The 262,633-nt window shown below is 40.6% G+C and overlaps 5 protein-coding genes across 27 annotated transcripts in view; 3 read left to right on the forward strand and 2 right to left on the reverse strand.

Annotated features, from left to right (window-relative positions):
• LOC126395482 (probable E3 ubiquitin-protein ligase HERC1) overlaps positions 1–39,128 on the reverse strand; it is a 55,570-nt gene extending 16,442 nt beyond the window's left edge. For 2 of the 8 annotated variants that reach the window (XM_050052990.1, XM_050052987.1), the window contains exons 1-49: positions 39,023–39,128; positions 34,930–35,932; positions 33,262–33,357; positions 32,972–33,154; positions 31,764–31,976; positions 31,411–31,509; positions 31,197–31,293; positions 30,937–31,080; positions 30,554–30,681; positions 29,860–30,004; positions 29,576–29,747; positions 29,149–29,283; positions 28,834–28,999; positions 28,436–28,561; positions 27,738–27,962; positions 27,346–27,498; positions 27,114–27,246; positions 26,074–26,277; positions 25,680–25,901; positions 25,097–25,270; positions 24,734–24,848; positions 24,489–24,606; positions 23,770–23,971; positions 23,282–23,582; positions 23,134–23,182; positions 23,012–23,057; positions 22,116–22,369; positions 20,332–20,529; positions 20,029–20,149; positions 19,657–19,897; positions 19,406–19,572; positions 19,093–19,245; positions 18,883–18,980; positions 18,640–18,735; positions 11,216–11,383; positions 10,837–11,076; positions 10,657–10,740; positions 9,949–10,174; positions 8,205–8,499; positions 7,150–7,856; positions 5,363–5,576; positions 4,024–4,193; positions 3,079–3,162; positions 2,043–2,229; positions 1,802–1,929; positions 1,097–1,323; positions 690–949; positions 507–559; positions 213–410 (exon numbers count right to left, since the gene is read on the reverse strand). In XM_050052990.1, coding sequence (XP_049908947.1) covers positions 213–410; positions 507–559; positions 690–949; positions 1,097–1,323; positions 1,802–1,929; positions 2,043–2,229; positions 3,079–3,162; positions 4,024–4,193; positions 5,363–5,576; positions 7,150–7,856; positions 8,205–8,499; positions 9,949–10,174; positions 10,657–10,740; positions 10,837–11,076; positions 11,216–11,383; positions 18,640–18,735; positions 18,883–18,980; positions 19,093–19,245; positions 19,406–19,572; positions 19,657–19,897; positions 20,029–20,149; positions 20,332–20,529; positions 22,116–22,369; positions 23,012–23,057; positions 23,134–23,182; positions 23,282–23,582; positions 23,770–23,971; positions 24,489–24,606; positions 24,734–24,848; positions 25,097–25,270; positions 25,680–25,901; positions 26,074–26,277; positions 27,114–27,246; positions 27,346–27,498; positions 27,738–27,962; positions 28,436–28,561; positions 28,834–28,999; positions 29,149–29,283; positions 29,576–29,747; positions 29,860–30,004; positions 30,554–30,681; positions 30,937–31,080; positions 31,197–31,293; positions 31,411–31,509; positions 31,764–31,976; positions 32,972–33,154; positions 33,262–33,357; positions 34,930–35,901 — 9,187 coding nt within the window. In that variant the 5' untranslated portion in view covers positions 35,902–35,932; positions 39,023–39,128. Of the gene's footprint in view, positions 1–212; positions 411–506; positions 560–689; positions 950–1,096; positions 1,324–1,801; positions 1,930–2,042; positions 2,230–3,078; positions 3,163–4,023; positions 4,194–5,148; positions 5,196–5,362; positions 5,577–7,149; positions 7,857–8,204; positions 8,500–9,948; positions 10,175–10,656; positions 10,741–10,836; positions 11,077–11,215; positions 11,384–18,639; positions 18,736–18,882; positions 18,981–19,092; positions 19,246–19,405; positions 19,573–19,656; positions 19,898–20,028; positions 20,150–20,331; positions 20,530–22,115; positions 22,370–23,011; positions 23,058–23,133; positions 23,183–23,281; positions 23,583–23,769; positions 23,972–24,488; positions 24,607–24,733; positions 24,849–25,096; positions 25,271–25,679; positions 25,902–26,073; positions 26,278–27,113; positions 27,247–27,345; positions 27,499–27,737; positions 27,963–28,435; positions 28,562–28,833; positions 29,000–29,148; positions 29,284–29,575; positions 29,748–29,859; positions 30,005–30,553; positions 30,682–30,936; positions 31,081–31,196; positions 31,294–31,410; positions 31,510–31,763; positions 31,977–32,971; positions 33,155–33,261; positions 33,358–34,929; positions 35,933–38,983 lie in introns of all 8 variants that reach the window. The other 6 variants (XM_050052991.1, XM_050052993.1, XM_050052992.1 and 3 more) reach the window with 6 other exon arrangements.
• Positions 39,129–41,982: 2,854 nt separating this feature from the next.
• Positions 41,983–43,842, forward strand: esm1 (endothelial cell-specific molecule 1). Its single transcript, XM_050053196.1, has 3 exons — positions 41,983–42,493; positions 42,909–43,052; positions 43,214–43,842. The coding sequence occupies exons 1-3, from the start codon at positions 41,998–42,000 to the stop codon at positions 43,306–43,308; spliced, it is 735 nt and encodes a 244-aa protein (XP_049909153.1). The 5' UTR covers positions 41,983–41,997; the 3' UTR covers positions 43,309–43,842.
• Positions 43,843–57,385: 13,543 nt separating this feature from the next.
• On the forward strand, positions 57,386–146,508 carry arhgap24 (Rho GTPase activating protein 24). Of its 4 annotated transcripts, XM_050053496.1 has the most exons (10): positions 57,386–57,835; positions 72,319–72,543; positions 89,155–89,242; positions 127,677–127,799; positions 134,109–134,316; positions 137,871–138,003; positions 139,914–139,987; positions 140,070–140,191; positions 141,534–142,716; positions 144,134–146,508. In XM_050053496.1, the coding sequence occupies exons 2-10, from the start codon at positions 72,334–72,336 to the stop codon at positions 144,396–144,398; spliced, it is 2,406 nt and encodes an 801-aa protein (XP_049909453.1). In that variant the 5' UTR covers positions 57,386–57,835; positions 72,319–72,333; the 3' UTR covers positions 144,399–146,508. The 4 variants fall into 4 exon arrangements, with proteins under 4 accessions (XP_049909453.1, XP_049909455.1, XP_049909454.1 ...); XM_050053498.1 differs by lacking the exons at positions 57,386–57,835; positions 72,319–72,543; positions 89,155–89,242 and adding an exon at positions 107,074–107,580 and having other exon boundaries at positions 144,134–146,506; XM_050053497.1 differs by lacking the exons at positions 57,386–57,835; positions 72,319–72,543; positions 89,155–89,242 and adding an exon at positions 115,474–115,691 and having other exon boundaries at positions 144,134–146,506.
• A 1,569-nt stretch (positions 146,509–148,077) lies between these two features.
• On the reverse strand, positions 148,078–200,753 carry mapk10 (mitogen-activated protein kinase 10). Of its 8 annotated transcripts, none has more exons than XM_050052976.1 (14): positions 200,033–200,750; positions 183,721–183,792; positions 181,080–181,249; positions 173,808–173,937; positions 173,298–173,356; positions 171,943–172,081; positions 170,690–170,855; positions 169,143–169,214; positions 163,913–164,095; positions 160,973–161,097; positions 160,128–160,154; positions 157,556–157,619; positions 157,319–157,396; positions 148,079–153,619 (listed from the first exon to the last, which is right to left on the reverse strand). In XM_050052976.1, the coding sequence occupies exons 1-14, from the start codon at positions 200,033–200,035 to the stop codon at positions 153,477–153,479; spliced, it is 1,431 nt and encodes a 476-aa protein (XP_049908933.1). In that variant the 5' UTR covers positions 200,036–200,750; the 3' UTR covers positions 148,079–153,476. The 8 variants fall into 8 exon arrangements, with proteins under 8 accessions (XP_049908934.1, XP_049908933.1, XP_049908936.1 ...); XM_050052979.1 differs by having other exon boundaries at positions 183,704–183,792; positions 200,033–200,392; XM_050052978.1 differs by having other exon boundaries at positions 148,080–153,619; positions 183,695–183,792; positions 200,033–200,389.
• A 6,322-nt stretch (positions 200,754–207,075) lies between these two features.
• Positions 207,076–260,955, forward strand: ptpn13 (protein tyrosine phosphatase non-receptor type 13). 6 transcript variants are annotated; one of them, XM_050053109.1, is made up of 49 exons: positions 207,076–207,455; positions 212,796–212,915; positions 216,120–216,286; positions 218,068–218,133; positions 220,267–220,452; positions 221,221–221,308; positions 223,897–224,529; positions 230,451–230,543; positions 233,422–233,521; positions 234,179–234,395; positions 235,449–235,523; positions 235,643–235,814; positions 237,730–237,880; positions 238,032–238,170; positions 239,190–239,342; positions 239,824–240,006; positions 240,133–240,295; positions 241,515–241,950; positions 242,653–242,759; positions 244,373–244,426; positions 245,009–245,098; positions 245,263–245,370; positions 245,490–245,621; positions 246,151–246,635; positions 247,096–247,227; positions 249,187–249,280; positions 249,405–249,490; positions 249,588–249,756; positions 251,122–251,336; positions 251,448–251,546; positions 251,647–252,029; positions 252,125–252,284; positions 252,380–252,535; positions 252,732–252,903; positions 253,054–253,264; positions 254,199–254,284; positions 254,375–254,436; positions 254,742–254,897; positions 255,428–255,593; positions 255,786–255,875; positions 256,020–256,126; positions 256,220–256,275; positions 256,379–256,476; positions 256,803–256,951; positions 257,632–257,722; positions 257,855–258,192; positions 258,268–258,483; positions 258,584–258,646; positions 260,043–260,955. In XM_050053109.1, the coding sequence occupies exons 2-49, from the start codon at positions 212,801–212,803 to the stop codon at positions 260,118–260,120; spliced, it is 7,746 nt and encodes a 2,581-aa protein (XP_049909066.1). In that variant the 5' UTR covers positions 207,076–207,455; positions 212,796–212,800; the 3' UTR covers positions 260,121–260,955. The 6 variants fall into 6 exon arrangements, with proteins under 6 accessions (XP_049909066.1, XP_049909068.1, XP_049909069.1 ...); XM_050053111.1 differs by having other exon boundaries at positions 247,096–247,212; XM_050053110.1 differs by lacking the exon at positions 207,076–207,455 and adding an exon at positions 208,308–208,429.
• The last annotated feature ends 1,678 nt before the right edge of the window (positions 260,956–262,633 follow it).

Genomic DNA, 262,633 nt, shown 5'->3' on the forward strand with positions numbered 1-262,633 from the left:
TTTTGGAAATACCTAATTTTCTGTTTTAGAAAACAGTATTTTAGAACAGTGGTAATAGTCTGGAAACATAAATATTTTTCCATACTTTATTTTTCATTTTCCATACTTTTTAATACCTGGAAATTGATCAAATTTATTTCCATACTTTCCATACTTGCGTAGGAACCCTGTATACCATAACTAGCTGAAAAACAAAACAAAAAACATAATACCTTTGGGAGATACTGCTTTTGTAGGGTCAGCTGCGCTGTAAACCAGGGCTCCAAGGGGATCTGGCTCAGTGAAGGCAATGGGGTCTGGCACCAGCTTCTTTTCAGTCAGCCCCAGTGGTCTCAGCAACAGCCCAAAGTCCTCCAGTCCTGTCAGCTTGTCTGTGTCGCACTCGTCTTGGTGGCTCATTTCCCAGTCATCTGTGCAAACAGAAGCACCATTCAGATTATACAATTCATTGTAAATTATTTTAAAGATTAAATTGTTCACTTTAGAGTGAAAGTGAGCTTCCCTACCATCAGAAGTGCTGTCCAACTGGCCAATCAAATCAGACGTCAGACCTTTAATCCTGAAGCAAAGGATGATAACAATGATAAAAAACAGGCCTTACAATCAGTTTACTTTAACCAACTAAATCTTTATGATAGAAGTAAAAACAGTCACGAGCCATCCATCATTTCCTGTATGATCTACTATACCTTTCATATTTAGAACTTGGGTCACTCAGGTTTGCAGCCAGATACTTTTCCCTGCAAGAGCTGCAGAGGAGGTAGAAGGGGAAGTTGGAGCCACACTCCCCTTTGAACCAGACATCAACGTAGGCCCCGGTGCTGTCATAACCCTTGCGTGCAGCACTCTGACCGCAACCTGGGTGACGGCGCTTTATGTGATTATTAAATTGTAGGGTGAGGGTGTTGCACAGTTCACACTTCACCATCTGACTGTGTTCTTCTCCGGCCTAAAAGGAGGGTAATAAGATGGATGACAATATTTACAGAATTAAGGACAATGAATAAAGACATAAAGGCATATTCAGAGTAATAACAGATTGCATTTTTATTTTATGTCATGCAGCCTTAGTGATGACAACATGTGTGTGTGTCACCTCTACTATCTGGAGCGTGTCTCTCTCCAAGCTGAAGAATGAAGGGGTGAGCAGATCCTCATAAGTTTCTTCATGGTATGGGTCATCCATGTAGCCCAACTCTGACTCCTCCTCAGCAGAGTAGGGATGAAACTCCACCTGCTCTGGCCAATCACTGACTGAGCTGTGTTGTTGGTACAACTGCGGGAGGGGGTTGGGTGATGGCAAGTCTGAAAAGATGATGTTTGCTTCAAATGAAACCAAACAGTAAATGTCAAATAAATAAATAAATATCAACATTTGTTACCATTTTCAATATCAAGGAGAAAATTTGGGGAAACTTTTTTACAGAAATGAAAACAATAAGGCAGTGTGCATGTTCAAAATCCTCTGAGACAGTCACATATTTAATGCAATATAAAGCAAGTAAAAAACAAAACAAAATGGAGCTGCAAAAGCCTGTATGCGACCAGAGTGAATTAGACGAGTGACAAGACAACAGCACTGTGAGTGAGTGCGGGGGGCGGGGCTATATGGGGACACTACAGTGGTTTGTGTGTCAACTCACTGTCAGAAAGAAGAGAGCGTGAGAAAGTAGTATCGATAGTATGAGTACTAAAGAAAATGAGTATAGAAGCAGTTTCAGCAGAAGCAGTGTTTAATGTCTGCCAACACATGAGCTTTGATGTGCACATTTTATTTCTAGTTCAATGCTGTGACTCTGACCTGCCCTTCGGAAAGAGGTCCTCTGACTCGGGCCTGAGCGTCGCCGCCGTGCTGGAGGAGGTCTGTTCCTAGTGAGGTGGACGTCCAAGAAGTTCTCCCTCTCTATCCAGTCGAGCCCTGGCAACAGACTTTAACAACATAACACACAGTCCATCATTCTGCTGGCTGCATTTATAACAATGAAAGTAACATAATGCCAGCATCAAATAAAAAATGTCTATCTGTTGTTCAAATCCCTGACCTTTCATTGGGTTGACTGGTGGGCCGCTCGGGACATTGTACTGTCTCTGGCCCATCTGGTGACGGCGTGTCAGGAGCACCCTCCGGTCTTGCTGACTGGGCTGCCTGCTGCTCCTCTGTCAGGGGGTGCTCTAGCATCCAGCTGGCCAACACCTCGATGGTCTGAGAGTCCAAGTCACCTGCTACATCTGGGAGGGACCACAGGGAAGTTGAACTGTCAGAGTTCAGAAAGAAAAGATGGATCATGGAGTGTTGCATTCCCTAATTTGTGTTGGACATCATCACCAGATGATCATGCTGAGGTGTACTGTCTGAGGTCATCTGCTCTAAGTGTTTTTCCTGGGTAAGTGTGTGACTTTTGTGAAACAGAAAGTGAGGGAAGGACTAAAATTTGAATAGTGTGGGGAGCTTGAGATCAAACGTGATGCTGAAAACATCACAATGTATATCGGTGCCATGCGTGAGAAAACAATCAGAATTTGGTTACCTTAAAGCCGACATATTCCGTGTGCAACATTTTTGCGAGAATTTTATTTGCAAGTAAATTCAAAATGTATTATTGTAGGAATTTGAGACACAGTGTTTAGGGGCTTGGATGATTTTTTCCTTCTTTTTTTCCCAAGAGAAATGGGTAAAATCTGAAAGCTATCCATCAAGATACATTGCTCCAGGAGGTGCAGTCTCTGAGGTACAGATTGTTTTGACGCAGAAAAACAACAAAAACAACATATGCTCTTTGAACATCCTACAAACAATAATATACATCAAATATATGACACACATTTATATATTGAGGCTTGTTATTTTTAAAACAGGAAAATAACAATATGCACTGTTATACAACTCTGAAGCCTCAGTTGATATCCACCATACGTAACAGCATCATGTTAATTCTTAAACTAATGCTTTTTTTTGTATCTATGAAATACAAAATTACTACTAAAGGCTGCAGGACACAATGAGAGACAGATGTTTAAAATAGAAAGCACATGATGCAGAAGATTTAGTGATATCAGACACTCTTCACAAAGCAGTACCTGCTGCCTCCATGGCCCAGTAGATATGTCTCACAGAGAATCCCATTTCTAGCAACCGACTGGTGACAAACATTTGTGTCCGCTCTGGTGGTTGAGGAGAAAAGGGAAAGTACACACACACGCACGCACACACACACACACACACACACACACACACACACGCACGAACAAAAAAAATAAAAAATAAAACAGAAAACAAAAACAAGCCCACAGCTTCATTTTGTAAAATGTTCATATGTGCAGACTATAGTGAAATGTATCAGAACAATAAATTGGTTTCACATTTTGTTTGCTTCCCCCTTCAGTTTATCTTCTGCTTTACTCATTTACAGACCACAAAAAGCTGCTCCAACCGAAGTACGCCTATTAAATTAAGCTTTTATATCCACAATGAATGACTGAACCTTAAAACCCTCTTAGTCCTAATGTATCCTAAGGCATTAAAAACAAAGGAATGACCTTTAGTATAATGGACTTCCCAGGACTGTTCAAAAATAAAAACCAACATAATTGATGATGAAAAAAATGGTGGCATCCAAGCATGTGAGTGCACCAACTGTGGCATGCATGCATTTGATTTAAAGATATCTGTCTAACAGCAAAGCAAAACACATGCTGTTTTGACACAAATAGCTGAACATATAAGACCATGCAAGAGACAGACAGGTCCCACTCAGTAATCATACTGTACATCTATGTCTGTTACTCATGTTTAATCTAAATTAGTCGTTATATGTAATATGTATTAGTAATATGAAGCCAGCATGGGGAAAAAATTTGTTGAAGAATGAACTGACCTGCAGGACTGCAACGACTAGCGGAGCTATTCTACTTAACACAATCTGTTGTTTATTTTAAATCAGGAGAAACATTTAATTATCTCTCTTTTTTTCCTCTATATGTTGATGTTCTTTCCCCCATTAACGTCTCTGCGCTTGTTCTTACCCAGGCTGCTTCTGGCCTGTGTGCTGCAAGGACCTGGTTCCATGAAGCTAGTCTGCTGCTCTGTGAAGGCATCACAAGAAGCAGAGCTGGCCAGGCTGAAGCAAGGATGCAGCACGGGGGGAGCGCTAACCAGGCCCGTAAGCGTGGGGAACCGAGTTAAGACCATGTGCCTGGAGGGAGTGAAGATACAGTATGTAAAGTAATAACACAGTGCATGTGGTGCTACACTGAATGAATAAGGTGCGTTTCATTTACCTGATTTTACACTTGGAGCCAAAACATCACCATAAATCAAGCATGTGTCCTTATATGTCAAAGACTTGAATCATGACATTATGATAAAGCCCGGTATTTGTTGTTGTGGTAGCTACTCTTGTCAAAACTCTCCTCATTGGAGGGTTTCGATTGTACTTTCTTACTGATTCATAGACTGTATAATAAAGATGGAACACATGACAGCTCCCCAAAAGTGAAGCCAAAACATCTCAATCGCCCCCTGGTGGCTGGCTGCAGTATACGTAATAGATACCGCCCCCTTCACATTAGCGCTTGGGACAGGAGCCAAACTAAAAACTCAAATTATACGTCCAATAAATTCTTCCGAAAGATGGTTTCTGTCATTTTAGGTAGTTCTAATCACACTGATGTATGTTCAAGTGTTTTTCTGATAAGTTTGGTTTTAATTAGTTAAGTTTAGTTTTATATAAGGGGGTGTGACATCATGATTGACAGCTGTGTGCGCTCACAATCAATGGCACTGCTTGTGATTGGTTGGACCCGTGTATGGACGGGAACTCAGTACCACAGAGATTGCTATTGTCCAGACTCTGGCTCCAAATGACGTAACTGGTGCAAGATGGCTGCGGCCTTATTCAGGATATTTTGGCTTCATTTTTGTACAGTGACAGGATGCAGAGACACTTTGTCCATCTTTATACACAGTCTATGGTTTGATTATAAAGCACTGATGCTGTCTGTTTGTGTGATTCTGAAAAGCAGGAAAACACTGACACTCTGGTCAGCTGGCTGGGTTAGGAGAAAAACAAGCAGGCGGCGCTGCAGCTGAGGTTAAAGACAGTGTAGGCAGAATCGTTGCTCTCTTGTTTCATATACATCCTAACTCACCCATTCCCTGGACTTCAGAAAAGCTGCTGCTGCCAAAAGATACAGGTCTGTAGTAATCAGTACAACATGAGAAATGAGGATAGCTCTAGTTATTGTGTTTGTGTCCATTCAATATGTTTCTGAGAATGTGCTGGACTAAGTATTTAGTATGAATTACTCCATAAACAGTTAAATCCAAAGAAAAGCATTCATGATTAACCATTTCTGTACTCACTGGAGGAGGCTGATGGGGAAGAAAGGATTGAAATTATCAAGGCCATCTGCCTGCAGGCTTGCTGGCAGAGAGGATGCCAAGTCAGTATTAGAGGATGAGGCAGAGGCTCTGTTTGATTGGCCAAAGATGGCAGTGCCTTCTGAACCCGCGCTGTACAAGGACACAGAGCTGGAGGACTTGGAAATGGGCTGAGAGGACAAGTGGTGGCCAGATTCTGCAAGGACAAAGAAGAGAGGAAGACTAGATCATACCAAATACTTATTATTAGGTTTTTTATTTTGACCCTAAATACAATAAAACAGAGCTTCTTTAAAGTCTGTCAGTCCAACTTCCTAGTTTGTAAGGACAAGCTGAAGTCAGGTCACAAGTCTTTTTGCAAATTGCAAGTCAAGGTGCAAGTCTTTCAGGTCTCAATGGTCATTATTAACATATCATAGCATTTCAACATTTTTCTTTTAAAAGCTGTGCTAATAGTATGTTTAAGACAAAGAAGAAGGGCTGTGCGCACATCCAAAGACCATATTAGGTACCAGGTGCAGGACAAACAAGTGAAATCAAAAAAGAAGGAAAGTGTCCGCACACTGAGTTTAAGCTCCCGCTTTTATTTGGCTCAAAGCTGCAAGCTTTCGACTCTATCGGGTCTTCATCAGGCAAAAAAAAAAAATAAAAAATAGTATGTTTATACACCAACTAGAGCTGCAATGATAAGTTGATCGACAGACTTCTCCAAGGAGGGGTTTAAAGCTTCTGTTTTGTCTTAACATTATTGTACACTGAATATCTTTTCAGACAAAACGAGAAAATTTCAGAGATAGGACCATGCCATTGTTTTGCAAGTCCCAAGCCCCAAGTCCCAAGTCCTTAACTTTGAGTTTTGAGTCCCAAACAAGTCGTAATCAAGTAATAATGTAAGCTAATCAGCTAATCAGCCTGCTAACTATATTAATATTAGCCTTGACTTACTGCTCTTTGTGCAACTTCAAATGTTGATCGAAGTTGGAAGTTGATCTCTGTCTGTAATTTTTGGCCTGCATGTTTTACCTACTGCGATTAATTTCTGTTGACCACTGCATAGTTTTTGTACGTGACCAAATTTTCTTTGGAATCATTATTTTCCACTGGCACTCAGTAATATTTTATAAATTCATCATAATTCTTTCCTACAACTTTGTTGGATGCCATCAGATTGGTTTAATCAAGGTGGATCTGGGGAATTAAGTGTCAACTTGCTGGGAATAAATAATATTAATGTTGACTGATTCAAGAATTTGATTCATGGTACACTTTTTAAATAATATACGTTTTAGTCTTTGGGCTTAGGGGAAGGTATCCGGTGTTTTCAAGTCAAAAGGCTCAAGCGCAAGTGTAGTCACCAGTCATTGGTGTTCGAGTCACGTTGCAAGTCTTTTTTGATTTTGTCAAGGTGAGTCTATGGTCAATGTATTTGTGATCGTCTAATCCTCTGTGAAGTCATCACCTTAGGCCCTGGGAGATTGTGATGGGCATTTTTCATAATTTATGAGGTTTTGTAGACCAAACTATTAATCGGAAAATAATCAGAAAATTAAGCAATAATGAAAACAATCATTGGTTGCGACCCTAATACCAATTAAGTCCTTTCACTGCAAAGGCCAAACAATGAAATATTCATAGTATGTAGCCTCCATATCACTATGTTATTTATTTCTTCATTCAATGTCAAAACAAATCAATAGCTCTGCAACACAGTATAATTTATGAAAAATAACAATCAAAGTATCTTTAATTTAATCCAGAAATCCTGATACCTTTGTGTTCTTTGTCCTCCTGCAGTCTGCTAAGGGCTCCTTTGTAGATCATGACCTGAGCCCTTTCCAGGTCGACAAGAGACACGCTCTGTTTGATGGGGCAGGGCCTGACTGCCCACTTCACCATGCTCTGCACCACGTACTGCAGCACTGATCTCAACTCAGCACTCTCGTCCCACTGTCTGCTGCTGGCCTTAGCCTGGTCAGGGTTTGGGCTGGAGATGGGACTCATTGAGGAGTTGGGAGGGTCATGTTTAGGCACCAGGAGCAAATCTGATAGCTTCTCGCAACTAAAAATGACAGTCAGGGATTTTAAAGCTCCAGTGAGAAGGTATGAGACTCTAACTGCTCTCAGTTCATGTGCAAAGGCATCCATTGTTTGGGATGTTTGGGGTAGACAGGTCAACTCCTGATGGTCACTGATCTTTGTGGCTTCTTTGGTTGAGGATGGCGATGGGAAGGGGTCTGAATCGACACTGCAATTCATCTCACTCTCTTTCATGTTCTCCTCTGAGTATTTCCTTTTGGGGTTGGAGCCTGGATGAGCTCCCAGCCATCCCTGCTCCTCCAGAAGCCCCATCAAATAAATAAGATCTAACAACACTGTAGGTTTGAGGCCTCCAAGCGGGGTGACATCGCAGCAGGATATGTCACAGGGCTCCAACGAGATGATCGGCGTGTCGCTGGGTGACCAAGAATTCATGGAGCTTAGTTATTGGGAAGGATGGGAAGAACCCACAGATACAGCATGGAGTGACACCAGGACGGATTCAATAGGGGTTAATGGATTTAAGAATGAGGAGGAGGAAGCAAGAAGAAAGTAAGATCAGGGGGGTAAATGACGAAAATAAAGTAAGATGTTAGACAGATTACAGAGAAGGAAAAATAAACACTAACAGAAAAGAATTATACAGAGTAATAATCATGCTGAAAGGATCAAGACAAGAAAAATATAAGAATTGTTTAATGGAAGTTAATGAAAGTCATCATTTAAGAAACACATGCAAAGACATATATCATAAATAACTGGGCATATGAATATATATCTGTAATACCTGACAGAGAGGTCAGCCTCCTCCCACTGAAGCTTAGCCAGGGAGCTTCCTTCTTTCAGGACTCCCAGCAGAATGGCCCTGCGCCCACTGGGCTTGTGCAGGCACAGACCTCCAGCCCTGAGACCACTGTCCACTCCTCCGATCAGGGCCAACACCGGCCACACTTCAGTGCAAAGAGCAGCCAGCTTGGCGTCTGACAAGTATCGACGATGTGCCAACACATCCCCTGTGTCGTCACCAGCAGCAGCTCTGTCTCTTCCATCCTCTTCTGTCTCAAAGTGTGTGGGACCGAGGCCTGGAGGAGGATGTAAGACAGTGAGATGAAAACAAAGACTGACAAGTAAGAGCTACGAATACAATCTGCTTTATAAGGATAAAACATATTATAAACTTTAATACTGATTTTCAAATACTGGATATTCTAAAACAGTCAGTGACAGATGCTCAAGCTACAGATGTACCGAACCAACACAGCTGGTTTCCATCCAGCTGTTCTTTGCACCTGCTGTTTATTCCTCAGTCCAGTGTAGCCAGACTGTGATTGACATTTACCGCTGACTTGATTTTAGTTTCACATAATTGAAAGGTAATGTGAAACCTAAATTAATTAAAGAGAAAATTAAACTGCATACCTCAGGGAGGGTACTGTATGTAATGTAACCGAGATGTAGTGTATCAGCCATGTGAAGGCAGCTTGTTAAAGGATTTAGAATCTATTTAGAAATTATTTGTGACAACAGATTTGCATACTAGTGGGTTTATACTATGAGCCTGGATAAAATAAAAGGGCATCAGAGATTTAGGTAAACAATGAGGGTGGCTACACAATAGAATAACCCAGGGAATAGATAGGATCTGTTTAGAGAAACAGGCTGAAGTCTGACACAGAAGCTAAGCAATGTAAATCTACAGAGGGGGCAGCAACAAAACATATTTAAGCCATCTAAAAAACGTCCCACCTAAAACAAATCAATATCAATTTAAGTGTACGCAATATTTTGAATATTTTACCTGCTTTACATTGCTGTCAGACTGCGATTCTTGACAGGGAAATTAAGCCATTAAATCACTCTCTTCAATGCCAGACTCCATTGTGAAATTCAGTGATTTAATATGGCTGAACAAAGGAGCTGTTGGACTAACGCTGCCTCGATGTTGTTTGTATTATTGTGTGACTTTGGTGAATCCAAACTAACCCTTTAAAATGCCAAAGTCACACTAACTTAATGACCAAGGCTTTGGCAGACCAGCAGCTCACGTCTTCAGCAAGTCAAAATTAATATTTTTGTCAATGGAGTCTGGTGGCTTTGAGGAGAGCGTAGATGGGGAACTTAAGTCCTTAACGGCTTCTCCATTGGAACAGGCTGTCTGACAGCAAGGTAGAGCGGTGAAAATACTCTCAATATAGCATGCACTTTAACTGATGGATTTCTTTTTTAGGTGGCTGGTGCTGCTGCCACCATCCACAGCAGTGCATTGGTTAGCTTCTGTGTTGGCACTCCCGCCTGCTTCTACAAACTGGAGGCATACCAACAGACATCTACAGTAAGTAATATACAGACTGTGTTGAAGTACCCCTACAACCTCACTTGAAAAAATCCAAACAATCCCTTTAAATGCTCCAGAAATAATAATAATTTTAAAAATATTCTCATACAGAGGTGTATGTTTAAAAATGCTTGTTGTGTATGAAATAAACAACATTCAGAAACTAATAATAAACAATGCTTAAGCTGTATCTGACCTGAACTGAAGCTTCCCAAGTCATCCTCTCTCAGCAGGGGACCAATGAGCTCCAGGTGGGAGTGGATGTACTGGTTGATGTGCGAGGACCACTGGTCACACTGATGGAGCCTACGGAGGAGCTGCACTGTGGATTCCAGCAGCACCGTGGTCCGAGGGCTGCAGAGAGGCTCCCCGGGAAGTAGGTTACTGGGCATGCCTCGCATCTGGAGTTCACGCAGTGTCACCTGGGAGAAATACAGAGGCATAATTTTGTTGTGCTACACAGTGTTCTCAAAATAAAACTGCTGTATGTGAAATTTCAGGGAATCTGCTGAAAAAGCTGAGAAGACCCATCTTCATTTGTTTTACACACTACTATGCAAAAGTTAGTTATTTTGTGTTTATGTGCGGTGACTCCGAAGACCAACTAACTGACCGAGGCAGTGGAAGATCAACAGTTCCTATTGTTAGTGTGGCTGAAGAGTACTGACCATACAACTGGATAAATGTGACTTTAATTATTCTGCATAAATTATATGAGAGTTTGCAAACAGATAATTTGGATTCTTTGTTCACTGTAGCTGCACGCAGACGTTTTCTTCACAAATTTAGCATAACATGAGCTGAGTTACTGATATGAAAATGGTAAAGAGACACTAATGCCTTGCCTACACAGGCTTCACACATGGGAAGTAAATGCCTATAGTATGAACAATATATCCAGTACCTTCTCTCCAGGATTACTGCTGTAGAACAATACACAGGGGTACAGTTCAGAGGCAACCACACCTTCAAATGCCAACTTTGGCTCCTAGCAGAAAAAGACAAACACGCAAATATTGCAGAAAAACACATCAGTCAATAAGAGTAAAACATCTGAATACTGACTGTGAATATTCAATCAGACCTTGTCATTCTTGGCAAATGATATGGTGTGAGCCTCCATGTCCAGGATGCAGGTGATGGTGTCACCCTGGGTAAAGGAAGGAAGTGTGCGGACCAGTTCCCCTCCATGGTACAGGTTGCCACTATAGGCACGATACAGCCACATGTCAGTGGTAGTGTGGTGGTTGTGATCTCGGACTGGCCAGCGTGAAACACCAATACATGTGCCCTCGTTGCCTCTGTTCTCTTTGGTAATGTAGAACTGAGGAGAGACATCTAGGTCAGTTTGTTAAACATCGCAACATCTTGGAACATTTCTGTGGTAAAATCTGGACAAGAACCAACAAAGAAAGATAAACATGCATGAATTTATTTTTCTTTATGTAGACACCAGTCTTTACCTTCCAAATGAAACAGCCAGATGTGATGGCAGTGGTTGCCAAGCCGTAACCTTTTCCTCCTGAGCCATGGGAGAGGATGTTCCCACTCTCCAAAGAACAGCAGATTAGCTTGTGTGGGTCAAAGGAAAAATCTCCAATGGGAATACATTCATCATAGCTGCCAGGATTCTGCGAAAAATGAAATGGGGAAAAAACAGTTTTCCAACAGCCGTCATCAAGTAAATATACAAGTTAATGTTGCAATGTGCAATAATAGTGACATGATATGTGATTAGGAATGATAATTATCATATTAAACTGTAGGGTTATATTTTCTATGAATGCTCTCTGTGATGTGACACTAATTAAATTTGTTGTTATTTTTCTGTCCTCTCCACCTCTCATCCCACACCCACCATGGAGAACAGGCCCATCTGTTCTATCATAGCCCTGCTGTTTTCAATTTCATGACTGCCAGGAGTGAATTTCACTTGTTCCTAAACACAGCATTCTCTGACTCTTGGATTACTGCATTCATTCACAACTGTCAAAACATATTATCGATGCCTGAATACTAAATTATGCATTGATTATGTTAACTAAATAAGGTCACAATAGAGTTGGGATAGCTCAAACCTTTAAAATGTTGGCTGTAAATTGTTATTCCAATACTGGATGGAAAACAAGAATGACTGTCCTATTTTTCATATACACAAACTGACTGATCACTTTGGCTTTGTTTTTCAGGCAGCACATCAGTAGCTACAATGCGAGTAAACACTAGGGATGCACCCTGAAATTCTGGGCTGATGCTGATACTGATGTTCAAAATAACAGTTTGGCTGTTAGCCTATACCAATGTTTTTATTTTTTTAATTTTGTTTTTGCTGTTATTTATGCCAGGGAAACAAAGAAATGTACGTTATGAAAAATAACTGATAGTTTTAAAGCCCTTCATCACGCCATCTTTGAATGAGCACAAATTTATTCATACAAATGTATGAAAAAACTTTTAATATAACCTTTCACATGAAAAACATTAGGTTTCAAAAATAACTGCTTTAAAAGCCCTTTTACTATATTAAATATATCATAATCCCCTCCCTAGTATCTACTTTATATTGCTGTGAAAACACCAACAAATTTAGACTTCATACAACTGTATTTATTTTATTTTTTAGAATTATTTTCTCTTAAGAAAATACTTCAACAAGATAACATTTGAACACATCATAAGAATGTTTTAATTTACCTTTGCCTAATACTGATTTTTACTGAAAAGAGCTTAAAGGCATCACAACGTAACTCCATGCAACCTCTGTCAGCAGTTGCGGCCACCGGCTGCTAATGGCTAACTAGCTCCCCTTCTGCTGATTTTTACACCGATTTGTTGCTTACATTGTAGCGTTATCAGGAAAACAATAGGGTGCATTCCCTTCTGTGTCAATAGTGAGTTTACTGCATCTTTTCGTCCTGAAGGCATCCTGGGGAAGATCTCTGTTTGTCCCATAAACGTTTCCTATTGTCGCTGGGATGGCGGAACGCTGTTAGTCTCGAGCCCTGCTTCTTAGCCTGTGCAAAATTGACGTGATGCAACGGAAAAACATCGGCCGCTGCCTTTGGTGGATGCCATCTTATTTGCCAATAGGCTGATGGCAGTCAACAAGGCGAATATTGGCCTATACGGATGTCTTGCCGATAAAGCTGCACTTCCCTCGTAAACACTTATCTATATGGGGATTATCAGACGAGGCATGCCATGGAACTGTGAGGACCATTTGTTTTATATGGTAACACATTGAAATCATACTGCTTATGTAACAGTATTATATAGTAAGAAGTACATAAGCCTTTAAAGTAGGGCTGGGCAATGTGTTTTGAATATTATAATATGGTAAGTGTTCCCTTTCAGTCGATTCATTCGGTACAACACATATAGTATGGGATATCACAACCCCGCGTGGCCTGACTGAAGAAACCTCTATTCACGCCTTTAAGGCAGATGATCTGTGGTAACGCATGTGAGGCCCCGCCCGCACATATATACCTACGTTGCCACAGTCATTCTTCAGTTCTTACTCTCTTCACCTCTCTAAGAACACCTCTACCGAGTGGGTTAGCTTGCTGCTGCTAGTTAGCTCTGTTCTATAGGCTACTGCCGACGTGAGATTAGCTTAACAGCCCCTGTTGGTGTTAGCCATCGGCTACCCGCGGAGCGCTAATTTCGTGTGTATTTTCGAGTACTATTCATCGAAGGGTTTCGTGTCTCGGTATGAGCACCAAGCCTAAACAGGTGAAAAAGAAGTCTTCTGTTCGCCCCTGTCCTCAGGGGTGTGGCTTCTCTTTGCACGACAAGGACCAGCACGAAGCGTGTCCCGTCTGTCTGGGAATCCTCCATGCTAGGAGGGCGTTGATTGAGCCCGGGTCTTGTGCGTCTTGTCGCCAGCTCATCCCTGGAGAGGCGGGTCACGTTTGTGGAGAAAGTGCTGGGGAAGACGACTGTTTCACGGCAGGACCCCCTCCTCTCCAAGTCGAGGGAACCAGCTTCGTCTGAGTCTGACGGCGAGGAGCTTTTGGCCGAAGTCCCCGCTGGTGACTGGGCGGACCAAATGGACTATGTTGACGGGTTAGCCGAGTGTGAAACGGACCCCTCCGAGGGTGCTAGCCAGCCGCCGCTTCAGCTAGCCGCTTGCTATGATGACAATGACGTGCTGGACATCGGTTTGGACGTGCATGGCTTGTCGGAGGATGAACAGGAGGCTTTATCGTCGGGCCAGTACGCCGCGGCTGCTGCGTCGGTTGACCAGGACGACACATCCTTCCTCTCGCTGTACTGCCGTGCAGCCGAGAAGCTGGAGGTGGAGTGGCCCTCTCCCCCACTGGCTCAGAAACTGTCGCGGTTTGCGGGATTTTTTCCTTACCCCCGAGCCGACGACTGTTAAAAATAGTCTGCCCTTGTTCCCTGATTTTGTCGCGGAGCTAACCTCGACGTGGAACAAGCCGCTGTCTACCCGCGTCACGGTGCTCGGCTATGGACAGTATTTGGACCTGAATGGAGCCGAAAAAGCGGGTCTGGTCAACCCTCCGCCTATGGAGCCGTCCCTGGCAGCCTATCTGGCCCCGGCCCAAAACCACGGTGTCGGCGGCCCCACTACGCTCCCATCCAAGCACTGCAGGTTCTCCGCGTCGCAGCTGGAGAAGATTTACCGGGCACAGGCAGGCACGGCCCGTGCGCTGAGCTCGGTCACTATGCTCCAGACATATCAAGCCATATGTCTGGCGGAGCTTGGGTCACTCATGCCTTCCGACAGTCCACTGGCCCCTCTTCTCAACGAGGTTAGAGTCGCTACGGATTACATCCTCCGCGTGTCCCGCTGTGCAGCGCTCTCCCTGGGCAGAGGGATGGCTTCTACAGTGGTTGCGCAGAGGCACCTGTGGCTGACTCTTTCCGACCTTCCGGAGAGGGACAGGGCTGTTTATTTGGATGAGCCAGTGTCTGCTGAAGGTCTGTCTGGACAGTCGCTCGACGCTATTCAGACAAAATTTGAGCTGAGAAAGAAGCAGACAGAAGCCCTGCGCAGCATCATCCCCAGACGTGATGCTAAACCAAAGCGGCCTGCCAAGCCGACACCGCCGCCTCCCCCAAGAGGGCAGCGCCGCCTGCGAGTTTGGGCTCCCAGCAGGTGAAGCAGCAAGCGCCAGGCCAAACCCCACGCCAGTCAGCTTGGAGCAAGGGTCCGCCACCAGGCCTCCAGAAGGGTTCAGCGCCTAGGAGGAAGAAGCCGCACTCATCCTAGCTCTGGGAGTGGGCCGAGAGGGGCTCCAGCAGCAGAGAGACACTGCTGCCCCTCATCTGTTGCTGCCAAAGAGGCCGTGTTCATGTTTAGTTCTTGGCGAGAAGCATTGCAATCCCCTGACACAGTCTCCCAAGCACAACCCCCCCACACACACAAGTGCCCCAGTGTTGGTGCCTTCTGTTCACTGTGTGAATGTTGTAAATGTGCATTTATTAAAATCAATAAAGGTTCCGTTTTGTACCCAAAACAATACCAAACAAAAAAACCAGGTCAAACTGGTGGTGCCGTTCCCCTCTGGCACGCCAGGGGGCGACAGCCCATTCCCTACAGTGCTGCAGGTCAGTCGGCTAGCTGTCCACCTCCCTCAATGGCGTGCACGCGCAGTCTCACCGTGGGTAGAGAGGACTGTTGCCATGGGTTACCGGTTACAGTTCAGGGCCTGGCCACCCCGTTTCCATTCTATAACAAACACAGTTGTAGGGGACGAGGCAGCTGCAGTACTGAGGGAAGAAATAAACAGCTTGTTGAACAAGAGAGCGATATGAGTTGTTCCCGCTTCGGAGACAAACAAAGGTTGGTACAGCTGCTATTTTGTTGTTCCGAAGAAAGTGGGGGGGCTTCGTCCTATTTTAGACCTGTGAGTGTTAAACAAGTATCTACGAACTTACAGGTTCAAAATGCTAACACTCAGACAGCTACTGAGCGCGATCGGACCAAGCGCTGGGCTTCTCGGTGAATTTACGGAAAAATTCACTGGCCCCGAGTCAGCAGTTTTCTTTTCTCGGGCTGGAAATATGTTCGATTTCAAACCGAGCGCGTCTGTCAGAGCACAGGGTGGCTGCGTTTCACCGCTGCCTCGCTCAGTTTCAGTTGGGACGCAAACTACGTTTTCGGATGATCTTACAGCTGTTAGGCATGATGGCATCTATGATTGCTGTAGTGCCACTCAGGCTGTTAAAGATGTGAGCGTTGCAACGCTGGACTCAATCTCATCGGCTGTGCGCGCCGCGTCACCTCCAGAGAAGGCTGACGATATCTCCTTCTTGCATGTCGGCGCTCCTCCCGTGGAGGGAACCCGGTTTACTACAACAGGGCTCCCCTATAGGGAGGGTGTCTTTTCGCAAGGTGGTGTCCACAGATGCCTCCCTGAGGGGGTGGGGGGCTCTGTGCGAAGGTGCAGCAGTGAGAGGGGTGTGGACGTCGGTACAATGCAGGCTCCACATCAACCACCTGGAGCTGTTAGCAACTTTCTTAGCTCTAAAGCATTTTCGTCTGGTTCTGACAGGCCATCATGTTCTGATCAGGACAGACAATACAACGGTGGTTTCCTACATAAACAGGCAGGGAGGGACCCGCTCACTTCCCCTGTTGAAAATGGCTCGCTCTCTGTTGCTATGGTGCAGCGCTCATTTTCTGTCTCTCAGAGCCACCCATGTCCCAGGCCACCTGAACCTGGGGCTGGACCTCCTCTCCAGGGGAGGTCCTCTTGTGAGGGAGTGGAGGTTGCACCCATTGGTGGTGACTCAAATATGGGACCGTTTTGGCAGGGCAGAAGTGGACCTTTTTGCCTCCAGAGCAAATACCCACTGCCCCCTGTTCTTTTCCATGACGGACCACAACACTCCCCTAGGGATGGACGCATTAGCGCACACATGGCCCGACACAATTCTGTATGCGTTTCCCCCAGTGGAGATGATTTTGTCAGTTCTGGAGAGGGTGCGCCGACAGGGTCTCTCTCTGATCCTGGTGGCCCCTCACTGGCCAGCGAAGTCGTGGTATGCCAAGATAATAAGTCTGCTGGCAGCGAGGCCCTGGCAGCTTCCCCTCCGCAGGGACCTCCTCTCCCAGGTGGGAGGGGAGGTGGTTCACCCGCACCCAGAGCTGTGGCGGTTGCATGCCTACCTGTTGAAAGGTCCAACCTAATAGCTAAGGGTCTGCCCCCAAGTGTGGTGGCAACGATCCAGAGTGCGAGGGCATCGTCAACTAGGGGTCTGTATGCTTACAAATGGCGGGCGTTCGAGCAGTGGTGTCAAGACCGAAATGTACTCCCATTTCAGTGCTCTATTGTGGATGTTTTGACATTCCTCCAGGAACTGCTGGATAAGGGTCTCTCTTTCTCCACAATTAAGGTCTATTTGGCCGCTATATCTGCATGCCATGTTGGTTTTGATGGAGTGACACCAGGCGCTCATCCTCTTGCCATGCATTTCCTAAAGGGAGTTCGCAGGCTGAGGCCTGTGATTAAACCCAGCGTTCCCTCATGGGATTTAGCTTTGGTGCTTGAGGCGCGTTGTGGACCCCCATTTGAGCCTATTGAGTCTACAGATATGAAGTTTCTTTCATATAAGACAGCACTACTTCTCGCTTTGGCTTCTGCAAAGAGGGTGGGCGACCTTCATGTGTTATCTGTACATCCCTCGTGTACTCAGTTCACTTCGGATGGCTCTAAGGTTACATTGCGCCCAAATGTAGCGTATTTGCCTAAGATTATCCCTGCAGCCTATAGCTCTATGACGTTTTAGCTTTTGAGCTTCTGTTCCCCTCCGTTTGCTTCCGAGGAGCATTTCTTGTGCCCTGTGCGTGCGCTACGTACTTACATAGACCGCATACAGAGTGTGCGTTTATGTGACCACTTGTTTGTCTGTTTTGCTAATCCGGCTAAGGGTAAAGCTCTGTCTAAGCAGCGGCTTTCTCACTGGATTGTGGAGGCTATCTCCCTAGCATACAACAGCAGGGGTCTTTCCTTTGCCTCATGGTGTGATGGCATATTTGACCAGGGGCATGGCAGCATCATGGGCTTTATTTAAAGGAGTATCTGTGAGTGATATCTGTGCTGCAGCCAGTTGGTCATCACCGCACACTTTTGTCCGGTTTTATCGTTTGGATGTGACAGCCCCTTTGGTGGCTCACTCTGTCCTTTCTGCTGGGTCTACGATGCACTAGAGTGCTGGAGGTGGACTCCAGTTCGGTGGCTGCTCTGCGGGGCGTTTATACATGTCCCATACTATATGTGCTGTACCGAGTGAATCGGTCTGAAAGGGAACGAAATGTTATGACTATAACTTCTGTTCCCTGAAGGAGAGGAACAAGTAACAACACTAGATTGCCCCACTGCGCAGCTGGGCTCGGTGAAGAGCGGCTATCGAACTGAAGAATGACTGTGGCGACGCAGGTATATATGCGCGGGCGGGGCCTCACATGCGTCACCACAGATCATCTGCCTTAAAGGCGTGAATAGAGGTTTCTTCAGTCAGGCCATGCGGGGTTGTGATATCCCATACTATATGTGCTGTACCTCGTTCCTCTCCTTCAGGGAACAGAAGTTATAGTCATAACATTTCGTTTTTAAGTGTGTAAGTCTTTTTCTGGTTTTAAGGGCTGCTTTACAGTAAAGTGATGTTACTGTTCCTGAACTTACCAGACTGTTCTAGCTGTTCTATTATTTGCCTTTACCTACTTAATCATTATATCCACATTACTGATGATTATTTCAAAAAATCTTATTGTGTAACCATTTAGTTAAAGCACTATTAGTGAACCCTACAATATTGTCACAATATTGTAAGTATTTGATAAAAACTATTACGATATTTATCACCCAGCCCTACTTTGAAGTACATATATTATTATGTAGTACTGCTGTGTTACCCCCTTCTCTTTTTCAGCCGTCTCCTCGTGGTTCTTCTCAGCTAATGGTTCCTTCCACATGTAAACAGATACAAGCTGAAACAGTTGTTTAACAATCTACAAGAAAACAGAGGAAAGAAACAAATGTAATAGATAATGTCTTCACATTCACACTTAACACTTATCACATTCACAATTTTACATGACCAAATGTCTTCTCGAGCTACTTCACTTGGCTGCTGCATTCACATTTTGACATCATACCTGTTGAATTTGAGCAGGCTCAGAACAAGCAGGTAACAGTCTTTCTAAAACATGGAAGGCCAAAAGCTTCGTGCGAAGGTTCTGGAAGTGTGGAGATCCTGAGAAGTGAAGGGTGGAGGTGAACAGGAAATCAAAAGGAACCAAAGCAAACTGTTCTGCCCTGTAAACAATACCAATGCTGTTTTAAAATATTATTCTAAATTGTCTTACCTAAAGAGCACTTGTGTGAAATAATGGCCATGAGTGGATCAATCCATTTGACAAAAGTAGAAAGTCTTTTCATTACTCTTAACGACAAAACACGCCTCAGAAAAACCAAGAAATCTGCAAGTTGAGATTCAACCACTCTGCTGCTTTCCACTCCTAAAACAACAAAAAATAGAAGGAAAACTATACTTAAAAACAGAAGGGCTACACAAGAAGGCATTACAAAGGCAACATCTGTATTTAAAAATAAAATATTTCATTGTGCTTTTTGTAAAAAATATTTTAGTGACGTTCAATGTAGCTAAATTTGTAACACCAATTAGATTTGCGCTGTTGTTGCTGGAGTCCAGATCAGTTCTCTCAGCTGTTCCTCTCTCTGCTGTCTGCTGTTGGTGGAAAGTATACAGGATATTTTGGAGCTGCTCACACATCACTTCCATCAGAGCATGGGATACATCCATAGGCAGCAAATCCTCACAGGAGCTGAGAGCACAGGACAATTTGTTATGCAAATGTAAACACTTAAGTGTATTTTCACCTCTTAACTAATCAAATCTTCATTCTCACCTTGCAGCCACAGTTAGTATCTGAAGCAGGCGGGCACAGGCTAGTCTAACAGCCCCACTTAGCAGCATGGATCCAGATTTCGAGGCTGCAAACCAGCCCTGGTTCATCAGTGCACAGCTGTTGTTGGTAAGCATGGAAAGGATTTCCAGGATGCCACATTTGATAACCAGCACCAGGTCCACTGGTTGGTAGCAGAAATTCAGTGCAAACATTGTGGCTAAGAGAAGGTGCTGGCAGGAACCTGGGTATAATAGAGACAAAAATCTCAACTGCATGCAAAATAAAATAAAATCTACAGCAACAGGGAGTATACAAGGTAATGCAAATGAAATCATAATGTTTTAAATGCAGGTGAAACATCAATGAACAAACCTGGATGTTCACTTTCCAACACGACCTTCTGTTTGAGGACACGCACCACCTGCTGGTAGAAGGTGTGGGCTGCAGATTGTAGCTCTCTTTGCGTATCAATAGAAGCTGAATGTGTACCCAACTGGGTGAAGATAAAAGGGATTGGAGAGAAATTTATACAACAAAATGTTTATGTAAGACAAACATCAAATGAATAGAATATTCAGTGATTCTCCTCTCTCCATCTGGCTTGAATTTAACACTTATTCATTCTTTTCATAAACATCTACACAAACATTGTGATTGCATGATTACTAGATGTACCATGTAATGCTGCATCTCATAATTAACTCTGGAGGTAGAGCCAATGATTTGTGTTCCCAAAGCAAAGCACCCAGAGAGGAACTGAAGCTGCACAGACTGCAACAACACAGGAAACTGAGGGGAGACAGTGAACCCACTGCTCTTTTCCTCCATCTTAGACAGGAAGGATGACATCTGACACAAGGCCTCCAGACGCAACTGATCAAAACAAAAGGAATAGTTAGTTCAGACCTTTAAATAAATTCACAGAGGCGCTCTTTATGTTTTGCTTTGTTGTGCATTGTTTGAATGAGACAAAAAAACACCAATAAAGACCAATAAATGACCAAATAGCTGCAGGTGTTATAGGGTGACCTAATTTCTCAGCAGTAACAATTAAAGGGACAGCTCATGAAAAAAAAAAAAAAAAAAAAAAATATTGTTCCTCTTACCTGTAGTGCTGTTTATTAATCTCGAATGTTTTGGTGTGAGTGCTGGAGATATTAGTCATAAAGATGTTTCCCCCTTTTTGAATATAAAGGCCAAGACACATCAAACCGACATCAGAGAACTAGTAGCGACGAGAGCCCACTGCTGCATCAGTTCATGTTACCGTGTCCTGGCCAAAAAGTTGCACATGAACACACCAAACCGACAGCCAGCGAGCACATTTGTCCTGTGCCTGTATGAGAGGACATACCCTTCCATACCAGCAGCCGAAGTCATCTGTAATTGTTATTCAAAAGGGGACCCGGAAGACTGTCTTGACACTAGTTAGCCAGTTAGGAAACATTTCTACTAAAGAGCTCAATGGCTAAAAGAAAATAATCTTACCTCACATAACAAGCTTGTTTTGACCTCTCTATGTCTTGACTTTAGCCCTTTGTTTACTGTCCTCACCTTTACTGCCAATCATGTTATTCACTGATGGGCTCCGCTGTTGCCAATGCAAATTCAACATGCTGAATCAACAGAAAAAAAGCAAACCCAAATGGTGCGAGACACATCAAACTGACAAGGTGGAAGACACTCATCAATGGCCCAACTTTGACCAACAGCCGACTGTCGGCTTGGTGTGTTAGGGCCTTAATGGAACTGAATGGCACTTGGCTTATGGTCCTCAAAGCCCCCCAAAAAAACTCATCAGCAATGTCTCTTTCCAGAAATCATGACCCCGTTACTCAAGATAATCCACAGACATTGTGAGAAATTTTAAGTAGGAACTACTTTCTTTCTACTGAACCACACCTGCCAACCACATCACTGTGCAGATGGAAGCATGCATCTACCCATGGATGTAGGGCTCATTCCCTTGACAGTGTGAGATTTAAAAATTAATGGTGTCCTCCTCAGCTAAGCTGTAACATTAGCTAGCTCAATGGTGCTACATGTAGGTGAGCTAGCAGCAGATACATGCTTCTGCCTGCACTGTGATAAGGCTGACAGGTGTAGTTTGGTACAAAGAACATAGTTCCTACATTAAACTGCTCACAACAATGTCTGTGGATTATCTTGACTAACTGGGTCATGATTTCTGGAAAGACACATGGCTGTTGAGTTTTTTAAATGTACTCTTTTGGTGCTTTGAGCACCACAAGCAGAGCACCATTTAGTTCTTTTATATTACAGAGAAAGCAGACATCTCTACAGCTGACAACTCCAGCATTTTGCAACTGACACTACAACAAACTACATAAATAAAGAGCGCTACAAGCGAGAGGAAAAATATGTTTTTTGATATGGGGTAAACTGTCCCTTTAACTTGTTTGGCTGTAATATCATGTAAAAGAGAAAAACCTTATTACCTCAGCCCTCTGCTGCTGCTGCAGTATAGCAAAGGTAATGGCCTTTGGATCTGCCTGACTAGAAGTCTGTACACCCAGCAGTGTTGGTGAGGGGGATGACAAGTGGACCAGGCTCCCACAGACAAAGTGAAACACCTGGTTAAGAATAGGCAAAGTGTTGTTGCCATGGTAGGACATAGTGGTGGTCGGACTGATACACTGCCGCAGGCGATCCCAAGCGTCTTTCATGATGCCCAGAGAACACAGAGGTAAGCCTGGAACAGACACAACACGAGAATAATGGCCAGTATTGTACTCTGTCTGTTCTGATTTTATCTTTCAACACCTCTTACAGAGTTAGTCATGCAGTGTTAATTGCTGTATGGAGAAAAAAAACTTGGTGTGATTTTTCTCACTGACAAAAAAATAAAAATAAAATTACATTGTAATCAAATTGTGTTCAGATTTATAATGAGAGACTCATTAAAAATGTTTATTTGTATTCACTCTTTCTGTCATTGTGCTGCATGTTCCCATGGAAATATTGCAAAGTTGACATGCAACAAGCTTTCCTGACCCCAAGAGACAACTCTTAAATTTTTAAAAAAAAAAATCTAAATCTAAATTAGGATGACACATGATTAATTAAAAGTAATAATTGGACATTTTTTTTGAAATACATTTATTTGCTTTCCTGCCGAGTTACAGCTATACAGTGCCATAGCTCTTTCTCCCTGTTTCCAGTCTTTATGCTAAGCAGAGCCAACAGGTTAATAACTAAATATATAGCGGACAGATATGAGAGCTGTATTGATCTTCTCATTTAATGCTCTGCAAAACTATTCCTTTCATTCATGACTGTATGGATAAAATTCATTAGCTGAACAAGTATTTTGGAGTAAACATGTTCCACCTACCCATTTTATTCTTGGAAGATCCCAATGAGTTTTTGGATTGGTCAGACTAAGTAAGACAAAGACAGTACATTAGCACTAATTAAGATGTCTTGGACCAAATTTTGGTGCAGTGCAAGACTCACCTGTTTTCGTCCATCAGCAGCCATCGTAGAGAATTCTGTTGCTGACTTCCTAAATGTGGAATGATGTGGACAGTTAACACAGAAATGGCTTAAAGAAAAAACAACTGTGTTGAAAAAATGAAAACAAACACAGGCTGCCAAACTCTACCTTGCTCCTGTGCCCGCAGCCTGACTGTTCTCCCTTTCACTGGGTTCCACACAAGCAGGCCTGACCCCGAGCAGGAGGAAGAGACAGCGGGACACCACCAGATGGCAGGCGGCAGGGAAAGACATGCTTTCCTCGGAGTCCCTCTGCTTCTCCCACTGCTGCTTGGGATCCAGCTCCCTCTCCGGGCTGACCGGGCTTTCCATGCTGCTGGGGAGGGTGGAGGTGCCAAAGGATTCGTACACTGTCACATTCTGCTGCACTTGCATGGCCTCCCGGGTGGCCATGAATGATTCTAGGACCTCTGCAGAGACAGGAAAGACACGTGGGAATCAGATGTGTCATAATGATGATGAAAGGTTGAGTGGATGTGTGTGCAATGTGTATTTCTGCCTGGGTCTGTCTGCCTTAAAGCATTAAGCTACAAAAATATAATTAAATGTTTTAACACCGCTGGAGAAAGGGCAGAAACAGAGATGTGCATTTCTAACCTGACAGGTACATACGACTGTTGCTAAATGTGTCCTCCTCCGCAACCTCCTCCTGGTTGTGGTTTGCTGTTGGGGGTGGGGGCACCTGAACCTCTCGGCTGCAGTGACCTCCTGACTGCTGCTCATGATCTTTTCCCACCTGCTCCACTGAGGTGCTCGGCTCTTGCCTGTCTGTATCAGGACTTTGGGGAGATGGAGTGGTCTGCAATACAACAAACATGTTTAATGCATCTGTGGAGTTTTTTCTCTTTATAATATGGTGGAAAAATAAACAATAAAAAAATGGCTTCTTTAACACAAGGAATAAAATAAGGTGTAATAATTGTTAAGTTGGAAATAAGCAAGTTTTTTGCCACTGCATACGACCTACTGGGAAATGAAGGCTCAAATTACAGCACAAAGGAAGTGTGTCAAACACTAAACTAAAACAGGAAGAGGATAGCGCTTTTGTTTTACCCAAAAGAACATCACAGTAAATTCTTTGCAGTTACTATCTCCAGTAACAAAAAGGCAGAAAACCAAAGTAACTGTGGAAGCTGTGATAGTTGCTAATGAAGGTGCAATAATGATTAATATTAATACAGCAAAGCACACTTTTGTTGTAATGTTTGAACAATAAATATTACAATACACATTGTTTATAAATAACTGTTTTGTTCTATACTCATTTAACTGCCAAAAATAGTTGCATCGCATAATATTTGATGACATTTTAGTACCTGTTTAACAGCAGTCTGCGCCTGTGGTATCCTCGGAGAGTTTTTATGGGCCAAAAGAGTGCTTCTGATTTTATAAACTGTCTCATAGACGTCCAACAGCATCTCACAGGGCTCGTATCTGTCTCAGGGCAAGTGGATAAATTAAGGAGATAATTAGCATTTCTCTGCAGTCGCTCTGCATTGCAGTAATGATCTTACACAACAGAAACAGGCATTTCAGCAAATATTAGATTTGTGTTACTGACCTGTCCTGCCAACAAGCCTCATTCTGCAGCCCAGTGTGTTTCAGAAGAGCAGCCAGACTGCAGCGACAGACACTCTGCAGCAAGCAGTCGCCTGAAGAGCCTCCACTCTCCCATTCTGCTCTCACAGCAAAAAAAACACAGTTACGTCAAAGTCACAAAAAGAAAAAAGACACAACCTAAAGACCAGAGTTTAAAGAATAATCTATGATGTATTGTGCAGCAATTATCCAGGCAAGTAGATGTATACAGGTGCATAAGATTTATAATTTCTCTATTTAACAAGATGATTTAAACATTGTTAGTCCATTATGACGTGGATATTTACATTAAACACTCTGAAACACAGGCATACTGTAAAAGTACCTTTGCTGTGAGCATACTCCTCCATATTCCGCCACAGGCCACCTGCAGGTCCTCTGGAAGATCCCAGCGCCAGTTCCAGTAAAGTCCTGGTTTCCTCATTCAGACTGAGCTCTGCCAGCCTGGCATCACTGCTGCCCAGCAGCACCACCTCACAGAGCCATGCCATGCTAGAGTCTACAGGATAAACAATCACATAAGACACAGGACACATTAACAAATGAAGAATACACACTACATTTAGAAAAGTATAGATTATTTCCTCATTTGCATAATGAAATATCAAGTAACTTTAATAACTTGTTGTTTGTTATCCCCTAAACTCTATACCCATGTCAACAACATAAGCATTACTCTTCACTCACTAATAGTCTCTGTAACATCCTCTTTACCCATTCTCTTTAAAAAATATTTGCTGTACTTTCATGTAGCCAACAATGTGCTTTCCTTATTGGAGGTTCCCAACAGAAGGTGGACACATTAGTGCAACATTAATCTGAGGATGAACACCGCATGCAGTTGGTATCTATTTACCAAAACATTGGCTCATATGAAAGCATGGAAAGCAAGCAGCATGTTCTCCTACCCAGCTGTTCAAAGTCCATCTCAAGCCCATTCCTGAGGAGGACATTTGATAGCCAGAACTCTGACGTTTTCTCCTGAAGTGAGGGCGGCGGGCCTTGCAGCATACCACCAAGGCAACGGCCGACTGCCAACGCCACAGACCGTTCCAGATCCAACAGCCAGACCCACTTGCACTCCTCCTCCTGTTGCTGCTGTCCAACGCATGTGTTTTCTTCACTTTTATCTGTAAGGAAGGTCCCTTGTCATTGTTTGTATTTTATCTCGTAGGAAGAATCTCCAGTGTAAAAATTAACCATCCTATAAAAGCTATCCCTGTGATACTGCTGTAGCCACTAATAATACCAACAATCAAGGATAACATCTATGAGTCAAGTGTTGATCAAACTTCCACTGACCTAAACAGGTTTTCTGAGCCTCCGTCCCCAGTTCTTGTTCCTCCAGGAGGCCTGTCTCCGGTAGCAACCTGTTGAAATCATTGAGTTGTTCCAACAAGGCCAGTAAATGGCTCAGGAGGGGTTGAACTGTGCCCAGGGGCAGCAGCAGCAAGGAGTACATTACTTGGCACAGCAGGCTGCCAGCCACTGAGTTGTACAACACCACTGGGACGGGTTGAGACGAAAGAGGGGGATTAGAGACTGATAAAAAGATAACTGAGAAATACAGTTACACGACAGATTTAAAAGCAAAGTAACAGATTAAATCATGGATTTTCAAACATATGAGTGAATGTGTTTATGTGTTTGTCCTTAGACCAACTGACACTTCATTGTTATGTGACCCAACAGCTCTAAAATCTAAAGGCCTGAATGTGCCGTGTATAAAAACGTAAAGACAGATAATTATGAGGGGTGTATTTATACATTGATCCAGTGATCAATGGATACAAAGTCAAAACATTTATACCTATCTTTATCTTTAAGCTATGAATTTATTTTGAAATTCCTATAGCACGTCTGTGTCACAGTGTCCCACCCAAGCACCCCTCCTTCGTTAACATTCAGACAGTGCTAGTGGCCTAGCGCCAGGCAGACAATGGCAAGCAGTCAAGAAAAATAAAATGCGGACATTTGCTGACATCATCTCATATCGATCACAGGCCCTAAATTTAATCATATTTTGGCAGACTGTGATCTCAGCAAATATCATAACGTTCTTCAAAGAATCAATAAATACCGCACCTTGACGAAACTTGTAATTTACACCTCTAATAAATTATATTTGATGCGGTCTTTGGTAAACAGAACCCTACCATATACATAGAATATATGCATACATATTTGCTGTCTAAATGTTTGAAACTGTTTTTCCACTGGTCATTATTAGGGAAGTGATTTTATTGTATTTTTAGAGTGAAAAGACTCTGTACAAACAAGTCACATAACAAAAAATATGTGGGTAACAATGACACACACTTCTTAACAGCCATTATTCTTACCATGCAGCTTCTTGATTATTTGTTTATCCAGAGAACTCTCCTTCAACAGTTTGGTGGATCTCCTGAGTGTCTCAGCGGCGCAGGGAAGCAGCAGGTAAAGATGCTCACGAAGCAGCGTTACACTGCTATCATCCTACAGAACAGAGGAATCAGTGTAAACATATACAAAATTATATGACTACAGGGCTGTGGGTAAAATATTAGGTTCAAATATATGTGAATTAAAGTCTACCTCAGTGCTGGAATGGATGTAGCAATGGGCGAGCAGGTGTTTGTGAAGTCCAGACAGCAGCTGGTGAAAATGACAGGGAGGATCGGTCTGTCCCTGGCTATCACTTGATAGCTGCTTGTCACTGTTTTTCTCCAATTCCCCAAATGCCCGCTCCTGCATGAACACACACAAAAACAGAAAGTGTGTAGTAGGAATATCGCACTGATTCAAAGGTAACAATATGCACCAAAATATTCAGAAAATATAAGAAAATTTGAAAAGCCGAGCAACAATATTTGACTGAAAAATAATGCATTACATTTCCCCCAAAAGTTAAATCGTAAATCTATCCAAATTAAACACACATAAGACAAAAAAAATGCACACAAATGCATAGGGTCCCCCTTACATACCGTGTAAAAGCCTATGCTGAGGAGCAGAGTTCTGAGCAGCACCTCTGCTAAGTGCAGGGGGTCATAGGCTTCAACAGAGCTGGATGAAGATGGGGGGCGGACGGACATGGCAGGGGTCAGAGGGGGTCCCAGAGCTGTCACCTCCCCGAAATTGCTGTAACCTAGTAGAGAAGCTACATGGCTCTGATCCTGAAGGCTGCTGAGTACCATGTCTAACTGCAGACGCTTTGAGAGACACAGAGGAAAGAAGAACAGAGAGCTGTCTGGTGTTTGATCATTTAATTGTGAGGTTACTGGAAACATCTCTGCGGAGAAGTCATTTTTTACAGCAACAAATTTTCACAACATTCAAACAGCCTTCACCACATACTGCCTAGCAACGCTCCAAGTTGGTGCTGTGATTTCAACAAACACTCTGTTTACTAGCCTCGACAATCCATCCATTTTATAGCCAAGTATCTGGATCAGAATCATAGTTAAAGTGAGGAAAGAAAGGAAGAAAGGAAGAATAAGGTAGGTTAAATATAATTGTTTAAATGTGTTATATATTTACACCAACAGCTTCTAGAAAAAACACATTTCTGGCTGAAAATATATTGAGGCATGAATGCCAAAAAAAACATTTGGTCATGATAATCAGCAGCACTATAACCACACATACCGCAATGTTTAAAATGGCACACAGGAGCTTAACATACCTGTCCTTTGGAGAGGACATTTAAGCTCTGAGGGCCCTGAGGAAGGAGGGACAGGAGCAGTTCTGTTCTTTCCCTCAGCGGAGGAAGCAGCAGGGATGCACCAATGGACAGCGTGTTCAGAACTGCCTGAGGATGGACAGGAATGTCAACACAAGGTGGAAAGACACTTGAATATCAATGCTAAGCATTTACTGCATCAATAAATCAAATAGAAATTAGCACATACAGCACATATCTAACAACCCATTTCACATTTTAATTTAGACACAAAACAGTACTTATTATCTTGGTCCTTACACCTGCAAACAACACCAACACTTCCCCCAGTTCCTTCTGTAAATATGTCAGCATAGGCATATCATGAAAATAATCTAGTAACAAACAGATTGTTAATTTACCTGTTGTATGGAGTCTGGCATATTGGTATCTATGAGCCGGAAGAGCAGGTTTCTGAGGGGCCTACCCTGAGCACCCAAAACCATGGCACCAGTGCCCCCAGCGTGGGCCAAGGACAAGTGGATGGACAGCAGCTTCATGCACAGCAAGAGAAACTGATGGTGGTCCCTGAGGAAAACACACACACAGAGCATTAGGAGTCCATGCACCAGAACATTTTTTGCAGGTGATTCTGGACTAAATGAAGTCTAAAACAGGAATAATAAAATCCAATCTTCTGTAACAGATTAAAGTGCTGTGTTAATTAAATTTCCTACCTTTTAGATAAGAATGGGGCAGGGGGTGTGTCGTCAGCGATGCCGTCACAGTAACTTTCTAGAAAATTGCGTAGGTAGGTGAATGTACTCTCTTCCAAGTCAACACAAAAGGGCCTGTGCCATGCCACCAGTTGTCTGGAAAAAAGGAGACAGTTGCTTAAAAGGAGCTGCTCAAGCATAAACGTCTCAGAACTGACAAGACAGAATCACAGATTTGACAGGGGAGAAGAAAACAACAGTTCAGCAGTATAAAACAATGCTGAACACTCAATGGAAATGTTGCAACACAGAAATGCCACTCTGATATATATATGTATAAAGCTGAGATCACATGTTTTCAGTGTAGGTGAATGAAAAATATTACAAATAGCACACCTGGACTTAAAATGAAAATTTTACTTAGTAATGGGACGACATGAGGCTTTACCTGTCAGTTGGAACTGCAGTCCAAGCCAGGCTGTGAGAAGTGCCAGCAGTGATCTGTTGGATTGACACCCCCTCTAGACCGAGCACCTTCTTGGGTTTGGTAATTGGTGTTGAAGTGTGACCTTGCCCACACTGACCCATAGTGTTGTTCCCCCACGCGTATACTTCATTCTCTGACAAAGGAGAACAGCGTACAATGCAGCACATTCACAATTTTAATATCCCATTAACAATCTGAATGATCTTATCTGAATGACTGACTGTTAATTGCTAGAGGATTCTCACCGTGCGTCAAAGCCAGACAGTGGCTGTCTCCACATGAGATATCAATGATCTTGGTGATACTCAGGTCTTCAATGAACCTGGGTCTCAGAGAGGTTGTCTCAGAGGAGCCACATCCCAAACACGAGCCACAGCCCCATGCAAAAACCTACATAAAAATAAATAAATAAATAAACAAATAAATATCCTTTCCATATCTCCTTATTTGTCTTTGTATTCCATCCTTATATTTAGGATGTAATTGTGACATGAGTCTGGCTACACATATCAAGTGCTGATTAAGAATAATAATGGAAATTTTTAAAGATATACTATGCAGGATTTTCCTAAAAACAATATATAACCTCTCAATCACCACCTTTAACCCACTAGAAGTGTGTTGTAGTGTATTTATCTGCAGAGATTCTGCCTTCTGCCTGTATTTTCTTCTTATTTTGCTGTGGTCAGTACATTCGTGAGCACAACATGCAGGTGAGGTTGGGTATTTATAAGCTAGCTTTCAATTTCCCTGGGTGTTACTTTTTACCAGTAGCTGACAATTCCTGCATAGTATACCTTTAAGGTGATATTAGTATGCTCCTTCAAAATAAAAGCTTTCCATAGGGAGAATGTAGAAAGAGCTGAGATGGCTTAGCAAATGTTATTTAAATGTTGGATAGACATTCTGACATTTTAAAATCAAAGTGCTGCATCTCACCTGTCCTGCAGAGGTAAGAGCCAGCGATGACTGGCTGCCAGCGCATACTTTCCTGATGATGAATCCGTGCAGGGCCTCTATGACCTTGGGGCGATACACACGATTGGTGTCTCCATGACCTAGTTTGCCTGCAAGGGTGAGTCATGTTCGAGCACCAGCGTTAGTTCACAGTAGCTCAAGACATTCTTGTAAGATAGATCATAAAACAAACCACAATGGTACTGTCCTTTAGGTAAAAACAAAATGACACAGTGTGTTATTTTCAAGCACCTTTTATATTCTGTTCAGAACTGAAAACCTGCCACTCAAAGTGTGATTTCCACCAGTTCACACAGAACTGCATTAAGAGCTTAAATCAAGCTATAAGTCATCTGTCAACATACCATTATCCCCTCCACCAAAGGACCACACAGTGCGTCCATCCTGCGCCACAGCAATGGTGTGGGAGCTGCCACAGGCCACCTGCCCGACACCACTGACATCCTTCACTAATGTGGGCACGTTCCGACTCTGACTGTCACTGTGACCTGCTCAGGGGACAAACACAGGAAGGCAGAGGTTGTTGCTGACACACCAAAGAAGGGGTTTCACTTAAGTTGTTGAGACAAATAAGAGCAAGCAACTTAAAAAATATGGAGTGTACCAAGTCTGCCAAAGTCGCCTTCTCCCCAGGTATAAAGCTCTCCATCATTAGTCACAGCAGCACTGTGTCTGTAGCCAGCAGACACACAAACAACGACCTGGCAGAGAAACCACAATGTATGAAAAATTATGTTTATTCACATGGCTTAAAACAAGAAGGCCTTAATTCCCCATTCGTCTTTTCCCCCGACAAGCTGGCGTTACTGTGTGCTTACTTTGCCAAACAGCGGTCCTTGTATGATTTTGGGGTATTTTTGTGTAGCACTGTTGCCATGGCCCAGTTTCCCATATTCTCCATCACCCCAGCTGAACACCTAAAAGAAATATTTTGAAAACTTCATTATTCAAGCAAAAGAAGTTAAGTTTTTTTTTTCAATTGATATCTCACTAACACCTAGAGAGGAAGTGGAAGTAATTTGGTTTTGTCACTATCAAGAATTTACTGTAAACTACTTTAAAATATTTGGGAAAAATACTTCTTAAATGTATTATGTGACAAAAATACAGTACAAAAAACTGTGAACTGTCAAAAGCTCAGTCTCCAGGAGTAATCATTTGAACTTGTTACCTCTCCCTCTACAGTGATGGCCAAAGTGTGACCATCAGAGCCCTTAGAGGAGGACACCTTCTTCATGTTCCTATGTGGCTCCAGCACAAGTTTTTTGGGCATGGACTGGTTGTTGGAGTCCCCCAGGCCCAGACGGCCATAGCTGCCTTTTCCACATGCTTTCACTGAACCGTCTGCAGACACTGAGAAGGTACAGTACTGGCCTGCCTCGATCTAAAGAAGGGCAAAGTGGATAAAACAGGACATCAAGGGATGAGAGAAAAAAAAAGGAAGAGGAGGAGACAAATGACAAAAACATGAGGGTGCATCAGCAGAACTGCCCAGACCATAAATATTTCAAACTTCTTCAATTAAAATTATCTTAGAGATCATGTGTCTCTAATGCACACAACACAGTGTCTAAGTGGGCATTAGCATGATTATTCTGCATCACCCAGGGATCAAACTCACAAACTTAGTCATTACTTGCAAGTCAACCATAGATTGGCTTCACATTTTGAGTTTGGCAATCACCAGGGTCAGATGTAAAGGCAGTTATCAAACTAGCATGAAAAATTCAGTTACCCACACAAAATTATGGGAATTTTTGTGCTTCATTAGACAAGACACTGTAGAGATGTCTGTAATTTATTTTTACAAAGATTACTCCATAACATGAAAAGATGCTCTTGTGTCCACTGACCGCAACAGTTTATGAGGATAGAATTTAAAATACTGTAAAAAAAAAAAAAAAAAAAAAATCTGTTTTCAGATGCTATTTTGAAATTTACCACACTACTTCTACCATAACATCAAAAAATTTTTTATGAACACTGGAGACTTTTTTTTAGCAAAAATTTGCTGTAGCTGTTTAAAGTTCTGTTTCCACTCAAATATTTTGAGGCACTCAGATAGGTGTGATTAGTTCTACAGTTTTTAAGAAAAACATCACCATTACTGCACCTTGAAGCATCTGAGTATTTTTGCTCACTTTGGCCTACATTTTAGTAAAACCTGCAAGGCGGTAGCATGTACGACTGATTTGTTATGAATTGTTTAAGTTTTACACTGTACACAGTTGCTGCGTACTCCGATCAGGACTATTAGACCCACAATGCCAGCATCAGAGCTGCCCAGCCCCTAAAAATGAATACAGTAGAGAAATAAGTAAACAAGTAAAGCAGAAAAATGTTAGTCCCATGCTCACAGTCTAAGTAGCAATAACATACCATTTGAGCATCACTAAATCCCTGTGTCAGCTTTGGCAGCAGAATTTTCTCCAGAGTTCCCTCTGCCAGCTGGTGGCTGCTGTTGCTGCCCCACACATACACCATGACCGTGTCACTCTCTGAACCAGGAGCAGCTGCATCAGTGCTGCACGAGCACAGGCAGTAGGATGCTAGGTTACAAATCTGTCAAACAGGAGGAGAGTGAGGTCCATAAAGTTAGTAATTGGGCAGTATAACAGTTGTTAATAGCGCCTATGTGTTACAGTGTATGTGACTGAAATCTATCTTACCTCCTCAAAGAGGCAGAGAGCTGCCTGGGAGAGTCGACACAGTCCATCTGCATCCTTCTTCAGCACCTGAGTATTGACTGAGTCCCCACGGAAACCCTGGAGGGGAAAAAGATTTATGTTTGGTCTTCTACTGAAACCTGTGTAACTCACTGTGTGTACATATTATGTTGGTTTGGATATAAGGTACATCAGTTTTATAACTTAAAACTTGCAATTTTTATGCGCACATTCTTTCTAAACCAACAATATATATCATAACAAGAAAAGTCTCTCTTCCCAAACACCAACATGCCACTGCATGATCAGGCAGAAGGCAACATAGAAAGAAAGATAAGGATGCAAAATTTGAGATGTCAGTTTTAGTAGATGCAGATCTTAAGTGTGTTTTATGTTGTCTAATCCCTTCAGACTTTCTTTATTACAGAAGTCTAAATTATGTGTAGGACGGCAAAATCAATCATGTGGTTGTTGGCAATACTCAGTCCTTGTTGTCATTTGTCCAGAAATATTGCAAAGCTGATTAGCCTGCTAGAGGATGACTCAATACACAAATAGAGGGAGGGCAGGAAGACTGGCTCGATCTTAATCCTTATCTGCACACTAATGCATCACTCTGAGCTTCAAATGAGACTGTTCAAATCAAAAGAACAGCCTTCAGCAGGAACGGATGTAACAGTGAAGAGAAATTTCCCTGCCTTATCAGTATGCGCATGCAAGGTACCTCATATAATTTCAAAACTCACCAAAACATTGATGCAAAATTACTAATTACTTATAATAAAGTGACACACCAAGGCAAAGCAGAACAACCACATACACAGTTTCTAATGTATGGAGAACAATCACTCATTTTGAGTTGTCATCACATCTGAATTGCTTTCACCGGCTATTGCCTTTCTTGCATATGATGCATCTATATTAGCGCTCTTTTAATGGATAAGTGTTAAGATTTCTCATACAATCAGAACTGGGGTGATTACTCCAAGTGATCCTATGTTATGTTGTGGAAACGTCAGACTTCTACGTGATGTTAGAACAAAGAAATATTTTTAAAAAATTCAGACGTAGCTGATAAATGCTGCCAAACATGTATTAACATAGACACATATGCATGAAGTTAATTTCCTGCCAGATCTTAACAAACAAACAAAAGATGTTTTTCAAATGCCCTTCGATTCACAGACAGACACAGTGTGGTTTGCAAATACAAAACACCATTAACAAACGAATGCATTTTGTTTTGCAAATCAGACAAATACACAACATATCACATCACGCTTCAGAAACAAATACATGTCTTCCACCTACAAAAGAATAGATCCTACAGTACAAGACAAAAAAATGCCAAGTATCTTCTGGCACGCAATTTTTCCACTGTGTTGTGCTGAGGATTTTTTTTTTTTTTTTTTAAATACCCTGAATAAGCGCTACAAGTCAATTTAAATGTATAGGGAGGCATTTATCATTTTCCAGTTGTATAGTATTTGCTCAACATGTTTTGTTTGTTTGTTAAGTTTCGGCAGAAAATTAGCACCATACCAGTAGTGTTAATATGACAGCTATGGATGAACAAAGTTAAGGGAACGCACAGTATAAGGAGAAATACTCCAGAAAAGACTAAAAGGCAACGACAGACAAATAGACAAAAGTCCAAATTTAAAGACGTACCGAATATTGCTTCATTTGGAGAAGCGTTTGATGGATGACATCAAAGCCCACACCAGCTGAGTGCTGGGAATTCAGTGAGGAGGAGGAAGACAGTGTAGAGGTGGAGGAGGACATAGAGGCAGCCAAGGCTACCTCCACCCACTCCAGCAGAAACTTTAGTGAGCCCCTCTGCATGGCCAGGCCAAGCAGCAGCTCCAGCGCTAGCCTCCGACCAGTCGGGTCAGCACCACCAGTCCCACTGCTCACTGACGTCTTCTTCAGGAAGTCTGCCACCTGCGCCAGGCAGTCCAGCCCAACTGACGGGATCTTATTCTCATTGGCCAGAGACAGCGGTGGCAGAGAAGACAACACAGAGGAAGCTGTGGCAAGCACATCGTTGCAAAGTACCGACTCCGGATGCACGGAGGCTGCGTATCTCCAGTTCTGCTGCAGTAATGAGAAGAGCAGACTCAAACCTGTCCTCACACCCATCTCTATCAGAACATCTGTACCCGACTTGACTTTGGATACGCCCCCTGGCAGGCAGGGCTCTGAGGCCAGCTCAAGTTGCCCACATTCGGTGCCACTATCTGTGGACTGGGAGGGCAGCTGCACACGGAATTTGTCATGGTATTTGCTGTGGAGTGCGTAGTAGATTCTCTGGAGAACCACCAGCCTGTGATGGAGGCCTAAGGTGTAGGAGGTTTGCGTCAGCATCCGGTGAGCCAGCCATCGTTGGCTATGAAGCAAGGATGACAGGTACTCTTCTTTCTCTGCCGAGGCACTGGACTCACACTCGAAGTCTGGCAGACGTGGGCCAACGAGTTCTTGAACAGGTTGGGCCAGCGTGACAACTTCCTTGTTGAGAAGCAGCTTATTGTAGAGCACAGCAGCTCCATGCCTCCTGGCTGTTTGTATGCTGTCTTCTGCTGCCCAGTAGCTATTGAAGTGCTCCTGCCACTTCAGCAACACGTGGGTCTGACAAGGCACCATGTCTGAGCATTATCTATACACTGATGTACACCTGAAAAACAGAGAGGGAAATGTGTTTTAAAGATGTGATGAGGCTTGTATATCAGCAGATTTATAACATCCACACATCTCACTTGCACACACTTGATTAACATAATGAAATGGCTCTTTTTTTTAATTTATCTCTGTCATAAATTTACAGGAATCACTTGCAGCTCAAAGCCAATGTTCTAATGCGTTTGCCTGCCAAGTAAATTCAGAGTAAAATTGTCAGGTTTCTCCTTAGCATTGGCACTTTTCCAACATACAGTACATCCAGGCTAGTGGCATAGGCCCAGTGGGTATCACTGAAATAGGTCAGCTCACCCTATGATAACAGCTAACTAACACACCCACACTAATGAGGAGAATTTTGTCTCACAAGCTGTTGTGCTGCACAATACAAAGGGGTGTATTTAAAGTATTTGTTTCATAATATAACATGGCCAGTCAAAGAATTAAACCTGCTATGAGAGATCTGGCACATGAGTGATAATAATCTGATCCCTCTACCAATTCATTCATATTCTCAGTGCATCTTCATCTCCGAGTTGGTCACCTGACGAACTGAAACACAATCCCATTTTAAGGGGCTCCGCCTAACCCCAAGTCTGTTTGTCTGCATTTTTGTCTGCTTTCTAAACAAACAAAGCGCAAGTCTGTTGCTGCTGCTGAGTGGAAACTGTATATATTCACAGGAACAGCTTTCCTGGAACAAAGAAAGACTTTGCTCTTGCCAGCTTGCAATTTAGTTAATCATATGAGTTTTAGACTCAAACCCTTGGCAACCACATAATCCATAATGCAGGTTAAAACACGACAGTCCCCATGACAGTGACAAAACAGAGGCCAGCATTCATACAGTATCTTAGTGGGTGATTTTATGGGAATATCAGCTGCATGACATTCTCATGGTATTAGTTAAAGCACATTCACCCTCCCAATTCTATACTGCATAAAAGAGAGGATTTTATACAAGAAAGAATGCATGCAGAACTACGCCTTTATTACAAATGCATTTTTATTATGTGCAATAATGACCCCAAGAGAGAAGGCTGTCATATCAGTCAAGCAACACACACAGGTTTAAGGTAAACCATGGTGAAATATAGCTGTTAAGATGTGCACTAGAAATCACCATACTGTTGGGTCATGGCTGAGACTTTTTCTATAATTAACACTTGTACAAAAACACGAACCGATACGTGTGAGAGAATGCCAGTTACAGGCTGATAAACATGTGAGCATGCCACCATGGTCCACAGTCACAGAGCCTCATCTCTCCTGCCTTGCCTGAGGCCTGTGGGGCTATATGGTTTCCACTCTGGACAAAAATAACAGCAAGCATTGATATAGCAATGGGCTCTTCGGGGTCAGACAACCACCAGCAATGTAAGGCGCAACCATCACTGATTACAAATTGTCTAGAGTTGCAGCACATAACGTTAAGACGTTTTTCTTCTTTCTTTTGTGTTTTTATCAAGCATTTACTGTTCAGCTCACTGATGTCAGTCCATCTGGAGTATTTGCAATACACAGAAACACACACACAACATATCTTGTATTCCTTCTTTTAATTACAGACAACAAACTGAGCCAAATATCCCAGAAACTTGCCAATAAGCTATAAAAAATATAACTATAAAAGGCTCTTGTGTAGGCCTAGAGGCTAATAACCACTCATACAATACAAATCAATATCAGTGACTGACTTTGAATGCATGCAGCACCATGTATGATGGGAGGAAAAGTAAATGTCGGTGACATTAGGCAGGGGCGACAATTTACAGGGCACAAGCTGTGTGGATGTGTATCTGAATGTCACATATTTTAACAGTCTTGTTTTCCAAAAAATTACCACAATACTGACAGCTGGTTAGTGGGATCAGCTGAAGGAGCATGCACACTCTTGACATTGACTTAAACAATATGAGATTTGAACCTTGGCTACATGTAACAGTTATTTCCCTTAGCGATTAATCTTGTCCATAATAGTTTTTTTTTAGTTACTGATCAATCATTTCTTTATGAAATGTTAGAAAATGCTGAACATTCCGAGCCCAATTTTATCACTGGCAAATAACTTGTTTTGTCCTACCAATAGTCAGAAAACAGATTTACAGTAAAATAAGACAGGAAAACCCTCTGAAAATCCTCACCTGGATGTGTTAATGTGGCTACAGTGATCATGTTGTCAATTTTTCTGCAGCATAGATAGCTACAATCTACAACAACATGAAATTCTCAGCTATTTGGGAGCCCTTTGGTGCTCTGTGGATATCCCTAAAGCTGACCCAGGACCAGCTGGAGGTGATCCAGGGGCTTGAAAATCATCCAGAGTAAGCTGGAGGAAGTTTGCTGTACCAAAGGACGTTTGGGCTGCTGTGTTGCCAGGACAACCCTGACCACAATGAGCATTTAGACAATGGGATGCAGGAACTAATAACAAACCGTGCTAATGTTAGCATTAGATGGATCTATTCACTATAGTCAGAGCTACATAATGTCTAACAACAACTAACTGCATTATGTTAAGATGCTGGAGGAGCTAAAACATACCGTTATACATTTACAATGTCATGTATTCAGAACTTAAGCGCTGACTCGGGCATTCATGCTAATGACATTAGCCGACAGGATGATTTAATTCATGTACAATTATCCAGCCTTGCTATGTGGCGTCTTATTTTGAAGCGTCTGTCAACATTTAGTAGCGCAATGTATTTTTGGTCTCTGGCGACAGTTAGCTCAGTGTCACATTATAACGTTAGCTGGTGGCTACACCGACATAAAAAGCTAAATAGGTGAATTTGAGACGCAGTGTCCGTCGTGTCAGTGACAAACACCGGTATCTTTATTATTGCATCTGCGGTGACAGCTGAGCTAACGGCTGGCTGCAGTGCAGTTGCTAGTCTGGTCCATGGCTGTCAAAACCGACCAAGCCCCTCCGCTTGTAGGCTGACAGCTCTCAGCAAAACACTCCCGTCACCCGTTAGCGTCTTATCACAATGTCAACACGGCTGTTATTAAAACTAAAATAAAATACAGCAGACATTTAAGTTACCTTGACTATAAAACCCCGCAGATAAATGGTTTGCGTTACCTGTCCCGTCCCGGTGAGGTCTCCCTTGGACGTGAATATCATATCAACCTTCTCCTCGCTCCTCTTCTTCTTCGTCTGCTGGAGCCTTAACAATTGATGGCAGCCATGTTGGATGACCGCCACCTTGTGTTTTGGAGCGATAATTACTTTTCATCATATTGTTTTTATTCACCTTTAATTTTTTATTTTTCTGCCTGACACAGTCCCGACTGTGTAACATGTTTTATACTAATGTCAGTATTTTGTGGATCCCCAAACCAGTATTAAAATCATTAATAGAAAATAAATTCAGACTAAAGTAAAGCTTCTTTTTATTAATATTGTCCAGATATTAAAGCAGTAGACTATACTGAACATGATATGACTTTTAAAAAATATCTTATAATTAACTAAAACTCAGCCTGTGGTGGGAAAAGGATGCATAATGTCCTCTGTGACTCTGGAGGGAGCTTTGTCAAAACTGAGGAAATAACCTTGATGATGCTGCATTATGGGAAGTGTAGGATCCAAGGGTTTTGGTCTAAAAATGAAGATGTCACTGCTCCTTTGATTTTGACCACTCTCTTTTTAATTTTGTGAGTCCTTAACTTTATGGAATTGCAATACTTAACTTGAAGTGCCCCCTGTTATTTGATGATTTTTTTAATGCCATCAATGAATTGATTTTTTTGTTACAATATTAATCCTTTCATGCATGAATTATTATGACCTCAGTCGAGATTTTTTGAGTGTTTTATTTCTCTTGTATGAAAAAAAATCATTTTTTAAACATGAGTTTTTCACATGTCCACTCAGGTGGACAGCGTGTGTTTAAGTTTTCAACTGCAGAAATATAACCCAATTTAAAGATTGATATATATCATGTGAAACTATAAAAATATATATTTTTAATGCTCTTTCATTCATTTCCATAACCGCTTATCCTCTTGAGGGTCTGCTGGGACTGGAGCCAGTCCCAGCAGACATTGGGTGAGAGGCGGGGTACACCCTGGACAGGTCGCCAGACTATCATAGGGCTGACACACAGAGACAGACAACCATTTACACTCACATTCACACCTACGGGCAATTTAGAGCCACCAGTTAACCTATCCCCAACCTGCATGTCTATGGATTGTGGGAGGAAGCAGGAGTACCCAGAGAAAACCCACGCTGACACAGGGAGAACATGCAAACTCCACACAGAAGGGCTCCCTCCTGGGGACAGGTTTAAACCAGGAACCCTTTTGCTGTGAGGCGACAGTGCTAACCACTACACCACTGTGGCGCCCTTTCTTAAACCAATGTCATAAATATATTTTAACAGATTCTAATACTGTTCAATGCCATGCAGAAGTGCTGAACCTTGCTCCTGACTCTTCAGCTTCTCCCCTCTCTTCGACTCCTTCCTCTTCACTCCTCCTCACCCACCTCCCCCGGTTGAACTATATCATTTTTTTTCCAATCAACATTTTCTGCACAAATATTCTCAAAATATTGTCTGTTACAAAAACTGTTCATTACATGCTAATAACATAAATCAATTGATTTACAGCCATGAAAACCATTGCAGGTAAAGCATCTTCAAGAAAAACAAAGTTGCAGTAATAGTAGGCTATTTAATGTAGTTGAAATACAGCCAGCACTGCATGATGTCCAGTTTAGTAAACAGATGATTAATTGTTATCTCCTCAAAACATAAAATTAATACTTGGAAAATGTAACAACTGCATCACTCCTTGGATGTCACTTGATGTTCCCAGATTGTTTGTATCTAACAGGGTCTCCTATTATAGAAGGATTGGCAAGATACTCCAGAGCTGAACATTTCTTCCTTTCTGTCGGCCATCTTGGTTTTGAAAGATCTGTGTTGCACTGACAGCACCTGGCCAGTGGGTGGCAGTGTATTAAACGATGCACTAGGGTCCACTGGAGGGACTTAAATGCAACTAGAGCATCAAAACCCAGGCATGTACAAGAAAATGGCTTTTAAACAGCTGTCCACTGCAGTGACCACTTTGTTTGAAAGGGTTAAAAAAAAATCAACATAAATCATGACAGACTCTATTTAGAATCTTTAAACTAGGCAGTAAGTATAATGTATCTGGGGACCCCAGCGTATTACTTTCAAATGTATTCAAATGTGGAAAACTATGAGGGTTATATAGGCTATATCACTGTGTTAGTCATAAAAAAATGTCGTTAAAAAAGGTCATAAAAAGTTGCAGTATATGTCACTAAAAAAGACACTTAAAAGAGTCACAGGCTAAATAGGTCATTGTGTGTGCACCCCTGTGTTGCTCTCAATCATATGCTAGCACCTATGAAATGGTACTACGTCATCTTAAATTATTGAGAACCCTTGATCTCAGAGTTTTTGTTTAAAAAAATATTTTAAAATGGTTATTTTAGTTATGAAGTTTCTAAAAAGTTCTCCTGGGACCCAACCCCCCCATGTTGAATGGGTGATTAGGCCCTCTTAAAAAAACAGTAATACAGATACAGATTGTGGTAAAAACTACTTTTACATGCTACATTTAATGGCTTTTGTTTTATTACTAGCCAGTTCCTATTCCTATTCTGTTCCTATTTTTAATATAACTTAAAAGTTTCCGTAATTTTTATTTTTTTTCCTCTTTTACAACTTTAGACACAACCTTATTCAAAATTACCTTATTCATTCTTATGTGATTCTATATAATGACTTAATTGAGCTAACACTGATTAATCTCCTGTTGTGTTAAATATTGTCAGTATTATTTCCAATCATAGGATGTTGTGACTAAAAACATCCAAACATCAAATGTGATTCTTCAAAGCTGAGCCGGGAGGTTTGGGGGGTTCCGTCAGTCACTAACACAAAAACAAACCAAAGATAACTTATGACATCAGGTCACACGAATTTCAATTCCTGGATGGCGGTCCAGAGTTAATCCCACTTCCAAGCCGGATTTCTAAAAAGGGGGCTGACTGGCAGAAAGGACGACAACACCGGAATGAGGAAATTGACGAGGGCAAAGCCATGTGCAAAACAAAGTTGTTCATCGCTGATAACCATACAACCTGATGCACCAGAGGTCACTCCGCTCAAGTCTCCCAGAGGTGCTCCGCTTCTCCTGCTCTTCTTCCCGAGACATCCCAAAAGACAGCAGCCCTTCCACGAGCTCTCCACGCCGCATCCAGTCATGTCTTTTCTCCTCATCACAGTGTTGTCCTCACTCATAGTGCGAGATGCTGAGGCGTGGGGCGCCAATGTCAAGTACGCGGTGAACTGCCCCGACAGATGCAACGCGGAGCGGTGCGGCGGGACGCAGCGGTGCACACGGACCGTCCTGGATGACTGCGGCTGTTGCCAGGTCTGTGCAGCCGGCAGAGGGGAGCACTGTTACCGCACGGTGTCGGGGATGCACGGGGTGAAGTGCGGACCGGGATTATTCTGCGAGTTCTACAAGGATGAGGACGATTATGGAGACGAATATGGGATCTGCAAAGGTACACTAACATTCAGTATTCAATGTGTGCTGTTTCTGCCTGTGTGCTGCGTTTTGATGTGATGCTCTGCTGCACCAAATGCAGTCTTTAGGCTCTATTTATTGAATTAATCACAATGAACAGCACCACTACCATATAATCAGTGGTTAGAGAGGAGCATGCATTGTAACTGTGCATCCATGCTTCAAATAACATTTGACCTGATGATCAGACCATTAGAGGCTTGGAGTTTAACATCTGTGCTCATCCAACTATCCACTTGTAGTTATTTGCCTTTCCCCATTTCTCTCACTCACTGATCATCATTATTTTGACTGTGAATATGAGTCTGTAGGAATATTGGTCAGGTACATGAACATTTTCCTTGCTTGTTCTGCAAGACAAAGCTCTAAAATAATGTTTCCTTTCTTTACAGACTGCCTGTATGGAACCTACGGGGTTGAGTGCCGCAAGACATGCAACTGCAAAGGTGGCATATGTGACAGGGAGACAGGAGCTTGCCTCACCCTCAGATTCTTTGCCAAAATTGCCAGCAAGCTCAAGACTGAGACTCAAGAAGGTAACAAACAGTGAGATTTCTTAGAATAAAGATTGCTGCTTTTTAAAAAGTGTTGGTATTTTGTGAATTCTTACTCAAATGTCCTCTACTAAATGGATTAAATCAAGCCATGAAAAGATATTTATTTGGAAATTCAATGAGTTCTTTCACTTGTATTTCAGGGGGAGAGGTGGGCTCAGGAGAGGTCAGCACTGCCCAGAACTCAGTTCAACACACGGACAGATCCACTGCTCCAAAGCGGCTCAACCCTCGCTGACAAGTGCTGACAAGACTGAATCTATTCAGTGTGAATGTAGCATTAACTTATAAATGAACTGAAAGATATATTTTATTATGTTAAATGATGAAAAAAACTTTTTTACAGCATTTGGAAGTTTTGTTTGGTTTGTTCGGTCCTTACTTGACATAGGCATCATTTTCTAATGAAATATGCAGATGATATTATTCTCTTCAAATTCTCCATTTTTCTGTTTTGTTCTTCATCTGTTTCTCAAGATTGTCCTGTAGGAGCTTCAGTGTAGACCTGATTGTCTCATTTAGTGTGCCTTCATACATTACTGTTGAGAAAATGAGAGTTAATGTCACAAAAGGACCTTGCATTTATTTCCAAACTGGACACAGCAATATTTTTTCATCCATTCATCATTGTAGTCCACTAAATATTTTGAAGTTTTCCATGCTGATATTTTATTTGTATTGTATATATGAAAAGAGGACATGGAAAATATCATGTGTATGACACCAGCCAATGTAAAGAATGCTCTTACAATTAAACCAAAGTTATCACTGACTCTTGTCATTTGATTTTTATTGCCTTAAACATTTGTTTACTTAATTAGTGGTGCATCAATTGATATTGAAAAGGCCTGAGTGCTTTTATTATGTAGTAATCAATAATTCCAAACTAATCAGTTGCAGATTTATATTTCAGGCAAAGGTTAATTACATCTAAATGAGTGGAATGTGCAGTAGACTCTATTATAAATGGCATTCAATCAGTCATGCTGTGTCTTACATATCTCTTTATAGTTGTGTAAATAATGGTGCTGTAAAATGAAAGACACATAACAACAATCACTTAGGAGAAGAGACAAATAGTGATCAAATGACAAAGTGTTTAGTCAAGTGTAAAGAGTATGGAAAGGGTGTAAAGTCAATTGAATCTGCAAAAGTGAGTTTAGCAAAATAAAGAAGTAAGTCAGCAGCAGTTAGAGCAGAGGTGTAAAATATGTGGCTCATGGGCCAGAACTGGCCCGTCAAAGGGTCCAATCTGGCCAACTGGATGACTTTTGACACCTGGACACCTGATATTGATGCACCTGTGGAAGCTCAGAGGTTGTGGGGTTCAGGAGCAAAATGCTGCTTCAGAGGCTTTTCAACACAATCATAATTCTCTGAAAAGAAACAATGAAAACTTATTGTGGACATATTTAAAGATACGGCATATTGTGCACAATGTAGTCAGTCAGTCAGTAGCTTTAGTACAAAAGAATCTGTATCAGACATCTATCCTAAAATGATATTGATGAAACCCTTTTGCCAAAATTTAACATTTGCAGATGGTTTGTAAGGCATGGGATAAGTTAACTTGCTTCCTCAATAGCTGTCACTTGAGTTTGGTGCAGTGATGCCAGCATTACTACACAGGAATGGAAATGTATGGGAAAATGCATGACAGTGAGTAGTTGGCTGACTGCACAAGGAAAAACTGAGGCATATTCACCATATGTTTTGTAAATAACGTTTCAGAATGTACTTTTTCACACTAAAAGAAAGGGGAAAAAATTAGAGGTATGGTTATTATAGATTTTTATGCAGTGGTTTTATTGGTCTGGCCCACCTGAGATCAAACTGGGGTGTATGTGGCCCATGAACTAATAAAAGTTACATACCCCTGTGCAAGTGTGTGCATTGTTTGGTTTGCTGTATGGTTATTTTAGTTATGTGGAGTATTTTATATATTCTTTATCTCATTGTTTAATGTTTTCTATGTTTTACTGTAAAGCACATTGTGTAATTGCCATAACTGTACTTAGCATTAGTCATGTCCAGGTCTGCACGGTTACCTGACAGCTGTATACTTCATTTTATTCTCATATTACTCTAAGAATTAGATCTCACATCATTCTGAGGTTGAGCCTTCGCTGGAGTTTCTTAAAAGGATGTCTTTGCTCTTTTATCTTTTTGCACTATCCCATAGTATCATCCCAGTGATGAGCAGTTAGCTGGATTTCATCAGACAAAATGTTGGAATTGATACCAAGAGATCATTCTTCATCTAAGAAGAATCTTTTCCCTTATGCTCCAAATATTTTTAGTGCTCTCATTTGCTTTGCGGCCCTTTTATTGTAAGGTCTAGTTGTGTGAACGCTGTGGAGACTGATGACTATCAGAAAGATTCTCTGTACAGAGGAAGTTCATTATTAAGAGGAAGTTCATCCCCAGTACTGGCAATGGAACTGAATTCATATATGTATGAGTATATAGAGAGAGAGTGAAGCTGTTCAGTCAAACAGGGAACACATTTGTTATTCATGCTAACATTTGTTAAGTTGCATGTTTTGTGTCTTCAACATTATGAGACCATCAGTGTTCTCACTTTAAAATATGATCCCACGGACTTATCCAATGCTGGCTGACTTTGAGTAGGAAGGCTAACATGTGCATTTAAGATATTGCGTGTGCACTTAATGCAGTATTTCTCAATTCATTCAATATATCAACATGTCGCAGAGATGCATGGCACCTTTGAAAATCCCGTGGACTCAGAAACCAAGGCAAATTAAATTCTGAATAAATTTCTGTGGGAAAAAAAGAGGAGGAGACACTGATATTCTGATATTCTCAGCAAGACATTAGAGAGATTTATTTATGGGAGGTGGAAAAAGGCTCTCTGAACTATGTAAAAATGCGAAGAAGTCTAGATAGAAATATGCCTTCTGCGTAGAAGGAGTTCTTGTTTCCCATGATGATATGAAGTGGTACATCTAAACACAGGAGCAGAAAGTGCTGAGAAATGTTCAGGCATCCTCGACTCTTAAGTCTTGGTTGGAACGCCCTACTTTCTCAACTTCCACAAATAGCAAAATATTCTTTGTTCCCATGCAGAAAACATTTCTCAGCCATGGAACAAATATTTTCACCACTAATGGCATAAGAAGAACTGACGAGCAAAGACGGGATTTATAAAAGATCACAGACGGCAGAGAATTTGAGGAAGTTTCTCTGTCTATGCAACTCCATGGAGAAAGTTCTCTACATAGCTTTGCCTGTGAAGTTCTTAATAAAATGCAGCCATAGCAGATGGGATTTACATCAGTCAACATAAACAAAGTGATGAATACAAATTATTAAAATTTGAGATATTGCTAAAGATCTTTCTTGAGAATTACATATAATGTCATTTCCTTCCTGGAGGGAAACATTCATTAAAGTCTTTCAACTCATCTCAGCCTTTGATTATTTACAACAGACCGATTTCATTTCATAACGTAACGTAAATGTGGTCACTATCAAATCATACTGTATTACAGGCAGGGGCGGAATCCAGATTTTGAAGGGGGTGGTGGTGGGCACAGTTCGAGTGGGACACAGAGGACACATCCTCATCAATATCTGGAATGTGCGCTTGTCCCCCAAAGTGCATTAAAGTAGCAGAGGAGTTTTATTTTGACAAAATAAAAGACAATTACAACATATACTGTAATGATGCAGAGAAGGCACATATTGGTGCATGTATATGGGTACATCGTGCAAATCCAGGTTTTTCAGATGCCCCAACCCAAAGTACAACAAAACATGACCATGTTTTTTAATATTTTTGATATCTCCCCTGTGATGGTCTTAACAAAAGCATTTTATACAGTTAAATATAGCAAAAAGTGATTAAATTGATCACTATTTAGACTCAACCAGTACGTGAAAAAGTGCAGGATAATACCACTTTGGAGGTGGTGGTGGGAGGGTATTATAAGACTATTGTCTGGAGATTTATAAACACAAAGTTGTCATATGTAGACATTTTAAACAGACATCTTTATAATCAAAAATCAAAATTCAGCCCTATGGAGCTCAAGTTTTCAAAAAGGTATCTTTTAGACAACCCAAGCTCCACTATAATATTTAGTGTTAAATTCTATTTTATTTTATTCATTTATTTTATTATTATTTTTTAAATATAACATTAGTTTTCAGACAGTAAAAAGTACATACATATTGGTCTGTGGTGAATGCTGTAAATGATCACAATGATTCAATTAGATAATCATCTTTGTGATTTGGATTTTTAAAGGTTATAATGGAACCACAGGTCATTCATAATTGAACATAATAAGTGAACCTTGGTTAGAAGGAGATATTTTTTATTCACTCAAGTCCTTTTTTACTACGTCACCACGCAGTGTAACAAAACATCTAATGGAAATCAGAACCATATCAAACATTTTGTCCAAAGCTGCACATAATAATCCTGTCCCAGCTAAAAATATCTCTTATTAGCCTCACCTCTGACTCTTACTGGTACAAAAATGTTTTCCAGTATTCAGCTTGTTTATTTCCTGTGCTTCCTGACACCTGTGAAAATGGCCCTTCTTCCTGTTGTTGTTGTGTCTGTCCAGGACAGGAATTTAAAAGCAAGGATTTTTTTTTCTTTTTTTCAAGAGACACTCTTGAAAACGCTTGGAATTGATCAGTGACACACAACTGCAACTGCAAAGTCCACTTGTTGAGAGACAGAAGAGGACACTTTCAATCTGCTTTATTCAAGTATTAGTAAAATGGAAGATCGGCACCTCAACATCCATCAACAGACAAGCTGTTACTGAGACAAATATCAATTTTTAATGTGATTAGAAATCGAAAAAATATGAGTGACAAGGAGTTATTCTTATGATCTATAGATCAATATATTGACTTTTCAAGTCATCCCTTCAGTAAAAAAAAATTGGGAAATGAGGAATTAGAGATATTTTTAGAAGGAAGAAAACATTATTTGCTTTAAAACTACAAAATCTGTCCAGTGTAGCTGCAGCATCAAACTTTGAATTAATGAAGGTATTTTTTTTCTCTCATTCTGTCATTTAATTTCAATAATTTAAACTTAAAACCACCTTAATGTATATTAATGTATAGTTAAATTCAAAGGCATATGAAGAATAAAGTTTCCTTAAACAGAAGTGACTTCACTGCAGGGATGTACCTCTTAAAATCCAAGGACAAGGTGACACACAAACACGTACGCACACACACACACACACACAGGGTGATGCAGACAGGTATGGGAGCAGTCTGTGTACGAGGGCCGGAGTGTTCATAAGTGCTCGGGGCTCGAATGTTCCCCTGAGAACGGACAGGCCGAGGCCTCGCAACCAAACAAAGGACCCTGGAAAATAACAGGAAAGCGTTGGTGAGAAATACCCTTTATCTGACTCCCTGAACACGTCACTGCCGCCTCTGCAGAAACAAAGGTGCGTGAACGGAGTAGTAAATAACACTGATTTACTGCAAATAGATGTTCTGGTATTTACAGTTTGGCCCTGCCTCAACAGGTTGTTTATTGTAGCTGTAGAATGACAAGGCTCAATGGAGACAACACGTCAACACTGTGAACAAGGAAATTAAGTGGTGAGATTGATTACACTGATAGCACATATCCAAACTGAGGCTGATGAAATGCAACAAGGAGCACTTCAACTCACACGCTGTCATGTCACTTGACTGAAACGGGACTGAGTCTGATTAATTAACTCTTTGTCTCCTTTGATCCAGGATTCCCCCTCCTCTTTTTTAACAGTTCTCAGGGACATCTTGCAGCAGATGTGTCGAGCCTTGACCTCTGTGACCTGACAGACTTGTGAACCCTGGAGGGAATGTCTTGTTTCTTGTAAGTGTGACGTGAGAAGGAACACTTCCCAACAGGTCTTTTATCACACCTCATATTTACGGAAAGTTATAATCTTATTACAGGTGGCCAGTCCAAAAATAAATCCATAACTGTCGGACTAGTAATTGTATTACTTAAGTGTGTTTTCCTGTTAAAAGACTGGTGGGATTACATTTTGATTGTGATTAGTTGGAGCTTAAAAATTCCTCTCTATGACTTTGTCCTTTTTTCTGTGTCTCCTCTGCATTAGAAATAGCATAAATACTTTTCTTTTTACAGCCACATCCTTCTATCCACAAGTGTAGATTTTGCTGGGGGACACAGGGGACAGTAATACTGAATAGAACATGAAGTGCTTCTACATTTAGACAAATGTGATAGTTATTTTAGTACATTTGTTAGCTTTTGCTTCAATACAATTGCTAACTTGACATTTCACAGTCTTTAAGTACAGTAAATACTTATTTTAGACATATTTTATGCTTTCAAAATTTAAAGGGACAGTTCACCCTAAAATCAAAACTTTATATTTTTGCTCCCACATGTAGTGCTGTTTATTAGTTTAGATGAGTTTTGGTGAGTTGGTGAGTGTTGAAGATATCGGCCTTAGTAATGTCAGCTGTCTTTCCAATATAATGGAACTAGATGGCACTCGGCTTGTGATGCTCAAAGTACAAAAATAATTAAATAAATAAGTAAAATTAAATTTAAAAAAAATTGAAAAATTCTACAAAAATGTCTCTCCAGAAATCATGTCCGAGTAACTCAAGATAATGCACAGAAATTTGATCAGACTCATGTAGAAACTATTTTTTTCTACCAAACTACACCCACCAACCATATCACTGCGGAAAAGGAAGCATGCATCTACTGCTAGCTCACCTGGCACCACTGAGCAAGCTAACCTTACAGTTGAGCTAATGATAGTCTGAGTGGGCGGAAGTTCGCTGCATAGATCAGCCTCTCATTGGGCGGAACGAGCCACCCGCTGAAGTCACGCCCTACCACCTCCGGTTGCAGTTTTCAACACGTCCTTTACTAACTTTTGCGGTGTTTGATTTTGCGGGGATGTAGCCAATTTTCTGCCATGGTTTGCTTCCTGTAGGTGATATTTTTGTGGGCGTGTTACACCAAAACCTGTTTCCCCCCAAGCAATATTTTTGCAAGCGCACCGTTGCTGTGGCACCGCCCAGAACGACTGTGATTGGTTGAAAGAAATACAAGCAGCCGGGGCGTTTTTTTTCTCCAATCTTAAAGTGAGAGTCGGCCCAGGATGGGGGCTGGAGCTTATCCCAGCTGACACTGGGTGAGAGGCAGGGTACATCCTGGACTATCGTAGGGCTGACACATGGAGACAGACAACCACATTCACATTCACATCTACAGACAATTTAGAGTCACCAATTAACCTATCCCCAACCTGCATGTGTTTGGATTGTGGGAGGAAGCAGGAGTACCCTGAGAAAACCCACACTGACACAGGGAAAACATGCCAACCCCGCACAGATGGGCTCCCTCCTGGGATTGAACCTGGAACCCTTTTGCTGTGAGGCGACAGTGCTAAGCGCTACATCACCGTGCCACCCCATTTAAATTTAGACCAGAACAATTTAACAACCAAAAACAAGTAGTAACTTACAATTGTAGTGTATTATTGTGTTTGGCCAGTATATCATGAGCAAATGCTACTGGAAGCCACTGGATGACTGAGACATCAGGAAGAGGCAGGTAGTATTTATGATATAGCTGGTGAGGGGACTGATTTGACTGTAATACTGTATATATCAATTTTTGTTCTTTTTATCATTATTTTTTTTTACTATGTAATACAATTTGTATATTTGGTATGTACTGTACGTTTGTCCAATTATCACACTTTAGAGAATGTTTTTTATGACTTGCAAACTAAATTAATTATATGTACATCATATAATAAAACAAATGTCCTTTTGGAGCTGTAAAAATATTAATACAGTGGTTTAATCCAAGGCAGGTTTTTTGAAAGGCACATGCAACATGTGTGAGTGCTTTGCTGTGACACATGGACCTCTGGTGGCTCCCTGATGGTATTGTATCACATGGTTGTTTTGCATCTGTTTGCCATTCAGAATGTCTTGAAGCTCTGACAAATACTGCAAAAATTAAATTTATCTTGATCTGTCTTTATTTGGATTAATGCCTGTCTATTTATCTAATAGGAATTTTACAGCATTGACCTCAAGTAAATTCTAGTGGCACAGTGCCATATACCATTATAAAAATATTGTCTTTAAATGAAATATTAAAGTTATGAGTATTAATGTATGTGCTGAATTTTAAAGATAAAGAGATACAGCTACAAATAGGCTTGTTAAACTTCTTAATCCAAAAGTTTTACAAGTCACCACCAGAGAGCAATGTTGCATCAAGAACAAGAATGAGATGATCTTTGGTGCAGAGGAAAACTACTGTCTCTCGAGAAAGAACAACTTTATCAATCCCTTATGGACAATAAGGCTGTGGTAGTGGTAAGGAATATACTTTATATAAGAGCAAAAACAAACTAACTATAATTGATACTAAAATACTAAAAGTAATACTAAAATAAAGAATCATTAACATGCTGATGTAAGGCAGTTTATAGATAATTCATGTGGAGGCATATGTAGAGATGAAGCGATGTTTGCAGTTCATGGAAGGCATCAACTGGACTTTTCAGTGTAATTCAGGAAGGAGGGAGGTCTCTGTGTTTGCACTGACCTTTCAAAACAACTGTCAGCAAGTTACGAGAAGAAGCTTTCTGTTTCTATTGATGTCAGAAGAAAATTGAAACCAGCAGTGAAACAATGTAGGGGGCGACATTGACCTTACAAACAACAACATAGTGTACTCCCTCACACTGACTCTTACCATCATGGAAAATGATGACCTCTCACTTCTTATACATGCTTTTACAATAAATATATTTTTATTTTTGACATTTTATGCTTTTAGAGATCCGAGATTTGATAGTAGAGAGCTGAAATAAAATGAGGAGAGGAGATCTGGGGTTATGTACTATAAAGGTTCCCACCTACACTCAAACTGTGTTGATGATCAGTGCTTTAAATCCCCAAGGCCAACGGGGCGCCTCCAACTTTAGTTTTTTGTTTATTTATTTATTTATTTTCACTTCTTTGAATTGCGCTGGTGATGGTATTATGACTTTCTTGTTTTTTTAACCTGTCATCTTTTGGATATTAAATCTGCAATAACTGATTTGGCCACTAGAGGAGCATCAGAAACAAGCAGTAAACACCTAATTTAAGGTGATAGTTGCAGTGTTTTAACATCCAGCACAGCGAAACATTAACATTCATTTGGTTTTTCATTGAAAAAAATGTGCCTGTTGCATCTGAATATGGTACTGATGAGAGCCTGGAGAGAGAATATAAACAGTTATGTTGTGGGTCCTACAACCAAAAAACAATGAGCTAAAAGAAGCTATAAATCTGCATTAGGATAGGGCCTCTGTCAGGTGAAAACCATCTGTGGGTTCATTACTACAAGTGACCGCTCTTACACATAAGTGGTCATGTGATCCACTGTTAAAGGGCCATGAAATCAAAATACCGTAAAACTTATATATTTACCGAATTAATAGCCTAGGCTATTATTTGCTTAAAATGAAAATCAACTGGCCTATATTTGGGACAGGCGTCCATACGGGACAGGCTTTTAATTGCTTTCACACAAAACTATTGCTCAGCAAAGAACAGGAAATACAATTAAATTGTTTATTTAAACTAAAATGAATATTATTTGTTTAAATATTAGACTTCAGATAACATACCAGTAATGAGTCATTCATTTGATCTAGCTCAGACAGGCGGTATGCCGACACAACACCACTTGATCCTGTTAAAACAATACTCACAACTTGGATTAGTTTTTATGAAAAACCCTTTTGATTCTTTTGATCTGAGGACCCTTACGGACTAAAGGAATATGAATAACTTACAGTGTAACTGAGGAATGGACTCATGATTTGAGATAGCCAACAACCCCAGTTTTAGACATCTGAAAAACTTCTATAAGAAAAGTGAACTGCTTGGCAATCAGACCAGGCGTCTGATTGAGATATTTACCAAAATGTGTAGCCACGCTGGGGTAGTAAAAGGGACTGGGTGTTTGATTGGGACTAGGCTTTTAATTGAAGTTTTATGGTAGATGTTTAAGGTTTATTTTTTTATCACGTCTTCCTCTTATTGTCCCTACAATGAGAAAAAGTCATTTTGTAGGTATTCATAATGATATTTTAGAGTTTCTGGAAATGCTTAAAACATGTTAATGACTCGTCTTGCACTCAGGCATTTTTACCAGTTTTGCATCCAATGAAATGCTTTCTCAAACTGTTATGTCCCGCTCCTGCGGCTATAAAATCTGCCAGCTATTGACCAGGATACAGGATCTAAATGTATTTTTGGTTGTGCGAACTCCCGGGGTTACTGATAAATCTGCCCAGTCCCACAGTGGTGGGACAGCGTTGTTGCAGAAGCACAGTGCCCACCTTCCCAAGTTTGCCACTGTGAGTGTGCGCTAACTCCCATTAACACTGTTAGCTTAGCACAGTTGCTGTATTTGCACTATTAGCGTGTCCTTTTCACCTCAGCCACCTCTGTTTGCATGTAACATCAGTCTGGCTGCTACATTTCTATTGGCTGTCACAACAAGTCCCTCCCTAGCTTCCTGTTTGTACAGGAAACATGTAAACATGCTGAATCATGTAGCACTCTGCTAGCCCATTCATGGGGACTCCACACAGATCTGGGCAATATATAGAATAATTACCTAAAGCTGTACGTACAGAGCAGTAAGAGGACAAAAGTGAGAACCTCATATTAATACATCAATACAACTACAATTGCAGTGAATGAGTTCTAGTGTCATTCCAGTCCACTGAGAAAGGCCTCCTCTCTGTCTCAAAGATTTTCATTATCTCCCCAGAAGTCACCAACTGTCCGGAACCTCTGACTGCAAGGCCATGAGAACTACAGGCCCATTGAGATCATTGTAATTCCCAAAAGGCTTCCTCTGTGAGGATTCATCCATTCTCATCTTGTGAGTTATCTCCTATCGGATAAGGTCCCCCGGAGTGTCTCATGGGAGTAGATGCAGCTCCAGTTTGTTTACAGATGGCCACTTCTCACGTCACAAGGTCACAGTGTTTCATGTTGAGCATTCCACGTCCTGCAAATATAATAAAACATGCTGAAGGATGGCTGAGGACAGATGGCTCAGAGCCTACTGTTTGTTCTCAACATTTTGTTTAATCTTTGTTTAATCTAATGAAGCTTTTCATAACACCTAGAAAACCCATCTTCTGTGTGGAGATTAGATTTTATTGGGAGGAATGGATTTTACTTTATTCTCACTGTTAGCTGTAGATACCTCTGCATAGCTGCAAATAAAACATAATAATCAAAAGATTTACTGTTTCCAATTTAATAACAACTTTTCAAATACAGTAACAAAAAGTAACAAAGAAGACTCTGGAGCAAAAGGTATTCTGCCAAGTACACCAAATGGTTACTGAGCATTAGAGCAAGCATGCGTCACAACAGTTGTCTCAAAGTCAGCGTGTAAAACTGATCATTTGTTGGCTGTACTGTAGCAACAAATGAACAGCCATGTTTGAACTGACGAATGTCATCCAATATGTTACATTTAAGGTGCAAGTCTCATAATGATGGCTGCAGCAAACATGCACAGAGTTAGTGTCAGGATTATCGAGATCACAGGGTCCTAGACAAATCCGACAGGTTTCAGGGTGTTTAAACAAGATATTTTTATATATTTGTATCTATTTTTTTTTGCTCATTACTGCACCTTTTTTCATATAAAGTACTGGATACCTCAGGTTGAACTGTTTCCAGTGCACATCCACACATCACATTATTGATGTCATTGCTTTTTAAGAGGTCACAAGCGAGAAAGGTTGGGAACCACGGTTCTAGATGTCCAGAAAGATTGTGCTGTAACAGAAAAGCAACCCATTTGATTACTGCAGCTGCAAATGCGCCATCAATGCATCATGTTCTGCAAGATCCCAGGTAGGCATGCACTTGAGAACTATTTAAACTTGTGAAACAAAAGTGGAGAAGGGTTTTAGTCAGAAACTTATCGTGGTTTGTGCGTTCATCAAAGTGGCAGTTTGAAGCTTTGGACAGATTCATGTACTGCTGTTGCCTCTTTGATCAATCATTTGACAGATGCTTACAGAAGACCTTAATGTAACGTTGACCTCACTCCTCTGCCTGTAGATCACACAGATCAATAGATGCTGTGTTTGGCCTCACCCAACACTTGAACCTCTAAGGGCCCTGACATACCAAGCCGACTGTCGGCCATTAGTCAGTGTCGGATTGTCCGTGAACGTCTGTTGCCCTAGATTCTGCAGTGTATCCTGCACCGTTGTGACACTAGTTGGCCCTCGTTGGCTTTTTTATTCATATGACTCAGCATGTTGAATCGCTGTCAGAGATGGTGTTACCCACCATGAATGAAGTCACTGTTATTTGCAGTTTAGCTTACTGATCGAGAAGAGAATCAGAAGTGAGGGAAGCAAAGAAACAACTAAGTCAAGAAGGCATGAGATCGAAAAACAAACTTTTTATGGCAATTGAGCTCTTTAGCAGAAATGGTCTTTGCTCTTTCAACACTGCGTTGTGTTGTTAATGTGCTAACTGGCTAACTACGGTCTTGAGTCTGTCCTGTCAGTCTTCCAGTTTCCCTTTTTGAATGACGAATGCTGGTATGGAGAGTTATTGTCTCTCATACAGACGCAGAACGTACATGCTAGTTGGCTGTTGCTGTAGTCTTTGCAGTGTGTACAAGTGCAACTTTCTGGCCGAGACACAGGCGACGTGAAGCAACATGCGGCCTTCGTCGCAACTAGTTCTTTAATGTAGGTTTGGTGTGTCTGGGGCTTGACACCTCAAGAACCCAGCCAGGATCTTGTTTACTGAATCATATCATAAACCACACACTACCCCGGTCATTTACTGGCAAATGTCATATATACTGTGCTGTACGTGAGTATATACATAAACTAATTCTGCTACTGATTTGATTTCGAGGAAGTAATTACTGTTGACACATCAGCCACCTCCTACATAGATTGGAATTTCCCTCTGTTATTAGTAATGAGTACATTTTCCAAAACCAGGGGATGTGGCCGACACGTGCCAGAAATACATTCAGACTATTTAAAGGTTCTGCATCTGTCTTGTGGCGATAACATAAATTATACCCTGCATGTTTTAGGATTTCATAGACAAGAAAATAGACTTGTTTTGGTGGTGAATGATCTTATTCTCAACACACTTTGATTTTGCTTTGTTTTTCTTAATATTTCTTTTATAAAACAACATAAAAAAATGAACCTCCTTCTTCCATTCTTCAACATCTACACTGAACTGTTTTCCAACCTTTTCATTTTGTATATAGATCTTTCTTTGGTAGCCCCATCCAGTCAAAGGTCCAGTGTGTAGGATTTAGGGGCGTCTATCGGCAGAAATGGTTTATAATCTGAAAGAGAGTAACACTTTTTCATTTTAATGTGCTTGCTGTCTTGTCATAAATCAATACTCAATGTTTGGTGATCAAGCAGGTTGTGAAGAGTCAATAAGGTGCGTAATGATTGCTTGAGTGAGCTCAGGAATGTAAAGTACACGTCAGAATTCCTCAGTTTGTAAAAGCAGACATAGTCATTTGCTGAAACCGTGAACACCCATAACAACAGTACAAAAGCTTTACCCTATTATACTGTCTCCATTTATCATACAAATTCAACAACTTTTGTTTTGTACAGTACATTATAAATTAAATGTGAAACAGTCCCCATTCAGAGGGAACCACTGCAAGACTATGGAACAGGAACTTTTTAGGCCACTCCCGGGTAAACAAGATGCACTTTCCACTGGTGTGTATACAGCTGGATTTGCACCAAAGTGAGGATAGTGTCACTGAATAAATGTTTGTGGAGCTGCATGCACGCAGTCATTTGTATACAACAACTTGAAGACGCCTTAAATCTGGGGCAGCTTTCTGTGTTTGTCTGCTGAATTACTCACAGATGACATATGGGAAATGCAGGATTTATACTCCACATTATGAACCGTGGCAAAGTTTGAGACATTCTCGGCTGTTAACATTTTTGGAAGAGTGTAAGACAGTGTGAGGGTGTAGAAAGTGCCAGTTGCTTGTGTGAAATATTAGAGAAAGTCAGCTGCACTGCTGGAGCTCCGCTCAGTCAGAGCTCTCATCTTGAGACTTCCTAAAACATGCTTTCTCACTGACACACACACACACACACACACATACACACACACACACACACACACTTTCCCCTCCCTCTCTCCTCCTCCTCCTTTCTGTAACCAACATACACACACAGCCTGCTCAGACTGAGTGTGAGCGTCTCACCAGCCAGGATGACTGGAGGAGTTAGGACTGCATAGGCTGCAGTGTTAGGGGAGAGAGAGTGTGTGTGAGTGTCTGTGTGTGAGTGCATGTGGGTGTGCATGTGTCTGGGCGGACTCCCGCTGTAATGCTGCCCCATGTGTGACTGTGCTGACCGCGACAGCCATCCTGTTCACAGCGGAGACTTTCTCAGCATGCAGATGGTGTGAGCAGTCAGGGGAAAAGTTTATAACAGCTCGTCTGAGCCTCGACTAACTCAATCCACTCTGCACACATTGAGTTTGTTCAGGAGAGCAGCAGCAGCAGCAGCAGCAGCTGAGCTGGAGTACAACTTGAGCTCGTCTCAGCCCAGGATCTCTCTGTTGATGTTGATTGATTACCTGTCACTGGATTGGATACAGTAGGTGTGCATCACCACACGTCAGAGCTGAGGGATTCAAGGAGGCTGTTTATTTGACAGGTGAGTCTGCTCTCTGTGTTTTATGGTATGTTTTTGCCTCTGAGGTATTGTTTTATTGGTGATTTTGTGGCAATGTCCCCATCGATCCTGGCATCTCTACTCACTTTGGCACATAATAGGAATGTAAAGATGCTGTAGGGAAATGGTCTACATGCCTGGTCCAATCTAAGAGGGGTTGAATGACACTTTAAATTATGTAATGTATATTTTAAGCAGGTATACGTGAAGCTGAACTAATAATAAAAAAATGAATTTGCAGAAGAAGTGATACCACACTCTCGAGTATAGGGTAGTTGCTATGACATTTGATGGTGTTTGCGGGGATCAGTTTACTGTAATATCTTGCATGTTTTTAATTTATTTGTAACACATATTAACCCAGACCACAAGCAGAGGAGGTCAGCAACTGCCTCCAATTTACTAAACAATGATGAGACACATCTGTGCTTCTGGTGACTGAACATTTTTTCCAAACAAACTCCCAGAATCACTAATTTTCTGATGGATTTGATTATGATGGTTCATCAGTGTGATGTATTTCCACTGTTTTAAACTGGTGACATAACTCATGTCACCAGCAGTCATATTGAGACTGGAGTAGAGATGCATCAGAGGAAATGCATGCACAACTCTCAGTTATATATATAGATGTGTCACACCTGAGTGGGCCTCTTGGGAATCAGTGAAACATACTGTGAAACTGACCTAATGCTGCAAGCGTCATCTAAAGTATATTAGTTATATTGTTAGTCTGTAACAGTATGACTAATTTAATATAACCAGTGACTGTTGGACAGCCGGTAAGTGCACATTTTGCTCACTTTTCAGGTAGTTTTTAGTCATGTAATTAGAATTCAATGAACTTATTGTGCTCTCGCTCTGTTAGACGAGCATTCTGCAGGGGCTCACTAATTCTGGTGCAGGACATGCAGATGGCGAGACCGTTGCACATGCCATCCAAAACACTGACCCCCTGTCTGGCTGTCGGCTGGCCAAACAGGGAAGGAAACTCAATTATGTCTGGATTAATGTGCTAGTTCTGCCACATGTACGAGGATGTCGCTGAGTGCAATTACTCACAGCATACCCAGAATGGAAAAAGGAGGCAGAAAGATGAGGAAAAAATTCAAATAATAAGAATGAAAGGATGAGAAGGAAAGGACAAGGATGGTAAATGTTGATGAAATGGCAGGGAGGACAGAAAAGACATCCCTGCACCTTGTTTCCCCCACCTGGTGGGTTAATGGAAAAGGAAGATGTGAGAGCAAACGAGGCGAGAGCTGAGATAGAAGGACGGAAGATATGATGACCCCCGTGTGCTAGGAATGTCTGCAGTGCACAAACTGTGCGGCTGGAAAGCCCAGGGATCAGGTTCCCCGTGTCAGCTGCTGCACCCGACTGTTCCCAGGTCTAGCTCTGTGATATCTGTTTATTGAGAGAGAAGAAGGGATGGACACAAGGAGGACTGAAACTGCAGCAAACCTGGAGCGGAGATCAAATAAATGAGAATTCACTGGTGAAAGGAATATTTTAAGAAACAGTTTTATTTGCTTTTTGGCAGTTAAATGCAAAGATTGATACCACCTCATTTCTGCCTGTTAAATATAGGCAGCTGATTAGCTTAGTTTGGCACAAAGACTGGCAATGGGGAAACAGTTAGCCTGAAGGGTAACAAAATCTGCCTACCATCACTTCTAATGTTCACCAATTTACACTTTTCTTTCCTAATTTGTACAAACCGTTCCCAGGTAGAAAATTTCTTGAATCTTCCACATTGCAGGACCCATAGAGCAGGCACGCTAAAGACTTAGCCGGCTGAGCCAAATGCTTCTGGTTTAGCACTCTGCTAATCTGAGTGGAGATAAAATGATGGAATTTTTCAGTTCTTTTAGACATTTAAATTCATACCGAATGGATCAGATCCCAAAAGTGAAACAAGTCACCTTATCCACTTAACAGACGTTTCTTTTACAATTTAACTGTAGGAAAAAGTCATTTTGGGCCCTATAGCATCTCGTGAGGCAGCTGGAAGTTGTAATTCCACGGTTTGGCCACTATATCAAACTGGCTTGAAAGCCTGGCGCTGCTCCCGGGGGCTTGTGCTAAGCACACCAACTTCCTGGAATCTTCAATGGCTGCCTGACAACTGCTCAGAGGCAGGCGATTGTCTAGCACAAACCTCCAGTAAAACATTAAATTGAGGGGAGTCGGTGGCTTAGGGGTTAGAGCATGCACCCCATGTACAAAGGTACTGTCCTTGATGCAGAGGCGAGGGTTCAATTCCAGCCTGTGGCCCTCTGCTGTGTGTCGAACTCTCTCTCCCCCACTCACACTAAGGCTGTCCAGTCCATTTAAGGCAAAATGCCCAAAAATAAATCTTAAAAAAAAGAAGAACATTAATTTGACATTTTTACTCTCCAGTTTTTGTATTAATCAAACAAACTCCGTATTCAACACGTTTTCATCCCAGGTCGTCAAATACTGATGTTTCCTCATGCCTTTTGTGTCTCTATGAGATGCACCCTTTAGCATGTGATGCACAGCTGTTGGTGACACACAGTGTAACACATAGTTAACATTGTGAAACAGTCATGGTTAGGTATAGGTAACGAAACTACTTAGTTAGGTTTAGAAAAAAATATCATGTTTTGGGTTTAAATTAGTATGTAATGGGCAATGTAAATATGTCCCATAAGTGACATAAGTGTGTGACGGATGTACATAAGTTGGGTAATGTTGCGTTAAAACTGACATTTTACACTGGACATGAAAAGCATTATCCTGGGTGAAAGTCTGCACACTGTATGCGGACATTCTCACTCTTTATACTACGTCAGTTGCTCTGAGCATCAAATATTGCCAAAGATGGGTTTGCAGTGGAGTTAGATGAAAGCCTGGCGCACCTTAAAGTGGCACCAAAGGGTGCCTTTGGCATTGGTATCACATGCTGAGGGGCGTCACAAAGCATCGGTATTTGACAACCTGGTAAAAAGAAAGGGCTGATCACAGTAGGTTCTAATTCACCCCAGACACGAAAGTGGTATCAGTTTTCTCATCTTTCTTTCCAATAGGGAGTGAATAAGTGTGACAATGTCAAACTACTCCTTCAACATCTGTTAAATTAACTTGACACTCAGGCTAGTTCACCCAGAGAAGCTGAAGCAAGGTGACATTTATGAAGGTTGAAATGCAGAGTCAGCTTTCCCCAGACTGCAACAGCAAATCACATCTCTGGGGAAAATGACTGTGATCACTGGTGTGATTTTCAGCTCGCCCTCTAACTTTGTGATTGTTGTATCTTGTATCTTATTTTGTCAGGAAAATATCCCCCTACATTCACATTACTGCGCTACAAAGGATCGCCACATCAACAGTATCATTCACTCAGTTGTAACAGTGCGTCAAACACATGTAGAATGAGTCAATGAGAAGTCTTCAACGCCGTTCCTTCAGCGGGCTGCTGCTCAGTTTCCCAGACATACTGTGACACATGGCATGGAGGAAAACGCAGAGGGAGGGGCGGCGATACTAGTGATGGGGTAGCGGGTGTATCATACCAAAAGGGCTGCATTGTAGGCTATGAAGGGGGCCACATATGGCGTCTAAATCCGTGTGTAGACAAAATAGACACTGACTCATCACGTTGATTCACGCAGGAAAGCCAGGGAGTTTATTTGGCGTTTTAGCAGCAGGAGCAAAAAGAAAATTTATCTCCAAGAACCGATCCTTCTGTGTTTGTGATACATTATATCTTCCGCCCTTACCTCCCTTCCCCTCTTCCTGCTTTCATCCATCCACCTCTCTCTCTGTGACTCACAGTGGGTTGTGTAGGTTGTGACTGATCGTGGACTGCCCCTTAATGAAGGATAGCATCTCAGATCGCGACCTCACTTTGACCCCCTTCAGCATTAAATCATGATAGACCTGAGCTGTGCGTGTGCTGGACGGAGCAATGGATCAGGTTTTTTTCATGTGTGTGAGTACTTCCATCTGTGACCGCTCTAAAGCCCTTCCTCTTTCACATCCTATCCAGTGATTAGCACACCAACAACACAGCAAGAAACATGCCCTCCTCTCACCTCTGTGACTTTTCAGCAGGAGTCTAACAGAAACAGACTGCTCTCGAGGTAGCAGCTTTGGTAGCGGAGGGTTATATTTGTCTTTAACACATGTGGGTCATGGAGGCCCTACTGTGCAGACTTTAAGGGGGAAGGTTGCCGAGGGATATTTAAAGGTCTGACAGCACTGACTGGCAATTAGAAGTTCATGTTTCCCCTATTGCATGTACTTTACTGTTACTGTGCACATAAACAAACAAATGTGAATCACTCTTTTTCTCATGTGAACATGGACTTTGTCAATTCTATTGGCTTTGATCTGAATTAGCTGTGGAGAGATGGTTGCTAATGAAACACAGACAGAGTTTATGTCATTGCCAGGTGGATTTAATCAGCTGTCAGACATGCTGACTTGCACATGCTGTGAAGTCGGCACATCCCATGTGTCTACCAATCACATTTTTCTGGCAACTCTGTGGTGGTGTACTTGAGGAAAGAGCAGCCCAGTCACCAGAGGAAAATGTTGGCATTGTACATTTGTGAAAACTATTACATTACATTTGTTGTTTCATACATATCATATTAACGTTTCTGAAGTGATGTAGTTCAAATAACATGTATATGAGCTGAGTTTCTCATCAAGAGAAGGAGGGGATGGCGGATGGTGTAATGTAATGTAGGTCCAAGCTGCCAAGCATCAGACCACTGTTCAATATCAGCTGTGTTTTTAATGACACATTGTAACATTACCAGTGCTCATTGTGGTGGCAACAACCAGGTTTTTTGAAGGCTACGTTGGCCATTACCAGCAATGGTTGTTGCAACAACAACCGGGTATTTCTAAGGCGATGTCAGCCCATTTCCAACAGTGGTTGTTGCGACAACCAGGTATTTTTTAAGGTGATATCTGCACATTATGAGCAGTGGTTGTGGCAACTACAACCTGGTATTTTTTATGCAATGTCGACACGTTGCCAGCATTGGTTGTTGCAATAACAGCACATTTCCAGAGGTGATTGTGAGAACAATATTGGGAATCTTATGACATAGTCTTCTCTTAACCATAGCCAAGTGTTCTTTGTGCCTAAACCTCACCACATGTTAACCACATTATTGACAACTGAAACATACAGAAATGTTTTAATATATTCGCTACATGTGAAATATAAAAATATAAAATATCTTGGTTTGCAGAACGTACAATGCCAACATTTATTCTGCCGATTGGGTTGGAAAAGCAACATAATGTAATAAAGTTGATTTTCCAGAAACAGAAATATTTTATCTGTTTTGATTTATAAGCAGAAAAACAGACAGACAGACAGACAGACAGACAGGTACAAGAAAAAAAATACAATTCTAGTTATCAAGCAAGAGATTTTTATCAGACCTCCATAGTGACTTTTCTGCTTAACGCACTGTTGACCTTTGCATCATCCAAGGAAAGTTGGCACAGGTTTTACTGGCAAGTACTGGGGCCACTGTGGAGTACAGCAGCTGCTGAAAATGCAAAATCTGAGGACTGAAGACAGACAGATGGCAATGGCACTGTCTACCACATGTTAAAGCACATGAATAAATGTCTGCGATTCATCAGTGAATCATTGAGGCTTCTGGCAGGAGGTTATTTGCATCACTGTGATCACTGATAACCTTTAATATGAACACAAAATGCACATTACATCTATGAGTTTTCATCAACATATATGATATATTATTCTGTGCAAATGTTTGCCAGATCTCTCTTTCCAAACAGCTATTGTCCAATCAGAACTCAGTAAGTCGCAGCCTGTCAAGTTTCTCCATAAGTTGAAATGGTGTGCACAGGGCTGGGTTTCTTTCTGGGTTTTACGGCATCATCTCACAGTCTAAAGACATGCAGGTTAGATAATTGGTGACTTTAAATCGCCCATAGGTGTGAATGTGAGCATGAATGGTTGTCTGTCTCTATGTGTCAACCCTGGGATAGTCTGGCGACCTGTCCAGGATGTACCCCGCCTCTCGCCTAATGTCAGATGGGATTGGCTCCCACCCATGACCCCCCTTAGAGCATAAGCAGTTACAGAAATGAATGACTGAATAAATACAGCTTACATTTCTCTTAATATATATATATATATATATATATATATATATATATGAGACTAGGACTAAGCACTACACTAAAAAAATTAAAAGTTGACTACATCATTTCTTCATGTGCATGTCTGTAATGGATTAACATCTGGTGATGAGTGATGATGCTGTAAAGTCTGGGATGTGCAGCTTAAGCCTCAGTCTTTCAGTATTATGTGGAGGCATCAAATGCATATTTAAGACCCCTATAAAGCTACGAGATTAAAATGAGTCAGGTGGAAACACTAGGCTATAAAGTCAGTCAAAGATTTTTCAGACAACTAATGGAGTTAATGTTAGCTTTATTAGCTCGCTAGCTCTGGTTAATGAAATCTGCCAGCAAAAGTTGTCATTTCAGCTGAAGTATCAACAGTCTGAGAGGACACATAGTTTCAAAGATTACCAAAGATGTGGCACACAATGTCTGTAACATGCACTCAGCACATTCATGTTTACCGTTTCAGCCTGTGACGCTTTATAGCAACCACAGGATGGGAAAAGTAGTGGATCTAAGTTTGTTAAGTGCACTCTCTGTCGACAGAGTGCTCCCTGTGGCTGTTGTGAGCGGCCACTTCCTGTGCTCCCAGAAGATTTCCTGCCACTGTCCCTACCCGATACCAACATTTTTGGCATTTTGGGCAGCAGTCTGTAAAGTCCTAATTACGGGAATTGAATGCTCTTTTTTTGCAGCCTAAAATATATGATTTGGGTAACTCTTGGGTTGTATTTTTACCCCCAAAAAACTCTTCCCCAGCACAAGTTTAATTTCCCAAAGGATGAGCCAGACTCAATATCCTTCCCTCCAAAGCAGCTCAATTCAAACAAAGACGTGTCAAACAGCAGTTCAGGCTTTCTGTGTGCTGTTAGCTTCAGTACTTTCCCATATGGGGAACAAACACTCTGTGCAAGCACTGACAACTAGCAACCTCCTGATACTGTGAGACAAGTCCTGTATGCAAGAAGGTCTGCACTATCACATTTCAGAGATTTTACAATCTCATCAAACTTCCTTCCTTGTTTAGATCTCTAGATATCCGTATTTCTACTATATATGATATTTTTCATGATGTTGACAACATATGGTGCTCTGACATCTTCTACGCATTCATGCACAGGTTCATCATCACAAGTATCAGTTTGCATCAAATGATCATGTCCCAGGAAACAATAGAAAAAGATTTATTGTACAATTCAGTGCCGTCTTGGCTGCTCTGAGAACAGCTTTCATCACTAAAGACACGTCCAGTAGCTGTATTTTATGATTTCACTGACAGACGCATATTTTCAAACCAACAACAAGGCGTCCCTGATCCTGAGATGGCCTGGCTCAGCATCCATTTTACTGATGGACACAGACAGACAGAGAATACTAATACGTCAGCGCCGAAATGGAGACAAACACTAATGGTGGTTTCAAAGATTTGTACCCCTTGTAGGAAGGCCAGTCCATCCTTCTATTTTTTTTTTTACTTGTGGAATGTATTCATTTTTATCCGACCACCACAGAGTCACAAATAAATTGCATCCTGCTAAGAAATTACAGTGCATGCCACAAAACCTCAAGGGGCTGATTCGTGACTATCACTGTGTTGTCCTTTGGAGTGTTTGTGGTATGTGTAAGTGCATATGTGTGTGTGGCTGTCTGTGCTGTATACTCAGCCTTTTTTTTTTATTGTGAAGGTCAGTGTGGCTCTTCTCGCTGACCCTTTTATTAGTTCTCAGACGTGCTGGGAGAAAATTCTGGGATATTCTTAAACTCCAGAGACAGAATCAAGTGTTACCACACACGAGCAGATGGTAGCTAACATGGAGTGTTAATTGCTGCTTTTGAAATGAGATGCTCCATCATGCTGCCACGGTCATTATTCTAGAGATCAGACATGATGTCATCACCACACGTAAGGAGGAAATTAGGCCTGTGTCAGTCTCAATCTCAATTTTCACGTTTTCTGTCTAGTAGCCTATGTTAAATTTTAGTCCTCCTCTACCAATTTTGAATACAAGGCTTCTTCTTCTTTAACAAGAAACCTTTGGCATCAGTTTTAGAATATTGCACCTTAAACAATATTTTATTTGCCTTGTAAAGAAGCAGTATTTCTTTGTTTTAGTGTTCCCTTTTCAACCTCATTGTTGTCATGGGAAAATATTACATATCTAGTTCCACTGCTTATTTTGGAGCTCGATGCTCAGGGGACAGAGACACTACTGCCACACACAAAGATACAGTACAGAAACACCTGCACACACAGGTGTTTTAAAGGGACACAGAATGCACCTCTGGGAGGCTGTTTGCTGAATGGACAAAACAGTCAGGTAGTGATGTGTTCTTGCAGAGACGTTGCAGTTGCATCATAAATGTGCTTACAACCACATCTGGCATCATTAGGGGGTTCACTGTAGAAGTGTCTGCAAAAAGAATGGCGACATATAAAATCCAGGTTTGAAAACCAGGTCAACTCCCTTGCCTTTGGCCCTTGTTGGGTTGCTGCTCCACAAAAATCAGGTGTATTAACATAAAAAGACATGTATGTGCTCTGCTGGCTGGCTCATCGGCCTCGTAAAGCGTCCAGTGTTATTGTTATGATTTATTTTACAACAGCTTTTGTGCAAATGTGTCTATAAGAACACTGATATAGATGTGCTTGCTACTAAACTGTATATAGTAAGCAAAGCGTCAGAGGTGTGAGTCAGTGAGGAAGTGATCAGTTTCCTGTCAGATACAAAAATGTCTTTAAGTCAACAGCTTGTCAAGCAGAGGTCGCTGAGAATCTGAAACTGTTAACTCTGTCTTTAAGTATTTTTGAATGATTTTGGCAGCTTGATCAAGAAAACAAAACAGTATCTAGCCTCCTTGGAGTCCGTATCACTAGTATGCATATGCAAAATGGTTTGATAAACAAATTATATTGCGTTTCATTTCTTCACAATGATTGTGACTTCATGTTAGCGCAACCTTAATGGCAAAATAAATGTTAGCATTGTATGTTCTGCAAACCACCAATACATTATATTTGTGCATTATTATGTTGCGGATACACTGAAACTTTAAGTTTTAACAATGCTGTGGTTAACGAGTGGTTAGATTTAGGCACTAAAACAATTGGTTATGGTGAGGAAAAGATCATGTTTTGGCTTGATAGCCAACTTTGGGGGCATATTGCATTCCCTGCAAGGAATGCAGTAATGTCTCTGTAAAAAACAACCACTATTTGTGAGCAAGAGAAAAGGATCGCTAAAAACAACTGTTTTTGCTGTTGATCTTGAACAGTAATCTGCCATGGTCTGCAGCTCAACTCATTCACTATGTCACCATAGAGATGTTGATACGACACATATGAAACGTAATATATTTGTAGTTTGCAGAAACATACAATACCAACATTTTCTTCTGGCGACCAGGATGGTGCTAGAGGAAAAGTTAAGGGATCACCAAAGTCATCAGGATCCATCATCTGGGGACCATGAATATATGTACAAACTTGGCAAGCCAATTGTTGTTGAGACATTTAGTCTGGAGTAAAGTGATGGACCGACTGACCCACACCACCGTGTGGATAAATGACAAAAAGTACTATATGTGTTCTCCCCTTGTCTGCTTCCAGTGCCTGTTAAAAGTTGCTTATTCCACCACAATTCATCTCCATATTGTTCATGAATTATAGGATTCATTACTTTATGGCTGTTGTTAACACATCATTTCCCCACGAATCTGTTAGATATGTCTGCTTGAACCCACAAACTGGCTTTTAGCAGGAACATAAAAATTAAAATGAGTAACTCTCAAAAGGTCATAATTCATCATGCCGTTCCTGCATGGGGCCAAAGAACCACTAACTTTTCCACTAATTTTATTCCATTTGTCTGCTGATTTATAGATTTAGTAATGATTATGCCTTCTATCCCTGTGTGGCGATTTATTACCACTGGACTAGACCACAGTGTAATGTAAATTTTAAATAGTGTTTCTTCTCTCAGCTAGCTGCGAGTTACTCACATTAAGAAACCACTGAGTTATTTACCATTACACTTCGTGGCAGTACAGGCCAGTCCCAGCAGTGCTGTTAACTAGGCTCTGTGCAGGAGGCATGAAATTGTAAAGGGGCTGTGGCACCAGACTGGCAACACAGCAGGTGACTCCATCAACAGATGGGTGTATTAACCCTAAACTGTGATTTATGCTGTGTGTGTGTGTGTGTGTGTGTGTGTGTGTGTCAGATTGTTTAATCTAAGAGAATAAAGTGTGTAAGGAGCCTCAGGGACACAGGGGTTATTCCCGTTAATATTAGTGTTAAATGATCCCACAATATGAAGTATTTTCCCTTGAATGAACTCAGCTCAGATGATAGCTTTCACTGCTGCTGAAATAAGAGCACTGTACACTTTCTCCCCACATAGATCTAGCATGAGAGTGGAGCAAAGATTAAGTTGAGATGGACAAAAGATAATAACGTAGCCACCACAATACAAAACAGGCGAAAAATTGTTTTTATCCTATAGGAATGCAGAGCGGTGAGCATGTTTGTGCATGCGGATGCATAGAGGACACACTTGGACTGTGTTTATGATGGAGCCAGAGAAAGTTTTGAAATCACCAAAGCAGCCCTGCTGCACTTGCTCCACTGCTGCCTGGAACACTGCTGGGCCGCATCTGGTCCTCATCTGGACCTGTGGGCTGTTTGGACTTTCACCAATGAAAGCTCAGCCAGAGCCACTGATAACATGGCAATGCTTTAAGCTGACAGCAGCAGTCTGTAGCAGTGCTAGCATATGTCACTGAGTGATGAGGTTTAAATACACTATTATGTGTATGGAAACAATATGTGGAGTTTGATTTATTGTATGTGCCCTGGTGTTTATGAGTGCACTCGTGTGTGTGTTATATGTGTTGATGTGTGTGAGAGTTTGAGATCCAGCTAATGATATTTGTCTGTACATGAGTATGTGACCTTTTCCTAACTGTTGGGAAGCAAGGGGGCTACCCTCTTCTTCAGAGGGTCAAGGTCAACCTCCCATATACATTAGAAGTCCAGTGTGTAGGATTTAGGGGGATATATAGGAACTAAAAAACTAAGAATTGTGTTTTTGTAACCTTAGAATGAGCTCTTTATGTCTGGATACAGAGTGGGTCCTCTTCCACAGAGTCAGCCATGTTGTTCATACAGTAGCCTAGAATGGACAAACCAAATGCTGGCTCTAGGCTCTGGCTCTTGAGGGCTATTCACGTTTTTGCGTTGGCCATTGTAGCTCTCCAGCATGCTTTGCAAACGGGAGAAGTTTCAGTTGGTTGCAATCTGATGCCACCTAATCATACACACTTGACTTTTAACAGTGCTTCCCCTACTGATGTGCCTTTGAACAAGACAAAGAATCACTACTAAGGGCACTTCTGTTTAGGTGAGACTGACCTTTGACTCTGTTGTAGAAAGGAGCATCCAAAAGTAGATCAGTTTTTGGAATCAGATATATTGTGGCAATCTTGTGCTGTGGGTTCACCTTAGTGTTTCACAACAGGCCAACACAGTGACAGTCACATAACTTTAACCAAGACCTTGGGCTGCTTTCACACCTAAGCTGTTTGCTGTTTCAACCAAACCCTGGAGCATTTCATCAGACACTCCACATTGTTTGGGGTGTTGTAAAAGCTCATTTGAGCTCTGGTGCAGACCAAACAACCAAACTCTGATGCGCCTAAAAACATGGGTCTCGGTTTGCTTCCAAGTGCACTACAGTTTGGGGTGTTTCCACACCTGCCTTGTTTAGTTTGGTTGAATCGAATCCTAGAATGTTTATCCCCGAGGTGCGGTTTGTTTGGGCAGGTGTGAACAGAGTAATCACACTAGCGTGGGACCAAAATAACTGGACCAAGACCTTGTTGAAGAGGTGGTCTCAGTCTGGTTACAAACAAACTCTGGTGCAATTTGGTATGGTTTGTTTGTGGTGGAGACATAATCTGACCTTGAGCTCGCCCAAATGGAGGAAGCATTACCCCTTTTTGGTTTAAATCAGCTGCTGTAGCCACGCTGCAGTGCTTATATGTACCTTGGCTACAAAAGAGCCCACTCTCTCTGTTCATATCAGCGCTAACCAGGTAGGCTGTGATAAACACCATGGGCATACCTCATAGATCTTTGGGAATATCTTTGGCTGTTGAGCATATCACAATCCAGGAGGATTAATGCATGTCTCCTCCTGAACTGTCTTGTCTCTATATGGGCTTTCAGCAACTCCAGCGCAAACATTCACTGGAACTATTCCAGTTGTGTCTTATTTTCAGACTGTATTCTTTCCTTTTACTCGTGTTTACTTTCTGTAGTTTTCCCACATGGAAATTCTGAACAATTAGATTTTGCATTTCACCAATTTTGGTCTGCTTGTAAATGCTGCTGCATGAACACAAAGCAAACACGAGGTAATATGCAACACTTCAACAGATAGGTCCCTGATTTGGATCAGAGGAAACAAACCATAGATGTCTACACCCTAGTCTACAGCCATATCGTGGCTCTGGGATAGCTTACTAGGATGTTTTCAATTTCACCTGTGTTTTTCCTACTAGATGTGATACTAGATAAGATATTTTGACTTGTCACAGTAGGAGAAGCACAGGTGTAAATACTAAGATTAATGATGGCTGAATTCCATTTAGCTACTCTCATTTCAGGTTCCAGACATCCTGCATGCTGGCTCAGTGTCACTCTCACTGAGACACTTGAAGCCAATGTTAGTGTTTGTAGTATCACCTGTGTTTTTCCTACTATCACATAATAAATTGTCTGCTGTGAGAAAACTCTATCCATCCAGTGGTTGTCGAGACATTTCACTTAAAACCATACATGCAAACCTTAGGGAAAGGTCAATAGAATTCATCCTTGAGAACTGTTTACTGCCGTGTTCACACTACAAGCAACAACGCAACAGGCGCTCGTTAATGTAGTTACTTGTAGGGCTTCTGTGTGCCTGCTGCTTGCCACAAGCACCTTGACTGAACTTCATCTAAAGTTTGTATTTGGTCAAAAAATATGATTTTCTTTCATGTCTGAACCCCATTTCACCGCCCCATTGCATCCCTGTGTGCGTGGCAATGCACAGAAAGCTATCACAGCGTCAGCTAACTAAGCTAAATAACACAGCACCACAGTTTGAAACAAGAAAACATGATTGGCTGACACTTCACCGCGTCATTAATGAGTTGAGGCCAGCTTAACTTTGATTTGTGCATCACACCCATCTGCAGTGACGGCTTCATGTCACCAGCTTCCAATGAAATTGACTTGTAGCCTGTTTCTGTGTTCCTTGTAGTGTGGACTCTGCATAAATCTATAATTTCCTGGCAGTTCAGATGTTTAAGTCTGGGCCAAAATGCTGGACTGACTGACTGACATCCATAGAGTCATGTTGCTAGTGTGGCTAAAAAATTGTTAGATCTTTCTAACCTTTACAATGGTTTTAGTTGCTGAAATATAACTATACAGTGCAGACTCCAGATCAGATTTTATCTACTTTGATAATAAGGGTTCTGTCATATCAAAACTTCAAAACAGTTCAAAAAAGGTTGAGGGTGCAAAGAGATGGAGAGACAAAATGCACGGAGAAAAGAAAAAGACTGGCGGGCCAACTTATGTAGGTGGGTGACACAAGAAGTAGATAAAAGAGATTAGAGGTTTGGCCTGTGGTCTTGTTATCTGGTTTATGAATACCTCCTCCCACACTTCCTCTTCTGCCCTTGTCTCCTTGCACTCACTCAACACTCAGCTCTGTCTGCCTCAAGTTCCATAATGGTTCACGACGGGAAAAACCACAGCAAATAAACAACACTTTAATATTCCTCCAAACACACACACAAAAAGCCTCAAGTGGTATCTAGCCGGGAGATAGTTTAGGTGTTATTTGAGGTGTTGAAAGAGAAAAGTTGAGCATTTTGTCACAGCTGAAAACTCCATTAAAAAAAATAAACTCTCAACTCTCAAGACTCAAGACTCAAGACTTTTTTCCACATTAGGAAAAATGGTTTTCATTGAATCAACCGAATGAGTAGTTTTTATGTTGGACTGTAATGACTGTAATAATTACACCTATATTGAAAGTACATTCCTCTTTTGGTTGAAATCGTGCAGGCATTTAAGCTTAAGAGTCACTGGACTTCTTTTCTGTTCTAAGTAGCTGGACTGAGTCTGAAAAGAGAGCATTTATGAATTCAGCATCATCTGTTTGTAATATGCTGCAGAATGTATTTGTTTACCTATTGCCTACTTGGAACTTGCAACTTCTGTAAATGTGAACAGATTTGTAAACTGTTTTGCCTTTTTGCAGATTAGAGTTGCTCTAATGGACGACCAGTGCGTGTCCCACAGCAGTCCCCAGCGCGGTGGAGGTCAGGCCAGCACAGAGACCCAGAAGCAGGGACGGCCGAGTGTCATCAGGTGTGGGTGGCTCAGGAAGCAAGGAGGTTTTGTCAAGACTTGGCACAGTCGCTGGTTTGTTCTGCGAGGGGACCAGCTCCAGTATTACAAAGATGAGGAGGAGACCAAGGCCCTGGTAAGACTGCCAACACACTGAAACACTAATCCCAACTGATTTTGAAATAATGGCATCACACATGACAAATTTCCTGCCGTGTCTCTTAGTGAACAATTAGATGCCAAGTCCTTTAATCATACAGGAACTTGTATTAGTGCTATGAATATTCACATGAATCCACTGTGCATTATCAAATACCAGAACTAAGTAAATGTAAATACAAAAAAACAATCACTGAGTTTGGGCTGCTATACAACTATGTGCTGTTGTCAGCTAAATTAACAAATGAATATAATCTCCTCTGAGCTGATCAAGCTGGTAAATTGATGTGATTCCAGCAATCAACTCACTTATAATTTAGAAAACTTGAAGTTCTTGCAAACATTGCCAAAAAACAGCTGATCAGACCAGAGTTGCATGCTGTAAGTGGCAATATTTGGGAATTATGTGTTTCCCATGCACTGTGCCAACTCCTGCACCTGTTCTCAGTCAGGTTAATTGATTTGGAACAAGTTAAGCATGTTCGCTTATTGGCACACAGAGACAGAAAAAAGGGAAAACACATCTGGACACACAGCTGTCTGTCCAGTCCAGGAGTGAATGTGAATAAATGTGTCTTAAGATAAATGGGTATGTTAATTAGCCTAGCATTCATTAAAGGTCAGGAAGTGCCAGAATTAGGTCAGAATTATCATACCCTTCAGGACATGTCCGCACATCAGTTTGAAAATATTAAACATTTCAAACACGACACATTAACAGATAGAATCTGCATTCTCTCCACGCTGCAAGATAATCTGTGCGAGCCATCAATCACAACTCAGCCTCAGACTGGAGATCCCATTAAAGATAGTTGGGACTCCCACATGCGCCTTCTTTTTTAGCAGGTAAAGTAATCCTCTGCCTCTCCGGCCAAAGTCATCCCCTTCTTCTACAGATAGTCTCTGTGGCCAGGGTTTAAGAAGATCCGATCACACAGAGAAAAACAGCTATTTCAGCTAAAGATAAAGGTGATGTCATACGACAAACGTGGACATATATAAAACAAAAATAAATATATGTCAGCCATATATATACATTCTACATTTTGGGCCTTTAAGTTGCTAACTAGCTAATATAAAAGTTAGAATTAATCAAATAAAAATAGTAGTGCATAGTAGCAGTATTATCAGTGTTACTCATATCAGTATTTATTGTACATAGCTTGAAGGTTTTATATGTCTTATTCAAATCACTTGGCAAAGTCCAGAATGCATCATGTCTACAACCCAATAGGCAGAATAAATATTGGCCTTGTACGTTCGCTATTTGAAGTTTCTTTACGATTCAACAAGACTGTGGTCAGCATGTGGTTAGGTTTAGGCACGAAAACACTTAGGAAAAGATCATGTTTTGGCTTAAAATACACGTTTTGGTGTCACAATCACAGCTGGAAATGCTGCGATGTCTCAGTAATGCATCAGTTGTCTTGTTTGTTGGTCTTAAACCATGGTCTGCAGCTTGGCAACTGTCTCACTTAGATATAACGCCATCCACCATCCTCCTCCACCTCTGGATCACAAAGTCAGCTCATGTCCATGTAGTAAGAACTAAGTTACTTTAGAAACGTTAATATGATATATAAGGAACATACAAATATGTAAATGTACTGTATCTGTAGTTTGTAGAAACATATTCTGCCGGTGTTTTCTTCTGGTGACTGGGCTGTGGCAAATCATCAAGAAGTTGGCTAATGTCCCACTTTCCTGTCTTACTTCTATGAATGCACAATTACTTGCAAACAAAAGCACCATCTGTCTCTATCTACAGCTTGATTTCCTGTAATTATGTTACAGGAAATCAATTATTATTAATTTTTTTGAAATAGTCCCTACTGGTTTAAAAAAAAGTATATGTGAGATTGTGTATGTTTTGTCCATCAAGACCCAAGAAACACTTTAAGTTCATCCCAAACATTCAAAGCGCCACAATGAAACAATGAGATGGCCCATGGACACCTGGGCTCTACAGAGCTGATGCATCACCCAGGCAAATGAGACCACAAGATCCGTCTCTGATTCAAATGAGTTGGGCTGTTTTGACTATAAGTCAAAGTAAACTGTTGTGAGCGTGTTGTCACCGAAGGCAACACACAAAGAAAGAAGAGGAGACAATGAGTGATGCAGACAATAAGGCCGTTTCTAACGTTACTGTAACCAGGCAGCCTTTCTCACTGAGCATGTGTGGACCGAACAAAGAAGCAGACAGACAGACTTTTGATTCTCATTACAGAGAAAAATCACAGAGAGGTGGAAGTGGAAATGTGGAAGAGAAGGAGAAATGATTATTTTCTCAAGGCTAGTTCAATAACGCACAGCATGTTTTTAACAAACTGTCTTTGGTCAAGTAGAACTGACAATGGGGATAAAAAGAAATAAAAATTTGTTGTCACTCATTTATGTTGCTTTTGTTTTGGGGCTGCTCAGGGATCACTTTGCTGGGATTGAGAATGAGAAAGCCAGGGACCACTGTATACAGATTACAAGTGATATTAAAGGGATAGTGCACCCAAAAATGAAAATTCAGCCATTATCTACTCACCCATATGCCAATGGAGGCTCAGGTGAAGTTTTAGAGTCCTCACATCCCTTGTGGAGATCCAAGGGGAGAGGGGGTAGCAACACAACTCCACCTAATGGAGGCTTACGGCACCCCAGATTCAAACGTCCAAAAACACATAATTGAAACCACAAAGTATCTCAATACTGCTCATCTGTAGTGATCCAAGTGTCCTGAAGCCCCGACATAAAAAGTTATGTGGAAAAACGTCATTTGAGCTCTGTTTTTAGCCTCATTGTAGCCTGCAGCTCTAACTGCCTCTCTGGGCACCGCGTTCACGTGTGTGATAACTAGATAATAACTCGATGACTAGATATAATAACTAGATACTGGACCCTACACCCCAAAACTGCACATATAGAAAAAGAAAAAGTTTATAGCTTCAAGATTTACTTTTACCATGTGCAGCTCATTATATATGCTCAGTAGTGTTTCTCCTCCAAGTTCCCACTTGGCTCATAGATTTGACATTTTGATGATGTCATAGATTTTTAAATCGTTTTTCTTGGCTTGAGGAAAGTTTTACAAATGTAAAACCTCCATAGATCAAAATTTCGTAATAGAAAAAGTCAAAGCTGACCATGTTTGCAGTTTGAAGTGTCCTGTCAACAGTTTTGCTTTTAAAGTGGTTGCCTATGGGGAAAATGCATTTTGGGCCTCAGGGGATTGTTTTTTTGCTGCAATACCATGAGTGGCCACTGGGAAAAACTGGAAGCAAGACTGAGCTGCATTTCTGGGGGCCTGGATCCCGACAGAGCAAGCACACAAGAGAATCCTGCTGGCTGAGTGGCTAACTTCTGGTTTGGCGCTCCGCTAATATGAATGGGGAAAAAAATGATTTAATCATGTGGCTCTTCCAGACTTTTGAAATGTTATTGGATCAAATGGATCAAATCACGATGGTGGGACGAGTCACTTTGCAGAGGTGATTTACAGGTCTCTTACACAATGGACACGGACGCTGTAATTCCACAGCTTAGCCACTATGTCAAAAATGGCTTCAAAGCCCAGCATTGTTTTTGGGGGATTGGTTTCCCTTTGATTCAAGTCTTTATGCTAAGCTCTGGGCTGACAGCTGCTTATGAGATTGGTCAGTATGCAGATTCACAGATGTCTAGGAACTAATTACTACACAGTAATTAATTAACATATCTAGAAGTCTGTTCACAAATTGCATAGAATATAATGCTCTTCTACCTGTTATCATTTTATTAATCAGCAGTTATTTCCTAATTTGGTAACTACTTAGTTATTTCTTGTGGAGCGTTACACAGCCAGCTGTCTTACACCAGAAGCTCTGTTCTTTGTCTGCACAAAAAAAAAAGAAATACACAAAGGGCCACAATCATTTCTAATATCTATTCCACCCAAACAATATCCTCTTTTTCCAGAGGAAACTTGAAATCTTCATTCTGCTCCTCTACCCACACATCTCTTTGTCTGGCTGATTTCCCAGCAAGCTCAGCTCAGCCAAACCCAAGCCTCACCAGCAGCAGTAGTCTCTGAAGGTTAAAGCTCCAGACCTGAAGGTGGGCCACTGGCCAGATACAGAGAGGAGATACTCTTCACTTCTATTTCTGGGTAGCAGCGTCTCTAAAACAGGAGCACCAACCAACAGTTTTGCTTTAGTTCTTGGTGCTGTGAATATCCTGAGGGAATGATGCAAATGTTGTGCAGCAGTTCTTCATAATAATTTACAGACAAAGACAGGAAACAATTTGTTTCCCTTTGAAATATTCTTGCCATCTATATTTATCCAACCAGAAATATTATTCATTAATGTCCCTCCAACTTCAGAAACTCTTCGATGTTTTTTTTAACTTTCTTTTCTTTCCTGCTTCTGAAACAAAGCCAACATAAATTTCAGATACCTAGAACTGCTACTTCTTGCAGAGAATGGGAAATTTCAATAAAACTAGGTCAGGCAGAGCAGTGCATTCAAAGTCCTTAAATCTTTGTGACCTCCAAAGCAGAGCATGGCATAGCACAGAAACAACACTATGACAAGCCACAGTACCCAACAGAATACAAGATAACTACTCTGGAGTTTCTGACGTCCCAAAAGAAAGAACTCATGTAGGCTAAATAGGAGGGAGAATTGAAGTTGTTCCTTAAGTTGCCCACAGTGATCAGCGGTAAAAGCACTCTGCACTGGCTGTGCCATTGTTTTCCTATGGGGAGAGCAGTGGTGGCTAACTGGTGCCATGCCATTGTTCCGACGGCCCAAAATTCCGAAGTTCCATTAGTCCGAAAAATGTCCCATTGGACTGAAAGCCCATTTCTCCGACAGCCTATCATCCCAAAAACAAATGGCCATTGCTCCTGCAGGTCTCTCTGAAAATACACTCTCCCTGCAGTTGGGTTTTCCACCAGTGTTTGAGCCACTGATCCCAGGTGTTTTTACCAACTTGCGGCGTTTCTCAGCGGTATTTGAGCCACCAATCCTGGGTATTTTTAACTAACCCTTTGTGGCATTTCCCAACAGCCTTTGAGCCACAGATACTGGGTGTTTTTACCAATTTGCTGAGTTTCTCAGCAGGGTTTTAGAGAGGTGTTTCTCAGTGGCATTTGAGCCACCAATTGCGGGTGTTGTTCACCAACCCATCTCTTTTTTTCTAGCGACTTGTGCGCCACCAAACTTGAGTGTTAAAAGCCAAAACATGATCTTTTCCTCATCTTAACCAAGTGTTTTTGTGCCTGAACTTGACCACTCATTCACCATAGTGTTGTTGACAAATGTAACATATCTGTAGTTTACAAAAATGTATAATGCAAACATTTTTTTCTGGCAATTGGGTTGTCTAATTGCAGGGTGTGCATGTTTTTGATGAAACAGGACTTTGGAGTGATGGGCGTCAGAGAAATGGACTTTTGGTCCAATGAGACATTTTTCAGACTAACAGGGCTTTGAAAATTTGGGCCATAGGACAAATTGGGCAGTCACCATATAACTAGGCGGTAGCGCTATCCTCGGCATGACGCTCTGTTCAAAGTTGCCACCTCAAATTCCAAATTTCTAGACTTTGACCTTGTTTGCCGCTGATCTTTCAAAGCACAGCCAATGATATAACAGTTGTATGTAATGTAGCCAAAAGCAAGTAGCAACACATGAAAGCAGGGGAGTGTAGAGAGTGATGGGAGAAAACCTCAACCTCTTTCCTTAACTTTTTAACACAAATATATACCACAATATCGGCAGCTTTAACAGCTGTTGTGTTAATGCATTGCAAAATATCAGCAGTCAGATAGCTAGATCCAGTGCTAAAGCTAGCTTAGCTGTTTATGTACGTTAGCTATGCCAGGCAGACACATTAACAGTGGCTACCAATAGCACCTGGTCTTTAGGGCAATTGCCCAGGCCTTCTTCTGAAATAAACCTGAATGCATTGTTCTGTACACAAAACAGTCTTCTTCTTTTTTGAGGTTTAATCCCACAAAATGGTCTGCGACTGCAACTGTTGTTGCCTAAAGGATGTGTACCTTTGTTGCACTTTGCCTCTGCAAGTGTCTGCGCACTCTGCCCTACCTTGCTGTTAGCGAAGAGCAAATTTTTCATCATGTGAAAGCAGCTTAACACTGACACTCACAACCAGGGGACAAAGACACAGCTCTTAACTTAGAGTGTCTGCAGTGGAGTTAAATCTCCCTGTCCTGAACCACAAAACTCAGTGGTGTGAAGCCATATTTAGATCAGCTATTAATTAATCCTCTCACGTGCAGTGAAGTCTCCATTTGTTACCTGTCACATTAGCCTAATTACTGCTTCCTCAGTGGGAACAGGAACATCTGCCCATCTCTGTTGCCTTGGAAACAGAGACGCCAACAAGGCTTGCACTGATTAGACATGAACAGTCACATATTTAAACACAAAGGCCATATTTTCCTGATCAGTGACCTCTTGTTGTCATGTTAATAATGATTGTCCTCTCCTATAAGACATAACAGAAGTAGTGTGATATTTTCATAGTATACAATGTGTCTAGCTTTGATATCAAGGTCTTGGTTCTTGTCCAATTTCCAACCAACAAAGTTCATTTTAACTCTGTCAACAGTCTTTCCTCAACCTTAACCAAGTAGTTTTAGTTGCCTATTCATAACAAATCTGTAAACCTGCAATTTTTTGGAATATTGACATATTCCTGCCAATAGGGGCGCTAGATCAGAAAACACCCTATGAACACAGGGGGTTATAATGGTTACAATGGGAAGCAAACATAAGGATTCAGCTGAACTAATTCACAGAAGTATTGGGTGTTGCAGGACCATTGTGTCCACATTTTGTGTGTTTGTATGTACAATTCACATTCCACAGAAACCATACTGTACTGAACTGATCCTACGAAAACTGAAGAAACAATACCAGCATTTAACTTTATACAGAACCAAGATGAGATTTTGTTTTCAAATGCTGCTGGCGAGGGGAGTTCTGATGTTTGCAGATAACGTTTTTAGAAAGAGAGTATTATTATTGTCCATACAGGGGACCATGTTGTGTCCCATACAGTTGGGCCAAACCTCTCTGAGCAACTCTCGGAATCTGAGGAATGGGAGTCAGATGGAGGTGAAGGGTCACTGAAAAGCATGCGTAGGGTACGGCACGTGTGGGCTTAGCGTCAACATGCCATCTGCCTGCCCTTACTCGCCCATGGAGATGTATGCACGCACAAGCATGCATGCTCTCACTCACATTCTCACACACAAACACACTCTCACACACATACGCATGCACTCAGATTTCATCTGTCTGAGCCATAAACAAAGACAGTATTCATCCAGTGGGTGAAATGGTATGATTATTGTAATTTAAACCACTTAGCGTTGTATCCGTATTCTGGCGATGAAAGCGAGGTAACATTATAAATGAATGAGAGAATTATGAATGAATACATTGAGCCAATTTTATTATATTACAATGTATTAAGAAATGAGGGACATATTAAAATGTAATTAGGATATTACGATTCTAACCACAACAAGTCCTACAAGTAAGTAGATTAATATTCATATCACGAGGGAGGCTGTGTTTGAACTTGGACAAAATGATCTGAAGAAAAGTTCTTTAATGAGAAATTGCATAAAATCAATAATGCAACAGTGCAATAATGCACTGAAAATCCTTTGTTTTCCCTGCTTGAGTTGGAAATCGTTTGACCTTGGCATTTAACGGGAGTAAATAAAATGCCATTGCAGTTCTGTAATTATTCAAACTGCAAGACTGTGTCTCCTCACTGCTGTTTTGATGAAACATTAACACTGTACCATTTGTCTGACCTTCTCCGCTGCAGTTACTCTCGAGTCACTTTTGACACTGACAAACACAGATGACAGTTACGCTTGTGACTTTTACAGTCCCATCCGATCACAGCAGAATGGATGTGTACTCGTAAGGTGTGAAGGTTGCAGTGAGTCACATCACATCCAGGCGTGATCTGACTTGAATGTCAGAGGAATGTGGACAATAATGTGGACATTATCCAAACACCCTCTTGTGTACGTCATTAAACGCAAGCCTGACATCATTTTGTGGCTGCAGATACAAACACAGACTTTACATTTAAGTGTCACATAAACTCTACATGCACATGACAAAAGTCAGCATGAGTGACATACTAACACACACACTGCATCATCTCTTACTCCTGACATTATTACTTTGGTTTGACAATAATATTTAGGCACAGAAACTTTCTTCAGCAGGCACATTAGAGCAAGAAAAAATGAATCATTGGACAGTTGTGGCTGTCAGTATTCCTGCTACGCACACTAACTTCAGAGACTATTCCCTGTCTGGTGACTGCATGTCTAATAAGCTCTGTATTGATGGATGGAAAAGTCAATTAACTCTCGCTGGACTTGCAGCAAGTTCCTGCAAGTTGTTTTCTGAGCACTTTCTCTGTCTCCAATACCTTTAGGTGGTAACAGGGCGCTACTATAAATTTTAGGTATGTGCAGGTGCAGTGGTATTTGTACAAGTGGGGGAGCACATTTCCTCACAAGAAGTGAGTATGCAGCTGGTGCAAGAGCTGTATGGGATCACATCAGAATTCATCACACACAACAGGGGTTTGAGTTGGTATCCCCGGGCAAAGACCATGTCTGACTTAAAGCACTTTACTTTCTAATGGCTACATGTGTTATCCTACAGGATAGAGCCGTAAGTGTTGGTGAAGGTCTGTAGTTTTGCAAATTTGACTTCCAGTGGCTGTAATCAATATTTTTCTATTAAGAACAGATCACATGACTACAAGCCTAGTTGCAAGAAGAAAATGTTGGCATTGTACATTTCTGAAACTATAGATATTTTACATTTGTATATTTCATACGCATTATATCAATATGAATGATTACACTGACATACCTGTTGGTATTCATGCTCCCCAGAGGAAGACCTCCAGATGTCCTCTTTTTGGATAAAGCTAATCTTCACACACAAAATATTTACTGTATTTTTACCAACCTGTTTTCAGTCTTTGTCTTTAATTTCCTTTGGTATAGCTGAACTAAATATATACTAAATAAAACAACACTGTGAAAGTCAAGTTAAATTTGCGGACTGCAAAACTACATTATTCTTTGTGGACTGATTTTAAACTCAGTGTGGTTATGGTATCTAGTGAGGTGCCATAGTATTTATTCATTATATATAACCAATACGTGCAAGAATAGATAATGAACAGGAATTTGTTTTCTCTCTGGTCTTTGCTGGGTGCAGCTGTGCTCTACTTTTTAAGGTAGGACTGTACTGTAACAAGGGTCCAGCTGAACTACATGTAGCTGCCAACTAATTTCACTGGAAAATAGTTGATGCGCAGGGATACACCTCCTGCCTGCTCTGTGGTAGGTTATTTGTATACTTTGCAAGCCAAAGTAGTGATACCTCCTGCAGCTGTGCTCCATTTTTAAAGGTGTAGATGTGCTGGAACTGAGAGTTCAGCTGAGTAAGCTATAAACTTATTTCACAGGAAACACATGAAAGTCATAACTCTAACTCAGATTAATGGCCTCAGAAGAAGATAAAGCACATAAAGAGCACTCTGACTTTGATAAGGTTTCAGACATTACTCCCATACATATATTAATATTATTGAATAAAGTCATGGAAAGACATTCTGCACAGCAGAGGAGGAACATTCATCAGTGAGATATTCAGTACATCATTAGAGTGGACATTTTGTGATACTTGTCCATACGTATTGTATTGTACATTATACAACATGCATGTAGGGCTGGACAATACATTTATATGATAATGATATTATGATATGAGACTAGATATTGTCTTAGAGTTTGGATATCATAATATTGTAAGTGTTATCTTGTCCTTGTTATTACAGCCCGCTCTCACTGAAATGACAACCACATGGTTGACTCTGCAAGCAGGTTATTAAGACCCATACTCATGTTTAATGTAAGGCGGTGCCACCAAGTGGCCATAGTAATTATTACAGGAGTCGAGGAGGAAGTGACGTGACGTAGCGTAAAACGTGACAAAGTCCCGGTGAGTCCAAATGTCAAAGGAGTCCCTATAAGATGAGCGCGAGGGTCAAACGAACCCAGGACTTTCACTCAGGAGACCAGTGCATCCTGAAGTCAACGTTAACTTGTTTTAATAGCAACATAGCCTAGTTTGCTAGTGTGTGTAGCATGCTATGCTCGTGACGTATGTAAGGTGCCCTATGTGACATATGTCACATGACGTGTGACATTATGTTAGTGACAAAAGTACTTGTTTAAAGCCAAACCATGATGTTAAACCTAAGCTACATAGTTTTAAAGTGGAATGAGTGGTGGAGGGGGTGAGAGGGCTCCTCTGTGATAAAGCCTGATCACTGAGCGGATGTACAGTTCACAACGATCATGAGTAGACATATCTCCCAAGGTCAAAAATAATCTTTTTTTATTGAATTGGGGTAGAGATAGCTTGTGGAAACTACACCTTATTAAGATTCTTAAACCATTACCTTTGTCTTCTCTTAAGATTTTACACTTTTACAGAGGACTGTGTACCCCTCAATCTTTTACATTTGATTTTTATAAGATTTCACAGTAATTGCTTTGGCATTTTATATTCCTTTTAAAAGAGAAAAATCCATTCACTTATCTTTCCATACATTTCATTATTTGAGAAAACTCAGACCAACAGTACGGGTGTAGGCAAAGGAGTTTTTATGACACTTCATATACGTGGGAGTTGAATGAAGATGAGATATTTCTGCGTCACGCAGGCAGCAACAGCAGCAGCAGCAGCAGCAGTGACAAGTATTCCTGCAAGAAAGTGACAGGACACCGTGTGTTTTCCAGCTGCTTGCACATAAATCACTGTAAGCTTTTTTTTTTTTTTGTCTTAGGGATCTTGTAGTTTTTGATGGATTTGCTTCAGAACATTCTTGTCCTTGTTGTCTGCTTCTACAGCTCCCTGCCCCAGATTTTGTTGCACATTACACAGCTTTTTGCTAGAAGGTTCAATGTTGTGTTTGTATTTAGAGATTGTGTGATTTTCACAAAGTCTGCCTGCATTAAAGCTCGACTGATGATTCATCTATTTCAGATTAGAAAGACTCAGTAGTGGGTCATTAATTTGGATTATCAGTTAATTGTTCTTTCATTACAGTTTTAAAAATCATATTTGTTATGTCTGCCTGCTACTCACTTTTTTTAAGCAAACATTTCACGTACTTTGTTTGATGGTTACAGCCTTGTTTTGTGATTTTCCCAACTTTTTTAATGCCTCTCTTGTTAATTTCCTCAGTATCATCTTCTTCTGGTTTATCATGTCTAACTTCTCACATCATTCACCCACAGTTAATCCACAAAGTGAATAAAAATTAATGAAGTCCTCTTTTTTTTCCACCCTATTACTTTTGACTGGCATATTAATATTTTAGTGAATGTTATGCAGTCGCAGCTGTGGGTTTACTGAGTGTTTTACTGTGGCTTTTGATCGAGACTCAGCCACTCAGAGCTGAAGATCAGAGCTACCTGTTTTATAACTGCAAAATAATGATGACATTTATTGGATTGATGGACTCAGTGGAGCGATCAGAGCAGAACAACCGTAAGTAACTCTTTGCCACTTGAATAGAAAGGTCTTACAGAGCAAAAGTAGAGACTTGGATGGTGGAAAGAATACACACATAGACAGATGCACTTAACACACTAACTATAGTGCATATGGGCAAAAAGTATAAGGGCTCCTGGTCTCCCACTGAGTTTGACTTCCTGTGTCTGAGAGGTCACTGACGCTGAGGAACAGTAATTATTGGATGAAAGGATCACTGATCAACCAGCCAGGGTTTAATGAGCGCTTAAATGACCTGTTACACCAATAACTTCTGCTTAATTGACTTCAGTGTGAGCATTTATCTGTTTGCAATCTGAAATCAATTTCTACTCCAGAATATATTGCTCTACATTTCATTATCATGCAACATGTCCTGTTTACTACACTCATTCATCAAACCAGGTCATTATTTAAGGAACTAAGGTTATGTCTTAACTTAAAGACAAAAATTCCAGTGGCCTATTATGTTTTATACTTAAAGCGGTGATAATCAGTATTTTTTTATGTTAACAATGATCACATGACTACTGATATGGAGAGGGGTCGCTGGCAGTGATTAACCCTCAGAGAATTATTACCCAACCCTGCAGTTAACCTCAGCTCTACAGAGCTTTATAGCATCCTTGCGCAATTGCAATTTCAGTGTTTTGGTTCAATATTTATCTACATGCTCAGCACAACAGGGCAGAGCAAAAAAGTTAGCAACTAGCTGTTGACCGTTAGCATTTACCTGCTAAAGAGCCAGATATTTCCTTCAGGCGCTGGTGGGGAACAAAATAAAGCTAAAACGAGATTGAGTATTGGACTTATGTGGCCAAAAATATGACTCTAAATCAATGCTCATGTTGCTCCATGTACATTAAAAAAAAAAAAATTTCTAACAAGTTTGTTTACGAGCTTTAAAATGTCAGTGTTGTGTTTACAGCTTGTTTCTGCTGCCCCCAAGTGGCAAATATTGCAGGTTTGAAGATAGTAGATGGTAGGAAGTAGGCAAGGGACCATTGCCCCTTGATCTTTTTTCTAAGCCTAACCAAGTAGTTTTGTTTCCTAAATCTAAATACGACCGTTTTACAGAGCCCGGTCTCAACCCAAAGTCGTCGAAATCCTGTTCTTGACTTGCAGCATCAGAAACCAACGAAAAAGAACAGTCTTTAACGTTGGCATGATACATGGCTGGTTGCCGTCATAGTTTAACGGCGCCTGGCGGCATCAGGATGACATGTGGCAGGACAAGGATGAAGGTTAAGGTGGCAAAAGTCCAAGTAGGGAGGGCAGGAGGGTCGGTGGATGGGTCCAAGCACTGACTTTCACCCAAGAGAACTGTGTTCGCGTCCCATAAGATTCTAAAGCCAAATCCCATTTTTTTTCCTAAACCCAACCACTTGCTTCTGTTGCTTAAACCTAACCACATATTTTTTGTTGCCTAAACCTAACCATTTGTGTTGTTGTTGAAGGAAAAAAAACACATCAATTTGCAGTGTTGTACCGACGTAGTGCGTTTATTTTGAATTCGACTGCATGTAAATGGTAAATTTCCTGTGAAAACGGAAGTGTATCTTCAAAGAAGACAATGCATGTAACAAGCAGAACTTGACATGGCGTCCCAGAACTTCAACAACGAACACACCCAGGGTACCTTGCACGTTGTATGTGGACATGCAGAGTCCAAGACCAAGCACATCAATATGTGACGAGGTTGGAGTGAGATGGTGTTGTTTTACAACATAGTCCATGTTTCAACTGTGCATAACATAGAGATGCCAAAGAGTGCCCTGTGTGTCACTATGAGACGCCGAGGAGCATGACAACGTGTCAGTATTTGACAACCTAATGATCGGGTAAGTCTTCCCATCATTTTATTAAGAAAGCCAATTTGGCCTAAGGGATAATTAATGACACATCCAAGGCTGCAGGGAGAACACTGAGAAACACTGTTATATTCACCCTATAACTGTCACCCAACAAAGTTGAATGTTCACAGAGGTAAAATGCTTTATGACCAGAAAGGGCGTCACATTTGGGTTTTATTGCCACAGTGTGTGCAGGCTGTTCAGACAAACTTGTGGAGATGCCATTAACTGAACAGAGCTGGAGTTACAGTCAGTATTCTGCAACTTGCTTCCAGTCTGAGAAAACACTCCAAATTTGATTTCATTTGGAGCATACTGTTGGACTCAGCCTCAGAAACAGCTCCCCTGACAGGCTGTGCTGCTGCTTACAAACCTGAGCCTCCTGCTGTCGCTTTTCTCAAACAGATTTCACTGAGCCTCTCCCGTCCCATATGTGTGTGTAGAGCTTTTTGGCTGACAACAAAAGATAATTGGGTTTGTGTCATTACACCATTTCCAAAAAATGACCTCATCCTAGTTAATGACAATATAAAAATGCATAAAACACCCCAAAATAGGTTGGGAGTTTTTGTCCCTTAGGGTAGGCCAGGCTAACGTACTCTTTGCATGGTAAATATTACTCTGTCTGTGGTCGGGTTTGTCTGCAGCAAACAACAGGCCACCAGAGAGGATGTCAGTGTGGAAAGTGTGGCTGAGACTTAGAAACTGAGGAGAGGAATATCAGTTGAGTTGTGGTTTTACAATACTTCTTTTTTAAGGATATACAAGGTCCAAAGGCAACATTTATGAAGTCTATCTCACCCACACACGATTCATTTAAGTCATCTCCTGTTTCCTTGGAATCAGTACAACGTGCATGACAAAAGGATCCGTGTTCATCGAAAAAAAAAAAAAGTTCTTAAAGGAGCTTTAATCTCGAGATACTGAAGCTGAGCAGATTCTCTCGCTGACAACCACATCAAACGAGTTTTCTCTCCCTCATTTCTCCAGTTCGCAGCGTGTCTGTCCCATCTTTATAACCCCCTTTAAAGCATTTCATCTGGGGCCTCAGGTAGGATTTCCACTTCCTGGTTGTCACAGTTATGGCTCATTAAAGAGCTCTCTTTCTCAGCAGGAAGGAAACTGACTCCCCTCAGATCCTGTTAATGTGCGTGGGTCCTTAATACTGACGCTGTCACCAATGCACATCTTGTCTGTGTTAACATTAACCCAGATAGAGGGCACTCTAATGACTGTCAGATGCTGCATCGTGGCACTGAAGGCCAAACTCTTAATCAAGTGCAAAGTCACTGTTTGAATACATAAAAGGGTCAGCCTGCAGCTGCTTGTGTTAAAATCCTTTTAAAGGTCACCCTTATTAGGGGAAGACCGAGTGAAGTCAGTAACTACTTTGTCATTATCAAAGAATTAACACATGCAAGTACTAATTTACTTGGTAAGGATACCGCACTGATGAGTTTGAGATGTATCCAATTTTAAAAATGTAATCACTTACTTCATTGGTTTTGCAACTAATAATTAGTTTTAGTATGGATTAATCTGACACTTATGTTTTCAGCTAATCTATTTATCATGTGGTCCATAAAATGGGAAAATAGTGAAAAAAGGCCAATTTAAGATATTCCAATTGTAACCCAGTTGCTAGAAGATGTTAGCATTGCTTGTTTCTGCAAACCACAAATATGTTACAGCCGCATGTTTTAGACATATCATCACCATCATTTCTAAAGTGAGATGGAAGGATGATGGATGGGATGACACCCACACAAGATGCCTGCCAAGCTGCCAACCACTGTTCAACACCAGCAACAAGAACGGGTTGTTTTAGCCAGACATTGCTAGTGCTAGCTGAGCTAACAGGCTGCTAATTTGCTAACATGCTATTTCGTTCGGTTAAACATTATTGACAGTGGGATCGTCATCATGACTTGTTCAGCCATTCATAAGTCTTCTTAATTGAATATTTCACAAAACATGCCACCTTCCTGGCAGGTCCTGTTTTTGTCCCGGTAATGTTCCAAGCGCATATTCCAAACTACTGGATGGTGAAAACATTACTTACTTTATCACTTTTTTTCTTGTTGTGTAGTTAAGAATGTGTCATATTTTATGGAGTGACCATGGGTTTTATTGAAAAAAATATCAACAAACTCATAACTATGTGTCTACTGTAGCTGTTGGATAAATATAGAGAAGTAAGAATTTGTTTCTGAAATAGAGTGCAGGAAAAGTACGTCAGTAAAGTACAAGCACCCCAAATGTGTACTTAGATGCAGTAGTTTTTCCTTGTATCATTAATATGACTTACAGAGATTCACAGGCACCTGTAAACAGACATTGTGACCCTCCTGAGATCAGCAGTATTAGAGGTAAATATTCAAACATCCTGTCATTAGTAATTGTATCTCTGGTCTCTGGTCTCTCATCTCTCACGATGCTCTGTAGATACCCCACAGACTCTCAAACTGACAGGAAGTCTGGACAGTTAGGTTGTTGAGATGTTGACTCTGGAAAAAGCTGATGCTGATGCTCCTAGCTGCTATTTAAAGCAGAGGATTTCTGGCCTCCAGTGTCACATAGATGATGTATCATTGTGGACAGAGCTGAGGCAGAGAGATGATGATCCTCTATAATGCTGCCACTTTGCCACATTTTATAACAGCTCAGCTACATCGTCCACACCCGTCCGTGGGGACCTGTGAACCACCGTCTCGGCCGGCAGAGATGCTCATACACATGGCAATGCGAACATGTCAAGCGTTTGAAGCATATTTTCTTGTGATAATGTGCGAGAGCTGGTGTGCTGCTGAGCTCAGGAAGGCTGCTGGAAAGGTCATGCAAAGTGAACTGTTTTAGATCAAATGGCAAATGTGCAGTTACGTGTGAAAAAAATAATGTGCATATATAAATCAAATGTTGTCTCTGTGGCCTTAAACCAGGTGCAATTTCAACACGAAACTGTGAAAATTAGACATCAGAAATGTATCATTATGTCAAGAAAACTGATCTTAAAAATCGCTGTGACCACACTAAATCTGTCGCATACACGCAGTGAAAAAGTATGTTGAATGTTCTAACGGGGATATTGCATCTCATCAATCTGTTCTTTGTTCTCCACAGGGAGCCATTTTCTTACCTGGAAACAGAGTTACAGAGCATCCAGTCAGCGGTGATGAAGGAGGGAAATTTCTCTTCGAGGTCATTCCAGGTAGGAAATGTTGCAATGTAATAACTTTGTATTTTTACTGAGGACAAAATGATGATGGCAATGCTGACAGGAGCACAAGCAAGAAAAACAACATCTGTGTGCAGCAAATACATTTGAGTGAAGTCTCACACACTGTGAGAGTCATCTGGGGAAGAACTGATGATATCATTGATATAAGAAATGTAGCTTTCTATGGCAGTTGACGAGTTAACCATTTGTTCGCCTGCTGTTTGCTGGGATTGCATGTATGAAAAGTTCTCCTCTTGTTAGTTTTTACATTACATTATAGATTTTGTATGCTATGGATTTTATTATCACCTGAAAATAAGAACCACTGTGTTTTCGTCACCTTAGAATGAGCCGTTTATATCTACATACATGGCAGGGAGTCAGCCATGTTGTTACAGTAGCCCAGAATGAACAAATCAAATGGGCTCTAAACAGGGCCATTCACATTTTTTTTGCATTTTCACCTGGGCCACTGTAGTTCTGCAAGCTCACCACTAGATGTCACTACATCGTACACATTGGACCTTTAAAGAAATGTATTTTTTTTCCCTTTGGAAATATGCTAACTTGCTCTCTTGCTGAGGGTTAAAAGAGAAGATTGATGCCACTCTTCTATCTCCACGCTAAATATAAAGTTGCAGCAGGAAATAGCTACCCTGGATTTGTGTAAAGAAAACAAAAATCTACCTACCAACATCTCCTAAGCCTGTTTAAAAAAGCAATTATATCCTCTGTTAAATCCATGCAAAAACCCAAACGTAAAAGCATCAAGTTTTGGTTTAATGGGGGTGTAATAGGGCCCCCAGGAATGCTGCCCAGCCTTGCTTCCACTTTTTTTCAGTGGCCATTTGTGGTATTGCATCCTGGCCCAAAAAGCATTTTTCCCATAGACCACCATCATAAAAGAGGTCACCTCAAACTGCAACCAAGGTCAGTTACGACTTTTTCTACTATGAATTTTTGATTCACTTCCTTAAAGCCGAGAAAAGCAAAAACACAACAAAACTTGGGAGCTGCATATCCCGCAAGTAAACACTGAACCTAGAAACATTTTTTGGCCTATGTGGCAGGCAAGCAGTCCAGTTTGGTATGAGGTCTGATACCTAGTTATTACAGTATACATCTGTGACTATAACCCCCTGTATAACCCCTGTTTCTCTTTATGCTAAGCTAAGCTAACTAGCTGCTGGCTCCAGCCTTATATTTAACAGACAGATTTTGGCCACAGAGTTTCCAAAAATGTCTAACTATTCCTTTAGTTCAGAGGCTTGGCTCAGAAGCTGGCTTAAACCACTGACCACACACACATGCACACATGCTCCCACACATAAACTCAAAGAGGAGCACATGCACAGACGCCAGGAGACTGTATGGAGACATGTTCGAATACAACACAAAGGAGTAGTGGGGTATTTTCCCAGGCGGAGCGATGCCAGGAATGTGAGTCTATGGAATAGATATTTAAAACACACATGCACACTGGGGAAATAGAGACAGCTGGTAAAAGATACAGTAGCAGAGTGCAGCAACAGCAACAGTTGATCCATCTACAGTTAAAACACTGCAGACAACACCGGATGTGTGCAACAACTACTTGCATTTTGTTTATCTTCACCTTTTCCCTGGTGTGTAGCCACTACAGTTTCTCTCAGAGGAAACCAAAATATAAGTGTCAAGACATTTTCTCACATGATTTGTGGCTCCCATTGGACACATATACAAATACACATATAAAAACAGTGTGACCCAGCAGATAATGGAGCAGATAACATTTGTCAGTAAAAGGTCAATTAAAGGCTGACACTGCGCCAAAATTAAATTAGTAATTTGGGCAGTTGTCCAGAGCTGACAGATGAAAACTCCAGGTGTGTCACAGGTTCGCTTGAACGACTCTTAGTGGTGTTTTTGTTTTTGGATGCTAATGACCTTGCTGGGTTTTTAATAGTTTCCACATCAGATGAGGATTAGCACCTCCCCGCAGAGATAACTTCATGAACTTTCAGTTCCACTCCATGTTCACACTGGCATAAAGCAAAATCAAGTTGTCAGTTTGTGATCAATAGTTCTCATGTTTCGTATGGTTGTGTTATAGGAGAAACAATTCAACAGATACGCTTCTATATGCCTGTGTGCATATGCCACGGCAGAATACATTCTGATGTATCAGCACGCATAAAGTAGAACAAAAATAGAAACATAAATCAACATTTGGTGTCTAAAAGCATTAGATATGACAAGTTCTGATGCTGTTTTTTAAGGTTGTTTGATGCTCTTATAGCGAGGGATCAGGTGTTGCTCAAAGACATTGTGACAGGACATGTAGCTGATGACACACCATGGATGTAGAAAGAGAACTGGATACAGCATTGGAGGCGGGTCCTCATCCGTTTCAATGAAAGTTGCTCAGTGGAGCATGAAGCCAAAAAAGCTCAATTTCCATGGTATGAAATTACCGGGATCTTTAGAATTGTGGGGCCCATAGAGCAAGTGCAATAGAGACTTAAAGTGGCTAAGTTCCAATTCAGTCCTCCGCTAACTTGAATGGGGATAAAAAAATTGATTGCAGCTTTGTTAGACTTTCGAAATGTTATCAACCAAATGGATCAAATCCTGATAGTGAAACCAAGCATTTCGTGCAAATTGTGATGCTCAAGACAGTGTACCCAATAAATTACAGATGTCTCTCTCACAATGCAAGTCTATGGAACTTGTTATTCCATGACCACTACGAAAATTGGCTCCAAAGCCCAGCACTGCTTCTGGGGGCGTGTGATTCACACATTGGCTGCTGTAGGTTTTCAAACCTGCAACATCTCTATCATAGGATAAGCTCTCCTTAATAGCACAATTTGATTGACGCCAATCCATAAGGATCTAAAAAGTGTCTAAATAATCAGTTATGCTTTTGAAATATGGCAGTGCTTAGCTGAATAAAGCTGCTCTGAAGAAAAAAAACTGTCATCAAAGGCATAATAGGGAAGTTTCAAAAAACAAAATTTCTATTTTCAGTTCCTTTTTTTATACCTATGTACTCAAGCTGAAAAAGTGTGGGTAGCACATAAATCCACACCCAGCATTATGTAGAAATGCATGACCAGAACATATGGTTTAGAGGATAGCATCGGTGTGGAGAGACATTTTCACCAACTTTTCTCTGGGAACATGAAGGTGGTCACATATTCTAAGGCACTGCTGAATGTGATCCCCGATCTGTGCCAAGTTGCCAGGTGGCATCACTCTTGTTCCAACACAATTTGCATTGTGAAGTAAGCTTCACTGACTCATTGTGCCCCCCCTTTCAGTCTCAGTTTCATTTCCCTATTTCCAGGCGCCACACTATATGCTGTAGCATATAAAGCATATGAACCATGTGCAGAGAAAATGAAGAGTATGGTCACATGTAACACTCCCCCCCCCCCCCCCTCTGGAGTAAATATGTGGTCTATTGACAGCTTTTCGATTTCTGTTGACTTATGAGAGTCAGTGTTTGTTTTCCAGTCTCCTCCACTACAAACAGTTTTCTTCTATTTTCCAACCTGCTGGACCAGACTGTATTAGCTTCTTTGAAAAGGCTGAAAGAGGGGAGAGGAAATTGGAAATCCAGTGACTCCAGGGTTTTTTCTACCTGCAATAGCAGTCGTAACATAATTTCCACAGCTTTGCCGTTTCATATTCCTCTTAACTCATGTCATATGCTGGAGTTTCTTGGTTTACTATGTTGGATATGACAGTGTGTTTTTCTTGTGGCATTTAGTAATGGTGAATGTGGTTAAGTAGCTGGTCAGGGAGTCAGTTTCAACCTTGTTAAACAGCCCATGACATTGTTTCATTATTGATGATTTTGAGCCCGCAGAGATAATGTGCAACTATTTAATAGTTACTGAAAATCAACTGTTTTCACCATGTTATGCATCTTCAGTTTTAGCTATCAACTATACCAATGCAGTGCTAACAATAGCTCCACTTTAATGTATTGTGTAATAACAGGAAAAGTAGTTTAAGTACAAATTGCTATTGAAAAACAGTCATAATACCAATACTTTGAAGGACATGCAACCACAGTGCAGTGAACAATAATATACTAGACACCAGTAAGACAGAAAAAAGAGCAACAACACATGCCAACAGTATAAGGACAAAACGATGAAAATGTTACACATACAATAATGAGAGCCTCATCAGTCAGTGATGACCTTGGGTACAAAAAACAGAGAACTGAAGGTGAAGTCATTAATTATTTTGGGCATCCTACAGGTAACCGCCCCTGAATTTTGAACTTGAATGCACCACAAACATTTTAGGATACAAGAAGGAAAACATCTGTGTGTTTTTATTCCCTAATGGTATTTACCTAAGCACATGATGTTTCCTGTGTACTTTCATTTCAGTAAGACCATGAAACTTACTAAATAAAAGCCACTGAGTGCACTAGTTACAATTTTGGGATGAATGCTTAACGTAGGTGGCAGTAGAGAGGCGTTATACCATCAGTAAACTGACTCAGTAATGCCATTCATGCGGTAATATCAAGCTAAAATTTGTTAGCATTAGCCACTACATCTTGATAGGAGTAAAACCTATGTATGAGCTACATTTTATAGCTTAAGAACTCAGCTTCTCATCTGTAAACAAAGATTTTGTTGTTTCCTCTTTCAAAAGTCACTTCGTCCCATTTTCAAAGACAGTTTGACATTTCAGGAAATATGCTAATTGGCTTTCTGTCCTAGAGTTTGATAAGACAATTGATTCCATGCATGTCTAATGTGAAGCTACAGCCAGCAGCCGGTTAGCTTAGCTTAGCACATAGACTGGAAACAGCCAGCCTGGCTCTGTCCAAAGATAACAAAATCCTGCACCTCTAAATCTCACTAACTACAGGTCCAGCATGTAGGATTTACTGGCAAGGCATCTATTGTCAGAAAGGGAATATAATATTTATAACTATGTTTTCATTAGTTTATAATCACCTGAAACTAAGAATAGTTGGGTTTTCATTACCTTAGATTAGGGTCCAGCAACCTTTACTTTCAAAAGAGTCATTTTTGACCAAAAAAATAAAGCAACAAACATTTGCACATCATTTCATTCTCTATTTTCCTTCAAGACCTTTACTTTTTTGGGTTTAGAATCCATAGTCAGCTCAGCTAGACTCAAGACTAGTTACTGCTACTGAAGTTCAGCAAAAAGCTGTAGATGTATGCACATTTTAGATGTTAAAACTTTTTTTAAATTCATTTTATAGGCTATACGTTTTCATAATTGGAGAAGATGAGAATTTCTTTAGGCAACAATAATCAATGAAAATTAAAAACTGTCAAAGCCACAGGGAGCGACTGGAGAGGTGACTAAAGAACCACAGGTTGCCATCCCTGCCTTAGAACAGGACATTTTTATCTATACACGGAGTAGGTCTTGTTTCACATAGTCCGCCATGTTGTTTCTACAGTAGCCCAGAACAGACAAACCAAACACTGGCTCTACATAGGGCCATTTGTGTTTTTGAGCCAGCCACCATACTTCACTTACATGCTTGGCACACAGGAGAAGCTTCAGTTGCCACTAAATCCTACACACTGGACCTTTAACACATCATATCTTATTGTTTTATCTGTACAAGTTTTAGCTTTATGGGTGTTTAATTCCAGTATGATAATAATACTTATTTCTAGTATTCATGCTAAGCTATTTAATCAGGTAGTCTCAGAGATATCAGAGTGTTAATCTTCTCATCTAACTCTGATCAAACTCTGATGTCAGAATATTCTGTTCTTAGTATCATTGTGTAGTTTGAGTGCATAAATTTATTCACACAAGTGATTTTTCTGGTTTATACGCATGTAGGCTCATATTTCACTTCAGTGGCCGCAGTGTCTGTAGTAAACTTACCTCTTCAAAAGCCGGGCTTGTTATGGTCGTGTATCAGATGCCGTATAATTACTCATGCAGACCGCAAGATGTGGATATAAATGTGACTCCCCTCATGTTCACAACAAGGGCCTCTGGGGTTGCTACAACAAAACAAGAACTCAACAGACTTAAATGTTTTAAAGTACCACCAATACTACTAAACTGTTTTCAACATTCTGTAACATCCACTACTACGCCCTCATACTGATGGAAAACAAGAACATGGCTTGTTATGAGACAGCAAATAAAGAGGTCTTAGAGAAGCAGAGGGAGCAAATGAAAGGAAAACACAACACATATATTCCACTGGTCTAAATGAGGCCGTGCAGCTCGAACACAACACATGGACAGTCTCTGGCAGACAGACAGACGGGATGTGATGGGGGGGTGGGGGGTGTTCGGCAAGGGAAATGGGGTGGAAGTCAGAGTTGTACAGAGATGTCCGTTGTCTTGTAAGGGTGGCGATGAGGTCTGAACACGAGCTGGGTATCGGGGGACTGCCAGAGGCTTGAATAGCTGCACCAGGACATCTGTACGAAGAGGGAGACTCTATTTCAGATTAACAATTAACTCTGTATTTTTAGCCTTTATGGAAAGTTTTACTTAGTTACTGCATGCATTAAAAATTTGCAAAACAGTTCACAAAACATCCCTCCAACTTTTATTGTTATGCACGCTCTGATGCTTTATCTGTTCCTATGTCTTGTTGTTCTCATCTCTCTTGTCTTTGTCTCTGTCACTGTGCACATCTGGATGATGCGTGTGAAAGCTGCAGACTGCGGAACAGAGGGGCTTATAAGGCAGATTCACCACATGGCTAACAGTATTTAGACTGGAATCATGGTTATGTCTTTGTTTTAAACTGTCTGACAGAGACACACAGGTACAGACACAATGGGGCTTTTGTTTTTCTCGCCCACTTTAAGCACCGGTGAAGTTCTTCCATCACACTGACACGTTCCAACATGTGCAAGCACACATGGGCCTGAGCTAAAGGGGGGAGGAATAACAACATGAATACTGCTGTCAAAATTCCTGTTTATGGCGTTAAACATTTACTATGCATATTATCTGCGCGGACATTTTTATGCTTTAGGATTACATTATGACAGAAGACATTTTCTGGGTTGCCATATTTGGATGCACCTGCAAACTATTCTAAATTCTGGTACTTTGTAAGGGATCACAGAAAAAGTAGCTTCTTCTTCAGAGTATCTCTCATACACAGGCAGCACTGTCAGAATATAAAACTGGATTTCTCTGAGTCCATATATCTGGAATACATATCGGATCATCCTGCTGCTCAGGATCAGTGTGCAGTTTTATCTGATGTTAGTGAATGCTCCAAAGAATGTCAGGTATGATCTGAATACAGCCGTGTGATATAACATAGCTCTGAGCGCCGGGGATCTGGGTTGTGATGAGACTGCGATACAGTGAAAGAGCAGAACCTGCCTTCAGCAAATGATGAATTTACTCAAAATGGCAGACTCTTCATTTATTTACCTGTCTGAGCTGCATGAATACCTGTAGCTAAATATCACTCCACGTGGTCCAAGTGTGATTAATCATCCCATTCCTGTAAAACAAGAATCAACATAGGAAACACTCCCCACTGTGTTTTTGATGGGGAAACAGTGTGCTCCTCTATCCCCAAGCACCAATAAACAAGGCTTTGGCTGCAGAGTTCACTTCTCTCTCAAGTCACTGCTGCTGAATTATGGGATTATTTACCCGCTCAAACCCAGAGGCCAATGTACCTTCATTCATGAAAGGACGTTGGGACAATGTTGCCTTGAACAGGTGGACAGCCTCAAGCATAAATATTATTTACAGGGCAAGGCCTGAGTCTGTAATACATGCCTGAAGAGGAGTTCGTGTTTCCTCTTCTACCGGTATCAAACATATGTTTGGCTTCAGCTTATTGTACAAAGTGTAGTAATGTCCAGGCATTTCCTCAATTTAAGTGTGAGTTAACGTAGTGCTGGTGAAGAAAAGCCTTAGTGCCAATCTAAAGTAAAGGTGATAGTGCCCTCATGTGGTTTTATAAGTTATTGCAGTACTGGGGAAAATCTAAACCAGTCCTGTCTGTCTGTATTAATCTTGTTATGCATTTTGCAAAGGAATAGGCTGAATTTCAGTAGGAAACTAAGGGGGGTATAGTTGTATAATAGTACATTTTCATATATTGTCACAAATGCCAGCAATGTGTTAATACTGCACTGCAAAAATAAATAAATAAAAGAAAAAATATAAAAAATGACAGTGGCTGCCAAACAAAAAACTTAATAAATAAAATTAAAATAAAATACCCGGATTTGAATAAAGATGAAAAGTAATACATTTGGTTTTGATACAATTATTTTACATTTTTTTTCCTAAATTACAATCAAACACAGAGAACAGAGAAACACTGTTATTTTACATATTTTCCTGAATTCAGTCTTTATGAATTCTGCAAGATTTAAGTCTTTGTGCAAAGAGGTAATGTAAATAAATATCCCTATACAGTAATATATTCAATTCCCTATACAGAATTTGCTATTTTATACTCTTATCTCACCATCAAAAATAAGTAACACAGTGAATTATAAAGTGTAGGAGTACTTAGTAGAACATTGTTTTAATTGCTTGTATTACACACTGTTTGTATTGTAGTGGAAAAACAGTTTAATAAAGCACTTTATAGTTTTATTCTTCAGCATTTGGAATCATTTGCTTAGCAATGACTGAGCAATCTGCTGATGAAGACTGAAAGATGCAGCTGAGAGCTCTGGAAATAGCAATGTATAGTTAAGATTTTTATTTATTTATTTTGTCAGAATTAACATTCTTTGAAATGTTTCATATCTTTGTTTTATTGCAGTTCTTTAGAGTCTGATTTTATCATTACTTTGCCATCAGCTCAAACCTCCTTTGTGGTAACATTTAATTAGTTTCATATTATGTAAATTTGTTTTTTTATTTATTTCATTTTGTGATTTAATGCATCTGCTCCATCATGTGTGTTTGACATATATGGCTGATGGGTAGCCACCTTGGTGACCTCTGCAGTGACTTACGAGTGTCATACGTCACTGAGGTGAATGTCTTATTTACTCAGTGTGACTCGTGTGATTGAATTATGATAATCACAATGTATGTATGAGTCAGCAGGCAGGACAGAGTGTGAGTAAATCAGACTCAGACACACACAGAGGGATGTTTGAAGATATTTAGAGACCCTTCTCATCGTTATTATTCTGGTTAATGAAAAACTAGAAAACAAACTGTCATTGTATGATCAGTCTAGGAATGTGTTTTATCAGGATAACATGTTAATCTAACCTAAACCTATATAGAGTGGCTTCTAATTAAACAGTAGTGACTGATTGACTGCTATTGGTGGGTGAAGACAGACGTGCAATTATAAGACTACAGTCCACTGTGCTGTTCATTACGAGGAGGTTACTCTAAGCTGGCATGTAGATTGTAAGCACCTGAAGTTGATGATGGACTGATGGATGGATGAATTCAATAAAAAAAAATGCCCAGGCCAGCAGGGGGGCTTTAATAACCCAAACAATTATTCCACTTGTTCGTGGATGGTAATAAATGTGGCATACTTAGAATATTACCCTCAAGGCATTGGTGTTTAAGGTTAAGGAAGCCCCCAGTAGAGTAATTGAGAAAGCATATGAATCTGTGGTGCTGACATTTCACTGTCAAGATGTATGGATGTGGTTTTCAAATAGGCCCCAAGGTCACATTAGTCATGGATAACTTCGGGTGCTGGAATCGGTTGTATGTGTGTGTTTATGTATGGACCTCTTTGTATAAACAAAGATTCAGTGACCGCTGGTGCAGCTTTAACTGTAGTTATGTTTAATTCAGATGGTTGCTTGAACTACTCTAATCTATTTTTATCATCTGGTTTTCTTTGTAGCTGTACTATGCACATATTATAATGGTGTTTATGAAGTGTCTGAAAGACCTTGGGCTATTTTAATCCCACAACAGGCTCACAGCTTCATTTGCAGCTCCAGAGAGAAGCCTTTGGTTTGGACACAAAATCAGGAGTTTTCACATCTTTGACTTCCTATTTGTCAGTGTGCATTCATTCATTCATTTACAATGCAGAGGAGTAACAAGCACAAGCTTTTCTTGAATACCTTCTACAGTGTGCTGGCATGTCACAGTCCATGGACTTTCAAACATGTAGGTGTGATCAAGGAAAGGAAAGTTTATTTGTATAGCACCTCTCAAAATGCTTTATATAAGACATTAGAATTCCATTAAAAGTCCAGTGTGTAGGATTTAAGGGCATCTATTGGCACATATAATCACCTGAAAACAAGAGTCATGTTTTTGTTACTTTAATATGAGCACTTTACATATGGTCGCAAATTTGTGTTTCCTTTGGTAGCGAAGGCATGACCCTCTCTACTCTGCCTTACTCTGCTTTTCATTGGCTTACCCTGACATTCTTACTCTAACCCTAAACAATCCCACTTCCCTTACCTAAACCTAGCCAGCCCAACTAACAAAGACAATCAGTCCTAATTAGTCAGAGGCAGAGTAGGGCAGGTCACGCCTTCACTATCCTAGGAAATGCAAATTCACAACCCATGAGGTCCGCCATGTTGTTCTACAGTAGCTCAGAACGGACAAGTCAAACACGGGCACTACAGTGGATCATTTGCAATTTTACTTCGGCCAAAGTAGTTCTCCTACACACTTGGCCCAAGGGAAAACACCTAGTTCAGCTCTGGAACTCACCACTAGATGCCACTTAATCCCACAATTAGACCTTTAAGATGAGATATAAAAGAGACACAAGACAATGTAAAACGTCATAAATATGGGAATTCAAAAGAGTGAAATTAAACAGAATATAAAATTAGCTAAAGAAAGAATTAGGTCAGGTGTATAAACCTGAAACAAATCAAACAGCGGAATATGCAATATACACGATCAGCATCATGTGTCAAAAGGAAGAGAAAGACGATAAAGGTAAATAATTCATAAATAAAAACCAAAAAGGAAAATATATATATATATTTACACAATATCAAAATACCATGCTTAAAATGAAATACAATCTCACAGCAGGCTCAACTATTGGACTCCAAGGAGCACAGGAGAAAGCCCCACCCAGCTGTAATAAATGAAAAAGCCCCAGGAAATAAAATTACTACTCCACCCATCACACATACACAAGCACCACCTCTTACACCCACTCCACTGTCATAGCTAGAATATATATTAATCCATACACTAGTTTGATCAAATTAATCTGACACACAGGATATAAACAAGAAACAGCTCCCTGTTTCAGACTCCATGTTCTGATATATAGATTTAATTAGCGGGTGGATGTATAGTGCCCACACAGCTTCTAATGCATCATAAATCCAGGAAGGAATATAGCTGCAGGATCAAGGCATGCATTAAGAGGGAAAGCAGTGAAATGTATTGATATTACTGTGGTAAAAATGATGAAGCCCCCAGAGGGATGAGTGACAAGATTCTGTTCTGCATATTAAAGTGTCGACTATCTTCATTTCCCCACCAGTCCGTCTGTGCAGAGCTTGTGTCCTTTCTTTCCCAAGAATTCGCTTTGCAATATGACATTTTCAAAAAGGTCAAAAATTGAACTTCTCTTCCTTCTCTTTCCCTTGGTGTACGTTTGTATATGTGTAAGTGTGTAGACATGTTTACGCACATCCGTGTTTTCCCAGTGTGCATATAAAGTCAATGACCTGCTGTATGTGACACAGTGGCGTCTGGCCTCCTGGAGGAGTCGTGGTCTGGTAATCTGCTGCTGTTGACATTTCTGAGACAGCGGCTTCTGAGATTCACATTGTGTGTTGTTGTTCCCTTGATATCTGAATTTACGACCCAAAGCACTCAGCATTACAGAGGACCATCTCAGACAGACGCACAGTGGCTATCAATGTCCTGGCAGGATGAAGTGAGAATACAGAATCAGAAAGCTCCAAAAAGATTCAACATCACTTTTTGTTTTTAAATTTAGTGAAGCCCATGGAAGACTGGAAGTTTTTCACATTAAATTATGTCATTGTTGTCATTGTCAGCCAGTTTTATGTCAAGACCAATGCCATGAACTTTTGTACAGACATTGATGGTCCCCAGAGGATGAATCCTACTGACTTTGGTGATCCCCTGACTTTTCCTCTAGCTCCACCATGTGGTTGCCATTTGTGGTTTTAAGTAAAATGTCTTGACAGCTATTGCCTGTTATGGAATTTGGTGCACACATGCCCACCTCATGATTATTTGTGTTAACTTAGATGATCCCTTTACTCTTCCTCTAAAGTCACCACAAAGTCAAAATCTAAAATCTGTCCAATATCGTCATACAGGATGTTCTCATGCACTGTTTGTGTATATGCCTATGAAAAGTATTGCACCGAAATTTGTACGTAACCAGTGTACTCAGGAAGGCTGCGGTCATATAATGAATGCGCTGACAGGAGTTCAAAAAGTAGTAGTGTAAAGATCAAAAGTCCATGTATGGAGGAAGGTTGGGGTGGTGAATGGGTCAAGCGAACACACAACTTTTCAGCAGGAGACCGTTGTTCGTGTTGCGTGTGAAACCAAGTAAACTTTGAGTTATTTTAAGGTCATCACGGTATGACAGTATGTCAAGTATGCAACTATATGTTAAATATGTAACCTGATGACACCATGGTATTTTCCCTAAACCTTATCTAACTGGTAGGAGTGCTAATTTGTTGAATATCATACAAACTGCTGTTTGTAAGATAACATACATTGCTTAAAAACTACATTCCCATCACCCTCAGCTGTATTTTGTCTCTTGTGCTAGTTAGAAAATGCTTGCTAGCCTGCTAAACCATGATAGGCAATGCTTGTAAACTAGCCAACGCTTACCCATATAATTAAAACCAAATTATTTAATGTAAAAATAGAGACAGAGCTGTATGCCAACCAAAATGTCTATCACAATCTTTCCTGTTTAAATATCTCAGTGTATCCTCACACAATGATATCTAACACATTAGCACCCCTCAAATGATGTTGTTGCATTATTTACTTAACATTATGTCACATAAAGTAACAAAAAGTTGCATAGGTTAGGTTTAGGCAAGTAAAGTTATGTAAGTTAGGTTTAGAAGAAAAAAAAACATGGTGACAACGTACCCTAAAAAACTCAAAGTTCACTTGGTTTCATTCCCGAACACCGGTCTCCTGGGGAAAGGTCCTGTGTTTGCTGTCCCATCCACTGCCCCAACCTGCCTCCTTATGCAGATTTTCACACTTTATACAACTTCCTTCTCCTGTCAGTGCATTTGTCATGTCATTGTAGCCTTTCCAACTATGTGGATTATACACGAATTACCTATGATTACATGTTATGTAGAAACTTTTATGCATTACTTTTCATAGGTGTACATATAACCATTGCATGAGAACCGCTGAAATACCTGCCACTGAGAGTGGCTAAGTGGAATTGTACTAGTTGATGGTGGCAGCTCAAAGTCCTGTTGGTGCCAGTGAAGACCAGTGCTATCAGTCTAAAATAGGACCTTTAGATCCAGTTGGTTCTCCTTACTCTAAAAGTTATTTGCAGGCCAGCAAGGCTGTTGCTGCTTAGCTGCCAAAGCTCAAACTTGGGAGCAGATAATGGAGGCAATGGAGGATGATTTTTACATGTTTCTTATTAAATTTTGGAAAACTACTCTGTGTCCCAGAAGGCGAAGTCAGGACGTTGCTCGGCATGTCTTTGCAGAGGCAGGGAAATGCTCACAGTCAACAGGGGAAGTAGTTGGAAGGTGTAAGAAGCAGTTTAAGAAAGAAAACCCAGCAGACACATCCTTTATTCAGGAGAAAAAAGAGGACATGTTGGAGTCTGAGAAAATGTCCTTGGCAGAGGTCTCTGAGATAGTTAGAAAACTCATGAATGTCACGGCAGTGGGCACGGATGAAATCTGTCTGGATAATGTTGGAGTGCCGTGATTGAAAGAAGTCTTCATTGTCACACAGAATTTAGGAAAAGCTCCTCTGTACTGGCAGATGCTGGAAGCAGAACATTTTGGGGATTGGGATGTGCTCAAATAGTTAGCAGACAACTTGAACTCCCTCCCTCTGAAAGCCAGTGACAAGGTGCTGGAAAGGGAACTCTGGCTGACTGTCAAATGGATTTAAAAGTAACAATGTGGACTCCTGTAGGGTTTCAAAGCAGTGACAAAATCGTTTTTATTCTCTCACAGTTTGGCGTTTGCTAATCCTGTCTACATTTGCCTTTGTGGATTAGGAAAAGGTTACTGACCAGGTTTCGATGCAGGAGGTGCTGTGGGAGTTAGAGTTGCCAGAGCTACAGCAGCAAGCTGTTCAGTCTTTTTAAACTCAGAGAGATCTTTCTAATGATCAGATTTGTTAAAGGGGTGACTCTCTGACAAGGATGCCTCCCCTCTGCGTGGGATTTTCAGACTGCTCATTAAGACAGAGGGTCTGGAGAGTGTTGAGTTCAGTGACAGTATGACATCTGCAGTTTGTAGAAAATATTATCCTTTTACGGTTATCATTTACTGAGTATCATGGCTAACATCTCTGAATTGGAAGCAATGGTTGTTAAGAAAAGAGATGGTCTGTCGCATCCAGCTGAGGGAAGAAGGGTCCATTTTGGGGGTTTGCTGATGATGAGTGAGGATAAAATGAAAAAGACTACCTCTCGTTGTCAGTTGAAATGAAATAGAATCATTCAACATTTTGGGAGATATGCTGATTTGCTTTCTTTCCTAGAGTTAGATGAGAAGATTGTTACGGCTAAATATGACAGTGGTATCAATCTTCTCTTCTCTTAGCAAGAGAGACAATTTTTTAAAAATATTCCTTCAAAAAAATAAGCGCCTTATATATGTTTCCCAAGCACCATTCCCCGGGGCTGAAAAATGAGGCCAGCGTTGATGTGCCAAAAACTGCAATTCTTTGAATGACAACTTGAGGCTTGTCCAAAAGCCAGTCATCCCCATAGATCCCCATGTAAAAAAAATGCCCCAGCTTTACAGCAGAAATAAACATGTCTACAGCCTGGCACAAAAAAACCCAGTGCAGTCAGGACCATTTTAGTCAAAGAAAACTTATTTTCATTTGCAGTATTATATTTGGTGGTATGGCTCTGTTCTGGGGCCCCTCTGCCTTTCCTTGAGCCTACGCAGAAAGCCTTTTCCAGGCGCCTATGTGGAAAGCCTAAGGTGGAGAGAGCACACCTCTCTGCCCTTCTACATGCAAACGAGGAAAGTCTGAGGCAGAGAGAGCAAACCTCCCTGCTCTTCCATGTGCCTATATGGAAAGCCTAAAGCAGGGAGAGCAGCAGCAAAGATTCCCTCAGGAACAGAGCAGCATCACTGACAAACAGAAATGACATTGATAAGTCAGACACAACATGAAAAGGAGGAGCTGGGGTGGAGGTGGAGGTGGGTTGCAAAGCGGCTTGCAGAGGAAGCAGCAACAGTTGGCAGGCCGGAGCAGTTTACAGAGGAAGCAGCAACAGTTGGCAGGCCGGAGCAGTTTAAATAGGGTGCCCTGAATGAGATTCGCCAATTGGTTGCATAGAAAGGAACCATGTGATCTATCAGCTGACTCCCTTCCATCAATCAGCTGCTTCATCAGTTGATTGGGCTGTTTGAGATCAGCTGATGTAGCTGGGATGTGAGCTGAGCTTGACATCGTGTCCTGCCTGAACTAACGCTATGCTCAGTTTTTGGTCTCTGTAGCTAATTTCCCTGTTCATGACGACTAACTAACATAACTCACCTATTTATATTTTATTAAGGCCACTTTGAGTGACAGGTGGGTGACAAGTCGCTATCATGGCCATTATGTTGGTTATTGTAACTATGATAACCAACCCCAGATTCACAGAGTACAGGTGTAGCTGTAGCTGTTGCAACTTCAGTGTTTTCAGTTCATGATTTTTGAACTTTTCAACTTAATTGTAAAGTTTTGGTTGCCCCAAAAGTCTTGTTGCAGGAGGGTTGAACTAAGGAGATGAACATTGAGTTTCTCCAGTAGATACATTTTCTTTTAGTGGTTTGAAGCCTGTTTATCACTCGCAAAAATTAACATTAGCATTATCACAGTTAACCATAAGTGTAACTGCACCATGCTAACCAAGCTAGCAGCTAGCATTAGGGTTAGCTCCACCCTCTTGTTCAAAAATCGTCACCCCTGGCTCCAAAAAAACAGGATGGCAATGGCTAAAATGCCAAACTTGCTTCAAAACAGGAGTGAACAAACCAATGAGTGAGATCACAATGGCTAAATAGATTATTTTATACAGTTTCTGGTGTACCCTCACTTCTGCACACAATATGAATGAATAGGATTCGAGGGTTAACAAAACAGTTTGTTTTGAAAGTGAGAGGTTACAACTTTGTGACAGCACATGAATATGATTGATGCTTTTATATGTCGCCAGTATCAGCAGCAGTCTGATCAGTGGTTACTCTCCTCCTTTGTGTCTCCGTAACAACACAATGTGAAGTTCATGTATTTAAGTGATGGGATCAAAGCTCGTGGGAGCTCGCATAATAGCTCAAACTGCACAGTGGATGTTGAAGCCCATTTTTCATAAAGCTATGACTGATCAAGCACTAAATGGGAAAAGGCAGCTGCAATAACAACACAGGAGGGTAACGCGTGGGATGAGTGGACATGCAGTGTTGCCTGATACACTTTTTATATCGTGTAGCAGGCAACAAAGTACTCACAAAGCTGTCAGATAATGAAAAGATGATAAACTAGCAGCTTGTGGTGGTAAATGATTTGTATCTGAGTTGTGAAGGACAACAAATGGTACAAAGGGTATTGAGCCTGAAAATACAACCTTGGATTATTACACACTTTTATTTGACCCATGCGTACATTCTTCAGACAAGGACTCTTGTGTGATGAGCTGCTGAACTGCTTATTGGAAAAAAGTATGTGACAAAAAGCAGTAGACTGGGTAAATTCACGTGTCCAAACAATAAGCTGCATACCTTTTGTATGTGCTGGATGTTTGAAATATCCACCTCATTTTTATCTCTGCTTCTGCAAGAGAATTCCAGGCCTTCTTCTTCCTTTCTAGCATGTTATCATTCCTGTGAGTCTGCGTGAGTGAGATCCTCTGGAGGAAATGCACTGAGGCCTGCAAACAGGCCAAGTCTCAAGCCAAAGAGAGGGACAGGAAGCTCAGGTGCTTGCATAACAGCCTTATTGCGGGGATTGGTATTTGACATGTCACATAGCAATGTCCTCCATTAGCCTCCCACTCTTGCCCCTGTCCGCAACCCCCGCTCCCCCTAATGTATCAGGTTGGCCAGGTCTCGCAGGGGGCGTATTTTGGCCTCCAGTGAAGTTTCTACTGGACTAGAGCATGTTTGTCTGGTGGGGACACTTGACTTGAATGTTCAGACCAGTGGTATGTAAACTGATTTCTGTCTGGATAAATATTTAGATGTCCCCCCACTACTTCGTTTCTTCCCCCCTCTGAGTTGAATCCAACAGGTAGTATCAGTGTTGAGTTTAATCACCCTTCAAGCCCAAGTTCAAAAGGGGCGCTCTTTGATTTGATGTAAACCAATGATGTGTGGTTCGCCTTTAAATCTGGGTGAGATTGAAAAACGATAAGGAGGCTATTAAAGACCTTCCTCCAAGAGGGAGAAACCCCAGTGTCTCAGGGCTTCTTGGCCACCAGTAGCAGCAGCCTCGTCGACCCTGCGCGGCTGTATTTATAGAGCGCTGTGGATGAGTCATTTGGCCGAGTGCCCACTCTTCGTTCACCAGATTTACAGGTCCCCACTTTGGGGAGGGCTGCTTGATTTACGATGCACCCCCTCCCCCTCCACCACCAGCTCCCACCCCACCCCTCTCACTTCCTTCAGAGACGAGCAGACACACCATCTTGCCTTTCGGCTTGCTGTCTCACTCGGTTTCATTCGGCCGCTCTCTCCTATACACTTCTTTCGTGTGTGTGACTTAGAAATATGCTTCCTCTGCTCTTTCAGCTGCTTTGACAGAAGTGTATGCAGAGGAAAGGCTTCCTGAGAGGCAGACAGACTAGCCCTAGCCTGACCTTGTCTAAGTGCTGCTGACTGGTGTGTCACATTGACCTGCTGTTGACTGAACAAAATGAAGTTTTAGGGCAAAAGAGTTATATGAGGTGGAGGAAAGTAAGAAGCAAAGGAAGGAGGAGGGGAAGAGTAGGAAGGACAGCGCTGAGTGTAGTGGAGTGTGTTTTAGCAGGAACAGAAGGAGGTAAATCTCTCTGTGGCACTGAACAAGAACAGATGAAGAAGTGGCACTGGGGGGCTGGCGGTCAGCAGCGACAGCGTGGCTTTTGCTCCCTCAACCTCCAGCTGAGAAGGGGGCACGTCTTCCTCTGCACCCCATGGATCTTAACTCCAACCCAGGTCTGTGTCTTTACATACCAGTAATGAATACTAACATGTTTGCGTCTGGTTTGGAGCGTTTCATCACGATGGCGGTGATATTTTTAGACTTTGCAGTGTTTTTAGTTTCAGGAAGGGGTGGAAGGATTTCTCAGGTAGCTTTACTTGCCTTAAACTTACTCTTTCTTTCCCTCTGTTCTCACTGGGAAAGCATCTTTTCCATATGCTGTCCATTCATCACGTCAGCAGACGGGTGTTTTACAAGCTACAGTTCATAGCTTATGTTTATTGCAGCTGTGATTTCTGATGAGCAGTTTATGATGCTTACATTCCTGATTTTCCTGCCGTTTCAGTGGCACTGCTGCACGTTCCTTTTTACTTGTCCGCTATACAAACATCTGCAAACATGCTCTGTGAATAACTGAGTTATTATTTCTCGCAAAATGTTTCTTTTTATATGCAGTTAGGGCATGCCAATAAATGTATATTATATCAATATTGTGATATGAGTGTAGATCCTTTTAGATTTTGGATGTCATAATATTGCAAGTGTTGTCTTTTCCTGGTTTTACAGGCTGCATTACAGTCAAGTGATGTAATTCTCTAAACTTACCACACTGTTCTTGCTGTTCTATTACGTGCAGTCACCCCTACAACATTGTTGCATTATCAGTATCAAGAACATCATTCTGTTAAAGCTGAACATGTCATTCATTTTAATTTTCAATACATTAGACACACTGCACACTAGAGGCGTTGACTCGAGTCATCACAAATTTGATGACTTTAGACTGCACTTGACGAAACCTTTTCACCTGTTGCTTCATCAGATTCGATTGTCAATAGCAAATCTGATAAAGCAACATGCAAAAAGTGTAGTTTGCTCCTATTTTTGTTTTTTAACATAAGCTGTCAATAAATAAATTAAGTGTCAACCTGAGTATCCTGGTGTGCGCTTGAACCTTGATTTCCTTTTTGGTTTATTTAACACCAGTGACTTGTGCCTTCACTTGAACTTTAGCCTTATGACTTGAAAATACTTGATACCTTCCCCCAACCCAGTTTACTGTGTTGTTAAAATTGCATTAAATTTGATGAAGAGAACATCATAATTTGTTTAAGACTTGAAATTCAAAGTTTAGGACACATAACTTGACTCGTAACTTGTCAGTCTTGACCTGGAACTTGAGTGCAAAGACTTGAGACCCACTTGTGATTTGCAAAACAATGACTTGGTCCCACTTGTGCTTCTTACATTACCAAAAACTGCACGTGACATATAGAAAAAGAGGGTAAAGTTCAGAGCTTTATAAGAGTACACCACCGATCTGGCATTGCACTCACAATGGACAGGTTTTGTCAGGTGCAAAATTGATGCAGCAGATGCAATGCAACTCAACCGCCAACACTTTAGACAGAGATTCAGATGTGTTTTGCTAGTAGCGGCTAATGTAGCCTTGAGCAGCTAGGCTCAAGCAGGAGGAGTGGGCTAAGGGGCAGGCTACAGACGTTTGGTGAGCTAATTTCTTTCTAACTCCACAACCCCTGATTTTTTTTTCCATTTTCAGACTTCACACCCAACTGATACTGACTCAAGTAGCATCCCTCAGGAGCCACAAAAGGCTTTACACAACTTTTTCACAAATGACGTAGTACTCCCCAAGACCTACTTTGATGTGTGAAATTGGCGTGGTTCCCCTTTAACACCCTTCCAATATTCCTATGTCTGATGAATGAGTAAATATAAAAGCAGCAACCCGTATTTTTCCACATTTCCAAGGTAAAGCAAAGAAGATAGAGCATAATGTCAATAATCAAGTGGGTAATGTGATTGCACACTATTTGCTGAAATAAAAGGCAGTCAGCCAAAAAGGTGACACCCACAAACTACATAGACATTTCTCATTAGCTGAGTACAGAGCGCATCTCCAACAGTAAATGCTCCATTTTCTTTCCTGTGCTTTACTGCACTGCACTCCACTGATCATGACTTATGTGTAAATTTCAAAGTTTGTCCCACATTGCGCTCTGTGTAAACTGCAAACTAACACCACTGAAGTGATGTGACAAGGATCTAACCATCTAAGCCATGAGAATGACTTCTATAATAACATACTGTGAGCCTTTAAACCATACATGTAGTTTAAATGCCACCCAGGCGTGGCTGTACTAGATACTTAGCTCTAAAAAATCTTGCCAGAGGAGGGAAAATCATGCGAAGCAAAAATTCTCAAGGCTGGGTCAAATTTCACTTTGCTTGGCTGCTTGAGGCAGATAACAGAACACGCTCCTGAATTCATGGCTCCCAGCCTGCCTGTAAATCCACCCCGGTAAAGACGTTCGATCATGCACAGATCTGAGGTAACAGATGGAAGAAAGAAGAAATACCGTATGTGTTGAATGTTAGAGCAGAAATGAGATTTCAAGAACTGGTGATGGAGGTGCGGAGGGAAAAGAGGAAAGGTGTTTTATAGGTGTGGGATCTTGAGCTCAAAAAACTGCATGAATAAAATACCTGTCTATTGGATGCACTTGGGCGTTTGACAGGCTCATCTGGTACATACTGCACACTGAAAAGAGTTGTTTGGCTCTTTTTCTCACTAGGAAGCACATCACATTTTGCTGGTTGAATCCAACAAATCTCTCTTATTATTTGCCTGTGGGGACAGCAAGTAATACATGACTAGACAGTAAAACTAAATGACTTAAGAGGGTGCACCCAACAATATTAGCCAATTTAGCATAGTTCTGATGAGTTCTGTCTGATAGTCAATGACATTTCAGGGTCAGATGGGGTGATATCGAACAATAGAGTTGATACAATTTGTTGATAAACTACCGGTCGATTGACAGAAAATTATTTAATTCATCATCTGAGTAACTTTTGGGGTGTGGGAAATTGTGATAAGCTTTTTTTTTTCTATTTTAACCAGATGATTAATTGATTAATTTAGCAGAAGATTAAGCAATAATCAATATTATTTAAAGTTGCAGCCTTAATATAGCTTCACTTTTGCTGCTAAGGGCATTAACACACAATACACAGTGATCTCTATGGTTGAGATACAGCAAAAACTTAATCAGTGATGACAGTGATCAGTGATGAACTGTGGTAACTCAGTATCAGCACACCAGTAACTGTAAAGTGAGTGACTGCTTTATTAAAGCTTCATAGCACAGGTCTGAAACAACAGAACTGACTGAACAACATCAGCAACAGTTCAGCAGCGCACACTCACACTCACAAAGAGCCAACTCCACGGTCAGCATTTCTCTGTCTCTCTCAACTTAGATCACCACCAATCTTTTTTCTTTGACCCAGCCTGCCTGCACTCCCCCTCCAACACACCCTGCACTGCAGCCCTCTCCGGCCAACAGTGCTTTGGCCAGCTTTGTCAGAGAAAACAACGAGGATGTGGAGCGGCAACGCAGACAGGATTGCTGCGATGGCCAAAATGAAAACACGCTTATCTTGCCGAAGCTCATGGACGCTGTCCATCGACTGTCTAAATAATTGGGGCGGCAAGGAGTTTTGTGGTGCATGCCTAGCACAGATATGTGCGCAGAAACACGTGTTGAAAATAACTGGCACAGACAGGCACGAGCATTACATGGTGACACAGATGCGTCTGCTCTGAGAACACATTTTCTGCACCTAAAATGGTGTCATTCATAATCCACCTCATCAGTCACTGAGCAGAAATATGAAGCAGTGGGAAAGGCTCATGCAGGGAGATGATTGATGAATGTGTGTTACTGTATCTCTGCTTTCTATCAACAATAATGTTCACCTCTGACAGGCCAATCTCCTGTAGCAATCAAGCAAATGAAAATGTTGATTAATGCTTCATGACACATAACCAGTATGAGCCCACTGTCAAATTGCTTCAGGTGAATGAAAATCATGAGAAGACTCAGCTGTCAAGCTTTTTTTCCTACATTGTTGTTGCATCTCTCTGGTCAAAGGTCTTCACCCGCAGCATATCCAGCTACACTCAAGCTATTTCTGTTTCCTTTTTGATCCTCCTTCATTGCTACTTCACTTTGGTTCTCATGGGGAGAGACAGAATAAGCAGTCACATGATAAACCAGAAGCTGGGTTTCTATAACCCTGTCTGAAAAGTTCAAAGGGCTTCCCCAAAGGCCAGGCTGACTCAACCTACCAATTTTGTGCTGGGGGGAGTGCAGGTGTGCATCGGCCCTGAAGCCCTCATCCGTGCTGAAAGGTGATATTAGAAGGTATTAGTGAGCGGAGCAACAGGTACTTTGTGAAGTCCACTCCTTGTTTCATTCTCTGGCCTGGATAAAGGGAGGTTCAGTCCCTTCACAAAGTGCCAGGATGTTTGTCTGCGTCTATTCCTTCCATTCTTTATCTTAGTAATTAAGATGAAAGCTTTAATATCTGAAACATTTGTAAACACAGCAGCAGATTGAAGCAATTGACGTTATCCTGCAGAAAAAACTTCAATCTCCTAATTATCACAGTGCAATCATTTTAGCAGCGGCATCCTTATCTGCATCTGTGTGTGCGGGTTTATGTGTACATGTTTATGTGTGTGTATGAGGCTTGAAAGCATCCTGTATCTAAATCAAAACAAATTTGGATGCTGGACAAACCTTGTGGGAGATCATTCATCTTGGGTCGCAGAGCAAACACCAAGTATGTCATACAGATTTACAGTCTCACAGCCGTGAATGCATGAAATACACACTCAACCAATTGGTGATCTGTCTTGGTGAGATATGTTTACACAACCGTAAGGATGTCTACATGTTTCACACAGACACACAACATCCCACGTATACTACAGAGAGCTTGGCCGGACATGAAACACAAATTCACTTGGCTAAAGGTGCATTAAAACCTAGTGTCAGGTTGACTTTAGAGAGCTCTCCTGCAGAGCCACTCGAGGTTTTTCCTCTTGGATCTGAATGCACTGCACCTTTCCAGAAGCTTCCTCTGAAGTATCAGACGGCTTGTATCGCTGATGTAATGTTTCAGCCTCTCAGCATTGCGTGCAAGTGTTCAAGTGACAACAGCTGCCAGCCCTCACCAAAACTCAAGGCTCCTAACATTTTAATGGGATATTAATCCCCCCAGTCAGTAGTCACCGAAGCTGTGAGTCGTCTTAATGGTTCACTCGTAAGGATTTAGGTATTTTAACAAACCTCAAAGTGTTGTCGAGCATAGTTTAAAGATGTTTGGAATTAATCTCAGCTTATACTGCAAGTCACCACAGAAATAAATAGGTTGAACAGAATGTTTGTGGTTTCAGTGGCCGAGGGCGTCTATAAATGTCAGTTGTGATTTATACTTGCAATTGTCAGTTTTGGCACTTTAAAACCAAGTCAAATATCTAAAGGGTCATTCCGGGGTTTTATTTATTATTATTATCCTTTACATTTGCTGCACATACTTAACACTTTTACAGCCATTTTCCTCAGCAAAACAACTATATTTTAGGTTGTTTGATTAAAATTTCCTGCCCTGAAGGCTGCCACTGGTTTCCATATCAGTGAAGTACGAACAGCAACCTTAGGAAACTCAAAACTAGCTTGAGATACAGCATATAATCCATCATAGTAAACATCATGTACTGTATTCTCTTCTTGTCAGCATTACGTTAGAAAAAGAAGAAAACAGCATTGTAAGAAAATGTAGTAATTGTAGTGAAATATACAAAAAGGCAGGTGCAGTCCCTCAAACTGCACCAGCCGACACTATACAACTCACTTTTCCATCTGTATCAGCCTCTACTCTTTATAATTATCACGCCGACTTATGTTCCAACACAAGCTCTAGACTTTAAGTCAAGTCTGAGCCGTGTTTCCTTTTCCTAAAGTTGAAATCGATTCCCCTTACATAATGGTATATTTACAGCAGCCTTGGCAGGACACACAGACACAGCTCTTTATTTAGTTGGCATGAAATCAGAATGGAGACACTTGGCTTTTTGACAGCGCTGTGACCTCCCTGAACGGACTGACCCACTGTCTTCATGACAAGTCATTAAAACTCTGTTCACTCTCACTACTCAACAGCATGATATCATGTTTGCCTTTCAGCACTGAAGAATACAGAGAATTTTGAGCTGATGTCTCTATTATTCTGCATTTTTCTGGTGCCGTGATTACCTTCTTCCCTATGGGCGCCTGTAGAGGGACAGTAGAGCCAAACAGTCCTTGTCCCCTTTGACCTCCCCACTCCTATTCACTTTGTTACTCATTCAGCATCAGATGGTAATGGATAGCCGTAGTAAATCTATGGAGTCTGTGTTCTCCACCAGACAATGTCTTTGGGGAGGCTAATGTTGTGGTGTCTGCCTTCAGATTATGTCGATTGACAGGCAAGGACCACCCTGACACCAGGAAGAGAATTAGCCATCGATACCTTACCGGAGGTCAGGAGGAATAGGACACCCATTATAAATACATGGGAAGATACCGCCGCAGAGAGAGAGAGGAGCCAGGAGCAGTATAAGTTGTAATGACAGTTTAGGATATTTGGATATGAAAGAGTAAGACTGGCAGCCCAGTCGCCAGAATAAATGTTGGAATTGTATATTTCTGCCTACTACCTTGACAGGAAACATATCAATGACTTGGTGAAAAACTTCCACATTTGTTGGCTAAAAAGCCAATGGATATAGGACTGACTCACTTAAAAACAACTGGTTTTGTTGTTTGTTGGTTTCAAACAGCAGTCTGCAGCTTGGCAGGCGTTTCACCTAGGTGTCACACCATGCCCTCCACCTCACGATAACAAAGTCAGCCCATGTGCTACATCACTTCAGAAACATTGTTATGATAAGTATGAAACATACAAATGAAATGTATTTGTAGTTTGTAGAAACATACAATGCCAACATTTTCTTCTGGTAACTAGGCTGGCTTTGGTGTTATTTTTGATTTCTTGGCCTTCCGATTTCTGTATATATATTATCAACCAACATAATAAGTTGGGAGATGAATACTATTATCTACAGCTGCAACTAACAGTTATTTTTATTATCAATTAATCTGTCAAAATGTGAAGATAGTAAGTAAGAAGATAGTAAATTTCCAATGATCTAAAAAAAAAAAACTAAAACATTTTTGCTGAAATGATCATTTGATTATCAAAATCATATCATTATCAGCCATCTTAATATACAGGTAATGGCCTAATTTCCTAAATCCTAACATCACGCTTAAATTGTTCATGTTGTTCATTGTTCAATTGTACATTTCTTTTACTTACTTAAGTCTGCACAAATTGTTTGATAGTTAAAATTAATTAATTACATTTGGTGAGACAAAACAAAATATCACAATACTAAAAAATAATAATGTAACTGGGATGAAACATAGTATCCATATGATAATATCAAAGGTGCTGTATCTAACTCTGAAGAAAGATGGTTGATTGTTGAGTCCCATTCTCAGGTTGTCCAATACTGACGCTTAAGTCGGTGGTCCACTCCGACTACCAACACAGAGCGCTAGTATTTGATGACTTAGGAATGAAACTCAACAATCAACTATCTTTCTCCAGATTTACATCCATCACCTCTAATAATATTAGTAATAATGCTGTATATACGCTCTCACTCCCACATGCAAAAAGTTAATATTATGTCATTATAAAGCTGTTGCAGTTTGTGGTTGAAGATGTTAACAAAGCACTGCAGTGTGAATGAGTATCTCATGTTTGCTTATGGGGTCATGCCCTGTGTCAAACCAGTGGCCTTTTTCAACCCAAGCCTTCAGAGAGATCTGCCTATTGTTCCCATTACAGTGCTAAAGAGAAGTATGCGAGGGTGTGTGTGTGTGTGTGTGTGTGTGTGCACTCCCCAACCCCCTCTTCAAACCTCCCCTCCCTCCCCTCCTTCCCTTTCTCTTTCACACCCTCTCAGCTGTGCTCACTCACTCACTCATTCTGAGCCAGGCCAAAAAACTGGCAGAGCAGCTCCTCCGTCAGGAACTCCCGTCCTCAAGTTAACCCAGGCGGACAGGGAACTTTGTAACCCACTGAGGGAGCTTCTTTGCTGGACTGCAAAGACAGGAGTGTGGAGGAGTCATGGAGATGGTTCATCAGGCGATTCATAGTTTACCACAGTATGGATTATGTGACTTGCTGTCCTCACATCAAGGTAACAATAATAAGTGTTTTATTTGACTTTTTTGAGTCTGCTGATAGCTTTCTTTCTCTCCACTGCAATACAATAGATGCATTTCACTGATGTATTTACTACAGACTTGACTGTAGCAACAGCTGCACTTAACAGAGGGATTAGATCATGTGGTGGTGATATCACTCATGAATGAAACAGACTCTGTGAAAGGGCACCGTCATTTGTAAACCAAAGATGAAAAAGGAAATAGCCGTAGTTTTAGTTTCCACTTTTAATCCATGTCATCATTCCGCATGAATGAACAAACATTTTTGCGTTGTCGCTGGGTGACTGACTTCCTGTTCTGCTGGAGGTATTTATGATGTGTGGACTTCTGAGAAGACTATCATTAGACACAATATTGAATCTCAGCTTGCCCCTGCTTGCATGCAAACAAGAAGACTCTCGCACACAAGAGAGAACAGACACTGATGAAGTCATTTAATCTCCCACTGCGCGCAAACACACTCGCACACACACACACACACACACACACACACACAAGCTGGCAGAGTTATGACACATATTTTTGTCATTTGAAGCTAAACAAGGTAGTTACAGTGTCTGCATTGTTTTGTGGGCCAGCAGCAGCTGCTTCCTCCACTTGGCAAGCAGCACAATCAAAGTCTGGAAGAACTTAACATTTTCACAGCAAGTCTCCCACAAATGTTTTCCACTTTTGAGGATTCTGAATATTTTTTAGGTCATTTCTAACTCCTTAACACTCACTCCCTTTTGGGTAATGTCTGCCAAAACTTTATAACAAACTGACCTTTTTTATTGTTTGGCCTTTGCAATGAGGTGAACATAAGATTTATCACATTGTTGGACTGCTAGACTGCTTTAAAGGCAGGGAGACACGTTTTAGTTGCATATTCTGCCTTGTATTGTGGCTAGATCATTTTTACCAACATGGCAATTCTTTTCTTAAATACTTTTTAACCACATGTGAGGAATAGTTTTACATTCTGGAAAACATTTTTTGTAAAGTGTAAAGTCAACAACTTGTAGTTTTATGGAAGTTTACGTGCAATTTCTTTGTCCTATGCTAAGCTAAGCTAAGCTAAGCTAATCGTGTCCTGGCTGTTTTTTCTTCTTTAACACACACATATTTAAGTGTGGTATCAATCTTCTTGTATAACTCACGACAAGAAAGAGAATATGTTTATTTCCACACAGTTTTTTTCAGCAAAAACACAAGAGTCCCATCAATACATACAGTTTTCATGTTCATTTTAAAGATAGAGATAGACTTGGTTGTCCATTACAGAGCTACTGTCCATTGTTTCACATAAAAAACATCACAAAAACAACATGAAAACATCTTTAAACATAAGCGACAATGTACATACATGTAACATTTTATAGTGCTAGCAGTCTGTGGCAATGGTAGTGGATTGTAAAAGATTAATACTGTTATCTGCACTAAATTAAACCATTTATTCTGTGATTCCTCTACATGCTGTATGGATGGATTCAGTGCTGTTGCTGTACAGGCTTACTGACAGAGGTACCCGTCAGAGTGAAGTGTATCAGGGCTCCAGGTATCTTAGAGCAATTACAGCACAGTGGGATCCTTTGTTGTCTCCCACCTGTTTTTAAGCCATTAGTTAAAGACCAGTCTGCAGCTGGGTTTGGCCACTTATTAAGGCCGATGGTCAAAACTGGAATGAACAGTTGTTAGCTGTTTGAACTAGACTTGGATAGTAATTATGACACACACACAGGGCAGCTAAAAATAATTGGAAAAGGCAGAGATAATTCAATGCAGTATAATGCAAGGTTGTTAGTGATATGTTAGGGTTTTCTTTGAGGATATGCAATTAGTCAGAGGTGTGCTATTTATGTTTTATGTAATACAATAAGAGGTTTGTGTTTCATTTTAGCAATGTCTTTCCTTTACTTTGAGGTTGGTTGTAAACACCTGTGGCATGATGCAGCTGGAGTCAGTGTTTCCTCTATATAAATACCATAGGCTATAAACTAATGCCTACCACACACTAGAGGACTGAAAAGACTTAAGTGTGAAACTCTGTCAGATCTGAAGACAGGTTTGTTTTTTGTCACACACAATATGATTTCGCAGAGACTGGTGATATTGCAGGGTCAAGATCTGCAAGACTAAACTATATTTCTTTTGAGATTATTTCCCATCCTGCGCTATATGGGAATACCATATCAAATTCCCTTTAAGAGGTATGACATATTAACAGTTCCTTATACGCCTGCAAAAACTCTAGAAACACAATATAAAAGAGTCGCATGTCGACAGTATTCTTGTCAGTTCACCATCAGTACATTCCGGAAAGACAAACTGTCCTTGCATACAAACTTTACATTTTGGATTTTACCTCCTTAACTTGCTTCGGGCCTCCTTTGGTTGGCTGTGCCATTTTAGTAGGAGACCATAGGAATGAGAGGTGAACGGTTTCAAAAAATTAAGATTTCTCACTAAAATAAGTACAGGTTGTTGGATCAGATACATACCAAATTAACCACAAACCCTTGCTCACTCCACAACTCCACCAGTATCTCCTCCTTTTCCACAGTCCAAGTGAACCGAGACTTCACATTCTTGCACCTCCCTTGAATCCCATTGACGTTTACTGAGTACCTGGTTTGCTGCTTCTTGTTTGGTGCTGGAGAGACCCACCTATTTGTTGTTGACAATGTTCACATCAAGAACTTCAGTATTTGCATGAGCCAGGACTAAAACCTTAGAAAAATATTTAACATGTTTGTTTTTGTCAGAGCATCAAGACAAGAGAAAGACTGACTTAAGGCATCTCGGACTGACTTTTAGGAACACCCTACACCAAATCATCAGATTACCGGAGTGTGCTTGAAAAGTTGTTTGGTGTGAGTTTTTGTATTAGTCGATGCTCCTCTGAAGAGAGTATTGTCAAAAGAATTATAGTTGAAAAGGGAAAGGGTGTGGCATTTTCTCTCAAGGTGTCTCAAGTCTCAAGGTGAATAAGGAATCCTTCTTTAAGACAAGCTGTCCTCTGAAGCACCAGTCTGCACGTCTCTGCAAAGCTGACAATTGTTCACTGCCGAGTTTATAAAAGTTTTTTGGAGCGGTGCGCTGAAGCGTGGCGAATCGGGGGAATTGTGACAGCTGTCACGGTTGTCTCTTTAGGTACAGTCGTGCTATAAGTGAAGATCCTCGACTGTCTCTGGCAGGCAACTCCTGCTGGGATTGGTCTCATTTAAGAAGCAATGATTTAGCGGGGGGTTTTGAGAAAAGTGCCAGTCACAGAGAATCGTGTGCTGGAGAATAATACCTGCAGGCAGCTTCACCACAGCCAGTAAAGAATCTGTCAAAGGGAAGCCTCCAGTCATTTTATTTAGTGAACAGATATGGAGAATTTACCTACAGGTGACAAGATGATGTTTGAGCTAAATGCTTTCATCTTTCTGCAGCTAATGCTTAATTGACCAAAATCTTGACGGCCGTGAAAGTTGTAGACCAGGAATTGAAAAGCTAATATTTGTCCTTCACAGGAATGTGACTTCAGTTTTCTCAGATTATTTGTTTATCTGATGGTGGTTTCATCGTGGAGACAAATCATTGATTGACTTTTATGTGTCTGCTGTCAGGAGACAATGCTCAAAGACTTATCTGGGAATGCTGTGTGTTTGTGATGGAGCTAAACATGAGTCTCCAAACAATTAGCACCTGTGCAGTAAAAGAGTTTTATTGCAGTTGGCTAAAAAAAGGTCCCACAGAAGAAATAAAGCATCATCTTTGCCAACTATGTAAATGGAACACTATTCATTAATGCCTGGAGCCATTTATAGCACCTATGTCATTCACAGACTGATGACTCAATCATTGCAGCTGCTAGACAAGAGTATGCTTTTCCTACTAACCCCTTTGTTTGCTGCAACCTAATCACCAGAATAAATGTTGGTATTGTGCTTTCCTGTAAAACACGGATGTGTAACATTTGTAGCTATAATGCAGTGGATATGCTGTATATTTCTGTACATTTCAGCAAAGCTGTGGCTGAGGTGTGGTTAAGTTAAGGCACAAAAAACACTTTGCTATGGTTAGTAAAAAGACCATGCTTTGGTGACGCAGTCACCGTTGGAAATGCCAAGGATGTCTTGCTATAAATGAACCAGTTTTTGTGGCACAATCGCCACCTGAACTGCCATCAATGTTGCACTAAAAATTAATTTTTCTGTGGCACAAGTCACCAATGTCCAGCCAAATGACACTCTGCAGATTGGCAGCAGTCTCGCCTCGGTGTCACACCATTCAACACCCCCTCTACCTTCCAATGACAAAGTCAGCTCGCATACATGTAATCAGAACTACTGCAATTTAGAAACGTGGATATGATATGTATGAAACGTACATGGTTTGCAGAAATGTACAATGCAAACATTTTCTTCTAGCAATCGGGCTGTTGTGTGATAAATTAGGCTAAAAGGCACAAACACAAGGCACACAGGTTGACGGACACATTTCTACCAGACAGTAACAGTCTGGATACACACACGCGCACACACACACACACACACACAAAGAAAGCCGATGCCTGATATTTGTCTGTTTCATAAGAGGTGATATCCAAACGTTCTAAGATGATTAATAGCTACACTAATACTAGGAACACAGTTATCAAGGCTACAGAGGGGCACATAGGTACCAAATGACAAATATGTAAAGGAACCTCTGGAACACCTCTATCACAAGTTTTTTTAATAGAAAAAATTGCAGGTTTTGTCCACGTAGTTGATGTGCTAAGTGAGTTTAACTTATCTCCCATCCTTATAAACAATGTGGCCAATTCAGCCACTGTGGAAGAAAGCTGAGCATCAACAGGAAATAGCAGGGGGAGCAGGAGTGTGTTGTAAGAGCCATGGTATGCTGTATAATCCTGTTGCACGCCTATTTAACAGCCTCACAAGCGTTGTTTCCAAAAGGAAATGCTGTCTCTCTATGCAAGTAATGGAAACAGAAAGGGCTGGTTGATTTTAAATGTGGACAAAAGCACTCACAGGGGCACCAGGGAATCACAATTACTTTGCATGACAATCGATGCAAATGTGACGGAGAAACTTCTGTGTGCCAAATCAGCCAATGGTACTAATTGGTATCACTGTGGAATCCATCTGACAGATCCACTTCACTGGTCCACATATGAGCATCAGACTGATGGGGTTGAGTAACATGGCATCTTGATCAAAACATAAATAAACATGGTGAGGTAGCTCATAGAACATACAAGCATTTCATGAATTTTCTGGAAATGTAATTTTCTTGACACTGGTGAATCAGTATGCTCATACTGACTTGTTACAAAATGACAGTGACAGCGTTTTTTCTTTTACTTTATGAGGAAAAACATATTAACTTTATGAGAATACTTTCAGAGCAGGTTATTTTGCAAAGCAAATGTTTTGCGACAAAGTGCATTTTCCCACGCACAGCCTAATAAATTACTGCAAAAATAGTCTGCACCTGCTGCGACGTGGTAACTGGAGACGTCAGTTGTAGCTAAACAGACAGGGGGCTTCCTAGACTGAAATGAACCCAACATCTGTTTCAGTCAACAACCATACAATGCATGCAGTATGCCACTGTCATCATTATTGTTACTTATTATTACGTTACGTTATTGGTGTTTTTTTGTCACTAATTGTCAAAATCTAAATATTCCCTATGTTGCATTTGTATTATTTCTTTTTTCCTATCAATTGTTTTTATTGAATTACAACACATATACATTTCTAGAAAAGAAAAATAGCCCAAGTCAAACCAGCAAAAGAAGACAAAAAAGGGGACAATTCCATAATTACAACTTGGTGGTGGTGGGGAGGGGTGCATAAATGATTAAAAAAAATTTTTTTAAAAATCTTTATTTTTTGGCCCCACCCCCAAATCACAGTGCCCTCCATCCCCTCGCCTCTAGACCCGCCCCCTTCACCCCACTGACAAACAGGAAAAACAAACAAATGAGAAAGGAAAGGAATTGAGATGTGCACTTCCTACAGTTTAAAGGAGGGAGACTCTCCTGAACACTTCATTTTTACCTTTTTTTATTTGTTTAATTATACCTAATGGTTATTCTCTACATCTGCATGTTTGCTAAGTTAATTTTAAAGTGTTTGCAAATTGTTTTAAACGTGGAAACACTGGAAACACTCATCTAAAAGGATTAAGTATGGTGATAATCTCTGTTTTTCTTGTTAATAATCCCCATGAAAAGGCCAAAATTATTAACAAGTATTGACTATTTAGCCAAAGACTAATATAGTGTATTCCTCTGTGCTGCAGAGCTCCAGAAAAACTATTAAAAACATATCAATCAGAAATACTGTGGGCACTGTAGATTTTTTAGCACATATACTGTATCCTCCTGGCTTTAAATACTCAGAGCATCAAGTGTGTATTAGTCCACATCTGAAAATAGTACCCAATAAAAGCACAGTTTACTCCTGACTGTGTGTTATTTACTAAAAACTTCAGTACCCTTTCTCTTGAGGAAAGTATTTCACATTTATAAAGAATGAAACTAAATGTGAGAGCCATTTTACAGACTTACATTGTCAGGCTTGGGGCTGACCCTTCAGACCCATAAAAAGCTTTGCACGGCCCTGCAGTCACCGTCTCACCCGGTCCCTCTCACACAGGGACGCACAACATATCGATACTCTCTTCCTCTCCCACTCTCTGGGTTAAATCCATGGTATTATGATGTTTTGAGGAGTTTATCACACGGAGGAGTTCAGGTTGATAGTCTTAACCGGTCTCGTGTCTGTCAGACGAAGTCTTTTGGAGCGGCGGAGCTTTTCCACCGGCTGAAGAACTCGCACGTGCGAGTGTAAGCGAGCTGTTACCGGCATATCAGTGCATCGTTTCTCTGTTGACAAATGGCATCGTTGCAAATCTGTTGCGCGCCGCAGGTTGAAGATGAAATGACGATGTGGATGTGATTTCTGCGCTTAAGAGGTGAGCTGAAGCTGCCTCTTTTTTGTTTCACTCATGAATGGACCAAACATTCATACAGCTGAAATATAAATGTTGCCTTGCATGACTTAATATGAGCCTGTAATTGACAGAGTGGATCAGTTGTGTCTGCTCAATGTGAGGTGTAATTAATGGGAGCTCTGGGGCTCGAGTCAATAGCGGGTAGTGACTAATGACTGGATCAGGAGGGCAGTAGTCAGGGCTGCTATTAAAAGGAAGGACTTGCTTCCTGGACACAGATCAGTATATAACTTAAATGTCTTAATGTGGGAGAGTGATGATCTGTGCAAGCTTTAATTATGCATCTTCACTGTTACCTCAGGCACAATACTGATGGATGAATGGATGATGCTTTACTTGTATTGGCTGCAATGAAGCAATATTCATCTGCTTTTTACAATATTGTGTAAACTGCCTTTTCACACTTGGCAAATTTTATATTGAAATGTCTGCAAATGTCATGGTTGCTCTTATGCAGACAACATATATTCTCTTGTTACTGCTTTATGTGGGGCTGCTGCAACTACTGATTATTTTCATTAACAGTGAATCTGCTGACAATGTTCTCAATCTGTATTCCACAAAGTCTACCAAATGTCAAAAATATATGCCAAAAATGTGAAAGAAAATGCCCAGTGCAATTTCCTGACATTGTTAAGTGGATGTTCTTGCACAACCAATAGTTCAAAACCCACAGATATTAAATATACAATGCTATAAAACAGATACAGGCAGCAAATCTTCACATTTGTAAAGATGGGCGCAGAGAACATTTGGCATTTTTGCTTGAAATTGTCTGTCAATCATCGAAAAGATTTATTGAATAATGACTTCAGCTCAGCAGTAGCCATTTATTGGAGCAGCTGGGGAAATGCTGAGAATGTGCAGTAAAAGTAACACTGAGGTTAAAACAGAGCAATTTTAGTAATTCTAAAAGTACAGTACAGTATTTAAATTTGTCATCATCCTCAGCCAATCTGCTCACCAAACTGTTTCCCTTGAGAAGGACTAAGAATGAGTCCCTTCAGATACATAATCACAACAAATCACTACCTGCTGATAAATGCAATCAAGCCTGAGATAGAAACAAGCTGTTATGGATCGCTTCATGAGGTGACACTACAGACTGTAGTGCTGTGTGCAGCACTTATTGATGCTGAGGAAATAACATTGTTTATGTTTCAGAAACACACCAACATGACCCTGAAAATTAGCTCCAGTTACACTTTTATAATGACTCCTCATCTGAAACCTCCTTTGACTCTCACAGACATACTGGCTGCATTAACTGTAGGTTCATTATTGTCACATAGTCTGTGTTTGTAAAGTGGATAAACACTGCAAACATGCACAGTGTCACACAGGGCAAACAGTGGCATCTGCTGCCTGCTAATGAGATCTCATTAAGACTGACAGGGAGCATCAATATCACTGTCAAAGTTTGGCTCCAAATATATCTCTCCTGGGCCCCGTTTTATTATGTGGATGGACTGTCTAGACTAAAATTTTGAGAATGTGACAGTAGTTTTTTCTATGTTTTTTTTTTGGTTCTTCCAATCTGGTTTGAAATTCAGCTGAAGGAGCAACAAGTCCTTAAGCCCAAACCCGCAAAGGTGTAGGCTTATTGACCTTTAGCTCGATGATGAGGCTTAAGGCTGAACCCATTACATTACATTGTGGGCAGATGCTATTGTCTAAAGCAACTTAGAGTAAGTACATTCAAACCACACAGGATGAAGTTGAAGTTCATGCCTTTTAAACAAAAAACTAAAAGCATGTTCAGTGCTGCTGCACAAGTGCTTAGAGATGTGTTTTTTGTTTGCTTTGTATTTTAGAAACGACATAAGTAATTGCTAGCAACCCCATGCATTTCATTTGTTTAATTTAGCTAATTGCACAGCATTCAAAATGTTAACTGAGTCTCTGATTCAAAGATTGTGACATTCATAATAATGAGTTCACAAAGAAACGTGTAATGTTATCTAACCCTGTGGTTTTGTTTGATTTTTAAATTCCACTTTGGCGATTTAAATTTCACTTTAAAAACTGGCATTGATTTAATCACTCGTTTAGTTTGCATCAGAAAGAGTATCGTTTTTTGCCTCATTTCCAGTCATTAGGACTCCGTGGTGTTATACGTGATCCCTTAGTGTGCCTGTCATGTTGTGTTGTAACTGTCTAGAAATATTTTTTGCATGCAACCCGCAGATCTCATCCTGGGACACAATCAATGCAGCAGGATCCCTGGTGGTCAAAGTCATGAATAATTCAACGGTTGTGTGACACACCATTCGTCTCTTAATAGCTCATCTCTTCCTATAATAGAGCAGGTGCATCCCTGTGAACGGCCTTGTGTTTGTTTGTTTGTTTGTTTCATCTTAATAGAGCGGTACAAATGGTTCTGTTGTCATAGAAATCACTGCAACCAGATTCGTCACGTGAAACAGGTCCAGACTCTCTGCTCCAATCTGTTAAGTATCACATGACAGTAGAGTGCTTGTGGCCATTATCCACAAGTCGAATCAGGATAGCTGAGCCTGCCTCTAATGGAGCATACACTTCTCCTGCCAGGAGATATAAACCTTATTTTTTTTATTTATCACTGTATTTGCCCAAAATCACCTTGTTTTTTACTGGTTAGGTACAAAAATGATCGTGTCTCCAAGGACATTTGAAGTCAGCGCTCTGTTGGTTACCAGGAGGTCAGACTCTGCTTTGAGTTTCGCTTTAAAGTCACCATCCATTCAAAAATGTCTTTTCATTTGGATGTTTGAGCTTCACTGTGCAGGATGATGTATGTTCAGAGTTTGGCATGAGAAGGATGTTTTTACATTTATCTGCCGAATGGGGAAAGCTTCTCCTTAAATTTGACTTTGATGATTTTGTAACATAACAACTGGTTTGGGAGCCAGTTGGAGTCCAGTATGCAACTTGTGCAAGTGTAATGTGGAAACTTGAAACCTCCAGTGCACATCAAGCGGCAGCCTCCAGGGCTGAAAAATGAAGCCAGAAACTGCAGTTCCTTAAATGGCCACTTGAGGCTGGCTCCAAAAGCGAGTCAATCCTCTCAGAACCCTGTGTTATTATGCCCAACTTTATAGAAGAAATAAACATGTTTACAGCCTAGTGCAAAAACAGTTTAGTGTCTGTAGCTAATTTCAACATTTATGACAGCTGTACGGCTGATGAAATTTTATATAACTCAATTTTTTACTTTTTATTAAGGCCAGAAGTTATGCATAATTAAGGACATAGCCTCTTGGAGTAACAGGCTATCTGTGAGGCATCATCTCAGTCTATAGGCGTTTTCGGACCAAACAGCTCAGGGGTTCCTTAAGAGGAAGTGCCTACTGGGGAGCTCCCCCGAAGACAACAAGGGCTTTTTTCACTGTTTGCATTTGCACCACCAATAGGATATTGAATTGACATACTGTAAGCCTGGCCAGCAGTTAGTAAAGCAACGTTACTTTTGCAAAATTGCATTGTATTTCTACCATCGCATATATGCTCAGTAAAGCCTGGACTTCACTGTCGGTCCATTTTTCCATCTCTTCTTCCTTGTTTTTCATTATGAGCTGTTGCTTGTGTTTTGTGTTTGTTGTTTACCCTGCAACACGTTTTTAAAAATGGTCGTTGCTGGTGCTGCATAGGCTGTGTTCAACCAATCACCATATACTTCTGTCAATTATGGGCCTTCCTGTGCTGAGAGAGTATCTACTCTGAAATAGGGGCTTAAATTCCCTCAAAACAATGTTCTAAGAACCACGGCTATTCCTAGTTCTTGCTGTCCGAACACATTAAGAAGGGGGGCTCGTGAAACTAGGTTCTCAGAACCAGGGCTGCCCCTGATCAAATTGGGGCCCTAAGCGAAATTTTATTTGGAGGCCCCCATCCCAAATGTGTCATAGGTACAAAATGACCGTACAACAACTTGCCATTTAACTTGACAACCTTTATTGGCAATAACAAATGTACTGTAGATACAGTAGTTTGGCTGTATGAGTCAAATAAAATAAAAAATTCAACCTGAAATAAATAAATAAATATTAAATAAAAATAACTTCAAACTGAAATAAATAAATAAACAAATCTGAGTCACAAATAGCCATCAATTACTCATCAAAAGAAAGTAACTTCCACCACCTCAATCCCCCACCCTTGATTAAACACTGAAAATAAAATAAAAGAGGGAGACAGGTTTTTCCTATTTAATCTTATTTTGTTATATTTCTCCCTCTCCCCTCTCTGGAGGCGTCCGACCTCCCGGCCCCGCACATACCCCCGAGGCTCGGGTCTCCCCCTCCGTGGAGTCCGCCCGCCCTCCCGTCCCCGCACATACTCCTGAGGCTCTTTTGGACGACATGTCGACAACTCTTCACCTGCTGCAGCTCTGCAAGTGCATGCCAGCGCACCCCTCTGATTGTTCAGATGTTGAGTGCTGTCAATCATTGGAGCGACGCATGGACGGTCAGGTCTCTTCTCTCCTTCATCGAGCTGATTCTACACGCGCCTCACGGTAGCGCATGTGCGCATCCATTGCGCATATGCGCAAATGTGTCCCCTCGCGCAAAATGTGGCCCCCCATGGAAGATGAGGCCCTACGCACAGCGCGTGTTCTGCATTTAGGGAGGGGCGGCCCTGCTCAGAACTAATAAAGTTCCTATGGTTCCGAAAATGCCTTATGAGTCAGATCCACCCCTCGCTCCTCCACAACGCCATCCTCTCAACCAAATATGGTCACTTCTGGCTCCAAAAATCCAAGATGGTGATGGCAAAAATGTCCAAAACAAGAGTCTACAAACTAATTGGTGGCATCATGATGACTATGTCCCTTATTTTGTACAGGCTTTGGTGCACGTACACTGAGAATGGACTTCTCAGTGAAGGAGAGGAGGAGACATCTTGTTTCTAGCATTTAGACTATGGCTGCTATCTACAGGATATTTTAATCATGTGTGTATTTGTTTCTTTTATTTGAACAGGGGGAGACAGAGAGCGGATGACAGCCAACCATGAGACCTACCTTCTTATGGCCAGCACCCAGAATGACATGGAGGATTGGGTGAAGACGATCCGCAGGGTCATCTGGGCTCCTTTTGGTGGAGGTCAGTGAGCAAATAATCATTGTATTTTATTGCCATATAACTCATTGATGTCATTGACAACCTGTTTGGTGTTCATTTTGATGACTTTTAAAGTTTCCAGTAATGTTTCTGGAGGATGGATAAACTATGTATTCAATCATCACTATCTCTACTGAGTGCTTTTGAGCAAGGCCATCAAACAGCTGACTGTGTGCTCTGATCCCAGTGACAAAATGCATCCTTTATATTGCAGAGACTGTGTTTAACTAAGCACTGAAAGTACAAACTTTAGTTGCCTTGTCCACAATGATAATAGTGTAACCTAATGCATTCGTGTGTGCATGATAGAGATGGACTTAGTAGTAATTTCCAGGTACCTGTAATATTGTGATTATATTTTACAGATTTTTTAAACGAGGAACAGTTGACTGCATTTTCCATGTTTTTATCATATCTTGTATAGTACTGTATCTTCAAAGTTAGATCTAAAACAGGCATGTATCCACAGTCTGTTTGCAGGTGAAGCAACAGGTTGCCTCCACTCTTTTTTCCATACTCCTTATGGTGGGTGTCCTGCCACAAGTTGGTTGTATCACTACAATACTTGATAAGATGTATAAATGACTTAAGTCCTAGGAATATTTGAAGCACTAGATTTGTGCTGCTTGAATCTCTTCTCTCATTTTTGTGTCATCATCCTGCGTGTTTGTTTTCTCCTCCTCTAATAAAAAAGGAAAAGAGTATATTAAAAATGCAATTGCATGTGTCAAAAAAACCGACAGTCAATGGCGATGTAGTAATCATCAAATCCGCTGTGGTTCATAGCTGAAGTGCATGATGTTGTAATTGTTCTCATGAAGTTGTTCCTGGGATCAGTGTGATGATTACCGAGTATCCTGCTGTGCCGCTACCGCTTGTTATTGACTTTACTGGCAGACATTGGCCTACATTGTGAATGAGCGGGGCACAAGTGCGGCATTTGAGACCGGACAGGCAGTTGAGGCAGCTCTCTGTGTCACAGTGAATAGATGAGGCTGAGCTGGCCCCTCTGTTTTCAGTGCAGGGAGTTTGATGTCTATTGCAGTTGACTGCTTTTCAAAAGGACGAGCCATTTGTCAAAGATGCCACAAGAAAGGTGGCTCCAAGTTGGACTGGAGCCGGGCTTTCACACACACATACACACACACATATTCCAGGCTTTCACATTTTGCAGTAGCAGCAGAGATTAACTGAGCCCTGATTGGCTGGTGAGTGCCCCTGAAGTGTGATTGAAACTTTCTGGTCAGAGTGTGACAGACAGAGAGGGGAGCTCCCAAAACGAAGCCTGTGTGTGACCCACAGAAGAGCTCGGAGCCCCAGTAGGTTTGCTGTCATGTTGTGCTGAACACTTGCTATGATGCTGATTTAATTACTGGTCAGTTTTAACGAACAGTTGGACGAGAGAGAGTTTGAAGTCAGACCATTGAGAAATGTGCAGCTGTGGCCTCTCCATCTGGATCTTTGGAGATTTATTTCATGGTAATTATAAACTGTTTATTTGTAAAGAGTTTGCATTTTAACTTGAACTGTTGTTGCTGTAGAGTTAATGCAATGTAGAAAATTAAACAGTCTATTTTAAAATGTTCGTCATGCTAACACACATGCTAATTTGTTCTCTATAGCTTATACGGGAGATTTTCCAGACTGTTATTTTGGTTAAATCTAAAACTGTCACCACAAACGACCGCGTCCAATCGCCCTTATATTTCTGACATGTGCCATGTCTGTTTCAGTCCGGCTTTAACAACATTTTAGAGCCATTTTCGACCTAATTTTAGTTTAGTGTAACAGGATTAGAGGTACTTTGCAGTATAATATAATGTTTCCCTGCTTTCTGGCTTTGGATCAGAATTATCATGCTGTATATAACTTGCACAGATTTGTTTGGCTTGGTGTATAATCTGTGTTCTAGGTGTGCAGGAGAATGTTGCTTGAGAATCGCGATATTATGTTTCGTGATGCTGTATCAATTCTCAAAAACACCATCAATTATAAATTAATAGTTGACATGCAAAGATTCATGGCTCATTTTGTGTTGTGTTATAACCCCCTAACTGCTGGATAGCAGTGTTGTAATCTATCTTCAGCCATTTGACTCCTCCACTCCAACATAACAACATATCACTTGTGTGAAACAAGGATAGAGAGATAAACTCAAATGCAGATCCCACTGTTGTGACTACAAGTTAACATTTTTTAAACTCAGATTTTGTGGCTATGGTGGTGTATTCTTTATACTATGACAGTTTTAGATCAAAATCATTGCAATAAATCTCATTGCTGACAGTATTGCAATATCAAAATATATTAAATCGTAATCCCTGTATCGTGATATGCATCGTATTGCCAGATTTAGGGTTGCACTGCTCTACGGTGGTGTGAAAATGGAGGGTTATCATACCATGTACATTTGCCTATACAGTATTGAGGATGGATGGAGAATCTCACCTGCACCTGCACAGCTCTTGTCCTCCCTGATTGCCTGTCAGACTTTTTACACGTACTTCCATCACAAAAATGGTTTTAATGTTCAATTAATATACAGAGTCTGTTGAACCAAAATCCTTCAGTTTTCATTCCTTTAAGGGGCATTGTAACTGATAATGGTAATAGTAATTGTGTAATACCACATCGTGAAACCATCATATTTTCTGAGATGGTTATTGTATCATGAGTATCTCATACTGTTGCAACCCTAGCCAGATTCTTGCCAGTACACAGCCCTATGTATACAGTGGAAGCTGTTCTGTTTCATTGTACATCTTCATGAATATGTAACATTTAGTAGAGTAAGGAGGTGTCAATATCAGTATTATATATTTGAGAGACATTCATCCACCACACCAAAAAAGAAGAATCAAAGACAACGGAGAGGAGACAGGAAGACTGTTGGTACGTTCCAATACTGCTACCCTGTTTAGTATGCTAGGAAAAAAAATAGTATGTCCCAATACATTGTATGTCAAATGCTGTATGCCCAAAATAACAGGATGTCCCACAGCATCAGGTCCTATTTTGCCGTGTGCAACCTGGCATGCTTTTCTGTCTCCTCTGACCCACAATCCTCTGCGCAGAGAGATGACAGCTCATTGACAGCTGACAGAAACACCACTGTTCATAACCATCAATCACTCACAAACTGTCCATTATGTATAGAGTTACAACTTAAAAGTTAAAGCTACATACACTGCAAAATAACAGCAGAGCTCTTTGGGTCGACCTTCCTCTCTGGTGAGCTTGACAAATAGTGTTTTGTCGTATCTCCAAGGTAACTTTGAGTGATAACAGTAAGATCTGCTGAGTTCCAAATTCTTTTTACTTCACATTTTGGACTGAGGTGAATCTATAGGTGAGGGGGTCAAAGTACAAGGTGCAATGAAGCAGTATGTCCCAATTGTATATGTACTCCATGCAACACTACATACTTTGTAAGGGCAGCTGCAGAGTGTACTGATATTAAAAAGAAAAAGTACATGTATTAGATTTGGAATGCAGCATGTTGTGTCTGGACCTCTTTCCTCCTGTGTGTTCGTGTGTGTGTGTGTAGACATGAGTGTGTGTGCAGCAGTCAGCCAGGGCAGCTCACAGAACCTGAGAGTGTTGAAGGAACCTGCTGAGTGTTTGCACAGTGGAGGAGTCCCTCTCATGCGCCAAAGTCTTTGTGGTCGTGGTTCGAGCCAGCAAACATGCATATAAACACATGCACCCAGTCTTCATAAGCTGGTGCACACGCAGAGTTACATGTGACCTGGGGAAAACATTCCTAGACTCATGACCAGAACGTCTGGAGGGATGACCTCGTTTTCATCCAGTCACTTTTTCCTCATTTGTTCTCTGATGCTCGTTTAGATACACGAGGATTTTCATCATTCTTTACTCTGGTGGAGCTTCATTTGTATTTCACTCTGATCCAAGATTTGGGAAATGGATACACGGCTTCAAATAATTCTTGGGATTTTGTGACCGTTTACTTGTTCTGTCTTATTTGGGTTACTGTAAAGACTGAAGTCCCTGAAGCGACTGACCCAGAGGAGAAAGAAGACAACACAAGACTCCACTGTTCAACTTCTGAGCAGCTTTGTTTCCACTGAAAGATGATAAAACAAACATTTTCTGAGAGATGGAAATGAAGACAGTTTGACTGACCTGCTATCAGACTGATGCATCTCTTTAATTTCTGCTTTATGTTTGTTTTTGTTTTGCGTTCTGCAAAAACTGAGGCTAGTCTTTGGAACATGCTTGAATGCAGACACTTTAAATTCTGCACCTCTGGTGTGTTACCTTACCACAAATTTATTAATAGGCATTTCTTCCAGAAGCTCACAAATTGTGTCAGTTTAAAGAGAGGTGAGTATGATAACATATTAACTAAAAAGCAGTTTCCCTCCAATGAAAAATGTATTTAAGCATTTGCATCAGCTTCCTAGGAAAGCTTCATTCTGGATTAGTTTGATGCACCAGTACACCTATACGAAAACATTGACTTAGACTACTACTGCACATTAACGCCAGTTGGTTTTAAGCCACTTCTTGCTGTGTCAAATGCTGCCAAAAGCACGAGGATCCTGGATAAGCTCGGTTTAATGCAGTCACCGTACGGTACTTTGTTGTACCACGTGTATGCATGTGTGTGAGTAGCCTCTGTCTGTCTCTGGAGACCGGAAAAGTATGCAGATCCAAATCTCTCAGGAAGGCTGCCTTAATCCCCTCTTGTGTTGCATCCACATGAGACGGCTGCAAATGGAAATCAGTCTTTTTTTTATGGCGACTGCCTCAGACAAAAGGCGAGAGGTGCTCAGCAGGAAGTTAGAGATTTGATCATCAGACTAAGGCGTTGTGGGTGTACATATTTTTTGCCTGAACTGTCTAGCCGGCCTTATCAGAACTTTTTTTTTTCAATCGATTTAACGGCTCTCTTTGATGTGACTTAAGCTGCAGATATTAATCTAGATGGGTTTTTTTTTTTTTTTTGATTCTTTGAAAAAAGTTACTTTTCCTTTTGCACAGAAATAGTGTGGGATATTTAAGCAGTATTGATATTTCAAAAGATATTTTGGAATCACATCCAAAATAATGTCGCTGTAAAGACTGAAACGAATTGTATATATTTGTGTTAAACTTCCTCCCTGGGCTCTGATTAAGACCCTAAAAAAAACATCTCTTTTTATCAGATTTACATAGCAGAATGAGCAGGCGAAGCATGTGTTTTTGTATCTGCAAGGCTCGAGACTGCAACTATTTAGCAGCATTTTGCAACCATGGAGCACCAGTGCGCGACCTTCAGATATTATCAATACATGAACTGGAGAGCTGTTAGTTTGATTCCAGCTCACAGTGATTAAATCTTCAGGTATAACAATCTGCAATCTGCTGACATCTGACTGTTGACCAGAAGCTCCAAGTTCACCGCAAAAACATCAACACTTCGGCCCAAGATGAGTCAGAATAAAAGCACCAGTGGTTTCACTTTTAATTATTATATTATAACTTTTTTTTAATTTGTTTATTTTTATCATATGATAATTATAGCAGTATTTACTTCATTGTATCTATTTTATTTAGCTTTATTATGACAATACATTAACTTTATTATATAACAGTAGCTACTTTATTTAACTTTATTATAATTGTAGATTATTTATTAGTTTAGTATTTTAGTAGTCTATGGTAGTTTAGAGGAGATTTCCTAATATGGAGATATATATTGTGTATTGCGATATATCAAAAAATTATTGGGATATTATTTATAGGCCATATCACCAAGTCCTGCCTCAGCTGTGCCCATCAAACACACAAACCTCTCCTTGTAAATGGTAATAAATAACATGAGCCTTCGACTTGACTGCATCATCAAACATCAAATAATGTGTCGCTAATTTTAGATAAACCTTGTTAATGTGAAACTGATACTGACACAGATATTCATTTCACAAGTTGACTGGATTAGTTCCTTAGGTTTGTGACATCACAAACCCGTATTAATGTCATACACTGCATTTTCAAGGCTATAATGCTCAGCCATGATGTTGACTGCCTATTTTTCTCCTCATGTGTCTTTTAGCATATAAAAAAACAACATGTGGATGTGTTAACAAGGTTAAAAATTGGATTTTCATTGAAGGGGGTCTTTAAAAATATTATTAAACCCTGGAGATATGGCTCTCAGCTTCCTTGATATGTTGAACTCACTGCAGCCTGTGGCTAACAGCTTATTCTCCTGTGAAAATAAAATAAAAATCAAAGCTAATTTCTCAAGTTTCTCATCATTTTCCATTTTATCTTGTGTTTCAGGGATATTTGGTCAGAAGTTGGAGGAAACTGTGCGCTATGAACGCCGGTTTGGGAACAAGCTGGCCCCTATGCTGGTCGAGCAGTGTGTGGATTTCATCCGGCAGTGGGGCCTTCGGGAGGAGGGCCTATTCAGGCTGCCGGGACAGGCTAACCTGGTCAAAGAGCTGCAGGATGCCTTCGACTGTGGAGAAAAGCCCTCTTTTGATTGGTAAGAAAGCAGTAAGCGTACCGGCTGCTTGGATTTCCACAGTGCATTTTAATGTGAAGTTAATATGTTCAGAGTGTTGACTGGTCAAGTTCTGTACCTCTGGAACCTCATGGGTGCTCCTGTTGGCCTGAATCCCTCCAGACACATCAGGTTTTGTTGTGTCTAGTTAGAGAGACTTGAATGCAAGAGTTTTTCAATGTCGGTATTGCACTGTAAACCTGTATTACATTACAAAAACATTAGGTAGGATCCCTTGTAATAAACTAAGGACGTCACAGACAACTCTGAAAATTCAGAAGCAATGTTTCCTGTCTGAACAGCTCTTAAAAGAAATATTTTCTACATCATATACTGCGCACAGTGTTTAATTTAATGTAGGATTTGCATACATTTTCTGTTTTCACACCAAGGGGTAACAGCTGATACATTACAGAATTTGAGGATTTCTTTTTTGAAAATTCTTCCTGGAATTTATTGTGCTCCTTCTGATTTTCATTTTACCTCTTCATTGCATTGCGGCATTGTAAAACACAGCAATACAGAACAGTGATCTAATGTCTTTCACAGCAGACACTTTGATGTGTCATAGCAGGAAAAGCACAGTTGTAATTATCAGATTAAGTACGAGTGAATTACGTTTAGTTAGTTCTTGGATGCTGCTATTGAGTTTGCTGACTCACTGAGACACATGAAACAGATCAGTCAATAAGGTTATTAGTCCCACCTGTGCTTGTCCTGCAATGACAAGCCAAAATGTTCGAGGAGAAAAAGGCTTGTTGTCACAAGTTGGAAAGATCAGAATATGTTGTTCTTCTTCAAAATAACAACAGATCATCCACAATAAATATCAATCTTAAATTTAGCTTTTCTAAATTGATCACATTTCTTTTTACTAGAATTTACAACAAAATTTAGCAAATTTATGCACTGACACATTATTTAAAGACGCTGCACAGCCTCTGTCCACCCTCACAGTTGTTTCCACTTGCTTGATTAGACTTGTTCTCTGGGATATGTGGGTGTGTGAGGATCAGGCTTGATTGACATCTCTCTTGCCCTCTTGTTAAGACCCCATCACACAGGAAAAAAGAAAAAACATACCCAGGAGGCAAAATAATTAAATCCAAAACTCACATTTTGTACAATAATTTGCCTAGAGAACAGTACAAACTCACCACAATCTAAAAAATGAGCTTGCAGCTGAATTTGGCTTACAGTCTGCTGTCATTATGTGGTGTGTAGGAGGCTGTACTGAGTGTATAATGCGACAACCTTCATCTAGAACTCAGGATGACAGAGAATACATGAATGATGGAACATACCACCTCCACATCTCTTTTTCTCTGCTCCCTCTGTACTCTTTCACTGCATCCTCCACTCCCATCATCCAATCTGATGACCATAAATAAAGCCCGGATATGGCTGTCAGGATCCAGCCCATGCATCAACATCCTACCACTTCCTAGAAGCACAGGCTACAGAATCACATCATCGTGTGAGCTGCACACTGACTATGCTTACATGCACACAATATTCTGGTTTTGCCCTTAATGTGAAGAAGACAATATTCCTACTACACTGTTTATATGCCCAAGGAAAGTAAATATTCCACTAATATTCTTGTTTACATGCAGATGTGCATACACTCAACTCAGATTTTTTCAAAGTTTTCCACTAGTGGCGGACTTGTATGACTGTGCAAACACAGCCTCCTTCTTTCCCTCCTTTAACCATCCTCTTGAAAAGGTTGGTGTAGCAATATTTGTGCATATCCAAAAACCCGTTGCTTCCCTTGTGGATCAGAAATATAGGCTTTCCTTTTGGACATGCATCTCTACCCCAGCCTGCAAAGTTGCTAGTTTGTTTGTGTACAATGCACAGAGCTGAACGCAAACAGGCAAGAGGCTGTGTGTCGCAAACCTTTGAAGCCCCATCAGTCTGAAAAATGTCCCATTGGACTGAAAGTCCATTTATCCAACCACACCTTATCCTAAAAACAAAAGCTCATGCCTCCAAAGTCCTGTTTCTCTGCAGTTAATCAACCTAATCGCTAGAAAAAATGTTTGCATTGTACGTTTCTGTAAACTACAGATATGTTACATTTGTCAACAATGCTGTGGTGAACATGTGGTTGGGTGTAGGCACAAAAACACTTGGTTATGGTTAGAAAAAGATTTGGCATAAAACACCCAAGTTTTGTGGCACAGAAGTCGCTGGAAAAGCAGGGACAGGTTGTTAAAAACAACTTGGATCTGTGGCTGAAACTAACAGCAGGAAGTGTGTATTTTTGGACAAACAGCACTTCAGAGCAGTGGCCGTTTGTTTTGGAACAAAAGGCTGTCTGAGAAATGGGCTTTGGGCCCAATGGGACATTTTTCAGACTAATGGGACTTTGGAATTTTGGACTTTCGGAACAATGGCATGGCAACATTGAGACACATATTTCAATTGTCCTGTATACATGTCCAAATATTGGTCCTAAAAATCGGAATAATATCAGGATTTTCCACATCAGAAAATACATCATTTGGAAAAAGGCCTGATTCAGAATATCCGAACAGAATATGGAATATTGGTGTCAATGTAAACGGAGACACATCTCTGCTCATGTACATCTGCTTTAACACAGCTCATGTCATGCAGTGGTTACATCTATACCTTCCTCTGTCTCAACCCATGTCTGTTTTTTGTCCCTAACTGTCCCTCACCTTGCTGCTTCCCCTCATTAGCCCTTGTAACCTCCTGCCTGCCTCACCAGCTGCCCCTCGTTGGCTCGTTAGTGTCTCTGAGCCTTCAGTTGAAATCCTCTTGGCTTTAGGCACATCATTTAGGCTGCCCAGCGCTGTTGTTCCCTCTGTTGCTTTCGTTGTTACCTGTCTGTCTTTCTGTTGCCTATGTCCTGTTTGCTGTTTTTAGTGTTGTAAAGTTTGATGATTCGTCCACAAAGTTTTTATGTGAGCTCAAACATTGTATCTGAAACCTGAGATTTGGGGGCATTTGATTAGGCTGCCAGCCAAGAAATAGTCCAGCACATAACTCACTGTAAAACAAAAAATTGTCATTAAATGCTCTGTTTTTTTGTATGAATTAAACAAAGAAAATCTGGCTTATTAATGAGTGAGCTATAGAGGTTCTGGTTGGTTGATTTTGTTAGTGGTGGACAGAGCCATGCTTACTGTTTCCAGATTCTTTTTGTGAAGCTATGTGAAATGGCTGTTGGCTGTAGTCATGTAGTTAACAAACAGATCAGAATGGTATCAGTCTTTTTCTTCTTTGAAATGCCAAACCACAAAAAAAAAGTTTATTTCCCAAAATGTCAAACTATTCCTTTAAATTATACCCTTAATTTGTGTTGTTTCACAAATTGCACTGCTCTATGTTTTTTGTCACCTACGGTAATAACAGTATTTTCCCCTTTGATTCCGCCCATCCCCAACAGTCTTGCTTCAGGACTTCATGGTGATGATTTGTGTGTGCCTCCATGTCATGTACCCATAGTAAATTAAAACAACCCTCCCCCATCTCTATCTCTGTCTGCCCTTTCTTTCCTGCAGTAACACAGATGTGCACACAGTAGCCTCTCTTCTGAAGCTGTATCTCAGAGAGCTGCCGGAGCCAGTCGTCCCCTTCCACAAGTATGATGACTTTCTGGCCTGCGCCAAGCTCCTCAGCAAAGATGATGAAATGGTAAGAAAGAGTACTTGACAAGTTCCTCTTTACCTATACCTACATATTTCATTCCTCTACATAAAGTTGTTCGAGTAATATATCAAAGGCTGAGCACTGAAAAGCTCTCACATAAATCATCCGAAAGTCCTGTTCTGTGCCATTAAAGGGTAACTTTGGTATTTTTCAACCTGGACCTTATTTTGCTATGTTTTTCTGTCAAGGTGACTGATGGAAACAACAATTTTGGAAATTGGTCCAGCATTGAGGAAGACTGCAACAGCAACACAGGCTGCATTATAACCACTCAGGGCATTTGTGCAACGTCAATTTACATCCACTAAAAGTGCTTGTTCTTGCCACTGACAGGCTGAGATTGTTTTTTAAGTGTTTGACAACATTATGGAACAGATTCTACAGAGACAGACCTTTTTGTAAAGAGTAAGATCATTTTTGTTTAATCAGAAACTGCCCTGAAATTGCTTTCACCAAACCCACCAGACTGCATTTAAATGAACAGTAATTTTATCCTTGGAAAACACACTAAATTCAAAGACAATAGAAAGAAAACAGAATTCATAAAAGGCATCTTAGATTGTCTTTCCACTGTTCCAGCTGTCACTGACTGTGGTTTGGTTGAAATAAACCCTTAATTCACCTAGTTAGATTTGAAAATATGCTGGTTCTATACATGCTAAAATCACTGCTTATTTAAATGGAGTCTGGTGAGTATAGCAATAGTGATTTCTGGGCTGTTTCTGGTTAAACAAAAAGGATCCTACTCTTTAACGAAAAGGTCTCTCTTCAGGGATCCTTTCTATAATGTTGTCAGACACTTCGAATAACAATCTGATCAAGTCAGTGGCAAAACGAGCCCTTTTAGTGGGCGTAAATTGACAGTGCACAAATGTCCTGAGTGGTGACATTGCAGCTTGTTATGCCACTTCCACTGCCAGCAGTCTCGCTCAATACCGGACCAATCTCAAAAATGGTGGTCTCTATTAGTCACTTAGACACAAAAACAAAGGAAAAAAGGGTCCAGGTTGAAAAATACCGGTTACCTTTCAAAGCCGGTCATCTGCTGTCCATTCACCCTGCTCTGCTCTTCTGTTTCTCACACAATGACTTTGTCTAACTTCTAGATAGGATTTCTTTCACACCAAAGTAATGCTTCACAGCAGGGAGGAGTCTTTTGTTTCCTCACACTGCCCATAACATCTTTCTCTCATTTTCACTTAAGAGCTCAAGGCTGTTCCTCTGTGTATCCATGTGATCGGGTGTGTTCTTATATTTAAGTTTGTAACACCTCAAGCGTAGATTAGAGCTGCCCTGCCTTTCAAACTTCTGAGGATTTTGAAATAAAGAAGGAACACACTGAGCAGAATTTAAAAATATTTCTGAAAAAAAAAAAATACTAGTTTGCTCATGGATTGCAGCAGATTTTTGGTTGTTAGTAATTCTGTAAGATCACTTCAGATTTGCAGGTGGCTGATGACACATAAATACAGAACTGATAGAAATCAGCATATTGTTTAATGCTCTTTTTATTTGATTAGTTTTTTGCATTTGGTAAAAAAAGATGGGTTCTTATAGTGGATAAAATCCTCTCATTAATACACAAATACATTTCATCTGATTGTAGAGAACATATCTTTCCACACTTATCTCATAAAGTGATGGGAATCATTTAGTACTCATTGTTTTAAGATGGCAGATGATGAATTAACCATTGCTTCCATAAAAAAACTTTTAATTCGGCAGATGAGTTGTTGAGCAAAATGTTGTTGCTCTTATCAGTGTCACTGAAAGATCCTTGATCATATCTAAGTGTGCAATTTATTTTTTTTCACTGATTTGTTTCATTTTCTATTTGCTCTGTGAGTGTGACTGTTCTTGATTGAACTTGATTAAAAAGTGTCCATCATCTGCAGGGTATGAAGGAGTTGAAAAAGCTTGTGGAAAATCTACCTCCAGTGAACTACAACCTTCTCAAGTACATCTGCAGGTAGTAATCTATTATTAAAGTAGATGATATTATTAATTATCATTATTGAATCATGAAAAGTTAATATTTTCTTGTTTGCCAGATTTCTAGATGAAGTCCAGTCATATTCTGGAGTGAATAAAATGAGTGTGCAAAACTTGGCCACAGTCTTTGGGCCAAACATCTTGAGGCCAAAGGTTGAGGATCCGGTCGCTATCATGGAAGGTCAGTATTCCTGCTGGTTGTGTGCTTGTGTCTTGCTTTCTGATATTTTGTTTCAATGTTGAGCTTAGTTGAATGAATATTGTCAGGCTGTTCTCAGGCGTTGGTTGTACGTATACCTGTGAAAAGTGGTGCACCACAAATTATAAATAACCCATGTAATCATGAGCCAGTTATTCATGTATAGTTCACATAATCTGGAAAGTTGCAGTCACTTGAACAATGTGCTGACAGGAGAAGAGAGGGAAAGTCCCCGTAAGGAGGCGGGTTGGGATGGTGGATGGGTCAAACAAACACAGGACTTTCCCTCAGGAAATTGGTGTTTGCTACCATGGTGTACCAAGTGTAAACCAAGTGAAGATTTAGTCATTATATGGTATGACGTCACCATGTTTCTTTTCCGAAACCTAACCTATGTAACTTTATGATGCCTAAACCTATCCTATGTAACTTTCCAACACCAAACCCACATAACTGTCTTTTCCAAAACCTGTCCTATATAACTTAACAATGTCTAAACCTAACCCACAAAACTTTACGACACCCCACAATGTGTCTTTTCCAAAACTTAACCTACGTAACTTTACTTGCCTGAACCTAACCTACATAACTTAACATGTCCAAGCTTAACCGCCCAACAATGTTTCTTTACCAAAAAGTAACCTACCTAACTTTACGATTAGTAAACTTAACCTACATAACTTTATTTGCCTAAATTTAACCTATGTAACTTTACGATGTCTAAACCTAACCAATGTAACTTTACTTGCCTAAACCTAACCCACACAACTTTAAGATGCCCAACGTTTCTTTTCCAAAACGTAATCTACTTAACTTTACGATGCCTAAACCTAGCCTACGTAACTTAACGATGCCTTAACCTAACCTATGTAATTTTACGATGCTCAAACCTAACCTATGTAACTAAACGATGACAAAACCTTACCTATGTAACTTTCTTTTCCAAAACCTATGTAACATTATGACGCCCAACAATGTTTCTTTTCCAGAACATAACCTATTTGACTTTATGATGCCTAAACCCAACCTACATGACTTTACTTGCCTAAGCCTAACCCTAACCCACATAACTTTACAACACCCAACAATGTTTCCAAAATGTAACCTATGTAACTTAACAATGCCTAAACCTAACCAAAGTAACTCTTTCCAAAACCTAACTTAGGTAACTTTATGAGGCCCAACAATGTTTCTTTTTCAAAATGCACTCTACGTAACTTTAATTGCCTACACCTAACCTATGTAATTTCCCTCTTCAAAACCTAACCTACAAAAAGTTGACATTTAAAAGGAAACATAATGATTTATGGTGTCATGTTCTCAGGTACTGTTCTGGTCCAGCAGCTCATGGCTGTTTTGATTGGCCGCCACGATGTGCTGTTCCCTCTGGGTGAGGACAGCCCCACGGCTCTGGAGCTTGTCAACAACAACAACATCGAGCTACAACGGCGACAAGCCACCACAACTACCTCCGCCGTCACTACGGTGTCTCAAAACGCTGAGAACAACAACACGCAGGTGGTGCGGCAGTGTGTTTGGGAAGCACCTGAATCTCCCTCACACCGCCAACATTTAGACAACAGTGGCTCCCCGCGAGCAGCAAGCCCTCGCAATGGTGTCATAGGACGTTTTGACATCACCCGCAGTCCGCCGTTGACTGTTAAAAAGAACCCAGCTTTCAGTAAAGGCAGTGGGATTGTAACAAATGGTTCCTTCAGCTCCTCACCCTCTTCGGACCCCAGTCAAGAAAAGAGCCCGACTTTGACTGGTGGTGGGAGTTTACCAATTCGGCGTAATGGGGCACTTAAAGGCTCCGGCACAAAAATGGGCACCAGTGGCGTGACGAGTGGAAGCAGCTCTGGAGGGAACGGGACCGGAGTTGTACGCATGGGCATTTCTGGCACTGATGTAGTCACGGGGAGTCTGAATGGCCGCCATGGTCTTTGGGTACCAAACGGCTGCGTCACGTTACGAGAAAGCAACAAAACACGTGACTGCTCCAACGGGGATCAAACATCCAATCAGAACCGTCTGTCTACGTATGACAATGTCCACTTAAACCATCAGAACCTGCAGCAGAACCACATCACCAACACATGTCTGAACAGCAGCTGTGAGGACAAGCAGAGCGTAGACAGCGCAACCTGGTCCACCTCCTCCTGTGAAATCTCTCTTCCTGACAACTCCACTTCCTGTCGCTCCTCCACCACTACTTGCCCTGAGCAGGACTTCTACGGAGGTCACTATGAAGACCTGGATGGAACAGCACAGGACAATGAGGCCCCCCAGTCTGGTGGAGGAGGAGAGGGGGAGGGCAGAAACAGCAACAGAGAAGGAAGTGGGGATGGAGCAGGGAGGAGCAGCCGGGGCACCAGCAGTAGTGATAATAGCGAAGGTTACACTGTTGGTAATGGACCCGGCACTCACAGCGCTCTGCACAGTTTAGTGGCCAGTCTGAAACAGGAGATGAACAAGCAGAAGAGCGAGTACGAGGCCAGGATAAAGAGGTAAGGTCCCATCTGAGAGAAAGAGTGTTTTTTGATCGACATTCGAAGGAAGTCGCTCACGATAAATTAAATTTTTTTCTTACTTTTTTTTTTTTTTTTTTTTTTGCAAAGTTTGACATCTTTTAAAGTGTCAGGGGGAACATTGGTGGACAATGAACGTGCACAAAAACAGAAGGATGTCACAGACAGTTTTATTAAGGAATAATTAATAATTAACCTATCTAAAATCTATTCTTAAACATACTGGGAGCCAGTTGAGTGTAGCTAAAAATTTCTCTTCCTTGTTTTCATTAAAAAAAAAAAAAAAAATCAGCAGCAAAATTCTGAATAAGTAGAAATTTTCACTTGACTTCAGTAAAAAGAGCATTGCAATCATCTAATCTATTTGAAATAAAAATATGAATACGTCTCTCAGCATCTTTATAGGATACAAATATCCGTACCTTGGCGATGTTTCATAAGTGATAAAAAGCTGTTATTGTTCACCTTCTGTATGTGTATCTAGATCTAGAACAATGCCTGGGCACTTAACTTCTGTTTTAATCTCGGGAACCAGATGCACAAGCTCGCAAGAGAGTAGATCTCTTGTGTCTTGGGGGACGACGACGAGTATCTCAGTTTCATTTAGTTTCAAGAAGTTATTGCTCATCCAATTTTTAACTGCTGCCATCCCAGTAGTTTGGGAACACAGGTCACTGTCAGTGCTAATGGAAGGAAATATCGTATAAAAGAATACGTCTGTCACAATAATTACATTATTGACGTTTCAAGGTCTTCACAAATGATCAATTTATCATATGATATTGCCTTTATGTTTACATGCGTGTTTTGTTTTGTTTTTGAGGGAGAATGTCACCAACATTTTAGCCAACATAATGTCAGAATTAACAGCAGGGTTCATCCGTATATTGCTTGTTCAGGAGAGACTCTTTGTCAGCCCGTGTCAAATGTTAAATAGTCTGGCAACCTGTCCAGGGTGCCTCTTGCCCAGTGCCAGCTGGGATCAGCTCCAGCTGCCCCATGACAATGAACAGGATAAGCGTTTCCAGATAATAGATAGATGGATAATGGATGAATTAAAAGTTCATTGCTCTTTTAAAGGATGTACTTGTATTATGCTATTATATTGTCATCATATCAGTGGCATAAAATGGTCTTAAAATGAAAATGTAGAATAGTTTATCGCAATTATTTCTGGGACAATATATCATCCACCAACCGTAGTTAGGCCTAATAACAAATCCAGACTGGATGATATTTAATATACAAAATGTCCTGTATGCAGTTTAAGCAAAAGCAGTGAGACAGATTTCAGTAGAAGTATGTAATTTTTCAAGCTTATTGGAAATGAAAATCAACTGCAGCTGCTTCTCACTGTTAAGTGTATGTTCTCCCTTCCATTAACCTCCTCCTGCAGCTTGGAGCAGCGTAACTTGGAGCTGGAGACGGAGATGGTGAGCCTCCACGAAGAGCTAGACCAGGAGAGAAAGAAGTACACCATGGCGGAGATCAAGCTGCGCAACGCCGAGCGCGCCAAGGATGACGCCGAGCGGCGGAACCAGATGCTGCAGAAAGAGATGGAACAGTTTTTCTCCACGTTCAGTGACCTCACCGCGACTGGCAACACCCCGGCCGCAGACCCCCGCCGACCAGATCGTAACAACGCCATCTGGATACAGTGAAGGAAGGCGGGGAAGACTGCAAACGGTTTATTATATGATGATGATGATGATGATGATGATGATGTGAACGTTACGAGGGCTCCAAACAGGATTTGGCTGCTGGTTGTTTGAGAGAAAGTTGGGAAGTTACAGAAAGGTTAATGGCATGTTTTAATTTAAGAAATAGGAGGTGTAGGGCTAATGCAAGCCACCTGTATAAATGTAAGCATCACCTGGAGTGATGCCAGACTGACATTATCTGTAAATACAGCGTTATTTAAACAGCTCACAGACTCTCCAACCTACTCAGAATCTGTGGTGGTAATCACTCATCTGCCTGGGAAGACGAGGAAAGGCACAGTACGCCATAGTCTATGATGATACACAGTATTATCATTACTTTAGCTTGTAGAGCCACACATGAGGGAAGGCAAAAAAAAGGTTGTGTTCGGCAAAAAAATGAACCTTGGACCTGAAAACACATAAAGACGACGCAAAAATGCCTCCCTATCTTAATTTACTTTTAAAAATCTAACCAAAAACATCTTATTGTTCCATGTAATTCTGTATCTGCTCGTGTACATAGAGGGAAACAATGCAGAGGAAACACAGTGTCATATGTATGTAAAAAGAAACTTAAATGTTTATCTGATATTTAAGCAAAGCTATCAACGTGCGGTATTTTATATTAAGATTTCTCCTTGCACTTACGTGTTTGTTTAGTCTCAGCAAGGCGGTACTGAATGTTCTGTCGGTCGATGTGTGCACCATTTAAATTGGACAGTATACTGTATTATGTGCCTGTGCTTCTGTGCTGTTTCATTTACCCCATGACCAAAAAGAAAAGAGCCTGTACTGTAAATATTTTATAGATAATCGTAGACACTACTTGTTAGTCTGCACTGTGGTGTGACGCAGATGGATACGGCATGTACTGAGTTGATTGAAGAATGTTTTGTAGCTTGTAAAGATACATTTTAAAGACTTGCACGATGGGTTATTGGCATAAATCCCAGATAAAATAAAAACAATGTCTGTCGTAAATTCAGAATTTCAGCTGACAAACTGTCTCTTCCTGTTAACAGATGTGTAGCTGCTGTCAGTCTGTGAATGCTCCTGGGAATTACTGTCTCTGAGCATATGAGATCCCAGATTTAAAAATACTCTCTTGTAGTCGTCTGACAATTTATCCACCTGACTCAACTGGTTTTCATCCCAAACTAGCACAGAATAACAACCTGCAGCAACAAAGCACCAACACAGAGTTGTGTTTGTGGGTCATAACTGTGAAAAAAATTGGATTACAGCATCAAGTGTGTCAACATTGAGGACATTAACAGCCTGGTGGCTAGAGTCAGTAGCAAGCGGTGTGTGCATGATGGTGCATGAGTCCATGCAAGCCGGTGTACAATAAGTGAATGTCTGTGAAGTGACTGCATATTGATGAAGTCTTTATGAGTGTATTTATGTAGCTTGAAGCCAAATGTATACACACGATGTGGATTTGCTGATGGGTACAAAACAGTTGAGACTTCTCTTCCTCTGAAGACCAGGTCCAATTTAAACCTGCTGCTGGTCAATGCAGGACATCTGGAATGTGCACACACAGGGGGGGGAGAAAAAGTGCCTGAACAACTGAAGGAGGGAGGGAGAGCCTGCGCTTCTCATTTTGCACCCTTCACCGGGAAGTAATAGGCTTAAGCCAAGCTGACAGTGGCACCTCGTTCTGTGAATTCCACACAAAAGAGCAGATTATGGACGCAGGGCAGGAGGGACAGCAGGACTGGGATGGTGGAATATTTTCATGACATGATACTTGATACACAAAAGAACTTAAAAAAAAAGACTTAATATGAATAAAAGTGCATTTTCATGTGAGTCTCCCTTTGTTGTTTACTTTTAGAGCGTCTTAGGGTTGCAACTTTTCTAACAGGTGTGGAGACACAGAATAAAGCTAGTCCCACATTTAGTGTTTAGTGCAGGGGTCTTTGAGGTTTTTCACCCCTTAGCTGAAAGAGAGAGGGAGCAAGGATCCCTTACTACATATACTGTGTAAAATTTAGTTGCATATTAGGCAGCATAAACTGCCATGTATAAACATACCTTGTTATGGTACATACAGTACTAAGCTATTACAAATTATGGTTATTGACAGATTCATGTATCTATACATCATGTTTTAATATTAATTATGCATGTGGAGGGCAGAGATTTAACAGTAACAGGCTATCATCAGTGTTGTGAACTGTAAATTAAATGGGTCAATTTATGTTATCCTAATTATATTTTGGACGCATGTTAATGTATATTTTCAGACATCTTTTATTTTTTGAAAGGAAAAAAGGCTTTGAAAGATTAAACAATAATGTAGCAGTCCCAAAGCAGTAACTCTGAAGACCCTCTAGAGGTTGCAGACCCCCTGTTACAGACCCATGGCTTAGTGAATATTTGGACTGGGACCAAATTACTATTTTCATCCTATTTTATTTTTCAGTTCATAAAGTAGTGGTTTAGTTTATGAGGTCAAATTTTCAATAATGTAAAACATACAATGGTGGCAAAATCCTCACATTGGAGAAGCTTCAGTCATCACTTTTTCATGGTTTTTTTAATGATTATTGTGGATTTATAAGTGAATGCTGTGTTATTATTAAGTACTTAGTGTGAGATGGGCATGTTGGGCAAACAGATTCATAGAAACATCTCATATGAGGAGTTCTGACTGTCATCTGTCCAAACATTTTCACAACTGAAACAGCCCATAAAAGCAAAACATTAAAAACTTAACAATTTGTCTTAGGATGTGTTTTGAGTGGCAAAAAAATGACAGTTGATATGGATGATAATACTAATTTATTTTGTATCTTGATACTGATATATTGTAACATTTTCTGAAGAAGAAAAAAAAACACATGAATATCAGCTTGTTGACTAATTTAGCAAATTCAGTACCTGATAATTAGAAATATTTCAATATCTTGATGCAAAAAGTTTTATAAAAATCCAATATTGCAGAAAAATTGTCCGGCTCAGGGACTTACAACCCTGCCTACAACTGCCTAAAATACAACCAGAGATGGTATCAAGTTACTAGTACGTTTACTCAATTCCTGTACCTGTTTCGAGGTACTTGCACTTTACTTGAGTATCTCCATTTTATGCTACATACTGTATTGTATGTTTCACTTCACTGCATCTATTTGACAGCTTTAGTTATAGTTATTTTGCAGATTCAGATTGTTTATATAAAATATAAATCAACTAATAAATTATGATATATTATTATGTATTAAGTAATTAAAATAAGCTCCACCTTCACAGCTGCAACATTAAAGTAATGAACACGTTAATGCATCAATAATTATAATCCAGTTATATATATATATATTTCTGAAGGGCTATTTGTATAATGAGCACTTTTACTTCTTATATGTTGATGCTGATATTTATGTACTTTTTAAAGTTTGCAGGATTTTTTATTTCTACACAATAGCATTGCTGTATTACTTTTACTTTTTTGTTGTTTTTTTGCTCCTCTTCTGCTTTTTGCAAAAGATCTGAATACTTTTTCCTTGACAAATTTACCTTATTTCATGGTATAAATCACCATATTTCCCACCTCTAATATGAACATTACACTAAAGTGGGAAAAGTCGGTGTACATGGCTTTAATCCTGCACCACCACAAACTAATTTTTAATTTTTTTAATGCATTATTTGTATTCATTCTGCTTGAAAACTTGCTAATGGATGCCAGCCTTTAAATTGTGAGTCCAGCAGGTGCGATGACTGGAGCCTGAGTCTGTGTAGGAGGGACTCAGTGTCACTGTGACAGTTTGGTCAGATGGGTGTTATGGAGGAAAGGGACAGGAACAAACAGAGGCTCACAGAAAAAAAAAACATTCACTAAAAGAAAACAGTACACCTTTGTCCAAGATCAAAGATTTTGTTTATTTTCAATCACATACATATACTATTTTTACATACACAGTTCCTTTAAAATGTTGTGTTTACAGTAATAGCTTTCAGTAATTTTTTTTCTTTTTCTTTTGCATTTGTTTTGACTTTATTTGAAACGCTATAGCCTGAAGCTTTGAGATCAGCGTGAAACAGATACAATTTCTCATTTCTTTTTTTTTTTAACCTGACAATGTCAAAAGAATGATTCATTAAAACAGCACGGAGTAAAAGAAACAAGAGAGAAGGAAATTGTAAAAAGAACTGAAGAACGACATCACCTGATTCAGATGAGCTATACAGGGTTTCATCATTGTAGAGTTCCACATTTCAGTCCACATTAAAAGACTTTTAAAGATTTTAGCATCACCTGACCCTCGCTGTAGCTTGCCTCCCTGTCTGAGTGCAATAATGTTTATTGCATTGTTGGGTTGTTGTTATTTACAATATAACTTGAAAGAAATAGGTGAAAAGATGGGGGTCACAAGTACTGAGTCCAAAGATTTTATGTTGGCACAGCTGAATACAAGATGTATCCTAACTTGTGACTTCATGTTGGCAAAAATATTATGGCTGAATGAAAAGTCACTCGCCTTCAGATTACAAATAAATGGCTAACAGACTGAATGAATTTGGCTAAATCCTGAATCCACAAGAGATCATTTTAAATCCCTTGGATTGGTAGCTGACACATTTCTAATTCTAAAATTTATGTGACTGAACATGAAAACACACATGAACTACTTCCAAACACATGACTTCACCGACTCTCTGTCAACATTCTTAAAAGTGATCCCACAAAATCTTGTATCTAAACAAAACATGAAAACATGAACTGATAAAGAATCTGTCCAGATTGCAGATCACATCTTCCAGTTCAACCTTACAGACAGTTTGTGTTGAATGCTGGTCATTTTGAAATCACACGCACGCAAACACACACTGATGACAAAGCAGAGCAGCAATGATGTGAGTGAAACAATTCATTTCTACATTCAGTGCTGACAACCCAGCTGTGAGAATCATCTCTACCTTCAGGCGCGTTAAACAGGACCAAAAGCACCTTTTTGTTTATTACAACAGAATTGTCTGGAGGGATGTTTTTATAAAAAGATCACATTCAGAGAAAGAAAAATAGAAAATGTTTCCATATTTGTACTCGAAAAGAAGAATGTAGTTTGGATGGTTAAAAATGCCCTGTAGTAATAACTGCAACAGTACTGTGAGTATTTGTGGTTGCAGGAGTCCACTCGAGACAGACCCCTTTTGTGAGAGATTCATCAGAACATTTTCAAAACACAAAGAAGTTCAAAGTTGCACCCTGTTTCTGAAAGATTGCCCTGGCCAGACCCTGAACAGAAAGCCAAGCTAGCCATAGCTTATTCTGGAGACGCCACCCTCAGTTACCCTCTTAGCTCTGTGAAGGTACTGCAAGTCTGTGTGTGGTTTACTGTACACGAGCCACAGGCAGATAGAGTGTTAACAAAGTAGCTATTACAAGTTATGTATATAATTTTGGTGGGAACAGATTTTGAGACATTGTATGTACAGTGACAGAGTGCTTTGGGTAGACTCCATGCACAGATTAAGCCACTGTGCTATAGCAGCTCAACCGGAGAGTACAGAGACACGGAAGAAACATATGTGAAATGTCCACCTAAACAGTGCCGTCACATGACTGGAATTTAACCTTTATTCTAAACTACTGGACATATGATCCATGCAATTTCCATATGTAGGAAATATGGTGATATTTATAGAAACTGTTGTAAATGGTGTTTTAACATGCTAGAAACAAACTCAAATGTCCCAGTTTGTTTCATTAAAGGGGACCTATTATGCTCATTTTCAAGTTTAAACATGTATTTTGGGTGTCTACTATAATGTGTACATGCTTTAATGCACAAAAAACATTTTCTTTTCCTCGTCATGTGCGTGCCAGAGCACCTGTGGACACCGTCAGTTTGAAACGCTCCATTTTAGCGTCTATTTCTTTAAGCCTCCATCTTGAGCCCACTGGAGTATAGCAACACTTTCTAACATGTAAAATCCCCAATAAAAGCTTCTAAAACAAAATCTTCACAACCAGTCATGTTCCAGCAGGAATATGATCCGAAACTAGGGAAAAATTAACAACATCTGCAACAAAAATTACTCGTTTCCCTGATGTTAGCATGTGGCTACATGTAGCAGTGTACTTGTGGCTGGGGAATTACTGTAACAAAGTATAGCAGCACTTTCTACCATAAAATATGACCATTAAAAGCTTCTAAACCAAAATCTTCACAACCAAACACGTTTCTGCCAAAACTGGGGAGAAATTAACACCATCTGCAACCAGAATCGTTTCCCTGACGTTAGCATGTAGCTACATGTAGCAGTGTATGTAATAGGCCTATGTAAACACTTGCGGTAGCGTGCCTGGAGCAGATGACCATTTAAAGATAGTAAAGACATACATTTCTTCAACTATTTATTTAAAACTTTTAAACCTTTAAAATGAACATCCAGCACTGTAACATTATATATGACAGAAAATCAGTGTAGCATAATAGGTCCCCTTTAAGGGCCAACGTTAGCATCCTTGAGTGTGTTAAAACATCTTTTTATGTTTTTGGTTACCTGATTGTCAACTGATGACAAGTTATGCAATTTGTTATGTAAACTTTACATAAAGTAGGAGGAAATCCATGTTTTGTTCACAAAAACAGCTCACAGTTTCTAGAATGTCTTTCCATCTGAATTATTCAAGCACAAATTATTTCTTTGCCTGCAAAATGTGGTTTCGTAACCCAGCATCTGTTAATGGTTCTTTGCCCATCAACCCACACAACCTGCATAAGAACATGGAATACGGCACTGGAAACCAAGATTATGAGAATTATTTACCTAAGGAAACTAACTACTAACACAAACACAAATAAAGCAACTCACTGTAGATCACCTGCTTCTAGTTGGAGTGTTTTTTAATCTAAAGCATGAAAAGAAAGCTGTAGTAATACCTTAGTTGCAATCAACCATTGCATATTCACAACTGTAGCTTAAACTGTTGTTGTTGTGAGAAGTAAAAATATAGCGTGTTTTGAATGGGATGAGTGAAATATCAAAGATTACATGTGACCTACAGTGACGGGCTGTAACTGGACGGTGGAGTGAGAGACAGAGTGCCCTAGAGCTGCCAAGCCTTTGCAAAGTTCAATGCGAACAATGCATGCGAGTGTTTGTGCGTGTGCCCCAGTTTGAGAAAATCTGGTCACACACTGTGGAGATTCAGTTTGAAGGATAAATCAATATGGGAAATGACAGAAATCCTTCCATGCTGTGTAAAACCTATCTTAAGTATGTGTTAAGCCATTTGATCTGAACAAAGCAGTTTGATTTCACACCCCAAAGTGTCCCTGTCACTGGATAAAACCTAAAGTTAAAGCGCCAACATCCGGCCAAACTGTGTGTTTTTTGCTTAAATGTTTCTACCAGCATTGGTGCGTTGGGGATACGGATAGTTTTAAGGCAGAAAAAGAAGAAGCAAAGGAAAAAATACCCAAAAATAATATCATTTCTGTACCTGCAATGCTTCATTCCAAAAGGCACTTGCCATATTCAGGTTTCGTCTATCAAAATAAATAAATCAATAAATAAATCTTCCAGCTGAGAAATGATGTAGTCAACATAACTGTTGGGTAGCCTGTATCCAGTTCATTTATTATTAACAAAAACATGTTTTTTTTTCTCGTGTGTAGTGAAATGATGTACATGACTTTAGAATAAAACATTGCTACGAGGTTAACACTCATCGCCCGCCTTTAAACTACCCACTGCATCATTTGTATCTCTTTCCATAAGCCCTCAGTTTCAGACAGTCAAATAAATAAGAATAGTCCCCTTGTGGTAACACCACAGTGAAACAGACCAACCTCCTGTGCCTATGAGGGGTTAATGGTACACAATGACATGCAGGGCTGTGGGCCAGCCCGTGGGGTGGTGGAGGGACCGATCATACACTGCCAGGAGAAATAAAAGGGACATTACACACAAATCAGACTTTTTTTTAAAACCCCTTAAAGGTAATCTTATGAAGTCTGAGCACAATCAAAATAATTTATCTCAGAGTGTACTGACCCTTTAAGTCCCGAACTCAGCCCTGACATTTACTAATGTCTTAATGGCTTGCCTGTGGTTAACAAACACACACCCACACACACACTCACACTCACTCGTCCTATCCTGTGCCCAGACCCCCCCCTCATGTCTGGAGTTGAGTTAGTTTACATCGTATATAAACAATAGTCTCTATACAGACTCATTTTAGCATACAGTGAGATTAGCATTGTTTTAAATCTAATCATGCAGGACTACAGCAATAGGCAGGGGCAACTGAGGTGGAAAGCGGTGATGTGGCAAGGTGCGCTAGTCAGAAAAAAAAACTCCCAGTGTACTGGCCATCAGTCCCACTCTGTGTGCCCTTCAGCTGTACAGAATTACATTATTTACAAGTAGCGCAGGGAGCGCCACCCTGGGTGAGAGTGACTACATTTCCCTGCAGAATAACCACATAAAAACACACAAATCAGGCAACCTTACATTGGGGATTGTGTTGGGTGGGGATGAGGGTGCCTAAGGCAAAGCCTAGAGGTTAAAATACAGCAGTGTCATTACATAAGGGGTGAATGGGGAGAGGGGGGAAAGGAGGATGTATTGTACAGTAGCGATGAGCAAAATGGCAGCCCACCTTGCCACAATGATTGGAGCATAAATGCTTTTGTAAGGAATTGGGAGACCAGCAGCCAGCCAATATGCACTTTACAGGAGATGCAAGTCGAAGCATTTGGTCATTTTGTTTGGATGCCATATACAAGATATGTGGGGTAATATAAGCAAAGCAACTAGAGGATCATTAACATATATCTCAGCTCATTTACTTCAGTTTAAATACCACTGCTGTTTTTGAATGACAATGCACAGGCTTTAGATTTCATCATTTCAGATTCGGTGTTTCCACGACTCATGTTTTTGTTCTTAATATATTAATTTTGATCTTTACTCTTTTTTTCTTTTTTTTCCTTTTTTGTATTTTCAGTCGGTCATTTCGGGTTGGGTTCTTCACCTTCGGAAGAACATGGGGTTGCGCAGGCAGGCGGCTAGTCACCTGCAACACCCCAGGGGTCCTGCAGAGGTCTCCAGGCTGCTGTCAGTGTCTGAGGCCAGGGTCTGGTCGGTGGACATGGAGGAGATGTCGTTTATGGAGGAGGAGGGGGGGAGGCTCTCGCTGCTGTTCACGGCTGCACCTGTGCTAAGGGAATCAACAGCAGCAGGGGGTTACAACGTAAAAGAGTCCTGGCAAAGACGGGAGCAGAAAATACAGTCGCAAGAGATATTTTGGAAGTGCACACAGAGGAAAGTTGCAGCTGAATTTGTTTAGTATGAGACTGAGACATCAACAACATGAACAGCACCTGTGGGAGACCACAATCACAGTGTGTCTATAATGAGACAGGGGTAAGTAAGGTTTGGGTCCAATGGGTTTCACAGGAAAGATCGTCAAAGGCTGCAGTGTTTCAGCAATCCAGAAGAGTGGGATTGTATATCAGTATATCATACCTATGGTTAGGATTTATTTATTTACTCATTTTGGATGTTATAAACATGTGTTTTGATTTATGTATCACCAAATGTGTCGATGGCTGGGCCTATTGGTTAGCAACCTTCAATAGTGCAATGTTATGCCTCGTCTTTTTTGCCCAGGTAGTTTTCTGATATTGATTTTGCTTTGAAGTCAAAGGTGGAAGCAGCCAGCTGTAAACATCTTAAGGTTTCATTAAAGAACTCTTAATTCAGTCTACTCAACTGCTATTCTGTCATTAGTAATTAGATCAACACTTCATTTAAAACCCTCATCTCTAATTATTTTCTTGCATAAACAGATTCTTTCTGGACCTGACACATCATGGTAAATGATCTACTTGATGTCCAGAATTAATTAGAATTACCGCCTTACGCTTATATGCCTCCACCAACCAATAAAGTTGCAGTTTACATCCATGTTTGTCCAGACTCATATGTGTCATGACTGTAGAGAAAACGTCAAACATGGATGTTGCCAGCAGCACATAAGATTTATACAATCATTGCAGTTTCAAGGTGGACACCCAAGATAGTGTCACCAATTTGGTCCCTGACCAAACGTCTCCTCTCTGTTCCTGAGTTGTGGTGTTAAATAATGGCCAGAAAAGTCTTTCTGCAGAACATGACACAGTGACAATAATCTTTGATGGTTTGGATATACAATGTCATCCCTTCATCATTTTATTCTATTAGACATTTGTGTGAAATTTTGTCATAATCATCAAATGAATTCTTGACTTATCGCCAAAAACCTGCTTTCACAGTTATCTTTAACGTTTGACCACCAAATTTTAATCAGTTCATTGTTAAGTGCAAGTTGACGTTCGTGCCAAATTTGAGGAAATTCCTTTAAAGCCTTCTTGAGATACTGCATTCATTAGAATGGGACAGGCAGACGGGCAGATAGATGGACGTATAGACAGTTGAACAGAGAATCCAAAAACATAATGCCTCCAGCCACGGCTGTCGCAAGCACGGAGGCATAAAAAGGGTAAACATCTCTGCGATGTTGGATCTGGAGGTAAACCTTAGAAGACTGGGGCATTAATCTTCATTTTCAAAAAGAAGTCGAACAACCAAACAGCTCAACCTCTGTGGGTTTGTACATCACTTTCATTAAATTCTCAGTGAGTGGATTTTGCTGTCTTTGATAACTTTATGAGCAAATCCATATAAATATAGGCAGTCTGCTGTTACCATGGGAGTCGAAAGCCTGATTAAAAAGGATGAGAATATATGGGTGTTGCCAATATGAAGAACAACTACTTTTACTTTCAAGCACACTGTACCAGCATTCCCCTAATTTCTACAGAAGACATGTACAGTGCAGGCAAACTGTAAATCTGCTGCTTGTGTCTGTTCCCTGTGGGAGGTAATTGCTTAATGGAGACTGGTGGGCACTTCAGCTGACCCAAAATAAAACGGAGAACAAAGCAGGATTAATGGCTGGCATTAATTCCAGCAGTCACTTCACTTTTAAGTTTACTTACAGTAAATACATCAGAAATATCTGTTAAAAGTCACCATGTGGGCGCAGTAAATGTTTAAATCTTGAAAGATGACTTGAGCATGAACCAAACTGGTAGTTGTGAGACAGATTATGGAAATGGATAATTAATGAGGCTTTTACATCATAAATTAATTAAGGCTAATCTTGGGAGAAATGCTGGCCAAAGTTGTGTTGTGAGATTATAACTCTTGTGTGCTGCCTTGGCACCGTTAATTAGGTCTCAACCATTTCTCAATCTTGTACTGTAGAGCCGCCCTATGCACTCAGTGAACTCCTTTTCATCTTTGCAGTCTAGGAATGATAGTTAATGTGTTAATAATAATAAAAATACAAAGTATGGCACAAACAAATATGATAGTGCTGGGATGGTAACATCTCTACAAATAATAATATAGCTTAGCTTTAAAGATGTTAAACTCTCCATCACACACTTAGTAGCACAGAAAGATGGGTCTGACTCAGGCATCATGTGTGTGCTAAGCTCTTCTGTTTTACTGCTGCAGTAAAACACTGCTGTCTGCAGTTCCTACACTGCACTAAGTCTGCTACACTCAGCATCAGACACCAGCCCTTCTGCTTAAAGGGGCAGTTCACCCCAAAAACTCTCCTTGTGGTGCTTGAAGTGCCAGAAAAAAATACATTTGAAAAACTCAATGGCAATGTCTCTATCCAGAAATCATGACCCTGATATTCAAGATAATCTACAGACCTTGTTGTAAGTACTGTATTTTCACGTAGGAAATATTCTTTCTACCAAACTCCACATGCCAAGAGTATCATTGCCCAGAGGGAAAGGTGCATCTACTCATGGACGAGAGGCATGTGCCAGTGCTAAATGGAGACATTGATGGCATCCCTTTTGGCTGAGCTGTAACATTAGCTAGCTCAGTGGTGCTAGGTGAGCTAGCAGTAGATGCATGCCTCCATCTGTGCTGTGATACCATTGGCAGGTGTAGTTCAGTAGAGAGAAAATAGTTCCTACATGAAACTGCTCACAAGATCTGTAGATAATTTTGAATAACTGGTCATGATTTCTGGAAAGAGACATCTCTGTTGAGTTTTTCAAACATATTTTTTGGCACTTTGAGCACCACAAGCCGAGTGCCATCTAGTTCCATTATACTGGAGAGAAGGCAGACATCTCTACGGTCAATATCTTCAACACTCAGCAACTCACACCAAAACAATCTAGACTGATAAACAGCACTACAGATACAAGATCAAAAATATGTATTTTCTATTTTTTGGGTGAACTGTCCCTTTAATCATTATTTTGTGAGAAACAGAGCAAAGAGGAGGAGAAGAAATGGATGCAACCACACATGCTATGTTAATTTCGGAATGGCTGTTGTCTCAACCTCACAAAAAGCTATTTCTGCAGTGAAGTCTGGGTGGTCTGGTCAATCTGCTAATATGACTCCATACTGCCTCTCTGTGGCAAACTATGAAAGCAGCACTCACTGTGCTTTGAGATCCTTTGCAGACAATAGAATAGTGTGAGATGTCAGCTGCAGCTGAGGAGTGAACTGTCCTGTGATGGACCCCAAAAGGACCCAAATCTTAAGTCATGACATGTCATACACACACACATACACACTCCTTTAAGTGCACACACCATCTGCTATTCAATATATTCAGAGGCAGTCTTAACAATTACAGATTAGGTGTCCATCAATACGATTTCTATACACTGGGCACAAACACTAAACAACATTTAGCTTTAAAAACAGGAGATGCAAAAGACAGGGACACATGGTCAACAACACGATGGGGTTCTCTATTTACAAGTAAACTCCAGTAAGGTTATAGTAAATTCACTTACAGAGCGATTAGGGTTATGCACTGAGAGTACCTGAAGGTGAAGGCTGTCCCTTCACAACGCCATTCTTCGTTCTCTCCTCAAAGTTCATCACCTCTTTGTAAATTAGTTCTGCCGAGGAGCAAAGTTAGTGGAGAAGTCATTGAAACATGCAAAGCGATACAAATATACACATATATACTGGACCTACCGTTCGTCGGACATTATCATTTTTGGTGATTTCCTGTCAACATATAGTATTTATTTAGAGGTTTAAAAAGTAATTCTCACCTTTCCATTCATCAATGGAGTGTTCTCTTTCATCCAGCTGCTTGTCGTAGATCTGAGGTGGAGGCTAAACAAACCAAAGTACAAACATTTTGGTAACAATTTAGTAAACAACCCAGTGAACAAGGTTAATTTCACATTAAATCAAATCAGTCAATCAATGGCTGATATCACTGGATACCTCCAGGTGAAAAATATCCATACAAAAATGTCTTCAATAAGTTTATGTTAATTCAGCAACATGAAATTGTGGACAAATAAATACAAATATGGGGATGAAAAAAAAAAATCTGAACATGACAAACGCATCTGACTATCAATTTGACACTTTAACATGTACTGTATGTACACAAAGACATGCTGGGATACAAAATAGGCACATGTGGATTACGATGAAAATAAATAATGTGAATGAAGGAAAATAAACAGCTTTGTTTAGTCGTACTCACATAAAATGATGATTGATTTACATAGTTTAAATATCAATACATTGTCTCCACACACACATATATCAAAATATTACAAAGTAATCAGGCTTAAACAACTGACAGACAGTGAGATAAGAACAAATCCAGTGGGTTGTCCAGCTGAGATGTCCTTCTGCCATAGGACTGTCATTTTATCTAACAGGACACAAATATGCTGTCTGGCACTCAGTCAACCCTCCTGATCCTGCCCCAGACTCTGACACCATAATCTCACTGCAGGTGACAGGACCACCCATAAACCTCTCTGCTGTGACCTTGGAGGGACACTTACATGCTTCAGCAGCTACAGCAAGACAGAAGGGAGAGGTTCTCCCTCATACAAAGATTCATCAAAATATGCAGAGTGTGTACAAGTGTGTGTTATAATTATGCTTATCATGATTAAAGCTGTAGTTGGTAACTTCTATTAAAAAAAAAACTTTTGTCATATTTGCTGAAACTGTCCATATATTTACACAGCACTAAATGAGACAGATAATCCATCAAAAAAATTATATTCTTCTGGTTACTCTATTGTATTGTAGCATTTCAAATGGCCTTACTGTATGTGAACCAAAAACAACCAATCAGAGCTGAGGAGTCTGTAACATAGCTGTCAATCACCTCAATCACTGCTCGTGAACTGCGGTCAAACTGTCAAACTAGGCAGCACTGATCAAATACAAATCAAGACTCTGTTACTGCATTGCCTATTTCTCACCTCAGATGTTTTCAGAAACATATTTTAATGTACTGTTTAGCTGTAAAATGAGAAGGTTAGTCCAACTGATGGGTGGTGTTTGGTACTCCAGTTACCTGTTCCCAACATGGTGGCCAGATCGCAAACATTTTCATTTTACAGCCAAACAGTACACTAAAATATGTTTCTGAAAACATTTGAGGTGAGAGATAGGCAATGCAGTAACAGAGTCTTGATTCATATTTGACCAGCACTGGCAGTTGGCAGTTTGACAGCAGTTCACAAGAAGTGATTGACATGATTGACAGCTGCCCCTCAGCTCTGATTGGTGGTTTCTGGTGTGCCATGGCAAATTAGAGGCAGGACGAGGAGGAGGGAAATAATCTTTTCACAGACTATCTGTCTCATGTACTTCTTTCAGAATATAGTGACAGATTCAGCAAGTATAACACAAAGTTATTTTCATAAACATTACAAACTGTAGCTTTAATGATTGACAGTTGTGAACCAAACATGTCTCCTTTAAAGCTATGGCTGGTAACTTTTATGAGAATAACGTTATGTCATATTTGATAAAACTGTTACTATATGCTGAAAGAAGAACACAAAAAAGAAAGAAAAAACACCACGTCCCTCCTCCCCTCCTACTGCCTCCTGGCATTTGCTAGAATCAGACCGCTGCACAGTCAGCAATAATCAGTCAGAGCTGAGGAGTCTCTAACACAGCTGTCAATCATATCAATCGCACCGTGAACTGCAGTCAAACTATAGGCAGTGCTAAAATATGAATCGAGGTTCTGATACTGCCTTGCCTATTTCTCACCTCAAATGTCTTCAGAAACATATTTCAGTGTACTGTTTAGCTGTCAAATGAGAAAGTTGGTCCTGTCAGTGGGTACTTCGTTTAACTGTATCCTATATGGTGGCCAGGCTACAAATGTTCTCATTTTACAGATAAACAGTACACTAAACTATGTTTCTGATAACATTTGAGGAGAGAAATAGACAATGCTGTCACAGAATGTTGATTCATATTTGATCAGTGCTGCCTAGTTTGACAGTTCGACTAAAGTTCACAAGCAGTGACTGATAAGATTGACAGCTGCGTTAGAGACTATTTGGCTCTGACTGGTTGTTAACAGTGGGTCGTGGTAGACTCTAGTGATGCCATTAGAGACACTAAGAAGAGGAGGGACATGATTTTTTCACAGACTATCTGTCTTATGTTCTTCTTTCAGAATATAGAGACAGTTTCAGCAAATATGACACAAAATTATTTTCATAAGTTACCAACTGTAGCTTTAATGACTGACAGTGCTGAACCAAATATGTCTCCTTTAATCTTCACTCTTTGCAAACAAAAGTCCCATTGAATCATTTTCTTTGATGTAGGGCGGTTGTTATTTACCATGGATATTTGGATGAGATCTCTGGCCTTCATCAGCATGAGATGACATTAGAGAAAGGGAAAACAGCAGAAAACGTGTTGAAATGCCATTCACAGCCATATCATACACACCACATCAGCTCTAACAACAATATCATCAATAAAAACCATCAACAACTACACAGCTCAGACAAGTCATGAAATCCTCTAAAAATGAACTACAATGGAGGTGTGTCGTGTCGTGTGGTGTCTTTACAACCAACAAGATATCAAACGCTAAAATTCATCACCTGGTCATGCATTCATTAGTGTATTGCTGCAAGTAGAAGTGGTATCTGTGCTGGCTTTATCGAGCTGCAGATGGCTTTTTCCCAATCTCACTGTCACCTCATACTAATGAGGCACTGATGAAGAAATTAGACTTCACCAAATAAACCAGAATCACCACCACTCTTACGCTACCAAACAGAACAATGCACTAAGTCGCTCTTTCATGAATAGCACGAAAATGAACTATGTTATCTGACGAGGAGCAAAAATTTGGGGTTGTTTTTACTGAACATAAAACTATAAAAGTTCAGATATAAAGAATGAAACCAAAAGTGAGAGAAAAATGAAAATGAGATGTGAACTAAAAATTTTAAACACAATCATAAATGCACTGATGCAGCAATTATCACTGATACAAAACATACTGTAGTTTAATATGTATTATTGGTGTTGTAAATCAAAATAAAATGAGGGGAATCACTATTGTTTTTGTACGCCAAATACAAAGTAAACAGTGCTGATCAATCAAAGACAGAGGGGATAGGATTGAGCTCGGGATGGTAATCAATATACAGCTCTGCCAAAGGCCTACTCACCGCCTCCACCTCAGCTGGATCATACCACACGTTGATGTAGGGGTGCTGTAAGGCTTCGTCCACCGATATCCGTTTAGCAGGGTCGATGATCAGCATCTTAGACAGCAGGTCTCTGGCTTGGCTAGCTGTGGTTTGGAGAAGAAGAAAAAAAACATGTCTGAGATCATAAGGCCAGGAAATTTTCCTCTATTCTATTAATGTGCCAAAAGGAAATTGGAACACAACAAGGCAGAAAGGGAGGAAAAAAGAGAGAAGAGAGAGAAATGTCAGGGATTAAAGAGAATAATTAACAACAGCAGCTTTGCAAAGGAAACCAGGATCTCACAAAGCCTCAATCACATGTGGATTAGCAAATATACTCACCATTTTTACAGAAAGAGAGCTCTGGAAAAGAGCATTTGGACAATTTTTTTAAGAATTGATAATGTAGGACAGATAACACTTTATCAACCACCCAGATATCGCTGCCTTTTTTATCTAATTAAAATTCAAGTTTCTGGCTTGTCCCATATACGTATGCAGTGCGGCAGCTAGCAAATTCAGCTTCAACTCCCTTTACCTCCCAACATTATAAAAAAAAAATTAAAACATTATAATTTATACCTATGGTATTTATTACAAACAGGAACAAGAGCTAATGAGAAATCGACACTCTTATGCCCTCCACATACACTCCACTATACCCATCATCTAATGAACACATTAAGGTAAACTGCATTGCCGGGACTTGATGTGGTAACCCTACTACAGACTGAATGTTAGCATAAGATCTTTGGATAATTTTCCCTTATAAGTTCGACATTAAAAAAAAAAAAAAAAAAAAATGGAGACCACACAGGAAGTGCCCTATACAGCTGGCTGTGTCACCTATAGGAAGGTCCACCACTGAACGTCTCTCACATGATGCCATGGGGCCCAAAAAGACTTTTTCCCACTGACTCATATTGTGAAAGAGACATCTGTAATTCAATGGATACATTTTTTGGAGCTTTACAACCCCGTGAAATGACCGATTTGGGAAGCCTAGAAGAGCCGCAAGATTGAATTGTTTTATCCCCATTCAAGTTAGTGAAGTGCTAAACCAGAAGCTGCCTGTTCACAGCTGCCAAAAGTCTCCAGTATGCTTGTTCTATGGGCCCCATGATGCAGAACATCAGGGTAATTTTATACCACGGAAAGAGAGCTTTTTTGGCTTCACGTTCCACTGAGTAACTTTTAATAGGAATGAACAGAGTCCTGCCTCCAACGCTGCATTCAGTTCTCTTTCTACATCCATGGTCCTGATCTTTTTGTTACAGACTAGTATAATGTATGAAATCTAAGAAATTATCTGCTCCAACTGGTGTCTAAATGTAGTGTTAAAGGCATCACTATGTACAATAACTGTACAAAAATGCCATCAGCATCAGCAGTCGCTCAGTCGCTCAGTCTCTCTACCCTCAGGCCTTCTTGGACTGATCTGAAATTGAGAACCCTTAAACTACACACCATTCCTCTCCTACTCACACTGACCCTATTATAAATAGCTCTACAGCAGCAAAGGGCTGAAGAAACTGAACAGGGGAAGACAGATGAGCCAGGTGCACCCGCTGCATTTTGCCTCGGCATCAACACGTCAATAACAAAAGGATGGTAAATCTGTAAAATGACTCCTCTATCGCTCTCCTTCCACCTTTTCCTTATCTGTCTTTCTTTCCTCTTTCCCACATGCTGTCTGTCTGTCTATTCCTCCCACAGTTCAACATAACCAAAGCCCAAAGGATGTCTGCCTCAGTTCCTACCTGTGACAGTACAAAACATACAAAACAGCAGCACTTCAACCCGGTCTAACACCCTCCCACACGTTCTCTCTAGGTGCATTTCCTTTAACACTGTCACTCCAGCAGGGAGCAGCTAGAATACAAAAGTGATTCATGAGGATTTTACCAGACAGGAGCTCTGATGTAGGAGCGGGGCAACAGAAAAAGCATATTTTGCTGTATCTCAATGGAGGGAATTTCCACTTAAAAGGCCCAAATGAAAAATTTAAGATAAAAGTTTTTGAGGTATAAATTGACCAGAATAAAAGTTTCATTCCCAATCTATAAATTAAACAAGACTAAGAGTGTACAGCAACTCTAGCTGTGCTACTTTAAGCTAATTGCTAACAAGATTTTTAGCAGGTGTGATGTTTACCATGTTCACCATCTTGTAGTGTTAGCATGGTAATGTTTGCTAATTAGCACTAAACGAAAATTACAGCTGAGGCTGATGGAATGTCATTAGTTTTGCAGGTATAAACCAAAGTGTTGGACAAATTACAATTTTGACTTGATGACCTGATGTGCTAAGCGAAAAATTGAAGTACCACCATGGTAATTACAATTCATCCTGAGGGGGACATGGATGTCTGTCACAGGTTTCATGGCAATCCATCTAATGGTCGGATAGAATGAAACATATCACTCGAACAATAAATGTGAATCTGATGGTAGCGCATGAATGACAATGCAACAACACACAGCAATGGAACATTTCCTGTCAGAGTGTGCACAGGTGTTATAAAGCAGAGGTAGTTAAACCTGTAATTTATTGAAACATTTAATGGACAGACATCATATTTCATCATAGCAGCCACTGATTTTACGCATTGCCAGCACTCATGCCAGGTGTAAGTTTTAAAAACATTTATGGTTGCCCTGGTCCAACAAAACTTTATCTCTCACATGATTATCTTGTATGTTATAATGTCCTACATGGGAGATAAACTAAAATTACTTAGACCTTAAGTTTCAGGGCTTTTGTAGTTAACAAAGAAGTTGGCATCATAAGAAATCTGACATACGTAGGTTATCACGTTTTTGTGGGATCCAAAGTTGTACATTACAGAATCACACCACACATGCAAAGGTACCAAAATCAAATAATCGGTCAACAGTACAGTACAGTTCAGTTTCTCACCTTTGAGTTTGTTGTGCTCAGAGTCAGCAGGGAAAAGGCAGTCAGGGAAGAGCTTGGGAAAGGTGAGACCTGCGTACTTTGGCCGGTTCTCGACGTAATTCCTCACTGTGGGCTGCAACTTCTTCATGAACTCTGGTGAGGGTGTGCCCAGCTGCTCAATCACCTTGTTCCACTGGTCGATGTCTGGTGTGGTGGGTCAGGATTAAGGAAAACACATATGTAGCATCCTTTACACCTCAGTGTCCATTCAGGTACTACCCCCAAGACAAGTGAAAAATGGTTAACTTTTGATTTACTCAGAAAAGGTTGGAGTAATGATAAGGGTTGTGAGACCAAAGAAAATTAAAAATAAATAAATAAATAACTGGGCCTGTAAGACAGAGTATCATCAGCAAAGATACAAACAAATGAACTAAAGAGCCCGATCACCAAGTCTGACCAAGTTACTTATGTGTTTCTGATCTCAAAACAAATCATCTCACCCCAAAAGAAGCATCCATGAGAAATTTTGAGAATTACGGGTCTCAATACGTAGCCAATCAATATTTTGCCCCTTCTATTACTTTCACTGCTTTTGGCTTCCTGGGACTCAAATAAATCTCCAGTGATCCCATGTGATTATCTTTATGCTTTGACATTTGCTTAAAATATATGAAATACCTACTGTGTATCTGATTTACATTGCTGAGCTTGTAGCATGTGGTTGTGTTTGTGTGTGCAAACACAGTTGTAGGGTGTGTCAGCTTGTGTTTCCCCTCCTCATTGGCAACAAATACTTCCTGTGTTGCCCCTCCACACACTCCGAATGACCCCCTCCCATCCCTGTGTTCTCACAGATGGTGCCAGTTGAGGCAGTTAGCTGCCAGGGCCACCAGAGATCCCCATTACTTCATCTTGCTGGAACGCCACACACTTCCACCTCCTTTTTGTCTCCATTGCACATTGGCCATGATCCACCCGGTGCTCAGGGAGGCATTTTTTTTTTTCATCTGCTAAGGTTCTTATCCATGGCTCTTTAGCAAGTTGTTGGATTCCCTCCGACAGCTAGAGGTGTTTTTTCAACAGTGCCAGAAAAGCATGATGTTCCACTGTGGAGCTTTGGAGTTATTTGTGTCTTGAAGCAGAGCATCATGCACCTGAATGCAACCGCACGCAAGAAAAATGTTGAAGGTTTCTATGATATTCAGGTTTACATTTGAAACGAGAGGTCAGAAGGATACGGTCAGTCCCAGGGAACAGCACTGTCCCTCTTATCACCTCTCCAAAGATGCAGCCGATTGACCACATGTCCACTGGGGTCACACACAGGTACATGCACAAGCATACAAACACACACACGCATGCATTACTATCATCTATCAATAATCATTTGACACTTCTACCTCCTAAATGTCTTACACATACGTAAACATATAAATGTATTTTCGAAGTTCTAATCCAGTATGCTTTATTATTCATTGGCTAAATATGTGTCAAAATCCCTCTCTTTTCTTTTCCTGTAAAAATGTTTGATGACACATCTTGAACTCATTGGGAGTTACAAAAATGTGCCCCATCAAATTGGATTTTGAGGAAAAGGTCTGAGGTGTGAGAGCCAATGGGAAAAGAGTAGGGTCCCAATATGTGAAATGTGTTGCTTCCTTTATTGTCCCTATGCATGGGTTTAGGGTTATTTATTATTACTATAAGGGTCCGGTGTGTAGGATTTAGGGGGATGTATTGGCAGAAATAGAATATGACATAATAAGTATGCTTTCTTTAATGTATGACCATCTGAAACTAAGAATTGTACTGTTTTTGATATCTTAGAATGAGCTTTTTATATTGACACAGGGAGCCGGTCCTTGTTCGCGGAGTCTGCCATGTTGCACCACCATGTTTTTACAGAAGCCCAAAACAAATATATCAAACAATGGCACGAGATAGGGCCATTTACATATTCGGGTTTTTGCATTTTGGGGTTTTTGCAACAGCCACCATAGATAGGCAAGCTGCATTGGAGAAACACTGATCTGTGATGTGAAACTGCTTTATTCAGTACTTTTACCCATTTAAATCTCTGGGTCCATTTGTTATGGAGAGAAGGAGAGCTTTGCAGATAATTCAGCTGCTGGTAAAAACCTCCTGAACATCTGAATCTTAAGTTATCAGAGGAAAAAGGTGAGCACACATTAGCGAGTAACGAGCGGAACAGCTTAAGATAAAAACTGATTTGTAACGTTAAACTGCTTTATTCAGTGTTTTTACCGATTTTAATCACGTGGTCTGTTTGCTTTGGAGAGGAGAAACCTCTCCTGGTAAAAAAAAACGATGATGACGAACACTGAAGGAATCCCAACCGGGAGACAAAGGTTTCAGCTGGTTGCAATCTGCACTCCTCACCACTAGATGCCACTAAATCCTATGAATCCTACACACTGCTCCCTTAATCTTTTTTCTTTCTTTCTTTTTTTTGCCAGATTTAAAAACAGTTATATCCCTATGCGAGCAAGCAGGGCAGTAACTTAGTAAAAGGTGTGTGTTTGGATTTCACTGTTAGGTTATGTCCACCTAACAGTGCGGTTGAGGGAGGTTAGTGTGGAGGCCAACAGTCCTCTGCAGCCCCATTGTGCTGTATTCACTAGGCCATGCCTGCTTTTAAGTGATCCAATCAAATGTGTAGTATTTGATTTAAACCCATCTCATAATTAAACCCATGTTCTGCTTCACATGTGCCATTTCACACAGAAGTACGCCATGTTACTGAAGCTAAAGTTGTTCTAAATGTTTAGGAGTTCCTAAAATTAAGTAACACAGTGCTTCTTCTGCAACATGACAATATGTATTAAATTTTATTGCATAGCATTTTACCAGTTATTACTTGTCTTTATTTATGTGACATGTAAGCTACAAACAAGTACAACTTCAGTTCCCTTGCCATCACTTCATAACCACTTATTTAATACGCTCTTGTGCTAAATGGCCATCGAACACCCAGTCACCCTGAGGCTCACTGTGCTGTGACCCGTGTAGACAGACTGCTCTCCTATATCATCATCTGACAGACACTCAGAAAGGTGCAGATAACTTTAGCCAGGTCAATACCTCAGGTCGAAAAGTCTATGAAGTAAATTAACATTAGCAGTGACAGCGTACCAGTCCAGAACTCATCTATAAGCAGAAGATTAACAAAAGTGTGCATAACTACAGTTCATTGATCTACAGTAAGAAAGGATGGAGTGTTAGGGTGGTAAGAATCTCAGGTCTTTGTGAGAGCAGAGACAGAAGGGGAGAGATATTGCAGAACTCATTGCAGGGGTTTTCTAGTTCTCCAGAGCATTAATCTTTCAGGGACTGCATGTTCAGGGATGTGGAGACCACAGTGTTCGACAAAAGCACCTGCAGACACACTGCTTATCTGCCTCTAAACAACTTACAGTAAATGTATCATTGTAAAAGATGATGCCGGCGATTGGTTATGTTAAAGTTATTGTCAACAAATGCAATGAAAATACTAAAGTCATCTAAAGGAATACTTCACCCCCCAAATAACCATTTGTGTATCTATTACTCATTTAGTGTTACATTGAATTTATGAAGAAAACTGTTTTTCTTGCATTCCTTCTGTGAGCAAAGATCCAAAAAGGAGGAAATTCTTGATTAGCTGAAGTTATTGGGGTACATGTTTAACAACAGCAAAAGTATATTCACATATCTGTTTACAAAGTCTCACAACAACCCATGCAGTTTAATCTAAGTCTCATTTATCCAGTCATATGCTCAGTACTTCACGAACAGGCAGCTCTTTCCAATGGGGAACTAAACAGAAATGGAAACTTGATCTATGCTCTCTTCAAGGCCAGGCTCCATTGACAAAAACAGTAATTTTACCTCGCTGAACACGGGAGCTGCTGGTCCACATTTGTCTCAATCAGTTAGTATTTTTGTGTTATTGTGTGACTTTGGTGAATCTGAACAAACCCTCTAACTGATCAAGGCAGCAGAAGACCAGCAGCTCCGGTGTTCAGCAAGTAAATTTACTGTTTTTGTCAATGGAGTCTGGCTTTGAAGAGAGCATAGATAAGTTTCACTTTCAGTTCAGTTACCCATTGGAAAGGGCTGTCTGTTTGGGAAGCACTGAGCATTTGACTAGATAAATGAGACTTAGATTATACGAATTGTGTGAGAGTTTGTAAATGGATGTTTTGAAATAGTTGTGGTATGACTTAAATTCAACAAGGACTTTCTCTGTTTTGGATTTTTCGTTCACTGGAGGCATGTGAGAAAAATTTCCTTCACAAATTCAAAGTAACACGAGGTGAGTAATTGATATACAAACCGTCATTTTACTACCTGACATCATCCATCCACCATCATGGCAGCTGTCACATTTATTTGAGCTAACATGCTAACAGTCTACACCTTTAACCTCTGACCTTTCCTCACACCACCACGTGGGTTCCACAGAAGCTTAGAATGAATAAATCCTTCATTATTAATTCACTGAATGCTTACTGTCTGACTCACACATGCGCACAAACTCAGCATGAGGACTATTTATCTAAAGCCATCCCACTGAAAGAAATAATCTTGGGCAATTACAGCCCCCTCACTGCAGGAGAACACACCAGGTAGCGCTCACAGAAATAGCACACACACTTAAATATTCAGACACAAGAGAGAGAACTTCCTCTTGCCCAAATATGAGACTGAATAAAGCTTAGGATTCAGACATACCGCCTTGAGAACAAGAATTTATGATGCTTGTTTTAGGATGTTACTGCAAGATAAATTAAAAGTGTTAAAAGAGGATCAGCTGGAATTGATATGGACATGTGTTATGAAGACAGCCAGGTGTGAGTGTGGTTTAGTTCACCTCAGTAACACACAGAGAACATCAGACCAGAATAATCTTCAAAGTAAATGTAACTGAGAAATGTGAAATGATGGAACTAAAGCAAAAATACCATGTGAAAAGTGTGTTATGGATATTACCGTATGAATAAAATACATTTTCAAAGGAATAATGGACAACCCGCCTGTGGCTACTGTTTCATTACTCTCCAAGCACTTGACTGGGAAAGTGTTTTAAAAGGCAGTTGAATCCATCTTGAGTCAGACACTTGAAACCCAACATGGATGGTCGCATTTAAAACAAAGAATGATTGATTTTTTTAATTCATTCTTCATTACATACAGCAGACATAAACCCATAAATAAAAACTGTGTTACCATCAGATAACAAGGATACAGTCCCGCCCAGGGAAGAGGATTTTGTGGCGCACCATTTCTCCCATAATGCACCCCACCGACCATATATCCACTGCACTCACAGAGGTGACAGTAAGACGGAGAGGGAGCAAAAGAAAAGAGAGGAAGGCAAAGGTTAGTGTTAGACACATCAAGCTTTCTGGGAGAGGCAACAGTGATTAGCTGTCATTCAGCGAGGGAGAAATAATTAGTGAGGAGCATGTTACATGAAGATAAACTTGAATGAAATAGATATAGACAGAGAGCAGAGGATGAGCCTAACTAGCGGCAGGAAATTTCAAAGCCTGCAGGCTTCTATCCATGGGAGGAATATGGCTAATGAATCATAGCTTAGGCTGGCAGCCAATCACATGTCTGATGTCTGGGGGCTTTTAATCAGTGACTCATACCGCCAACACTTCAATTCACTTTAGCTCATTTGCAAAGTGCGACTACACCAGATTTGTTTGTGAGGTTTCACATATAATTGGGATCATTAATGGATAACACCTCTGTAATTTTATTTTTTTTACTGATCATTAATGCCTATTAAAAGATAAACAAATATTTTTTTTGCTAGAGTCAGAAGCTCCTTCTGTCTGTTCCACTGCAGATTATACTGCAGGCAAGTCACTGGGTCCCACTGGATTACAAATACACTGCATACAGCTCAAATAGACATACTGCTGCTATATGTACTGACAACCCAATTGCCAGAATTTTTTTTTGCATTGAATGTTTCTGCAGATCACAGATGCATGACATTTACACCTTAGTGGACACGTTGAAACTTTACACTTCAACAACGCTGTGGTAAACATATGGTTAGATTAAGGCACAGAAAACACTTGATTATGGCTTAAAATACCCAGGTTTGGCAGCACAATTTGAGTAGGAAAAGCAGTGAGATCTCAGTAAAAGATAATCACTTTTCAAGCCACTACCCTTGGTGGAAAAACAGTAATGGGTTGCTAAAAAACATTGCCTATCAGTGCCTAAAAAAGCTGCTAGAGACACAGCAGTAACTAACAAAAAAAACAATCTTTTTTTGTCTCAAACAGATGTCTTCAGCTTTCTAGACATCTCACCTCGATGACATGCCATCCACCCTCCCTTCCACCTCCTGATGACAAAGGCAGCTTATACAGAAATGCACAATGCCAACATTTTTTTCTGGCGTCTGGGCTTGTACTTCACCTCTTAAAATGACTTTGTTCCACAAATGCTTCAAAACTTTAATTACTTGACTACAGGTTGGCTCCCAGTCTGCATTAACTGTCCCCTCTTTAATGCCACGACAAGAAAGTAATAGCTTGGCTTATAGTTCCAATAAACTCATTTAGTGATGCACTATATTAGCAAATACTGCTAAACATGCACTAATTGATCTCTGTGAGCTGTTTTAATTGACTCTGGCAAAGTGGGTGCCAGACTTTTTGTGTGCATTCATAAAGCGAGCAATAAATAGAGCGACTCCGGTGTTATCCTTTAAATATGTCTGAATTTGATGCATGCGAGCTCAAACACTCAGTTATGCTGACTTCTCACCATTCTCTTTGTATCCCATGCCTAGGATAACCTCTGGGGCTCTGTAGTATCTGGTCACCACATAAGGGGTCATCATGAAACTGGTGCCTGCAGTCCTGGCCAGACCAAAATCCAGGATCTTCAGGGTGCAGTCTGACTTCACCACTATATTGCTTGGTTTGAGGTCCTGGTGATGGAAAAAGATGGATGTGAGAAACTGTGGATATTTTGGTAATTTATAAACCTTCTTTTCTGTTGGTAAGTTTCAATGATTTCTGGTATTTGACTTGTCTAGAGCCAGTGTTTGGTTTGTCCGTTCTAGGCTACTGTAGAAACAGCTTGGCGGACTCTGTGGAAGAGGACATGCTCTGTATGTAGATATAAATGGCTCATTCTGAGGTGACAAAAACATTTAACTCTTATTTAAAGGTGATACACTACTGAAAGCATAGTTATGAATATCATATTCCATTTCTGCCAATATATCCCTCTAAAGCTTACACACTGGACCTTTAAGAAGGGGTCCCTATTAACTGTTACACCTCAGAACGGCATGTACAGCTCACTCTCCACAGTTTGTTACAGTACATTAAAGAACGGATAAAGAAAGAGAGACCGGAGCCCCAAAAGCTAGCTGTTAGCAAATGATGTGTATACTCTAGCATTGCTAGGTCATGGCAGGTCTATTGCTCAGCACCCAAGGAAGTGCAGCGTCAAGTGTGAAGTTGTTCGGATGAGTGCGTCTGTAGAGCTGCAAACAGCAATACTAGAGGCCAAGCAATCAGCCCCGTTCCAAACAGACACGCTTTGAACAGGCGCTGCACTAGTCATACAAATGAACAGGGCTAATGGGTGAAACAAAGGATGATTGGCCGATACGTAGCACTGCAATGTCAAGCCTTTGCTTTAAATTTGAAAACCTGCCTGTGTTGGTTCAATTCAAATTTTAATCAAAGCTACCTGAAACTGCAAATAGTGAAACTAGAAGCAATTATTAGGTTGTACTCAGCCAACCAGTCAAATCTGCTGGTGCATGGACAAGGACATGATCCCTCACAGGCTTCCCACCCTATAAACAATGCAAGGTAATGCACCAAGGATTAAACCCCATGTTTCCTCTGTGCCCTCTGAATGCCAAAAGGGTAACCAAGGTGATGTCAAGTAGATTACTCATGTAAGACTGCAAATTGCTATCCCAAAACTAACAAAACCACACAACCCAAACCATATTCAGTAGTTAAACAAAAGAAAACTGAGATGTCTTGCTTTCCTACCCTGTGAATAATGCCGGCTGAGTGCAGATGTTTGATACCACACAGCATCTGGTAGAGCAGGTAGGACATTCTCTCGTGGTCAAGCTCCATCTGAATCACCTGGCACAAGTTGGCATCCATCAGCTCCATCACTAGGTACCTGAGAAAAGGTTTAATTGATTTACGAGTGGTTGCATGAATTATCGGTTGAGTGACTGTGGAGTTGTGAAGGTCATAAACTGAGCATTCCTCTACCATCTCAGTGGTAGGAGCCAAGGGGGTCATGGCCACCCTAAGACACTACCCCCCCCCCCCCCCACCCACTGAAAACAATTGGAGGCTGATGTTACTGTCTTTACTGTCTGAGGCTGCGGTGTGCTAATTTTTTAAGCTAGTGCAAAGCTAGTGGTGTTTTGTGAAACCAGACAACTTGAGGCATTCGTTAATACCAACCAGTCAGTATAGCTTGTCTGGAAGGGGGTTATTTCATATTCCAAATTCAGGCTAAATTTTGGCGAGGAAACAACTGGCATTGCCATTTTCAAAGGGGTCACTTGAACTCTCACTTCAAGATATCTGATTGAAAATGGGTTCTATGGGTGCCCACAAGTCTACCCTAAATTTGAAAAGGCTTGTATCCAGTAAGTGTTTTGTTCCTTACAATCAATGTACTCCTTCAAAGGAAAGCTGTATATTCGTCTTTTTGAGGAAAACAACAACCAGCCTTTTTGAAGAACAATTTATCGCCTAACATGTATAACGCATTAAAACAGGATTGTTGTGGAACTCAGAATGTTAACTGTACCGGTATAAGCCTATGCACATCAGATATTTAGCAACATTAACTGTAAAATAAGAAACCAAAGTAAATCAGTATGCAATTCCTTAACTCTCAGAAAAATGTAGTTCTCCATTGGCCCATATATACTTCAACAGCATTATCGAATTCCTGAAATTCAGTTATGGCTTTTGGTTTTGGAGTACCACCCCCATCTGGCCATCCCTGAAATGAAAAATTTCTGTGGGCACCACTATACCATTTCTGGCTGAATTAAGTCCCAGAAAGACACATGAATCCCTCTGCAGATTGTTCTAAACGTGAGCACACTCTCATTTATCATTCAGTATGAGAACAGGATACCTCCAGCAGCCTCGAGTTACACCTACAGTACTTTCACTCACTACACTCCAGCGGTTGAGTTCTCACAACTGCAGATGCGACGGAGTAATTTGCACGTAATGCATAAGAAAAACTCAGTTTCATTTGAGGCGCGAGACTCAATGAAAACAAGTGGCTCTCTGTCGCCTGTTACACAAGCTAAATTAATATTTTTGATGGAAATGTAATTATGCAAAGAAGGGTTTACTATACTCACACATCCTGGAATTCCTCTAATGATTTCTGTGGTGTGAAGACATTTAATAAACTGATAATCTGAAAGAGAGAAGAGCACGGAGAGGATCAAGATGTAGGAGTTAAATATACAGACAAAATTAGAGTTACAGCAGAGGGATGACCCTGATGAAGGACACTGCTGAGTAAACCGACGAAGTGAGGTGGAACAAAAGAGTGGGGATAAACGAGGAGGAGGGGAAAAAGAGACGGAGAAGAAGAAAAGAGCTCAAACTGCAGCACTGGAGATTACATTCATGCCTTGAAGTGCTCTCTGTTTCACTCTCCTGCCAGTTCGGTACATTTCTGGAGGCATCGAATTTAGCACGGTCACAACGTTGTCTCCGTTTTGTAGCGAAGGGATTTATCGAGAACCAAAAATAGACACCGACTGGGGTATAGTTTAAAGCTGTGCTTCATTCTGACAATGGTTGCATTTTCATTCTTCCTGCATTCATTCTTACCCCTGTTACCCCTCAGCGGAATCACTTACATTTTTGTGATTGACACATTTCATGAGCACCAACTCCCGGTATGCCCTCTTGGCATGGGTCTGGTTCTGGAAGGGTCTGCTCAGCTTCTTGATGGCTACATTTCTGTCCAGAACAGCATCATAGCCCGCACTGCAGAGGGAATAAAAACAATGAAACATTTTTCCTTTAGTATTCATGGTTGGATGAATTACTTTGGATGACATTGTGACAATCCACCCTGAATATCATTGGTCACAAAAACAAAATGATTATTTTTTCAAATCTCAAAAAAAGACTCATGAAATGATGACAGATTACTTCACTGAAATCATATGTGTAGATATTAAAGGAGTAGCTCAACTTTTTTTTGAAATACGCATATTCATTTTCTTTTAAAAAGAAATTAGATGAGAAGACTGATATCACTAACAACATGGGCAGATTATGAGAAAATGGGTCGCTATGCAAAAGGCCCCACCACCTCCCACACATAGGAGATAGACACATAGACATTGTGGTAGTTATTTCTCTATTTTGTTGTTATTTAATGTGTCTTTGTAGTTGTTACACATCTTTTGGTTGTTTTGTGTCTCTTTGCAGTTCCTTTGTATCCATTTTGGGTCATTTCGAGTCTCTTCCTGTTCAGTATGTGTTAATTTAAGTCACCCCTCTGACCCTTGAGGCCCCTGGACCTGTGCCCAGTAGGCCTGTTCAGTAATCTATCCATGACTAACATTGACATTTACATCAAATCTGGTATTACTAAAATCAATTCAGCTATTTAAGAGGATCTATACACAGTTTGTTTGTAAGTGGTTTCGCTTGGTAATGCTCCAAATAAACACCACAACAAAAGCAGCTGATTTAGAGTATTAAAATGATGTCACTTCAAGGCAAACAGTGGGGGTAACCATCTGGCAGTCGTGCGTGAATGCTCCCAAGTCGGAAAAACGAAAGGTTTTCCTGTACTTCCCATTCTGCTTACATTGCATGAGTACAGCACGAGACTCAATGAAGTCCTTGTGACCGGCCAAGAAATAGTCTGACCCATATTACTTTTGGACAGATCTGGGCTAGCTGCTGCCAGCTAAGCTAAGCTTCTTCAGATTTATGTTTAATGGACAGAAAACTATTATTTGTCATTATTACACTTCTGGTTTTTGTACAGATTGAACTAATTAGCTAGCTTTAGAGCTGTCGGTAGGCAGTTACAGACGGGTGTCAAATTTAAATAAAAACCGACATTAGGTATCATAGTAAGGTGTTTGGCCACCACCCAGTGGCATTGGACAAGGGGGTAAAAGGGCACTGAGTATGGAGCCCTCATATGACTGACCCACAAAGATACTATAATGACTGACTGTGGATGCAGGGAGGGGCCCACAGACAATGCCTAAATGTACAGGGTCCAGAATTTTGTCCTCCAGTCCTGCTACCATGTGCTGCCAGAACAGCTTCAGTGCACCTTGGCATTGATTATACAACTCTACGAATCTCTACTGGAGGGATGAACACCATTCTCCCCAAAAATATTCCCTCATTTGGTGTTTTGATGATGGTGACGGAGAGTGCCTTTGGACCCAGCAGTCCAAAATCTCCCACAGCTGTTCAGTTGAGTTGAGATCTGGTGACAAATCATTTTTATACATGTCACACAGCATGGATGTTAATTGCTTAATTGTACCATGCAGTGCACCTGTGTGGAAGCATCTGCATTATTTCTCCATTCATGTTTCAGGATATCCTTTAAAAAAGTATTTCACTGCTGGAATGCAGTGACAACTAGGCTGTCTATGCAGCAGTAAGAGGGCGCTTGTACTTTTGAAACTGGTGCTACATGACCAGAGAAAACAGAGGGAAAGGGCTATTGCATTCACTTTTGCTCAAGAGGTAAGAAAAACTACACCTACCATAATGCACTGCACTAGCAGGACCAATAAACGCTCCTTCTAGTGGGAAACATAATTCAACCTTGGCTTTTTTTCTACAGAGAGTATGGCAGCCAGCTGGTAACAAACAATCTTGAATTACAGTGAAAAAGTTAAGCTAAAATATGTTTCTGGAATCATTATAGGCAAGAAATAGGCAACGCTGTCACAGAATCTTGGTTCATATTTGATCAGCACTGCTAGGTTTTACCACTTTGAAACTCACATCTACTATCGTGCCAGATCACAACACTTCCTGCCCCTGTGTGTTTTCCCTTCCTCTTAATGACTTCACCTGTGTCTGATTGACTGTCCCGCCCTGATCAGCTTCACCTGTGTCTCGTTAGCCTTCCCCTCACCAGAGTATTTAGTGTGTGTCTTGTCTTCTCTCAGTGCCAGTTCGTCTTAGTTCCTTGTGTGTTTAGCATTCTAACCTTTTGCTTCCCAGTGTCCTTTTCTTGGTTTTTGGATTTAGCCTGTTGACTGACTCTGCCTCATCCCTATTGGATTTGTTTGCCCTCACTGAAGTGTACCGAACCGACCTTTTGACGAGTAAAGACTTATTTTACCTGAACTGACTCCAGAGTCTTGCGTTTGAGACCACACCTAGTTCAACAGTTGTAACAATAACAGCCGAACAGTGCACTTCGATAGCTTTCTGAAGACAATTTAGGTAATACAGTAACAGTATCTTGTATCTCAGTATCTTTTAGTTGATCAGCACTGCCTGGTTTTATCATGTGATCTGAGTTTGGTCTACATTTAAGGAGAGGGGGGGGTCTCTCAATCCACTTCTATACTCTTTTTGTCCATGGTGAGGGGCATACAGATATGCAGAAGTATGATCTGTAGTTTGGGCAACAGCCCTAAAGCTGGCAAAAATTTGAGCTGAGAGATAAGCGGGGAAATCAGGGCACTGGTAAAATAAAGGGAAGTTTACCACACTTCATTTACACATACTACCCACAATGTTACGACACAAAGCTTGTTGACAATTAGCAAAGTGTCCCTTTGTGTCCCTTGGTTTGTATATGTACCCTCATTTCATATTTACCTTACTTGTTTTACTGTATTATAAACAATAATAAAAACACAATGCAATGAAGAGAGGTGGGGGGATGAGACATATATATTTTTTCCACAAAGTGTCTCAACCCATTTTGGAGGTCATTACACAGAGTGAGTTCTTTGCTGACTCAACACAATCCCCAACCCCTGAGAGCCTTTGTGATTTTGCCTCTTTATATTTATTCCCAATGAAAAGCAGTACCTAGACAAAAATAAGCAATAAAGATGCCACGCATATCACAGTCTCAGCTATATCTTAGACAGTGCGTTTTCGGATAAATTCTCCCTAAAAGAAGCTACAAATTGAGCATCAGTGCTGCATGCGGGCTTACTGCAACAACCCTAACCAAGACGACACTGTGTGTGTGGGTTTGTGGACGGCTGGGTGGGATTCAACTGTGGTTCGTCATGTCTCTGGAGACTGCAGGCCAGGGATGGCGTGTGTGACCATGGAAACAGTGAAGCCTTCATAAAAGCATTGATCCAATAGGGATGTGAGCCTGTCATCACTTTTCTAGCTGAGTGAGAGATGATGTCATGACCAGCTAAACTACTTAAAGCCTTCATCCCTGCTAAGATGCTTCTGAAAGCTCATCGTGACCGAGCGCACAAGTCAGAAGGGCAGAGATGTACATGGACTGTGATGTTTGTGGGCGACAACATTGGCAGGTTGAGTCTTAGCTGAGCCAGTGATACAAGTGTTCTCTCATTACCATGTTCTCAGGCTTTACAGGGGCAAGAGTCTGCTGATTGCATAATAAATGCATACTTACTGTACTCACTGTTGATAATCACTGGGATAACTCCCTGCTTGTATGTATATTGTAATTTGCATACAAGCTGTTGTGAGTGTATATAACTGTTAGTAGAAAGGAATTCAACTGTCTGTGCAAAATCAGACAAATGTTTACGTCGACGAGATTATGTCATCCAGTTGGGGATTATGCTGATATTAATGCACAGCAGGCAAGTCACTCTAATTATTTTATCATCGCATTATGACAAAATTATTCTTCCAGTACAAATACACATGTCACAGTCTTGTGGTATGTTGTTGCTGTGCTTGTTTACATCTAAATGAGACCATAGTGCGTCCCATTTGATCTCTATAATCGGTAGAATATTATGTCAGCCTTTGGGGTTTTATGTGGTTCGGTCGTGGTAATGCCGTCACCATATGACACCAGCTGACAGCTGTGGGCAGAGCCAAGCAGCACACAGCAGAGCAGGTTAAATTAGATTTGCACTGTCTCCCTGCCATCCATCTCGACAATATCCTTCAAATGGGCACAATCCCAGCATTAGCAGTTACAGCCTGCCCAAGCTCCTTTGCAAATGCACAAAATTGCTTTGGAGCGGAAGGAGAGAAGGGCTGAGGGCATGGGAAGCAAAGGAAGGACAATGAGCGAGGGTGAGTGGAGGGCAAGGGGGTTTAGAGTGTTGAGGGCCAGTGATTCTTCAAGCACTGTATGAGAAACATAGGTATAAAACACGTCAAGTCGGCTCATCCCGAGAAGCGTCTCTGAGGCGGGTGTATCACCACTGTGACACTGCATTAACATAAATATAACTAATAGATCTGTTTGGTCATTTGACAAAGACTGTAAGATGCATTCCTTTAAGTGGAGCCTTGGCAGTGGCACCATTCTGACAGGGCAGGCGTGAGATGAATTACAATGAATACGAGCTCTCGCTGCAATCCGGATTAAGGATTCCCGTAAGTGCCCATCCTGTTAGGCCCTTATAGCCCACACGTCCATATTCTAACAGATACTGTATGTCCTGAACTCATAGCACCGGAAAGGATAAGGGCCTATATTAAATCCATATACTATAGTTGGCCACAATGTACAGTCCACATTTATGATTACATAACGCCAAAAATGCTTGCTATTATTCCTCTACTAAATACAGGTATTTGTTTTTGCATATATTTAACACCTTTTTAATGTTTATCGATAGTGAGAAACACTACTGATATCTGTCCTTATCTTTCTAAAAATAGAAGCAACAGTAAATTTTACTTTTCTTTTGGTTTTCATTTTGATTTGTTAGCTGATTTATTATTTACACTTCTAACTTATTTAATTCTAAAATAAAATAAAAATCACTATTTATGGGTTCATAAAAAGAAATAGGTGCACTTGGCAGTTAAGTGGTCCATCAAAGGTCCATCAGTCAGTCAGTTGCAACAGAGTGCTCCAGGGATGATGTTATTTCTGTAGGCTGATGCAGAAGTTAACATCATCCTGGTTCCCTTGTCAAAAAGCCTAAAGATTTTTTTTTATTATTGGATTTTTGATAATTGCAGAAAATCTTCATAAAAGAATACCACTTTCATAATTATTAAAGTTTAAATGCAATCACCAGATGTAAAAAGCTCACATAAATAAATTATACAGCTGTCACATGACTTCATGTTGCCATCACAACAAGGCTGTAAAGCCGTGTTCGCTCTAATGGCGTTTTAAGACACACAAAAAGCTTCAAAATTCATAAATGGGGTATTTACTGTCGTACTTCATGTTATACAATAAAATATGACAGTCTCGTGAGCTTGTGTGAACGTCAGACCTTATTTCAGGCATCTATCAAAAACCCATTGACTTCAAGATGTGGAAACCTTGAGCGCTTAATTTGTTAAATAATTTCTGGGTTTTAGGACTCATCCCTGGAGCACATTATTAAAATTACCAAAATGATCAAGGCATGAAAATTACGCTGTGGTTAAGCTAAGGGACTGTTGGTTATTTGTAAGGGTAAGAGGGGGTGGTGCAAAACGGGAGAGGCATGTCAAATAATTTTTTAAGGGCTGGGGAAGGACTTGTGTTTTTTATTTTGGCTGAGGTAAGGGAATTACAACTCAACATGGTTATATTTATTTTGAATACTCTCTGAACCCCAAATTCCGCTGGCGGGTTTAAAAGGCATGTTTTCTTTAAAAATCACCTCAATAAAACCATTTGTCATTGCCAGAAACTGTAAAAACAGAAATTATCGTCACATTTTCAAATTTTTGATGGTCTTCGAACACGTGATGCGTGACTAACGCTGTGTTCACTTGTGGACACTTGTCACTGCTGACAGGTATGACGACCTACAAAATAAAAGCTGAACTAACCTTAACTTTTTTTTCAGCACTCAAAGGACGCAGTGAGACTTCAACCAATCATATGTTTTTGTTGCTAGCTGTGGTACTGTGTTATTAAGCTTAGTTAGCTGACACTATGATGGATTGCTGTGCACACAGAGGGATGTAATGGAGCAGCGAAATGTGATGTTAAAATGGGGCTCAAGCATAGACATTTTTTTGCCCAAATACAAACTTTAGATGGCGTTTAGTCAAGGTGCTTTTTGGCAAATAATAGACACACACACGCCTGTCACAATGTAACTAAGTTAATGAGTGTTTGAGCAGCACTTTAAAGGCGATTCTGGGGTAATGTAGCTGGTCACGCTGTTGCTGTGTCGCTCGTAGTGTGAATACAGCATAAGGCTTCCATCTTATAAATCACTTTATTTTGTCTCATTTAAATTTTTTTTTTTTGCACTAAAGAGAGTCTGTAAAACAACATTAAATTCTGTGCTCCTGCATGCATAACAATAGTGAAAAACCAAGCCTAATCAGTTCTTTTTAACCATATTCATTAAAAGTGTATTCACAGGGATAATTGAAGATGTTGTCTCATAAAATGAGAATTTTTGTGCCACAATTAATCAAGATCTAAAATATGCCCATTCATCAGCATTAGAAAACAGTAGTTTGACAGATTAATTTGCACTTTTAAAGGAATCTCTATCTGTTTGCTGTTACAGAATTAAAACCCAAAGTCTGGAAATATCATCCTTCAAAGAAATGAAACCGTTTCTACATTCACAAGCTTTACGTTGAGCTGATCTTTCCTTTCATTTTGCTCATCACAACATCTCTGCAGAGATGACTCACATGGCTGCATGCTGTGCTTTCAGATGTTATGATTGGTCAGACATAATGAAAACACATCAGGGTTTTCGAATGAACTGAAAACATGACTTTCTGATTGCCAAATCAATCACAGAAACTTCACACAATTTTCTAAAATTACATTTTGCAGCTCTTCTGCTGCACAACAGTGAAAACAATAAGCAGAGATTCTCCACCCTTAATAATCTCCCACAACAATAAACTACAAGACAATTAGAAAAACAACAGCTTAATGAGATAAACACACATTAAATACTAAATTAAAAAACACATCAAATAGCGTGATATGATTTAAAACAGGACATTAAAGAAACACACTGTTGAGCACCTACCAGACAATTCCCTGAGCTCCAGAGCCGATGGGCTTTAAATTCTGGTAACGTTTTAAAACTGTGAAGGTGGAGTCTCCCACTTCCACACTGTAGAACTGGTTGTCCACTTTGCTTTTGCTCATGTTGTAATGTTTGGCAATATATGACACATCCACTTGTTTTCCAAAACCCTGCGAGAGGCAAGCACAACAAAAAAACTCTATTAGTGATGATAAAGAAGATTTATGTGTTTACTTACCTGGCAGGCAATAAAACATCTGGAGGGAAATCATCAATTTGCACAATAACAGTAAAAGGTACCAGTGAAATGCATATTATACATTTTATGTTATTAAGTTATTATTGTTAAAGGAACAGTTCATCCCAAAATCAAAAATACATATGTTTGATTTTACCTGTGGTGCTATTTATCAGCCTAGATTGTTTTGATGTGAGTTGCTGAGTGTTGGAGATATCAGCTGTAGAGATGTCCCCTTTCTCTCAAATGTAATGGAACTAGATGGCACTCAGCTTGTGGTGCTCAAAGCGCCAAAAAATATATCTGGAAAAACTCAACAGCAATGTCTCTTTCCAGAAATCATGACCTGGTTACTCAAGATAATCCACAGACATTGTTGTGAGCAGTTTAATGTAGAATCTACTTTTTGCTGTCGAACCATATCACTGTGCAGAAGGTAGCACACATCTACTGCTAGTTCATCTAGCACCACTGAGCTAGCTCAGCCAAGGAGGACGCCATTCATGTTTAAATCTCATGCTGTCACAAACAAGAGTCTCTTGTCCACGAGAAGATGCACGCTTCCTTCTGTGCAGCTGTACGGTTGGCAGGTGTAGTTTGGTATAAAGAAAATAGTTCCTATGTGAAACTGCTCACAACAAGGTCTGTAGATGATCTTGAGTTACCAGGTCATGATAACTGGAAAGAGACATCAGTATTGAGGTTTTCAAATGTAATTTTTGGCACTTAGAGCACCACAAGCTGAGTGCCATCTAGTTCCATTATATTCAAGGGACTGCAAGTGACTTGCAAATGTGTCAAGTTAGTAAAAAACACACTTTATTTTGAAATTTCCAGCACAAAGCTTTATTTTGAAATGCAATTTCCTGCTGTAGCATGAGTGAATAACAAACAGCTACTTAACAGAGACAGCAAACTAGCTTGACGACATGACCAAATGCAAATATGACGCTGAATATATTAAACTGTGTGGACCCTGAACTAATGACTAAGGAAAAATCTGGATGGCTGGACCAGTTGTGAACCACTGATTTAGACTGATAAATAGCACTACAGGTAAAATATGTAATTTTGATTTGGGGGTTTAACTGTCCCTTTAAATAATCATCCATCTATACATCAGTCTATATTTGTAATTTTTCCAAACAACAAAAAAGTGTGTTAGTGGTAAAACTGGAAAGGTAGACTAAACAGGACAGGACACACAGTACAGTTGAGTTTACACTTACACTGTTTCCATGCAGAAATATAAACTCTGTAATAGCCTTGTAATGACATTAGTGCCACTAATGTCTTTACTGTATTCACTAGACTAAAGACATTATTCTTTTATGAATGTGCACATAATAATAATCAGGCTATAATTACTTGGGCAGAGCAGTTGAACAAACGGTGCCACAACAAAAATATCAGTTAATTACAGACTGAGTAATTACAACACAGCTCACAAACCAAACAAAGCTGTGCCACTGTGTCTCACTGAGGGGCACAGGTCTGAAACACTTCCCATAGACGCCATGAAAAATTTATATGTGTGATGTAATACATTTAAATTCAACATGGCGGGCAAGTCACCCAAAGCTATCATCTTATTATTTCAATACACTGGACTGCAGCCTTTGTACAGCTAGCTATAGTGGCTATTAAACATCAAGCTACACATGCATGTTTAAAGCAGTCATCCCATGCAAAGGCTCTAAATAATTTGAGCTACAGTGGAAAAGCCTGTGGCAAACCAAGCAGTCTTCACACACTTGTGACATAGAATGCACAGTTCATGAAATTACATCCCCGCAGGAGTTTTGCATTTACACTGTGACAACTCCATTGTTTCGTCTTTAGTTGAGAAAATCAGGTCTAAACAAATTATTTTTAGCTTTGCATGAAATTAGTTGCCAACACAAGGCTACAAACACTTCATCTTTTGAAAACATTTTTTTACCGTGGGATATTAACACCACAGCTCCTAATCACAAGTGGAAATTTGCACATTAAAAATCCTCTAATCTTTATTCTTACGTAAATGCTGCTGATAGACTTTTTCACAGCAGACATTTTGATATGTCATAGTAGGAAAAGTGCAGGTGTATTCAATAACATTAACGATGGCTGCATTCCATTTAGGGAAGGCCCTGGTATCGTCCATTGTGGCTCGCTGGAATAGCTTACTGGGACACATAATGGAATTGAGCCATTGTTAATTGTATCATTTTTACCTGTGCCTTTCCTACTATGACAAGTCAGAATATCTGCTGTGAAAAAGGCCCATGGTTGTAAACCCAAACTGTTTATTAATTATCTTTTTACACACAGAAACACAACAATACCACAACATACAGAGCAATGAAGGGGAAATGGAAGTGAATGAGTACTGTACCTTTTTTACCTGTAAGGAACACACACCTGACAAAAGGCTATCTTCACATCCAGGATTGGTTGGCTGCAGTTATATAAGAAATGTCTGCTCATAAATACCTGGAAGACACAAACAGAGAGAGCCAGAGTTACAAAGTGAGTGTGTGTGTATAGTGTGGACATCAGTAATAGTAACTTACAGCCTAGGCATAGATTTCAAGGGCGACACGAAGGACTTGTCCCCCTCAACATCTAGAACATGTGCATTTGCTACCCCGAATAAAAACATAACAGTAGCAGAGGACTTTTGTTTTGACACACTTAAAGACATTTACACCATAAATGCATGCTGAAAGGGCATAAATTGGTGCCTGCTGTGTTGAAACTTAGCCTACAGTATGTGAGCTGCACATACTCGCATATAATGGGAAATGAACTGATCCCAACATATAAATTCTACAGTCTAGATGGACACAGACAATGAAGAGTAGTGGTACATTCCTCGACACGTACATTCATCTGCATGTACATTCTGTCTTGACGCATCAAGCTACCTAAATTTGTGTATATTTGTTACCCCTTTGTTTCCTGTTTTATTTTGGCAACCATTGTCTCGACTCATTTCGGATCCCATGTCCTGTCAAGTTTCCCTCCTTTATGATTTCTTACCCCGCCCCAATGTGTTTCACCTGTCTCATTGTCTCCATTGTCTTTATTTATCTAAGTCCCTGTCTTCCTCTCCTTTGTTGCCAGATTGTTTTTACCTTTGAGTGAGAGTTTCTGCCTTTCCCTTGTGTTCCTTGTGTGTTGTTGCCTTTTGACCACCCTTTTTGCCTGTCGAGTTGGACACCTTTGCCTGTGTTACTGATAACCCCTGTACCAACCTAAGCCTGATGAAAGACCTTAAACTTTTATCCAAGTCTGTGAGTCTGCTTTGTGAGTCCATCCCCAGTTTGTGCTTGACACATCCATCTGGATTTATTCTGAATCACTTGAGACACATTACATATAACAAACATTAGAGTCGTTGAATTTATCATGGTCTCTCTGCGTAATAAAGTCTTGTGCACCGTGATGAAGTAGTTGTTCGGGCCTTTGCACTTCCATCTTTCCTGACGTGGGATTGAATGCACTGCTGTGCTCTTCCTGCTCTGTCCCCATTATTCTCAATAAAAGTGAGAAAAACAACAACTACCTGCCGCTGCCCATTCCTCTAAACACAAGAATAGGCCAATATAATCGATTCTTCATCAGACTACAATATAGCATGGCTACAATGACCGATGTCTCTGTGTTTTAAGATGCTGGTGTGACCTGGGTTGAAAAAGCAGCCCTGAATATAGCTGCAGCCTTAGGGGAATGAAAGATTATATGGTAATGTTTGTTGATGACTTCCTGGCAAGCTGAAGCCTAATATATCTCCTCCTCGTACTCCCGTTTATCTGCAGTAAGGCTGATATCAGAACATCCTGTCAACATGTCACTGGTTTCCTTTTGTTTTAAGCCTCATTATATTAGAATGCTTTTCAGTTTCTTGCTGAGAGTTAGATGAAAAGATTGATGCCATTCTCACGTCTGTCCGCTAAATATGAAGCTACTGCTAGCAGCCGCTGAGCTTAGCTTAGCATTAAGACTGGAAACAGGTAGCCTGGCCTTATCCAAAGGTGAAAAAAACAAAATCCACCTATCAGCACCCCCACAGTGAGCTAATTATCACTTTATGTCTTATTTGTGTAATCCGTACAAAAACAATCAGTTGAGGTTTTACAAAGGGTTATTTGCCGGACTATTTCTTATGGTCTTGGTTTAATGACTGCACGATTAAACAAACATACTAATTATTGGCCTTTAGCAGCTCTGTCTCTTAGAAATTATGTTTATATATAACTAATTTGAAAAAAACAAATGCATTTTTGAGGGAAAACGTAATGCCAAATTACATTTCCTATTAACATAATGAGGAAATGTTAGTGATTAACATACCTAGCAAGTCCCAAAAACATTGATACAGAATATATCAGCAAAACGTTCAGTGACAGTGAGCCTAATTCATCTGTTTTCCACCAAAACAGGCAATCTTGCATACACTATCCATCGGTAGTGACGACAGCATGATCTTCCTCAACTGTTATCAAAGTGCTTTGTTGCCTAAACAAGACAGGAGTCTGGACATGTATCTTAGATTCTGGCATAGGTGTAAATTTCAGGGGCGAGGGGACATGTTCCCTTCAATGTTTAGAACATGAGCATTTGTCCACCCCAATGAAAACATGAAAGTAGCAGAGGACTGTTACTTTGACAAAATTAAAGACATTTACACCATAAATTGATGCAGAAATGGCACAAAATGGTGCGTAAAAATTCACCAGAGTGCAGGAAATTAAATGTTTGATGCTCTGGCAAAGGACCCCAAAACTCCCGTTCACTGTCCAATGTTAAAACAAAACCTACGCCCTTGGATTCTGGTGTCACAGTGCTGCACTTTGTATGTCCACCATTCACAGTCAACAGTTTTGGCTTCAAAGGTGCTGGTAAGCAAACTTTGGTTCCTGCCTTTATGCTAAGCTAAGCTAACTGGCTGCTGGTTGTAGCTTCATATTTAGTGCAGAGACATTAGAGTGGTGCAGCATGAAAGCCAATAAGCTTGTTTCAAAAAATGTTGAACTTCCCCTTTAAACAGCCATAAGCTTTAATATGTTTCCATGTCCTCTATGTCTTTTGATCATTCAAATTAATAAAATCTGTTACATATAAGTTGTCCAGCTCCATATATATGTGGATGATTACAATTTTAGCACCACACAAATACATAAAAAATAGCCTGGTAAACATTTCACATACTGTTTCATATTTTATTCACACTTACATTTTATCACTTTGAAAATAAACTAATTAACCTCTTGAACCTTCAGGGGAACTATGAGTCATGAGTTTGTTTAGAAAGTATGCACTAGATAATGTGTGCAATTTCCCAGGGTTATATTTAATACTGCTATCATACATGAAGCAAGATTTCAAAGAGCTTGTACCACCCGGCATCACATTTGCATAAAAGTAGCACAGTAAGTTTTGCCAAAGCTGGGAAGCTTTTACTGTGGAGGAGCAGCTAATGGGTCAATTTGGTTTAAATGTAGATTTGTACATTTTCTGGTGCTTTTTTTGCTGGCAGACCAATTCAAAAGATTGCATGGGAGGAATAAAGAGGGAAGAAGGAAGCTCTGAACAACAGTTGCTCCCACATTAAGCAGGAGCTAGACAGGTGGCCTATCTATCGCCCACAATGACTCTGACTTCAAGGGTTTTCCAGGTAATGAAGCCCCAGTATGCTAATGATCACGTCTCCTGAATAAATTGATATGTGATGTTAATGTTGGTATCGAAACTAACTGAAAAACAATGTTTGCTGGTCTAGCTGGAGGGACTGTGTGGCGACAAATGTCCCCAGGTGGTTTGGCATCTTTCACAAAATCTAGCAGTTGAAAGGATGTGGATTTTTTCCAATTTGCTCTCAGGAGGTAAATGTAGAGCTTTCTGGACACAAATGTATCACTTAGCTCCACCAGTCCTCTAATAATGTCACAGTCGAGGCTTTGGTGTCTCTGCTAAATCCAAAGGGAGCAGGGCAGCGTTAAAAAAGAGATGTGGGACACAAAGGCGAGAGATTTCTGGTTTGGCCTATTTAGCCCGACCTTTTCCTTTAAACATTTGCGGTGTCAAAGTATAAAGTGATGGCTGACATTCCTACTGTCTGCATTTTACCACTGAGTGTGCTGCATTGGTATGATCCATATACAGAGCAATGAAGACAAACTGATTCACTACAGTGCCTGCATTCCTAGAAGAAGAAGAATACAGACTCAAATGAGACTAAAGGGAAGTAGAAAGTTAGAAAGATGGTACAGTTGAGAGGAGAGAGGACTTAAGATGTGATCTTTGTGCCCAATTCCTCAACCCACTTTTGTAATTTCACATCACAGCTGTATGACAAACATCACTGCCACCACATTAACCAGCACAATATTTGCTATTAATCTAACAGGCCAACACTGGAATAAGCCCCGCCACCTAGCTAGCTACATCTGTGCGCTTTAATCTTTTGCCATCTGTGTACATAACATATTAAACCTCTCACGTTTGTCTTCCAGCAATACTCACTGTAATATTTCAAACACCACCATCTCTGGAGATGATATTAGACTGTGTGGGCGAACGTACGTAGCATGCAAGTTAGTGCTACATTCATACACTAACACTGGACAAATATATCTGTAACTGTGCTGTCAATTAAATGCTGTTTTTGATAGAGTGCATTTTGATATCAGGATCAACAGATTATAGCATCGGCCTGTCACCACCAACAGAACAAATACCTATGAATATATGGTTTCACCAGAATATGCTCATATCATAGGTGGATTATGAGGCAAAGGCACAGATATGCAAAGGGCCCCACCACCTCTCAGGAGCAGGAAGCACAGACTTTGTAGTTGCTGTGCATCTTTTTGTGGTTTCGTGTCTCTTTGTAGTCATTTTGTGTCTCTCTGTGGTTGTTTTGCCCCTTATGTATTTTTTTCCCTCTTCAGTTTCTTTGTACCTCTTTGTGGTTTCTTCCTGATCAGTATGTGTTATTTTGAGTGACATTTTGCAGGTGAAGGCCAGGGGGGTGCCTGACACTTTGGGCCTCTGGGCCTGTGCCCAGTAAGCCTGTTTAGTAATCCATCTGTGACTCATATACAGTATAATGACATTTAACACTGTGCTAATAAAAGACATGGCATAATTTCACACCCCTTTAGTGAGAAAATCAACTTATAACAATGTGCATCTATGTAAATCCTTATAAATATTTTTCTCATTTCAAGTGAACTGGGTCTTTTGTATTCACTAAACCCTGGTGGATTATTTCCGATGTGATGTAAACCCTGTATGTGTTTGAACAGAAAATACGGAGCCAAACCATAAAACTATGCAACACATGAACTATGCAGCATCTCAACTGGATACGACCGTGAACATGTTACGTTGGAGCTGTCGTTTTTGGATAATTTACACAGCTAACAGTAATGAGATGAGTAATGAGAAATAGACGGATTGATTTGTGTCATTAACGGGAACAAAGATGTGACGAAAATCAAGTGACACTACAGTTATTTATTCCCTTTGTGGAGCCGACAGCAGGTTCTGTGCTTGTTTGTTCAGCCCAGCTCTGACCAGATTCTGCTGATAGTGGTTTGAAATGCTGCCCTGGTTGCAGCTGAAACTACACTCAGCACCATTCCTTAAAATGCCCAGATGTCATTCTGACTACAATATGCCTCATCAGTAGTACAAGCAAATGCCAGGTGATGGAGAGGTATGGCCATCGTTTGTTATGTTTTCAACCACATTTCAGCTGAACATGCAGCCTAGTCCTTCCATTAAGACTGTGATTAAATGTTAAAGACTGTCAGTTAAGTGTATGGTGAGGATCAGTAGGTATAGGGGTGTGACATATAGGCTCTTAAAGGAGCAGTTCAAACCAACATTCTTTGACCTTTTGTGCTATTTATCCATCTAGATTTTTTTGGTGTGAGTTGCTGAGTGTTGGAGATATCAGCCGTAGACATGTCTGCCTTGTCTCATATATTGGAACTAGATGGCGCTCAGCTTGTGGTGCTCAAGGTGCCAAAAAATACATTTGAAAAACTCAACAGCAATGTCTCTTTCCAGAAATCATGACCCAGTTGCTCAAGATAATCCACAGACCTTGTTGTGAGCAGTTTCATGTAGGATCTTCTGTCTTTCTACAAAACTGCACCCACCAACCGTGTCACCATGCAGACGGAGGCGTGCATCTACTCATGGAAGAGGTGGGCTTGCAGTAGATGTACACTTCCTTCTGCGCTGTGTTACAGTTGGTGGGTGTAGCTAAGTAGAAAGGAAATAATTCCTAGATGATTTGTGGAAACAAACATTACGAGAGACTCGTGCTCGTGACAGTGTGAGATGTAAATATTAATCGTGTCCTCTGCGGGTGAGCTGTACTACTGGCTAGCTCAGTGGTGTTAAATGAGCTAGCAGTAGATGCACACTTCCTTCTGCCCAGCGATTCATTTAACTGGTGTAGTTCAGTAGAGAGAAAATAGTTCCTTGGTGGAACAACAAGGTCTGTGGATTATCTTGAGTAACCAGGTTACGATTCCTGGAAAGAGACAATCCTGTTGAGTTTTTAAGATGTATTGTTTTGGCATTTTGAAAAACATAAGCCGAGTGCCATCTTGTAATGTGGGGTTAAAAATCCCTAAGGAACAGTATTTCCTAACTTCATAGGTCTAGTCAGTGCTTCTAAATTGTTTATTAACTCTAGTGGTGTACTGTTTTAATCCCAGGGAAAATACAATGCCCAGTTAGAACCAATACTAAAACTAAACTTGCTACTTTTTACTAATTTTTGATACCTTTCTCCAATAATACTGAGTTTCAATATTCCAGCCATCTCAAAAGCCGTTTTAAAAGAGTGAAAAGATGACATGGTAGCTTTATCTTCAGTGAAGGAGAAGAGAATCAGAGGAAGATATTGGTATTAATTAACTTTTGCATGATATGAGCATCAACCACGGTTTCTTAAAAGTTTTCTCTCCTCTATACAGCTCTTGAGTCTTGCTACAGAGCATTGCTGAGTGTTGCATCAGAGTTTAGAAAGTGACGGTGCTTCTGCAGGATGTACAGGAGTTCCAGACTCTTTGCAGTATAGATTGTATGTAAAATTGCCAATTTGAAGCAGTCGGTCGGATGTTACCAGCGCTGGCATTTCCTTCTGCTGGAATTGACTGCTCATGTCTGATAGCGTACTTTGAATTTACCAGCCTGTGATCACAAATTCAAACCAGTTTAAGAGACAATTTAGAGCCAAAGCAACACACTCACAGTCTTTGTCTGTCTCTTTCTCTGTCTCACAATACACATTCAGACACAAATGTATTACACAATCACAAAAGGTCGGGCCTGTTTCACTGATGAGACAACCATTATTAAGAAAAACACTAAAGAAATTCAAGAATGAAACAGAAAAAGACGAGAGAGGAGGTTTTAATTATCTTGAATGGGCTAACGCTTATTACTGATACAGCGGCAGACCATTAATCTCCAGTGCTGCATGGCCTTGCTGATGCTGAATTGTGCTGTGCGTGTGTGTGTGTGTGTGTGTGCATGTCTGTGTGAGCACTCTGCAGTTGTGGCTGGTCCTTGGTATTTGGATCCTGGGCATTCTGTTACATCTGCACTCATGAGCACAACAATGCCTCAGGCAAACCAATGATCACTCTGCATACTGGGCCAGCAGCAGCTCTTAATCCCAGCATGATCTGTTGTAGTACACTTTTCGTTTTTGTTCCACCTGCTAGTTTTCTAGCACACACCTGGCAACTAAGGTGTGTATCAGCCTCTAATTGGATGGCTGGAGGACCAGGATTGAGAGCCACTGATATTAAAAAGATACAACAGCTTAAATGATCTACTTTGTTGAGTTACGGTGGAAAGCTTCTATAAATTGTATTCTATTAGAGTTAATGTTGGGCTGCTATTTAGACTCTGGACATTCCTGATTTGTCAAACACAGGTGCCACTAACAACATAAACTATGGTGTGTCAGAGACAGGGGGCTGCTATATAACAGAAATTTTGACTTACAGCAGGTTCAGCACAAATGTAACTAATGACATTTAAAAGCTCAAGTAAGATACACGACTGAGGCCCCGTCTATATGTGTGCATATATTTTTGAAAACGTACATTTTCCTCTACATTTTGGCTCTCATCCACACACAAATTGAGTTCTAGGTCACTAAAATAAGAGATTTTTTAAAATGCTCTGTGTATCCATGTGGACATGCAAAATTGAGCATTTGAGAAACAATGATGTCATCTTGTCAGTTTGCGCATGCCCACAGTTGCTTTGTGAGATGAGCATGCCCCAGAAACAATAACAACAATGGCGGACTACCTGTTTGTTTATGTTCTGTTAGCACTACTTGGTCTAATGACTATTTCACATCTTAACTCTGCACTGCTGCACCACTTCACTGATGAACGGAGGCATCTGCTGCGCCCAGTGTTATGTGCTCCACCTCAGCATCTGCGGTTTAAAGTCTGCCAGAAACAACAGTTTTGGATCAGGCCCGGTCAAACCAGCAGATTGTGGGCCATTTTCCAGAGTGGGATTGTTATCAGTGAGAAGTGGAGGGAAAACTTTGCATGTTCAGAACATCATTTGTATCTTTGAGTGAGCTCCTTTGTTCTTATATCGAAGGGGAACAGTAAGGAACAAGGGAACAGTAATGAGATGTTTTGAACATTTACCTGTACACTTTACTACCTTTGCGATGAGGGGAGACTGATGAAGACAAAAATATCTGTATACATGTAGACAAGGCCTGAGCCAGGATGTGTAATACCAGGGAAAGTTGTTTACTACAAACGTGGTTTTCCTGCTATGACATGTCAAAATGTCTGCTCTATTAGCTAACATTAATGTGAACATTAGTTACACCTGTGGTATTTCTGTAATGATCAAAATGTTTGCATTGAAAATATGTTTTCGGCAATGAAACAGAACACCCTCTGTCTGATGGGATAAGAAGTTAAAAGTAAGACAAATCGCCCTCATCTGCATCCCTTAAATGGTCACACATTTCCTCCCAAGCATCACATTACACACTATAACACAAAACCCCCATCAGTAAATTGAAAATCAGTCCTAAATGAGTGACAGTTTTCATCTATTGTCTTTGTATTCAGAAAGGTTAGTATGTTTTTGCATAATGTAGCCTTATGTCTGATGAACCCAGTTCAATCAACCACAACAGAAGCAACAGACCCTACAATAAAATGCAAACCACCCATATAAAGATTTTACTATGCCAGGTACAGTAGCCAACAAAGTTGTGGATCTATGAGTGTGCTCAGTAGGCAAAATAAGACTAACATGCTATATGGGTTGTTGCAGACTAATTATTAATATGAAATTCTCACAGTAAAAGTGGGAGGTTTTTCTGCTTTGGCACAGCAGGTGGGCACCTTCATCCAACATCTTATTTAGAGGTACGGTAAGGTTAAAAGCCTACACACTATCACTGAAGTACAGGATATGAGATATTTCCCGTGTGTCATGAGAGTCTGTTTCATTAGTTGTTAGAGACGTGCAGCCAGGGGTACATGTCATGCCAATATCTACTGAAAATGTCTCTGGACTGAACGGTGTGTTTGACTAGAAATTGATTTCACAGAAACAATGCTGGTGAAATATTTCAAATATAAATATAATGTTAACATTTTTGTTGGATTGCTGGGTGAAGGAACATCATGTGTGACAGCAGGTGTTTGAAATCTACAATAATGAGGTGCATCCACTATCACCCACCCTGCCTGCAGTATGCCTTTACAGACTGTTCCTGACTCAGCATAGCCCACAGTATCACATATACAGGAAGACATGTCATGGTTGTATATTTCAGTCACTGCAGTCCTCATAGCCTAATAGGATTTAAACTGAGTTACAGACAATGTTTTATGTCTGCATTAAAGGAACAGTGTGTGAGATTTAGGGGCATTTAGTGGCAGCTAGTGGTGAGGATTGCAGATGGCAACCAGCTGAAACGTCTACAGGTTTCCTTCAGTGGTCTTTGTTTATCTGAATTATCTGAATAGGTTTCCTCCTCTCCAAAACAAACAGACCCAATAATTAAAACTGGTAAAAAAAAAAACACTGGAGAAAAAAAAGCAATTTCTCGTTACAGATAAGTTCTTCTTCAACCTTGTTTGGCATGTCTGAGATGGGCTGCTAGCCCAGCGCCTGCTAATTAATGTGTGCTCACCATTTTTCTCTGATAACTTAAGATCCAGACGTTCAGGAGGTTTTTATCCAGAGCCGAATTATCTACAGAGATCTCCTCCTCTCCAAAACAAATGGACCAGCTGATTAAAACTGGTGAAAACACTAATAAAGCAGTTTCACGTTACAAATCAGTATTTCTCCGATACTGTTCCAGCACGTCGGAGATGCACCGCTAGTCCAGCACCTGCTAATGTGTGCTCACCTTTTTTCTCTGATAACTTAAGGTCCAAACATTCAAGAGGTTTTTAACATGGGCCTAATTGTTTGCAGAAGTCACTTCCTCTCCAAAACAAATGGACCCAGTGATTTAAACCAGTAAAAACACTGGATAAAGCAGTTTCACATTAAAAAAATCAGTGTTTTTACAACACTCTTGTCACAAATGGGGTTCTAACTGAGAAAATCTTATTGTCCCTATCTAGAACCAGTGTTTGTTTTGTCTGTTCTGGGCTACTGTAGAAACACAGTGGTGCAACATGGCGATCTCTGTAGACGAGGACTCACTCCCTATGTTGATATAAATGGCTCATTCTAAGGTAACGAAACCACGATTCTTATTTTCAGGTGATTATACGCGAAAGAAAACATTTCAGAAAGCTCCCCTAAATCCCACACACCGGACGTGTAAACAGCTTGATTGACTGCTATGATAAGACACAATGTGCCTATCTAAACATCCACTGCACACAAGTGTTATTGTTTCCTGTCGAATCCATCTTTGCTTCCTCTCTTCTCACCACTCTTCCTCCTTCTGTCATGTGTTCAGGCTTATACACATTTTGTGAATGTCACAATGCACACCCACAACAACCTCCATCTATGTCTTCATTCTTCCCTTCATCCGATGAGAGCCTGTGTTCTCCCTTTTCCTGCCTGTCTTTTGTCCCTCCCTCGCTCTCACCATTCCTGCTCCCAGGCTCCCAGCCTCGCTGCAACCAGCTCCCCTCCCCCTCCCTCGGAGCTCCATTGTGAGTGCTTGGTTCAGCAGCCTCAGCCTCTCCTGCAGTATGCAGCCTTGCCTTGCCTTTGCTGTGCAGCCCGAGCCAAACGCAGCACAGCCTCCCGTTTGGGCTCAGGGGAGGGGAAGGGAAGCACTTCAAACTGCAGATACAGCCAGGAAAACAAGACAGCGACGACTCCCGAGCTCATCTACAGGCTGCGAGAATCTGAATGTTCGCTGACATCTTATCGATTTGTTTCTTTACCGAAGAAAATACGCTCATCCTCTCTGTCTGTGCTCTTGTCTGTCGCCTCACTCTCAAACCCTGATTCACTTTAAGTAAACAACAGACATGTTAGCTGAAAAACTGCTTACACTGCAATTTTTCTGATAAGCCGCATGGTAGCAACATGTACAGCTTTGGCAGGTGCATGAGCCCAGTCATCTCACTTACAGCTTTTTTTTTTTAACGGAATCTACAGAATCAGAAACACATTAGGTAGAGGAAGGACCAGAGCACTGAACCACTGTGCTCTCTGTAAAACAACCTCCTGAATATTCATCTATAACACATAACATGATAGAAATATTTCATTTGACATCACAGAGCTGTCCTGATGCCATGGTTACAGAAGATAATGTTTTCTAAAATAGACCACTGCTGCCAACTATTCTCTCAATATATTTTTTCCACACCTCATACTTGATGTATTGATGCTTCTCAAATGCCCAAATCACTCATATGTGCATTCTTATAACAAAATGAATCATCTTCCATATCTGCTGCTGTGCCTTTAACTTCAGCTGTGTTTAATAACAACCATCTTTAATGAAAGTGTATTGAGACAAAGTTTGGCGATATAAGGCATTTTTCCAACATAGTATTTAGTCTGGAATTAATGCCCCCTCTGAAAGCCTTTGATGGCCTCTGAGCTGCTACAATGTCCGACCCTCTGTGACTCTTAAGTCTCTTTACAGATGTGCCGCGAGGAGATTGGGACTGAATCTAACACAGCTTAAAGTCTTGCACTCGGCAATCTGCAAAAAGCAAATAAAAGCTGCATATTTGTCCGATCAAATTCAATTATGTAACTGTGCATCTCACTCTGCGGGCACATTTCTCTGTTTGTCTGTCGTGGTGAGCAACACTGCAGCCTGGGGGAATCAACTTTCATGCAGCAAGAATTTAATTTTATTTGTAAGAATAAGGCTGTAGTATCACTGACAGAGTGTCCCCACATGCAGCTTTCAGATCAGATCTTAATATGGTCAGACAAAACAGTAATTGTCCGTTATAGTAATAATAATTATGTGTAATTTAATGCCAGCAGTTACGATCATAAAAGCATTAAGAGGCACATTTTGATCGACATCCGGCGGGGTACATAAAACTCAAATGTATGGAAAAAAATATATAATACCGTGCCACTGTGTTGGCTTAATAATACGAAGTCAAACTTAAGACGTTACTACTCCTTCACAAAGTTGATGCTGGGTGACTTATGTCCTCACCTACATATACACCTCTTTCTTAACTAAAATATCTATCTAGCTTATTTTCTCCTCCTTGTTTAGTTATGTACAGAGACATCAGTTAAATTGAATTAATCTGACTTAATATCTGAGCTACCATTACTACAGAGACAGACCACTGTAATTCACAGCAAAGAACAATACTCCGTCAGGGTCATTTGGCCATGATAGACTATGCCAGTGTTCCTCAGTAATCCATCCTCTTCTAATGACGACTTTGACCTTCCATATAATCATGAGAGCCACGGCAGAATGGCCCCCAAAAGACTGATGAGGACGTGTAAGTAATTGATGGTCAGCAAGAATTGTTTTGGAGAAAGTCCGCAACTTCTCATATTCAGCCTCTGAAAACCTTCACACCAACTATCTTGAACCAGGATTATTTATTTTTTTGGTCATTTATTTTGTTTGGTTAGGCTCCTTTACTCTGAAAACATTATATTACCATGATAGTTCATGCTGTTATCGATGTTTCTAATAGGCATGGGACAACATGAAAATTTCATGTTACGATTATCCTAGCATAAATAGTTGTGATTCACAATGTTGTCCCGCTAGTTGTTGAAATATGCGTAAACTCTAAAAATGGCACCACAACTGGAATCACTTTACCCTACATTTTGTTGGAAAACAAATATTTCTATTGCATCTCATATAGGACACACTTTTTTTGTGAACATCCTTTTTTAATGCAAAACAAACAATCTAACTATTTGAATTAGCATAATGTCTTTCAATATGAAATGTGCCACTGCTCGATTAACATATTTTGAATTTTTTTAGATCAGTGTGTATGCAGCCTGTTCTTGCAAAGTGTCTTTTATTGTTGGTTTCCCTCCAGCATCTTTGGGGCTGTTCGTAGACTGTATAGGGCGTAGCTATCGTGACGTCACCCATTGGTTTGTGCAGCCTTGAGTCCAGTATTTCATCCGTTGCTATCTTGGTTAGACAAGCGGGTGGGGCTGTGGTGGAGCAAGGAGTGGATCTAACTCATAGACTGTAGCAACACACACAGTCTGTCACCCAAGCGGCTGCACCCTTAAATATCCATAACCTTGACAGGTAATAAAATAAAGGCTAAACAGGTGAGTTATATAAAAATTCACCCCTGTAAAGCTGTCATAAACAGCAAAATTAGCTATGAAGACCAAACTGTTTTTGTACAAGGCTGTAACCATGTTTACTATTGGTGTACAGTTGAGCACTTAAACATGGGGATCTGTAAGAGGATCCAGAGCCAGCCTCAAGTGGCCCTTCAAAGAACTGCAAGTTTGGGCATTTCTGGGTTGGCTTCATTTTTTAGCCCCAGCTGTAACCACTTGGTGCTGCTTGACACACAAAATTCACAATTACCCTGATAATGGAAATTCATCACAATCAACTTCTTGTGATGAATTTCTATTTTGTTTGTTACTTTTTGATTTTGCAATCTGCGATGAAATCATAACCTTTCCCATCCCTAGCTCCTAATTGTCCTTGTGAATCCTACATTTAAATGAGGATGCTGGTTGGTGTCTTCCAGGCAGTGCCACAACACCAGAATTCATTTAAATCCTATAGACAATTCCTTATCCACCTCACTCTATAGTTAAACCATTACCTCTATCAATTTCTAATACATTTAATTCCTATCAGTGTCTCATTATATCTACATTTTTATGTTTCTTTTAAAGATCAGGTCAATCATCACAACAGAAATTGGCAACTAGTCTAATAACTTGTTCAAGTAAAAACTCCCAACATTCCCCGTAGTGTCAGTTTACTTAAAGGTCTAGTGTGTAGAATTTAGTGCCATCTAGTGGTGAGGTTGCAGATTGCAACCCACTGAAACTCCTCTCATGTGTCAAGCATGTAGGAGAACTACGGTGGCTGACACCAAACACGAATGGTCCTATCTTGAACCAGTATTTGGTTTGGCAGTTAAACTGTATAAATGACTCATTATCAAAATGATTATTCTTAGTTTCAGATAATCAAACACTGATGAAAACATAGTTATGAGTATTATTTTCTGGTGCTTTTCCCTGTTTTACACCATTGTAAAATGAATATATTTGAATTTTGGACAGTCAGTTGGACAAAACAAGACATGTGAAGATGTACTGGTGGACTCCAGAAAACTGGGATGAGCATTTTTCACTGTTTCCTGGCATGTTACAGACCAAACAAATAATCAATTACTCAGAAAAATAATCAGCAGATTAAGTGAACATAACCGTTAGTTACTGCTCTAATTCCTTACTTTGCTGATTAATCGTGCCTGCGATCCCACCATTATCTCATCTTAATGCGTTGCCTTATTTTGTTACATAACAAAGGATTAGTATACTGATGCTTTAAAGTCTGCAAAACAAAATGGAATTAAAATGCAAGCATGATCTCTACTGCGAGATAACATCAGTGTGCTGTTGGCTATTTCCATTGATGATTCTGTATTGGATAAACAAGTTGCCTACCTAAAAATCAATACCAGTGAATATCATTTTGTGTAGACCTGCAGAGGCCAATAAAATAGATTGTTTTATAAACTGAAGCTACTTTCAGCAGGAATATTATAGAACTATTCAGGACACATGATTTGCCACAAGCCGATGATGTTGAAGAGGATGAAGAGAAGTAAGGTGAATCTGTTTATCTATTAAATCGCTCCGTTCAGCCCCCCTGCAGAAACACCCATAAAAAGCTTTGTTTAATTGTTAAGCGTGTTCCCTGCAGCACTTTCACAAGCACGGAAGCCTGCTCCTGAATTATTCAGCACCCAAGGTCACAGCGCTAAAACCTCTCTCTTTTCCATCCTGTACGTGGAGAGTTTGTTGTGACTCCTTTAAACCATCACTGACTCACTAGCAGCGCGGCACAGCACCAGTAATTAATCCATGACTGTGGGCATGCACCAAAACAACTAGGTGGGAGAATGTGAAATTTTAAAAACATATATAAGCCAAATAACAAAACGAAAAGCTGTTGTTTGTGTAAAAATAACTGAAAGCTCAGTTGATGCAACACCTCTGTGTACTTGTACCTGTGCAATCAGCATAACTGGTAAGGCTGTTTTACAGTCAAATGAAATGCCTTTCCAATAATCCATGAGCAGATGAATGCCCAAAACAAATTTAGAGAAATTACCTTCCTCTGTGGCTGCATCTCTTTTAATCCAGTGTGTCCTGCACACAATGTAACCCACATTAGGGTGAATAACATCCAGTCCCCTCTGCATTATGAGTTCAGTTTAATGACAAAGCCTCCAGAATTCACTTCCCTTAACATGTACCACAAACACCAGCATCAAAACCACCTCTACTGATTAAGAAAATCACCCTTAATTCACACTGGTGGGACTGGTTTCCCGGCACTTGTGATGGATCTGAGGCTGGTCCCACATCCCTGGTGAAGTAGTGATGGTCTGCATAATGCACAAGGTGCGCAGCTGACTTCTGAGGGGGAGGAGGGACAAACTCTGCATGTAGGCCTACAGTATGTAGCCCATGTAAGCCTTGTGTTTTGAAGAGCATCATCCATTTGCACCACCCCTGCACTCCTAATCAAAAATGCATAACGTGCTTCATAACAGTGTTTATTCGCCCTAAGAGCGGCCAGGATATGTGGCTCACACAAATAAATGGTGCAGATCTTAAAGTCAGAATATTACACAACAAAGAAGTGGTCTGGATATTATGCTATTTTGTGATGTTATCTAGATGTCCGTTTAGGGACAAAGTAGTGATGTTAAAGCCTATTGCAGGGTGTCTGTGTGGAGGGAGATGGAGAGCGGATGGACAACATTTAACGCCATAATGAAATCCCCGCACAGTTGTTACAAAACAACAGATCCGCGGCGGTGACTGTATCAAGATGGGGTTGATTTCCTTTTTTTTTTTTGTCGCTGTCCCTTTCCCACCGAAGCATCGCTAGTGGACTTCATTAACCTTCCCTTCCGATCAATATTCATCACTCCACCCTCCAGGCAGCTGGGGTGCAAGCATCGCACCCACATTCAACAAACCCACCCGGCCTTACCATTCCGTGCCAGCTGATGACGATCCCAGTCCGGTGACAGTCCTTTTCAAAACATCCCGACGAGAAACATTGCGGGGACCATAGCTGGAGGCTGACTTTAAACGATCATAAATAAAGATGGCGAAGGGGTGGGGGGAAAAAACGACTCAAAAAAAGGCGATGAGGAAAGAAAAAAAGCAGAGGTGGACGGAACCGAGGTTTGCTGATGCTGAATCACTCTCCCTCAGCTCACCACCTTGCAACCATTGTGCTGCAAGATGCTGGCTGTACCATTGTGGACCTACCAGAGCAGAGAGAGAGGGAGGGAAGAGGAAGGGGGTATAGGGAAATATGTTACCATAGCAACCGATCAGGAGCACGTCTGACGTCAGAACCCGAGCACCCGGAGAGAGAAAGAGAGAGGAGGAGATCACATGGAGGCTGTGTCTCTGGACGGGAGGGGCGTGTAGGAGCATCTCTGATCCCATCCTGTACCGTCCCGCCACTGCGATCATGAGGCACAGAGAGAGTATGGAGCCGGGTGTTATTGGTCCGGTTTGTGTCACCAAGCTGCCCACATCTCACATCTCTCATCAGCCAGCTCAGTCAGCCAACACTGGCCATGCGTCTCAGCAAACACAAAGGGAAAAAAGAAAAAGAAAGAAAGCAAAAAAAAAAAAAATGTGTATAAAGGCAAGGCACATTTTATATCACATTTCAGTATTCATCATTTTAAGTTAACTTAATGTATACTACATCAAGCACCCATGGATGGGTTACCATACAGGCCTACCAGACACAGGCCCACGGGCCTGGCCTTCACCTGCAAGATGTCAATCAAATACCAAGCAGGAAGTGACTCAAATGACCAAAAAGGGCTATGAAAAGACCAGAAAGTGATGCAAAGAAACTGCAAAGAGACACAAAATAACTACAGAAAAAGGCAAAACAACCACAGGGAGGCACAAAATGGCTACAAAGTGTCACAACATGACCAAAACAGATAAAAAAAAATGTTCAAAGAGACACAAAATTACCTTTTATCTCAGAGAGACCCAAATGCCTACAAAGAGACACAAAACAACAAAGAAGACACAAAATTACACCAAAGAGACACAAAACAACCACTGGGAGACAAAATGACTACAAAGACACACAAAACTACAAAAAGATGCATAGCAACCACAAAGAGATGCAAAAACACCACAAATTCTGGGTGTGGCCCCCTGTGTAGGAGAGGTGGTGGGGCTCTTTGCATATCTGTGCCCCGGTTCCCCCTGCCTCATAATCTGCCCATATATGTATATATGTACAGCATAATGATTTATTATAGCTTTTGCATTGAAAAAATAGGCCTACTTGAAGCAATGAACTTGTTCATAAATTAGCGGAACCTAGCCTAACAAGCCTATCCCAGCTTACATTAGCTGAGAGGTCATTGCTCACACTCGCACCCACACACACGAACATAACCTGCAGGAAGTGGTGGAGGAAGTACAGATCTTTCACTTGAGTAACAGTATTAATACCACACTGTAAAATAATCTGTCACAAGTGAAAAGCCTGCATTGAAAATGTTACTGAACTAAAGGTAAGTATCAAGAAATATATTTAAAATATTAAAAGCCATAGAAAAAGGACTGTTATACTATTTTATATATATTACATCATTCAATTATTATAACTCAAGCATTAATGTCAAAAGCAGGATTTTACCACTTGTAGTTAATCAAGATTAATCTGCTGATAATTTTCTCCATTAACTGATTGATTGTTAGGTATTAAAAATTTCAGAAAATGAAATGAATTGTCATCACAGTTACTCAGAGCCTAAAGTTACACCTTCACAGTGTTATTTAGAAAGCCTCGGGTCACATCTAGAGGTCAACAAGGCCTTGGTATCTGCCTGGTAGCCTATACTGAATAAAAGCTATAATTTTAAAATAGATTTTTAAAGCTGCAATCTCTTTTTAAATGTAAGTCAAATACACTGAATTATTCACTTTTAGCTCTGTTTTGGTCTCAACAGACTTCCTGGGGGAAATATCGGTGTTTTTAGCTTGATGTATTTCATCTGGATTTGGTTTACCAGACAACACTGGTAGCATGGACATATTATGTATTGATGTGATACAGGTAGGCAGCATTAACAGCACAGTTGCAACTTGACAAACTTGAATAACATACCCCAGCATCAGTGTATGAGGAGCATTTCAGTGTTTCTCCTCGCTCCATCAGCTGGATGGAATAACAATACACTGATTAAAAACATGGCAGACATGAATCTGAAGATGACTCAAAAGGAGGTGTTTATATAATTTTCTAAAGTCAGGCTACAGGGTTGTCTGGCTGCTGACAATGAGCTATGTCCTGACCTCTGTTTAATAAGAAGATTAATAAAACTTATGACATTGTTGACCTCTACAGCAGTGAAGGGTAATTGAAATATTTTTTCTATGGATTCCTCCTCCTCAGGCGGCTGCAGTCTGTCTGTGTTTGAGTCTAGCATTGTTGCTGTATATCACATTTGCTTAAATGACTCTTCTTACAACATTTCTTTTACCATGTAGGTGATTGTCATAAATGCTAACATACCAGTGAAGGTGAGGGGAATGCAAAATCGTAATTAAAAAGTCTAAAGCTTCGCCAGGTTTACATCCAACTTAGCTTTACCTCAAAATGTGGATCTGAAATTAATATGAAATTTAGTGCACTTGTCTCTTCTTTAAGCTGATTGTTAAACTCAAGGACTGATGTTCCTCAAGCTGGAATCAGAACAATTGGGTGAGCCACACCCAGCCCAATATAAAGAGGAAAATGACCTGAAGAAGCCAGTCTGTTGTAGCACAAAAAACTGTCTTTGCCTGAGTTTATAAATGACAATACTCAGCAGCTCAGAGCCAAAGTTCTCGAGTGAGATAAGCCACTTGAAAAACTGCCAGAGGCCAGCAAAGTCAGCTCACCTAACATGCCTCTGAGTTAAATTCAGCAACACTCATCATGGTTGGATGCAGAGGCGTCGCTAAGGGGTGGCCACAGCCAACCTGATACAACTGCTGTAAGTAAAATAAAATACCAAAGTATATCAGTATGCAATTCCTTAACTCTCATATTGACATTGTTTTTAACAAGCCTATACAACAGCATGATAGAATTCCTGAAATTCAGTCATGGGTTTTGGTTTTGGGGTACCACCCTAAGATTTGTAGTGGCCCCATCAGGCCACAACTATGAAAAATTTCCGGGGAGGATGTCTCAAACACAGAGGTCTGCTTTACCAAGATCCAGATAAGCTTTCTGTATTCAGTTAGACTGATTTGGAAGCTTAAGGCCAGGCACAAGCCTGAGAAAACCTTTACATGTATGACCACCACAGCTACAAACACCAGCCTCCTCATAAGTGTTCATTAATTTCTGATGGCTCTCTCTCTCTGTGATGGATATTTTATTGCCGTTGGATTTTATTTAAACTTTTCACAGACTGAGGAACTAATTTCAAAGGCTCCAGGAAAGTTTTTAATGTTCTCCAGCTGGACCCAAAGGCTAAACTCACAAGTCAGCAAACCACATGCCTTCAATCTTACCAGGTGCCCCACATTTCTAAGACTGTCGGAACAGGCATAGCCACTCTTTCAAAGCTTCAGTGTAAATCGCCCTTGGGGCTCAGACCAGGACTGATGAAGAGGTATTAAGGACCGTACTGACAGAAATAGAAGGGAGAAGAAAAGCCAAAATCAGAGCCCCTTGGTTTGCATTTTATGAGACACTGCTTACCCAGACCCTACTACCCCTCTCAGTCTCCTGAAAAGGGCTCTTTGCTTCTGGTAATAAATACAGATGAATAACTTCTGGAGTAAAATGAGACTAATAGATCTGGTTGGCAGCAAACATTGGTGTAAATATCCTTTAGGCAGGGTAGAGCACCACCTGTTGTATGTTCAGCTGAACAAACTACTCTTTGCAGGGCCTTGCGATCCTGTTCGGTGCTGTTTCCGTACCAAGCTGTGTTCCTCAAGCGTCTGAGGTGAAACAGTGTCGCCACTAGTATGCGGCGCCCAGGTCAGGTCCTCTGTAATATGGACATCAAGGTACTTCAAGCTGTTCACCCTCTCCACTGAGGTCCCGTTGCTATTCAGGAGGATGAAGTCTCTGTCAGGCTTCCTTCCGAAGTCAACCATTCTCTCTTTAGACATGCTGACATTCAGGAGGGTATAACTACTCAACTAACCAATAACTTAACTTATTCTTCTTCTCTTTTCCTTGAAAAGTCTTGTCATTCCATTCCAGGCCTCTGATTGAGGCGAGAAAATTCACCACATTTTAGCCATTCACCCTGTACTAATAGTGAATGTAGTTAAATGCCAGTCACACACTGTCTGCACTGCACAACCTTGACTGGATCTTGCTTAAAGCTATCTGCAAAAGTATTTGCTGTCTCTAGTAGGAATATTTATTTAACACCAGGCATGATAACTAAGTGCCTCATAAGACATTTGGTACATTAGTTGAGACTAGTTACCAGCATTGATTATTAGGATGTTAAAGGAACAGTTCACCCCAAATCAAAAATGCATATTTTTCCTCTCACCTGTAGTGCTATTTATTTAATTAGATCTCTCCAATATAATGGAACTAGATGGCAGACAAGAGGCTTGTGCTCGTGACAGTGCGAGTTGTTAACATTGATGGCGTCCTTCTCGGCTAAGCTGTAACGTTAGCTAGTTCAGTATTGCTAGGTGAGCTAGCAGTAGATGCACGCTTTCTTCTGCGCAGTGATATGGTTGGCGGGTGTAGTTTGGTACAAAGCAAATAGTTCCTACATGAAACTACTCACAACAAGGTCTGTGGATTATCTTGAGTAACTGGATCATGATTTCTGGAAAGAGACATTGCTGTTGAGTTTCTTAAATGTATTTTTTTAGCGCTTTGAGCACCACAAGCTGAGTGCCATCCAGTTCGATCATATTAGAGAGAAGGCAGACATCTCTACAGCCGATATCTCCAACACTCGACAACTCGTACCAAAACAATTTAGACTGATGAATAGCACTACAGGTAAGAGGAAAAATACATTTTTTTTATTTTGGGCTGTCCCTTTAAGAAACATTTTTTGCTTGATTATGCCAGCCCATCACACATTAGGCTTTGTAGCTTGATTTGACTTGCTAATAGTAATGCAATGAACAAACTGAGCAATTAGCTTTAATGAAGTCTAAACTCCTAATATTACCAAAAGGAAAGGTGCAGTGACCTAATTAAATCTCTTTTAACCCCTGTGTAAAAGCACGGACCTCACTGAGTCATTTAATTTTGTGATTAGATAAAAGTGACATTAGAAGTTGTGATAAATAACAATCACAGTTGAATCATTTGTTTATCAGAAGAGAAGGGCTGGCATGTTAAGAACCTGGCAATGCAAATGTACAATTTATAATAAAGAATGGGTTCCAGTGGCAGTGCTGGGGCCATAGGACATCTGTACCTCAGGGTCCCACAGTGAGACAATCATTATGCTTCATTATAGTTAAAAACCGAATCAAACATGGCTTAAAAAGAATCTTGTTTTTTAAGTTATGTTAAGTGATTTAAAAAAAAAAAAAGCCTGCTTTAAATAAAGCTAGCAAGGGCTAAACACACTCTATTTGTAACTTTTTTGTATCTGCTTTAAGGTCTGATTTATTTTTATTGCAGCTTTAAAAATCATCTTTTACCCACCTTTACAATATTGTCAAATTGATCAAAGAGAGATTACGTTGATTTTCAGTATTAATCTGACTCTGACCCCAACACTTTTTAGTTTTTGGTGTCATCCCTGGGATCATACCAAATAATAAATTATCTGTTTAAGGTTGCAAAAATGGCCACAGTCTGATTAAAGCCACAACCTCCAAATATTGTACAGTGCATCTCCTCTATGTTTGTGAATTGTTCTGTTGCGTCTTCTTAAATTTATGCAATAAAAATAAAACTAAAATGGGTGCTCATATGTATTAGTGTACAATACCTATTACATCTAGATGAGGGATCTTAGATTGGCCTGAATAGTAAGCTGATACAAGGAATGACTGTGAGACTGCACTCAGAAATTACATCCTAAATGTTGTATGCCTGTGTAAAAGTGTGTAGGCATGCATGCATGGAAACAAAGGGTAATATCAGAACCAAAACACTTCAGAGTAGAGAATATATACTAAAATAGATAGCATACATTATGTGCAATGGCTTCTGCTTCTGAAATATTCAACAAAATGAATATCAGCTGTCTCCATCTAGAGAGAAACCCCGTGTTAATCAAGTAATGCAGTCTTATCGTTCCAGCCCATGGTTGGTGATAAAAATCATGCCTTTTAGCACTGACAGGCACAGACAGGCAGAGATAACCTTTTCAACACAGCCACCATTTACAAGGCACCATGTAATGATGACTAACAGCCACTAGATGGCACAAGACAGTCCATAAACAAGGCTGCTTTGAAGTGCCCCATAGGAAGGAAGTACTCAGCAGTGAATTGCTTCCTGACTGTTGAGACAACTTTGATGTTGTGGGAAATAGGCCACTAAAATATAGGATAAGCTTGATTTTTATTGAGTTTGTAAGATGCCAGCACCTTCACACAATCCCAGGGGTGAAGGAGACATCACGTACACAATACAAGTAATTAATGTTGAAAGCATCCCTGTTATGGATATAAGTGGTGATTTTCAGCATTTGAATAACATTGAATTACATATGCAGTTTCATATGTGCATAATTTCGGAGTTAAATAGCTTTAGGGTGACACATTTGGTCTGATTTATAACCACATCTGCACCTTAGCTCCCTCTTTGACTCCTTCTACATTTGAGAAAATTAAATAAAACTGATTTTTATTGTTTAAGAGTGATCATTTTGGAATCTCCTGTCTGTACAAACTATATAAAAAAGCATTTTAAAAACTTGATTCTGCATCCAGGACCACTGTACATTTCAGTCTCAGTTGTGTGTGTTACTATAGAAACGGTTAAATGACAGTCCCCTAGCAGAGAGCCAATGGACAGCCATAGTAAGGTGTCTTGTTACTCCCAGTCAGCCCACGCTAGCTGGGCTAAAGGAGGAGTTATTCCGCTCCTCCGCAGTAATGGTGACTTGGCTGCGCTGGAAGGGAGCTCAATGCTGTGTTGTGGCCATCCAACACGACTTCTGAGAGATTTCCGAAGAAGATATTTGTTAGTTTTTTTAACTGCGGACGGCTCGGATAACAATACCTGCCAGTTTAGTGGATTTTTGTAGCTGAACGCGGCGCGGAGACCTGTTGCTCGCCTGCCTCGCCGCATAGTCAACTACTATCCAAGATGTTGCTTTGTGGATGGGATGGCCGCTGGTCCCGTTTGTGTGCGCACTCATAGCCTCCGTCGGAGTACCGAACATTTCCCGTACAAGTGATTTTAAAGCTCTTCTCGACTGGTAAGTTGAAGCCTTTAAAACGTGATGTACGAAAAGTTAGCTAACTTTAGCGTAACGGGTGCCAGCGGGAAAAGCTGAGGGGTTGTGTCTGTTGTGGCGAGGCTCAAACGCCGATGCTCCTTTTATCTAAAAACCGCTGACAGTGCTGTTAGCTAGCTACTTTAATGCTAATAAACTGTTTGTTCATATGTACCATGTCTTTACTTTCAAGTATTGCTACGTATTGTGTTAACGTCCCAACAATATTGCTCCTGCTGCTGCCTGACATGGGGCATCTTTGACCACAGCAGTTCTGTATTTAAAAGTTTGGGAGGGAGCAGACACCACCACAGAAATAACTGTCTGGCTAGCTTACTGCCACCAGTACTGTTTGTGTAAGACCGAGGAACATTTTTGTCAACGTCTTTAAGCTTAACAAAGCCTTTTAGAGGCATAATATGTCAGTGCAGGGCAGGCTGAAGGTTTTATGTGGGTTGTAGGAAGGCAGCTTATGCCCCCCTCCCCCTTCATTACCATGGAAAAGTAGTAAAGTTAGCTTAAAGTCAAAGGTCATGAGGGTTTTGAATATTCATTCAAGGCTTAAGAGAAAGGTGGGGAGTCTGTGTGATTGATCAAGATGAACATCTTAAGTGGTTATGATGGAAATGGTGTGAGCATCATCATAGGAAAAATGGGGAAAATAGTCAGTGGGTTGGGTTTGTGTGTGTTGGGAAGAGGGGGGTGTGGAGTGAGGTTTTGCAAAACCATGCTCTGCATGTCACGGTACTCATAGCAACCCTGTGATTAACAGAAATGGAGCGGATGAGGTCGAGACCAAAATGAGAAGTGAGGGCTGTTGGTCCAGAGCTGGGCTGATAATCATGGAATAGTCATGGCTCTCTTTCTGGCTGGTCCTGACCCTGGTTGAGCTGAAAAACACAACACCAACATCCAGGGTGGCTTATTGGTCAGGGAAACCAATACATAACTGGAAGGTACCAGGCTCAGTACTGTAATGGCCAATGTCCATGAACAACCCCTGTGTTAAACTCATTGTAAGATAATCTGGGAAAGCATGTCGGCTAATTGACTGAATTGTAAGAGGGTTACGATTCATGAAAACCAACCATCGGGTTTTCCCTTTTATTTAGGTGAGTCACAGTTTCTGTGTAATTCCCGCTACTGTTTTCTTCACAAGTCATGGCTGTGAATGCAACCACAATCTCTCCACTGCTGTCACAGCTTCGCAGTAAGGAAGAATACATAACGGAGGAGTTTCTTCAAGTGTATATCTTCAGTTGATCTGTTTAATAGCATACAGTCTGTTTTTGTTATGCTATACACATTTTGAAAACATCAGTCCTTACATCATCAGTCATGTTGGTTCAAAAGATATTCTGATCCAGGCCCTCCTAGACACCGTGTGTGTTTTGAATTTGAATCGTGTGCTTGCAGGCTGCATAATACAGTATGATTCTGGGAACAGAGGTTCACTCAGAGTTTGTTGTTGAATTTTCCTGGCATGAATGACTTCAGGAAGATTTTCACCTCAATGCTGGCGAAGAGTACCTCTTCTCGTCGGCTTCTGTTCCAAATGTGTTTGCCAGCTGAGACCACAGTTCTGATGTTTGGAGGATATGAACAAATTCCTTCTCATATCTTATGTTACGAGTTATGCTTTTGGAAGTAGAAGTGGAATCTGGCGTTTTTATGGACCTCAAAAGTGAAGCTACTCCAGTTTTCAAAAGATTTAGGATCAAAGAAAAGCTTAAAAGAGCAAGACGTACATGCTTTTCTGATCATTTTGTTCCTGGCACATATGGAGGGATGAGCAGGAATAGAAAGCAGCAGAAAATGAAATTATTTGTACCTTCACTCAGCTGAAGTGCAATTTTTCAGGGGATTGTTTTCAAATCCATTTCATGGGTTGTAGCTGTGTCACAGACAGGAAGGTGGGAGGAAAGGAAAAGCTTCACCTAAGTGCAGAGTAAAGAGCACTATCACATTTCCAGGATTATTTTCTTTAAAATCCTTGTGACTGTGGCTAAGACTTTCAAACACTTAGCAGCAGCAGACTAAACCTTGTTTAGGTATTTCTTTCTAGCTATAGTGTGGGAATACATGGGAATACCTGGGAACAAACATCCCCACTGTTTGAAAAAGAAAAAGAGAATGAGGCGCTGAAGTGGTGAAGGCTGTCTGCTCTTGCTGTTTTGGGCCGCTGCCTCCTAAGCCCCCTCAATAATGAGCAGGACCGTAGTCCAATGCGAGAGGAGCTGGCCTGCGCAGCAGCCTCAGTGTGGATAAAAAACATTCCACTGTAGGTCTCTGTTGAAATAACAAGGGCTCCAAAACAATCAGTCTTCACAGCACCCGCTCTCCCCATTCTCATGGGTAATGAGCAAGATGGGTAGTAACCCACTTTGCCTCAGACTTCACGCCTCCCATTGACTAGAATGGTTAACCTGCATTCCTGCATAAACATTTAGGCCTGTGACATGCTTACTCATTAACTCTCCTCTCCAAACTCAGTTTCATAGAAACAATGTTGTTTCACATACTGCTGTCAGAATTAAAGCCCAGCGCTAATGAGGCTGCTGACCTAGTTTATGTTAAAAGTTCATGGACGAGTGAAAACTCAGATTTTGCTCATAATGCCAAAATGCAGCGAAACTGGTGCAATGCTTCTTTTTATAATGTTGAGTCAACTTTGGTAGTTTTTGGCTAGCAACATGGCTTTAGGGAAAGGGATGCTCATCTGTCAGTCTGTCAGCCACTCTGACACTTTGGTCCAGACTTAAATATCTCGACATGCACTGGATGGATTATCACAACATTTAGCACAGACAGTAATGGTTGTAAGATGATATCTCTGAGTGATTTTAGTGATCCACTGACCTGTCAAGTTGCTATGTGATGATACAGTTGTCTGTTTCAGAAAGTTACAGAAATATTGAATATTGGGATGGTGTGGGGAAGGGAGTTTGAAACATTGTCAGACCATCCATCAAGCTGTTTGGGTACACTGGTTCCTTTAGTCTTGTTTGTTCCTGTGATTATGGCCGATATCAATTGTGAATTTTACACTTTTGTGAATAAATGTAAATGTAAACCACAGTATATATATGAACGTCACAGCCAAATGTCATCAGACATATTACATTTGGGCATCTTTGCTGTTAAGTCATTTTGTGTCTCCTAGCCAAATTTGTACTCCTGCCAGTCTCTATGGAACAGACATGATGTCTTTAGTTTTGTCACGCTTTGTGTTCTGGCTTTGCGTTAAAAAAGTTAGAAAACATGTGTCGTTGCTTGTTTTTAAGGATAGTGGTACTATAGAAAATAACCTTGATGAAATGTAGCCTCATGTACTTTGGTGCCCGTCCCAGGCACGAGTTATGTTTGGTTGATCGTGCATAGGAATTATGCCTCATTTCCTGTGTTTTCATCTGCTGTGATTTTCTGTTTTGATTTATAAATTCCGATGTAAAAGCTGTCATCTAGCAAGTCCAAAATACTTTGTGCTGTGTTTAATGTGGGTTTGCTCAAATTTCTGGGGAAAAGTTAAGAAAAAATAGGCTAGACTGCAAAATGTTCAAAACATCAGAAACTCTGTCAAAACTGAAAATATGGATTTGTTTTCATTCGAGGTATCATCGAGTTTCACAAGTGTTTGGCTAAAAACAGTTCCTTGTTGTATTGTACCATGACTGTCTGTCAGTGTCAAATTTTGTGGCGAAGTATTGGGAAATTTAGAAGCTACACACTAAATTTTGAGTCTTTGAGGTCTAGACCATTGGACAGGAGTAAAAGTGGAGGAAAAATAAAAAGGCTATTACTAACAGTAGGTTGTCAGCATTATGATATACAACAGTATTATCTTATATTATTCTAGAGGAAGAGGTAAAGATCATTTCAGAAGTTAATCGAGCAGTTTCAGATTAGGTTTTATGGACGTAAAATTCGTCTGCAAACCAAGTCTGGTTGGGCAGTAAAACTACAACTAAAAGGTACATTTCAGTAACCTTTTTGGCTTTACGCCAACCTTAAATCTCTACATTACAAGCTCAAAGGACTTAAAATATTTAATACTGTGATAGATTACAGATTTATTTAACATGTAGTTTCTCTCACTCAGTGTGCCATGCAGCTGGGTTTGATCTGATTTATGGCATTTTAAGACATGTCCCCATTAAAGTTGGATGACTGGTTTGACTTCTTTGTAGACAGTTATGGTTACAGCTGAAAAAAGACATCAAAACCTAAAATGGATGTCTTCCCTTTCTGCCTTCATATCATATTGAAATTTGAAAATCAGTCATAGTCAAATCAAATCATGCACGATAGCCAGCCCGTGGGTCACATGAGTTCCAAGTTTCGCTGCAGCCATAGTGCGTTGTGTCATGTGTGCAGTCTAAACCATGTGAAGTACTGTAGATATATTGTCATGAGATAATATGTTTACATATATCCTCCACCAAAAGCTGAATCACTGCTGTCCACAAGATAATGTAAACTACCTATCTTGAACTTGACCCAGTTACAGTTTTATGACATGTAATCAGGAACCAGAAGTGTGAGTTATAACTTATTTGTAGAGCAGCAAGCAGCTTTAAGACCACACAAAAAAAAGTGGTGTTTTGCTTTTCTAGATTAGTGTCCACTTCAGTTGGAAGCTGCTATCTTAACTCTCAGAAGTTGGTACAGACTCCAAGTAATAAACTGCTACTTTGTTGATTATAACTCAAGTAAAGCGGGGTGTGTGTCTGTGTTTGTATGCTCGCATCATGTGCTTGCACTGCGTCCTCCATTGCAGAGGACGATAAGACGGCTTACGTCTGGAAGATGTGGGAGTTCTCTCAAGGGCATGATAGAGGAAAAAATGTTGATGTTAAGTGCATCAATGCTAAGCATTATTGTGGTGATATGGCAGTGTGGGCTTATGTGCTTTTATGGTTAGACTGTCAGGCCAGTCAGGACAAGTAGGGTGTGGATTCTTACAGGATTAGACTTGTGTAAGGATTATAATTCTCAACTGAACTAAAATGAAAAATAAAAAAAATCAGTGTTTATTGTCAGTGGCCTAACAGACACTTTTGACACAGTAATCAATTCAAGACCTGCCTTGGAAATTGAATTAAAAACTCAGTGGTATATATTGCTTTGATTGGACTAAGAGATGTGATGTGCAGATGTTTCGTGTGTTTTCCAGCCTGATTTTATCTTGCACCAGAGGCTCCTATCATATAAAGAAAGCATGTGCCCTTTTCTCCAAACTATGGTTAAAGCTTATTTCTGTGTTACTTTGTGTTCATTTTCTGGTGTTAATCAGATGTTCTTTCTCTGTCTCTGCTTGCACAGGGAAGATGCATGTGTCTCTGGCAGAAGCCTTGGAGGTTCGGGGAGGGCCACTCCAGGAGGAGGAGGTCTGGGCAGTGCTCAGCCAGAGCGCTGAGAGCCTCCAAGAACTCTTTCACAAAGGTATGAACACGTGGAATCAAGTATCCAAATACGCTTCCTAGAAATGATAATACATACACACAAAACAGAGCTCACTTTTATTTGTCTTGCATGCTTTCTTATTCCATTGCTGTCCTGTTATTGAACAGCCTACTCTCTAAATCTGTCCACACTACGTTTTTTAAATGAAGGGGCTAAATGAAAATGTTCTGGTGTCCAGATCCCATAAACTGCAGGTGCCATTTTGTGTTGACAAATTGATAGTATCGTTTACCGTCTCTCTCTCTCTGTCTGAAATGATTTGTTAACATTTTTATTGCAGCAGTGGATTGAATAACCAAACCAATCCATCACATCAACACAGAAATAAAAAGAAGCAACTCCAAGCAAAACAAACAAGATGAACGCTTTTCTACTGGGTCACTTTTGTACTAAAGATTCAGTCACACTCACACTCTAGAATGTGTAAAAGTTTTGGTGGCTATTAGTTAAATCACAACACTCAGTCCGTTCCCTCACCTTATTGTCAGTATGTTGCATACTGACTCTGCATCATTAGTACAATTGATGACTGTTCTGTTATGTTGAAATCATTTGTGTGAGTCATATGTGCCTGTAAGTGTAAGTGTAAGTGTCTGCGATTGTCCTTGTAGCCAAAGATAGATAAGGCTGCCCCAGTCCCAGAGTGTCTTTGCAACTAAAGTAAACTCCAACAGTGGGTGACTAAGGGAGGTTTAACTCTGGAGACATTGGACAGGATGTGAGTCAGCGAGCACCGCAGTGCCCTCCTTGTTGTTAAAAAGTTTGGGTGGTGCCTAGTCTCATGTGAAACTCCAGCGCACCTGATTATGTTGACCATAATTGACTTGTGTCATCTAAACACTTCTCCATTGACCGTGTGAATTTCCATGAAGCACATAACCAAGATGCAGTTGTGTGCATAAACCAGCTTGACCTCAACTTCCAGTTTTGCTGACTGGTTGTCATTGCAGACAATCCTGGCGTGCTGGAGGAATTCCCTGTCATCAGTATGGCCTGTAAATATGCCTTTTATGCTGAGGTCACATTACAAAAAGAGAGAGTGTGCAAATGTTCTTCAGATATGGAGGCTACTGAGATAAAGTTGTGAAGATATTGAGGAAAAAATGCAAGGCTGGATACTTGGAGTATTTCAGATTATGTCAATTTTAGCTTTACATGATATTGTGCTGCAGAGACATTGATAGATAACACATCCTTGTGTTGTCTCTTGGCCTCTTGTGTGTACTGTTTTAGACCTTGGAGTGAAGCTAAAATTTGAAGAGCAGATGTTTAACACTATTATAGAGTCACTGAGCTATGTATAGAAAGAGAGTGGATCAATAACAGCAACTATTTAAACTTAGAATTGTCAGACAATTTGTTAGCTGCTTTGGAAAGTTATTGTAGAGTTTTTGCTGGTTTATGCTTAAAAAGCATAAAAACAAGAAGAGTCAATGTCTTTGTTTCGCCGAAGCAGATGAGATGTTTGTAGTCATTTTCTTACTGTAGATGTATTTTGTTTCTGTCTGTCTGTGCTGTTGTGAAAGTGAACGTCGGGCTATTTCCTAATCTACAGTTTATTTAGCAAACCTTTACAGGACTTTTCAGACATTGTGAATAGACCTTGTCAAACACTCAACCACTAGCACAGTTTTTTTTCTTGTATGTAAACAGTAGCGGTTAGTTACTTTGTTTGTATAAGATTGATGTGTTTGAACAAGCAATGTGTGAATAATTCTGATTTGTTAGAGGTTTCCCTCTTCATGCTTTTGTCCACAGAATATGTAGGATCAGATAGACACCCTCTATCTATCCATTATTGTGATTGCTTATCCTATGTGGGGTTGCGACGGGGCTGGAGCCGATCCCAGTTGACCCCGGGTGAAAGGCGGGGCACACCCTGGACGGGTCCCCAGACTGTCCCCACAATCAACTTAACCTGCATGTCTTTGGACTGTGGGAGGAAGCTGTAGTACCTGGAGAAAACCCAAGCTGACACAGGGACAACATGCTAACACACATGAGGACCAAAGCTGGCCAAAGAGACACCAAAGTGTTTCCAGAACTGATTGCTGTTTTTGTCGTCTTTCTTTGTTTGGTCTGCTAGCCTGTCACTCTAATGGCATGTTTGCTGTGGCATTGAATGCATGGTTCAATCTACAGTCTTTAGGCATCTACTTTTCGAGGGCTGCCTCTTAGTATAATAGCTCAGAATTATCCCATGCCCCTAATAGCTAAGGTCGCAGCTTATCAGACTGACAGACTACATTGTTAAAGGATAAAGAACTTACAGTTGTACAATTTGCTATCCTTTGAAGTGAGTGGGGAATCAAATGGGGCATGTCCGAGTTGTGTTTTAGAAATTTTTGGCTTCTATTAGATTGGACATTCAGTTACCAGTAGATATGGTTTCTGCTTATTTATGCAGTTTATTGAATCTGTTGATAAGTTTTTTTTTTATCCACTAAGAAACCAGTTTGCTGTGGTTGAGTAATGCACTTCTACTCTGCTCTATTATTTGCTTGGCAAAAGATTTGTGTGGGATACACCTGGTAACCCAGTCTACCTGTGAGTAAGAGCTTCAAATGGTCACACGAGTTTTAAACAGGAAACTTATATTTACACAGTGGATTCCAGCTTTTGAAAGCAGATATTTGGTGCCTCAAATCCAGTTCCTCTGTTCGTCTCACTGCTCCTCTCAGAGTTAAGTATCAGTCAAAGAGAAGAATTTTGCAGCGCTGCTCAAACATTCCTTTGTATATTTTTAAAACGTTCTCTAACCATAGCGCTGGCTGTGGCTTTGTAGGAAAAGAGAATTACGCTGTGTAGCCATTCCTTTCTGCTTCTATGCCTCAACAGTTATTTTCTTGCAGGCTAAGAAAGCAACATGTGTTTTTGTTTACTTCAATCATCTTGAGTTTCCATAAACGCTGAAGCCTTAGCAAGAAACATCCACTGTGGTTGGATATGTCTACAGTTGCTGCATTCAGACTGTAAATGCTTAGACAAAATTTGATGCTAGTATCGAGCTTGAAAACACCGCTGGGTGTGTGCGTGCGTGCATGTGGGTGTGTGCGAGAGACAGAGAGAGAGATAATTCCTGGGAATTTAAATAATGGAATTCCAAATTGTTGTTGTGTTTGTTTTCTTGTTTGCCTTCCTGATCATATCTCCAGTGGTTGAATTGTCTGTTTCCTTCTCCAGATCCTGCAGCCATGGGCTTCATCATCTCTCCCTGGTCCCTCCTGCTCATGCCCTCTGGCAACATCTCATTCACAGACGAGTATGTCACCCAGCAGGACTTAAGAGCCTTCACAGCCCCAGAGGTCCTGGAAGGGGTCTCCCTGACTACCGTCTCTGATATAGAGAAGGTATAAACCTTTACACAACCCATGTGGTGACAGAACCTTACAAACTGTTTAGTCTACATCAGGGGTGGGCGATATGGCCAAAATCCTTCACCATGGCATGTGTACTTTTATATCACGATACAGTAATTGTTCTGTAAATTCAGTTTAGAAATGGTTTAAAATAACCATACCATACTTCATCACATGTGATTATTTTCTTCTTTTATTTGGAACTCCCATACAAACAACTGCCTCACGCGAGACACCACTTAAGTTAAAAACAAGAGACTCAAAATAGTAAAACTACAATTCTTTTGAAGTGGAAGCCTCAAGGTTTCTGAGAGCAACAATTTCAAGTGTTGCAGGTTTCTGTATTTACAACTTCACTCTCCTCCTTCATGTTCGCCCAAATCATGTTATCCTGCGAGGTAGCTGGATTCACAAGATAACATGAGAGTCCAGACTTGATTTGCTACATAGCCTGACCTAAATAGCTCCTGTGGTATTGCCAAATCTATACCTGTGAATACATTGCTACCATCACACACTGTATACTGTCATATCCCCTTACCCTAATCTAAATCTTCCAAGGCTAAGAGGGTGTCAGTTTCATCACCTGTTTCCAAATCTTGTGTTAATACACTTGTGTTTTCCTGTTGTGGTGATATCTTGTAGTTTAAGTGTTTCTCACCAAAACACGTGTTGTGTGGAAACCTGCATTGTTGATACCCATGTTTGCTAGCTTGCCTTGTTCTTCTAATGATTATTTGTCAAAAAGGCTGGTGTAGAAACCAGTGTTTTTTGTTTATTGTGACAGGGCAATAAGGTGTTAAATCAGAACACATTGTTGCATGAGTAACACAACACCGCAGAACTCTGGAGATACATCCTGGCTGTTCACAGATCTGTTGTGCAGTTGTTACATGCAGAACTGAATATGTCAGCAACTATATAATCTCCTGCAGTGCACAACTTGTTTTACATATGCACAAAACCACACCCCCTCTATTCGGCTCTGCCCCTCTGGTAGAAGAGCTAAAATCTTGCATGACTGGATTCCCGTCTCTGGCACGGCCCCACAGACCTCAACACGGTTTTGTGCTGAGTCAGTTTTCCAGCCCTGGTTGCGTCTCCCCAGCTGAGTTATTTCAGTGTAGAAAATCTAATCTGTTTCTCTCATTATCAGAGACTTTGGGTAAATATACGTCAGCTGCGAGTGCCACAATTTTCCTCTCACTTTTTCAGCATTTGGTGTGGTATTGTTGCTTTTAATGGGCGGCTTTTAAATTTCCACTTTTTTTTTTTTTTTTTTTTTTTGAGAGAGTGCGAGTGTGTCTTTAAGTTTGCACTTGAGCTCTGTTCCTGAAAGACCTTGAAGGCTATGTTACATTCTTTGGCAATCCCCGAATTATTCTTTCCTCTACCAAGCCCAACATTCAGGGGAAGTGATTTCTCTCCCAAGCAATGAGTGCAGAGTAATAAGGAGAGGAAAATGGAAAAATGTTTTTGGATTAAGGCTGAAAGCCCCTGTCTTTTTCCTTTCCAAATAAGAATGAATTCATCTTTTATTACACTCCAGCTTTAGTCTGTCTCTCTTTCTTTCACACACGACAGACTTATTTCAATATGGTTAAGTGCCCGGTTATCTGAATGAAACAAAACTTAAATTCCTCATCTTCCTACGCGCTCACTCTTGTCTCGTTTTTTGTTTTTGTAAATTTATGTACTTTTTGACTCAAGAAAACAAGATTGAAAGTAGTGTAATGTTCCTTATGAATCTTAAGTGATGTTTTTGTTTACAGATGCACATGTACTCTCTGGGGATGACCTTGTTCTGGGGAGCTGACTACGAGATCCCCCAAAGTCAGGTAAATTATTACCAAGGATACTTCTTCCAAATGGATAGGGATTATAATATGGGACCATATTTACACTTGGGAACAAGAGGTCATAAAATGTGTATTGTTTTTAGTAAACCTAAATCATTTCGCCTTTGTGTTTACAAAAAATAACTTTTGCTACATACTGTATCCAAACAAAGCTGTACCAAACAGACAGGCACAAGGAAACGAGCTGCTAGCACATTAGCATTAAGTGATATTAAAGTGATGTCTTCTTGAAAATTGATACTCCTGTGATTTGACTCAAGATTTGTGTGACATCAGTTGTTAAACTAGCATACTTCGCATGTTAAGACTTGAAACAGGTAATAATGCTGTGCAAACACAAAGTAGACTTTGTCAAGGTTTAACAGTATCTCCCGTTTTAGAGTTTTTGGCATCACATAGCGCTCAAAGTTACTCAGACGTTGTCAGTCACACTGGCACAACAAGATGGTGGATGGTGGATGGTGCACTTATGTGCGTGGCAAAATACAACTCTTAGTTCTTATTGGTACTGGTAATTTAAAGGAGATAAACACTTCAATCATTCTAATTTGCAGCCCAGAAACCACACACCCACACTGAAAGCAGACACGATGTTTTTCAGTGGAAGCTGCCTTTTAACAAGATCTATATCTGAATACAACATCTGATTAAGCTTTAAATGCACTCTGGAATGTGTTTGAATCTGCCAAAACCTAGAGATGATCTTGCTCACAGTGCATTCATATCTCTGCAAGAGTCAGCCAGGTGTAAGAGAGAGAAAGTACCGCCCACAGGTTAGAGATAGCATGACTCACACTCATGCTTGACATCCACGTCACTTCACTGAAGGGCTTAGGCCTCATCCATGAAGGAGGTGCTATATTAGTGCAGTTTATAGCAAATATTAGACCAAATGCAACACGTCGTTATTCTTAAGGTGTTTGTTTTTACTCACAGTACCATCTTTGTACCTGCAGCTTTCTTTGCATTTAAATATATTAATTTCATTAACTTTGCAAATGAAACCAATGTAGCATGGTAGCATCAGTAAGTGTAAGTGAAATTTGACAGTTATGCACAGGAGTATAAAAAAAAGTATTATATCTTGGTGATACTGATTAAAATCAGCATCCCCACCCCAAGCGTCATATACCAAATCAGGGGTCTTAAGTGTTTTACAGGCCAAGAACCCCTTAGATGAAAGAGGGACAGAGCAATACATATATTGTATAAAGCTGAGTTGCACTTGAAATAATTCTGTTAATATTTTCTGAGTCTTCTCTCCTTTGCGCTTGCCTGTAGCTACTAAGTCATCAGCAGTTCTAACATAGCTAGGTGCATTAGCCTCACCCTCTGCGCTTTCACAAGTGGTTGGTGAGGTGGATGGTATGTCTCTTGCTCGAAAAGTTACGAAACGATCCTTTGTCAGCTCATAAGAATGTCCATTCACTTGGAATAATAATAGAGCTAAATGGCTAACATGTTTCAATAGTATGTAACTGTCAGTGAACTAGTTCACATCGTCGTCAGACAGGTTACCGTTAGCTAGTGCACATGACTGCACAAGGATTCATGGGTAACAATTAGCCCATCACTGCTGTTGTGTGCTGTAAATTAAATTTTTGTTTGTTGTTGCTTTTTTTCTATGGAGAAGCCAATTTATCTTTGCTAATAAAAGGTTGGATACATGTTAATTTGATTAAAATAAAACAAACAAACAAACAAATTAAATTGAAACTTAAATCGTCAAACAGTACTTTGGCAGCCTCCTGCAGTAACTCTGAAGACTCCCTAGAGGTTGCGCATCCCTGTTGAAGAACCAGGACCTAAATGATGCTCAAACACAAACTCTGAAGAAATGTACACTGATACTGAACAGCCATGTTCTTTTTAATATGGTTTTGATATACAAAGCAAAGTATGTAAGTAAGATTTAGTAGGTAGACATTTAAAGTAGGTGATGGGTTTGTGCTGGCAAGGCTGAGCTCTGCCTTCTTATCTGAACACAATGGAAGTCAACATGATATTACAGATATCAGATTCAGACATACCAATAGAGCTCAATACTTTACAGTTTATTCTGCTCTTGTCACTGTTTGTGTGTTGACTGTCTTCACTCTGTTTGCTGTGCAGCCTATGAAGCTGGGGGAACACCTAAACAGCCTGCTCCTCAACATGTGTGATGATGTTACAGTGAGTCGAATGTCGTTGCGCACGGTGCTGGACATCTGCAGCAAACACATAAGAAACTCTAGTTGTGACCCTCCCTTCTCCTATATCAGAAAACTGGTCCGGTTGGTACTGGGCAGCCTTTCTCAGGTAAGCATTTTTTTTTTATGTTTTGTTTTTTTATGTGGGTCAAAAACAACATTCCAGTCTGCTTTTACTTTGGCTAAAGTAGAGCCCACACTCTAAAGGGACAGTTCACCCCAAAATCAAAAATGCGTATATTCCTCTTATCTGTAGTGCTATTTCTCAGTCTGGATTGTTTTGCCAAGTGTTGAAGATATTGGCAGTAGGGATGTTTGTCTGTGCAGATACGGGTGGCAGATGTAGTTTGGCAGAAAGAAAATAGATCCTACATGAAACTGCTGACAAGGTCTGTGGATTATCTTGAGTGACCATTGCTGTTGAGTTTTTCAAATGTACTTTTTTGGCGCTTTGAGCATCACAAGCTGAGTGCCGTCATGCTCCATTACATATGAGAGAAGGCAGACATCACTACAGCGGATATCTCCAACTCAACTCATCAAAGCAAACTAGATTGATAAATATCACTACATGTAGGAGAATAAGCAAATAAATATTTTTGATTTTAGGTCGAACTGTCCCTTTAAGCTTTATCCCAGCTAAGTGCAAGTTAAAAAACAATTATCTGCTCTGTGAAAACACAGTAGATTTGTGGAATTACGCAACAGATAATGGGGTTCATGCTGATAGAACATGAGTTCAGGATGGATGACTCAGAGGGAATGACCCTCTAACTTCTGTTTTTTTTTCCTCTTCCTTGCTCTGCCCTGCTTCTTTCACACCCGCTCTTTGTTTTTCTTTCTCTCTTACTTCTATTCGTCGCCGGCTTTCTCTCAGCTGGACGGTCTGCTGACTGATAGAGAGTCTCTTCCGGAGCGGAGTAAGGAGATTCGAGAGAGGCTAAGGGGCAAGGGCTTGCCCTCAGGTAAGATGAGCTGCACTGACATATACACATTGAATACAGAGCTGTATTTGCTTGGTGTTTTGTCAAAGGAACTTTTCTCTAGTGTAGAGAGAGATCTTTATTTACGCAGTGATTCAAATTTCTAGGCTGCCAATGCTTCATGATAAGTCTGGTTTCTATTAGTCTTCAGAAACACTTAGTATTCTTAATTTAAATGGCACAAAGTGTGGAGCAAGGACAAATCCCCACATCCTGGATTTGAAGGCTCTGTTGAGATAATGATGAAAATATTTTGGAAAAGACGTTGTATTATCTGTTTTTTCTTGCCAGTGATAAACTGAGGTAATGCCTGAGTGTAGTTGGACATACTGTTTGGAAGTTGTTTGCATTGATCTTACTTTTATATAGAAAAGTTGGATGTAAATGCCTTCCCTGGTTGTTGAGCTATTCATCCTTACATCCTTGCTCTCTGACTTTGTGGGAAAAAAATCGAAAGTAGATGAGGAATAACACGCCGCAACCCCGAATCGGATTTAATTCAGGAAAATATGACCAAATCTTCCCAGTGGTTTCTGAGAGAACTCCAGCATTTTTCCAGGCCATGGAAAGGAGAGCGCAGCACAAACATGGCTGTCGTCCCGATTATGTAAGCACGGCATGGCATTGATTACAGATGCATATTTTGGAGTCACCAGTGAAGCTGCTGGTCTGCTGTTTGTATCAGTGCTTTGTTTCCCCAGTTGAGCACCAGCCAGCCCTAGGGAAAGTACATGCAAAGAGTATTACCCAGTTCTTAAGCGCCTTTCTTCTCAAGGAGCAGCTCTCTCCCTCCCGTATGCCAGTAGTTCCAAGTTGTAATTGCTGCTAGCGGAACTCAGTCATTGTCCCTTTTTTCATGTTGGACGTTTTATGTTGCCCTTTCTTCACTGCTGTAGTCCACTTATTGGCTACCCTACACTAGTATTAAGCCATGTTTCTGCCAAACACTTTCAGTATAGTACCCTTAGAACCCATAACGTAAGTGTGTGTGTTTATTCTCTCTTGACCAATCAACACAGTGTTTCTAGCTCGATCTTTTAGTAGTGGATCAGTGTGACAATGAAAATGTAAAAATTGAACTGAACTTAATCAAACTGCTAGGTGGAAATGAGGCTTTAACTGAACAAACTTGGGGCAACAATTGACTTCTTTGAGAAAAAAAAGACATCCCGTTCATTTTTTGCTCAATCTAGTCCTTGTGTGCTTCCCTCAGTTCCTGGAAGACAGTCTGTCTGTCTTTGATGTGTTTCCCTGTTAAGACCAAGCGTATGCTTTGTAGATTAAATCACCACATGCAGCGTTTTTACAGGACTTAACGTCTCCCGCCGCTCTCCCGTTTCTGCGTCTCTTCCTCTTGTGTTTCGCTCCTGCTCATGCACATGTTTGCCTTCTGTTTATCTCTTTCTCTCTAAAACAAGAGCTGTCACTGGCAGCAGTGTATATGCAGCTGTCTGGAAAGGCAAACTTGAAATTTATGGACAGACAGTGAGAGCAACATCAATTTTTCAGTTTGAAGAAAGACACAGTGATGGATGAGCTGGACGCCTATGCCAGAAATTGTTAGTTAATGTGGCGCCATATGTTTTATAGTTTGTTTTTAAATCATGGGGAAAAATGCAGTAGCTACTGAACGAAACAGATATAGAACATACTTGGTACCCCTTGAGGACAAGAGCAACATGCCATTTTTCTTTATTTGCTTTTCCCTGTGCTGTTGTGGGTTTACTTTAGAAATTAATTAGTTTTATTTGCCATTAATGGCTGTTACATTTCAACCCCTGGGGCTGTATATCAGGAACTTCTTATTGCTACTACTAACTCTAATTAAATGCCATCGAGTCCAACCAATAACCAAGGGGAATTCAGTCGGGGCATGATTAAAACCATTGATATAAGAATTTAAGCTGATTTTTAGCATCTAACCAGCATTTATAAACCCTCAGTTGTGTTTTTGCACTGGATTATTAAATGTTATGTAAGCAGTGTCAGGGTTGTCTATCATAATATATTGTATTCTACATCTCTAATTATGACAGACTGGGGAATCTGAGGACGTGCTATACGCCCACCCAATTACTCATTTACTTTAGCTGGTTGTCTAATCTTTTAGTAGAGAGGCCATGAGAGGCCTGCAGCAGGTGCTCAGGCTGTTGAGGCCAAGCCAGGGTATCAGAGCAAAGGAGGGGGAGTCAGCAGTCGACTGTGCCGTTTTTAGTTGTCACATCCTGCTGCTGCTGTTAGAAATGGTTGCCAGGTTGGACAGGCACTTAGGCATAATGAAGCGTACTGTATTTAGTCAAATTAAAATCCTTGTTAATCCTCTCTAGGTCCTTCTCTCATCATAAATACCACTTTGTGTATTGAGTGTAGTGTTAATAGTGATGTGTATTTCAGATAATGTCATCTGTTCACAATCAGTTTTATTTCCTTTTGATAACCTACTGAATGGTTTTACTTTGCTGGTATTCAAGATGAAGATTTGTGTTATTCTGTGTTTTAAAGCTTTGAGTTCTGGCAGTGTGAGCTTCCACTCATGGTTCAATAAAACTTTGGTTCTCTTCTGTTCTCAGGGAGGAGTGCCGCCCCCAGGGTTCTAGAGCGCTACAAAGCCAGGACTCAGGAGCAGACGTCTCTTAACCGGGGCCTCAGTCGTTCCATGGGCTCTCTGCCAATCCAGGACCTGTTGAAGGGGGATGAGGGGGCAGCCCTACAGTATTCCCCATCTGACTATCACCCTAACTCCGAATCCCCCACAGAATTCTACCCCAGACCCCCCTCACTCCAGCACCAGCACTCCTATCCCTATCTGCACCCCCTTCACCCCCAGCAAAAGGGGCGACCTGTAGAACTGGACAGGAGGTCTTTACCCTTCTACAGTGGGGACGTGCGCACTAGTCAGGCCAGGAAGAACTGGGCTTCCTCAGTGGACTTGGCTTACATTGACCCAGAGGCTCTTCGTTTTGGGGCATTGGAGGATGCGCGGAGGGGCAGCAGTGCCATAAGTACCCAATCCATAGGCAGGCGCAAGTCGCCCTTGCGGGCATCCAGGGAGAGGGATTCTCACTTCTCTGAGTTTGGTGGGCTGAAGAGTAGGAAGCCTCATCACCACTCAGCCTTATCGGTAGGCTCGGGCCTCCCTGGAGCCTATGACAGGATAAGGGAAAAACAGAGGAAACTTCAGGTGCTAAGGCAAGCAGTGGATGGTGAGTATACTTTCCTCACTTAAAAGTGCAGTAAAGAGGAGCATTTTTTTTTTCAGTCCCTAGACTGAGATAAATGTGGTCTTAAGTTTTTATTTGAGTCCTCCGGGTTGACTGTAAAGTTTTAAGTGTATATGTTGGAGAAATTCCTGGTGACATTTACAAAGCATGTCTAATGCCACAAGTATATAAATCAAAGCGGTACATAGGTTTGACTGTGTAAGGCTTCCTCCTAAGGCACCTTTTTGTCCAACGTGTGTAACTTTCTGAAATTGACAGTCTCACATTCACACCCACTTCACGCTGTGATTGGCCAGATGTGCGGAGGTGAAAAATAAGTCAGGGTTTGGATATCTCTATCAAGCTCTCTGTTTTCATACTTGACACAACCTATCTGTCATTTTTCAACTCTGAGCAACACTATGAACCAGCCTTCCAGGAGAAATTGTGTGTGTATTCCCACATTTAAACAATATCATGTCATTCCCCCTGTCTTTGCCAGCCAGCTTTTCACCCTGCCTTCAGAACAGCCATGAAAACTTTTGCCCTATGCTGGGGTCAGACAACATGATGTATAAACCAATTCCATCCTAGTATAACCTGACAATTACTGTGCACATGACACATTGTGGATGATCTTAGTTTTGTCCTTTCCTGATAGTTTGATAGCAATGCACCTTTTAACAAAGAATAATCTGATATTTTTTTAGTGTTAGGTGTGTAAAGATTCAGTCTTGACACTTCTAAGATCATGGCTTTCCAACACACTGCAAAATGTAAAAAACATGCTAACCTTGTTTTGCAGTCACAGTTTTATTCAGATCTTTTATTTCTGCCTTTTCCTCATTGCAACAGATAACACTCAACAATCACCTAGTCATAAGTATTGCAGTATAATGGGATTTTGGTGACAGCTAACAGCTTGGTCATGTGTCATCATCAGCATTTAATGTGTGGTGCCGGTACTTTGTCAGAACATGTAGTGGGTTGGCTTCAACATCTGATGATACTACATCAATGTCATGTGTTTGGTAGCCCACAATTTCAAAGGGGAAAATCCCACAGACGTCTTCAGCTTTACTCTGCTACTGAGACAATGAATAAAATCTCAGTAAAACAGAGCCCAGCTTTGTCATTAAGATACACAGAAAAATGTCAAACTGGGTTGTAAACTGAATTCATCAAGCAATAAAAGGGGGTATGGCAGCTTGGGTGAAAAGGCTGCAGGGAGCCATCAGCTGTGCCGTTCTGAGAGATGAAAATGTGACAGCGATGAGATGACGTGAGCAGACAGACACGCGGACTAGTTACAGGTTGTGTGTCCATCTGTAACTACCATGTGGGATGGGTGCTGGCTCGAGTGAAGTATCGCTGGTGGTGGCTGTGCAGCAGTGTTTAGACAGAATGTATGAGTCACTGGTACAGAGGTTTCCAAATGGCTGATTCTAATTACAGGCCAGCTTAATTCTAGCCTGCTGCTAACTGTCACACATGCTATATAGCCAGGACGCTTTCTCTTTTTTTGCTAACATGACTGTAAACACACAGACATAGGAACGCATACGTGCCAGGTATTTACAGACTCACTTTGTGTAATCACATGCTTAGATTGAGCACACACAACACAATTGTTTAACACCTTAGCAGTCAGCCCCAAGAGCTTTATGTTTCTCTCAGGAGCTTATTGGATTCCATAGGCAGGCTAGTTTTATGCAGAGTCACAAGTGGCTATACGGGTCTGCTGGCCACCTGGGGACAGTGGAGGAGAACGAGGGATGAATGGTTTCATATAATAAGCCACTGTCTTCTGCCTCTTCTTCCTTTTCCTCCTCCTGCTGATTTCCCATACTCCCCACTCTTCAGCCCCCTCCAACCTCCAGCCTCCCTACTTTGCTGGCAGCTATTTTTAATGCTGACCGAGCCACCAACCGACGGCATTCTTCTCCTCGACTGTGGCTTTTTATCCCCAGCAAGTCCTGCTTTCCTTTCCTTCCCTCCCCTTTGCCTTTAGTTGATTGTAATCAGAGGCGCTTGGCATTTTTTATTTCATCTGATGGTGTGAAGAGCAGAGCGGAGCCTCTTTGCCTAGCAGAGTGTTAGAACAAGAAATAAAAATGATGGCCAGCCTCTGTATATTGTCCCACCTATCTCACTGTGGGTATGCTCGTGTTTGCTTGTTTAAAACCGAGAGGATTATCTTTGTGTATTTTTCATGTTATTAGCTTCTAATTGATATTAACTTATGGTTGATGACAGACACCATGGTGACGCAAAGGAATGTTTACTCCCATCAAAACTCACTGAGGTCAACTATCAAGACTGAGCCAAAATATTTCCCAGAGTTTTTCGCTATAGTATGAATGGGGCCTAATTGTGCACAGACCATTTGCAGGGCGGTGTGGATGTGTTACTTGGCAGAGACCTTCTTTTCTTTCCTTTTTCGCTTACTTTTTTCTGTTCTTTTCTGCAGGAAAGTGATGGCGCGGCAGTGGTCAGTGCTCTCAGGTTTCACCCAGTTACACACTGGTTCTCTGCCTTCTGTGTGTATGCATTTGCAAATCACGCTCAACTGAATATGTATTACATGAACATAACTAAACATTGTGTGTGTGCATGCCGGTGTGTGCATGGGCATGTTTATACCTGGTCCCCTATGTCTCACCCCAGTGCGCCTGCAACCCCTACTCCTCCCCCTCCTCCTCCTCCTCCTTTGGTGCCAAGGTGTTTCAATCAGTAGAAACTTTCCTTGCAGACCTAGAGGCTGTAATTGGAGTCATGCGTAGCGGATGAGGGAATTCCAAACATTATTGGACTTTTCCGGCACTTGGCAGCGGGTCATGTGGCTTTGGGCCGGGGTGGGTCCATTTTGGACAACAATACAGAACATTGCTGCCTCAGGGGAAGGGGAGGTGTTCATGAAAGTGAAGCTAACCCTCACATTTTCATAATTATATTACAGTTTGATTTTTTGACTTAAGGCTGCAGTGGGAAAGGTTATAGTGTTTGTAAGGCTTTTATGAAATGCTTTTGACCATTAGGTTTATTTATGATCCATTTTAATCAACTGCCTGACCCATTTCATCGTCACATTATGCATAATGTCTAAAACAAACACTATAAAGCTACACAAGCAGTGTAGAAATTTCATGAATAGACATTTTTCTATTAGTGGGTTGTTTTCCCACACTATGTGCACATAAAACTTCACCTTCACAAAATCTACATTGTATGTTTTTCCTCTGAGTCATGTTAACGTGGGGGTTTCTGTAAGCTATTATCCATTTTAGTCCATGCTTTAAAGGGAGTTCCTTCTTTCTCCTTGGGACCACCAGACTTTAAATAACCTCATAGCCTGAGTTTGTGTCTCTTCTCAGCTTGAGCACCCCAGAAGGCCATAACCTATAGAAACTGCTTGTGTACTCACAGACAGCTTGTGCAGTTCTGCAAGGAATCAAGGAGAGAGGAATAATAAAACGTGGGAGAGGGTATGGGAAGATAAGGTGAAGGGAGGACAGAGAAGTAAGGAGATAAATGTGGGTTGCATTCATTTTTCCCTGGAAACGATGCCTCTCCTCGTTGTACGGACTGTTTTTAAGCGTGACTCCCTACACTGAGGAGAAAACATGATGAAGCCGAGTTGGCAATAAGTCGAAGAATGAACGAATGAACTCCTGATCTTTTTGGCTCGTTAAACCTTAAGTATTGAATTACCACTAAAACGTGTTGACAGTAACTGAAATCCTCCTCTATTTTTACTTTATTTCATTGTCTTATTTGAATTTATGTGTACTGTGTGTGTGTGTGCGTGTGTGCGTGCGTGTGTGCGTGCGTGCGTGCGTGCGTGCGTGCGTGCGTGCGTGCGTTCACCACTGATGACATCCTGGTGAATGGACTTCCTGATTGGCGGCAGCCGGTCTTCTACTACAGACGAGTGAGGAAAATGAGTNTGCGTGCGTGCGTGCGTGCGTGCGTGCGTTTGCTACTTACCAACTGTACTCCTTTAAGGTGGAAGAGGAATATATATTTATACTTCCTGGAAAAGAAACAATAGCATTCATTGAAGAGCAGCACTGAGAAGGAGTTATGCAGCACATGTTTATCTGAGTCACCCTCTGTTTTACCCTTACGCTGCCTCATTTACTTAATGAAACATACATTCTTGGCAAGGTATCGCTGTTCATCTCTGGACTTAGCTTTGACCCTTTTTGTGTCTCTTATTGCTTTGAGGTACAGTGAGTGTTTGGAGGGCATGATGAAATGTCGGTCCCAGGTTTATTTGAGATTTCTCCAAGCATACTCATTCACCCTCAGGTTAATCGTGACTGAGCAACAAACACATTAGACACTTATGGCTTGACGAAAATTTAGAATTTTGTTACTCCATAAACCACAGTTTTGTTTTTTTTTTAAAAATCACAGAAGGTACATTTTTGGTTCTGTTGGGCTCAATATGCAACTTAATATAATGCAACATAATACCCCTGAACTATATATTTAGACAGCCTACCTCAAACTGTTCACCAGCAAATTTGTTTTTTTCCAATATTGTTTGCATTGTGGTCTTTTCTGTTATTTTTGTTGTAGATGTTTCTTTAATAGTGAGGTTAATGTTCGTTTAATGGCAGATTTGTTGGAATAACCTCGAACACAATCACCCACCATTGCTTCCTGCTTATTGACAAGCCAGTGTGTTTTGTTGTTTATTTTGCTCGTCTTTAAACATAGTTTTACAAAAACAGCACATAAAAATACTAGAAAACTGTTATCACATCATAAACAGTTTTTTATTTGCCCCTATTGGAAAATCCTGTTGATAGTGGTGGGCCATTGTGACAGAAATGGGTCTGATGTGTTCTTGTTCCACTGCATGATCTTCCTCACTTCACCCTTTAGGTCTCCAAATGTGTCAGGCCTCCCCAGTAGCAACACAGCAGACAGTGTAGGACAGGTGACTGTGCACGTTTGTGGGTATCTGTGCATGTATGTGTCAATCTGTAAGTCTTTGTATTTGCTTTGCTAAGCTAAGATGGTGAGTGGCACAAAAGAAAGTTTATCTGTGAACCTTTTTAATGTAGATGACACTCATCTCATGACTCACTCACCAACAAAAGATGGAAAACTATTTTGGGTGATCATCTGAGCTGTCCTCTTTCTTAGTAAGATTATAGCTGCTGCTTTTATTTATGATCTGAGAGATGCTGTACAGTGAAACTCTTCTGAAGTAAAATGCCTTGGCAGTGACAAGGGAATGCCATTCATTTAAACTATGTAGCTGATACTGAGGAGCAGGACTTTCAAGTTCTGTGTGCTAGCCAAAGAAAAACAGGACACACAAGGTCAGGGTTCAGAGTGTCATGGTGTTTTCCTGCGTTACCACAGATTTTCAGTACATTATTGAGTTTATGAGGCTCAGAGAAAAGTAAATCATCTTAGTGAGCAAGACAAAAGATTCCACCCTCAACAAAATACTCTCTAACCTGACAGGAGGCATGCCTGTGTACACTTGTGCTGAAGCTGCTTTTCAGTGTAGTTACATATGTCTTTCATTAAGAGTGTTTACCAACAGCATGAGTAATACCTACTTTGTGTGCCTCAGTCTGGTTTGGGGTTGCCATCAGTCTCAGTAGGATTTGGAGGAAGTCTTGCTGGAGAAAACAGTAGCTTGTCAGTTCACCTGCTGTTCAGATCTAATAAAAAAAAGTGATGCAACTTTTTGTAAGGGTCTGTGTCGAAAAAGAAACCGCTTCACCTTAACATCCCTCACAACAGAAAACAAGTCCATATAACAATTTTGAAGTTGACTCATGTGCATGACGTATATGTTTGATTCATTTCATCATTTCGCAGACATCCCCTTATATTACTGCATGGTTCATATTACATTATTTTTCAAAGATGGGCTGATGGTCTTTCTCCTCCCTCAGACCCGGTCCACACCCACCAGAGGTACCACAGTGATTACAGTTCATCCAGCGAAAGTCCCTCAGTGGCCTCCTCTGATCCAGACTACAGACAAGGTAAAAGATGCCCCTGAAGAGTTCTTTATCGTGATTGTTTTTCTTTTCACGGAGGCGTTTATGGTTTACTTTGTCATGTGTGGCATATGTGTGAGTGTAAACCTTTAGCAACAGGAAGCAGGTACTGCTCACCAAATCTTGGTTTTGGGCAATGACTGTATATAAAGATGGACAACGCATCTCCACTTCCTCCTATTACACAAATATACGAATACGGCCGCTGGCATCTTGCGCTGGTGATGTCATTTGGAGCCAGTGTCTGCACAGTTGCAGTCTCTGCAATAACGGGGTCCCACTCTCTGACCCCTTCAAGTAGCACGATTGGTCACCGGCACTCAATTAGCAAACAGTTTTCAGTCATGATGTGAAATACCTTTTTTTTTCTTTTTTTTTTTTTTAGCAACATATAGCTAATTAAAACCAAAATTTTAAAAAAAATGAACACTTTGACATGCATCAGCATGAAGGGAACTACCTAAAATGACAGAAATCATCTTTGGGAAAAAAATATTCAACGTGTACTTCAAGTTTTTAGTCTGGCCCATGTCCCAGCCGCTAGACTCACAAGTCAGTCTTTAGACGTTTTGCTTAACTAAAGACTGATGTCCTTCTCCCTGATTTTGTGTTTAGATGGGCGGATACAATTTCAGAGTTTAAAAAAAACTCCCTACGTTACACACTTTAGAAAGGAGTGTCCCCAGACTATCAGAAGGTGGAGATCTCTGATTGTCTGGTGGCGACACTACCCATCCGCTAACATAAAGAGGGGCGGGGGGTTTTGACCTATACTGCTGCCAGCCACCAGGGGGCGAGCAAGATGGTTTGGCTTCACTTTTGGAGAGCTGTCATGTTGTTTATCTTTATTCAGGGTTCTCACTGTCATTGAAAACCTGGAAATTAATTAATTAATTTTCTCAATCACATTTTCCAGGCCTGTAAAAGTCATGGAATTAGTTAAAATCATTGATTGGTTCGAGAAAGTCATGGAATTGTGTGTTTATTTTCTGTGGCTGTCGTAACTTAGCTCTAATATGTGTCGATGTGTGACGTATTGTTAACCATCATATACATTTCCTCATTTGCTCCCTGCGTTCCGTCTCTCCCTTTGTGTATGTCAGCTAGCTTGAATTATGTTTGAATAGCATTAGAGTCTGATATGTTTAAAAACCGCCATGCAAGTTTGGCAAGAATAAAAAATAAAATTATTTTGGGTCCTTGAAAACTCAGAAAAGTCTTGAAATTTTGTCCATAAAATATGTGGGAACCCTGTTTGTTACACAACAGAAGTAAAAATGCAAAACCAGAGTAGGCTTCATTTTCAGAATAGCTAAACTCTTTAGTCCAGTAATATCATGCCCATTACTATAGACTAAATAAATCATCAAAGAGTAAAAAGGAAATAGCCACACAGGGGCTTCATGGTTCTCAGTCATGTTGCTGATCTGGAGCCCTGCTGGGTTTCACTTTCGCAAATCTAATCAGATTTACACCTGGAACGGTGAGTGAATCATTTAACAGGAAAACCAGCAGCAGTCTGGCCAGCAAAGGCTGGGATTGAAAGCCACTGGCTAAGGATATCAATTATTCTTTGTCTCCGCTGACCGCTGACTGTGGTCTGTCCTGCTCAAAGCCAGATTCCCCGCTGTCTTATTGCCAAACCTCACAGGGCACACTTTGTAGCCTAAATACGGTGAGGTGCACCACTCTCCGTTTTCTCGTTTTGTTTCCAGGTAACCGCAAAGTCATCTGCTGTCAGTCACGTACCTGGTGCTGCTAATGGAATTAGACTATGTCCTTCGTGAAGTAGGATTGCACAAGATGACATACCTTCAGTGTCAGTGCAAAGTTAAATTGCAGTAAATGACGTAGACTAGACTTCAATATTGTAATAGTGTGGGAAAACATGAGTCTGGCTGTTGAGCAAAACTCACCTCAGATGTAATCTTTTGAAACTAAGCTACAGAAATACCCAGAACATCTGTTGTGTGAGTTGTAATGTTTCAATTCACCATGGATATTGATTCACTGGTTAATATGAGAGTTCAGTGCAACCTGTTATTTGTTTAGAGATATTGTACATGATTAGAGAAAATATATACTCAACCACAGTGTCAGGGGGTAGTAAGAGGCTTGGGATACAATAGACTCATAATATGTAACTACACTCATTTATTTATATCAAGATATATTAGTTACAGTACTCATAGAGGCAGTTTTAAATGCAGTGGGATTTCAGATATGCTTTTGTTTTTATAATATTCACTAATTATGACTCATTTACTCAACTGTCAGTGAAGTGGGAGATGAAGCCAAGCAAATTTATTCAACATGGCCTCACACCTTTGCTCCATTTATCAATATATCCACTGGTTGCACCCTTGCACAAAAGTTTGACATTGAGCTCAGACAGCTGTGAGGAGTTCAGATCTACTAGTGGAAGCAGTGCCAGTTTTATTTGGAAATGGCTAAAATATATCAAAGGTGGTCCAAAACGAAAGGCTGTTTGAATTACTGTCAGCTGAAACTTGCAATAAGTCATGACTTCTAAGAAATGGAAAGGCTCTTAATGTGTAAAATGACTATTTCAGTACTGGCTGACACATATTGTTGCTGTAATGCAGTGGTGGTACTTTGTACAAAATTTCAACTCACGTCAACAGAGATCCCATTTGTAGTGCTGTTTTGACATGATTTCTGAAACTACTCCACTTTCTTGAACACATGTTCATGCAGGTACATTTTACACTAGTGTGGGTGTCTTCATCTGGAGGGGTGTGTTTGCTTGCATAGTGTCAAAACACAATTTACTCCTTCCTGTGTGTGTCTGTGCGTGTGTTTATGTGTGCGTACACAGCTAATATTCCCATGTCTCCTCCAGCTAAGAAACCAGGCGAGGTGAGGAGGTTTGGCTCCCAGGCGGCCCTGTCCTCTGAACATGATGCCCTGTCGCTGACAAGTCACAACACACACAGGCACAGGTAACACACACACACACACACACACACACACACACACACACACACACACACACACACAATATGTATACAGCTGGCAATTTAACAAACAAGCTACCAGTGATGTTTTCCACTCTAAGCATCCAATCTACAGGTACTATTTAATTGATCCATATGGAAATCTATCCATGGTTAGAGAACACAGAACAGGGATGCCACCAATGAAGTAGTCCTGTTCAGTCCTCAAGGCCACACACAACTGTTGTGGCTCAGCAGGGTCAGCTCCATGCTTTGCAAGTGAGGTCATCTGGTGTGACATCCACATTCAGCAATCTCTATCTCTTTAATCTCTGGCATTACAGAGAACTGCTGCCTGCTGTTGCCATGCCTGCTAACAGAAAAATCAGATCAAAATCAAGCACAGAGTGCTTGTTTCCCCTAAAAGAAAATCGGCTAGTATTTGGTGTCTTTTGTGTGTAAAAACAGTGTCTGACATACCCCGCTCCTGCTGCCACTTTTAAGTATTTATTTTATGGAGGAAGAAAAAAGAACCTCAGTAAATAAAAGACAAATCTCACAAGGCATCCTGCATTAAACAGTAGTCTTGTTTCTGTAAAGCTTTTTGACGATATCATACTGACACCAGCTCTCCTCTTCTTTTCTCCTCTCCTCTGCCTGTAGGCTGTATGAGGGGGCAGCTGATGAAGGTCTGGTCGGGGCAGAGCTGCTCCTCCAGAGGCAGGAAGAGGAGGTGCAGCGGCTCCAGGCCCACCTGGCCAGCAGGCTGTCCAGGGCAAACCTCTACCCCACAGATGACCCCTTGGCCCCATCTCGCACTTCCATGCTCGACCTACGAGACCCACTCCACACCTCTTCTGTGCCACTTCGCAAACCCAAGGTCTTTGCTCTTTATGTTTTAGCAGACTCAAGGATATGCTTTAAATGATAATCTGTGATGCTGAGGATCATTTCAGTTATCTGGATCTTATTTTTTCTTCATAAACATTAATTTTGATCACAAACAAACTTCCTTTGTCACTATAAAAATATAGACAACCTATAAATTCACACCCATGACTCAGCCAACTCCTGAAAGTGATTAAAAGACATCTTTTCAACACACACTCTGCCATGGCAACTCCCTACATCCAAGGCCTGACTCTTCATCTGTTGACGTTTGTTAAAACTGCAAAATTTGATGATTGATGTACAATTTCTCACATGAGCTCATTGGCAACTTGGTTGTTGATGGTGTGCTCTGTAAATACAAATTGCTGACTTGAAAACATAATTCATGTCAGCGTCACTACATTAATTACAACTATATGTGATTGTGGTGCTAGTGGGATTTTTTGGGTACGGCTGGATTTATCCCACCTACTGTCACAAATGTGCTAACACAAGTGATAAATGTAGCAGCACTCTGCTGATGTAGGCAGTAAACCTCAGATACTGTATATTAGTTATATTCCGATTAGCTAAATTATACTTTATGTAGTTTATGGTAGGTTTTAAATTGATGTAATTTTGGATGTCGGGGGGAATTCTGTTGGTAAACCAAAAACCTTTGAGCTGAAGCAAAGGAATCTTGCTCCTCCACTTATGGTGAGACATGATTACAACAGAAAAGCAACAAGGAAGTGTGCGCAGCACTTAAAAAAGCATCACATGAGCTGTTGTCATTGAAATTTAATGATTACAGCAGCTACTAAAACAGGTTTGAACCTGCAGTGCGAGTGTTGTTCTGTAGAAAGGAAGTAGGCCGTGAATGTGTTTTAAATATGTTTTGTACAGTTGCTCATCACTCAAAACAAGTGATTACATCGTAAACACAATCAGTTTCATTAATAACTGAAAAATATATGAACAAAGGACCAGGTTGAAAACTATCCCTAAAGAAAACAAATGTTCTCCCAGTGACAATTTCTTTCTTTCATCACACCAATGACAGAACTTCCTTGGGCCTGAGTTTGTGAAGATGGCCAGTGAGCCCCCTGTTGCCTTATCTGTTCCCTCTTCAATAATGGTGAGGATGTAAATGTAATGCCACCTTTGAGCCAATGTTTTCACATTGTTGTCACAGAAACTACTTTATTTTGTAGTTGTAAATCCATTACTCCTTCCTTTTTTTTCTCTACCTGAAAGAAACGCGGTAAGGTGGAGGAAGTGCAGAGGAAGGTGGGTGTGGTGCTGCTGAATGGCCAAAAGCTGGAGCTGAGCTGTGACATCAAGGCAGTGTGTAAAGATGTTCTTGATATGGTGGTGGCCCACATCGGGCTTGTGGAGCACCATCTCTTCAGCCTAGCATACCTCAGAGGTACTGTATGTTGCTCCTGTGTGTGACTGTGATCTGAGTTGCATGTATGCACGTGTTTGTTAGAAACTCAAATCAAAACTATAACTAAATATGTTCGTCAATGGCCTTTTTTCCATGACTAAGACAAGATGGCACTGACATCATTAAACACTAACAAGGACTATGTAAACATGCAATATTGTTGACAAATTAAGACAAGGCTAAAATGTTTTTTTTTTTTAAATAAAAAGTACTAAAATCTCTCTTTAGTTTTGTTAACAAAAAAAGAGGAACTTCTTTTAATGCAGCAGTGAGTTTCCTGTGCAGTGTGCATCTTATCAGGACTACACTTGACAGAACAAAATGAGCACAGTCAGGGGGACTTGTAGTAACTTGTCGTTAAATTAAAGTTACGGTAACAGTGACAAAAACAAGGCTTATGAGAAAGAAACAAGTTGATGTTTTGGCACATTGCGTGTTCACAGTAATGAGCCATAGGCTAGTTGCTGAATCATGTTGGTTCAGAATAAACATGCAAATCAGAACATGTTCCATGTCTGAATGTATTCCTTGAATGGATACCGTCAGGCCACTAGACCAGATGTTTTTTGCAAAGTTGCATTCTTAATCATTCAATCTGTGTTTTTCATTAGATAATAAGGATTTTGTTTGAAATAAATGACGAAAAGGTTCATATAATACGATGAACAGAAAGGAGTAAAATGTCAAAAGTTTTCATTGACTAAAACTAAACTACAATAAAACTAAATATTGATAATAAAACTAAAACTTGACTTAAAAAAACAGGATGTGGTTGACTACATAAAATCTAACAAGGACATTTCACACATGACTAAGACTAAATGAAAAAATAGTTGACAAAATAAACACTAGACTATCAGGTATATGTGGGCTATCAGTCCTCTTTATTGTGTGCACTTACTTGTAACCATATTTGTTATTATTTAACCAGTGTAAGCTTTGTCACTGATCCAGGTTTACCCTGGTTCTCCACCACTATATTGTTCCGTTGTTCCGTCACTTTCCCTCTCTCAGCCACAGTCTCCCCCCTCATTGTCTCTCCGTTTCTCTTGATTCAAATTCCTGCCATATACATACGAGAATGCACAGTTTCATGAAAAATGACAACAACAAAAAACACGCATACTGGAAAATTGGTTGGACCTCGTTGGGCTTTGGCAGAAAATTACAGCTCTACTTTGAAATGGCGCATTATTTATTCTAGAGCAAGTTTTCTCTTTTTAAAGGTCCAGTGTGTAGGATTTAGTGGCATCTAGTGGTGAGTTTCCAGATTGCAAACAATTAAAACGTCTCCCTTGTGCCAAGCGTGTAGGAGAACTACGGTGGCCAACATGAAAATGCAATCAGTCCAAAGCAGTGTCTGATTTGTCTTTTCTGGGCCACTGTTGAAACAACAGTGCGGACACCATGGGAAGGGACCCACTCAGTATGTACACTGAACAAAAAATTTAAACGCAACACTCAACACTTCACTCTAGATAAAACTCTACACAAGCGTTGCATTTAAATTTTTGTTCAATGTAGATAGAAACAGCTCATTCTAAGGAAGTGAAAACAACAAATCTTAGTTTCAGGTATTTTTACACTGGCAAAAACATAGTTATGATTATTATATTCCATTTCTGCCAATACATGCCCCTAAATCTTCCACACTGGACCTTTAAATGCGAGGTATAAAACCGTGAGATCACATCTCAAGCATATTAGATGTGATCTGATTAGTTTTTAGTGCAGGGGTTCATGTTATTTACATATAAATTAATTTTCTACACCTGATGTCTCATTGAATATGCAGAATGTTGTGTCAAGCGGAAAGACATTACTGATTAATGTCTTCTCACTCTGACTCCTCTCACCTGCCCTAACCTTCTCCTCTTGAAAATCCTACAAACAGAAAATGAGTTTTTCTTCGTCGATCCTGATGCCAAACTGTCCAAAGTGGCCCCAGAGGGATGGAAGGAGGATCCTAAGAAGAAGAAATCTGATGTGCCTTTTAATCTTTTCTTACGCATCAAATTCTTCCTTGATGACGTCAACCTCATACAGTAAGTGTATATTTCGGTGGTGAGATCCCAGAATCATACCATATTACAGATACAAATGTTACATAACAACAGACCCATGTGTTGGCATAGCATGTTACATAAAAATAAATCGCACTAATCCAAAATGTCTATATTTTTCTGTGTGTATCAGGCACGCTATGACCAAACATCAGTACTACTTACAGCTGAGGAAGGATATCTTGGAGGAGAGGATGCGCTGTGACACAGAAAATGCCATCCTGTTAGCTTCACTGGCACTGCAGGCTGAATTCAGTGACTACCAACCTGAGGTACCGAATCTCTTCACTACATATACTTGTTATCAGTCAGCTAACAACACTTGATTTTTTTAAGAATGAAAGAGTATTTCTGAATCTACACATTTGAAATGGAATGTGAGATAAAGACTTGTAAAACTTTTTAGAAACAAAAATTAAAGAAGTTGAATATTGGTCTCAGCCTTCTAACACCTTAAAATACTGTAAAAATCAAAGATGTTGTGAATTGTGAATTGATGTTGGAATATGATCCAAAGAAACTTGCACGTGCTTTTATAGCAGGCTGGACCACAGCAATGGACTTTTTACAGGTCTATCAAAGACAGCAATAACACAGCTTCAGCTGATCCAGAATGCTACCAGGGTTGTAACAAGGACCAGAAAAGCTCAGCATGTAACTCCAGTTCTCAGATCAGGACATTGGCTACCAGTTTCTCACAGAATTGTATTGCTTATCTATAAATCACTGAAGAGTTTAGGTCAAGATACTTGTTATACCTCCTGACCCAGTATGAACCTTGCAGTTCTCTCAGGTCGGCTGGTTCTGGATCATTGGTTGTTCCTAGAGTCAAAACTAAACATGGTGAAGCTGCCTTTAGTTTCTGTGCTGCTCAATCAAATTGCCAGAAGAGCTAGGACTTGAGACAATGCTGACTACTTTCAAATCCAAGCTGAAGACCCACCTGTTTACCATTGCTTTTATTTAATTTTCTTTTAAATCAAATTTATTGGTCAGTTTTATTGATTTTATTCTGTGTGTTTGTGATCGTGTGTTCTATTGTTATTATATTTTTACTCTTTGTTGTTTTGTCCATTTGCATTTAGTGTTTTTATTCCATGTGCTTTTGCTTGCTTGTTTTTATTGTTTTCATTATTTGTTTCTTGTGCTTTTACCTGTGTAATCTGTAAAGCACTTTGGGTTGCCAAAGGTGCTTTAGAAATAAATTTGACTTGCCTTAGCCTCATGAAATTAAATTTCATGAAACGACAAATTGATCTTAAAAATAATGCTGTCAATCTCTGTTCCTCAGCTCCATGGAAAGACCTACTTCAGACTGGAGCACTACCTCCCCGTGTCTGTCCTGGATAAGGTGGACCAGACGACCATCAAGGAGGAGCTGCCAAAACTTCACAGCAACTACTACGGAGCATCTGAGTCCGAGGCAGAGTTCGAGTTTCTCAAGGTCAGCACGACCACACTATATAGGAATCGCGGTTTCAGACAGATGAACCAAAATATTTTCAGTTATTGCCACATGAGTGTTTATTTTGTGACAAACACAGTGGCCATTTTGTTTGCACAAAATGGCAGGCTTTCCAGTAAAAAGTGCCAAAGACTTTACTTTGGCAGAAAGAGTAATACATCTGAGTTTGTTTCACAGCAAAGATTGCAGTGTCAACTACAAAGAAAAGTGACTGTGTCTTGCACTGCATTTTATTCTGTCCACAGTTACCAGAGCAGCTCTGTTTTCCTCATGTTACTGAGCCAGATTTAATAATATCATCATAATGCATGTAATCAGATAAAAATCGGTGTACTCAAACTGAATTACTGACCTCATGAAAGACCTCTTCTTTGCATGGCAAACACATCCTTTCCCTTTCTCTCAGAATTGTGTTTTTGAGAATTCAAGACTCTCTGACTCTGTATTGATTTTCTTAAAGGTGAGCCAGAGGCTGACAGAGTATGGTGTCCATTTCCATCGGGTGCTTCCTGAGAAGCGGTCCCAGACGGGCATCATGCTGGGTGTCTACTCCAAGGGGGTGCTCATCTTTGAGGTGCTTAACGGAAATCGTACCCCGGTGCTAAGGTTCCCCTGGAGGGAGACAAAGAAGATTTCCTTTATAGTATGTACTTGTGTCTTTTATTATCAGAAATAAATATGCCACACTATATTAAATTTGATTTATTTACTTTAACTTTGCCCAGATGGTCCTCCGTTTCACTTAAATGTTAAACTTGTCACCCTAAAGAAAAAGAAGATTTGCCTCCAGAATACATCAGATGGGATTAAGCACCTGTTTCAGACAGACAGCAATAAGACCTGTCAGTATCTGCTACAGCTCTGCTCTGACCAGCACAAGTTCCACCTGCAGATGAAGGCCCGCCAAAACAACCAGGAGCTGCAAGAACTAGGTAGGAAAGAAGTGAGCAGCTGTACATGTCAAAGTGGGAAGAGGTCACATGAGATGGCCTTGGACAGTTGGGAATATTTAGCCAGCTAGGAGTGACATATATTTTCACTGAGAGGAAGGTCAACAGGCAGCAGAAATGTTTTCACACAGAAAGCTGAAAATTGAGTTAACACAGTGTCCTGAAAAAGACAAAGCTCTTGATGATGTTAACACTCAGCTACACTGTTTCCAGCAGCAGCTGCATGTGTCAGCCATCCCACATATCCTCTCCAGATAATAGCTGATGCCCACTCATTTCCGTTTCTCAGAATTGCAGCTTATTTCAATGAATTCACATACAAGTAGTTATTATACCTGTAGAAACTCCACTGCTTTCAATAGAAATGCATATAATCTTTGCCATTTTATGTCAATCATCATGTCCATTGTCTAACCTATGAAACCTATTTCAGTTATGAATCAAACATGTGGGTCGATCTTTTACTGTTGATTTATCTTTGTCATGTCGCCTTGCTTGGTTTGATTTGTTTCATCTGGCAGAACGACTTTGTCACACCCATGCTCCCACCACATTGCTGACATAACGTTCCAGCTAGGTTTATAAGTTGATGATGGGCTCGACCGTTAGCTTGGTGATTAAGATGGATACCTCCAGAAACAAAAAAAAAGTAAAGTAAAGATGCAGAGGACAGTACCTGCTTTATCTGTCTAGACAATAAATTCCATCAGACTGCTGAGTTAATGACACAGATCAACACTTTAGCTCTTTGGAATTTCCCTGCTTTATTATATTTTCATTTTTGCCTCCTACTTTTTCTATATTAATAAACAAATATGTCATTATCAGGATTCCCATGGATCCTTAAAGAGTATTAAAAGGCATTGAATTAATTCACCTAGGAAAAGGCCTTGAGTGGTTTTAAAATGCCTCTGTATATTTTAAGCAAAACCTTTTTCCAACCTTGTCATGATTGGATCAAGGCAAGAAAATTCGCCAACAAACGCCACATATTACCCCATAAAGTCATGTTCTATGTTACGATAAACATTTGGACAAAACTGTCCCTAATCCTAAGTAATTGTTGTCTTAAATTTCATTCCAAGTGGCATTAAAGGTCTTCAGAAGTCTTAAATCTAACTTGCCTCAAGCTGTAGGAACCCTGATTACTCTTATTAACTAACAGTTCTTTTCTGTTTTGCATGTCCTTTCTGGTAATCAGAGAACTCCCCCTTGAGCAGTTTGCAGTATTCTCTTGACCCTCGGAGTGGAGACTCAGTGGGGAGGACGGTGAGCTCAGGCAGCCTGGCCCCCACTTTATCGACGCGCTCCAACCCAGACCACCTGAAGAGGATCTCCTACTCAGAGGTGGCCCTCCACAAGGCACCGTCTGGCCCAATATTGGTCCAAGATGAGCTTCACTTTCCAGGTTTCAATCCAGTGGCCTCCACGGTCCTTTCCAATCCGCGGATAATGAGCCGCTCCCACCACAACCTGGGACAAATGCCAGAGTCCTCTGAGCACAGGGTGGCGGAGTCATATCGTGGCCAGTCGCACAGTGGACTGAGTCAGGCACAACCCGGCCAAGTGGCCTCTCACTTCCAGCAACACCAGAGAGCCAGCTCAGACACAGACTCCCTCTCGCACCAGCAGGACAAGTAAGCTGAAGTGAAATGTTAAGTTGAAGCCTAAATACACTCGTATATGAGTAGGGGCAGTTCACAATAAAATCATGACGTTATTTCTTTGGTATTTCATTCCATCAGACTATGCAGGAACTAGAATATTTTATTTCAGTCCTTTAATTTCTCCTTTAAAAATCACATTTCATGCTCAGTTAAGGAAATGGGATCTTGTGTTTATTAGTTGGCCCTCTCCAGAGCCTGCAGTGCCAGAGTCTCTAAGCTCACTTAAGGACAGGCTGAGGTTACTAAGTGAGGACTTGTTACTGGGACTATAGCTCCGCCTAACACCACAGAGACACAGACATCTCTACCTCAAGACTCTAATTAAACCTCTGGGGGTCTGTGTGTGTGTGTGTGTGTGTGTGTGTGTGTGGGTGCACATGCACCCTTATGTCTGTGTTTTTGTGTGATTATGCTCACCAGTGTGTGTTCCTATTTCAAATGACTAACAAACTGTTTTTATGCCAGTTGCTCCCTCTCGTGTCAGCATTACAGATGACGTGTGATTATAAGTCCAGTAGGATTCTGTATGCACAAAGAATGGAAAGTGTTTAGTTAAACCAAGCTCTCCTTTTTTTTACATTCAGTATCCTTTTATGTTCCTCTGCCCCCGTTCAATGAGGCAAGTTGCATCCTCAGGCTAAATCTTCTATTCTTTCTCTTCCTGCTTCTCAGATCTTTTGGCACAGTGTCCCACAGCAGCCCGGTGTGGAGTCTCAGCAGGTCCAAAAAAGAATCTGACTCTTCCTCCATAGAGGACACTGGCCAAGCATATGTAGTAGGTGAGGATGCTGACCTATAAAGCATCTCTCTGGTGAAGGAGAGTGCAGTTGTTGTAGAGTTCCCATCTGAAGTGGACGCCTATTCTTATATAAATCAGTGTAATCGTAGTTGTGCTGGAAACTCTATAATATTAATCAGAATAGTTAATATATATTTCACCAGCAGTTAAGATGGTAGTTCTATGCAGCTCCAGCTCTCTTCCATTAGATAAGTCAGATGCTTCTCACCTGTCTGGCTCCATTGTGACATGTCAGCAGTAAGTAGGAAAAACAGGTGGCATGTTTTACATTCAATACTTTGCATCCGTGGTATATTATTAGCCGGTATATTATTAGTCGGGAACATTACATTTGTACGTTTCTTAAAACGACTTTTATGGAAATGCAAGAAGTAACATCCCTTTAGTTTATTTAGAGAATATAACTAATACTCATAAGGGCAGTTAAAAAAAAACAAAAAAAACAGACAGACATTTATACAGACACCAGAAAGATATTTATATCTTCCCTACTGTGTCCAAGATTAGCTTTTGTTTATTTTGTTCACTTCACATAATATGCTATCCTGATTGTCTGTATCAGTGGTTCTCAACCTTTTTGTGTCAAGGCCCTTTGAATTGATATACATTAAGTCATGGACCCAATTTGATGAGATGTGGCTTCAGGGACCTCCATCTCAAAAGATATTGGTTGTCAGATATGATTAAGACCAGAATTCTATAGTTGCCAATGTCAACTACAGTAACTGCAGAGGAAGTTAAACTCAGAGTAGTCTCTCTTATGAATCTTTCTCACATTGGGCTCACATCAACAGTGAAATAAATAGTGAAAATGAACTATTCCCCCTTTTCTGGGGACTCCCTGGAATTCCCTCAAGGATCCACGGGGGTCCCCCAAACCACTGCTTAAGTACCAATGCTCTATACTGTAATTTTATTGTACTGATTATTCTGTACACATGTTATCTATTGCACATCTGACTGTCCTGGGAGAGGGATCCGTCCCAGTACCCCTGGGACGCTGCTCAGCCTTGCTTCCAAATTTTTGCAGTTGACGCTCACGGTATTGCAGTGAAAACAACACCTGCTTTCCCCATACGCCACTATTGTAAAAGAAACATCTGTAAAACTGCTGACAGGACACCTTAAACTGGAGACAAGGTCAATTATGACTCTTTCTACTATGAATTTTTGATCAGTGGAGGTTTTATATTTGTATAACTTTTCTCCAGAAAAGCGATTTAAAAATCTGTGATGTCATCACCATGTAAAGTGTAAAGAGGGAATTCCAGCAGGAGAAAACTACTTCACTACATATTCAGTTGGTTTCTTTCATTTTTAATCCCAGTTAAACATTTTTTGGGGGGGAGTTTTCGAAGCAGGTCTAAGGAGGATGGTGTATTGTGCTGTACAGATTGTAAAGCCCCCTGAGGCAAATTTGTGATATTGGTCTATATAATGGCCTGATCATGCTGGGGCTTCTTTATGTGTTGATTATTTATTCCACAAACACGTTCCTATATTATTGGCTGTAAATTGGCAGAGAGGCAGACAAGAAGTTTTAATTGCTCTCTAAAGCTTGGCCTTGCTTATCTCCTGTGTTTTTGTACCCAGGTGTCAGTATGCACAGTTCCTCTGGACCACCTTCAACCCCAGCCTCTGTTAACGGTACGTATCAGAATTCTATCTTTTATTTCCCTATACACATAGACTCTGGATTTCCATGCTTTGTATACACTATAATGTCAAAACACAGGAAATATCTAACTGCTCTCACTCATTTTGTAACATTTTTAATCCCTCCCTCTTCAATCTGTTGAACCATATGCTGATCGTGGCACGGCCAAGTACGGATATACAACTAAAAAAAGTCTGTGTTCTAAATCACAATTATATAATACAGAATTGAGTCTCTGTCCTCTCAGTGCTGCCTGCCTGTGGAGCTGGCACCGCTCCCACCATTTAATAGCTTCATGCTTGGCACTGAACTCATGACCTTCCCTTTCATCCTAGCTTAACCCTTCTTTTCAGGCCCATTAGCCAACAGTGCTAAAGTAGGAGCCCTTCGGCAAAACTGTATGCCTGCCTGAGCTGATTAATACTTACAGTGTAGATATACTAATCCTCTCAGAGTGGCCTACTGTATATCCTCAGAAATTAATTTACCCAAATTATAATGATATGCATCAATCAGAAATTACAGAGTCCATGTGTTTTCCAGTAAATGCCATGTGTCTTTGTGCTGCACAGAGTCCCTCAAGAAAAAGCTCATTGCCTTGCCATCTCCAGAGAGAGAAATCACAACTGTAAACCTGAAGAAAGATGTGAAATATGGCCTGGGTAAGGGTGTATATGCACTTTCCTAAAATAACAACTCAATTTTACACCACCTCTGCTGCCATTTCTCAGCTGTCAGAGTTGACAGATATTCCCAATATGTTTTTTGTTTGAATAAGTGAATATATTTACAGGTTTACATCTGTTTGTGCTTGCATGCTCTTTAGGGTTCCAGGTTGTTGGAGGGGAGAACTCTGGTCGTATGGATCTCGGCACCATCATTAGCTCCATCACTCCTGGGGGTCCTGCTGATCTCAACGGCTGCCTCAAACCTGGTAGGACAGTGTTTTTCTGCACTCTTCCTTCAATAAGGGTAGTTATTTAAAATTTGTTATCTGCTGTGAGAATTGTCAGCAGTGCTAGCGTGAGCGTGACAGCTGTAATGTTGCTGCAGGTGATCGGCTGATCTCAGTGAATGATATGAAGCTAGAAGGGCTCTCTCATGCCACCACGGTTGACATTCTCCAAAATGCTCCCGATGATGTTTCTCTGGTGGTGTTACAGCCCAAAGAGAGGCTCTACAAAGGTAAAAGCAGGGATATGAGTGTGATGTTTTGTTAGTATTTGTACAAATTATTATGCTTTGGACTTATTTATTTCTTGTCGTAATATAAAGATTTTATCACCAGTGTTTTCTCCGACTTCTAGACTTGTCAACTAATCTCATTAGGTGCATTTACATGGACCCTAATATTGCACTAATAATCAGGATAATAGCCCAATCAGAATAAAAATGCCCCATGTAACCACCTCAATTGGAAGAGACTGACCCGATCTGCTTGATTAGAAGGAATTTTTTAATGGGGTTTAATGGGAGTTTTCTCTATTTGGTTGAGAATAAACTTATACCTCTGTTATGTTTCTGTCAGAGTAGACATTTCACAGGGGGTGGAACCAGTTTGCACAAGTCGAAGAAGTTATATTATGATTAAATGCTTTGGAGCTTTTGGTGCTTTATTACATAACTTTATCTTGCGTCCATGTCAACAATTCACTTGGAATGTGATTAGTGTCCATGTAACTGCAGCTATTTTTGTTCTTCCTTGTTTTGACAGACTCTTCTTCAGGCTACACTCCCTACCAAGCCAAGTCTGCGTTGAAGATACTTAACTCTGGCCAGAAAAGAGAACAGGATGTTGATACCTCATCAGAGGAGCAGATGGGAACAGGAAGCCCCAGCCCCACTCTCCACAGTGCTGGCACACCTTCATCCACCTCCTCCCCAGTCCACCAGCACACCAGCCCCAGTTCTCAGGACTCCAGGAAAAGCAGTCTTGCTAAAATCAGCCCACCCCCTGCTAATGGAGTTCAGCAGTGTCTGGAAAGAGCTACAGCTACTGTCAAACCTGCATCCGCTGTCCAACATCATAGACCAGAACCTAATGTGGGTTCGGATCCTATGCCGCCGGCTCTGCCACCCAAAACTAGAAAAGCTAAAGTGTCAGAAGCTCCCAAAGTTTCTGAGCATTCTGATTTTGGGGATTCAGACATGGATGAGGAGACATATTCCAGTAGTCAAGAGAAACTCAAAGTCAAAAAGGTGCGGCCTTTGTGTTTATGAATTCATTGGTGTAAAAGGATTGTTTGCTTTTATACAACATCCTACAGAGTAGTCAGTCTACTCAGGAGATCTAGGAATCAAACTCACAAACGTTTTTGTTTTTTTTTAATCCTGGTGGAGCAAAAAAGAAAGTTTTTTGTTAATGAAGCATGATAAGAGTGGTTCTTCTTCCACAAACAAGCATTACACATTACCTGTCAGATGCTTGGCACAACTAACTGCCTGTTGTATTTAACCTTTGTCTGTCATTGCACGTACAATGTCAATGCAAGGCAGTTTGTTAACCTTTACACTGCATGTCATTCCTTGAATGTGATATCTGCTTATTTTCCTCTCAGCATTACCTAGATCAGCTTCCTCACTCTCCCATGATCCTTTCTTCTTTCTGCATGTTCCAGCTTGTGATAATTCAACTTAATACCCTGTTCTCTGTTTGCAGGAATACATCATGGAAAATTTAAATGGTAATGCCCCAGGGGTCAATAGTCTCCGTCCAGGAGAACTATTTGACGTTGAGCTGTCTAAAAAAGACAGCAGCCTGGGCATAAGTGTCACGGTACTGTTCGGCAAGGTTTTCACCCTCTCTTTGTTTGACCCCTTTCCCCTTCATCTTGTTTAAATGTTGCTTGGTTTTGGTTTGCTTTTATAACGCGGTTTGTTGTCAGTTCTGGAAGCTTTTGTGAGATTATTGTCCACCTGATTCTTTCTGCATGCTACCTTTTTTTTTTAATCAATAAGGATTTTTTAAAAAATAAAATCATACAGTATGTTTAGTACATTTACAGTAAGAACCATAAAAAGTTTAAACAGGACTTGTTAAAGGAATACTTCACCCACAAAACGATCATTTGTATATCATTTACTCACCCCATGTTACGTTGAATTTTTGAAGAAAAATGTTGTTTTTCTCGCATGTTTCTACAGTGAACGAAGAATCCAAAAAAATCTTGATGAATTGGAGCAAAAAAGGGCTGCATTGAGCAACAGCTAAACTATATCAAAACATTTGTTTACAAACTCTCACATAACTTGTACAGTATAATCCAGGTGTCATTTGACCAGTCACATGCTCAGTTTTTCCCAAACAAATGCATTTTTGCTAAAACCTTACCATATAAAATACATCTGCATTTGAGTAGTGCATCAGGGCAAGCACCTGCATTTAAACTCCATTCTGCATTCCATTGAGCAGAGCACAAATGCATGTGCTTGCCCTGGCGCACTACTTGTCCATGTGTAAGACTTTTCATGTGGAAATGTTTTAAATAGTAAGGTTTCAGTGAAGATTCATGTGTTTGGGAAGTACTGAGCATACAACTGGATAAATGAGACTTAGATTATACTGCATGAGTTGTAGTGTTTGGAAACAGCTTCTTTGCTGTTGTTAAACACAGACCTCTTTCACTCCAATTCATCAAGAATTTTCTGTATTTTTGGATTCTTCGCTCACTGCGGACGCATGCAAGAAAACAGCTTTTCTTCACTAATTCAACATATTCCTTTAATGAGCTTTCTAATGGCTTTGGCTTTGCTGCTGACTCCAAAGTGACTTACTGGAGTGCCACCAATATAATTAAAACTATTATAATATAAAATTTGAACACCTTATTGATTGACAATAACACTCAATAACAAATCTCTTGACTGTGTGTCAGCAGACCAGAGGTCTGTCAAATATTAATATTTGAGAATAATAACAGACTGAGTGTGTATTTAAATCACCATGAAATTCATCTTAACAATAAACCCATTGTCAGTACTGCCATAACCAAATGGACATTGAATGGAAATTCTCATTGTCTCTGATTATTAGTATTTAACCTTGCGGTAATTTTGTCAATAACATCACAGTGGGGGATTTTTTTCATTTGCGAATAATTCATAATTGTGATATGATAAAAGCTTTGTCTAGCTTGCATGAAAACTTAAAAAAACCAAGGCATAATTTAAATATTGAGGACATTATTAGGACACAACAATCAAAAAAGAAGCATGAAAAAATGAATTCCCTCTTTGTAACGTGAGCTTTTCCACTGACACAGACGAGATAAGCGCCTGTGAAAGACAACGTAAGAAAAGTAACTGCTGAAAACAAATACGCTTGATTTCTTTTTGCTGAATTGTGTTTCATCAGGCATGAAGCAGCTAATGGCATTTTTAAATAACTGACAACACCTACTGTTCACACGGGCATCAACAAAACCCTGATCTGTGGTCAGGTCCACAAAACATGCATGCTAACAAACCACAGTACGAACTTCAGGGGAACTTTGGTCCTGAATGATTTTGCCAAGTGGCTTTCAAATACTTCTCTTGTGAACTTTGGTTGGTATATTTTTTTATAATAATAGTATTTGTAATGAACCGAAATTGTATGTCTGAACCCACAGTAAAGACAAAGCATTTATCATTTAGCAGTTATACTCAGTGAAAACAAAACCTCCACACCTGCCATCAAACCCCATAGGAAATACATAAGGAGCTAGTTTAACTTTAGCTGATTGGACTTAAAGGTGTGTTTATTTCTTAGGGAGGAGTCAACACGACTGTTCGACATGGAGGCATCTACGTTAAAGCCATTATACCAAAAGGAGCTGCTGAGCTCGACGGAAGGATACAGAAAGGTGACGGCCTAAACACACATAAAACAGAAAGACTTAGTTATAAACTAATTCAGAATTATTGGAACAAAAGAAGAGTGTCTGTCTTCATCTGTTTTGACTCCTCTTGTGTCTGCCCTATGCTCAGGTGACCGTGTGGTGGCCGTCAATGGAAAAAGTCTGGAGGGAGCCACTCATCAACAAGCAGTAGAGGCTCTCAGAGACACTGGGCAGGTGAGGGATGACATTTAACATGAGCGCCCTGCTGACAAGCTGTTTAGTCGTGACCCCAGCTGGTCACTCACACTAAGCAAATCATTTTCCACTTCAGACGGTGCACTTGTTGCTGGAGAAGGGTCATCTGCCCGCAGACAGTGTCCATGCTCCCCTCACGCCTCAGTGCACGCCACGAACTTCTGGCAACGACCAAGACCAGGCCAAGAGTAAAGAGCAGCCACTTGAGGTCAAAGAAAAACCAGAGTACAGCTTTGTTACAAAAGGTGAGGCGACAACACGGCACACCATGATTTTCAAGCAAGATTATAAACTTGATTTCTTAAGTAACAAATATTAAAAGCTAATCCATTTTAGTATACCCTAATGTGTCCCTAATCCCATCCTGCCCAGTATAAATATTAAGAGTCCACAAGGTAATAATAAAAGTAAACAGGAAAACACTTATTCAGCTCATATATTCTTTAACAGTGTTACACAAAACACTTTGGTCTCTCTAAACAAAGTAACCTGCTGTAATCTCATTTAAAAGAAAATGGGTGTGTGTGTGTGTGTGTGTGTGTGTGTGTACAACCCATTAGCTGCATGCTGCTGCCTATTTAGAGCTCAGTAGCTCGTTTGGATCCAGAAGACCAGTATATTGCTTTCCTAAGATTAGCTGTTTTTATTTTGTTCCTGCTGTAGATGTGGCACGTTATGTCGATCTATTTCTGACTTTGTATTTTAGTGAGCCACAGACAGTGTTTTCTGGCTGATTAGTAACATAAAGCTGGAATTAGCTACTAATTAGACAGTCATTTTGGAAGACACCCGCTTGATTTGTGTGATTCAGACTGCTGAAACCTCATATTAGCTTTAGCTGAACTTCAGATGGCATTTTAGCTCAGAATGAAGACTTTGGATTTTGTCTCCATCAATGACATTGGAAGTGTTTTAAGGAGGGATCACTTACAGGAGGAACATTTAAGGCCACCAGTAGCGCTTTCAGTGTCTATATTGGCATGTGAGTATTGTATGAAAGTAATAATCTCAATTTTTTTTCAAGGAACAATCATAAGCGGTGCACAGTTAGCTTCAAGTTTACCATCACCCAGCAATGGTTGGTCTTCTAGAGAGGGCAGGCGGGGCTAACGCAATAGTCCTGTCTCTGCTAGCATTGTGAATGAACGTTAACTATGTTTAAACACACAAAGCAAAGACAGACAGACATCACACAGGTGACACTGATCAGATCTACTGAGAGCAGAGATCCAAAAACACACATGTATTTACCGTATATCGCCATAGGTGCCACCAAAAATAATTTAAAAAAAGATCTTTGAGATTGTAATTTTGAGGTAGGAAAATGTGAACCTAGCATTTAATATGGTGGGAAATAGTGGGGCTTTGTCAAAATGTTTTAGAGGTGTTTTAAATTTCAGTAACTCACTCTCTTCAATAGAGGATCTAGCTTGAGCTCAAACTGGTGCTATCAAGCAGCCTTTTTAAAAAGTTAAATATGATTGTACCATTTGTGAAAGTAAAGATAGATTGACAGGGTACACACTGGACTCGTTTCCAGTTTATCACAGTGTTAACACATCTGGACAGGAAAGAATATCCAGTTCACCTGCGTGTCTTCGTCCCCACAGATAATGTGTTTGAGGTGTGTCTGCTGAAGAACACGTCAGGGCTGGGCTTCAGTTTCAGTCGAGAGGAGAACATCCCTGACGAACCTCCCGGCTCCAGCATGGTGCGGGTTAAAAAGCTGTTTCCTGGCCAACCAGCTGCAGAGAGCGGTCGCATTAACGTGGGCGACGTCATCATGCGGGTCAATCAGACGCCCCTCAAAGGACTCTCACAACATGTAAGCAAGATTTCTCTCCTGCTGCAGTCAGTGCACTCACATAAATGGTAATGAAGTTGAATAAGAATGTTTTGGAATGTAATGTCTGTGTCCTTTAAATCCTTCATATAGGAGGTGATATCAGCCTTGCGAGGAACAGGACAGGAAGTAACTTTGCTCCTCTGTCGACCTGAATATGGAGTTCTTCCCGAAATGGACACTTCAGCTTTGGTGAATTAGTGAACAGTGCTCTTTTTTGTCCCTACTACAGTGTGGGCATTTCAAGTACTATTGATTGCTGGAAACTTACTTTAACCTGATTTCCTCCCAGACACCCATGCCATCACCCCGAAAGGAGCCAGTGACCCAGGCAGAGTCCAGCCTGAGCTTTGGCAGGACAGCCTCTCCTCCGGGTATACAAGGCAAGAGGAGTCAGGGCCCCGTGGAGGACGCCCTGGAGAGGCTGCTGCACAAAACCCCTGGCAGACACAACAGCTACAGCGACAGCACCGACGGGGACGAGGAGGTGGAGGAAGCCTTCAGCCCGAGCCCTGTGGAGCATAGCAGGCAAACTTGGGATCGGAGTGTCTACCACACCCCCAGCAGCAACCTGGGACTGGGACGCTACGACAGCACTGGTCAGCTGGACGACACCGTCACCTCAGCCTTCTATTCCCCAAACCTGTCGATGACGAGATCAGACCTCAGCAAGAGGTACACGAACAGTGTTAAAATAATATTCCTATCATCTGCATTAATTATATTCTCTGATATGTCATATAATTGTATCTGTGTGGCTGTTCGGGCAGGGGTCCTTCATCTCCTGTGACATCTGATCTGGAGTCATCCCACCTGCACATGGTGTCGTCCCCCAATGCCCCAAGCCCTGATCCTCTGCCCCCTCCACTGCCTCTGCCCTTAAACCTCACCGTGTCCGGCAATGGACAGGACATAGAGGACTTTGTCCCGGTAAGGACTGAGAAAGAGAAAATGTAGATCTAAATTTTAAACATGTATTTAGACCAAGGATAATTCCTTTAACTGAGATTAATTTCTGTTGTTAGGAAGTCGAGCTAAAGGTCTCCTTGGTGAAATCAGAAAAAGGCAGCCTGGGCTTCACCCTCACCAAAGGTAACGATCATGGGTGCTACATCCATGACATCGTCCAAGATCCAGCCAGAGGAGATGGAAGGCTCAGACCTGGAGACAGAATGATTACGGTACATTCCTAATCCTATTCTGTTCCAACCTGCCACCAGTCTTTATGCGAAGCTAAGTTAGTAGCACAGTATATCCGAGAGTAGTAGAGATATTCTCATCTAACTCTCTGTAACAAAGTAAATAAGCGTGTTTCCCAAATTGTCAAGCTATTCCTTTAAATCCATAATGGTTGAATCTTTTATTTTCTATCTCCAGGTGAACAACACAGACGTAAGCAATATGGGCCACACCGAGGTGGTCAATCTTGTGCGTGCGGCCCCCCGTGTTGTAGATTTGGTGGTGGGGAGGGTCCTGGAGCCTCCTAAGCCCCCCATAGAGGCCCACCTGCTGCCTGACATTTGCTTTAAGGGCAGCCAAGATCCACTAGGTAAGACTCAGACTTCATTAAAAAGATTAAACATGTCTGGCACAATTCAAATTCAGGCACTGTATACTGTCTGTTTGTAGGTCTTGCAGCATTTCCAGATTCTGTACTTCATCTAAAGTCTAAATGTTTTGCTGCCTGTTCTGTAACCAGGTCTGGAACTGGATGGTGGCAGTGACAGCGTATTCGATGTCTTGTTTGTGAAAAACATCCATCCCGGTTCAGTGGCCTTTAAGGAGGGCAGCCTGAGACCACTTGATCTAATCCACTACATCAGCGGTGCTCCTACGCAGGACCTGACTCTCAGTGAGAGCACCAGACTGTTGGAGCTGTCCCTCGACAACCTCACTCTCAAAGCCACAAGGTAGTCAAACAGAACATGTGTAGCCTATGTTGTTAAGTCAGTGACTATGTTTACCTGCACAAAATATTCCAGTTTTTGCCCTTATGCTAAAAAAGACATGTTCTTACTAAGGTGTTTACATGGTTAACAAACATGAACATTTTAGTAATATTCCTGTTTACATGCAGCTGTGCATACTCCAATTAATGTGCCCTATCATTTTGTTCATCATGTCACAATTAAGAATAGTGGAACGCTTTGAGCCACCTGTGTCATTTCACTTCTTTGCGTCAAAATTGGAATTTTTCAGAGCTTTCCACCAGTGGCTGACTTGTTTTCGACTGAGCAAGCACAGTCTTCCTCTTTTAACCCTTCAACCACTTTCTTGAAAAAGTCGGCATTGTGATATTTGTGTAGGCTGTATCCAAAAACCTGTTGATATCCAAGTCTTTTGTAATGTTAAAAAGTAGGTGTGTTTCTTTTTCCAACCAGAAATGTGGACTTTTCTTTTGGGCAGTCATTTCTACCCCACAACTTGGCAAACTGTTGGCTAGTTTGATTGTGTACAACACATCCATGACGATGCACAGAAGTGACCATACAGGCAAGAAGCTGTGTGTCACAAACTGCGGTAAAAACCCCAGTGATGACGCATATTCCGATTGCGTTAAGTACACGTCCAAAGAATGCTCCTAAAACCAGAATACCAGCATATCCCACGTCTTAATGGGAAAATGCTACACTTGGAAAAAGGCATAATTAAGAACATCCAAAGTGAATTTGCTGTTTACATGACCTGTATCAAAATCAGAATATTGTCATGTGGTAAAATAGTGGAATATTAGTGTGCATGTAAATATAATCAGTGTTTTTGATCTGACTGATCTTACAAAGGTATATTTTAAGCTCAAGATACTGTAAGTGTGTGATTGTAATGTTTTTCTCATTCTCAAAGGGATGGAAAGCCCGTTTATCCTGGGCAGAAAAGTGTCACTTTTCTCAACAACAACATTAGTCCCAAGGTTTCATCCAGCATAAATGGTATGTTTCAGATCTTAAAGGTGTCACCTGTGAAGATGTTGGTTGTGTCTTTTATTTAACATATAATTGCAACATTGTTTTCTGTTTAAGGGTTTCTCAAAGGAGAAGATCCGAGAGATACAGAGGGTGTTGCAGCACTTTGTCCTTTAGAGGTGAGTAAAAAATAGTTTTATTTTCTGCTCTATTGATGTGCGTTAATTAATTTTTCTTTGTTTAGAAATTTCAAGTAAGCAGCTAGAAAATATTGCGTGTGTGTTTATGACAAATGGATACATATTGTACTAATATTCTCGTCATCACAGTAATATTGTGATTGCTGAAAGCTTGACTGTTGCCTCCAAGCTTATATCTAATAGCATTCATTACCTCATTGGCTCTGCCTTCTTCGCTATCAAAGCTATTAGAGTTCTTAATTCACATATTAAAGGTGTTTACATATTTATTGTTAAATGTACAGGAGGAGATCATAAGGCTGGATCTGGAGAAGCTGCAGTCAGGAGGTCTGGGTTTCTCTGTCATCGGAGGGGAGAGGGGGATCTTTGTCAAGTCCATCACACCAGGAGGGATAGCAGAGGCCTCGGGCAAATTGCAAGTGGGAGACAGGCTGCTGAAAGTGAGTGATGTTTAACATTTGCTTTTCAGACTTTAAGGTCATAGTTATACGTGTACTTCTGTTTAATAAGATTTAATGGATATCATTTACTGTTTAGATTTCTGCCAAATGCATTTAACTGCTGACGCCTGCCCACACTAAATTTAATGTAAATAAAATGACAAATGTTACAAAACTGAACAATGTGGTTAACAGTGTTATGCCCTCGCACAGGCGAGGCCATTACTCAATGTCATAACACAGAAAAAGGAGGGGAGACATTTGGTCAGATACTTGGTGACACTAATCTTGGGTGCCCACCTTCAAATTGTGCCAATTGTATAGATCTTCTGTGCTGCCGCAGGGAACGTGTGTGAGCATTAATGTTTTTATAGACGTGGATGTAAACTTCAAGTGCAATTTGACAGGTTTGTGGAGGCATACAACCGCGAGGTGGTATTTCTAATTTCTGTAATGCTGCATGCATGCTTTGTTTTTGCACCCAACATGTATTAAATACTGTGAATTTTCTGTCTGTCTTTTCCCTGCAGGTGAATGATGAACTGATGACAGGCGTGTCCCACACCAAAGCTGTCACCACCATCCGTAAAGCTAAAGGCCTGGTGCATCTTATAGTGTCCAGACCACCAGACCAGAACCCAAACACATATCTGGCCTATCTGCCCATCAACTCTGACAAGTGCAATGGAAACACAGGTACAAGCAGACACACAGAACATGGGATTTCCCTGCCTTTGACAAAAGTTTTGTCTGATAATTACCTTTTCCCATTTCGGGGTTTTTTTTTTGATTGTCTATTTAAAAAATAATTGTGACTAGTGTTAATATTTGTAATAATCTGACCTTTTGTTTTTGAACTCAGTCCACTCTCCTTCATGTTGCTTTCAGATCTGAGTGAGGACAGTGGAGCAAAGACGAAGCTGTTTTCTCTCCATGATAAGCTGAAATCTGGCAGCTTCCCTCCCATACCACCGATAGGTAATTACACACAGGCTGGAAAATGTACTGAAAATCTCAGCTGGACGATGTTGAATGTTCTGTAATTTTGCTAACAAAATGAATTAATTGATAAGTCAAATTTAAAATTGTAAACATCACAAACTGGACTACCATGTTTCACAGACTATGAGGATGATCCACGAGAACGGAGAAGAGAGACGGAGCACAGTGCTGAGCTCTCAGAGGACACAGACTGTGATGGTTCCTCTTTACCCGAAGACTCCCCTGAGGTACAAATCAAAAACATCAGGCTCAATGAAAGATTGAAACTATATACACACTCTCAGTCTGATTTTTTTGTCTATTTAATTCTTTCACAATAGAGTTCCCGTAAAGTGGAATGGCAAGAGGAAAATGTTGATGATCCGAGGAATGAAAAGTAAGACTTAGCATTTTGGAAATACACCTGTCACAATTAAGACTAAGAATATATTCACATCTCTCTTCTTATCATCTCACTGTTTGTGTTTTTGAATCAACAGCTATCTGCAGATGAGTGCTGGACAGCCAGAGGAAGATGAAATCACATGGGGAAGTGATGAACTGCCTATTGAGAACATGAACTCCAGATCAAGAGATGGTAAGAGCAACTTTTCCTTTCTTTCTTTTCTTTGAAATTTAACTCTAAAAATTGAGGTGGGCAAATGAGACCTAGATTCAAACATTTAATTAATTAGTGAGAGCAAGGAGCATGGAGTCTAAATAAAGAGGAAGTCATAGGTCTGTTCCACACAGGCCAGTCTGTTGTTTCCTCGTGGTAGTGTTTACAGGGTCAGGTGTGGTTAAAAAATATACAGTATGTGTTAAAATTCCAGATTTCGCGTAACTGAAGAAAGCTTTCGGGCCACTACTTTTGCAGCACTGAAGTTTGTGATTCGGCTTTAACTGTTGTGTTCATTCATTCAGACGGACCAATCATCACAGAGGATGAGCTGACCTCTCTGCCCCTCGTCAAAGTGGTCCCTGATGGCCAGTACACAGGACCCAAGCTCAACACTGTGGTCCGCATGATGAGGGGGCTCCTGGAGCAGAAAGTCCCGCTGCAAGAGTTTGAAGTAAGAATCTATTTCACTACGAATTGGTTGCGGCCGCTGATAGCATCATGAATTGTGCATCACTTTGATCTGGTATTTGCCCTGTTTTAAGGTCTGAATCACAAAAGATATTGTTCTAATGATATTACAATGCAAACACAGCCATAAGGTTTTGCAGCTGAGTGCAAGTTGACCTGTTATTTTTTTTTCTTTTGATTGCAGTTAACCATGTTACAAGTAGAAATGTTGCCTTTGCGCCAAGAACAACAGCAGAGAGAAAAAGAAAACTTAACTTTTCAGAGTGTAAGCTACAGGTCCTCAACCACAAGATGCGGAGGCATTCCTCAAAACTTCAGGCACTGTATTTGATCACTGGAAAATCTGGCAATTGACACCTACTAACTCTGAGGACACTAATAATTTCACTCTAACTCTGTTTAACTATTAATACCGATCTTTTGTGAATTAGCCTGTTTTTGCAATGAGGCTCATTTGCATAGAAAGGGTCCAATTTGTGCCAAGTGTAAGCATATTGCCTTATTTCAATATTGGAACAGGAGCACCAAAATGCTTTTTGCTTGGCAGTGCAGTTAGTTGTGCATTCCTCCCTTTGCAGGTGCTTTGAGAATTACACATTTCTCTCATGTTAATTTCATGTTAATTGTCTGATTTTTCTGAACATCTGTTTTCCTTCCTGGCAGAATCTTCAGAATCTGCAGCCACTGGACGACTGTTTGATAGGTCAGACGAAGGAGAACAAGAAGAAGAACCGTTACAAGAACATTGTTCCCTGTAAGAGAAGTCATAAATGTGTTATTTGTACAGTGGATCATAGCCAACTTTAGGGCTTTTCAATAAGTTTGGATACCCAAAATGTTGGACCTGATGTGAAATAATCGATTTTTATGAACATTTCTCTTCCAGTTGACACAACTCGCGTTATGCTGGGCAAAGATGGCGGCTACATCAACGCCAACTTCATCAAGATGCCGGTGAAGGACGAGAACTACATGTACATCGCATGTCAGGGTCCCTTACCCACCACTCTGGGTGACTTCTGGCAGATGGTCTGGGAGCAAAAGTCTAATGTAATCGCCATGATGACCCAGGAAGTGGAGGCAGGGAAAGTGAAATGTCAGCGGTACTGGCCTGACACGCCGAGGACAGCAGAGATGGTGGACGACAGGTTGCAGATCATGCTGATCAAAGACCAATATCTCGACAACTTTGTCATCCGGCTCATCGAGGTCAAAGATGTCCAGGTCAGTTTATACACAGATTTAAACGTTTATACACTGTTAATGGACACGTTAACTTAAGAGTTTCTTCATCCTCAGACCAATGAAACACAGCTCGTAACTCATCTGAACTACACGGGATGGCCAGACCACGGGACGCCCTCACAACCCGAGCAGTTGCTCACGTTTATTTCCTACATGAGGCACGTTCATCGGTCAGGGCCCATAATCACACACTGCAGTGCAGGCATCGGTCGATCAGGAACCCTCATCTGTATCGACGTGGTTCTGGGGCTCATCAGTAAAGATGCTGATGTAAGTAGACGTCTTGTTTACATTAGTTTATAAGGAAGCCTCTGTTTTTTTGTTTTGTTTTTTGTTGAGTAGGACAAAACTAATTAACATTTTGTTGTAGTTTGATATTTCAGATGTGGTAAGGAACATGAGACTTCAGCGACAGGGAATGATCCAGACAGAGGTGAGTCTTAATGTTTGATTTTAAGTAGCTTAACTCTTAACTGAGTTTATTTTAGTTAACTTAAAGGGATAGTTCAGATTTTTTTTTTAAGTGGAGTTGTATGGGGTGCTTATCCATTGTCAATGTTTTATCTACAATAGATGACAGTCGACATGCCCCCAGTTTGGAGAGGCAGGCTGGAATCCAACATGGAAGCTAAGCAATGTACTGCTGTGGAGGGGTCAACAACAAAACATATTTTAGCCGCCTAAACAAGTCCCACCTAAAAAAAAAATCAATAACAAGTGTACACTCTATTGAGAGTATTTTTTACAACTTAACGTTACAATCTGACAGCCCGTTCCAACACATCTATACTCTCGTTAAAGCCACCAGATTTCATTTACAAAAAGAGTAGTTTGGGCTGTCTGAACACAGGAACTGCTGGTCTACCGCTGCCTGGATTGGTTAGTTAGTTTGTGTTATTGTTTGACTTGAGTGAATCCAAACTAACCAAACACTAATGTCACACAATAAGACAAAAAAACTATTTCAAGGCAGCGGTAGACCAGCAGTTCCTGTGTTCAGCAAGGTAAAATCACTGTTTTTCTCAATGGAGTCTGGCTTTGGAGAAAGCAATATAACAGCTTCAGTTCCCTGTCTGAAGTCGCTGTCTAACAGTGAAAATATTCTTGGTATAGCATACACTTATATGATATTGATTTTTTTTTTTTTTTTTTAGATGGGACTTTTTTTAGGTGGTTAAAATATTGTTGTTGCCCCATCCACAGCAGTGCATTGCTTAGCTTTCATGTCTGATTGCAGCCTGCATCTTCAAACTGGAGGTGTGCAGACTGTTATCTACTAGTCAATACATTGACTATGCATAAGTACCTCATACAACGTCATTTCTAAACTATCCCTTTAAATTAAAATGGACAAACACAAAAACTAACTGAAACAATACTGTGTACTTACAAAACAAACTAATATTTAAAAAAAAATGTCTATAATTTTAGTCTTTGTCACTTTGGTCAAATTTGTCACCACAACAAACATGAGGAGGCACTGGTTCATATCTATATTTAGCATGGGATGTCTACATGACTGTGAGTCAATCGCCTTCTCAAAGTGTTTTGTTTTTGTTGTAATACCTGTTCTGGATTTCTTAAATCTTGTCCCTGACAAATAAACCCTGATATTATCATTTTTATAAAGCTAATACTTAAACTAATAAATCTAAACTGAAATGAGCAACCCCACTCAGGAAACTAACTGAATCTAAACTGAATTTAAACATTAAAAGCAAATTAAAACAAGTGAAGAGTACAAATCTTTGCTCTCTGCTCTAAACTGTTTTGTTGTGACACCTTTTGGTTTACGTTTTCTCACACGTTTCCCTCTTTCTTTTTTACAGGACCAGTATATATTCTGCTATCAAGTGATCCTCTACGTCCTCAGATGCCTTCAAGCAGAGGAAAACATCTCAGGATAGTAGGAAAACCACATGCTGCCATCACGTAGGCTGGGTGACTGTTTTACAAGAGCTAAACAATAATGGAGGAGAGCTGATACAGGCAGAAATTGCCAAATTACACTACATGTTTGAAAATGCCTTAAAATATTCCTCAAGAGTAAATCCCTTAAAGAAGTCTATATTTTTATGTTTGCTTTTTGAGTTCTCTCTCTCTCTTTGGCTGCTACTCCTTTACAATGCATTTACGAGAACTGCTGATTGTATTTCTTATTGTCACCTACAAGAGAACAATAATGGGGGGTTTTTTGCTCCCAGATTCTTGGATATTCTAAAATAATTATAAAAGTGATCAATGATTTCATATTTTATGTGGAACAAAATTGTACTTGTGTATTTTGAATCCTATTCTGATGCTGGAACATGCCTTGACAGAATACTATGTCAGTATTTGCTTTGTAAATCTATTATACAGTAATTGCTCACTGCCTGAGGTAAATGATGAAATTAAAAGTGTACATATTCATCTCCTGAAAATTAAACTGGATACATTTTAAAGATTGTGTAGAGGAAAGTTGTTGTTTTTTTAATATAAGAAAGCAAATATTTCCATGTCTTTTGTAATTTTAGTGCGTATAGTCTTTTAGCATACTCGTGTAAAGTGGTCACCATCACACTCTAAACTTTATATATAGGACCATTTACCTCTTACATCTTTTTCAAGCTCCTGACCAACAAAAGCCACTGAAAAGTCCGAGGAAGAGAAGCTACGACAAGTTGATGACTTGAAAATTACTCCATGCTCTACATAAGTTACTGCACACAGTAATACAATAATAAAGCTTATAATATGGAAGCCTGTGCTGAGGCTGTCATAGAAGTATTTTAAATCTACAATTCCATGTCACAGTCCACACAAACATTAAACATTGGGAGCTTCATATTTTTTTGCCTGTTTACTGCATTGGACTGCATATTTAACAGGTGATCATGTTACTGTTTCACCTGTATGAAATCATTAAACATGAATGAATACACACCCAAGGTTTCTGATGGAACAGTGTTACTGTCTATGAATACTGTAGCAGAAAGCAGGAGACACTGCTGCACTAATAGGTTGTCTTAACCCAGTTTCACCCCCATGTGGTGCCAAAATTCATGATCATATCTTTGTAAAAAAAATCCTGGACACATTGCCCTGTGCCCCAAAAAGTCTGTCATGATAGTTTTGGATCTCACCTTTCTTAAGCTCTTTGCAGGCCTGATGTGTTAATACAGACACTGCTTCTATAGGGTCTCAAGTAGAACAGCTTCTACATTTACAAAACAAACATGACTGTCCCATTTTACCTTACCAGCTGTCCCATTTCCTGAACATGTCATCTGAGTGAGGTGGGGTTCCTAATCTGTTTGAAGGTCCAACGTTTCTAAATTATTTTACTTGGTAACAAAGTTTCTTTGTAGAAATAATGCAGAGAGCCATAACAAGTTTTAAAAGTTACAGTTAAAGTTACAGTTAAAAATTTAGGTGGTGTTCTTGATAATCTACTAGTGTCCCACTATACGTGGCTTCACCCGTTTTAAAACATTAAGTAAAAGTACAAACAATTTAGTGGCATGACGATATAATGGTAAATACTCATATAATACGTATAAACAGACTAGTTTAGTGTTAATTACAATATTTATTGGGAGAATAACACTGTAAGTATCTTTTGAAATTAGCTGCACCCAGTGAAAACTACCTAAAGGTGGCTGGTCATGGAGAACAGTCTTGGCAGTATCCATGGTATCCATGTTGTGCCACACCGCCATCTTGTGGACTGTTGTGGACCAGGGACTCTACAACCAAGCGTTTCCGCCCGAAAGCCGGAAGTGATTCAACAACCGCCAATATAATCAAAAGAAGAAGCCTGCCGATGTCCCGTAGCCTGAGTGTCAGGCTCAATGGCCCAATTCCAATCCGATCCCTTACAGACTCACTGACTTAGAGGTGCGTTCATGTGAAGTGCGTGAGTGTGTGAGGGCTGTCCCAAAGTCAGTGAGTGAGCCCTTCATGCCCCCTTACCGTAGGTCAGCATCGATGCGGACTTACGGTAAGGAAATTACCCACAGTTCATAGCGTTGTGACGTCAAATACAGGGGTTGCCCTCGGAACACCGGAAGTAACACGGTCGGCAGATATGCAAACATTAACGTTATGGAAGGAGAGCGAAAAAACAGATAGATAAACAATGCAACATTACATTAACAAGGATTTAAGATGGTACATAAACACACATGAAGTCAGAGGAATACCAGTGGTTATATTCCACACACAAAGAATATATATCTATGTATATATCGATAGATATATAGATAGATCTATCTATCTATCTATAGATATATATTCTTTGTGTGTGGAATATATGCTGACAATAACCGATAAATGATCACGCCCAGAGCCGCCAATGTTAATAACATTTTGTAGAGAGGGGGATAAGTGCTGTCCCATTCCTATTTGTAGCATCCGGAGCCCTTTCAGACTCTCACAC

This window comes from Epinephelus moara, chromosome 9 (assembly GCF_006386435.1).
Source record: "Epinephelus moara isolate mb chromosome 9, YSFRI_EMoa_1.0, whole genome shotgun sequence".
Taxonomy (NCBI): domain Eukaryota; kingdom Metazoa; phylum Chordata; class Actinopteri; order Perciformes; family Serranidae; genus Epinephelus; species Epinephelus moara.

Coding starts and splice junctions, on each gene's coding strand:
- esm1 (XM_050053196.1), top strand. CDS start 41,998: ATGAGGAAATTGACGAGGGCAAAGCCATGTGCAAAACAAAGTTGTTCA. Junction 42,494..42,908: donor CGAATATGGGATCTGCAAAG/GTACACTAACAT, acceptor CTTTCTTTACAG/ACTGCCTGTATGGAACCTAC. Junction 43,053..43,213: donor CAAGACTGAGACTCAAGAAG/GTAACAAACAGT, acceptor CTTGTATTTCAG/GGGGAGAGGTGGGCTCAGGA.
- arhgap24 (XM_050053496.1), top strand. CDS start 72,334: ATGGACGACCAGTGCGTGTCCCACAGCAGTCCCCAGCGCGGTGGAGGT. Junction 89,243..127,676: donor TCTCTTCGAGGTCATTCCAG/GTAGGAAATGTT, acceptor TTATTTGAACAG/GGGGAGACAGAGAGCGGATG. Junction 140,192..141,533: donor TCCGGTCGCTATCATGGAAG/GTCAGTATTCCT, acceptor TCATGTTCTCAG/GTACTGTTCTGGTCCAGCAG.
- mapk10 (XM_050052976.1), bottom strand. Junction 173,938..181,079: donor GGAGCTCAGGGAATTGTCTG/GTAGGTGCTCAA, acceptor TTCCCTCTGCAG/TGCGGGCTATGATGCTGTTC. Junction 170,856..171,942: donor CAGCCGGCATTATTCACAGG/GTAGGAAAGCAA, acceptor TTCCATCACCAG/GACCTCAAACCAAGCAATAT.
- ptpn13 (XM_050053109.1), top strand. CDS start 212,801: ATGCATGTGTCTCTGGCAGAAGCCTTGGAGGTTCGGGGAGGGCCACTC. Junction 242,760..244,372: donor TGGCCAAGCATATGTAGTAG/GTGAGGATGCTG, acceptor TTTTGTACCCAG/GTGTCAGTATGCACAGTTCC. Junction 249,757..251,121: donor GTACAGCTTTGTTACAAAAG/GTGAGGCGACAA, acceptor TCGTCCCCACAG/ATAATGTGTTTGAGGTGTGT.